Genomic DNA, 288,358 nt, shown 5'->3' on the forward strand with positions numbered 1-288,358 from the left:
CCTTGGATGTCCCAGAACATCCCAACACATCAGCAAACTAGTCTACCATACTCATTGAAGCTATGCGAATATGTTCCGGGTTCAAACCCCGTAGACCTCTTGCTTGTTACGGCGGTAGATTCACAGATATTAACTCTAGGGACTCCTTTTATGACCCAGGACATCCAAACACATCCCAACACCCCAGCAAAGTAGTCCACCATACTCACTGAAGCTATACAGGTATGTTCCGGGTTCAAAAACCGTCGACCTCTTGCTTCTTACGTCGGTAGATTCACAGATCTTAACTCTAGGGACTCCTTGGATGACCCAGGACATCCAAAAACATCCCAACACCCCAGCAAAGTAGTCTACCATACTCACTGAAGCTATGCGGGTATGTTCCGGGATCAAAATCCGTCGACCTCTTGCTTGTTACGGCGGTAGATTCACAGATCTTAACTCTAGGGAGTCCTTGGATGACCCAGATCTTCCCAATAAGTTCTTACAACAATGCACTGTAGCCTACCACACTCATTAAAGTAGTCTGGGTAGGATCCGTAGTCAATATCTTGAAGTTTCGACTTGTTTTTTGGTAAACCTCTTGCTCAAAATTTCCGGAAGTTTCGGGTGGACTAGAACATCCCAGATGTTCCAAAAGTATGCTTACATGTTTCAATATCATAACTAAATAACATACAATTGATAAATTTTGAAAACTCTCCGAAAAATTACGAATTCCCAAAGATTCTTAATTTAAGTCATATTCTCGTTTTAAGTCATGGACATTCTTTTTTTAAGTCATGACTTAAAAAAAGTTGCGTAAATCGAGAATCGTTTAAAAAAAGGATATGGTGTATTAAATTTGTAAATCAAACCATTTCCATTTAATTTCAACTTTTTGTCTCCTTTCTTCAAAAGTAAAAAAAAAAATTATTTGAAAAATAAAACTTGTAAAATCGTACATCACTATGACAAGAAGTTCGTCATTGTTTAGTTAAATCATAGCGTTAAGCGAATAATTACGCATTATTAATCAAACAAAAGCTTGGTAAAGTTTGGAGTTTGAAACCACAGATCGAAAAATATGTAAAACTTTAGAGTTTTTTAAAATTGAGATAATTATCCGAAGTTTCGGTTACCTAAAGATTTGTGTAGGACTTCGAACAATGGAATCATTTTTTCTCTATTTTTTTTAATTCTAATTTTTATCATTAAATTTTGGTTCTGAGACCTCATTGTAGTCAAATTTGAATAGATGATTGCCATTTTTCATGACCGCCTTTTCAGTCGCCATCTTGGATTTTCAAATTTTTAAACACTAAATCAAAAAAAAAAAAAAAAAATGTGAAGATTTGATTATCCGAAGTGAATTTTTTCCAAGGTCTTCAATAATCAATCATGAACTTATAAAAGTTTTTTTTTCGATCTGTTGTCCCAAAATTCTAATTTGTTAAAAGTCTGAAATCAACCTACTTCACAAATATTACAAAAATTAAATATTTTTTCGGGTTCATGTTGCACGTGATTCTAGAGACCTTCTAGTGTAAAAAACTAACTTAATCCACCTATGTGGTTGATGCCTTCCTCACTTTTTACCAACAATGGGTAATATTAGTGGTTTGGACACATATTTCAGCTATTTTTTTAGATCCAGAAAAATAAGCACACATAGACTAAAGTGGTCATAACTCGAGGCAGGGTTGCCAGATAATCAATGTTGTGGACTCGTTGGAAAGGGTTTTCGATTACCTAATCAACGATGGGTCGGATGGTGGATCCGGACATCGTTTGCATACATTTAATTGAGATCCAGCTTCAAAAAAGTACATAAATATTACTTAAGTGGTCATAAATCGAGACAGGGTTGCCAGATCTTCAATGTTGTAGACTCATTGGAAAGGTCTCTCGATTACCTAACCACGATGGGTCGGATAATGGATCCGGACATCGTTTACATGCATATAAATGAGATCCGGATATATGTGAAAACACATTTTTATACATAACTTTTGAACTAGTTATCGAAACTTCAAACAATTCAATAGCGATGTATGGGACCCTATACCAAGTCGATTGCAACTGGTTTGGTCAAAATCGGTTCAGCCAGTGCTGAGAAAACTCAGTGAGAATTTTGGTCACATACATACATACACACACACATACACACACACACACACACACAGACATTTGTTCAGTTTTCGATTCTGAGTCGATATGTATACATGAAGGTGGGTCTTCGAGCTTTTAATAAAAAGTTCATTTTTAGAGCAGGATTATAGCCTTACCTCAGTGAGGAAGGCAAAAGAGTAAATCTTTTCCAGTTCGCCTAGATGGTATCAGGGCCGGTATTTACAAAAATGATGCTCAAATGCGTTTTTCTCAGAACTCACGGTTTGTACATGATGCTTTTTGAAATGTTGGGGTCGATTTAGGAAGGTATATAAGATTCACTCAAAATATAAATTTTAACTAATCCTTCGTTGAAAAATGTAAGAATTCTATGTTATCAAATTACACTGATCCACCCTATTATCAGCAAAGTCTCTCCCGATATTCTCTCAATCATAGCTAACTAACTCTCCTGCTCAAACTCTCTTTTTACCCTCCGAAAGCCGAACATTACCGATGTGGCGCGTGGCATGGGATGACAACAACATGTTTCAATCCGTACCCCAACAAACACTGCTTGAGCGGTGACTGGCCCTATTTTGGGTCCAGACTGATTTTTTGTTCTTCAAATGATTAGTAATTCAAACATTGTTCCACCCTATTCTCTATCGCATTTTTTCCTAGTTTTATATGGTCAAAATACCGCCAACAACCCTATCGATTTCCCCCCTATCCAAGCGGAATCAACCCGCCCTGCAATACACTTCTAGAACGGGAAGAATCAACAACGACGCCAGACCGCGTCGTCGTCATCGCGACGCCTCACTTCAGTTGGTATCGCGCGCTTGTTGGAGAAAGGTGTTCTCGTACAACCCCCGGTCGTGGAAATTGCTCGCGCATGTGAGCTTCCGGTTCTTTTCTGTTGTTGTTGTAACTACCCCTCTGGAATAACCCTCCTGAAGTTGATTTGGAATAACTTACCCCTCTTCTTATCGGGTGAATCATTACGTGCCTTTTTCGTAGATTTGAACGAAGATTTGAAGCATTTTCAGTGAAGATACCTCAAGTCGAAGGTATTTTATCACCTCCTACGAGGTGTACCGAGAGCGGTCTAAGTGTTCTAGATCGTAGAGATGTGTTAATTGGAATAGTGTACAAAGTGCCGTTCGAGATGGAGTGAGACTCGTTGCAAAGTTGTCACGCAAGCAATTCTTCCTGCGTAATACTTCGAGGCGCACCATCCCAGCGATGACCTCCAAAGTGCTACCCTTCCTGTTCAGCCTGCTGGTGTCGGTCCTACCGCTCTCCGTGGTCCCATGCCCGGGGATCTCCACCAACGAGGTCCACCTGGACTGCGACGAGGCGGCCAAAGCCAACCATCGGGAGTCCCTCAAAACAACAACCCCCCTGACGGAGTACTTCAAGGAGCACGAGGTCAGCGAGTCCGAGTCGCGAGCGGCGCTGGATGCGCTCGATCTGGACCAGATCGCCCGAGTTCCGGCCTGGTGTGACGAGTGCAGCGCCGAGAAGATTCACTTTTGCCACTCGGCGGCGTTCATCAACGATCACTGCTGCTGCGAGCATCGGCATGCCAGGGGTGAGTTTGACTGATGGTGGCGCCACCGGTTCTGGCCTAGTTATCCAATTGAGTGCAACCGGGAGAAGGATTCTCGGTGCAGCTGATGACTCAACTTGGAGGGTGGGCTACGTTGGCAAAGGACTTGCGTCCTGAAGCAAAAAGAAAACCAAGGGAAAGCGTTGAAATAACCTTATGTCACGGCATCGTCCGGCACTCCCATGAGTCATAATTGGATTGGTTGGGATTGCTGGTAATGGACTTGCAACTGGTTGAATTAAATCGTTCGAGATTAGGTCAGAATTGTTTTACCCTTGGGTCATGGTCATTGTGGTTTAATGAAGCAGAAATTATCAGTGATTACATCTTTGTGAAATTAACCGAGAATTCGTTAGTAAGTCGTTAGTAATTTCAAAATGGAGTCAATTTAGAAATCTCTAAAGCATGTGGCTAACTAAACTTTTCTTTATTTCGAAGTTAGTTTTAACCGCATAAACTACGAAAACAAAATGGTTAATGTTAACGATGCACACCAACCAGAGCTTTTGGCACCAAGATTTCGGTTACACACATTTTAGTACCGTCAGTGGGGGTGACATTGGGTCTAGGGGGTGAGATTGGGTCAAAATGATTTTTTACGGATTTTACCATTTCTCAGGTTCTTCACAATGAATCTAAATTCTGTTAAAAGGGTTGTGTAGGGGACATCTTAAGATAACTTCGCTGAAAAAATCTCGTTCCTAGAACAAATCCAGCTACTTTGGCAGTTGTATAAAGATAAGGTACGTTTTTGACCAAAAATGACCTCTCGAAAAATAATTTTTCTAATATTTTTGTTGGAATTGCTCGAAAACTACCCAAATGTTTGAAAATCTCTACTTCATATAATATTTGAAGTATGTCAAAACCTGGGTGCTGAATAGTGGTTCGCAAAACGGCCTCAATTTTAAACTGTCAGAGTGGAACCAATTTACTGTTCGCCAAAAGTAGAGAGTATTGTTATCGATCATTAAAAATTGTTTTTTTTTTTACAAGAATGATAAATATGTGGCTTTTGAAAAGGTTGAAGGCGAGATTGTCATTTTTTATAATTATGAATGGAAGTTGTTTATGGAGTCGATGCGGTTGTATCGATCCAGAAGCCGTCTTAGTTGTTTGATTCCGTTTGAAAACCTACTGATTTAGTGAAAATCTAGAGTTTTATATTGAAAAGGATCTATAAGCTATTGTCAAAAAAAAACTTTGGAAATCTTCTCTGTTTGTTGGACCAGCTTTACTAGAATTAGCGATATTTTTTCGTTGGATCAGAAAGAGCTGCAGGATTCCAAAATCAGCCAGGGAATTTATCTGTGACAACGCAGAATGACACTCTCGCCGCAGTTCGTTGTCACCCATAAAAAAGAAAAACATCTTCTAACCGATCAAAACTTGAAAACACACACAATTTTACACCAAAAAGGTCAAAAACTAGACAAAATAAAACACATACTACTGTTTATAAAACAGCTCATTTACCAGTAAGAAAAAAGTCATGCTTGTGCTTGAACAGCCTCCTACTTTGCCCTGGGTGCTGAAAAGACAGAATGCGTAACGTGTTTTCCGAATGATCCCCACTGCTCCCCACCAATACAACTGTACTACAGCTGTAAACATAAACAAAGTAGAAGGCTATGTTCAAGCTCAAGCGTGACATATTTTTTGCTGCTGAAGTGCCTTGTTTTGAAACATTTCGGATCTGTTGATTTTAAAATTTTCGCTGAAATATTAAGTGCTTCGCGCTTTTTTTGTTCCTAGACTTAATGATGGGCAGCCAAAAAGTCCTTTGTTTTCCACGTGCTGAACAATTGTGTCAGAAGTGGGTGGAATTGTATGAATCAGAAGAGCAACCGAATGGAAGTTCCAAGATTTGTAACTTTGAAGCGCAGTGATGATATCGGAGTAAGTTTATTCAATATTATTTTGCTGGTGCCATTCATAGTTATTGATAATTCGTCACCAACATTTCAAAAAACGTCAAAAACATAGCTTTTGCGTGAGACATAGCGCATATTTGAATGTTAGCGACGAATTATGCCAATCTTGATTTCAACCCTCTTAGAATTTGTTGACTTCGAATACCTCAAAAGCTCGACGCTCTCGACTTTTTTATTCTTGACAAAGTAAATTATAGATCGATTACAATACTTGCCACTTCTTGGTATCATTTTTCAAACAGTAAATAGGTTCCGCTTTGACAGTTCTAAATTGATGCCACTTTGCGGACCACTATTCTGCACCCAGGTTTTGCCGAAAGATTGTAAAAAGGGTGGTTTTTGTAAGAAAACCCGCCATACTATACATTTTTAGAAAGGTATTTAAAAGACCTTTTCAACGCGTCCAAGACATTGAAGATCTGACATCCCAATTTTGCGTTACGTAATAAAAGAATGCTACCAATAAACAAAATATAAGGCTATGTTCAAGCTCAAGCGTCACATATTGTTTGCTGCTGAAGTGACTTGTTTTGAATCATTTTTGATCTGTTGATGTTAAAGTTTTGGCTGAAAAATGATGGGCTTCGCGCTTATTTTTTTTTTGTTCGTAGACTGAACGATGAGTGGATAAAATAGGCCTTCCTTGTTTTCCATGAGACAAAAAAATGCGTCAGAAGTGGATGGAATTTTGTGAATCAGAAGAGCAACCGAGTGAAAGTTTCAAGATTGTGTATCTTTGAATATCTGAGTAAGATTATTCAACATAATTTTACAGGTACCATTGATAGTTATTGATAATTCGTCACTAACATTTAAACATACAGTATGGCCCATAATAAATGTAATTTTGTACCAAAAATACATGCATTATTGTAGCCCGCCAATACCCAGTTTTGGCGAACTGCAAAAAACTGTCATGAAAATATCTTCAAAACATACTAAACCAACACCATGATACATAAAAAAAATCAGTTTGTTAAATACATTTTAGAATGGAACCAATTTTCTGTGAAAATATGCACATGTCGCATTTTTTTATGGGCCATACTGTATAGGTTTAGCGTGAGGCATAGCGCTTATTGACATGTTTGCGAAGAATCTTGATTTCAGCCATCTTTTTAAGAATTGTTAACTTTGAATACCTCAAAAAGCTCGACGCCATCGACTTTTTTTTACTCTTGACAAAATAAATTATCGATCGATTACAGGCAGGTATTGTATTGTCCTTGATATCATTTAGCAAACAGTAAATGGATCCGCTTTGACAGTTCTAAATTGAGGACGTTTTGCAAACCACTATTCTACACTCAGCTGAAAAGTATTTGAGTTTGAAAATTATGCTATTTTTCACTAAAATGCCAATATCTCCCTTTAGATTTAACCAAACGGGATGCTCTACCCTGCATTTTGTTGCATTTTTTGGGTCCTTTCAGATGCATTTTGAATTTTGAAATTAAATTGAATTTTGCCTAAGTTATAGCCTTTTTAAGATTTTTGACGTTTTTGAACCTTTAAACTTTGACCTAGAGTGCTCATATTTTGGCCAGATGCTAGTTTTATATGAACAAACAACCCCTGAAAATTTCAGGCAGATTGGTGAGGTCGATGCGAGATGGGTATGCTTTGCTCGTGGACTCGCTCTTAAATAAAATGGTTAAAGGTAATGTTTACAAAATATTCCAAAAATATAAACTTATTTACAAAAAGATTGTTTACTCAATTCAGTGTCATTGAACTCTTACGCTGTACGAATTAGGTGTATAGAAGGGACCTTAATCGCTCGAGCACAGAGAAGAGTGCGTCCCTTCATATTATTAATACCTACCACACCGCACCGCAACCTGTATGACCTGCGACAGTTTCAATCGTCCCTTTGCTATACCTTATAGAGAGGGTCGCATATGGCCAAGACCGGGACTGCTTCCCGGTGACCCGCATTACGTTCTTCTTCAACATCAATTCAACGTTCAATTCGCACTTCGCCGATGAGCCTCACTGATTTCAACCTTCTCGGCAGCTTTAAGTTGACATCTTTAAGTTCCAGACATGCTCTTCATAATTTTAAATGCGAGTCGATTTTGCATGACAATACTGTCAACTGTGTCTTTCGGAGCATATTTGAAGCGGTTCACAGGCAGGAAATGTGAATGATTCACCTTTTAAGTCAATATCGAACTGGGGTTTGCTCTTTTGCGTACTTTATGTACACATTACTAGGAAATCTTATCTTAGTTGATTAGCATTACAATATTTACATTTAACCTGGGGTGACTTTGCCCTTTTTGGAACTGTAACAAATTGAATCACTGTCGCTATATAACTATCCTGAGGTCTGTAGATTTTTATCAAATTGTATATGAGTTAAAAAATTACATGAGAAAAATACACAGAAAAAAATAATAACTGCAGTGGGGTTCTCTTTAAACTACCGAATTAAGAGCAGGTGGTAAAAGCGTGGCCAGTACGGTAGGCACGTGGCAACAATGGCATGCATGGCTGAACTCAGCTTGAGATATATTAATCTAATATAATTCTTTTGTCGTGTTTTGTTTTCTCCATTCTTTTTTAATAGTGAAGGAAAAAAATAACAGAAATGAAAATTTGGCTAGTATTTCCAGAATTACTTTCAAGTTTTCGTTTCTACTGAAAAAATCCCAGATTTACTCATTAATTGGGTCCTAAAATGAAGCTTAGATTGCTGATATTATTGTTTACAGCTATAAAGCTTATTATTCTGAGTACAATGACCCTTCGTACGACCACAAAGAGTTTGAAATTGATTTTTAAATCAATTTTGAAAAATTAACCTCGCGGTCCTTCTTGACAGAAAAGCTCCTACTTGACAGCTCGTTCCAAGGGAACCATAGTTGATCCATGGAAAAAATGTTGTCTTGTCAAAATTTATTTTTGCATTAAAATGAAAAAAAGTGATCAGAAATGGTTTTTAATGGTGTTTTTTACCGTTGTACATAAAAATTTATATAGGGCTTTAGTACCCAATTACACTAACCTACAAAAAATTACAAAAATGACTGCGACAGAAGTGAGAGCCCACAACAAAAGCACAAGCTGTCAAATGGTAGCCCATAACAAATCAATGTTTGGGTTTTTGATTTTCAAATGTTTCGTAATTTAAACGATAAATTCCTGACAAAAACATGTCAATTGTGTTGCTGATGGCAAATTTCATCATATTAATGGAGATTCCTGCCCAATATTGGCTGAAAATTTATATCGAAAAAAGTGATTTTTCTGTTTACCTTTTTTTGCTTCTTTTCTTTTGGGGCGCCTGTACACTTAGAATCGGCATTACACTTTTTTTAAGTTTGCTTTTACAAATTAGCATGGGTCTTTTGAGTTCAACCAGGATAACACACTTCATGTTACCATAGTGATATGTATAATACTGATTCTCAGTATTTGTTTTCTGAACTTCCAAGATGGCGACTTCTTCGCTACCCCCTAGTCGCAGGTGACCTTGAAAGGCCATGATCAACGCCGACCAACTGGTTCCAAGAACTTTTTGCCTTCCTCACTTAGGAAAAGCTATAAAATCACTCGAAAATTGATCTTCCTAAATACACCCATTAGATATACCCTTCACGTATACATATCAACTCAGTATCATTTTTTGAGCAAATGGCTGTGGGGATGTGTGTAGACATGATTTTTAGGCTCAGTGATTTTTCACGCTCAAAAATTGCAAATTTCACGGGGACCTCAATTTCAAAACACCAAATTTCGTGGAACGTGAACAATGTTAAAATAACTCTGAAAATCTTATGTTTAAATCGCAGAAACTGCTTTTTATGCTTCATATTCATTATATATAATTTAAATACACTAAACACAATTTTAATAAATTTGAACCTGACACAAAAAAAAATTTCCTAATTTTCCAAAAAGATTCCACCTGGTTAACCAGGGATGGGCTCTATATACATTTTGAAACAAAATGTAGGGCATGCGTATTCTCATTTATTGAACTGTTTTTTTTTATATTTGACTAATAAAGCTAAAAAGTTTTCGCTGATTTGCTTCATTTTACTGAATTTCATATCAAAGCAAGATTCAACAATCTTGCCCAGCAAAATGATTTAAATAATTTGATTTTTTTTGCGACATTTAGCACATTAAAAATAATTTTAAAGGTTTTCATCTCCCATTCAAATTTATATTTTAAATCAATATGCAAAAATAATATATTTGTATTCGAAATTTTTATTCAAAATGATATTTTTAGCATTTTTTTAATTATTCATGCTCTTGTTAGTGCTTTACTTATAAAAATAATTGTTCCAAAATGGATAATGATGCAACACAGAGCTGAAAGGAACTCCGAAATTCTGTTATGAATTGCGAAAGAACTGATTGTATCCTGATTATTCACCAATAAAACCGAATTGAATTGAATTGAAAAAAATATTCAAAATGAAATAAAAAAAAGTAGCATTTTTTAAACTTTCACGGGAATTATCCACCCAAATAATCAAATATCGTTAAAATTAAACAGGACTCAGAATAATCTGAAATATTGTTAAAAGTTGATTTCAAAGATAAAAAATACCCTTCATTTTAATTTGAATAAAACAAAGCATGATTCTTTTAATTTCTTATGTAACTATACCTTTCAAATAAAATAGCAGTTAAATTTTTTATTACAGCGTATGAAAATATTACTAAACTAACCTAAAGTAACCATCACAACGTCCTTCCTTAATCTGATACAAAGTGTTATACTAACAGGCTATCATTTCCAATAAATTACAAATTACAAATTATTAAACTTAGTTAATTTCAAAAAAAAATATTAAAATTTGAACAATTCTTCAAATGGTTCATATCAAGCTTATCAACTGTAAACTAATAAAATTTACTTAAATAGTATGTATGGATGGAATATTTGTTATGTTGTTATTTAAAAAAAATGATTTGAGAAAATTGATACATTTCACATTCACGCCTATATTAGTAACTAAACAAGGGTATTCACTCGCTTAACGTTACAGTGTTTCATAAGATTATTTTTATTCCTATTTGGGTGGATTTTCATGGATTTTTCGATGACCGACATCGAAAGCGGCTTTCGATGCTCGTGGTCATATTTTGCCGAAAACTCATTTTTATCAATCAGGTTAAATCGCAAAATGGTTTGGATTGATATTTTATGGTAGTATAAGCACAAACAAACACATACCCATCGCCGAAAAGTTGCGAAAATGCGATTTTCCGACTTTTCATTTTCGATGCACGAGCATCTTTAGACGACCGACATCGAAAGCATACTCACGACCATGCTTTGCTAAAATGTCCGTGCATTGAAACTCGATGCTCGTTCAGTGCCTTTTTGCTACCTCAGCGGCACCCTAGACACAAACCTAAATAACGCTTTGAAACGCTTGGTACGGGATGGGAATGAAACTTGACGAAAAAAATTCTATCTGTCAAACCAGACCTAGTCAACAATCAAAACAGCTGATTTTGCATGGTAAAATGAGGTAAAACAATCTTCTGGCCGTTGTTTTGCAGACGGAATCCGTCCACCGGTGGACGGATTGCTTGCCTAGGTTAGCAAGAGGAACTGATCCACCGGTGGCCGGATTTCTGGACATTGTTTTGCCGGAGGAATCCGTCCACCGGTGGTCGGATTTCAGGGCATTGTTTTGCAGGAGGAATCCGTTCACCGGTGGGCGGATTGCCTGGCCAAGTTAACAAGGGGAACTTGTCCACCGGTGGTTGGATTTCGGTGCTTTGTTTTGCAGGAGAAATCCGTCCACCGGTGGATGGATCTCGGAGCATTGTTTTGCAGGAGGAATCGGTCCACCGGTAGAAGGATTTCGGGCATTGTTTGTTTTTGCTGGAGGAATCGGTCCACCGGTGGCAGGATTTCTGGACATTGATTTGCAGGAGGAATCCGTCCACCGGTGGTTGGATTTCAGGGCATTGTTTTGCAGGAGGAATCCGTTCACCGGTGGACGGATTGCCTGGCCAAGTTGACAAGAGGAACTGGTCCACCGGTGGTTGGATTTCAGGGCATTGTTTTGCAGGAGGAATCCGTCCACCGGTGGACGGATTGCAGGGTTTTGTTTTGCAGGAGGATGGTTTTCTGGGCATAGTTTTGCAGGAAGATTCTGTGCACCGATAGACAGATTGCCTGGCCAAGTTGACAAGGGGAACTGGTCCACCGGTGGATGGATTTCGGGGCATTGTTTTGCAGGAGGAATCCGTCCACCGGTGGCTGGATTTCTGGGCATTGTTTTGCAGGAGGATTCCGTGCACCGTTGGACGGATTGCTTGCCTAAATTTTGCTTAAATTTCTTAAATTCCAAAATTACTAAAATTTCTTTAAAAAATATAAATTTTTCTTAAACTTATAAATTTACTAAGTTTTTTAAAATTTCAAAGCTTTCTAAAATTTTTCTAATTTCTAAAGTATAAAAAATATATAAAATGTCTTTACTTTCTTCAATTTCTTCAATTCCTTTGATTTCTAAATATTTATAATTATCTGAATATCTTAAATTTCTAAAATTTCTAAAATTTCTAAAATTTCTAAAATTTCTAAAATTTCTAAAATTTCTAAAATTTCTAAAATTTCTAAAATTTCTAAAATTTTTAAAATTTCTAAAATTTCTAAAATTTCTAAAATTTCTAAAATTTCTAAAATTTCTAAAATTTCTAAAATTTCTAAAATTTCTAAAATTTCTAAAATTTCTAAAATTTCTAAAATTTCTAAAATTTATAAAATTTCTAAAATTTCTATAATTTCTAAAATTTCTGAAATTTTTAAAATTTCTAAAATTTCTAAAATTTCTAAAATTTCTAAAATTTCTAAAATTTCTAAAATTTCTAAAATTTCTAAAATTTCTAAAATTTCTAAAATTTCTAAAATTTCTAAAATTTCTAAAATTTCTAAAATTTCTAAAATTTCTAAAATTTCTAAAATTTCTAAAATTTCTAAAATTTCTAAAATTTCTAAAATTTCTAAAATTTCTAAAATTTCTAAAATTTCTAAAATTTCTAAAATTTCTAAAATTTCTAAAATTTCTAAAATTTCTAAAATTTCTAAAATTTCTAAAATTTCTAAAATTTCTAAAATTTCTAAAATTTCTAAAATTTCTAAAATTTCTAAAATTTCTAAAATTTTAAAATTTCTAAAATTTCTAAAATTTCTAAAATTTCTAAAATTTCTAAAATTTCTAAGATTTCTAAAATTTCTAAAATTTCTAAAATTTCTAAAATTTCTAAAATTTCTAAAATTTCTAAAATTTCTAAAATTTTAAATTTTAAAATTTCTTAAATTTTTAAAATTTCTTAAATTTTTAAAATTTCTAAAATTTCCAGAATTTCTAAAAATTCTAAAATTTCTAAAATTTCCAAAATTTTTAAAATTTCTAAAATTTCTAAAATTTCTAAAATTTCTAAAATTTCTAAAATTTCTAAAATTTCTAAAATTTCTAAAATTTCTAAAATTTCTAAAATTTCTAAAATTTCTAAAATTTCTAAAATTTCTAAAATTTCTAAAATTTCTAAAATTTCTAAAATTTCTAAAATTTTTAAAATTTTTAAAATTTCTAAAATTTTTAAAATTTCTAAAATTTCTAAAATTTCTAAAATTTCTAAAATTTCTAAAATTTCTAAAATTTCTAAAATTTCTAAAATTTCTAAATTTTCTAAAATTTCTAAAATTTCTAAAATTTCTAAAATTTCTAAAATTTCTAAAATTTCCATAATTTGGAAAATTTCTTAATTTTTTTTAAATTTCTAAAATTTCTTAAATTCTTTTAATTCCTTAAATTTTTTAATGTTTTTAATTTCTTTAATTTCCTCAATTTCATAAATTACTGAATTATTTCTTTAATTTCTCATATTTCTTGAATTATTTATTTTTTTAAATTTCTAAAAAATATTAAATTACTTAATTTTTTTAAAATTCTTAAAAATTTTCCACTCTCTAGAGAATTTGCAGCTAAGCTAAAAGACACATGTCGCCACCTATGAACAAATAGCGTAAACCTATGATTTTTTGAAAAATGTGTTTTTTCCTTCATAATCAACTTTTTTATTAATCTTATGCCGGATTCGGATGAGAAAAATTATTTCCAACAATTTGGTGTACAACTTTCCAATATTTGTTTGATTTTTCTATAAGAAAACTGTAAATTTAGAAAAAGATAGAAATTTGGACTATTTGGCAAGAAAGTCTGTCAAAAATCAATAAAAATTGTTGAATATACGTTAACACATCTGTTATCAACTATAAAACTGTTTGTTTCATTGATATATATGGGGAAACTCATTTTTAGTGTTCCAAAACATGTTTTTTTTAAAGAAAAAGTCACAATTTTTTTCGTGCCTAAAAAATGATGTTCATTATTTTAAAGCAAAAAAAAATTCTCGTCTTTTGCAACCAGTTTCATTAAGATTGATGCAGGGAACCATGAGAAATAAGCGATTTTGTTCTTCAATCCAGCAGAAAGAAATACGATGTTTGGCAAGTAACCTCATTTTGGCGCCACCTACATTTGAAACACAGTCGCGCTGCAAAACCTCAATTATCTCTCATCTTTTTTGCATGATTTTTCGCAACGAACATGAGGCAAATGGTTTTATTTAATTAAATTATGCGCTAGTCTAATCATACGCCTTTTGAAAAGATTTATTGAACAACATCAGCTTATTTCAAAAGTTGTTCTGGAGTTCCGATCGCCACGCAATGCTGCTTTGTTTACGTTTGAATCTGTCATTTTCCATCCTTCGTTAACTTGCATGCAAGTGTTCCTTATTCCGGAAAGTCGATTTTGGGGTTGTGTCTAAGCTAAATGAAGTAACGCAAGCCACGAGCATCGAGTTGGTTCGATGCTCGTGCTCTCGATGTCCTTGCACAATCCATGAAAATCCAGCCTTTGAGTTTGATAAATCATTTTGAGTAAAATCGTTACAGTTTCACACAAACATAAAATTTCACGGGATTTCGCGGAAAAAGCCAAATTTCACGGATTTCACGCTATCCGCGAAATGGTGAAATTTCACTAACCCTAATGATTTTCTTTCCACACGCATAACTCAAAACGGGCTGAACTGATTTTGGCCGGGTTTGCCCTTTTTATGACCGCTTTGGGGTCCGCTAAGACCCTATTCAAAGTTATATAGTTTAGTGAAGTATTTTGAAAGTTATGCTATGACAAAGATTTTTATAGATACAAAAAGGGTGTTTTTTTGCATAACGTCAAAAGGCCGAGTCTTTTTGTTTACGTGCGAGAGTCGTGCGAGAAAGAATGCATGTTTTCTGATAAAGTCTATAACAGGTATTTTTTTATTCATAAACTTATTTTCATTATTACACTTAAAGCCCGATGGTTTGACACCATCTGTTGTCAAAAGAACGGAGTCACTTTTTAGTTTGACACCGCTTTCACACGGAGTTCACACACACTACCAAACGTGTGTTTTGATAGTGTGCGTGAGCGCCGTGTAAAAAGTGTCAGTTCGTCACTTTTTAGTTTGACTTAGACCAACCAACGGAGTACAAACTAAAAAAGTGTCAAACGAAAAAGTGACCAACCCCCGGGGTTTGAGTGTACTTTGCAAATGTGAGGAAGGCACCAACCACCTAATGGTGGATTAAGAAATGTTTTTTTCGTAAAATCGCTAAACATCGTAATTTTTACAAACAAACCGCTTATATTTATAGATTTTTTTCTGTAATTGTCTGCTCTAAAACATTGTAGATCATTGTTACAGTTTAAATAATAACCCTGCTAAGTTAGAAAAAACACGAAATTTTATTATGAAAAATCAAGTTTTTAATGAAAAATTACCAATTGTATTATTGTAGATTCGAAAAATATATTAAATTTCCCATAAAATGAGGTATACAAATTTGTCCACAGTAGTGTAACGAAAAATGGAATATTTTTTTGAAACCAATTTTGTATCTTTTTTGATAAAACAAAAGTTTTCTAGAAATTCAAATTTACGCCAATCGGGCGTTAAATTTTACACAAAAGCCCCTTTGACCAAGGGGTTGGAAACTCTAAGATCTATAATTATTATGTTAACCAGTATATCAAAATATATGTTAGTATACTTATTATTTCCTTTACCAATCACCAGTATACTTACCAATATACTGAGAGTATCTTAATATACTAACAGTTTATTGCCGTATGGTAAGTATACTAACAAGTATACTGGAATATCGTCAGTATACTCAGTATTCTTAAGTAATATTAGAGTTTCCAGCCCCTTGCCTTTGACACCAAATTATAAGTGAAAAAAATAAAATCCAACTTCAAAAATCTATTTCAGCCACACTGAAAAAAATCAATTCTCGAAATCGTGAATTAAGTTCACGAATGCAAGAACCACGAAGGAATATATTCATGTTTATGGTGCAAATGCGCCATACTCATGAATAAATTCCTGCGTGGTTCTCATATTCGTGAACTTAATTCACGATTACGAGAATTGATTTTTTTCTGTGCACTTGGCATTAAGGTTTAGCCACTTTTCTGATCATTGATCAAATATTTGCAACAGAAAAAATGGCTTTTTAACTAAAGCGCAAATATATATGCTAAAAATCCAGCGAGGGTGTGTCCAACTCTATCTTGCATAAAATTGGCGATGCTTGTCTTTTCGTTCCACTAGACTTAGCACTAAAGAATCTCTTTTTTGCTTGCAATTGATATGGAGCATTGGAGACAGTAATTGCGCTAAAAGAAGACACTTTACCTGTGCAATTTCCATGCCATTGATGGCGGGAAACTATATCAGAGTGTGAGTGGGTTACATTTAATATAAATAAAATCAACTCAGTTGTTTTCTGAGTTAATAATACTGAATAATTATGACTAAAACAACTAATACGTGATACTGTATAGAATCAACAAAGTCATAGACATTTACATTACACTAATCATTCTTTCACGACCTTCCTCACTGTTCAAAAGAACCGCTTTGAAACTCGATCCCGCTTCTCACAAGAGACCATTACAACCGCGCGGTCTCACTTTCCTTGCGCTGTCAACGCCAAGGAATTTGAGCTCCGACTTAACCGCGCCCGGTAGCGCACCCCAATTAGCATATGAGTGAACTTCCTAATTTTTTAAGTGTTTCCTGTGCTGGCTTCTCGGTTTTCAGTTCGACCTGCTCTGCCGTCTGTTTGTTTGCTTGCTTTCTTGGCCCTCCTTAAACGAATGTGTTCCAAATATATAAACAAAAACGAGGTTTCATTTGCGAAAAGGTGACGTCGGTTTTTTGGTTTTGGAGGTATTGAATTACCTGGCGGGGGGTTGAGCGAACCAGCAAATTAACCATTCCGGTCAAGTACATTTGTAAAATTGTCGATCGCAGAGGCCGCTCATTTGCAATTCGAGACCGCTTTCCCACATGTTGCCGATGTTGTCGTACCAGAACATGCACAGAACGTATTAAGTGAGGTTATGATTGCACCCATTTAGCGATATCAACAGGCCTCGATTACCTCCCAGTCGAGAGCCACGATAGTTGTCATCATCAATCTCGTCAGTGGCGGCCGTCAGCTCGTCGTTGAGCTCTGAACTATTCAACGGAGATGTCACATCATAACGGCCGTTAAGTCGTTTGTTGTAATTGACAGCGCGCGAGCGGAGCGATTTGTTCTCTCTCCCCCTCTGCTCAATGGGGCGTTCACAAACAAAATGACAGAACTGTTTGAGGTCTAGGCGTAACCTAAACAATGGATTTGCGAATCAACCATTTTACGGTTGGCAAAAGTGTCCGATACATTGCGGAAATTCGTAAAGTAGGGGAACAGCATCTAATTTCAGCGTGCCTCCAATGTTGTCATATCAGCACTTTGACGTTCAATTACAGCTCCAAAATAGTTTTTCCGACTACAAACTTATCACCAAGTGTAACATCTTTAGTAAGCACACTGATTTAAAATTATCTTACCAGGTTTGCCTCGGCCTCCTGTGCTCAATTGACCACTAAATTAGAGTCAGCTTCCAGCAAAATCTTCTTTAAAGGATCTGTTAGCTACTCACTACAGCAAAATGTTTCACAACTGCTTCAGTTTAGCAAGGGCAGCATCTAAACTAAAAAAAATGACTTTGACACTTCAAACCTAACCGCAGCAGGCCAAAATTAGATGCCGTCAAATAAAGGAATGTTGGAGAACAAACTCCATCTGTTGTTGAGATATTTGCATTAGAGGGCTTTTTGGGTGAGACTTAGAAAACTAATAAAAATCAGTTTAGTCCACTGTATCTTCAGTGTTTGTTAGAAGAAATGTTGGAAAATTTTATGAACTTCGAATATCTTACTGTTTACTAAGCACTGTTTAAAAAAAAAATGCATTTTTTTGTTTAAACCAACATTTCTGTAGTGCACATTACGGATTGAATTTTTTTTCGCGATTAAAACTGCTGTAAAAATATGTTTGGGTAAGATTTTTTTTTCAAAAAAGTTTTTTTCAAAAAGGTCATTAGACCGTTGGAAATATTTTTTGAAGTTTATGTCCCTTGAATCTGACCAAAGTCGAGGGGGGGGGGGCAAAAAAAATTAAAAAAAAATATCAAAATTGAAATTACAAGCCTAGGTTTCAACATTTGGATGAAAAAAGTGTTTTAAAATGCATTTTACAGGCGTAAAGTTGCTTTCCTATCATTAGTTTTAAAAATATCGAGGTATCGAGGGAATTTTTTTTCGCAAAAAAAAACTTTTCGTGGGACTGTACATTGGCATTTCATGAAAATTGAAAATGTTTTCAAAGGAGTTCAACATGCTTAATATGATTATAAACGCGAGAAAATGCATTTTAACTGGTTTTCAGTTGATTAAACTTAAATTTTCATTAAAATAAATAAACATTAACTTTGAAAATATTTGCAACAGCCTTACTTGGCGGATTTCGGGATATTTTGTTTTATAAAAAAAAGTTACCTTATTTATAAATTGCCAATTTTTTTCCCTTGTACATATTTTTTTCTGAGCAATACCTGCAACTTTGCCGAAGACACCAAATTGATATTGCGAGCCAAATCATAAAAAATTACTAAATCGACCGATTAGGTAGAAAATTGCCCATATCGTCGCCGTCGCGCTTACTTGTCGTACGTGCATTTTGGGCCAAATTGAGTTAAGAACGCCATGTTGTGCATTTCACAGTGCCACATCTTTTGACCTTCACAGATCCCCAAAATTCGATTTCAATCCTAAGATATTCAATGAAAACCAAAAAAACGTTTCTTAATCCACCATTAGGTGGTTGGTGCCTTCCTCATATTTACAAAGTAATAATGAAAATAAGTTTATGAAAAAATATATACCTGATACAGACTTTTCCAGAAAACATGCAGACTCTCATTTGAAGCAATTTGGCAACCGGGCGTTTCGCATCTGGCGCGACCGGGGGGATGGCAACCCTATTCCGACCAAAGCAAACTGACAACAGTCGACATTAGCCCGGTTGTCAAATGAGAGCCCACAACAAAAGCACTAGCTGTCAAATGGTAGCCCATAACAAACCGTTGTTTGGGTTTTTGATTTTCAATTTTCCCGCAATTCAAACGATAAATACCTGAAAAAACACGTGAATTGTGTTGCTGATGGCAAATTCTATCATATCCTTGGAGATTCCATCCCAATATTGGCTGAAAATTCATATCGAAAAAAGTGATTTTTCTGTTTACCTTTTTTGCTTTTTTTCTTTTGGTCGATCAAACAGTGCGCCCGTACACTGTGAATCGGCATTAAACATTTTTCAGTTTGGTTTTACACATTTGCATGGGACTTTTGAGTTTAACCAGGATAACACACTTCGTATTACCAAAATAATATGAATAATACTGATTCTGAGTGTTTGTTTTCTGAACTTCCAAGATGGCGGCTTCTTCGCTACCCCCTGGGCGCGACTCTCGCAAAAAAATTAGGTTATGCAAAAAATGACCCTTTTTTGTAAATACAAATATCTTTTTCTTAGCACAACTTTTTAAATACTTTACTAAACAGAATAAATTTTAATAGGGTCTTATGGGACCCCAAAACGAATCAAATGAGGCTGACCCGGCCAAAATCGGTTCAGCTAGTTCTGAGAAAATCGTGTGGAAAAAACATGTCTACACACATCCCCACAGACATTTGTTCAGAATTTGATTCTGAGTCGATAGGCATACGTGAAGGTATATCTTGAAGGTATAATTAAGTTCAATTTTCGAGTGATTTTATAGCCTTGCCTCAGTGAGGTGAGGAAGGCAAAACTCCGAAAAATTTTGTCACATTTCATATAAAAGTAGTTTCAATCTTGTCGTGCTATCTTGTCACTCCCTGAAAATTGATGTAAGTGCGACAAAAGGCCAAAGGGATTTCAGGTCAGGATGCGTTTGACGCACGTACAAACTAGACTACCGTAAACAGTTGTAATTATAACTCGGGACTCCAGCAACCAACTTCAACCAAACTTCGGGACAATGCACAGAATGGTCAGCCAAACAAAACGTGTTTGTTATTGTTTACGTTCGTGCTCTCGTTTTTGTTTATTCAAGGTCAAACATTAAAACGCGTTTTTCTCGAAATGTCAAAATGGCGGGTGCGACAAGATAGCACGACGACGTCGAAATGGAAGAACTAATAATGCAAAATATATTCATTGGCCATAGAAAAAAATCACACAAAGTGTCATCCTGAACAAAACAAAAATTGCTCACACGTCACGCATCTGTGTTTCATTGGCACAAAAAAAATCAAAATATTATTCAATAAACAATGAATTGATTGATTATTTAGGACGAGAGCTTAATCTAATCAATCTAAATTAATCAAACCAAGCAATCCTACGAAGGGATCGTGGAGACAGCCTTACACAGTAAAAAAAATCATGGTAGTATTACATCTGGGAAGGGGTACATCTTTTATTTTAAAAACAATGTGTAATTTTACCCCTGAAAATGTGTATTTTTACCACTTTTCTGGCTCAAAACTAAATCTTCCAAATGACCACAATTTATTACTGTGTAAGTTAGATTGCGATTAGCTTTCTTCTTGTCATTTATAAACATTTGCAGTGCGCAGTCATTGCATTAGTATGCATTGAAACATCACATGCGTTAATGCAGCCAGGCCTACTGCGCAAAGTTTACCACAGAGATGATTCGTTGCAGTGGGTTGAGCTTAAGCACGGAGTGTTCAAAGAACATTTTATTTCTATTGCACAGAAAAAAAATAATGTAAATTTGGAAGCTTTAATTTTGGAAGGTTGAATATTACCTCTTTTATGATGTAATTTTACCTCAATTTAGACTGAAAAAGTGACATTACACCAGAAAAGTGGTAAAATTACACATTTCCAGAGGTAAAATTACACCTTTTTTCTGACATGAAAGATGAACCCCTTCCCAGATGTAATATTACCATGATTTTTTTTCTGTGTGGTATACACTCAAAGTAAAAAGTATCCTTTTTTCAAGTTCACCCGTCGTCACCCTTTAAAAGGGTATCGAAAATGTACTGAATTTGACATACCCTTTTAAAAGGGTGACGCTAGGTGAACTCTAAAAAAGGATAGAAAGTATCCTTTTTGAGGATTGAAAGTACCCTTTTGAGGGATACTTCTGACTTTGAGTGTACTATTCTCCGAGGTTGTAGTGCCACAACTCGCTCAAAAATATTATTAAATAAAGAATTAAATAAAAAAAGCTCAATATTTCTGAATGTATTGGGACTAAATGTTATTTCAAATGAAATCAAAATTTGTAGTACATTATTGAAGTTTCAACTTGGTCCATAATGCACTTGCATTAAGGCTCTGGAAGGCATCATCCTCAATCGCCCATTTGGCAGCCATGTTTGTTTTAGAGGAGGGCCTCGTGGCGCGGTGGTTAGCGGCTTCGGCTGCCGATCCCTAAGATGCTATGGGGCGCGGGTTCGATTCCCGCCTTATCTTCCTGGCCTTCTATCGGATGGGGAAGTAAAACGTCGGTCAATTTGCGTAAAAGAGGTTTTGGGTGACTCACCACACATAACCTTCGGATGCCTAGAAATGAGCAGAAACTTGCAACAGAGCCCAAAAACAAGACCCGGGGCTCGTTAAAGTGGATTGCTTTGCCTTTTTTGTTTGTTTTAGAAAAAACATTCAAATCTCGATTCAGAATGTTTCAATCAAAAAAAGGGTTTCTTTGTGTTGTGTTTTGCCTTCCTCACTGAGGTAAGGCTATAATCCTGCTCTAAAAATGAACTTTGTATAAAAACGTCGTAGACCCACCTTCATGTATACATATCGACTCAGAATCGAAAACTGAACAAATGTCTGTGTGTATGTGTGTGTGTATGTGTGTGTGTATGTGTGTGTGTATGTATGTATGTGACCAACAAACTAGCTCATGTTTCTCAGCACTGGCTGAACCGATTTGACCCGAACCTGTTGCATTCGACTTGGTTTAGGGTCCCATAGATCGAGTTTTATACAGATTGATGTTTCGATAAGTAGTTCAAAAGTTATGTATAAAAATGTGTTTTCACATATATCCGGATCTCACTTAAATGTATGTAAACTATGTCCGAATCCACTATCCGACCTATTGTTGGTTAGGTTATCAAAATACCTTTCCAACGAGTGCAAAACATTGAAGATCTGGCAACCCTGTCTCGAGATATGGCCACTTAAGTGATATCGATGTACTTTTTTGAAGCCGGATCTCACTTAAATGTATGTAAACTATGTCCGGGTCCATCATCCGACCTATTGTTGGTTAGGTTATCAAAAGACCTTTCCAACGAAAGCAAAACATTGAAGATCTGGCAACCCTGTCTCGAGATATGGCCACTTAAGTGATATTGATGTACTTTTTTGAAGCCGGATCTCACTTAAATGTATGTAAACTATGTCCGGATCCACCATCCGACCCATTGTTGGTAAGGTTATCAAAAGACCTTTCCAACGAGTGCAAAACATTGAAGATCTGGCAACCCTGTCTCGAGATATGGCCACTTAAGTGATATTGATGTACTTTTTTGAAGCCGGATCTCACTTAAATGTATGTAAACTATGTCCGGATCCACCATCCGACCCATTGTTGGTAAGGTTATCAAAAGACCTTTCCAACGAGTCTAAACATTGAAGATCTGGCAGCCCTGTCTCGAGATATGGCCACTTAAGTGATATTGATGTACTTTTTTGAAGCCGGATCTCACATAAATGTATGTAAACTATGTCCGGGTCCATCATCCGACCTATTGTTGGTTAGGTTATCAAAAGACCTTTCCAACGAAAGCAAAACATTGAAGATCTGGCAACCCTGTCTCGAGATATGGCCACTTAAGTGATATCGATGTACTTTTTTGAAGCCGGATCTCACTTAAATGTATGTAAACTATGTCCGGGTCCATCATCCGACCTATTGTTGGTTAGGTTATCAAAAGACCTTTCCAACGAAAGCAAAACATTGAAGATCTGGCAACCCTGTCTCGAGATATGGCCACTTAAGTGATATTGATGTACTTTTTTGAAGCCGGATCTCACTTAAATGTATGTAAACTATGTCCGGATCCACCATCCGACCCATTGTTGGTAAGGTTATCAAAAGACCTTTCCAACGAGTGCAAAACATTGAAGATCTGGCAACCCTGTCTCGAGATATGGCCACTTAAGTGATATTGATGTACTTTTTTGAAGCCGGATCTCACTTAAATGTATGTAAACTATGTCCGGATCCACCATCCGACCCATTGTTGGTAAGGTTATCAAAAGACCTCTCCAACGAGTCTAAACATTGAAGATCTGGCAGCCCTGTCTCGAGATATGGCCACTTAAGTGATATTGATGTACTTTTTTGAAGCCGGATCTCACTTAAATGTATGTAAACTATGTCCGGGTCCATCATCCGACCTATTGTTGGTTAGGTTATCAAAAGACCTTTCCAACGAAAGCAAAACATTGAAGATCTGGCAACCCTGTCTCGAGATATGGCCACTTAAGTGATATTGATGTACTTTTTTGAAGCCGGATCTCACTTAAATGTATGTAAACTATGTCCGGATCCACCATCCGACCCATTGTTGGTAAGGTTATCAAAAGACCTTTCCAACGAGTGCAAAACATTGAAGATCTGGCAACCCTGTCTCGAGATATGGCCACTTAAGTGATATTGATGTACTTTTTTGAAGCCGGATCTCACTTAAATGTATGTAAACTATGTCCGGATCCACCATCCGACCCATTGTTGGTAAGGTTATCAAAAGACCTTTCCAACGAGTCTAAACATTGAAGATCTGGCAGCCCTGTCTCGAGATATGGCCACTTAAGTGATATTGATGTACTTTTTTGAAGCCGGATCTCACTTAAATGTATGTAAACTATGTCCGGATCCACCATCCAACCCAACGTTGGTTAGGTAATCAAAAGACCTTTCCAACGAGTGCAAAACATTGAAGATCTGGCAACCCTGTCTCGAGATATGGCCACTTAAGTGATATCGATGTACTTTTTTGAAGCCGGATCTCACTTAAATGTATGTAAACTATGTCCGGATCCACCATCCAACCCAACGTTGGTTAGGTAATCAAAAGACCTTTCCAACGAGTGCAAAACATTGAAGATCTGGCAACCCTGTCTCGAGATATGGCCACTTAAGTGATATCGATGTACTTTTTTGAAGCCGGATCTCACTTAAATGTATGTAAACTATGTCCGGGTCCATCATCCAACCTATTGTTGGTTAGGTTATCAAAAGACCTTTCCAACGAGTCTAAACATTGAAGATCTGGCAGCCCTGTCTCGAGATATGGCCACTTAAGTGATATTGATGTACTTTTTTGAAGCCGGATCTCACTTAAATGTATGTAAACTATGTCCGGATCCACCATCCAACCCAACGTTGGTTAGGTAATCAAAAGACCTTTCCAACGAGTGCAAAACATTGAAGATCTGGCAACCCTGTCTCGAGATATGGCCACTTAAGTGATATCGATGTACTTTTTTGAAGCCGGATCTCACTTAAATGTATGTAAACTATGTCCGGGTCCATCATCCGACCTATTGTTGGTTAGGTTATCAAAAGACCTTTCCAACGAGTCTAAACATTGAAGATCTGGCAGCCCTGTCTCGAGATATGGCCACTTAAGTGATATTGATGTACTTTTTTGAAGCCGGATCTCACTTAAATGTATGTAAACTATGTCCGGATCCACCATCCAACCCAACGTTGGTTAGGTAATCAAAAGACCTTTCCAACGAGTGCAAAACATTGAAGATCTGGCAACCCTGTCTCGAGATATGGCCACTTAAGTGATATCGATGTACTTTTTTGAAGCCGGATCTCACTTAAATGTATGTAAACTATGTCCGGATCCACCATCCAACCCAACGTTGGTTAGGTAATCAAAAGACCTTTCCAACGAAAGCAAAACATTGAAGATCTGGCAACCCTGTCTCGAGATATGGCCACTTAAGTGATATCGATGTACTTTTTTGAAGCCGGATCTCACTTAAATGTATGTAAACTATGTCCGGGTCCATCATCCGACCTATTGTTGGTTAGGTTATCAAAAGACCTTTCCAACGAGTGCAAAACATTGAAGATCTGGCAGCCCTGTCTCGAGATATGGCCACTTAAGTGATATTGATGTACTTTTTTGAAGCCGGATCTCACTTAAATGTATGTAAACTATGTCCGAATCCACCATCCAACCCAACGTTGGTTAGGTAATCAAAAGACCTTTCCAACGAGTGCAAAACATTGAAGATCTGGCAACCCTGTCTCGAGATATGGCCACTTAAGTGATATCGATGTACTTTTTTGAAGCCGGATCTCACTTAAATGTATGTAAACTATGTCCGGGTCCATCATCCGACCCATTGTTGGTAAGGTTATCAAAAGACCTTTCCAACGAGTCTAAACATTGAAGATCTGGCAGCCCTGTCTCGAGATATGGCCACTTAAGTGATATCGATGTACTTTTTTGAAGCCGGATCTCACTTAAATGTATGTAAACTATGTCCGGGTCCATCATCCGACCTATTGTTGGTTAGGTTATCAAAAGACCTTTCCAACGAGTGCAAAACATTGAAGATCTGGCAGCCCTGTCTCGAGATATGGCCACTTAAGTGATATTGATGTACTTTTTTGAAGCCGGATCTCACTTAAATGTATGTAAACTATGTCCGGATCCATCATCCGACCTATTGTTGGTTAGGTTATCAAAAGACCTTTCCAACGAGTCCAAAACATTGAAGATCTGGCAACCCTGTCTCGAGATATGGCCTCTTAAGTGATATTGATGTACTTTTTTGAAGCCGGATCTCACTTAAATGTATGTAAACTATGTCCGGATCCACCATCCGACCCATTGTTGGTAAGGTTATCAAAAGACCTTTCCAACGAGTCCAAAACATTGAAGATCTGGCAACCCTGTCTCGAGATATGGCCACTTAAGTGATATTGATGTACTTTTTTGAAGCCGGATCTCACTTAAATGTATGTAAACTATGTCCGGATCCACCATCCAACCCAACGTTGGTTAGGTTACCAAAAGACCTTTCCAACGAGTGAAAAACATTGAAGATCTGGCAACCCTGTCTCGAGACATGGCCACTTAAGTGATATCGATGTACTTTTTGGAATCCGGATATAAAAAATAGATGAAACTTGTGTACAGCCATTGGTGTGAGGAAGGCTCCAACCACATAGGTGGATTAAGTTAGTTTTTTCATTCACATTTGGGTGATTAACCTTTTACACGGAATTCACACACACTAAAAAATAATGTAAATTTGGAAGCTGTAATTTTGAAAGGTTGAATATTACCTTTTATGATGTAATTTTACCTTAATTTAGACTGAAAAAGTGGCATTACACCAAAAAGTGGTAAAATTACACATTTCCAGAGGTAAAATTACACTCTTTTTCTGACATAAAAGATGTACTCCTTCCCAGATGTAATATTACCATATTTTTTTTCTGTGTATCAAACGTTTGTTTTGATAGCGCCGTGTAAAATGTGACAGTTCGTAACTTTTTAGTTTGACTTTGACCAATCAAACTAAAAAAAGTGTCAAACGAAAAAGTGACCAACCACCGGGGGTTGAGTGTAGGCTTCTTCCATTTGTGAACAAAATATTAAAGATATGATTTTCGGCAACTGACCTATTTTCAATTTGGATGAAGTATGTTGCCAAAAATCCGATATGAAACAACTCCATACGAAAGTCATGCACTATCATTCGCAAATCACTGACTAAATGCTTCCTGGTTAACTACTTCACAACAATAACTATCGCTAATTATACCGTGTAGTCAATTTCGCATGACAGGCACGTTTTCGGGAAGCTCCCCAACCAAATGGCGGCGCTCGACGCACTGCTGGTGACAGTGAATCGGTGTATTGTTGTCCAATATGAGTTTTCTATCGCGGAACGATGACTGTTTGATTGTCTCTTGGATGTTGCAGTGGTTATTAATTTATTAGCGGTTGTTATCCGTTCGTGCTGGATTGTTACTGGACTAGAGTGCGTTTTTATTGCATTTAATTTGCATATGACCTAGAGGAAATAATTTATTTCGAGCAAGAACTAGGGATTACACGAATCAACCCATATTTGCCTCAACGTCTATCATCTTGAGTCACTCAACCACATTAATTCTGTTGATTTTGCTTGTGGGTGCACAGTTTGCACTCATCCGGTGGAATTGAATGCACCCAATCATGCGTGGCAAATAGCTTCTGAAAATAAGTATCAGATCTTGTTCGAGTTCTCCAGATACTCACTTTATGAATCCAAACCTCCAGATCGAAGACAAGTTTTTCGTCATGCTCAATTGAGCAATCGAATCTCTTTGAATTTAAGTTGTCGAATTGTGGTTGACACCATAATTCATTCACTGAAACCTTACCAGAATAGACTTGACCTTCACTAAATAAAACTAAATTTACTCTCATTCTTCCAGACAAACTCCCGTGGATCCCCCACACGTGCTATCTGGGCAAGGAACGCTGCCAGCCCCACACCAGTTCCTGCAGCAAGTATCGCGAGATTCGCGAGTGCTGTTGCGATCGATTGCTGATTGCCGAGTGTAAGTGTCCAACTACTGTTTAATCACTATCGTAACAGAAGAATGCTATCAAAACAAACCTTACGTAACGTGGAGATTCGTGGATTTCTCATAAACATCAGCATCTCAAACTTGGATACACCGCCCGAACTTAACCCAGTTCCACCACCAAATATCGAATCACGGAAAAACGAGAAACGCGTCGGAACATAAACCAGAACCTAGGGCAAACACCCGTGCTCGAGTCGACGATGATGATGATGTGCAACTAGTAAACAAACGTCACTGGGGTAATGCGCTTCATAATCGAAACGCGCGACCTGCCGCTGTGAAGGGACCTTGTTGCGTTTCCGATATATGGAGTGAGGATAAATGGGCTTAGATAAATGGAGGGAAATCCTGAGTAATTACGAGAGTTAATTGTTCACACATCATTATAAAATACATGGACTGTTTCACTCCGTTTTAAGAACGAATAAAAACATATCAATATTAGCGGTTTTAAACATCAAAAATTCACCAAAATTCAATAAATTAAAAAAAAACTTTTTGCGATGCTGTACATTGGAATTCCACCAAAAAAAATAAAAAAAAATATTTGTTAATGGATCCCAGACATGTTAAACATAATTTTAAACGCAGAAAATTGCATTTCAGATTGTTTTCAGTTGGTTAGACTTCTATTTCCATTAAAATTTTGAAGCATTTCGAAAAAAAAAACATTTCTTTCCCTTCTGATTTTCGACTCGATTTTGAAAAAGGGGGGTTCAGTTTTTTCGCCACCTTTGGCCCTTTCTAGATCGTCCAATTTCCCGTTCGGGAAAAGATTCCCAAAAAAAATATTTCCCGTTTTCTGGGAATTCCAGAAATTCAAGCAGAAGTATACAACGTCCTTTCTTTATGGCCCATTTTTTTGAAAATTTACAAATAAAATAAAAATAGAGCCTACCTTGATTTCAATCTACTGCTCATATTGAAAAAAATCAGGTTTATTTCAGAAAATATTCATCGTTAACCGGGGTGACAATGAAAGGATTTCATTCTATTTTTATATTTTTTTCTAACTGAATTGTCACAAGATTGTTGATTTAAAACCATTGTTGGAAAAAAAATTTCAAGAGTTCAAATTTTATTTTTACGTCAAATGTACAATCACTAAGGTTGCTGATAAGTTTTCAAGAATAAAAAAAAATCAATGTGTAAATTTATTTAACTAAGTTTATAACTTTTTTACCAAATACATATAAATTTAAGGTGAAATTGTTAAAAAGTATTTTTTTTCCTTAAATTCGTTAAAATTAGTTTTGTTGATAAAACTACGGTCCTGAACTGGTTATTTGCCATGAAAAACATAATTTTAGCATTTGTTATTAATATTCTTAAACATATTCCCTCGAAATGGTAACAGAGATAAATTCAAAAGCATTTTCCCGGGATTTCCCGGGAAATTTGTTTAAAAAAATTCCCGTTTCCCGGGAATTGTGTAACCCCGGGAAATTGGACTCATCGAAAATTGGAGCATCGAAAACATTTTTTTTTCAAGAAACAAACTGCAAACTGTTAAAACATTTGAAAATGCACTTTACTGCGTTGATAGTCATGTTTGAGATTGCTTATAAATTTGAAAATTTATCACGGCAGTTTTGATGTTGTTTAAGCAATGATTTTTCGAAAAATTTGTTTTTTTTTAAGTATCCAAACGGCAGTAACCAAAAGTCAGAACGACAATGTCCCAAAAAAAACTTTTAAATAACATATCAGAGTTTCGAGTTTATTTTTGCAAAAGAATGGACACTAGCCTGACCCATTTTGAGGTCATGTCGAGGAATTTCAGGTGCTCTCTTCTTAAATGATAGATTATGATGTAAGGAACAATGTTTTCTCAGACAAGAAAAAATAATAAAATACACAGAAAAAAGAAGTTGAATTTTGGAGTGTTGAAAATTTGGTAGGTTGAATATTGCTTCTTTTTTTTGAGTAATATTACATAAAAAAAGTGTAAAAATGTGAACCTGATGAATATTCATCAAAAACTGATGAAAATTAATAATTTCCTGAAGAATATTACCATAATTCTTTTTCTGTGTACTTTCTCGTTCCCCTTCTTCGGTTTACTGAAAAAGTCACTTTTTTAAAACAAATTTTCTAAATTCGCTTGGAATCAATACAAAAACTGTTTCGATCAGATGTGTATTATCTTCAAACGAAAGTTAAGATGCACTATCAATATTGGACCAAAATTTAAGTTTTTGGACTCTCCCATGCGGATTATTTCGAAAAAATCGCATTTTTCCGAATTTTTTTCAGAAATGCTCATTTAATTTAGGGTAGCCTATTTTTCCCAGTAAAACCAATACATGCAACTTGTATTTCATGGTCAACATTTTTCCCTCTGCGAAAATGCGACACCCCAGAGCCGAGATATTTGAGTTTTAGTGAGAAAAAAGTGCCAATTTTCAAAATTTCTCAGAATTCAGAAGCAAGGCCTACTAATTACATGATGTTGCAAGCATATGTCTTTAAGGTCAGGGTATACTTTCTCATAGTAACTTTGGCCGCTGAATCTGAATCCATTAATCAAATTTCGTGTAAACAGTGATGTTTTGGAGCTACGTCCTTTTGGAATGTTATTTGCGTGTTTAAATCGCTGCAATTTAAATTGCTTGCAAGTTCGGTCATACTTTTCTCGGTTTTCGTTCCACTTTGATTGATAATTTATTAACAGAACTCTTTGGGTAATTCTCCGCCAACTCACACAGCAGTTGCCCCGACCCCTCTTCGATTTGCGTGAAACTTTGTCCTAAGGGGTAACTTTTGTCCCTGATCACGAATCCGAGGTCCGTTTTTTGATATCTCGTGACGGAGGGGCGGTACGACCCCTTCCATTTTTGAACATGTGAAAAAAGAGGTGTTTTTCAACAATTTGCAGCCTGAAACGGTGATGAGATAGAAATTTGGTGTCGAAGGGACTTTTATGTAAAATTAGACGCTCGATTTGATGGCGTACTCAGAATTCCGAATAAACGTATTTTTCATCGAAAAAAACACTAAAAAAGTTTTAAAAATTCTCCCATTTTCCGTTACTCGACTGTAAAAAATTTTGGAACTTGTCATTTTATGGGAAATTTAATGTACTTTTCGAATCTACATTGTCCTAGAAGGGTCATTTTTTCATTTAGAACAAAATTTTTCATTTTAAAATTTCGTGTTTTTTCTAACTTTGCAGGGTTTTTTTTAGAGTGGAACAATGTTCTACAAAGTTGTAGAGCAGACAATTACAAAAATTTTGTTATATAGACATAAGGGGTTTGCTTATAAACATCACGAGTTATCGCGAATTTACGAAAAAAAGTTTTGAAAAAGTTGGTCGTCATCGATCATGGCCATTCATGGTCACCCGCGACAGACATGGATGACGAAACAAAGAGAAACGCAAAAAGTAACTTTTTCAAAACTTTTTTTCGTAAAATCGCGATAACTCGTGATGTTTATTAGCAAACCCCATATGTCTGTATATCAAAATTTTTGCAATTGTCTGCTCTACAACTTTGTAGAACATTGTTACACTCTAAAAAATAACCCTGCAAAGTTAGAAAAAACACGAAATTTTAAAATGAAAAATTTTGTTCTAAATGAAAAAATGACCCTTCTGGGTCAATGTAGATTCGAAAAGTACATTAAATTTCCCATAAAATGACATGTTCCAAAATTTTTACAGACGAGTAACGGAAAATGGGAGAATTTTTAAAACTTTTTAGTGTTTTTTTCGATGAAAATACGTTTTTCGGAATTCTGAGTACGCCATCAAATCGGGCGTCTAATTTTACATAAAAGTCCCTTTGACACCAAATTTCTATCTCGTCACCGTTTCAGGCTGCAAATTATTGAAAAACACCTCTTTTTTCGCATGTTCAAAAATGGAAGGGGTCGTACCGCCCCTCCGTCACGAGATATCAAAAAACGGACCTCGGTTTCGTGATCAGGGACAAAAGTTACCCCTAAGGACAAAGTTTCACGCAAATCGAAGAGGGGTCGGGGCAACTTTTCCCGATTTCGTGTGAGTTGGTAGAAAATTACCCCTTTATGTTTGATATTTGTTGTCGTTCTGATTATGTTAAGCAATTCGAAAATCGCATATTTTTTATTTGGCGGGGGCTTAGGGACTATCCATAAACTACCCCTCCTCCTTCAATTTCCATTCACCCAGAACTGGACATTGGCATACGATACATTTGCATTGGCTTTCGGTCGAAAAAAAAACAGATTAGATCAAATCAAGTTCTGTAAAATTTTAGGATCGTCTAGACATTCTTAAAATCACTGGAAATAAAAATCGTCCCGAATGGTTGAGTTATGCCCGAGAACCAGCGAGATGAAGTTACCGTCCAACTTTTTTGAGAGGCTTGGGCGTTCCAGTGTTAAGGGGAATCATATAAACATACACTCAACCCCCGGTGGTTGGTCACTTTTTATAATACAAGTTATAATACTACACTGAAATAAAAAAAGTACCAAATTCATAAATTCTAGGAATTTTGTCTCCTTTTCTTATTTAGTAATCCAAGGTACCTAATTACTAAATAGGGAACGGAGCCATAACTCCAAGAATAAAGGAATTTGGTACTTTTTTTATTTCAGTGTATGAAAACAGCTGTCAAATTTTCAAGTTGACGTTTCCATAATAATCCTATAAACAGAACAAAGTTTTAATGATTAGATCCCAAGATATTGTTAAACCCATCAAACAATTCAAAATTTTTTGCCGGATATAATAATAAACACTAAAAAATCAAAATTGAATTTAAAATTAGCAACCGATCGCTAATCCAATCAAAAGAACATATGGAATCATATGCAATTGTAATGAAGATAAATACAAATCCATTTGTTCAATATGTTGTTTGTTTTAAACATTGGCCGAGCTGTACCAAATTTGTAAGATGATTGTATGTACTTTGATTTTCTTTTCTGTTCCGTTTTTAATACTCTTACTTTTCCTGCCCTTCTATTTTATTGACGAAATGACTTACTTATCAGCACTGAAAAGTTCATATTTTTAAAGATTTGTATTGGTTGTTGAGTTTTAACTCATGAAATTAAAATTCAATAATTACACAGTTCAACAAAAAATCAAATGTTTCTTGTCTCTGAGACGAGTATATGTGTTCCTAGTAGAATTTTGCCTGCTGAATCCGAATCCGGGTCCAGAATTGCTCCAAATGGTCCCAATTTTGAGATACACCCGTTTGAAATGTTAGTTTAGGTCAAAATTAGCTACTTTGTCGACTATTTTACAAAAGAACTATTGAATAAACAACTGAACCAATACATGTATCTTATAGTTCACGTTTTCCCTTTCTGAAACACCCTGGTTTTTAAAATTTGATTGTTTCTACGCATATTTATAGCCATTTTAAAATTATATTTTCAGTTGGTTCTCATTCAAGTTTTTCCAACTTGCATGCAAGTCATTTTATGCTGGGATATAAATAATAAAAATCAAAAATGCTTTGCAGAACGTTAAATAAGTATGTCTCGATAATCTAATTGATCATATTTCATGTAATCTTGTCTGCTGAATCCATTCCTATCATTAGATTTTTTCAAAAAGGTCAGCTTTTTGAGTAAAAATTGAATTTTCGATGATTTTTTCAAAATAAAATCTATTTTATGCTAAAGTATGACTTAGAGATAACTAAATGTCGATGTCTCGTCAGTCTAATTGATCATTTTTAATGTATTTTTTTCTGCTGAATCCATTCCCATCATTGGATTTTTTCAAAAAGGTCAGCTTTTTTAGTAAAAATTGAATTTTCGATGATTTTTTCAAAATAAAATCTATTTTATGCTAAAGTATGACTTAGAGATAACTAAATGTCGATGTCTCGTCAGTCTAATTGATCATTTTTTATGTATTTTTGTCTGCTGAATCCATTCCCATCATTGGATTTTTTCAAACAGGTCAGCTTTTTGAGTAAAAATTGAATTTTCGATGATTTTTCCAAAATAAAATTTATTTAATGCTAATGTATGACTTAGAGATAACTAAATGTCGATGTCTCGTCAGTCTAACTGATCATTTATAATGTATTTTTGTCTGCTGAATCCATTCCCATCATTAGATTTTTTCGAAAAGGTAAAGTTTTTGAGTAAAAATATATTTTTTCAAAATAAAATCTATTTTATGAGCAGTTCTTTTCGAAATCGGCCGATATCGACCATTTTTATTTGTTATATTTTTTGATTTGGCTCAAACTTTGTGGGGCCTACCCTATGACCAAAGAAGCTATTTTGTGCCATTGGTTCACCCATACAAGTCTCCATACAATTTGGGCAGCTGTCCATACAAAAATGGTACGTAAAAATTTAAACAGCTGAGCAGTTCTCTAGGATTTCGGTCATTCGATTTTTTTTGTATTTTTTAATCCGACTGAAACTTTTTTGGTGCCTTCGGTATGCCCAAAGAAGCCATTTTGCATCATTAGTTTGTCCATATAATTTTCCATACAAATTCGGCAGCTGTCCATACAAAAATGATGTATGAAAATTCAAAATCTGTATCTTTTGAAGGAATTTTTGATCGATTTGGTGTCTTCGGCAAAGTTGTAGGTATGGATACGGACTACACTGGAAAAAATAATACACGGTAAAATTTGGTGATTTTTATTTAACTTTTATCACTAAAACTTGATTTACAAAAAAACACTATTTTTAATTTTTTATTTTTGATATGTTTTAGAAGGCATAAAATGCCAACTTTTCAGAAATTTCAGGTTGTGCAAAAATCACTGACCGAGTTATGAATTTTAATCAATACTGATTTTTCAAAAATCGAAATTTTGGTCGTAAAATTTTTCAACTTCATTTTCGATGTAAAATCAAATTTGCAATCAAAAGTACTTTACTGAAATTTTGATAAAGTGCACCGTTTTCAAGTTATAGCCATATTTAAGTGACTTTTTGAAAATAGTCGCAGTTTTCATTTTTAAATTAGTGCACATGTTTGCCCAGTTTTGAAAAAATATTTTGAAAAGCTGAGAAAATTCTCTATATTTTGCTTATTTCGACTTTGTTGATACGACCTTTAGTTGCTGAGATATTGCAATGCAAAGGTTTAAAAACAGGAAAATTGATGTTTTCTAAGTTTCACCCAAACAACCCACCATTTTCTATCGTCAATATCTCAGCAACTAATGGTCCGATTTTCAATGTTAATATATGAAACATTTGTGAAATTTTCCGATCTCTTCGAAAAAAATATTTTTGGAATTTTCAAATCAAGACTAACATTTCACAAAGGCCAAATATTCAATATTACGCCCTTTTAAAATGTTTGTCTTGATTTGAAAATTCCAAAAATATTTTTTTCGAAAAGATCGGAAAATTTCACAATTGTTTCATATATTAACATTGAAAATCGGACCATTAGTTGCTGAGATATTGACGATAGAAAATGGTGGGTTGTTTGGGTGAAACTTAGAAAACATCAATTTTCCTGTTTTTAAACCTTTGCATTGCAATATCTCAGCAACTAAAGGTCGTATCAACATAGTCCGAATAAGCAAAATATAGAGAATTTTCTCAGCTTTTCAAAATATTTTTTCAAAACTGGGCAAACATGTGCACTAATTTAAAAATGAAAACTGCGACTATTTTCAAAAAGTCACTTAAATATGGCTATAACTTGAAAACGGTGCACTTTATCAAAATTTCACTAAAGTACTTTTTGATTGCAAATTTGATTTTACATCGAAAAATGAAGTTTAAAAATTTTTACGACCAAAATTTCGATTTTTTGAAAAAATCAGTATTGATTAAAAAATTCATAACTCGGTCAATGATTTTTTGCACAACCTGGAAATTTCTGAAAAGTTGGCATTTTATGTCCTCTAAAACATATCAAAAAAAAATTAAAAATAGTGTTTTTTTGTAAATCAAGTTTTAGTGATAAAAGTTAAATAAAAAATCACCAAATTTTTTTACCGTGTATTATTTTTCCAGTGTAGTCCGTATCCATACCTACAACTTTGCCGAAGACACCAAATCGATCAAAAAATTCCTTCAAAAGATACAGATTTTTGAATTTTCATACATCATTTTTGTATGGACAGCTGCCGAATTTGTATGGAAAATTATATGGACAAACTAATGATGCAAAATGGCTTCTTTGGGCATACCGAACGCACCAAAAAAGTTTCAGCCGGATTAAAAAATACAAAAATTAAAATTGAAGAAAAAAGACCGATTTCGTAGAGAATTGCTCAGCTGGAACTTTTGAGTGAATTTTCTGATCAATCTGGCGTCTTCCGCAAAGTTGTAGGTATTGTTGAGGACTATTGAGAAAAAAAAGTACACGGAAAAAAATTGCCGAATTCTTTATTAACATTTTTTTTTACAATTACTCAAATTCCCAAATGTTGAAAAGTTTTAGAGGACAAAAAACCCCATTTTTTGAGCCATAGAGAAGTATGGTCAAAAAATCTGCCGCCTTGTTATGAATTTTTGAAAAGGCAGTTATTTTTGAAAAAAAAAATGAAATTTCATACAAAACAAAATTTGACTTAATTTTTTTGTTAAATTTAATTTGCAATCCAAAAGTACAGATTTTTGTTGAACGGCTCCGTTTTCAAGATATAGCCACCCAAACATTCAATATTGCGCCCTTTAAAAATGTTATTCTTGATTTTTTTTTATGAAAATTTTGTTTTTGAAAAGATCGGATTTTTTACGAATGTTTTATGTTTTAACATTGAAAATCGGAACATAAGTTGCTGAGATAAATATCGACATTATAAAATTATGGTGTTTTTGGGTAAGATTTAGACAACCTCAATTTTTCTCTCTTTTGTTTAAACCGCTGTTCTATGTCTCTTTGACAATTTCATAGTAAATCAAAGATCAGAATCTTTTAAAAAATGATATTTTTAGAAAAAGTCACTCATGGTCAATATTTTTAAAAATCAAAAAACTGCAAATATTTCGCTTAAATCAAACTTTGGGTGACTATATCTTGAATACGGAGTCCTTTATCAAAAAATCTGTAAAGTACTTTTCGATTGCAAATCAAGTTTAACATAAAACGATTAGGTCTAATTTCGTGTTTTATGAAATTTCGATTTTTTCCAAAATCACATTTTTTTTCAAAAATTCATAACTTGCGGCATATTTTTTGACCATATTTATCTATGGCTCAAAAATGGGGTTTTTTGTCCTTTAAAACATATACAAAATCTCGAAAATCAAAAAATACGTATTTTGGGAATTTGAGTAATTGTAAAAAAAATGTTAATAAAGAATTCGGCAATTTTTTTCCGTGTACTTTTTTTTCTCAATAGTCCTCAACAATACCTACAACTTTGCGGAAGACGCCAAATTCATCAGAAAATTCACTCAAAAGTTCCAGCTGTTTAAATTTTTACGTACCATTTTTGTATGGACAGCTGCCCAAATTGTATGGAGACTTGTATGGGTGAACCAATGGCACAAAATAGCTTCTTTGGTCATAGGGTAGGCCCCACAAAGTTTGAGCCAAATCAAAAAATATAACAAATAAAAATGGTCGATATCGGCCGATTTCGAAAAGAACTGCTCATAAAATAGATTTTATTTTGAAAAAATCTATTTTAACTCAAAAACTTTACCTTTTCGAAAAAATCTAATGATGGGAATGGATTCAGCAGACAAAAATACATTATAAATGATCAGTTAGACTGACGAGACATCGACATTTAGTTATCTCTAAGTCATACTTTAGCATTAAATAAATTTTATTTTGGAAAAATCATCGAAAATTCAATTTTTACTCAAAAAGCTGACCTGTTTGAAAAAATCCAATGATGGGAATGGATTCAGCAGACAAAAATACATAAAAAATGATCAATTTGACTGACGAGACATCGACATTTAGGCATCTCTGAGTCATACTTTAGCATAACATAGATTTTATTTTGAAAAAATCATCGAAAATTTAATTTTTACTCAAAAAGCTGACCTTTTTGAAAAAATCTAATGATAGGAATGGATTCAGCAGACAAAATTACATGAAATATGATCAATTAGATTATCGAGACATACTTATTTAACGTTCTGCAAAGCATTTTTGATTTTTATTATTGATATCCCAGCATAATATGACTTGCATGCAAGTTGGAAAAACTTGAATGAGAACCAACTGAAAATATAATTTTAAAATGGCTATAAATATGCGTAGAAACAATCAAATTTTAAAAACCAGGGGTGTTTCAGAAAGGGGAAAACGTGAACTATAAGATACATGTATTGGTTTAGTTGTTTATTCAATAGTTCTTTTGTAAAATAGTCGACAAAGTAGCTAATTTTGACCTAAACTAACATTTCAAACGGGTGTATCTCAAAATTGGGACCATTTGGAGCTATTCTGGACCCGGATTCGGATTCAGCAGGCAAAATTCTACTAGGAACACATATACTCGTCTCAGAGACAAAATCTTGTTGGACTGTGTTATTATTTTGACCATGTTTCGAACAATCTGATCTAATTGTCTATTCTCAGGGTAAAGTTTATCCTTTCCCGCAATGATAACCAATAAATAATATTAAAGCGCAAAACCACCAACCGTTTCGCACTTACAGCGCATTCCCGCTTATTTTGTCAGTCAGTTTAGCAAGTCGCTAGTTGGACGCTTGTTGGTTTCCCACCACAAAATATCTAACAACAACACTACCAACAACAACAACGTGACTAAGTTCGGCGGGAAATTAAAGTAACGCGAATTGTAAACATCGCCACCTTCCTTTCTGTTGGTGTTTTAGTTTCGGGCCAGGGCAGCTGCAGATTATGGCCATAAAAGTACCAATAAAATCTATCGATTCTATTTAATATCATCTAAATATTTACTTGCGCCAACCGAATTGTGGCGTGACTTTTATGCACAAATATGCCGCTCGGGGTTTTTTTATTTCCTTTGATTTCGACTGTTTTGCAAAGATCAATGAAATTTAACAAAATGGGAAAATTCGTTGCTGTTATTTGCTTTGAATTCGAGCAGGTGTTACAATGCGTTTATGACAGGAGTGAGGATATCCAGAATGGTATGCTGTTCTGATAAACAAAACAAGTTGGAAAGAATACCTTTTAAAATTTGCTCCTGTCAAATTAATTTCAATTTTTACTGCATAAACAGTAATTTTTAAATGGCAAAATCATCAAATTCTAAAGCAAACCCATAAACATTTCATCTAGTGCATATTACCAAATCGCTCGTAACTACCTCCTCTGATTGATTGACTGGAGAATACTCCCATATTCTGGCAGTGCGAATATTTGAAAAATGGACCTTCCCTTCTAAACAAAATGGGTTTTCGGCCATCAATCAGTCAGTCGACCAGTCGGACGCGGATGAGGCGGTATCACTTCCACTGAGGCGTTGAAAATTTGCTGCTCATCAACAGCTGGGCAAATGCAAACGGCCCGAGTGTTGTGTTGTGTTGTGTACGAGTTGTGAATCAGGTCTAAAATATTTAAATTTGTTTATGCAGAGCGACGATTTGATTAATTCGTCTTAAGACGGTAACTACCGAATAAAATATTATATTTTAAAATTTCATGAAGATATCCAACAGGATACCTCAAAGATAACTTTTTATAACTTTTTTGCGGGCGTTAAGGGGCTTGTTTTAGTGGACGTACTGAACCTATGCCCCAAATATGAGCTTGATTGGACGTAACAGGAGCTGGCGCTTTGCATTTGAATTTTGGATGGGATTTAACTCGTAAAAAGATTTTCTTCCTGAAATTACAATTTAAAGACACTAAAGCGTTTATTTTCAACATCACTGGCATGTAGGCCAGATCTTTGCACAAGTTTTGATTTATGCAACATTGAAGCTTGAGCACAATGGAGCTTGGTACATTTTCATCATTTTGAAATTGTAGCAACTTGAAAATAGGCTCAAACTCACTTATAAATAGTTATAGCTCCTCAATACACATTTTGATGTCTTCAGAAAAATGTTTGTTTTTTCTTCTAAACATAGTAGGCCGCTAAAATACTAAACTTTTGTGTTATCACCAAAAAGTGCTTTTTTCGAAATTGTTTATCACGTGTAGGGCAAGAGCTAAAAATTTGGCATCTTCGGCTAATTTTCATGAAGTTTTCTCCTATAAAAAATTGCCGAAGATACAAAAGCCTAAAAACGTCATCCTACAAAGTTAGATTTTGGTTGACACCCTAAAGTGAAAAAAATTTAATCTGATATTTGAAATGTGCAAAATATGGTTTACAAAACTTCATGTTCACGAAATATATGTAAATTTCTCTTTTTCTTACCATCTGTTTTTTTTTCGAAAATAATTTGCAGGGCAAAGGTACGTACTAAAATTTCCGTACATTTTTGTATGAAAAAAATAAATAAACGCATCGGATAACTTTTATTTCTAAATGTATTGATTCAGTCACTGAAAAATAGTATTTCTGCCAAAATTGGACCCAAAAAATTAATCTTATGTAAACATAATATGGTTTTAACAATGAAAAATTAAACTTTAGTTATATAAGTACTACTTAGTACAGGTAAGTCAAGGTACGACAAGTGAGCAACTCTCTACGAAATCGGCCGATTTCGACCATTTTTATTTTTTGTATTTTTTAATTTGACCCAAACTTTGTGGGGGCCTTCCCTATGACCAAATAAGCTATTCTGTGTCATTGGTTCACCCATACAAGTCTCCATACAATTTTGGCAGCTGTCCATACAAAAATGGTACGTAAATATTCAAACAGCTGTAAATTTTAACTGAATTTTCTGATCAATTTGGTGTCTTCGGCAAAGTTGTAGGTATTGTTGAGGATTACTGAGAAAAATTGGTACATGGAAAAAAAAGTTAAAATCTGTAACTTTTTTTTACAAAAACTCAATTTCACAAAAAACGTATTTTTTGATTTAAGAGATTTTTAAATATGTTTGTATGCGCAACTTTTGAGCCATAGAGAAACATGGTCAAAAATTCTTCCGCAGAGTCATGAATTTTTGAAAAAAAGTGTTTTTTGGGAAAAATCGAAATTTCATGCAAAAACAAATTTGACGTAATTTTTTAATGTAAAATTGAATTTACAATCGAAAAGTACTTTACAGATTTTTTGATAAAAGGCTCTGTTTTCAAGATATAGCCACCGAAAGATTGATTTTAGCGAAATTATTGTAGTTTTTCGATTTTTTAAAATAGGGCTATGAGTGACCATTTCTAATTTTTTTTTTTTAAATTTGCTATAAAATTGTCTAAAAGACATTGAAGATTGGACCTTTGGTTGCTGAGATACAGCGGCTTAAACAAAAAGAAACACGAAAATTTATGTTTTTGAAGTCTCACCTAAACAGCCCACCATTTTCTAATGTCGATATCTCAGCAACTAATGGTCTGATTTTCAATGTTAAAATATGAAACATTCGTGAAATTTTCCGAGCTTTTCGAAAAAAAAAATTTCAAAATTTTTAAACCAACACTAACATTTTAAAAGGGCGTAATATTGAATGTTTAGCCCGTTTGAAATGTTAGTCTTGGTTTTAAAAATTTTGAAATTTTTTTTTTTCGAAAAGCTCGGAAAATTTCACGAATGTTTCATATTTTAACATTGAAAATCAGACCATTAGTTGCTGAGATATCGACATTCGAAAATGGTGGGCTGTTTAGGATCGGAAAATTTCACAAATGTTTCATATTTTAACATTGAAAATCGGACCATTAGTTGCTGAGATATCGACATTAGAAAATGGTGTGTTGTTTGGGTGGGACTTAGAATGCATCAATTTTCCTGTTTTTAAACCTTTGCATGGCAATATCTCAGCAACTAAGGTTCGTATCAACAAAGTTCAAAAATGCAAAATATAGAGAATTTTCTCAACTTTTCAAAAATATTTTTTTCAAAGGTGGGCAAACATGTGCACTATTTTGAAAAAATGAAAAACTTCGACTATTTTCAAAAAAGTCACTTAAAAATGGATTTAACTTGAAAAAGGTACACTTTATCAAAATTCCACTACAGTACTTTTTGATTGCAAATTTGATTTTACATCGAAAAATGAAGTTGAAATTTTTTTGCGAGCAATATTTCGATTTTTTGAAAAAAAATTAGTATTGATTCAAAAATTCATAACTCGCTCAAAGATTTTTTGCACAACCTGGAAATTTCTGAAAAATTGGCATTTAATGTCCTCTAAAACAAATAAAAAAGTGTTTTTTTGCAAATCAAGTTTAAGTGACAAATAGTTAAATAAAAAATCACCATTTTTTTACCGTGTATCATTTTTTTCCAGTGTAGTCCATATCCATACCTTCAACTTTGCCGAAGACACCAAATCGATCAAAAAATTTCTTTCAAAGATACAGATTTTTGAATTTTCCTACATCATTTTTGTATGGCCAGCTGCCAAATTTGTATGGAAAATTATATGGACAAACTAATGATGCAAAATGGCTTCTTTGGGCATACCAAAGGCACCAAAAAAGTTTCAGTCGGATTAAAAAATACAAAAAAATTAATGACCGAAATCTGAGAGAACTGCCCCTTGTTATTATTATGAAGTTTAGAAAAGTTATGCTAAAAAAACGATTTCAGCTAAACATCGAACATCGGAAGGTATTTGTAAGAATACCCGTCATGCTATCCATTTTTAGAAGGGTATTTGAAAGACCTTTCCAACGCGTTCAATACATTGAAGATCTGACTATCCTATCAAAGGTTATGAGCACTTTAGTGTTATTTATACACTTTATTGATGCCGGATCTCAAATATTTTGATGAAAATGTTGTCTACCATGCGACCCATCGTTGGATAGGTAATGAAAATACCTTTCCAACGAGCCCAAAAGCTTGAAGATTTGACAATCCTATCATAAGCTATAAGTACTTTAGTGTTTTTAATACACTTTTTTTTAGGGCAGATCACAGATATTTTTATAAAAATAAGTGTTATTTATACACTTTTTAGAGGCTGTGTAGTGTATTCACTTTATGCATGTGAGGAAGTCACCAACCACCTAAAGGTGGATTTAGTAACTTTTTAATGTAATTTTATGTCAAACATCCATGTGTTAGCAAATGCACCGTTCAAAACAAAAAAACAATATCAAAAAAAATGTTACTTTGGTTACTAGTGTTGAAAAGTTCAACTTTTCAACACCCATTTCAGTGCTGGAAAGTAGAACTTTGCAGCACTGATATTGAATGGTATTGATTTTTCATTCTGTTATTTTTGGTAAGAAAAAGTAGGCCGTTTCGTTTCTCCAGAAGGTTGACAGTTTCACAGCGGAATTGCAAAAATATCAAAAATAATGGTCAAAACTTGAGACGGGGTTGCCAGATTTCCAATATTTTGGACTCGTTGGAAAGGTGCCAATGATTGGTCAGATGATGGCTCCGGATATCTTTTAAATACATGTAAGTGTGATCCGGCTTCAAAAAAGTTCATAAATATCAGTTATGTGGTCATAACTCGAGACAGGGTTGCAAGATTTTCGATGTTTTGGATTCGTTGGAATGGTCTTTCTTCTTTAGATAATTCTAGGCAACGATGGGCCGGGTAATGGATCCGGACATTGTTTACATACATTTAAGTGAGATCCAGCAACAAAAAAGTACATATATATCACTCAAGTGATCATAACTCGAGGCAGGGTTGCCAGATCTTCAATGTTTTGGACTCATTGGAAAGGTCTTTTGATTACCTAACCAACGATTTATAACATGATGATATTTGATGCGATCTCTTGCCATTTGTTCAACTTCCGAAAATATGCGAAAACACATTTTTATACATCACTTTTGAACTACTTATCGAAATTTCAAACAATTCAATAGCGATGTTTAGAACCCCAAACCAAGTCGAATGCATTTGGTTTGATCAAAATCGGTTCAGCCAGAGTGCTAAGAAAACCGAGTGACATTATTGTTCACATACACACACATACAAAAAGACATTTGTTCAGTTTTCGATTATGAGTCGATATGTATACTTCAAGGTGGGTTTTCGAGCTTTCAATAAAAAGTTCATTTTTAGAGCAGAATAATAGCCTTACCTCAGCGAGGAAGGCACATCGATTCAAAACAGCGCCACTGAGGTATTTATTTAAAAATGCGATAAGTAGTTCAAAAGTAAAATGGGTCTTCTTAAGGGGTAATTTTGGTCCCTGATCCCAAATCCGAGGTACATTTTCCGAATTTCTCGTGAAGGAGGGGCGGTACGACCCCTTTCAGTTTTGAACATTCGAAAAAATACGGGACACATCATTTTAAAACAAATGTCATGTACAATGGCATTTGAATTTTTATTAAGAATTATGTATGGATATTTTCCTTTTTTCAATGGTAATGCTCAAAAATAGAAAAATAAAATCCGACCACCGACCGATGATGATTGATCCCACCCCGGCGGGCACCCGTCCTAAACCCATCCGAATGGCTCAACAAGTTAGCACCTCAATGTTTATTAGATGGCGGTCTCGGAAGGCGACGCGACGAAGATCTGGATTTATTTTTGTTTGGTTTGCTAAGCGCTGCTGTGGATGCCGTTCTAAAGTAAATACACGACCCCGAAGTAGTTGGTTAGCTCCGCAGCGGGAAAACATCACAAGAGCGTTTGACATGTGAGAAGTTGGGAGGAGGGTGAGAAATTTGAGTTTCTCTGGAAGCTGATCGATGTTGGTCAGTAGTCGGTGGTTGTTGCGTAAAGCGAGTTGATGATGTTGGAGGTTTGACCAATCGATTTCACGGTAGTAAAGAACAACTTTCCTTGAAGGTTTCAAATTTGATCTTTTTGACACTTTTATAGTTTAACATAAATTTGATTGGTTTTGGACCATACATTGTGGCTTCAAATTAAACCAGATTTTATTGATTTATGATAAATAAATAAATTTGTGAAAACAAAAGTTTTGTGAAGATCTGTGGTCAAGAAATACTAAATTTTAAAAAGGTTTGAAGTGCCTCTTTGATTAAAAATGGAAATAAAATAATGAGAAAACCCATAAATCACCCTTTAAACCATCCAACCTACAATTAACTTATAACCCTCAAGTGCCAAGGCAAACATGTGGGTGAGAGGGTGGTTTATTACCACTAGAACTCCCCTTCCGAGAGAGCGATCTATTGGGTAAACTGCTTCACAGCCACTTTATATCACTCCAAGCTGCAGCAAACACTTGACGCGATCAACCGTGGCAGAAACCAGATCGGAAAACCGCAAATCGATTTTCCGACAACACCACAACCGCCAGCACGTGACAAGGCTGGATCTTGACATTCAATGCTGTTTGCTCGAGATTGGTCTGTTTGTGGTTTTCGCATACGTTCCAAAACAATTAAATAAATGCAAATTGCTTACACTTCGATCTAATTTATATTTTTGTTTTGTCTCAAATTTCTATTTTCAGATAAAATGAAGTTCTCCGCGGGAACGCGCCCCTTCGATGGCCTGGCCAGCTGGATCGTGTCCACCGCGATCTTGACGACGATTACGGCAATCCGTTTCGGCTGGGACAGCTAGCAATCTATACAGTCAGCAGCAGTAGCAGAAGCATTTTAACACCAAAGGTCGTGCGAGCATAACTTATGATAAAAAAATATGCTACTTAATGGCTAGTTTCGTTGGCAGTGTCATACTAGTTTTTAAGGTTATTTTTTGGACAGTACTGTAGAATGTTGGTTTTAAAAACTGAATCTTACGTTGGAGCCCAAAGTTATTATTGCTCCTCAGTTGAAACAAACGCTTTTTGGTTATAATTTGTAGCATTATGTTAAGCTTAATTGTACTTAAAACATCAGTGAGAAACCTAAACAGTAGAAATTAAGCAAATAATTGATGTGTATATTTTTGAGGACCTTGTTTGCAATAAAATAAAGTGTCTTAAAGGAACTTCTTGTGTCTCCGCCGCCAACTAACAAAGCTGTTTTTTCGATCCATCTTCGATTTTTTAAATTGTCCCTAAGAAGTAATATTGGATTTCCATTTTTCGATATCTCTTGACAGAGAGGCAATACGACCTCTCAAACTTTGGGGGTCAAAATCCCCGGAAAAAAATGCGACGTCTGGGGAATGATTTCAAACTGAAACGGTCGAGTGCCGACATTCATTGGTCGACGCGTCCCAATGCGCCCGAAGGATAGGCAATGGGCCCAACACCAGACACTGCAGCGTAAAAATTTGCGGATACTTTGTTTTCCAAACAATAATCTTAGTTTTAAATAAACATTTTTTTTTTAAGAATCGGAAGTAACAATCACCCTAAGCGGATCATTTCCGTAATGTAAACTAATGAAAAAAGGGGGAAAATCACAAAGGAAGGTAAGCTTAATGAAATTGTACACGGTCATTACGAAACGAACGAAACTATTGGCACTACGCCCCCCGGGGCATGGCCTTCCTCTAACGTGGGATTTCTGCTCCAGCGCCTCTGACGAGACAGGAGAAACCGGGACCGACGTTTTACTTCACCATCCGATAGAAGCTCAGTGGATAAGGCGGGAATCGAACCCGCGTCTCATAGCATCATCGGGATCGGCAGCCGAAGCCGCTACCCCTGCGCCACGAGACCCATTACAAAAAGGTACTGTTATTATCTGGTACCGACGAAATTATAGCAATTTTGAGCATATTTGATCTAGATTTGGAGGGCTACGTGGTTGGTTAGCGGCTTATTTTTAGGTAATGTAAAATATTTTTTTTGAAAACACTCAAAATTTTCAAAAAATTACGTTTTTTTTGCAAAAAAAAACTCAAAATTTCAGTTTTTACAATATGGGTATCAAACGATTGGGATTTTGCCTTCCTCACTGAGGTAAGGCTATAATCCTGCTCTAAAAATGAACTTTGTAAAAAAACGTCGTAGACCCACCTTCATGTATATATATCGACTCAGAATCGAAAACTGAACAAATGTCTGTGTGTATGTGTGTGTGTATGTGTGTGTGTATGTGTGTGTGTATGTGTGTGTGTATGTATGTATGTGACCAACAAACTAGCTCATGTTTCTCGGCACTGGCTGAACCGATTTGACCCGAACCTGTTGCATTCGACTTGGTTTAGGGTCCCATAGATCGAGTTTTATACAGATTGAAGTTTCGATAAGTAGTTCAAAAGTTATGTATAAACATGTGTATTCACATATATCCGAATCTCACTTAAATGTATGTAAACTATGTCCAGATCCACCATCCGACCCATCGTTGGTTAGGTTATCAAAAGACCTTTCCAACGAATCCAAAACATTGATGATCTGGCAACCCTGTCCCGAGATATGTCCACTTAAGTGATATTTATGTACTTTTTGGAAGCCGGATCTCACCTAAATGTATGTAAACTATGTCCGGATCCACCATCCAACCCATCGTTGGTTAGGTTATGAAAAGACCTTTCCAACGAGTCCAAAACATTGATGATCTGGCAACCCTGTCTCGAGGTATGGCCACTTGAGTGATATTTATGTACTTTTTTATTCGATTTTATTAGATGAAATTTTTGTAAAATTCCATCATATCAGCCATTGTTGGTAATAAGTGAGGAAGGCTCCAACCACATAGGTGGATTAAGTTAGTTTTTTTATACATTTCAAATGTAATAACAACATATTTTGAATACACTCAAAATTTTAGTATTTTTTCAAAAATTCGTAGTTTTGAGAAAATTTTGAGTATTTAAAAAAAAGTTATTATTACATTCGAAATGTTTGAAAAATTCCTGATCGTTTGATACCCATATTGTAAAAACTGTAATTTTGATATTTTTTTTCGAAAATACGTAGTTATGTAAATTTCTTCAGCATTTTCAAAAAATGATTTAACATTCGAAATATATGAAAAAAAATCTGATCATTTGATACTCATAGTGCAATAACAGTATACTTTTATTGGTTTCTTTATGGAAAAAAATGCATTTCAAAATACAGGAAAAATACGTATTTTTGTGAAAAATTTCCATGTAATTAGAATTTTAATGGATAGCTAACATCATCCCGATTCTAAAACACTATATTTTTTTTATTTTTGCATGATTTTTCATACGATTATAGCCAATGTCTCCCATATAGCCAAATCCCATAAGCTCTGTGCTTCATGAAGCATAACTGCAGTTAAGCACTCCTTGGTTTTGCATCCCCCATATGCGGTGCTAAACCGAGGCACGACTGTATTTCATTGACGTTTTAATATAAAACTTTTAATTCATAATAAATAGCGAATTTTAACCATTAATGAACCCCCTAGTAGAGCCGACGAGCATTTTTCACAAATTTTCATTATTTTTAAAAGCACTATTTTGTAAACCTTTATACAAAACAATAAAATCTGAAGTCTTTTGAACTCCCAACTAACATTTTTAAACCAACTAGCCATCACTTAGTTTTATTGAGGTTTTATGATAGCATCTTGATTGCTGTATAGTTTTATTTAGGCATTCACCGCAACCAATAAGCAAGATCTAATTAGTAGGTTCTAACAAGGTTTTATGCCTTGTGACAATAAAAGCTAAATGACTTTTAATAAGGTTTTATGAAAGTTTTAAGAGAGTCTTGAAAACCCAATGGCCATGTCATGCCAAACGGTATTATCGCATGCTTCTTTAAAACCCAGGGTATTTTAGCTGTCAAGTGCCATTAGGCATGCAAAAAGCTTACTTAAAACCATAAGCTCCTGCAAAAGCATTTAACGCGGCCAATTAGCAGTGTATAAATATGGCGCTAAACGCGTGTTTTGATTGAATTTGATTGACCGCCTTCTTGGTTGAAAAAAATAGAAAACTGAAAAATGTGATTTAAATTTGATAAAAACACACATTTATTATTGCGGGCGTTAATAATTTGAGTTCACGCGCGGTGATACGACCGCAAGAGAAGGGTCGCATGACAGCCGCATGACAACAGCAGAACAAATTTTTGGCTGTTGTCAAAGGTTGCCTTGAGTTTTCGGCTGACTATTTGGCATAAGACGTTTGAAGACGTATGAAATGTCATTTTTCCATGACTCCTGACTTGGTTTTAACAATGGTTTTATCAAGGCTTTGGGGAAGTTTTTAGGATTCAGTTGTAAAGCCTTGAACTCCTATGTAGGTTTTATAAATAGGCCGTAACAACCTTTTTCGGAGGTCCTTTTGAGTTTTAAGTGAGATTTATCAAGGTTCTGGGGAGTTTGTTACGACTAAAGGGGTTTTAATGTTGGTTTTGGCTGATAGGTTTTATAGTGGTTGTAACAGCTTTGATAAAGCCTAAAATGTTACTTGGGCTGACTGCATGTTTCATTATTTATTTGCTTTTGTGCAGATAAATAGCCATTTGAAAATTAAAGTGTTTTTTTGCCAGCTATGGAACCCCTTTTCCTATAGTGGACCCGGGTCCATAATCCGATTGTAGACCCGGGTCCACTATAAGAAAACTGTTTATTTGTATACCAAATTTAACCGATATTTGATGTTTTTATGCATGGTGTAAGTCTAATAATTAATATAAAGAATAAAAGAGGACATTTGCTAACGTTTCAGTGTAAACAAATAAATTTTGGAAATAGAAAACAAATTTTCCATCTTCAATGCTTAAATATTTGACCAAAACAAAACAATTGATTTGCTTACAGTTGCTGAAACCACGCATGTTTATTTTAAAAAAGGGTGTTGATTTATTATTATAAAATATCTTTTCAAACTTCAATTATGATGCTTCAATTTAGTACAATTAACTATAGTATTGAATTTTTTGTCCTTAGATTCAGTTGAGAGTAGAAGGTGACGATTCTAGAGATTTTGAATTTCTCGGTAATCGAGAGATGAATTTAACAAACTTCCGGGGATTCCCGGGACCTGGGAGTAATTTTTTTGGCAAAATTATTGATTTGTTGATATACACTTGAAAAAAAAAATATTTTTTTAACATTTGTATTAATTCAATATCATTATTTAATGTTAAAATTTTAATTACTTTGTGGAAAACTATCTACCTGTTCAAAAAAAAAACTTCTCAATTTTGCTGGTACAAGTTCAATTCACTACAGTTTAAACATCAATTTACATGATTTGGGTTTTTGTCATTAGACAATTAAAATCCTTAGCAACATTTGAAGGATATTTTATCATTCTCAATTTTTAATTAGCAGTAAAGGAATATTAACAGTTACAAAGAAAACTGAACTGATTATGAACAATAGGCCTTCATGAACATTATAAAAAAATGCCAAAGTTTTACTTAAATAATAATTGATTTATGGTGTTTAACGGAACTCTAAATTACATGCCTCCAAATTTAAAAATAACCTTGAAGAAAAGAAATCTTTTTATTTTAACTACCTTGGTTTGTGAGCTGTGACTGCTAGTTTTTAGAAGGAAAATGTTGCTCCTCAATTTGGTGGTCGTGTCATCAATTAAAAATGTTGGGATTTCTTTACAAGTTTGATCTACAATTTCTAAATTTGCAAATCAACCTTATGGGAAATTGGGCGAGCTTTCCGGTAAAAATATTTTCAAGACTGAAAAATCAAGTCTGTCACTTAGAAATTTTCAAAAACTATCTAAAAACATTTTTTTCAGCATTTTTATTTTTAACCGAGTAGACCACATCCGGATAACATTTGTTTTTCCAAAGTAGATAAGAGAAGAGTGTACCGTAAACTGGGGTGACTTTGATAGCCCGGGGTGACATTGATAGAAATTTGATTTGGCCACTATTTTTGATACATCCAATGTAACAGTCACATTTTTGCATATATGTTCGATAATAAGCTTTCCCTTAATGCTTACATACTCAAAATTCTCAAAAATGTTTAAATATTAATTTGACGGGCATTTGAAAAACCTATCAAAGTCACCCCGGGCTATCAAAGTCACCCCAGTTTACGGTATATTTTTGATCTACATCCCCACACACGCACAGACATTTGCTCAGAATTGGGAGTCGATAAGTATAAATTAAGGGGTTACATACATGTAGAAAATCACAAAATTTCATTTTACAGAAAATTTATTAAATCCACATAAAAGATGGTTTTAAATCACTCCTGAAAGTTTCATGACGATATTTCATGATTTAACTGAGTTAGAGACGATTTAAGCTCTGAATTTTGCCATGCGCAAAGCCATCTAACTTTTTTGAGCGTTTTTTTCTCTGAACACCAAGTTGATTTACGGGTGCCACGATATCTCGAGATGGGATGGACCAAATTGGCTGAAATTTTGGGTGAAGACTCCCAAGACATGTCTCGTGTGCATGACGAAACCCGATTTTGAAATTTTGAATTTTCAAAAAATACAAAAATCAAAAACTGTCGATTTTTTATATGAAAAACAGAAAAATGTTTTTATCTTTTTTGTAAATAAACTTTTTGAAAATCGGCCTTCGTCATGCACACGGACACGGAACCGGTTGTTGCGTTTGAAACGGAATTCGTATACGATTCTAATTAGATTCCGTTTCAGAATTCGGATTGATTTGACTGGGAAAAAGTGACAAACTGTCACTTTTTATACGGCGCTCACGCACACTATCAAAACAAACGTTTGGTAGTGCGTGTGAACTTCGTGTAAAAGGGGTGTCAAGCTAAAAAGTGACCCAGTTGGTGTCAAACCATCGGGGTTTGAGTGTATTATTAATTTGGACTTTCCTCTATGATATGCACTGTTAAACATCAGCGCTGAATCCAACTGCTTCAAGCAACAAAGTCAATCAATTTCGCACCGTTTTATTTTAAAATCCTGCCAATTTTTTTTTGCAATATTAAGTTGGATCTAGATTAAGCTGCCTTTATTCTTTTCTTCCCTTATCACGCGTACACGTTTACAGTACAAAAGTCAAGCCATAATCAAGCCACCACCGAGGTGGTTTTATCTCAGTTCCACTACGACACAAAAACGAAGCCACCCCCTCATTGTAATTTTGGAGCCGGTTGTGCTTTTCCAGATTAAGCACACAGGATTAACGATTTGAACTTGACTTTTGATTACAGTGCCAAAAATGATGAGTTGGATTTTTGGGAAGAAGAATGAGTCAATGTGGCTTTTTGAAACTCTTCAAATATCTTTAAAAAAATCAAAATTATGATTTTTAAACAAATAAATGGCATTTTTAAATAATTTCTAAGAAAAACTTTTTTTTTTCAAAACATATCACACTAGATTCTTATCGAACAACATAATCAAAAAAAGAAACTGCAATTGCAAAAAAACACAAATATTACAGCACCATCATCAAACTTGAAAATTGATTAGAAGCAAAAAGATAAAACGAAGAACGAACGATTCGCAAATCTTATCGCACTGCACTGCACCCATGTATGCTTACTCGAAGAAGAAAAAAACACAGCTCAAGCTGATAAACTTATCTATCGAAACCTCTTTTGTTTATAATTTATAGCCGCCAAAATTGAAGTATTTGTTACCTCTTTTCAAAGAAGGTAAACAACATTTTGCACCAGCTTGCGAGAACATGGCGATCGCTTGATTGCCGTGACTCAACTGATCACTTTCACCGGCAAAATTTAGAACAAAGCTGAAGCCCCATCAGCTCATCTTAAATTCTGAAAAAAAACGTGGCTTTGCAGCGGAAGCAGGAACGCGTGGGTCTCTCAAAACGGTCGGAAGGCATGTCCCAGACTTATTTGAGACGACACAAATTCAATTATATAATTCACGATGAATAAAACGCCCCGATATGATGGTGGTATTTTCCGCTGTAGTGGAGAATTGTGCAGCTGTATCGAATGACGCGGTGTGGTGTGTTGTATTGAAGGAGTTGGTTTGGAAGGTTGCCAGATAAGCAAGGGCTGCACAAATAGTTTAATATTTAATTTAAAACTTTTCTAACTTTTTTCGCTTTTTAAATAAAAATAGTGCTTTTATGTAATCAAACTAAAAGTTGAAAAAATGAATTCATATTTGCAGTTATTTAAAAAAAAGATTTTATTATTACCGTCACTGGGTCAAAAAATAAATACACCTCTCGTATTTTCAACAAAAACAATTTAAATAACATAATCTTAAAATGATCTCATATAGTATACTATCATTTTCCCAAAATACGGCGGAACTTAATGAACTATACCTTAAATGCCAATCGTTTAAAATTGACCCAATCTCAAATACAAATATATGAGCAATTCTCTATCAAAACCGGAAATAGATTTTATTTGTATTTTTTTTTTATTTGGAGGGGGCCTTCCCTATGACCAAAGCAGCTATTTTGTCTCATTAGTTCACCCATACAATTTTGGCAGCTGTCCATACAAAAATGGTATGTAAATATTTAAAATCTGTAACTTTTGAGTGAATTTTCTAATCAATTTGGTGTCTTCGGCAAAGTTGTAGGTATTTTTGAGAACTATTGAGAAAAAATAGGTATATGAAAAAAATGTCGATTTTTTTATTAACATTTTTTCACAAAAACTCATTTTCCCAAAATACGTATTTTTTTATTTTCGAGTTTTTTTTTAATAATTTAGCGGACAAAAACCCGCAACTATTGAGCCAAAGAGAAGTATGGTGAACTAATCTGCCATCGAGTTATGATTTTTTGAAAAACCCGATTTAATCCCACCTGGGGTGAGAAAGAGCCTTTCTTACAAAAGAATATAACAATGGTAGAACTTCTTTCAATTAATAACATCGACTTTGTTTATTTATAACGTCAGCACAAAAGAAAGTCTTATGATGAAAGCAGAGTATTATGATGATATTATGAATATTATGAATGATATGATTTCCAAAAGAAATAAAAACCGCAATTTTCACCAAAAGAATATTTTTAATCGTACAATATGTTTGTATGTTTGTACGTTTGTAATCAAACAAGCGTTTATAACAAACGCGATCATAGCAAGCTTCCCAACAACGCACACCGCGGTTTTGGTTTTCTAGTTTCGGTACGAGCCCTTTTGTGTGACTGTGTTGGTGTTTTGGTTCATCGTACCAGCGCTCCAAGACAAGCAAAACCGAGGTACAAGTGAACCGCGTGTGCCGCACGGTGCATGGAAGCTAGCCATTCAGCTTCTACGAAAGTGACAGAGTCAGAGATAGCTATTTTTAACAACCGCACCACTACACACTCAATCGCGAGAACCTTAAGAAGAAAGCCATTGGCGTCGCCAGCATTGAAAACTTTGAAAACGATATAAACGATGAAAAGCTTAGAAAGCTCCAATGAATCCAATGAACCCTGTTAAATAAACTTACGAAAATGAAGTCTACATTAAGGCGATTCTAGGAGCGCACGGGAAACAAATTGATTGTAGCCGGATGAATGTCCTATGTCACAAAGACTTTTGCATAAACATTGGACAGTTATGCAAAAACGGACAGGGCAAAAGAAACCGAAGAGCTACAATATCTTAAATATTGAAGGAAACATCGGTAGACAAGCTACTACAAAATGAGTATAAGTTGAGCCAGCAAATATATGCGCCAGCATTCTCGCGCCAGTATTCGAAGCTCAACTTGACTTGACTTGACTTGACTTGACTTGACTTGACTTGACTTGACTTGACTTGTCGACTTGGCGACGAAGCGTCAAGAATCGATGCAGTGTGATTTTTTGGCGATTTTTCCGATTAAAATTCATGCTGAATCGACATATTTACGAAGATGGAAATGACGTCCTGGCTTAAAGTAAAACCTATACCTTTCTTTAGTAAGAAAGGCAAAAATAGTGATTTTAGAAAAAAAAAATCGAAATTTCATACAAAAAAATTGACCCATTTTTTTGCAAAACTAAGTTTGCTATCGAAAATTACTGTGCAGATTTTTTGATGAAGGGATCCGTTTTCAAGGTAAAGCCACCGAAAGTTTAATTTTAGTGAAATATTAGCAGTTTTTAGATTTTAAAAAATAGTGACCATGAGATACCATTTCGAAAAATATTATTTTTTATTGTTCAGAACATTTTCTATAAAACTGTCTAAGAGACATTGAAGATTACACCTCTGGTTGCTGAGATACAGAGGCTTAAGAAGAAAGAAACAGGAAAATTGAAGTTTTCTAAGTCTCACCCGAACAATCCACCATTTTCGAATATTTATATCTTAAAGTTGTTAATGGTCAGATTGTCCATGTTAAAACATGAAACATTCGTTCCGATCTTTTCGAAAACAATATTTAAAATTGTGTCAAGACTTACATTTCAAAAAGGCGTTATAATGATGTTTGGCCCTTTTGAAGTGTTAATCTTGATTTGAAAATTTTGAAAATATTATTTTTCAAAAGATCAGAAAATTTCACGAATGTTTCATGTTTTAAAATGGAAATTAAAAAAAAATATTTTGATAAATTGAGTTTTTGTGAAAAAACATGTTAATTAAAAAATCGAGAGAAGAAAAGAGAAGAGAAGAGAAGAGAAGAGAAGAGAAGAGAAGAGAAGAGAAGAGAAGAGAAGAGAAGAGAAGAGAAGAGAAGAGAAGAGAAGAGAAGAGAAGAGAAGAGAAGAGAAGAGAAGAGAAGAGAAGAGAAGAGAAGAGAAGAGAAGAGAAGAGAAGAGAAGAGAAGAGAAGAGAAGAGAATGTTCAAAACAATACGCATGGAATTTTATTACAAAAATACGATCTTTTCAAACCTAAAAATATCGGATAATTATGGCACTACACTGGCTTTATGGCATTTTTTTAACCTTTCAAATGTAAGCAAGGGATTATTCCCGGGCGTCCCCGTACAAACGATATCAAATTTTGAAAAGTTGCATTTGGATGTATTAATACTCTACAACTTCTCCAAAGAAAGTATACTTTTAAAATGCGTAGTTTTGAAGTTATCGTTGACGATCACTTTTTTGCGTTTTAAACCACTGTGAGTCGTCTACCCCACACCCCTTTTTATGTCACGTAATGTTTGAATGCACCGACAGTATGGCTTGGTCTAATCTGGGAGCTGAATAGTGGTTCGCAAAACGGCCTCAATTTTGAACTGTCAAAGTGGAACCAATTTACTGTTCGCCAAAAGAAGAGAGTATTGTTATCGATCAATAAAAATTGATATTTTTGCAAGAATGAAAAATGTGTGGCTTTTGAGGACCTGGAGTTGAAATCAAGAAATCTTAAGAAAGTTGAAGGCGAGATCGTCATTTTTTATGATTATGAATGGAAGTTGTTTATGGAGTCGATGCGGTTATATCCATCCAGAAGCTGTCTTTATTGTTTGATTCCGTTTGAAAACCTGGTTTAGTGAAAATCTTCTCTGTTTGTTGGATCAACTTTGCCAGGGAGTTTAACTGCGACATCGCAAAATGACACTTTGGCCGTAGTTCTCCGTCACCCGTAAAATAGAAAAATCTCTCCTAACCGATCGAAACGCGACAATTTTCTAGCAAAAATGTCAAAAACTAGACAAAATAAAACACATACTGTACTGATTATAAAACAGCTCATTTACCAGTAAGAAAAAAGTCATGCTTGTGCTTGAACAGCCTCCTACTTTGTAGATGTTAACAAAGTGGGATCATTCGAAAATCACGTTACGCATTCTCTCTATTCATCACCCAAGGTCTAATATAGCGAATTTGAGAGCAACTCTCTTTCCTTCGGATTTCTCCCGGAGAGAGAGAGAGTAAACTAGAACAAACCCGAGAGAATCAGAAGATATGGGAGCAATAAGAGCGTCGTTCTTTTACTCACTATCATTCAATGACGTTGTAAAGTCAAATTATTTTAAAGTAAGGTCAAGAAAAAGAAACAATTTTACTGGCAACCCTGGTCGAAAGAATAAAAATTCAAGTGCAAAAGCAGCAGCAACGGCCGTCGGTCGGCGTTCCCTCTTACTAACCCCAACAAAAGAGGTTAGTGACTGAGTGAGAATCCCGCACGCAAACGCAACCGCCAAAGTGGACGTTTGTATGCGGCGGAGGCGGCGGCAGAGGGAAACATTCGCATTGTACACTAATCTATCGAATTAAGCCCCCACAGCAGTAGCACAGTGGCGTTCGGTAGTGTGAACTCTGATAACGACAGCCAGCAATGGGAATTGCCCCTTTTTGCTTGGTTTCCCGGGGAGGGGTTAAATAGGAACGCCGTCCCGTCGGAAACCATCAGTTTCAAGCTGTCCAAGGTAAGTGAAACATCGTGTGTTCTGTTTTGGGGGGCAAGTGATTTGTCAACGCAGAAACTCGTCTTTTTGCAGAACCCTCCGCCATCACCATGTCTCTGAAGTCCGACGAAGTTTTCGCCAAGATTGCCAAGCGGCTGGAAAACATCGACCCCGCTAACCGCCAGGTGCAGCAGGTCTACAAATTCCGCATCACCAAGGATGGCAAGGTCGTCAAGAACTGGGTCATGGATCTGAAGGCCGTCAAGTTGACCGAGTCGGACGGAGACGCCGAGGCCACCCTGATCATGGATGATGAGATCATGTTCGCAATCGGAACCGGTGCCATGCCCGCCAAGGAGGCGATGGCCCAGGACAAGATGGAGGTCGAGGGACAGGTTGAGCTGATCTTCCTGCTGGAGCCGTTCATTGCGTCGCTGAAGTAAAGCGTTGATTACAAGCCAAGTCATGTGCCATCCTAAGTCCTAAATCCAATCGTGTCGTAACTTATTTGTAAATCAATCATTTTTTTTAAAGAGCCTTCTGCGCGAGAATGTCGGTGCCATTAAAACACTTTTTTGTAAAGTAGCAAATTTTCTTGCAACGTCCATTCAGTATCCGAAATGACGCATACGTGGGGATTCCTCAACACGAGCTAATATTTGATACAAATTACTCAGAAAAAAAATCACCAAACACTTTTGGTACATCAATTTATTTGTGTCTGTGTGATTCCTAGTACAAAAAAGCTGCGAGATTGCTCTAAAAAGGTCAACGTTTGCACAAATTGATACAGTGAAACCTTTTTTTTCGGTGCGTTACGTTTTTCTTATTTGTCGATTTCTCTGGAACGACTCAACATTTTTGCAATCTTTTGAAAACAATTTGTAGGGTATGTTCAGATCTACAAAACGCCTTTTGAAGCTTGCAAAAATATTGAATGATTTAAAACAAAAAGCGTAACGCCACCGCGTAAAAAAAGGTTTTTCTGTGTTCCTTAACTTGGATTTTTTTATTTAGATGAAACTTTGTCCATGCATTTAGCTTCATTTGTTTTTTTTTTAATTTTGAGGGCTTGCCATTCAAAATTGGCATGTGAATTTTAGATAATCTATATCTCTTTAAAAAAATTACTTATTTAATTCATTAAATTTCACAGAAACAAAATTTCGCGTAAGATATCCGTTTCTGAAAATAATAATAAAGCAAAAAAATATATTTCCTTAAAACTTCAAAATTTCAAAAAAAAATTGAAGACCTTTCCAATGCGTCCAAAATGTTGAAGATCTGACAAACCTTTCAAATGTTATGGTCACTTAAGTGTTTTTATACACTTTTTTGAGGCCGGATCTCAAAAATTTGGATGAAAAGTTTGTCCGGATCTATCATACGACCCATCGTTAGATAGGTAATCAATAAACCTTTCCAAGGAGCCCAAAAGATTGGAGATCTGACAAAGCTATCAAAAGTTATGAGCAATTGAAGAATTCGACGACGTTTTTTTCCGCTAGGTTCGCTGTTGTTCCAGCGGTGTTCGGAATGACAGCTCCCATACAGTTTGAGCAGTTTTTAGGGAAAAATCGTGTTTATAATGAAAAATCAAGCATTTTCAGAAAAGTGGGGTATTGCAAAGTGTGGCAATTTTGCTAACGATCATAATGCGTGGTGATTTGTAGTGATTAAATGTGACTGGTATTTTATTTAAACGATTTTTCTAAAAAGATGATTGATATTTTAGATAACTTGAGTTAAATGTTGCAAAAGTTAAAAGTAATGATGAAATATTATGTAAAAGTGTTTAAACTTTACTTTTCTTCCCGTTTGACCAAAATATTGACCTTAAAAATGCATTTTGGTGATTTTTTGGAAATTTTTGGAAAAATTCGAATAACTTACAATTTTTTGAGAAAATTATTGTAATTATGCTGTAATATGACTCTTATAGTTTGTTCGATCAATAATACACACATAAGGAGCATTATCAATCAAATAAATCTTATTTAAATCAATTTTTCAAAAGATCTTTTTGGAATTTGACGGAAAAACATGACAAATTAACTCAGTGTCTATGATTTATACATCATTCGATTCGTTTATGCGATTGCCACACTTTACAATAACTTTCATCGACGTTAAAATATATTTGAAGGAGATAAAAATCAAAAACTGCAAAAAAAAATCATATTTCCAAGCACGCTGTCATTCTGAACATCGTTGCGTAGTGCTTCTACTCGCCACCAGGATGCGTGCACGTTTCTGTCGAATCTCTCAATTGCCGTTCAAGAGCCAATCGACATGCGACACCTAGTGTTGAGTAGCAGAACAGAGCGAAGAATGTCGATTGAAATTTTTGCCCTTTGAGGTTATGTATGCTGATTCTGTTTTGTTAAATTCCAGCGTTCAAAACAACTTTTGAGCAAAACTTCGAGCTGATACTCTGTTTACTTTTGATGCTCTATCATTTTCAAAAATATATTTTTTTCAAAATATGTTTTTTTTTTCATTTTTTTTATTTCGTTAATTTATAGAGGGCAAAAAGTTTACACTCGTACTACTTGAATTTTTTCTCAAAAGTTGTTCTAAGAGCTGTAAATTAAATTTTAAGTTTGCATTCCTATATATTCCGAACAGCGAAAATTTGAATCGTCATTCTTCGATGCTTTGCGCCATCTATCGGAATTTTTGAGCTTTTAATCGCGAATTATACTAAAACATAATTGTGACAGATACAAAAAAGGGTGGACATTGCAAAAGATCCGGCTGAGGCAGCACTAAGCTTAATGTAATCGGTCTCGTTCGCCCAAGCTTTCTTCATGTTATGGCGTTTTATAGCAGAAACGTAAGTAACGCTTTTACAGCATTTGTTTGCATGTATTTTTTTTTTTTTTTTTTTTTTTCTCACCCGTTCAGAGAATTGACAATTTCTTTGGCTCCAAATGTACAATCTCCTTAATCCCTTCCTTGCCCTGATACAAAGTGTAAACTAACAGGATATCGTTACCAAATAAATTACAATTACAATTACAATTACAAAGTGTTTTTAATTGATTTTAGGAGGAAGGCATCAATCACTAAGGTGGTTTAAAGTAACGTTTTTCTGAAAAATTCCAAGCAATAAGTTTGACGCAGAAAAATTAAAAAAATCCGTTCTCAAGATTCAGATTTTTTAATATTGTAGAGCGAATGCGTAACGTGATTTTCGAATGATCCCACATTGTTTACAGTTACACAGTAGGAAGCTGTTCAAGCACAAGCATTACTTTTTTCTTACTGGTAAATGAGCTGTTTATAATCAGTTGTTTGTGTTTCAAATTGGCTAGTTTTTGATATTTTTTTGCTGGAAAATTGTGTATGTTTTGAAGCTTGGATCGGTTAGAAGAGGTTTTTCTTTTTAACGGATGACTAAGAACTGCGGCGAGAGTGTCATTCTGCGATGTCCCAGATAAATTCAATGGCTGATTTTGGAATCCTACAGCTCTTCCTGGTCCAGCGAAAAAACATCGCTAACTCTAGCGAAACTGATCCAACAAACAAAAAAGTTTTTCACTAAACCAGTAGGTTTTCAAACGGAATCAAATTAAGGTTAAGACAGCTTCTGGATGGATACAACCACATCGACTCCATTAACAACTTCAATTCATTATTATGACGATCTCGCCTTCAACTATTTAAAGATTCTTGACTACAACTCCAGGTCCTCAAAAGCCACACGTTTTCATTCTTGAAAAAAATATTTTGTTAATGATCGCTAACAATACTCTCTATTTTTGGCGAACAGTAAATTGGTTCCACTTTGACAGTTCAAAATTGAGGCCGTTTTGCGAACTACTGTTCAGCACCCAGTTGTAGAGGATCATAAAAGCATATTTTGCGCATGAATTTAGGTTGGTATACAGACATGCCTCGGGTTAGCACCGCATATGGGGGATGCAAAACCGAGGCGTGCATAAACAAGGCTTATGGGATTTTGGCTATATGGGAGACATTGGCTATAATTGTATGAAAAATCAAGCAAACATAAAAATATTATAGTGTTTTGGAATCGGGATGATGTCAGCTATCCATTAAAATAATAATTTCATGAAAATTTTCACAAAAATACGTATTATTCCTGTAGTTTGAAAATGCTTTTTTTTCTCTAAGAAACCAAAAATACAGGATTTTTTCATTAATTTCGAAAGTAATATATTTTTTTAAATACTCAAAATTTTCACAAAACTACGAATTTTCCAAAAAAAAATGAACATTTCTGTTTTTACAATATGGGTATCTCTATCAAACACACAATATGGGTATCAAACGATCGGGATTTTTTCATGCATGCATGTTTTGTGAAAATTTAAAGTATTTTCAAAAAAATGTTATTACATTCGAAATGTATGAAAAAATCTTGATCGTTTGATACCCATATTGTAAAAACAGAAATGTTCATTTTTTTGGAAAATTCGTAGTTTTGTGAGAATTTTGAGTATTTTCAAAAAAAATTGTTATTACATTCGAAATTCATGAAAAAATCCTGATCGTTTGATACCCATATGGTAGAAACTGAAATTTTGAGTATTTTTTTCGAAAATACGTAGTTTTGTAATTTTTTTCAGTGTTTTCAAAATACGTTGTTATTACATTCGAAATGAATGAAAAAATCCCTATCATTTAATTCCCATATTGTAAAAACTGAAATTTTGAGTTTTTTTTTTCGAAAATACGTGGTTTTGTGAAATTTTTTAAGTGTTTTAAAAAAATCGTTTCTCATTCGAAATGTATGAAAACTTCCAATCATTTGATACGCATAATGCAATAACAATAATTTTTTGATTATTTTTTCGAGAAACATTGCATTTTAAATATACAGGAAAAATACGTATTTTTGTGAAAATTTTCATGAAATTATAATTTTAATGGATTGCTGACATAATCCCGATTCCAAAACACTATAATTTTATGATGTTTACATGATTTTTCATACGTTTAAAGCCAATGTCTCCCAAATAGCCAAAATCCCATATGCTCTGTGCTTCAGTTAAGCACTGGGCCGTGCTTAACCGAGGCAGCTGTACGAATCAAAACCGGGGCAGTGCAAAACCGAGGCGTGCAAAACCGAGGCATGACTGTACTGCCCATGTTCGCATAAATGTCCCATATGCAAAAACAGCAAGTTGAGAAAAACACATTTGAAGTTTGTCCCATACATAAGGGAGCGTTCTTTTATTACGTAACGCAGTAGGGGGGGAGGGGGGGTCGGAGGCCGTGTTACGCTCCATACAATTTTTTTAAAATTTGTATGGAAATTTTGTTACGAGGGGGGGGGGAGGGGGTCTAAAAGTCCGATTTTTCGCGTTACGTAATAAAAGAACGCTCCCTAAGCCTACGTGTTAAATTTTCGCGAAAAAACTGGATTTTCTCCTGATTTCTAGAACAAAGTACTAGATGTTATAGGCTCTTTTGAAAGAGCATACGATTTTGAACCAAACTGCATCAATAACTCGAAATCGATGAAAATGCATATGGGACATTTATGCGATCAGGGGCAGTGTATGTATGGATCGATTTTTGAAAAAAGAAAAAAAAGTTTTCTGGAAAATATCGAGCGACAAAAAAATAAAATTCAGCTTATATATTAAAAACTAACCTAATCCACCTATGTGGTTGATGCCTTCCTCAGTTTTTACCAAAAATGGGTAATATGAATGGTTTGGACACACATTTAAGCTTTTTTTAGATAAAAAAAAAAAACACAGATATAACTTATGTGGTAATAACTCAAGACAGGGTTGCTAGATCTTCAATGTTTTGGACCCTTTGGAAAGGCCTTTCAATTGCCCAACCAACGATGGGTCGGATGATGGATCCGGACATAGTTTGCATACATTTAGGTGAGATCCGACTTAAAAAAAGTACATAAATATCACTTAAGTGGTCATAACTCGAGGCAGGGTTGCCAGATCTTCAATTATTTTGACTCATTGGAAAGGCCTTTTAATTACCTAACTAACGATGGGTCGGATGATGGATCCGAACTTAGTTTACATACATTTAGGTGAGATCCGGCTTCAAAAAAGTACATAAATATCACTTAAGTGGTCTTAACTCGAGACAGGGTTGCCAGATCTTCAATGTTTTGGACTCATTGGAAAGGCCTTTTAATTACCTAACCAACGATGGGTCGGATGATGGACCCGGACATCGTTTACATGCATATAATTGAGATCCGGATATTTGTGAAAACACATTTTTATACATAACTTTTGAACTACTTATCGAAACTTCAAACAATTCAATAGCGATGTATGGGACCCTAAACCAAGTCGAATGCAACTGGTTCGATCAAAATCGGTTCAGCCAGTGCTGAGAAAACTCAGTGAGAATTTTGGTCACATACATACATACACACACACATACACACACACACACACACACACACACACACACACACACACAGACATTTGTTCAGTTTTCGATTCTGAGTCGATCTGTATACATGAAGGTGGGTCTAGGAGCTTTTAATAAAAAGTTCATTTTCAGAGCAGGATTATAGCCTTACCTCAGTGAGGAAGGCAAAAATGGTAAAGCGCGCCGTTTGCAATATATTTTATGGATGACGCCAGCTGTTTTTCTCAGTGTCACAGAATTTGCCCTCATTTTTCGCCTGAAGATACCTTGTTTATTATTGTTTCAATTTGCAATGCTAAAACATGAAATTATATTAAAAAATGTCTGCTTTTTTCATAAAAAGAAAATCCAATATTCGGAATTCGAGCCTTTAATTTTTATAATGATAAATCGCTGTTTTAAACAAGGGTCCTGATATTCAGCCCAAAGATCAGAAATCACTCACTCATCGCCGAACGAACTTTTGCCGACTGGAGTGTTTTTTTTTTTTGTGTTTGCCTACTCCGTCCGTCGATCCGAGTCACAAACGAATACGTTCAGAGAGGATGAGGAATATGAGGAGAGGAATATGTTCAGAGAGGAGAGGAACTAACAACGTACCAGCTCGGTGCTCTTTTGGTCTGCACTACCACAGCAATCGATCTCTCTGAGCTGTAATACCCGATCGGAGTGAGAGGGAGAGCAAAGAGAGAGTATTCAGTAGCGATTGGTGTGGAAGTGACAAAAGGTAGGAATGGGTCAGAGCAGTTTGGCGTCGCGTTCGATTTGTACTCAAGATTGATAGAGTCTGGTTTGATCAATCAGGGCCCTTGGTTATAGATGAATAAAATGGCACAAGTTTATGAAAAATTTATTGCCATTTCTTATGTTTTTTTTTAATGGATACGGTTGCCAAATTTATAATTCAAATAGAATTTGCAATCATAAAACACTGTCATGTTTTAGTTTAAAAGCGCATTTAAAAAAAAAGTTTAATCATTCAAAATTTTCCAAAGTAATAATAAAACAAAGTGTCTCAATTGCTTAGGTTGACCTCATAATGCAAAAAAAAACAACGTTTACTGTTGCATATATTGTAAAAATGGCATAATTTTTCCCTTCCTGTAGCATTTTTCAAAGTCGATCGAGCTAATTTAATTAAGGCTTACAAGTCAGTCACATGGACCGACTGCATTGAATCATAGATTTATCGAGCGTCTAGACCTCCGGAGAATGTCAATTGATCAATTTAGGATCTGCTAGTAAAATACTGTCTTTAACATCGCGGAGATTCGCTGCTGTTCTTCAGATAATATCAGCTTATTTTCTGTTTAAACAGCCGGTAAAATGAAAATTTGCCAAATGTGAGCAAAAGTCTATATTAAATAAATATTGCGAATTCATGGTGCAAGTAACTTTACTCATTTAAATTGATAACTAAAGTACTGAAGTCTAATTTTTGTCAATTTATTTATTTTTTTGGTCAAATTTCCAACAAATGAGAAAGTTAACGTTTCTAGCTATCGTGAGTTGATGGTTTATTTCTATAAGTATTTTTTTTAATTGGTTGAAATCATGGTCTATGGAAGCTCCCTCAATAATCAATTAATAAGCGAGTGGCCTGGCACGTGGAGGCCGCACAAGCTGACAATTACCATCTGTGCGTTCGTATTTGAACGAAAGAAAAACATCCAATTTTGCTCCCAGCACCAGCTCGAGACTTCTATCCAGCTAAACCCCAAACGAAGTCAGTATCGATCGAGATCTTCGACGGATCGGATTGTTCTAGATTTTGCTTAAGCCACAAGTGCAGTTTTAAGATCGAAAGTGAGTGCAGGATTTAAATTTTGGAATCGCCTGAGTGTTATACTATTCGCATAGCACGAGCATGAGCGTCTCCACCGTTTTACTCATCCAAATTTTCTTAACCCAAATGTCGTTCCGATTTACTCTAACCAGTGTTATCAGTGTTTCATTATCTCCCAGCAAATGTTAAGGTTTCGTTTGTTGCATCGCGATAAATTTGTCTAACACCTTATTTTTACTGGCGCCATAAAATCCAGCCCAAAATAAATCACAATTTAATGAGACCATTCTCCCCCCCCTCAGATGTCCCTAAAGTCTGACCTCATCTGGGACAAACTGAACGAACGTCTAGCCCAAATTGACCCCACAAATCGCACCTTTAAGGTGATTCTGTTGGTTCACCTTCAAAAAGATGCAGCAACCGTGAAAAGCGTTGGTGAGTCATTTCCACTTCCAGCTGTGAAAATTACGACCGCACTTAATCATACGCTCCCAATTTGTTTGTTTGCTTGTTTATTCCAATGCTTATGGTAAACAGTGCTCGATTTTGACTCGCTAAAGATTGTGGAAATCGAACGGGGTGCATCCGGTTCGGGAGAGTACTCTGCTGGGCGGTTCGAGGCCACGCTCGAGATCGATGATGAGGACTTTTTCAAGGTGGCCACCAAGGAGGTGACCTTCAAGGAGCTGATTGAACAGGTTGAGTATGGTTTTTTTTCTCATGTCTTCAGCGATCACGACCTACAGCACTTGTTTGCATTTTTTTCTAGATCAAACAAAATTTTCATTGAGCATTTGAGGAACGTGCAGAATAACAATTTAGGGAGTTTTTGAAACTGTAGCATTTAAACAAAAAATCAACGGGATTACCTATGTTTATGGGATCCTTTTAAATAAAACTCTAGAACTCTAGAAACAAAACTTGATAGAAAATCGGATTTTAAGTGGTGCCTAAACGGAAATAGTGGCTAAATTTGTAGTTTGCCAAAAAATAAAGCAATTTTTCCTACTTTTATTGAGTTCTTCCTGAAAAACCGGAGTAAAAAAATTACTTTTAAATATAAAAAATGGGAGCACTCGAATATAACAAAATTAAGAGGTGATGAGTGTGTTAGATTTGGCTAAAGGAAGACCATTCACCCTGAAATCATCCTTTTTATTAAACATTATTATCACTGACGAACTGACGTGCCACCCCATACATATTTTCAAGGGAATGATGGAAAGAGAGGAATCACAAATCCGTATCAATAATTTCAAGATTGTTCAGGTGTATACCAAAAACGCGATCAAAAATTAAAGTGGAAGAATAAGGCTTTTAACTGCTTATTTAATTTTCGATGTACAGGCCGCCACACTTTAATCATTTTCTGACGTACATTCAATTTTGCAGTTCAAAACCAGTCATTGAATTGAAAAAATAAAATTCTTTTTCAAATTTTCTTTTCTTGATTTGTTTGCACCTACGTCGAAGACCAAGATTGTTTACTTTTTGATCTTTGGTCTGACAGTCTTGTTCTGACAGATTTGGTCTGACAGATTTGGTCTGACAGCTTTATCATGGATTTTGGTCTGGTCTAGGCGAGGGATAGGACACAGCACCTTCCTGCATATTTTTGAGAAAATTCTGACCGCAAATTCTCCATCTACCTTCAGGTTCGCTGAACTCATTCTCTCTCCCACACGTATTTTCGATATTGCGACTTTGCTTCAATTTGTAATCTGCGTCGTGTCAAAAAAGTATGCGCTCAGAACGATTTTAGAGTGCGCTGCTCGTTACGGCGAAAGCGTTTGTCAGTTTATGCTGACATCAACAATACATTGCATGTAAACATTCGCGCGAAGCGAGCGAAGAGTGATGAGAAGGAAGAGAGAAAAATCGGTCGACAGATTGTTCGCTACATCCTTACCAAAAATCATGATTTTTTGAGTTCCAAATCCCACTTTTCATACGAATTTTTCAGTTCAACCCATATAACCATTTTTATGGTTGTAGTACCTGAACTCAAAAAATCGTATGAAAAGATTTTTGGTAAGGGTGTAGAAGCAAAAACGGCAAACAAGAAGAAGACAACTGCGGTCAAAAGTGGTTTGCTCGTGGCACGTCAGTTCGTCAGTGTTATTATATTTTATTTATGGATTAACCTTAAACTTTGCAGGGCTGCGGAGTCGGGTCATATTTCAAGTGACTCCGACTCCAACTCCGGCTCCTGCTTTCAACTCCAACCGACTCCGACTCCGACTCCAACTCCGGCCTACCAGCTCTAGCCGACTCCAACTCCGACTCCACATATTTTGAAATTGTTTAAAGTTAATTAATTATTATTTTGAAAATATTGATAAATACGATAAATTATATACTCTCTAAGTGTAATGTTTTTCTCGAGAAAAATAAGTTCGAATCAGAAACGGACAAAAAAATTGAAAGCTGATTTTTGAAGGTTTGCTCAGATACTTTCTATAAATTTGGTCATAGAAGGCGTAGATTACGAGATAAAATATTGGTGTCTTAGACAAAGTTGCTTGAAAAGGCAATCTTAACGTCTTTCTAGAAGACGAAAAAATTCCAAAAATATTCCTGTAAAGTTAGATTTTCAAAATCACCCTCATCATGAACAACCCTAATTTTTAACCAATCCAAAAGTTGCCCCTTTTCATTTGCAACAACTCTTTTGATTACACCAAAGCTCCAAAACTTAACCATTTTTAGGAAAATCCATTTTCCACTTAATTTTACGATCAGGACCACTGTGCATTGGCAAAGTCACATAAAATTTTAGGATTTCTTTTTTCAAATACTTTTTAAATAATCAAAAATTTGTTCGAAAAATGATTTTTGGCGAATTTTTAGATCGAAGCCCGTCAAGAGGCGGGTTGGGGTTGTAGAAGGTTAAATATATTTTTTTCTGCATGTTTTTTTGAAATTTGCAAATTTCGCAAAAATAAATCAAATAAATTTTGTCTTGTAAACCTTCAAGAATAGACTTAAGTTGCTAAGAAACAGTTTTGTAGTTTTCTTAAATTTTTAAATTCTTTTTGATGTTATTCAAGTTTCAAATGTTTGTCTTATATTTTTTTAGCATTTAGTAATATTGTTAACAGAATTAAGAGAAAAGTTCAGTTACTTTTTTGGCTTTGAAAATCGGATGAGTAATTTTAGTAGGGTAGAGGACCCAGAAATCACCCACTTTATAGTGGCAATCTAGGAAATTTGATGAGAATGTAATGAAAATGTATGGTTTTTGGTTCTATTTGTAGTAGAACGATGATAAACTTTTTTATTTTAAGTTTCCACAAGGTTTTTATAATTTACATGGTCATTTTTGATAAAATTTTGCGTTTTAATAAAGTGCTCTGAAGAGCCTATTTTCGCCCCCCTAAATCCAATTTTCGCCCACCCTTGGAACCAGTTTTCGCTCACGACAAAAATCAAGAAATCCAATGAAATTATGACACACAGCTAAGCAAATATGGTCTCCTATTGATACACAACATGTTCCCGAAGCTCAATTTTTGAACTGATGTTTAGCATAGCATAACGGGTCTGCACCACGCTTTAGGGGGTGCCACAATGGTCAATTCAATATTCTTAGACCATTTGATTGCTGCCCGGTACAACCAAAAATATCTAAGAACGTAAATTTCCACACTGTGCTCCAAGGCTACGCCCATACAGTCCCGTGGGGATTTGGGAGGGAATGTTTTTGTTGTTCACTAGTTAATTTTTGAACTGATGTTTATACCAAAACCCCCTTATGAATGAAAGGAATAAAAATGATTATTTATCCTTAAAAAATAATCTAGAACGTTCCAAATATATTTTCAAGCACATTTCGCTGCGATTAGATAAGTTTTTATGGTAAACGAAAACTGGTTCTAGATAAAATCTTAAAACACAATACTAGATTTCACCCTGGACGAAAATTGGATCGCATGTTTTTTGATGACCCCAGAAATCGCGCACTTTATATTATTGAAATAACCTTTGGTAAACGTTTAAAACAGGTAAATCACTAGATTTTCATGAAATTCAGACATACAGTGAACTAATGAATTATTCAATTACATTATTTTTTGCAAAATGAGTTGTTTTCTTTCATTAACATTATTACCCGCTGCAGGCTAAATTGGCAAAAAATATGGCGGCTGCAGTAAGGCTTTTTTTGAAAAGCTTATAAAAACTAAATAAACAATAGAAATTCATCAGGAAAGTTTCAATAAGTACTAGAAATGAATGAATATACGAACCTGCATAATAAATTCAACCAAAAAAATGGTATAAGTTTGCTAAATACAGATTGAATCCAGTAAATGGGTGAACACTGGAGCAGGGCGAAAACTGGGTCCTCTACCCTACTAGATACAGTATGTAAAAAAAGTATTTACACCCCTTGGGCACTATGCACATTTTGTGATGAAACATGTAAAAAATTTAAAGTTTGACAGGAACCTAGTACTACGTTTTGTTCAGAAACTCATGCCAAACATTTTGCTACAAAAAGCTCATGAAAAGATGAGTTATATAAAAAGTTATATAACAAATTCTATTACGAAAATAAAAAAGGTGCAAAAAAAGTTTGTACACCTTTCGAAAAATTAACATAAATAATGTTATTTGTTGACAAATCACCATAAATCCAGTCTCCCAACTCCAAATAGGCATCCTTGACTGATTAAAAAAATAATTTGGATTGAATATAAAGTTTACTAACTACTTAGTGTAAAAGTTTAAATAACTCTGGAAATTCTATATAAAACTTATCAAAACTTAATTTTGCAAACTTTTAATTCAAATAAATGTCAATATATTACCATAGAATTGCTAAATAAACATTTTGGAGTGGGCATAACACCGTTTTGGGGGTATTTGTATCGATAGAATAGATTTTTCGTTGGAATTTCGTACCAACCCGGAATTACGTCGTCGGAAAATCCGCCGGCATCCGAACCGGTCCACAATTCACAAGTCAACCTATGTGGCATCGGAAAGGGCATAAAATTTCCGATCTTTTGATACCCATACATCCAGGTTTTCTATAAAACCTACGTTTTTAAATACCTAGGTAAAAACGTTGTTATGGTTTCGTTTGAGCAACCTGCCAAAAATGTATGGAATTTCGTAATTTTTGTTCTCGTGGATCAAACTTACTTTTTGCCCAGGTATTTAAAAACGAAGGTTTTAAAGAAAACCTAGATGTATGGGTATCAAAAGATCGGAAATTTTATGCCCTTTCCGATTCCACATAGGTTGACTTGTGAATCGTGGACCGCTTCGGATGCCGGCGGATTTTCCGACGACGTAATTCCGGGTTGGTACGAAATTCCAACGAAAAATCTATTCTAGCGATACAAATACCCCCAAAACGGTGTTATGCCCACTCCAAAATGTTTATTTAGCAATTCTATGGTAATATATTGACATTTATTTGAATTAAAAGTTTGCAAAATTAAATTTAGATAAGTTTTATATAGAATTTCCAGAGTTATATAAACTTTTATACTAAGTAGTTAGTAAACTTTAAATTCAATCCAAATTATTTTTTTAATCAGTCAAGGATGCCTATTTGGAGTTGCGAGACTGGGTTTATTGTGATTTGTCAACAAATAACATTATTTATGTTAATTTTTCGAAAGGTGTACAAACTTTTTTTGCACCTTTTTTATTTTCGTATTAGTATTTGTTATATAACTTTTTATAGAAATCATCTTTTCATGAGCTTTTTGTAGCAAAATGTTTGGCATGAGTTTCTGAACAAAACGTAGTACTAGGTTCCTGTCAAACTTTAAATTTTTTACATGTTTCATCACAAAATGTGCATAGTGCCCAAGGGGTGTAAATACTTTTTTTACATACGGGTCATTCCATCTGAAGCGGAACAGCATTTGAAAATTACCCTCTCCGATCCTGCTCAAATTTGGCAGGGCTGTTGATACTATCAAAACATGCAAGAATCCCGAATTTCATCCAAATCGGACCACCCCCTCCATTTTTGTACCTCCCCAAAAAATCGACTTTTTGGCGATTTTTGACCAAACCTCCTAGTTTCAAACGACGATAACTCAGGAACCACACATCTTAGAGGGTCGGTCTTAGACTCAATTTTGAAGGAAATTGGACGTAGAATCCATTTCCGTGATCAAAATGTCGATTAATTTATTTTTCTACCTGTATTGCGCAATTGAAAACTTTAAATGGCCGTATCTCAAAACACCCCAACTTATTTTTTAATTTGACCTCACCATCGTGTTCCCGGCCAATTTTACATAAGAATCACTTATCGACAGAAATGAATATGTTTCGTTCCAGAGATATCGAATTTTAAAGTTTTGTGTTTTCGAGATTACCTACATCAGCTTCATTCGCTGCATCTGCTAGAAGCACACAGGCGGGCCGATCAATAACTGCTACCTGGTAATTTATTGAAATAATATTTCATCATAAATAATCTTTACCAAATTGGGCAAAAATTAACTGTAAAACACTGTAGGAAACTGAAGTTTAATCGCGAATAATCGCGAAATATCTGCTCAAAAAAATTTATGAAATGAATTTCTGTGCTAACCCACAGGACAGAGCAATAACGACACACAGTAAAGGGCAGAATTGGATTCCGACGAAGTGAGCAGGAAAATGCAATTAATCTTGTTAGTAACACTGAACAATAAGTGTACGATACATTATTGAGTAAAAATATGAATTAAAATGAATAAAATTTGTTGATGCGTTGTACTCTAGTGAAGGACGATCACAAGGAGTAGGTAGGAAAAGGATTTCTGGAAAGTATAAAATTGAAAAATGTAAGCAAATCACAAAGTTTGATCTGCTTCAAAGCGGCTAATTCCCCAAATTTAGTTGCGATAATTTCGACACCGTCCGAACAACAGTGTTTTTTTGTTCTATCACGGCTGCTGTCCTCACGTATAAGGATTTTTTTAAATTAAATGTACCTTGACCAAAATCATCTTTCAATCAAATGGAGCTGGCTAACAATATAAAAATTGATTTAATATGATCAATCTGTTAAACCATAAATCAGATTTGCCAAATTATGGTAAAGTGTCAATAGTAAACTATAATAATGATAATAATAATAATAAAGCAGGTTTTGGGGTTTTTGCTGAATGGCACTATTTTGCTACCGCCCACAATAAAGGCCCTAGTCATGGCCTCGGAGGTACTCTGAAACGGTTAGCAACACGTAAAAAAAACGGTGCATTCAAAATAACCCAATAAATATTCCTTTCACAAAAATACATTGATCTAGGTAGGTATCAGCCATTTGAATAAATATTTGCGTAAATTTTTTGAAATTTAAATTTAATTATTCATCTCCCAGAACACCAGGTAGCAGTAATTGATCGGCCCGCCTGTGTGCTTCTAGCAGATGCGGCGAATGAAGCTGATGTTGGTAATCTCGAAAACACAAAACTTTAAAATTCGATATCTCTGGAACGAAACATATTCATTTCTGTCGATAAGTGATTCTTATGTAAAATTGGCCGGGGAACACGATGGTGAGGTCAAATTAAAAAAATAAGTTGGGGTGTTTTGAGATACGGCCGTTTCAAGTTTTCAATTGCGCAATACAGGTAGAAAAAATAAATTAATCAACATTTTGATCACGGAAATGGATTCTACGTCCAATTTCCTTCAAAATTGAGTCTAAGACCGACCCTCTAAGATTTGTGGTTCCTGAGTTATCGTCATTTGAAACTTGAGGTTTGGTCAAAAATCGCCAAAAGTCGATTTTTGGGGAGGTACAAAAATGGAGGGGGTGGTCCGATTTGGATGAAATTCGGGATTCTTGCATGTTTTGATAGTATCAACAGCCCTGCCAAATTTGAGCAGGATCGGAGAGGGTAATTTTCAAATTTGCACTTTTTCGTGCACAGTTGAGATGGAATGACCCATACTGTATATTGCTGATGAAAAATATGTTTTGTTGATTCTTTTCCTTTCCTTCTATTTAATCAGCTACCCTAGGACCTATCTTCAAAGTTTCATAGATAAATTTAAAGAAAATTTCCTAATGGATAAACATTTGATTTCATAATTTAAGAACAGGAAAACCATGGGTGGCCAAAGTTTTTGAACTGGCGTGCGTAATATGAATTTCAGTAAACATGTGGGCCATGTTTGAAAGATATTAACCTTTTACTTCTGCAAGGTTCTATTACAATAAATAAATTTTAACTTTCAATTCAATGTATGAAAAGCTGTTTTGCGTTTCGTCTGGCATTTTAGTCTAATTGAAAACAAAATGGAAGGATATATTTTTTATCGTTTTTGTACAAAAAAAAGCTAAAGCGCATTTTTTTTTAGAAATTCCTTATTTCGAAAAAGTATTTTTTGCGGAAAAATTATACCTTCAAAAACATTCTAAAAATATAAAATATGGGAAATAAAGCAGAAAAATTATTTTCAATTATTTTCACTTCTAACTATCTTCTAGTCATTTTGATGTTTCAGGCTTTTGAGGCAAACATGAGTGACATTAATTTTGCAGAAAAATGCTTGTCTTTAAAATTTCGTAGTACTCTTTGCTAGTAAATTAACTTGAACCACATTTCTTTTAATTATAACTTGAAAAATCAAGCTTTTTAAATTACCAAATCTTGATTGTTTTCATTAACAGTTGCAGTTGCAATAATTTTCTGCTGAATTTCAAAATGTACGTTGCATTAAATGCTCACAACTTAAAAACCAGCCGCAATGACCTGTAAAATTTTATGAAAAGTGACGTAGCCTGGGTTTAAATCTTTTCAATCCTTAAACATTTATGAATGAATTCATAAATTGATTCTTGATGATGAGGTAACTTCGCCTTTAACACAATCTGGTAAGCCTAGCCTAAAGGGATACTAATTTATTCAAGGTTTTTTTTTTTTTTGTTTTCTACAGGATAAAGCAAAGGTTACCGGCAACAAGGAAGCTTTCATCACGCTGGATGAAAAGTTTCGCAAGAAGTGAATGAATAAATAAATAACCAAAAATAGCGGCGACCTTTCGAACAAGATTACTTTACTCTATGATTTCCGAAATACATCAAAGAATTGATTTGAAGTTTCTGCGCTGGAACTGGGATTCTTAAAACAATATTCTCTTATTTAAAAAAATCGGACAACCTTTATTCCTCCTACATCATCACATCACTCAACACACACAGTTCCAAGAGCACACCTCATTCCGCTTTAGATAACCTCAGCCAACTTGGCGGCCAGCGCGGCATCGCCGCTAACCTGGATCTTGCCCTGCTTCAGGCCGTCCCCGATGGTCAGGGTCTTGCCGCTGATCGCAATCAGATCCTCCAGGGCCAGCACGACGGTCACGTCCGGAGAGGCAGCCGGTCCCTTCTCCACCTTGAGCTGCTTCAGGTCAACCGCTGCAAGAACACGAAGAAGTTTGGTTTGTTATCAGTTTGGGGACTTTTTGCAGATAGCACTCACTCCACTGCTCGACGCCGGCGCCAGTGTTGACGTCCAGCTGGAACACGCCCAGAACCTTGCGGGGTCCGTTCGGGTCGACGGCGGCCACGCGGGCCTTGATGCGCTCGATGACCTGATCCATGATTTAAGGGGGGTGTTGAAGCAAACGGACGACCTGTGTAACCGCGACGCGAACTACAAACGAACTGATGGCCAATCCTAGACCAATCAGTCATATTTATAGGACCAATTGTACGAGATTAAGGCGGGTTGGTATTGCTAAACGACTGTTCGAAAACGGTCGAAATCTTATCTCTTAGACTCAGCTGTTTGATACCCAGAGCTGACAAGGCGAAATTTCCACAAGAAATTGCAGCCTTGTTCAGTTCTACGTCCAATCTGGAGGTTGTTAACTCAACAACCAAAGATTCTCTGTAAATACACACTGATTGTTGCAGTTTCGTTTGTTTCCACGTTGAGGCTGGTGCAGTTGTAAACTTACCCCGGGTTATCTCATCCATCGTAGACCACTTGTACTGAAGAGATGATTAATGCTAGAGTCCAATGGTTGAACCTGATAAGACTCGGGAGATTCTCGAACCTTGCATAACAAAAACCTTGTTCCCAAACTTAACAATTTATTCGACTTTGCATCCTTAACCCTACATCTTCCATAAACCAATTCCAAGAGTTGCGACAGGTTTAGATGGCGTCGACCAGCGCCTGGAACAGCGCCTCGTCACCGCTCATCTTGACCTTGCCCTGGCCGACGGCATCGTGCACCGAGATGGCCTTCGTGCCGACCGCGATAAAGTCCTCGTCCTTCAGGTTGATCACGACGTCGGCACCGGCGGCCTTGCCGTCGTACACCTTGAGGTCCTTCAGGTCGACCACTGAAGATCAAGATCATTTTTTAGAAAAAAAACAAAATTCTAAAGAGATCCAAAAGATTCTTTAAAACTCACCCAACTCATGGACACCGTCGGCGGCTTCGATGTTCAGCTGGAACACTCCCAGAACCTTGCGCGGTCCGTTGGCGTCGATTCCGGCCACGCGGGCCTTGATCTTCTCGATGACGGCGTCGCACTTCATGGTAATTGAGGTTGTTCCTGGGTAAGATCTGATGAGCGAGTGGTGGCCAACTTTGGATGTTTCGGATGTTTTTATAGAAAACAAAAGCTTATCACGGAACAGACCAAACGGTGAAGTCTAGTCGGTAAGCCTTAACGCTGAGTTTATCCTTAATCCAAAGCTTTACCCGTGCGGTCGTCATGATGCAACGGTTAAGTTGGGTTAACAATTGTTGTGGATTAACAGAACATGACGGAGACAGATTCTCTGTGTTTACACTTAAATGCCAACTAGAACAAGCTGAGTGGCGTTAAGAAGAGCTCTTAGTGCCGATGCATGTCTGCCCTTAAGTGCTCTTGACTTACATAGGGTTATCAGATCTTCGATGATTTAGGCTCATTTAAAAAGTCTTTTTATTGTCTGACTGACGATGGGCGCCATCAGTGTTGCAAATGAGTGATAGAAAAGCTATCAATTGATTATCTCTGTACCAAAAATATCCGAGAGTATAGCGGCCGACACTAAAGCTTCAGGAATCTCTTCTTGTGTCTCGTGATTCCCAGCGTTGTCATTCTCTCTCTATCACTCTTCCCTTTTTCCTCTACTCTGCGCTCTAACCGCTGAGTCTCTCCTAAAACTGCAATGAAAGCACGCGGGACGGCGATTTGGAGCCGGCCACGCATGACGTACCGTTAAACTGCGTTTGCAAAATTGGTTTTGTGACGGCTTTTGTGGTTATACGCTGTTGCGGTAGCATGATCGTGGAAGCGGGAATGAGAGAGAAAAGTCAAATGTCAATCGCGAGTGTGTAAACACGCCTTTTTTCAGCCTATTTCTATTATCGGTTTATCAGCGCTTTGATCATGAATTACAGCTTTCATAACGTGTTTTTGACTGTTCCAAAGTAATAAATACACTCAAAAAAATATTCACGTTGAAGTCACGTGAAAAGCTATTCAAACATTCATTTTAACTTAATTAAACTTACCTTCTGTTCTATTTTTGATGAAATTTTGCAAGCACAAGTCCGGCAGCAGTTCTTCACCGAACGCCATCAATTTTCATACTAAAATAATCACGTAGAAATTTCGCCGAATGGCGCACTCAAAAAATTATTTACGTTGAAGTTACGTGAAAAGCTATGTGGTATTTTTCCACTAGAGTTTTCACGTAACTTCTACGAGGTGGCCCTAGTAGAAACGAAATTTGCTGGCCAGATCATTTCACGTTGTTTCTACGTGTTTCGCACGTAAAAGCTATATGAATGTATTGGTAAATTCTACATGTTTGTTTTAGTAAACATTATATGAACTTTGCAGGTGTGGGTGATAACTATAATTGATTTTTGTTTTTCGAAGAGAAATGAAAAGAAATTAAATTTAATTTGCAAAAATTCATTTTATTCATTAACTAGATTAACTGATCTTGGCCCAGTCGTGCATGTGCCGAGCAGGAAGATGTTCGAGCGAAGCTTAATGATTCCGCTGGCCTGCATGGCCGCAAGGGAACCCGTCTCGAAGTCGTTGTCGTAGATGGTCGGGTTGGTCGGCTTACATCGTCGAACCCCAGTGGATGTCCGCCTTGGTTGTTATTTCCGATGCTGGTTCTAAACCAATCCTTTTATTTGGATACAGCTTGTTGCTTGGAGCACCTTCGACGCGGACACTAAACTGGCCAGGGCCGACGAGAGAGTGGCGGCAAAGCATCCGGCATTGAAGATCGGACCACCAAGAACGCAATCCATACTCGCAATCCTCCGGAACACACCCGGCAAACGCTGGCCATATCCGTGACATTTTCGGTGATGTCAATCAACACGGTAGCATCGGCCACTACTGTTAGAACGGGCCTAGAAATTCTTTTGCCGCCAGGAAAAAGGATGCTGCTGACAAAGAATCGGCTTCTTCGAGAAAAATATTATTAATTATTGATCAAATTATTTTAACTTTATTTAACTTACCGTTCTATTTTCACTTCAATTTTCAGGCACAAGACCGACAGCAGGTCTTCACCGTACACCATCAATTTTCATACTAAAATAATCACGTAGAAATTTTGCGGAATGGTGCACTCCAGTCACGTTGGAGTTACATTTTAAAACACATAAAAGCTACATGGAAAACCCTAGTGGAAAAATACTATAAGGTTTTTCACGTAGTTTCAACGTGAAAATATTTTTTGCCGGTACACATTCACATTATTTTTACGTGTGTCACGTAAAATGGACCTATGGAGGGGAATTTTGGGTTTACGTGATTTTTCACGTAGCACCTACGTGTGGATTATTTTGAGTGCGCACTCGAGTTCCGTTGAAGTTACATTTCAAAACACATAAAAACTACATGGAAACCCCTAGTGGAAAAATACCATAAGGCTTTTCACGTAACATCAACGTGAAAACATTTTTTGCCAGTACACTTTCACATTATTTTTACGTGTGTCACGTAAAACGAGCCTAGCGAGGGGAAAATCGGGGTTACGTGATTTTTCAGGTAGCATCAACGTGTGGATTATTTTGAGTGTAGCTCAAATAAAAGTAAGCAAGCAAATTTCCATTGTTGATACATTTGAAAATGTTGATTTAATAGTGGAAAACGGCAAAAGTGATGAGAATTGGTTGAACGGCTTAGAGCGATTAAAATGGGTATATTTCCCCTATGTAGATTAGATAAGGTAAGGCGGGAATTCCCAGCTGTCGAAATAGTTAGCACGAAACCCGGATTTTATATGGAGATTTTCAGAAAAGTGATAATTTGACCATTTTCCGGGCCAATTTCACTGGATTTTTTTTCTGTGGGGTTGTTAAGCATGCTAAACTGAACCGAAAAACGCGTTTAGTTGAACTCATTTTTTATTTGAAAAAATATTTGTTTTAAAAGCGTATTTCGGTTCAGTTTGGCATGCTTATCAACCCTACAGAAAAAAAATCCGGTAAATTTTGCCCGTAAAATGGTTAATTTTTCACATTTCTGAAAATCTCCATATAAAACCCGGGTTTCGTACTAACTAACTATTTTGACAGCTGGAAAACCCGCCTTACCTTACACATAATCTACATACCTTGGTGTTCGGCTATGTACGGCGCTGGGAGTTTTCTTACAGAACCAATCTTTTAAATTTTTTTCGGATGTTTATTAAAATCGGTTTTGAGCATAATTTTTGAAGTACTTTTCTACACTTCATAATAAAAACTAGAGTCCTATGGAACCTCAAAACGGATCGAATGAGGCCAAACGGATCAAATCGGTTCAGCCAGCCCAGAGATAAACGAGTGCATTTGTTTTTGGTACACGGACTCACATCCAGACACACGCACAGACATTTGTACAGAATTTGATTCTCAGCCGATAGGTATACGTGAAGGTGGGTCTGCGAGGTCGAATCAAGAATTTTCCAAGTAAGGTGAGGACACTTAAGTTCTTATAACTTTTGATAGGGTTGTCAGATCCGTACTAAAAATGTATAACATGGTGGGTTTTCTTACAAAAACCACCTTTTTTACAATCATCCGGACTTTTGCTTAAATCTGTTTTAACGTAACTTTTGAAGTACTCAACTAAACTTTATAATTTTCAATAGCGACTTATGGGACTCCAAGACGGATCGAATGAGATCAAAACAAACAAAATCGGTTGAGCCAGGGCCGAAATAACCCAGAGAAATTTTTTGATCAACATCCCACCACACACACAGACATTTGCTCAGAATTTGATTCTGAGTCGATATGTATACGCGAAGGTGGGTCTAGGAGGTTAAATTAAGAATTTCATTTTTCGAGTGATTTTATAGCCTTTTCTCAGTTAGGTGAGGTAGGGAAACCCCTTTATTACTGCATTAACGAAAAAATGGCTGCTATTTGAAAACGCTATAAACAAATTACATTTTTATGAATAAGTTTTAAGTATTTGGCTGTCTAGCAAAAAAGTGCGCTCTATAAAAAAAAAAAATTGCAGCTCAACTGTAACTGTTGAAAAGCATACAAAGTTGTTGAAAATTGGTCAAGTCCGGCATTCAGAAATTTCCTTGGTAGGACCCCTTTGCTGAAGAACAGAAATCAAATTTTGAATAAGAGGTGTTTTTAGGTCCATTGTACCAGTTTTTTGTTTATTTTTTAAACCAAAAAATGAAAATCTAGAAAAATAAAGTTCAAACTAGAAAAAAGTAGATTCCATGCGAACGACTCATGACCCAAACATTATTCTTCAATGCACACCGCTTAAACCGCAACACGACTTAACCGTTGCATCATGACGACCGCACGGGTAAAGCTTTGGATTAAGGATAAACTCAGCGTTAAGGCTCACCGACTAGACTTCACCGTTTGGCCTGTACCGTGATAAGCTTTTGTTTTCTATAAAAACATCCGAAACATCCAAAGTTGGCCACCACTCGCTCATCAGATCTTACCCAGGAACAACCTCAATAACCATGAAGTGCGACGCCGTCATCGAGAAGATCAAGGCCCGCGTGGCCGGAATCGACGCCAACGGACCGCGCAAGGTTCTGGGAGTGTTCCAGCTGAACATCGAAGCCGCCGACGGTGTTCATGAGTTGGGTGAGTTTTAAAGAATCTTTTGGATCTCTTTAGAATTTTGTTTTTTTCTAAAAAATGATCTTGATCTTCAGTGGTCGACCTGAAGGACCTCAAAGTGTACGACGGCAAGGCCGCCGGTGCCGACGTCGTGATCAACCTGAAGGACGAGGACTTTATCGCGGTCGGCACGAAGGCCATCTCGGTGCACGATGCCGTCGGCCAGGGCAAGGTCAAGATGAGCGGTGACGAGGCGCTGTTCCAGGCGCTGGTCGACGCCATCTAAATCTGTCGTGACTCACGGGACTCTCGGATTGGGTTTGCGGAATATTTAAGCTTAGGATTGCAAAGTGTGTGAGCGTAATTTGGGATCGTTTTCAATAAATTGTTAAGTTTGGGAAAATAAAACTGCTTTTTAATTCTTTCAATCTCAAGAAATTACACCGGAAACAATTAGAGGGCACATTTCTCCAGCTATCAATAAATAACAGATAATTAACCAGACGAGAAGATCTGTCGATATTGTAAACGAGAATGTTTTCGCATCATTAATAATAGCTGAGGCGTGGTTCGTGTTTGATACTCTCATCCAGATCCAGCTAAAGCGTCTCCCCTAATGACCCCTATCGAGATCGATCTTCTTCGCTCATTGTGCGGGCAAACATATAGCAAAAGGGATTGCCGATAAGATCGGGATACCTTCCCGAGAAGAGAGAAATTGTAATAAGCTGTCAAAAATTGTTACAGTCAACTACTAGTCAATTTCAACGATTTAATTGGTGAAATATGAAATATTCCTTTTTTTGAATCAAAATTTAGAACCGACGACTTTTTATTCAATTTTCCCTCTACTCAGTCATACTGGCTTCTACAACTTTTTGTGTGTTCTGGATTCTACTTCACTATACCAAGAACCAACTTCGCGAACCAGAAGAAGATCATGACACGCGACTTCAGCTTTGGAGTTGATCTCATAGAAGGGTAGTTGCACCAATTTTCGACCACAAAAAATGCTTTTTATTTTTCAGAAAACCTTGTTAGAATATTATGGTTTTTCAAACCTGTTTTCGGGAAAAGTTGACTTGAAAGTCAAAATAATGACAACTTCACTCTATACTTGCGTGACGATCTTCTCCAAAATACGTCCCAGCAAAAAAAAAAAGAGGCAAAATAAAGCAGGAGATAAGCTTTTTCTTCCTTTGCCACGCAGCATCTTAAGCTAAAAACCTTTAGCAGAAATGAGAAAAATAAAACGCCAACCATCAACAAGTACCGCTAGAACTGGACTCAGACTCCGGCTTTGCTGCGCCGTCTGTCCCTCTCAATGTCTCTGAAGTTTGTTTTTTTTTCTGCCTCGCGTTCATTTCTTCCCTCCCAAAAGCACCTGCTGACCGACAGACTCCACCCCCCCGTCAACGACGACGACCTGGAACCAATCGTCCAACGACCTGGACACAGTGGAAAAAACAACAATTCTAGGTTTTTTGATTTTGAACAGCGGAAGGTTGAAATTTGTATCGTTAAATATCACCTCATGTTTGTGTAATTTTACCTAAATTAAAAAAAAGTTAAATTCAGCAGAAAATTCTGCTAAGATCGCCACTTCATTTTAACAGTTTACCAAAATTTCCCAAACTTGACGCATTTTTCCCACTGTGCAAACGCAGCATCTCTTCAGAGAATCTCGTTCTTCTTAACTGGTGCTGCGTTCCGAATTTCTTCCGCGACCCGCAGGTATTTACTCAGTCTTCTGGATTATCTTGTCGCGAACGGATCTCTCTCGACCGCGCGTGGAGGGTTCGGCGGTTAAAGTCGTGAGAAAGTTGCTTGCTCGGAGTGAAGCTGCACAGAGTTTTGTAGTGCTTTTGGATTAAAATCTCATTGCAGAGTGTGTCAGGTAAAAAATAGTAAAAATGGTTAAACTAAGTCAGTGTTAAGTTTATTTGGAAATATGTTTATTCAGATTTATCTTTTTTTTTAATATTGAATAACTTTACTAAACCTGTCTATATTTTAAAAATTTCATAAAAAAACTTATTTTGAAATTGTATGCCAAATATTAAGCAAGAAGCATCCTAAATGCTTTATTTAGTAATGCTACTGTCCCAAAATACCTAATAAGGCCGTCGCAAACATTCTTTGAAGTTTATGTCCCTCGACTCTGACGATTTTAGTATTTTTTTTTGCGAAAAAAAATCCTTTTGCTGTATTTACTGTGCATCGGAAATTGATGAACATTCCATATATTTCCACCCAAACCTAAACATGCAAAATATGATTATCAACGTAGCAAAATGCATTTCTATTTGTTTTCGATTCATAAGACTTCTATTTTCATTTGAATTTTGAAGTTTAAAAAAAATATTATTGCCCCCTGATTTTCCGGTTGATTTTGAAGAGAGGAAGGAACATCCGATATTAAATTAAACTTTGCCGGGTTATCATCAGAGGAGTTTACAGTTTATGATTTAGCTATCTAAATTTTGCTGACATTTTAAAGATAAAATTTTGTAAAAAATATCGTCAGAGTGAAGCACATCATTGAATGACACATTCACCGAAAGTAGAATCAGTAAAATAAACAAAAATAAAATTTTGTTTGTTGTTTGCTTGTCATTTTTTTTTTTTTTTTTTGCAAACAACTTAATAAACTTTTTGTAAGTAGTAGAAACTTGCTAAATTAAATCGGATTTTTCTTCACTGCAGTGTAATAAATATTTTGACTACCGTAAACTTGGGTCAATCGGAACACATGGGGCGAATTGGGACAGCAGTTTTAACCATGTTGGAGCAAAATATTTTGATTTTTCTGGTTGGTTTTGGTTAGAAAAGACTCAGACCAACAAAACGTGTACATCCATTTCCAAATTTAAAAGCTTTAAGTGCTCTAAAAACTGCTGTCCCTATTCAGACTGAAGTCCCGATTCGCCCCAAATTACGGTACCATTTTAAATATGCTGAAGGCAGAATTACAAAAGAAACCAGAACATTGAAAATTGTATCTGGAATTAGTAAATTTGCTGCATTACATTATTTTTAGCGTAAGTGAAATTTCACGATTTCGCGGACAGCGTGAAATCCGTGAAATTTTGATTTTTCCGTGAAATCCCGTGAAATTTTGTGTTTGTGTGAAACTGTAACGATTTTTATCAAAATTATTTTTCAAATTCAAATAGGAAAAAAGATAATCATATCAACTACTGTAGAATTAAGTGAATACCCTTGTTTAATTTCTAACATAGGGTAAGTGATTTTTGACGATTTCGTGGACGGCGTGAAATTTATCAATTTTCTTAAATATTTTTTTTTAGGATAACAACATACTTAATATTTCATCCATACAGACTTTTAAAATTAATTTTACTAGTTTACTATTGAAAAGCCACCATTAGATGAATTGTTAAAACTACTATGTTCAGTAATACTTCCATTCGCTGTAATGAAAATTGTACTGCTTTTTTTATTTAAAGGTATAGTTTCAAAAAAATTAAAAGGATCCAGCTTTGTAAAATAAAAGCTTTGATATCAACTTTTAAAAACATTACAGATTATTTCTGTAATGTTTAATGTTAACGATATTTGATTATTTGGGTGGACAATTTCCGTAAAAGTTAAAAAATACTATTTTTTTTTGTTTTTGTTTTCTTTTTTAATAAAAACTTCGATTTCGTTACAAATTAAATTATTTTTGCTTTTTGATTTCAATTTGTTTTTTGAAAAGGGAGATGAAAACCTTAAAAAATGTTTATGTGCTAAATGTCGCAAAAAAATGAATTAATTATTTCACTTATTTTTGCTGGACAAAAGTGTTAAATGTTGCTTTGATGCAAATCAAAAAAGAAGCAAATCAGCGAAAACTTTTTAACTATATAAGTCGAATATTAAAAAAAAGAAGTTCAATAAATGAGAATGCGCATGCCCTACATTTTATTTCAATATATATATAGAGCCCATCCATAAACTAGGTGGAATCTTTTGCGAAAATAAGAGGATTTTTTTGTGTCACGTTCAAATTTATTAAAAATTTTTTTTAGTTTATTGAAGAATAATATATATTGAAGCATAAAAAGTAGTTTCTGTGATTTAAACATAAGATTTTAAAAGTTATATTAACATTTTTCACGTTCCGCGAAATTTACGTGAATTTTGGTGTTTTGAAATTAAGGTCCCCGTGAAATTTTCAATTTTCGAGCGTGAAAAATCACTAAGCCTAATTATTTTTTATCTAACAAATCATGCCTTTATGAATATTTAAGTTTTTTTCTGAGTCTCAGGAATGCAAATTTAAAAGTAGTTTATGCAACAAGTTGCAAAAAGAAGATTTTTTTAGCACGAGTCGTACATTTATCCAATGAGGTTTACCGAGTTAGATAAATACGACGAGTGCTGAAAGAATCATGTTTTGCAATGAGTTACTTACAATTTTGCAATTTCAAAAAAGTTTTTTGCAATTCCGTCGTGCAACTACTTACTTTTCCTGTCATTCTTGAACGACGAAATAGCCTACTTTGCTGTACCAAAAATAACAGAATCGAATAGCAACACTTTTCAAAATAAATGCTGAAAAGTTCTACTTTTCATTTGAACTTTTCAGCACTTGTTTCGAAAAGAAATACTTTTCAACATTTTTTTGATTCAAACGATTTATTGACAAAATACATGAACATTTGACTTACAATATCACACAATGGGTGTTTTTCTGAAATGCAAAAAATGTTGTATGGAACTCGTTGCATAACTTGATTTTTTCAGCACTCGTCGTATTTATCCAACTCGGTGAATCTTGTTCGATAAATGTACGATTCGTGCTGAAAAAAATGCTCTTTTTGCAACTTGTTGTATAAACTACTATTTCAAATTTAATTTATGTTGAACGTGTTAAGTAAATTCACCGTTCATAACAAAAACAACACTGAAAAAATCATATATATATAAGTTTTAATTTTTAAAGAATGGCAGAAAAAGTCAATTTTCAATACAATACCTTTAATTTGTTTTTAAGATTTACCCTTTTTTACTCTACAGTTTTTTTAATGTCTGTTAAAAATCAGTGTTTAAAAACACTGAGGAGCAATTTGACAATACAGCACTTTTTCCCTAACTGGGCTGAAAACGTAGCCCAGTCACCGAATGCTGCTCGCTAACTGGGCTGAACGAAAAATTACGAGGGGACCACCGATGCATAGTATTTTCCCTTATGAAACATACAAATAATAGTTACTCAAATAAATTTACAATTTTTACTAATTAAATTCTTCAATTGTGACTTGAATTTAAAAAAAATAAATAAAAAGTTTGTGTATTTATTGAATCTGATTTTTGCATCCACTAACCCCTCGGTCATTTCGTTTTGTTTTGATTTTTTGACGTTTGTCTGCGTTTTAACTGGGCTATACAGAAAAAAAATCAATTTTCGTAATCGTGAATTATGTTCACGAATGTGAGAACCACGAAGGAATTTATTCACGAGAATGGTGCATTTGCACTATAAACGTGAATAAATTCCTTCGTGGTTCTTTCATTCGTGAATTTAATTCACGATTTTTTCGAGTTTCACGGCATTTCACGACCAAGGCCAAAGGATTTAAGACTTTATTAATCAAAAAAATAGGGCCATTGCATATTTTATTTCACGTTCTTGTTCCCCTTCAAAATGTATCGAAAAAAATCAGAGGCCAAACAAGATTACCCGAGCATGGGTAAATAACAAGGGAAATGCGTAATTATAACTTTCTCTGGTATCAATACCAAATTTTGGTATTCCTGGACCCTTTAAAATTTGTCTTAAGGATTATGCAAGAGCAAAATGTGGTATCATACCAATTTAAGGTATTGTATTGATATTGCAAAATTACAGAATTTGTCAATGATCGAACACCACATTTTGGTATTCTTTTGGTATTACAGTATTTTATCAAATTCCTCTGAAACTATGGGAAAATTTTGACCAATTTTGACAAAATAATTAATATTGCGCCAAAATCATGTCTCAAAGCGAATGCTTTCATTCAAAACCGGAAATTTCAAACTTTATTTTAAACATTTTTGATATACCCCCTACAGAAATGACCTGAAATTGTGGAAAATTTTCTAAGTCAGGATGGCACATTTTGGTATTATTTTGGTATTTAAGTGTTTTATCAAATTCCTCTGAAACTATGGGAAAATTTTGACCAATTTTGACAAAATCATTAATTTTGCGCCAAAATCATGTCTCAAAGCGAATGCTTTCATTCAAAACCGGAAATTTCAAACTTTATTTTAAACATTTTTGATATACCCCCTACAGAAATGACCTGAAATTTTCTAAGTCAGGATGGCACATTTTGGTATTATTTTGGTATTTAAGTGTTTTATCAAATTCCTCTGAAACTATGGGAAAATTTTGACCAATTTTGACAAAATCATTAATTTTGCGCCAAAATCATGTCTCAAAGCGAATGCTTTCATTCAAAACCGAAAATTTCAAACTTTATTTTAAACATTTTTGATATACCCCCTACAGAAATGACCTGAAATTGTGGAAAATTTTCTAAGTCAGGATGGCACATTTTGGTATTATTTTGGTATTTAAGTGTTTTATCAAATTCCTCTGAAACTATGGGAAAATTTTGACCAATTTTGACAAAATCATTAATTTTGCGCCAAAATCATGTCTCAAAGCGAATGCTTTCATTCAAAACCGGAAATTTCAAACTTTATTTTAAACATTTTTGATATACCCCCTACAGAAATGACCTGAAATTGTGGAAAATTTTCTAAGTCAGGATGGCACATTTTGGTATTATTTTGGTATTTAAGTGTTTTATCAAATTCCTCTGAAACTATGGGAAAATTTTGACCAATTTTGACAAAATCATTAATTTTGCGCCAAAATCATGTCTCAAAGCGAATGCTTTCATTCAAAACCGAAAATTTCAAACTTTATTTTAAACATTTTTGATATACCCCCTACAGAAATGACTTGAAATTGTGGAAAATTTTCTAAGTCAGGATGGCACATTTTGGTATTATTTGAATATTGAAAGGTTTCATCAATTTTCTCTGAAACTATGGGAAATTTGTTAAAAAAAATTTACGAGTTAATTAATTTTGCGCTAAAATGACTTGAAACCCAAAAATGTTAAAGATGATTTTAAAAATTACTGTGATATACCCACTAATATTTTTTTCAAATACGTTGAAATATCTCTAAGTCGGGATAACCAAATACTTTGAAAAACGAGTCAATCGACAGATTAATGAATTTTGGTGAATTTCAATTCAGTTTCATTTTAATAATACTTATTTTTCAATCTTGTTATTTTTCAGAAGCTTCAAGAACTTCAAGCACAGGCCGTTCATCAATGACAAATGCATTCGGTGTGGTGAAGAATATCACTAATAACAACATGGAATCATCAGGTGAGTAGATTTGGCTGTTGCATATGAATAATTTCCGTTTTTTCACTAACTGCAACTGCTGCACTAAAAATGGTATGAAAATACCAAATTTTGGTATTACTTGTTCAAATACCAGCGACCATAATGTGCTCTTGGTTGCCCAGTAATAGATGGTAAAATACCATGTAATCATACCAAAATCATGTATGTGAAAGACCCCAGAAATACCAAAATATGATTTTCCAAGGGCGCGGGAATACCTAAAAATAAAACCATGGCAATACCAAGTTTTGGTATTCAAGCAATGTTCAAAAATCCAGAAGACCTCAACTTGGTATTGAAATGGTTTTATTTTGAGGTATTATTTTACCCTTGGAATAACATGGTTTGGTATTGTTGTGCCCTTACACATACAAGATTTTGGTATGATTTCATGGTATTTTACCATCTATTACTGGGCAACCAAGGGCACATTTTGGTCGCTGTTATTTGCCCAAGTAATACCAAAATTTGGTATTCCCGTGTTATTTACCCCTGCTCGGGTAATGACTAAAATGTAAATTTGTGATCTATTAACAATAGGGGAAACTGGGGCAAGTGTAACAAGCTTAGGAAATGCTCGTTAAATCTCATTAAAAACGTTAAAAAATCTTTCGGATTTTTTTTATATTCATCATATTCCAGGTCTTGACTAAGACTTTGATAGACCAAGTTTTTAAAAATACATTTTTTTTTAATGTGAAAAAATGATATTAGTTTTTTTGAATTTTTGTGCGTTCTACTCAACTAGTGGGGCAAGACGAACAACCCGTTGCAACGCGTTGGGACAAGAGGAACAATGCATGAAATAACATGTTAATTTGCTAACAATTGAACTGTTATCAAATCGACACATCAGATTAGAATGTATTTGAAACGTTTCTTTCATTTTTAGATTAAAAAATAATATTTTACAAAAAAAAATGATCGTTTTTACGAAAAATACTTATTACGAAGATGATAAATAGTAAATTTTCATAATACCACTATATTTAGCATGGACAATTTTTCTTTAACAATTGTTTATCAGTTTTTGAGTACGTTTATGTATTTTTTTCCAATAAAATATGTTGTTGCAGCATCTCGTAATTTTTTTTTCCATACTTAAAAATAGATATGATACACTGACCCCACCGGAACAAGGAAATTTTTTTTTTGATAAAATGAGCCTTAAAACAAACCCTAAGCTTTAATTTGTACTTTCCAAAAATTATAAGAAAACTAAGGTTTTGAAAAAAAAAACTTCATTAAATCTTATGCCCCTTGGCGTTTACGTCGTTTTGGCGATTATGTGGTAGTAGAATCAGCCAATTGAATTGCTAGCAACAATTCCTCATACTGGAAATAATCAAAATTGTAAAAATTTCGGCCGTACGAGCGATTGTTCCTCTTGCCCCATATGGTCGTCTTGCCCCACCTTCCCCTACTCTTTATAACGCTTATGCGCTGATGCGTTTTTCAACTGCATTTTATTATTTTACAATGTTCGGTAAAACAGAGGTCATCGATGCTAAAATTATCAAATAAATATTTTATTATAAAGATCATAAAAAACTCAAAATAAATTAAATATTGCTTTTCATAGAACCCAAAATGACATTCTAAACAAGAAAAATAGAACAAACAAAACATGAGAATTGAAATGTTATTCCATGAATTTTATCTTTCTACACAGAAAAAAAATCATGGTAATATTACATCTGGGAAGGGGTACATCTTTTATGTCAGAAAAAAGGTGTAATTTTACCTCTGGAAATGTGTAATTTTACCACTTTTCTGGTGTAATGTCACTTTTTCAGTCTAAATTGAGATAAAATTACATCATAAAAGAGGTAATATTCAACCTTCCAAAATCACAGCTTCCAAATTTACATTATTTTTTTCTGTGTATGAATTTCTCATATAAAATGCCCTTTTTCAAGCTTTGAATTCTTTTTTATTGATTTAAATTAACTTTCTCTCCAGCTTGCAGCACGAGCTCGACCCACGAAAAGCTCGAATCTCTTCATCCCACCGTCGTCACCGGCCGTCACAACCCAAATCCAAGATGACCCACCAGCTGCGACTTGGCCGCGCCACCCTGCTCCTGTTTATCACTATCAGCCTGGCAGACGCAACAGTTCCGACGATAGATAATATCGGTAATCCTCGACCCACAGCCCGCACAAATCCATCACCTGCTTGTTTTTTTTTCTTTAAACTTTTGACGACAGCACAAAAAAGAAAGAAAAACATATTTTTTCTTGGTCAACTGATATGCGTTAATCGGCATGCAAGTGTGTCCTCTGACGACAGTGACCGCGGAGATTCGTCACGTGCGTGACGTGCCATTCGCGGCGATACGCTGAAATGGTATCCTTTCTTTTCCGACCGGTTCCGAAATGCGGTGACTGAAGGCCCCCCAAAGTCATCAACGCCTACACCGCGGCGGTTGCCCGGTTGATGGCCAATAAATTGGTGAATGTCCGAAAAATCTAGACGGAAAACAGGTTTAACAGTGGTGGAGTAATTTGTCAATTGTTGGGTGAAAGAGAGAAAGATGCTTAATATTAAAAAAAAACTAGCGAAATCATTTAAGAAAAACGTTAATTAATCCACATTCAGATGGTTGGTGCCTTCCTCACATTCATAAAGTCAATACTTTCAGTAAAAATAGCAACATTCTCCCATAACATGTTTAACAAATCAATTTTATTACTCATTTCTTTTGATAGGGTTCGCAGACCTTCAATATTTCTGACTCATCGGCAAGGTCTGATAAAAAAAACCTATACCCGAGCAGATGAAAATAACTTGGGATGGTCAGTTTTTGATATTGTGAGAAGATCGAAATATGTTATTGGGATTATCGGATTAGTTGTTAAAATAATCCCGCCCGTGTGGATCAATCGGACCGCGCACTGGACTCACAATCCAGAGGTCGCCGGTTCGAATCCCGCGGCGGGCGCTCTAAAATTCTTTGTGTAAATATGGGTATTCGGCGCCGTCGCTCCGTGCCATACTTTCATACACTTAGGAGCCCAGGGCGGCGAAGTCCTTGTAGATAAAAGGAAGACACTAGTGGTTGGTACTAGCAATGGTGGCCGATAGCTATAAAGTCAACTTCGTTTTTTTTTTTTTGTTAAAATAACAAAAATCAATAACAAAGATTTGTTCGAAGAATAACTTAAACTGTTATTATGTTGTTATTTCAATAACAAACTAATAACACAGAAGGAATCATGAAGGAATAACAAGATGTGTTATTTTGTGCGGAGAGGTGGAGCAGCATAATAACAAAAATTGTTATTGAACTGGTATGTCTCCATAACAAAAAAAAAAAGTTATTGTTTTGGTTTATTTGCCATTTGCAAATAAACCTGCAGTTGCCACCACTCTTCTGTACTAGTCAGGGCTGCAGAGTCGGGTACCTTGAAGCGTCTTTAAATCCATACTTTGAAGACAACTCCGACTCTGGATGCAGGATATGACGTCAACGCCGACTTCAGCTCTCTAAAAATACCCGACTTCACAGATTCCGACTCCAAGTAAAAGTTGCTGAAAATTGGCTGAATCCGATTCAGTCTCCGAGGTCTCAATCCAGCTCGAACTTCAACGTCAGCTCCGACTTCCTGGCCCTGTGAAAATAATAACAGTTTTTGTTATTCACATTTCAAAAATTCTCGATAAATAAATCAATTCCCTTAGGGAATATAACAAAATAAAAAAAAATCAACTTTCAAAAGTTAATTTTATCGGGTTAATTTTAGCTTAAGGACCCCACTGGTCTAATAAATGACTCAGATGATTTTGGTCAAAATTATTCCATAGTTCTAGCCAATTTCAGTAAAGTCCCTTAGGGGGTATTATCAAATTATTAAAAAAAATCAACTTTCAAAATTTCAACTTTTTAGAATAATTTTAGCTTAAGGACCCCATTTCATGGCCAAAATAATGACCCTGACGAAATTGGTCAAAATTATCCCATAGTTCTAGCCAATTTTAGCAATATCCCTTAGGGGGGGTATATCAAATAATTTTAAAAAAATCAACTTTCAAAATTTAAACTTTTTTAAAAAGGGGTCCTTTCATGGCCAAAATAATGACCCCGGCGAAATTGGACAAAACTATCCCAAAGATCTAAATATATTTCACAATAGAAAAAAATAATAACAGATATTGTTATGGACACTTAGAAACTTTTACATTTATGCGATTTATGGTAATTTCATTTCTAAATCAGAATACCAAACGAATAACAAATCTTGTTGTTAGGAGAAACATTTCCTCTTATTAGCGTGTTATTAAACATTTTCAATATAATATCACCTCAATACCAAATGTGGTTATTTTATCAGAAACTGTTATTATTTTTTCTTCTTGAAGTTGAAGTTCAGGATAAAATCACACTTTTTGTTATTGTAACAGGATTTGTTATTGAATTATTATTAATTTTGCTATTACCGTCGGCCCGGGATATCCAACGATAGTTGGATTCAGACAATATTTCTATCACAATATCTGAAATCTGGCCTCCAAAAATTGTATAAATAACACTTAAGTGCTAATAACTTTTGATAGGGTCGATCTTCGATGTTTTGGGCTCATGGAAAAGGTCTTTTCATTACATTTCCGAAAATGTAAAACATGGTAGGTTTTCTTGCAAAAACCACCCTTTTTACAATCTTCCGGACATTCGCCAAAATTGTTTTTTTTTTAACATAATTTTTTAAGTACTTAACTAAACTTGCTGATTTTAAAGAGAGACCTATGGGACCCCAAGACGGATCGAATAAGACTAATATGGTCAAAATCCGTTCATCCAGTCCGGAGATAATCGAGTGATAATTTGGTTGACCACCCACCTACACACATCCACACAGACATTTGCTCAGAGCATGATTCTGTGTCGATATGAAGGTGGGTCTACGAGGTCTAATTAAGAAGTTCATTTTTCGAGTGATTTTATAGCCTTTCCCCAGTAAGAAAGGAAATCAAAAAGATACAAAATAAAAAAAAACTAGTCCAACAATTCCTAAATTACCCCTAGAGCATCTTCAGATTCATCACACGCAGCATCTAAAACGTGACCATTGAAAGCCCATAGTTTTATTTATCGTGGCTACGGTTTATGAATGCGTTGATATTTAAAACGTGTGCATTCTCCACACGGCACCGATACGATGTTATTGAACGTTTTCGAGAAACTAATCACTCCAAGGAAATTGTATGAAATCTATCAGTTACGCTAAACATCCTGTATTCTTATCTTCTTTAAAAATAAGTTCAATGATAAACTTGTTTTCTTTTTTAACAACCAAATTTACAATCAAGATTGGGCTCAGAATTTCAACAATTTCAAAAGACGAATACCACAACTTTCCAGGTTTAGGTGTATGGGAGAGTGGGGAGACTTGATCCCCTTTTTTTGTATCGCACATAACTCTGTCAATTTCTCACAAAACTATGATCTTTTAGCATGAATTGAAAGCTTAAACATTCAACTATGTTTGGCTGATGACTGAATACAATAAAGAAATAAAACGTTCTAAACGCAACGACTGGAGACGTTCTTGTGAAAAAATCGAGGAAACTCCAATAGTCGCAAGATTACAAAAAGCTCTTTCCAAAGATCATTCAAACGGTCTAGGAAATCTTAAAAAAGCAGATGGGTGTTTTACAAAAAATGCATCTGAAACTCTGGATTTAATGATGGAATCTCACTTTCCTGGCTCGACCAAGGTAATAAGTTGTATAGATCAGGCCGTGGGCGAAAGACTGACAAAAGATTGGTCTGTACTTGCCCATAATCAAGCCTGTGAAATATTTACTCGTTCCAAGGTTGACTGGGCGGTGAGCTCTTTCAAACCATTTAAATCCGCAGGGATGGATGGCATCTTTCCTGCTCTTCTCCAGCAGGGTAAAGATATTATCAATGCTAAATTAACAGACATTTTTCGAGCCAGTATCGCTCTTGGCTATATCCCAAAAGCTTGGAGAGGTACGGGTCATATTTATTCCAAAAGTTGGGAAAAGGGACAAAACAAGTCCCAAATCCTTCCGTCCAATTAGTCTCTCTTCTATTTTATTGAAAACTATGGAAAAATTCTTGATGATTTTGTAAAAAAAACGTTCTTGATCAAATTTCCTCTAAGTAATAGCCAATTTGCATACCAAAGTGGTAAATCTACTATAACTGCTTTAAACTGTTTAGTTTCTAAAATTGAGAAGTCCCTCAAAGCCAAGGAAGTAGCTCTGGCTGCTTTCCTAGACATTGAAGGAGCTTTTGATAATGCATCTCACAGCTCTATGCGTTCCGCCATGGAATCAAGGGGCTTTGGTTCATGGATTATCAAATGGATGGAAACAATGCTTATTGAAAGGGAGATATCTGCCGACCTTGGAGGAGAACGATTGGTAATCAGACCACGGAGGGGATGTCCACAAGGTGGAGTTCTATCACCTCTGCTATGGTCATTAGTAGTCGACGATCTTCTGAAAAAGTTGGCGAGTCTCGGCTTTGAACTGATCAGCTATGCGGATGACATCTGTATAATAGTTCGGGGAAAAATAGGTAGCGAAATTTGTAACCGAATGCAATCGGCCTTGAATTTTATCTCAAAATGGTGCAAAAATGAGGGTCTTGGTATAAATCCCTCTAAAACAGTTATAATACCGTTCACAAGACGAAGGTCACTAGTACTACCTAATCTTGCTATTCGTGGGACAACTATTGAGTATTCTAACGAAGTGAAATATCTTGGTATTACTTTAGATAGGAAACTTAATTGGAATGCTCACCTGAATAATGTATTAAACAAAGGAATTAATTCTCTATGGCTGAGTAAAAACATTTGGAAAAAGTGGGGTCTCCGCCTAAAATGATTTATTGGATATATACATGCATAGTTAGAACAAGAATTACGTATGCGTCACTTGTGTGGTGGCCGAAAGTTAAAGAATCAACTGCCCAAATTAAATTAGCTAAGCTGCAAAGATTAGCCACCATTTCAATAACTGGAGCTAAGCACAGCACTTCATCTGCTGCACTAAACTCCTTGTTAAATTTACTTCCTCTTCATAAATTCATAGAATTAGAAGCCCTTAAGAGTGCTTTATTAATGAATCGAGCCACAAGAATTCAGGATGAAGATTTGACAGGGCACCTAGAAGTCCTTAAAAACTTTACCTTGAATCCGGCGTTAAACTCAATAGTAGACTGGATGCCGACAAAGGCTAACTATGACATTTCGTTCACAGTGGACGTTAAAAGTCGCTACGAGTGGGATAATGGTGGGCCTAATCTTCGTCCAGGCTCTATTCTGTTCTACACGGATGGTTCTAGAATGAATAATAAAACGGGAGCTGGAGTGTTTGGACCAGGAATTAAGACATCTGTTCCAATGGGACAATTTCCAACAGTTTTTCAAGCAGAAGTTTATGCAATAATTGAATGTTTGCACATTTGCCTCAAAAGAAATTATAGATTAGCTAATATTTGTATCTTTTCCGACAGCTTGGCAGCACTAAATGCTCTGAAAGGGTATACCTGCCAGTCAAGACTAGTATGGGAAGGAATAAAATTACTAAAGCAATTGTCCCAAAAGAACTCGGTCAATCTTTACTGGGTTCCTGGTCATTGTGGAATTTTAGGAAACGAAAACGCGGACAGTCTGGCAAGGAAAGGATCTGAAACTGACTTCATTGGCCCAGAACCTTTCTTTGGTGTTCCAGATTGTTCTCTGAAAATGGAGCTAAAACGTTGGGAACAATTAACAATCAATTCAATCTGGAATTCTACAGATACTTCCAGACAAGCAAAAAGATTTATCTTTCCAGGTGGGAAACTATCTCGAGAACTATTAAAACTAGATAAGAAAAATTTAAGGGTGATAACTGGTTTACTAACTGGTCACTGCCCATGCAAATACCACTTATTTAATATGAGGAAAATTCCAAACGCAAATTGTAGATTTTGTAATATTGAGAATGAAACATCAGTGCACCTTTTGTGTAATTGTGGTGCCCTGATTCAAACTAGAATATTATTTTTTTGGGAAAGGGATCTTACATCCCTCCAATATCAACCATTTCCGTCCTAGTAGGGTGATAGACTTTATAAAACAAGTCGACCCTAACTGGGACAACATGCAGTAAACAGGAGCTGCCTCTCATCGTTCCATGGTGTTGGGTTAACCTGATTTGCTACAAAAATAAGAGTCACACCACAATATTCCTCTAATTGGTCGCAGTGGTCATAAGGCTCAACAAAAAAAAAAATGTTTGGCTGATAAGGGTATTTCATCAGAAAAACTCTTCGAATCATGCCAAGCGTTTTAAAAAATTATTCTAAACCGCCATTTTCAAAATGTTGGGGGTAATTTGATCTCCCTTTCAACATTTTGAAGAAATCTTAAGCAAAATGTTTCTTATTCATCCAAACTTTTAGTTTTCTATAACAGCGATTCTCAACGGGGGTACCGGGCCTACTTGATTTACATGGCAGGGGGTAACGTCATGATTCGAATTCCCGGACGCTTCGAAACCCGGACACTTCAACTTGTTTTATCAATTATTTGGATATAAGTTCGCGTTAAGAATGTCAAAACTGTGTTTTTGATGAATTCTAACATCAATTTTCATTTAAAGTTTGTTTGAACGATGTAGTTAATGCCTATACAATAAAATAAAATAAAATTATAAGTTTACCAAAAATGTGAAACATTTCAACGGAAATATTTCATAGGCGTCCGAAGCACCGGGAAGGCAAAGCAGAAATTAATGTTTTTGATTTCCTTAATTTCTAGCAAATTTTTATAAAAACTATCGATTGTTTTGATGTAAACAGCTTATTTGAGACCTAAAGAACGCCCTTCACTAACATTTCAGTCCAAATTTGTGCGATTCATAAGCAAAATCGAGTGTCCGGATTTCGAATCAGCTTTTAACAGTGTCCGGGATTTGAAGCACAACAAGTCATTTTAATTTTCAAATTCTGATGAAAAATTGTTAGAAAAGACATATTTTGCATGCATTCTCTAAAAACTGACTGTTTATACTAAATTCTGATGATATTTCTACATTTCCAACTTATTACATGATTTTTTGCCAGCTTTAACAATAATAATATGGTACTAAGTGTCCGGATTTCGAATCATGACGTTACCGGCCTAGAAGAAGGATGAGAATAGCTGTTCTATAAGATACAGCAATTTCACATTAAACCTGTACGTTTGTGTTCAAAATATAACAAGTTTAGCATGCAAAATATTTAAACCTTAAAATTTTCTTTTTTAGACCAAAATTGAGCATGTTTACAAAAGCTGGTAACTTTTGTTTACAAATTTTTTGAAAAATAGTTCAAACTGCAATAAGTTATGTACAACTATACTAAAGGATACTATGTACAAAAACCCAGCCCAACTATTTAATCTTGAGGCTGATTCGAGTGACTGTAAAAATGCAGGGATCAAGTCTCCCTAAAGGCACTTTTTTAAACAATTAATTGTAAAAATATTATGACGATAAATTTAACGTCAAATGCGTAAGGGTTTTGGAGTTGATATGTTTATCAAACAATTCATGTATAAAAAATATTGAATAAATTGAATAAATTTTGAGAAACAAAGAAAAAAGATCTCTTGGAAGTTTTTTGCAGCACTTTTTAGAAAAATGTGTGTAACTCAATCTAAACATTTTTTTTTCTTTGTTTTCTACAATGAGTTTTAGTCAATTTCGCACAACTTTCTACAACAAAGCTAATTGTTTTACCCACATACTGACGAGATACAGGCTTGGGATCAAGTGTCCCCGGGGATCAAGTCTCCCCACTCTCCCCTAACCATGAAATAAATCAAAAAATATAACAAATCAATTTAATCGAGTTAAAGCAAGAATGTATACCAATGGTCGAATGGACAAAACGTAGAAATGACAAAAGGTCGAATTTAAAAAAATACAAAAAAATACATTTGATGTGAGCTTAAATGCACAAAAATTGAAAAGCAGCAATGAAAAGGTGATTATTTGAACGTTTTCTTTAATTTCACTTCTATATTTGGGTAATTCTCTACCAACTCACAAGAAATCGGAAAAAGTTGCCCCGACCCCTCTTCGATTTGCGTGAAACTTTGTCCTAAGGGGTAACTTTTGTCCCTGATCACGAATCCGAGGTCCGTTTTTTGATATCTCGTGACGGAAGGGCGGTACGATCCCTTTCATTTTTGAACATGCGAAGAAGGAGGAGTTTTTCAATAATTTGCAGCCTAAAACGGTGATGAGGTAGGAATTTGGTGTCAAAGGGACTTTCTAAAATTAGACGCTCGATTTGATGGCGTAACGTATTTTTCATCGAAAAAAAGTTTTAAAAATTCTCCCAATCCGTTACTCGACTGTAATTTTTTTGTAACATGCAATTTTAAGGGAAATTTAATGTACTTTTCGAATCTACATTGTGGGTCAATGTAAGGGTAATTTTTTCATTTAGAACATTTTTTTTTATTTTAAGATTTCGTGTTTTTTTCTAACTTTGCAGGGATATTGCCAAAAAAATGCCAAACTTTGAAGGTCTGTACCGAGCTCCAGGGTGCTCCAAATTTCAATGTTATGTATACCAAAAGCAGGGTTGTTACGGGAGAGTCGAAAAAAAATCCGCGCCAAATCCGCGCCGACCTAAATTCCGAAACCGCGCGAAATCCGCGCCATATAAAAAAATATCGCGATCAACATTAAAGAAATTTTATTTTTTAATGAGGAAAAACTAATACAGAAAGTATTTGATAAAAAAAACTCGGTTTATGTTTAAAAGCTCCAAAAGAATGAAAACAATAAATCCATTTTTAAAAATACCTAAAGAGACGGTAGAAGCAAAGGTCATGAAAAAATCTTCAAAATAGAAAATACAATATTTAAAAACTTAAAAATTTAACTTCAAAATATAAGCTCAAAAATAAATCCAAATCTAAAATTATAAGTAGATAAAATTTTAAATTTCGATAGTCTAAAAATTCAAAATCTACGAACTTTTATACAGTTTTCAATCCAGAATCCTCGCTAAAATTTCACTACGAAAGAAATTTAATTTCCGATATTTAAAATATTGTCTTCTCATCATTTCAAAATCTCTAACAGAAAAAATGACTTCAAAAATTGTGGCATTCAAGAATTTAAGAATTTAATTAAAAGCTTAAGAATACTAAAATTAGATTTTTTTGTTGTTTTCTATATTGTTTTGAATTTGTTGTTTTTAGTTTTTAAATTTCAACTTTTTAATTTTGATTTTTTAATCTTCAAATTTTTGGTATTTTGAGTTTCAGATTTCTAAAATTTTGAATTTAGAAATTTCAGATTTTTAAATTGAAATTTTAGAAATTTCGAACAAAAATTAATATGTATTTTGATTTTTTTTGTTAAAATCGAAAGAACTTCAAAATTTTAATGAAAATAAAAGTCAAAGCAACTAAAAACAATCTAAAACGCATTTTCTGCATGTTTGTCAATACTTAGGTATTTTGGAAACTAATGATTGCAAAACAACTGGACAGGTGTATAATGCATTTTTAAACACTTTTTCATTCAAATGTTCAAATCGTGGCTCGTAAATTCAATTTTAATTTCCCATTTTTTTGCCTCCCCTCGACTTTGGTCAGAGTTGAGGGACATAAACTTCAAAAAATAATTGCAACGGCCTAAAAAGTATTAAAACAAAAAACGTTTCGATTGTTTGAATTTCAGAAGCTTTGAATGTTCTGATCTTTTTATTTTCGCCAAGAATGTTAAAATCTTGAAAAAAAAATATTTCTACGATTAAATTCCATCTAAAATTTTAAAGTGGAGGTCAGCTTCTGTTACGTTCAATCAAGCTCATATTTGGCGCCCACCAGAACAAGCCCCAAAAATAGTTTTTGTTACACATTCTAATTTCTATATCTTCGGGAAAAGTTTGTAATATTTGATTTACAACGTTAAAAATTTAATAAATTCAGTATAAAATTAAAAATAAATAAGGTTCAAAATCATTACTCAAAACTTAAAAGAAATGAAATATTCAGAGCCGGAGATGTTAAGAAATGACAAGAAACATATAAAAATAATTTCTACATAATCTTCATCTTCATTTTTCCACGTTTCGTACTAAGAAAATACAAACAAACATTTTCAGAAGAAAATTCAATTAATAAAAATATGAAATTCTTGCACTCAAAGGAAAAAACAAATTATCGTAATTCCTGACAATATTTTTCTTAATAACTTGAAAGAAATTCTATCTCTCTCAATTAATTTATTTATCAAAATTGCCATCCGCGCGAAATCCGCGCCTGAGCAAAATTAGCCAGCAAATCCGCGCTAGATCCGCGCTATCCGCGCGAAACGCGCCATCCGCGCGATCCGCGCCGTCCGTAACAACCCTGCAAAAGATGCACAAGGACCTGGCCTACACGCCAATGACGTTGAAAATAAACGCTTCAGTGGCCAATATGCCTCAAAAGTGACATTTCTGAAAAAATCTTTCTTACGGGTTAGCTCCTGTTACGTCCAATCAAGCTCATATTTTGGATGTGGGCTTAGTTTGCCCACCGGAACAAATACACCAAAAAGTCATTTCTGTTACAATCTAATATATACATAAGGAATCGACGTAACACCTTATAATGTGGCCCTCTTAAACCTTGCGGTTTCGTCAAGGGATCCACAGGCGTGTAGGGGAAGGTGGGGCAAGACGACCATATGGGGCAAGAGGAACCAATCGCTCCTACGGCCGTAATTTGTACAATTTTGATTATTTCCAGTATGAGGAATTGTTGCTAGCAATGCAATTAGCTGATTGTACTACCGCATAACCGCCAAAACGACGTAAACGCCACGGGGCATAAGATTTAATGAAGTTTTTTTCGAAACCTTTGTTTTCTTATAATATTTGGAAAGTACAAAATAAGGCTTAGGGTTCGTTTTAAGGCTCATTTTATCAAAATGCTATTTTTGAAAAAATATGCGGAGTGAAAAGTGATTTCTTTTGTGATTTTCAAAGCCCTTCCTATATCATCGTTGATCGGAAGGCACGGCGTCGGGTGGATTGTGTTTAAATTTTTCGAATAAGGTTTAATTTTTTTGCGGTGAAAAAGCCAATTTTGAGTGCATAATTGGCAAAGGGAGCGCGTGGTCGTAAAAAAATATTCGGAGTGAAAAGTGATTTTTTTTGTGTGTGCCTTCTGTTTCGCATTTTGGTCGTGAATTGTGATATAGTTTTCGATAAAAACGATCCGAGTTCGTTAGGTTTATCGCGTAACAAAATTATTTTGATTCATCAAGAACGTCGTGTGGTGCACGAGTCTTTTTTGTGTTGAAAAGACCTTCCCATAGCTCCGTAGCTCGGAGGGCTCGACGTCGGTTGTTTGTGTGTTAAGCCCTCTCCATAGCATCGTAGCTCGAGAGGCAACGAAAATCAATACCTTATCTAGCTAACAGAAAGAAGATCGGAAGGCACTTGATGATTGAGTTCGTCGCGTCTATTCCGTAACAAATTCATGAACTAAATGATTATATAATTAAAAATCAGACTACGCTATCGTTTAACACCTCATTCTGTAAATAATCATTATTTGGCTTTATCTTTCCACAGCCGGCTGTCTAAGATTAAACCATTTCATTTAAAATTTAACAACAGCTAAACGGGAAATGTCTCATCCGCAGCATCCGATTGTTTGCCTTGAGAATAATATATAAAACCTTTCAACAAACACTATGATTTTGGGTCGCATCATCATCTTCTATGATGAATCCTGACCAAGCACCCTATCCTACTAACCAATTTTCAGGTTCCTGGCGCTTGTGGGGTGTAAGCACAGAGTAAATCAGCTGCCCTAGTAGCAACCTGCGCTAACTAACATTCCCGTCCCTTAAAATCGAGATCTACAAACTGACATGGCGGGCGCCGTTGGTGGCCAATGACTGTTACCTATTCGCAACTGATCTTATTCTGGAAATCATGGTGTTTTATCTTTTCAGCGCATTCATACATGCTGTTGATAAGGGAAACATCACTTGATCGTCGAAGCCTATGATCAGTAGTGCTGAAAGGATATTACGGTTCTGTTCATCAACGGAGAAGGACAACCATGGGTGGTCTCTCATGCTCATGCTCATTTTATCAAAATGCTATTTTTCCTAGATCAGTAGTGTCCCTACAAATGACATGCACCTATTACAAAGTATGATTTAACTTTTGGTTATTTTTGTTGAGAGCTTTTAAAAAATCTTGTTCAGGTGGGGCAAGTGTACCATATGGATTTTTAGTATGGAAAAAAAATACGAATTGCTGCAACAACATATTTTATTGGGAAATAAATACATGAAAGTACTTAAAAACTGATAAACAATCGTTAAAAAAAATTGTACATACAAAGTATAGTGATATTATGAAAATTTACTATTTATCATCGAAGTAGTATTTTTTTTCGTAAAAACGATAAATTTTTTAGTAAAATATTATTATTTAATCTAAAAATGGAAGAAACCATTCAAATACATTCTAATCTGATTTATCTAAGTGATAACAGTTTAATTGTTAGCAAATTACCATATTTTTTCATGCATTGTTCCTCTTGCCCCAACGGGTTGCTCGTCTTGCCCCACTAGTTGAGTAGAACGTACGGAAAATCAAAAATTTTAAAATCAATTTTTCACATTAAAAAACAGGATTTTTTAAAAACTTGTTTAAACAAAGTCTTAGTCAAGACCTAGAATAAGATGATTATAATAAAATCCGACAGATTTTTTAACATTTTATGGGTTATAACGAGTATTTCCTTAGCTTGTTACACTTGCCCCACTTTCCCCTATCGTTCTTTTTGAGACAAGACTCCGCCTCTCGGGTCTCCTAGGTGTGAAGGTATGACACGGGGAGAGGGTACCGAAAACCTATATTTACACATAGAATTTTTTGCGTCCGCCTCGGGATTCGAACCGGCGACCTAAATTTCCTAATTTAAAGATTCCTAAAAAAAACGTGTCCACGTGGTTTATGGATAGTCTCAACAATGGAAAAACCCACAAAAATATTACGACAAACAAGAAAAGGTTGTTTTAAAAAATAAAATTAAAAATATGTTAGAAGTCGAACTTATTTTGCAAGAACTGCTCATGTTTAAAAGAATTGAAATCTTCTCAAAACATGGTTTGGAAGTTATTCTGTTAATTAAAAAAAATTATCATCACTAAAAGGATGGATAAACCAAGGATAAACTTCACATTCTACATTTTGTCCATTCGACCTTTTTTGACCACTTTTGACCTTTTGTCTATTCGACCTTACAAACAGTTTACATTTTTAATATAACAAAATTTAGGTATCTACCTCTTTAGGAAATATTTTATGCGATGAAATTTCACAGAGATTTTTGAAAGCATATAAGGAAGAAAATTCTAAAGCACTTTCTCAGCTATTTAAAAAGAGAACTTTAGGGAGCAATTCTCTACCAAACCCGGAAATTGATTTGATTTGTATTTTTTTATTTGGCTCAAACTTTGTGGGGGCCTTCTCTATGACCAAATAAGCTATTTTGTATCATTGGTTCACCCATACTAGTCTCCATACAATTTTGGCTGCTGTCCATACAAAAATGGTATGTAAATATTCAAACAGTTGTAGCTGTACAATTCTCTACGAAATCGGCCTTTTTTCTTAAATTTTAATTTTTGTATTTTTTAATCCGACTGAAACTTTTTTGGTGAATTCGGTATGCCTAAAGAAGCCATTTTGCATCATTATTTTGTCCATATAATTTTCCATACAGATTTGGCAGCTGGCCATACAAAAATGATGCATAAAAATTCAAAAATCAGTAGCTTTTGAAGGAATTTTTTGATCGATTTGATATCTTCGGCAAAGTTGTAGGTATGGATATGGACTACACTGGAAAAAATGATACACGGTAAAATTTTGGTGATTTTTTATTTAAGGGGTTACATACATGTAGAAAATCACAAAATTTCATTTTACAGAAAATTTATTGAATCAACTTAAAAGAGGATTTATATCACTCCTGAAAGTTTCATGAAGATATTTTATGATTAAAGTAAGTTACAGGCGATTTCAGCTGAAAATTTTGTCATGCGCAAAGCGAACTGTCAAACTTTGCGAGCGTTTTTCTCTGAACACCGAGTTGATTTACGGGTGCCACGATATCTCGACATGGGATAGACAAAATTGGCTGAAATTTTGGGTGAAGACTTGCAAGACATATCCCGTGTGCATGACGAAGCGCGATTTTGAAATTTTGCATTTTATAAAAATACAAAAATCAAAAACTTGCGATTTTTTATATGAAAAATATAAAAATATTTTTATCTTTTTTAAAAATAAACTTTTTGAAAATCGGCCTTCGTCATGCACACGGGACCGGTTTAACGAGTCTTCACCAAAATTTTGAACCGTTTTGGTCAATGCAGTGTTGAGATAACGTCATGATTCGAATTCCCGGACGCTTCGAAACCCGGACACTTCATCTTGTTTTATCAATTATTTGGATATAGGTTCGCATTATGAATGTCAAAACTGTGTGATTTGATGAATTCCAATATCAACTTTTATATAAAGTTTGTTTGAACGCTGTAGTTAATGTCAAAACAATTAAATACAATAAAATTGTAAATTTACCAAAAATGCGAAACATTTCACTTGAATAGGCGTTCGAAGCACCGGGAAGGCACAGCAGAAATGTGTGGTTTCGATTTCTTAAATTCTAACAAATTTTTATATAAACCATCAATTGTTTTGATGTTAACTGCTTATTTGAGAGCTAGAGAATGCCTTTCACTAACATTTCAGTCCAAATTTGTGCAATTCATAAGTTAAATCAAGTGTCCGGAATTCGAAGCAAAAGTGTCCGGATTTCGAATCAGTTTTTAGCAGTGTCCGGGATTCGAAGCACAACAAGTGATTTTAATTTTCAAATTGTGATGAAAAATTGTTAGAAAAGACATACTTTGCATGCATTTTCTTGAAACTGACTCTTTATACTACATCCTGATGATATTTCTACATTTCCAACTTATTACATGATTTTTTGCCAGCTATAACAAAAATGATATGCTACTAAGTGTCCGGATTTCGAATCATGACGTTATCGTGGCACCCGTTTTTTGAAACTGCTAACTTCAAATACCTATATCTCGTCCATGATACAACCAAATGTCCTCAAATTTGTTTTGTTAACAGACGAAAATATATATAAAAAAAAAGTTTATGTTTGTGCTCAAACCAACCTCTGACATTTATGCCGATTTACATGTATGTAACCCCTTAACTTGATTTGCAAAAAAACACTTTTTTTTATTTTTTGATATGTTTTAGAGGACATCAAATGCCAACTTTTCTGAAATTTCCAGGTTGTGCAAAAAATCTTTGTAAAATTTTCCGATCCCTTTGTAAAATTTTCCGATCTTTTCGAAAAAAATATTTTGAAATCAAGACTAGCATTTTAAATGAGCGTAATGTTCCATGTTTGACCCTTTTAAAATGTTAGTCTTGATTTAAAAAAAATCAAAATATTTTTTTGGAAAAGATCGGAAAATTTTACGAATGTTTCATGTTTTAACATTGAAAATGGTTAAGTGGTTTTAACAATGGTCATTAGATTTTTATTAGAGATTTCAGGCATTTGCAAATATTGTTCAAACTTTCTGTAAATTTGAATATAAACATATATTTTCTTTTTTTTCCCCCTTTATTTTCTGAATTGTCCTAATCTTAACACACAACTTGAATGAAAACACTACATCATCAACATCAACATGTCGTACACGATATTTATTGCTGAAAAAAACTCATATTCAAAAAACTAACGTCTTTATTCCCTTTCCAGTGAAAGTGCTCCAATCTCCCGCCTTCCAGCAGATCATCCTCCCACAACCACTGGCTGATGCGTCGATGCCGGCCGCCGACACTCCCGCCACTTCCGACGACAAAACCAAGAAACCCCAAATGGACAGTCCCGCCACCAGCAAGGACACCCCAGACGATCCAACCCTCAAACTGGTCACACGGGTTCTGGACACCCTGCGACCAGCACCGATTCCGGTGCCATTGTCCGTCGCGGCACCTGCCCCAGCAGCGGTCCTGTTGCTTCCCCAGCGCCGTGCCCTACCCGGATGTCCGCTGTGCGATGCCTCCGTGTACAGTTACTGTGACTTTAAGGTGTTCCACGACGGGTGCTGTTGCGGAACGGCCAATGGAGGAGGTTACGGTCATGGGGGTGGTGGTGGCGGATTTGGGGGAGGATTCGGAGGAAATGGTGAGTGACTTTTTTTTTGATACAATTAACAGTTCACAAACGCATACTTTTCTGTTGACTAACATTTTAAAAGGGCCAAACATTGAATATAACGCCCATTTAAAATGCTAGCCTTGATTTAATTTTTTTTTCAAAATATTTTTTTCGAAAAGATCGCAAAATTTCACGAATGTTTCATGTTCTAACATTGAAAATCGGACTATTAGTTGCTGAGATATCGACATTACAAAATGGTGGGTTGTTTTGGTGAGACTTAGAAAACTTCAATTTTCGTGTTTCTTTTCCTTAAAGCGGTTGTATCTCAGCAACCCGAGGTCCAACCTTCAATGTCTCTTAGACAATTTTATAGCAAATTTTCTGAACGTTTTGAAAAAAAACATTTTTAGAAATGGTCACTTGTGGTCACTATTTTTAAAAATCGAAAAACTGCAAATATTTCGCTAAAATCAAACAGTTAAAATATCTTGAAAACAGATCCCTTTATCAAAAAATCTGTAGAGTACTTTTCGATTGGAAATTTAATTTTACATTAAAAAATTACCTCAAATTTGTTTTTGCATGAAATTTATATTTGTTGTCCCCTTAAAACTTATCAAAAAATCTCGAAAATCAAAAAATACGTATTTTGGGCAATTGAGTTTTTGTAAAAAAAAGTTGATTAAAAATTCTGATTTTTTTTCCGTGTACCTAGTTTTTTCTCAATAGCCCTCAACAATACCTACAACTTTTACGAAGACACAAAATTGATCAGAAAATTCACTCAAAAGTTACAGCTGTTTCAATATTTACGTACCATTTTTGTATGGACAGCAGCCAAAATTGTATGGAGACTTGTATGGGTGAACCAATGACACAAAAAAGCTTCTTTGGTCATAGGGAAGGCCCCCACAAAGTTTGAGCCAAATCAAAAAATACAAATAAAATCCATCTTCGGTTTTGGTAGAGAACTGCTCATATGCAGTTACTGATTTTTCAGCAATGTTTTTGTTCATTGCCGAATTCCATCGAAAGTGATGATCACTGAGTCGCATTCAGGTATGTATTTTACTGAAATGGCAATCCATAATTGCTACCGGATCTTTTCCGGGAGAGATCCGCAAAATGATTCGGCATCAAATTGCATTGATTCGACGTTTGCTTAAGGACGTAATAGACTACGAAAAAAAAAACAAACAAACTCGCAAACAAACACATTTTTGACAGTTTGGCAGTTTACCTTCACTTGTTTGCAGAAACGCCAGCCTACATACATTTGGCATCGTTTGCGATTTTGGCAAACTGACAAAAGAGCAATTCTCTGAGATTTTGGTCATTGGATTTTTTTGTATTTTTTTAATCCGGCTGAAATTTTTTTGGTGCCTTCGGTATGCCCATTAGTTCGTTCATATAACTTTGATAAAGTGCACCGTTTTAAGTTATAGCCATTTTAAGGTTGTTGTTGTTGTTAATTCATTTATTTCTGGCAGCTTTAACCTTCTTGGTCATTCGCTGCCCTTAGTATTAAATATAAACTAAATTTGTTATTCTAACTTGTGTAATACTAGTTTTTCTCCGTACGCTGGTCGTCACTTGCTATTTGCTGGTTTGTTGGCCTCCAACGTTGGGCCTGCTGGGCCTTGTCACCAATACTTGTCCGAGGGGACAGGGGGTGTTCAATTCCCCTTTGTGCGTCCTCTTCCAACTGGGAGCCCAGGAGCTTTTTTGAAAATAGCCCAGGTAACTTTTTTGAAAATAGTCGCAGTTTTTCATTTTTTTAAAAGTGCCCATGTTTGCCCACCTTTGAAAAAAATATTTTTAAAAGGCTGAGAAAATTCTCTGTATTTTGCTTTATTGAAAGTTAGTTGCTGAGATATTGCCATGCAAAGTTTAAAAAACAGGAAAATTGATGTTTTCTAAGCCTAAAGCAAACTACCCACCATTTTCTAATGTCGATATCTCAGCAACTAATGGTCCGATTTTCAATGTTAAAACATGAAACATTCGTGAAATTTTCTGATCTATTCGAAAAAAATATTTTCAAAATTTAAAATCAAGACTAACATTTCAAAAGGGCGTAATATTGCATGTTTGGCCCGTTTGAAATGTTAATCTTGATTTTAATTTTTTGAAAATATTTTTTTCGAAAAGATCGGAACATTTCACGACTGTTTCATATTTTAAACATTGTACATCGGACCATTAGTTGCTGAGATATCGACATTAGAAAATAATGGTTTGTTTGGGTGAGACTTAGAAAACATCAATTTTCCTGTTTTTTAACCTTTGACCCTTTTAAAAATATTTTTTTCAAATGTGGGCAAACATGGGCACTTATTTAAAAAAATTAAAATCTTCAACTATTTTGAAAAAAAGTTACCTAAAAAGGGCTTTAATTTGAAAACGATGCACTTTATTAAAAATTCACTAAAGTACTTTTTGATTGCAAATTCAATTTTAAAACTGAAGTTGAAATTTTTTTGCGGCCAATATTTCGATTTTTTTTTGAAAAAATCTGTATTGATTCAAAAAATCATAACTCGGTCAAAGATTTTTTGCCCATTCTGGAAATTTCTGAAAAGTTATGGAGCAGCCGTGACTGACTGGTTACGGTGTTCGCTTTGTAAGCGAATGATCCTGGGTTCGATTCCCATCTGCTCCAAACGAGAAAGATCAGGAAATATGAATTTTTGAAACTCTTAACATGAACGAAACATTAAAGTCGCTCGAACCGGGGTTCGATACCCCGTCCTTTGGATTGGTAGAATTAGGAATACTACTACTACAAACTATATACGTGCTGGGTCTTTGTCCATTTGACAAGGACTCGGAAGTGCTAAATGACGTTTGAATCCGATTGATGCAAACGTTCTTTAGGGCGGGGCTTGTCGATTCAAGCTGAAATACCTCGCGCACGGCTAGCCTGCGTAGAAATGGGTCACCGAAGCTCGGCAGAGCTAACACCTACCAAATGCCTATGCGAGTTATTTGCATGTATAGAATTTAAAATCTAAAATACATGGAAACAACTCAATTTGTAAGAAGCGACCGCGTGGTCCCGTTTGGTTGGTTGCACACACACACACAAACATTCTGGAAATTTCTGAAAAGTTGGCATTTGATGTCCTCTAAAACATATCAAGAAAAAAAATAAAATAAGGGTTTTTTTCCAATCAAGTTTTAGTTGCAAAAAATGAAATAAAAAAAGCCAATTTTTTTTACCGTGTATCATTTTTTTTCAGCGTAGTCCATATCCATACCTACAATTTTGCCGAAGACACCAAATCGATCAAAAAATTCCTTCAAAAGATACAGATTTTTGAATTTTCACATATTATTTTTGTATGGACAGCTAACAAATGGGTATGGAAAATTATATGAACGAACTAATGATGCAAAATGGCTTCTTTGGGCATACCAAAGGCACCAAAAAAGTTTCAGTCGGATTAAAAAATACAAAAATTAAAATTAAAGAAAAAAGACCGATTCCGTAGAGAACTGCTCAAAAGTGCGAGTTTGTTTGCCAGAGTCTAATAGCTCCTTGAGAGAGCCGAAAAGTTTTGTTATGTTACTGCTTGCTTCGTTTTGCCATTCCAACAAGACGATTGCTGCTTGTTGCCACTCCGTTGTGAAACTGCTAACCGTTTGTACCATTCTCAATTGACGAAACGGCCTACTTTTCATCGCATAAAATAGCAGTACTGAAAAGAACTTTTTTGCAATTCCGTCGTGGAACTACTTACTTTTCCTGTCATTCTTGAACGACGAAATAAATGCTGAAAAGTTCTACTCAGCACTTGTTTTGAAAAGTAACACTTTTCAACATTTTTTTTATTTAAACGATTTATTGACAAAATACATGAAAATTTGACATAAAATTTCACTCAGCGTGTGTTTTTTGGAATTGCAAAAAATGTTGTATGGAACTCGTTGCAAAACTTGATTTTTTCAGCACTCTTCGTATTTATCCAACTCGGTGAACCTCTTTGGATAAATGTACGACTCGTGCTGAAAAAAATCTTTTTTTGCAACTTGTTGCATAAACTACTATTTTGTAGTTGCTGCAGGATATGTAGATTAGATAAGGTAAGACGGGTTTTCCCAACTGTTAAAATAGTTAACACGAAACCCGGATTTTATACGGAGATTTTCAGATTTTTTTGTCTGTCAAGCATTCCAAAATCAACGGTAAAACGCGTTTAGTTGAATTTATTTTTTTGAAAAAAATATGTTTGTTTCAAAAGCGTATTTTGGTTCAGTTTGGCATGCAAGAAATATAAAAAGATAAAAACTGAAATAAAAAGCCAAATTTTTTAATAATTTGGATGATAACACCAGTACACTTGTTTTTCAATCATAAGTTTTCACAATATATTTTAATATTGACGAAAAACTTAACATTAAATTTATTAAAATTTTGAAGTTTTTCGAAAACATTTTTTTGCCCCTGATTTTCAGGCATAAACTTTGAAAAATGTTTGCAACGGCTCAACTTCTGCTTGATTTCTATTTTTTTGAGTTTCAAAAATACTTGGAATTCAGAACATTTATTGACCATGCCTTATAAGTTTTAGAATCAATAAAGAGTTTCATGCAGTGGAATGCCACATTAAATCGAGTATCACATCGCTTTTCAAAATAAAGATTAACACACGTTTAGAGAATAAACTAGAAGATAGTTTTTATTTAATATGTAGACTTACCACATCAATCTTCATTCTTTCTTCCAGGCCTCGGTGGCTACGGCGGCTGCGGCTACCAGGAGGACTGCAGCTTTCTGTACGCCAACTCGTGCTACGAGCACCAGCTGATCGTCAACTGCTGCTGCAACTCACCGTACTGAGAGGTGGAGGGACGTTTTCACAACTCACAACGGCGACAAACAACGAGATCGAGCGTTTGAAGTATATAGAATCTTTCTCGCGGGGAGAAATATTTTTGCTTTATTTTTTTCTCTTCCTCCGGAAAGCACTCGCGCAACGGAGCCTTTCCAACGCTATGAAAATACAAATTGTTGCTGAATAATTTTAAACTTAAATAGTTTCTCATCTCACGTTCACGCTCTCTAACTTTCACAAGTTTTTTTTTTTTCATCCATTAAGAAGCGATCATCACTGCACTGTAAAATCAATAAAGTGTGTGCTGATAATAGGTTAGGCAAAAATCAAAGTTCTTTCACTGACTGACTTTCCTTTCCACTTTAAAACTGTCCGATTCCACGCTGTTCTGCTTCTTAGACATAATTTAAGAGTTATTTTGTTTTTCGTAATATTAGTTCCTATAGGAAATATGGATGCTCGTAATATAGTTTTACACTACAATGAATAAGAGTAATTCTATATAATAGCAGCATGAACAAATCTTGTTAAGAGTTGCCTTTTGGGAAAGGCGTTTCGTGATAAAGAGAGAGAGAGATTAATCGTCTATCATGTTGGCTTACTAATTGGTGCGATTTTGTCGTTCTTTTTTTCCACAAAATGTTCCTCCAAAACAGTACAATCCAAGAATAAATTTTGCGAGTCGTAGTTGCCAAAAATTCCAAGCCACCAACTCGCGTAGAAAATTGTTTCTTTATCACATGCTTACATTCTTGTTATTACAGCTAGTAAAATATGATTGCTGTCCCCACACCGCGATCGAATTCGGGCGGTGACAAATAAAAAAATCGCATCTTAAAATTCGTCCTTCTTCTCCAAGAAAACCAAACAAAAAACACACAAAACGAATCTACCATAAAACAACCAAGCTGACTCACTCCACGTCGTCCTTGTACTTTTCCCGCGCCTCGGCCCTCGCGTCCGGCACCAGCTGGTTCTTGACGCCGCCCAGCACGTTGCTGGTGGCTTGCGTGGCCAGCACGATCGGCTGCACCACAATCGGCGGAATCTGGCGCATCACGGCCCCGACCGCCCCCGTGTAGCCCTTCTGGTCGTGCTCGAGGGCGGTCAGTTCGACCAGGTTGTGGGCGGTCTCGGAGATGCCCTGGAAAAAGAAGAAGCAAAATTGCATTGCTGATTTTCTAGACAAGCTCAAGTCGTGTACAAACCTCCCGCACGATCTGAATGGCGTTGGTCATGCCCTCGCGGATGTCCTGCGGCGGGTGCAGCCGCTTCCGCTTGCCCTTCTTGTTGCCCCGGCCGCGGCGAACCGAAGGGCCCGGGGATACCATGTCGTACGCGGTTTCGGCCGTAATCTGAGGAATTGAAAAAAAGAATAATCATTTCAGAAACATTTTCAGATTTTTTATTATTCATTTTCAAAAAAAAAACTCAGATTCAGGTTTTTTTCTCAATCATATCAATTTAAAGAAAAACATCATTAAAATCAAGCAAAACAGTGTAAATAGGACAATTTAATTTTGTAAGCAGTTAAATATGTGAAAGTAACATGAGCAGAACAGACTCGAAATATACCATCGGGGCCGACAAGGATTGAACCCAGGCCATTTAAATTTGAAATATATTGTTTTTTTTTTAATTCAAATATTCACATTTTTTAAATTATAAATATTTAAATTTAAAAATTTCACATTTCATGTTTTCAAATTTTAAAATTTTTCGAATTTTAGAATTATCGGAATTTTTTTTTAAATTTTATTAAATTGAAAATTAAAATATTTGATTGTTTTTATTTTAGACTTTTTTTTTAAATTTTTTTATGTTTGATTTTTTTGTGTTTGAAATCTACGATTTGTTATTTTATTAATATCACAAATTTTTTTAATTGATATATTTCTTGAGTTTACAATTAAGATTTTTTAAACTAGGCCGTTGCAAATATTTTTCAAAGTTTATGTCACTCCCCCCCCCCCCCTCTCCTCCTTTAAAATTGGTCTGAAAAATTAGGGGGCAAAACAAAATTTCCATGGAAATAGAAGTTTAAACAATTGAAAACAATCCAAAATTTCAAACTTCAGTATTTTCCATTTTTTATTTATTTTGGAAACATTTACTTTTAGTATAGTTAAAATTTCCATTTTTTTAAATTATTGATATTTATATTTTTTTAATTGTTGAATAACGCTATCTTGTCAAAAATTTACTTAAGGAGGTAATAGACTAGTGCGTCCATCCCGGGAATTCCCGGGACAAAAATCCCGGGATTTTTCCAAAACCGGGAATTCCCGAATCCCGGGAATTTTCATAATTTGTCCCGGGAATTCCCGAAATTGAAAAAAAAAACAAATTTTGGTCTGAAAATTCAAATTTTGTTGTAGAAATAGATGAACAGTAAAATACATAGTAATCGATACGAACTTTAAAGCATTAAAATTTGTATTCGGCATATTGCTTATTGCGAGATAAAATCACGTTTTTCCTTCGCTGTGAGTGGCAGGAGATTATAGCCGCCTAACTACCGCGGTGTAAAAATCAGCAAGTTGAACTGAAATTCTACGTTGGTTTGGCTGTCAACTTGGTTTGTTTTGAATAATTTCCAAAAAGTCAGCTGAAAACTCAAGGCAACCTTTGACAACAGCCAAAATTTTGTTCTACGGTTGTCATGCGACCATTATCCTGCGGTCGTATCAACGCGCGTGAACTCTAATTATTGACGCCCGCAATAATATATCAGCTTTAATTTGACTGATAAGAGAAAATTGATTATAATTTAGTCATAGATCCGCAAAATGCCTGGCGCAATAAATATTTTCTATTTAATATTTCGTATTTTTGAAGACTATTTACCATATTTATATTTATGATATTATAATTGAAAATAATCATCTTAAATTATTTTTCATTAAACTCCGGATTTTGGGGCAAGTAACGAAATAAGACAGCTATTTAAGAAAAAAAATGCATCGTGTTTTGAATAACATTGGTTAAAACAGGAACAGAAAAAAAATTAGTACACCGATTTCCAAATGTATTGCTCTGAAATCTCCTGTACCTTTTCAGCTTCTATTCCTGATTTTCCCTAGTTGACGGTAGTAACTTAAAGAGAATTATTAAAATATGTTTTATATAAAATAAAACATTCAACAGTTATCTAAAATTTTGCATTGACTGTTTTTTTAAATATGAAGGACAATAGCTTATAGGAACTTTTTTTTCAAAAAAAAAAACTCTTGTGTTGTTGTCGCTTTTCGTTTTTGTAGATATTTTCAAAGAAATTTGTCTAGCTTTTCTAGTTATGGCATATATTAAAATATATAGAAGAAATTTATTTATAAAACGCTTATTTAAATTGAATAACATTGAAAATTTAAATTTGAACTTTTTTTTTAAATAAAAAAAAACAATTTTTATTTCTTTTAAGTTATTTAAAAACTGTCGTCCTTGTTTAGATTGAAGTGTAGATTGTCACCAATTATTATTATTGAGCTTGAAAACATATCAAATATTATGAAAACATACATTTTATGACTGCTTAAAAAATTTCCCGGGATCACGGGAATTCCCGGGATTTCAAAAATATTTTTCCCGTTTCCCGGGAAATTCAAAACCCGGGAAAATTGGACGCCCTATAATAGACTATGACAAACAAACAAACGCGCAAACTTGTTTGCGGCAAACTCCCAAACAACGAAATATGTATGCAGGATGACGTTTCTGCGAACAAATTCCGGCAAACAAACAAAGCAGGCAAACTGTCAAACTGTCAATAAACGCGAGTTTGTTTGTTTGTTTGTCATAGTCTAATACTTCCTCAACTCTTTCAAAGCTGAGAGTTAGTTTCTTTTTTTTTGTATCAGAATCTCTGTTAGGGGAACAGCATCTAATTCCAGCGTGCCTCTAATGTTGGCAGGTCAGAACTTTGACATTCAATTAAAGCTCATTAAAAGCGATTTCAACTGAAATCGAGTGATAAATAGCTCAATAAGAAGTGAGCAAGCAAGTTTCTATCAAAAGTTTTGCAAAATTAGTTGTTTAAATAGTGAAAATCAGCAAATTGGATGGAGTTAGGAGCGAGTGCTTAACCTGCCAAAGATACGAGAATTTCCCCTAGTTAAGAGTCGTGGAATTATTTATTGGGAAACCAACTCAACTAAATAAATAATAATCCACGATTTTTCTTAAAGTGTCATGACACAGAACCATCAGAGCATTAAAACAATACAGGGGAACTTTTTGCTGCATCGATGCACCCTGACGAGTTTTGTTTATTTCTAGAGTTTGTTAGTTAGTTAGAAACCCATAGTCTCACACATTTTTTTTTTAATTTCTGAACTTTGACATTTTCGACTGCTTGATTTTTTTTATTTTCTGATTTTTTTTTCTAAATTCAAATTTAGCGTAACGCTATGAAGGACACTCCCTTAACCTTCAAAATTAAAATTTTGCGTTACGTTATAAATCGAGCAAGATAGAAATGCAGTCTCTTCGAAAGTTCCTCTTGTTTTCTGCGAGAGTTCACTCATACATTCACAGAAAAATCATCAAATGCTTTAAAGCACGCGATCACTTTTTGGGGTCAAACATTTTTTTATTTTTAAAGATTTAATTTTTAGTCGAGATATAAATGGTTTAAACAAAAAAATTCAGTGGAAAATCGTGTGTAATTTTTAGTTCAAAAATTTTGTTCTGTTTCAGTTGAAAGTAAAATAAAACCCTTCTTCCATCGAGAGTTTATACAGTTTCACTAATAGATAAAATGTCAAACGCATTAAAGTGTGCTATCACATTTCATAGCCAATACATGTTATTAAGCTATGTGTGAACACTAACAATAAAGTTTACTTGACGGGAAAGTTGATAATTTGATTTGACAAGCACATCCCGTAGGATCGCAGTTTGGATGGCACGTCGACGACAGATTAAAAATTGATCAGAATTTCAGCTGTTTTCTTAAAAAAGGGAAATAATGGGAGGTTTTGCATGAAAACCTGCCATATTATATTAGAAAGGCTCTGAAATGACCTTTCTTGTGGATTAAGAATTCTCAAGATCTGACTTACCCATCTAAAATTACAAGCAGTTTAAAAAATGGTCTGAATTTACATAACCTCAAATGGTCGGGTCTGATCGCCATGAAAAAGCCGTGAAGAGGGATGCCATTTTCCTCAAAGGCGGTGTATGTATAATCTTGACAAAAAGTCTGTAGGTAGTCTGTTTTTTTACTCATCACTTATTTTTATTAGGACCTTAGGTGCTGCGATCACGTTAGGGGAGATCCATAAACCATGTGGACACTTTAGGGGGGGTTGGAATCACTCTGTAAATGAGAGGAAGGCACCAACCACCTAAAGGTGGATCAAGTAACGATTTTTCAGTACATTAATCGTAATAACCAGCCATTTTAAAAATGCAAGCACAGCTTGAAAAAATTTACGATTCACCCACCTGCAGCAAATGAATGATCCGTGTGGTAATTTCGAGCGCCGCCAGTGCCGTCCTAGCCGTAAAGCTTTGCGCTCCGCGCTGCAGCCCCCGCACGATCCGTCCGTCCTTTTGATACTGCTCGATCGGCAGCCAGAACAGATCCCAAATACCTTGGACTGAAACAGATACAAGACATTAGTTCTACTTGAAATAGACATTCGGAGAAGTTATCTTACAGAGTTGCACCAGCGAGTACATCGGCCCGACACCGCCCAGAATCTTCGGCAGTTGCTTCTTCTTGATGTCCTGGAGCCACTCCTGCAGCAGGAAGTTCAGCAGACGGTCAACGCCCAGAATTCCGTGCCGGTAGGAGATTTTTTTCAGCTTGATCTCCGAGCACTGCAGCTGGCCCAGTCCCATCAACAGTCCGGCCAGCGGTCCGTGGGACAGTTCAACGCGCTTGCCGTGGTAGTCGATCCGGATGGGCACGTCCGGGCCGAAGATCACGTTCCGGAAGTAGATCGGGGGCGAGTCGTCGCCCATTTCGGTGCCGGTGTCCTGCGGGTTCTCTTTGTTCTTTTCCTCCTCTTCGATGAGCAGCATTAGATTTTCGGAGACGAGCTTGCGGGCGGCAAGTTCCTGGGCCGCTTCCGGAAGTTCCACCATCATGACCGGAGGTTGGTGCGAGGGAGTCGTGGAAGATTGGCTGGCCCGACTAGAGGTTTGCTGGTACTTGCCTGTTTCGGTGGTTTCGCTGAGGTCACCACCACCGCCGAGCAGGTTGAAGAAGTTGACCAGGAAGAGGAGCGAGTCTTGGTCGATGTTGAGTCGGATTGGGAGGATCGAGATGCGAAGGCAGCATTCCTGCGCCGGAAGAACCGGGTTTGGGCGAAGGTGAAGCGCCTTGACGACCACCATGTGGTTGTTGCCCTTGCTCGGGCGTTGACCCACGCTGGACTGGTAGAGGAATTTCTTGATGTCCGAGATGGCGAGTCGGTCCCAGATTTCCAGCTCCGTGATGAGTAGCACCTGACGGGAGGCCTGCTCCGCGTTTGGTGGGTACACTTCGTGTGAGAACTTGACCTTGTTGATCTGAACCTCCATCATGACGTCATGCTTGCGCTCGAGACCGCCGCGACTCTTCCAGGTTTGCTTTTGGGTTACGGGTCCAAACGTGACCGCTGGTGAACCCTTCGAGTAGCTGACCCCGCTCTTGTAGGCTTCCGACATTGGCAGGTGGGCAAAACTGTGTTCCGACTTTTTCACCTTGGGCTTCTTGCGGTCCTCTTCGGTTTGGAAGTCATGACCTCCGTACAGATGCCACGTTACAGACATCTCACAGATGGTGTAGCGAGTGACAGCCATCGGGAAACCTTGCGGAGCAAGCAGCAAGTCGGGCTTGCCCGATGGAACACTAAAGTGGTTGTCCACGATGCGGATGGGTTCTTCCAGCACCGGGACTTCCTGGTTGCTACAGTGAGGCCGTTCCTCGTCGGCAATGAAACAGAAATCTTCATCCGTGTCCGAACTGACCTTCCTTGCGACGCCCGATGCGGCCTTACTGTCCACGTTGGTCGGATGCTTCCGCACATCCCCCAAATCCATTGTCACTTGTGGCAGCGCTTCCACAGCTTCATCGTCCTCCTGCTCCTTTTGCATTCCCATCACCGAACACTCAAAGTTGAGCAGCTCCCGCATTTCCGTATTCACCGATCCGGTATCCTCGGAGCGATCGTCAAACTGCCGCTGCTTCAAGTAGTGATCATCGTCCTGGTACGAAGACGGCACGCTGGACCCCTCATCGATGCTCAACGAATCATCATCCGAAGTGAACCGCCTCTTATTGCTGTGATCCGACACCAAGTTGTTGACCAGCTTCTTCCTCGCCGCCGCCCGATTCTGATCCTCATCCGGAAAGAAGAACACCTCAACGCCCTCCCCGTCGGCCAGCAGCTGATCATCCCTCGAAGAATCACTGAACGTACTCTGCAGCGACATGCTCTCCTCCATCGCCTCAGCCATCAACGTATTAACCCGTTGCTGCTGCTTCGGCGTCACTTCCGGCGCCGACTGGCTCGGCTTAACCGGCAACAGATCCGCCTCCCGTTCCGATCCCATCGGAAGCCCCCCAACGCTACTGGTGTCATCTCCGATCTCACTAGATCCGTCATCCTGCACCACCAGATCACCCTCCGAGGCCAGATAGCCAATCAGTTGAGCGAGGGCCCGGCCAGAATCGGCACAGGTTCGCACGTGCACATCGTTGATGGCCGTCCGCAGGTCAAACTTGGGGAACGAACTGGTCGCCTTCTCGTTCAACCGGAGCGATATCTCGAACAGGCCCAGCTCTACCAGGCACACCAGGTCGTTGGACGGGACCACCGTGACCTGTTGGTATTGAATGAGCGAAGGAAAGTCTTGGTTACAATTCCGGAGGATGTTGGGTGTACGTTTCCAGTGGTGGTCAAAGTCTCATGAGTGAAACAATATGCGTTTGTTTGTCTGTCAAATGAAATGACGTCGTCTAAAATTGTTATGTCATGAACAGAGAGGGTGGGTCAATGGGCAAACAAATCGATCGGCAGAATGCCGCGCTGCAGAATGTTTCAATAGGCAGAAAACGGATTGGCAGAATTTCAAATGTCAGAGTCTATCAGTCAGACAAAATGAAGCGGAATTTCAAAGCTTTTGTTGCGGAGCGAGGTAGAATGAAGCGGAATTTCAAAGCTAGTCAAAAATGATCGACAGAAATGATAGACCATTAGATCGTTGAAAAGCAGAAATAATTTTCGACATAAATATGTGATCGCAGTATCAAAATACAGGAAAATTATTCAGTATCAAAGGTTGATCGGCAGAATGGATCAATAGGCAGATAATTAAATGGTAAAATGATTTATATTCCAAGAAAATTATTCGGCAGAAAAATATAATCAGCAGAAGACCAACAAACGAGAAACTAAAAGGCAGAATCATTAGAACGTTGGAAATTCTTCGACAGAAAACATACGTACGTTTGGCATAAAATTGAAAGGCAGAATGATTTAAATGCATGAATTTCATTTGGCATTACTGGAATGTTATAGTCAGAAAAAGTCAATAGGGAGAAAGGATCAAAAGGCAGTTTTGTATTCGAAAGAGAGTCAGTAGAAAAAGGAGAAAAATAGAAGCGGAATTTTAAAAAGGCAGGAAAATGTTGACGAACAAAAAGGGCCAATCAACTGAAAATTCAATGGCAGTATTTTTTTGGGCAGAATGACTCAACCAGCAGCAAATTATAACTTATTTAGCAGAAACATGGTTTAAATGCATTTTTTTACAGCAAATAATACAAAAGAAGAATATGTAATCGACACGAAAAATTGAACAGGAAGGAAAGACAAAAAACATAGTGGCTGAATTATTTTATCAGCAAAGCAAAGCAATCCACTTTAACGACCCCCGGGTCTTTTGTGGTCTCTATTGCAAGTTTCTGCTCATTTCTAGGCGTCCGATGGTTATCTGTGGTGAGTCACCCAAAACCTCTTTTACGCAAATGGACCGACGTTTTACTTCCCCATCCGATAGAAGGCCAGGAGGATAAAGCGGGAATCGAACCCGCGCCCCACAGCAACTTAGCGATCGGCAGCCGAAGCCGCTAACCACCGCGCCACGAGGACCCCGATCAGCATACAGGTTCAATAACAAAAAAAAATGGCAAGAAGAATTTTCGTAAAAATGTATCCACCGGCAGACAATGATCAAAATGCAGAAAAAATATTCTACAGAAAGGGTTAAATGGGGTAAAGTTATTTAGGTAAAAGATTTAATCGGCAGAATGACTAAGCGACAGGAATAATAATCGGCAGAAAAAGTTGATCAACAGAAAGGGTGAATAAGCAGAAAATTTAATCGGCAGAAAATTATTAAAAGGACAAATTTGTAAAAAACAGAAAAATTAAGGGATAAAAAAAATTATAGACAGAAAGACAACAAAATTTATTCGTCAGAAAAGGTGGTTTGGCAGGAAGTTTCAATAGCAGAATTCAGAAAAGGGAGAAAATGTTTGCGGAAGAAATAAGTTGATCGGCAAAAAACATGAAATGGCAGAAAATAAAAAGGCAGAAAACCGAGCAACTGTCAAAAATACACGTCAAAAAGGCAGACTGACTGGCAGCTTTCCTGGTCGAACGTCAATTTTCCTTACCTTATTGTCCTCTTTCGCGACCTTCTTCGGCTCGTCACTCCCCGCTACCGGAACAATCTGCGGCGCCAGACTGAGCGTCGCATCTTCCGCGATAAACCGCAACGTCAATCCCGTACACTCCGCCGCAATGTTGCTGCTGATCATGAACGAGCTCACGGTGATGACCGCCCGGTACGGGAAATACAGCGGCCGATAGTCGATGGCACAGTCCCACAGGTGCAGGTGCATCTCGGTGATGACCCCGAGCGGCGTGTAGCCCTGGACGGGATAGTCCACCACGTCGAACATGTCCTGCAGCTGGGTGAGCCACGAGTGCTGCGGAAGGGTCGAGTGGTGCCGAAGCGTGGTCAGTTGAATGCCGGCCGACATCCGGATGCGCTTGATGCTCTGCTCGGGGAGCGCTTTGATTTGGATAGCCAGCGAGAACATTTCCCGGTTTGGACAGCCTCGCTGCTCGTGTGGGGTTAGGTTTCGAGGCGTTGGATAGAGAGTGCTGAGGATGTACGCTGGAAGCACGCTGTTGACCAGCCGAAGCGGTGGATTGTTGGCCGGGGTTGGTATGAGCCCTGTTGGAATGGGTTAATGAGGTTAATGCAGGTGAGAACAATAGCAACTAGGAACTTACCACAATGGTAGATATCCGCTGCCTTGCCCTGGATACAAAGGTAGCCAAGGTTGGAGTTGCCGTGAAAGCCGTTCACCGAGAAGATGTACGTCGACTGCAGCTTGATGATGAACTCGCCGAGCTGTCCCGGAATCACGTGGTTCTGGGCGTCCTGAAACAACAAAACTTGATGAATCCATTCTCAGTAGTTTGACCCTGCTAAACATACCCGCACTGGAGCGAACATCGTCAGCATGCCCTGGCCAATGTTGAGCTGGAACGCGATCGCGTTGCTCCGGTCCACAAAGGACGCCTTTCGATGGGACGACGCCTGGTGCCTTCGGTTTTGTTGCTGGTGGTGGTGCTGGTGATGGGACTGCTGGGCCGGATTACGTCCGCTGCGGTCGTAAACCGAGTAGAAGATTCCGTCCGAGTCGGACTCCGACTCCGAGTTGGTCGCGGACGAGCTGGAATCTGAAAATTTGAAGGAGATCGTTTGATAGACTATTTTGAAATTCACTACGAATGTTAGTATAAAGCTTTTATACTAGCAATCAGGATGTATTTTCCGCAGCAGAAGAAGCAAAAATTCAGCACGAACTTCACTATGAATCAATTGCCACATTACTCACCCAGCTGAATCGCGCTCTGGCACATGGTAAAGGGCGCGTAGATGCTGTCCATCATGCCCATCGAGGCCAGGTTGATCTGCGGTTCCTGGAACGCCACCCGGGACGCGCTCGCATTGGCACTGGCTTCGGCGGCGGCCGTCGCCGCCGGTGCGCTCGGCTCCCACAGCAGCAGGTCGGTGCTGATGCGGTTGTAGATGACCTCGTACAGGTGTTTGGATCTGTTGGAAGCGTTTTGAGGTTATGACTAGGTTAAGAACATCATGGTTGATACTCACTTCAACTGCAAGCTGACGACGGGCAGCTCGATCCGGATCTGCAGCTTGCTCAGCCGCATCGCGGCATCGCAGAACGTGCGCAGCTCTTCCGCGTCTCCAGGAAGCGTCAGCGTCTCCGGATCGTCCACCGAGGCCTTCGAGTGCGGGGTGTCACTTTCGCGGCAGACCCGCTTCGCGCTGAACGGAGTGTCCTCTTTGCTCTTGCCGGTAGTGACGCCGAAGCTTTCGCCGGACGTCGGATCGCTGTCACTTTCTTCGCCGCGTCTTCGCTGACCGTCCGGTTGATTGGTTGGGTTTTCTTGCAGCTTCTGGATGGCGGCATCGCTAGGGATTTCGATTACGATGCGCGGATATTCGACGCCCGGTTTCTTGTCACCGTCGGTCATGACGGCTTTGCCGATGTTGACGCAGTCGTGCTTGAGTTCAGTCTCGTGGTAGAACAGCTGGATTTCGTTGGCGGCGATGTCGTAGAGGGTGCGGCGTCAGACCGATGTTGATGCGGACCTGCTGCAGTTTGACCAGGATGAAGTCTTGCCGGATGTTGCGGCGCCACCAGGGGACGCGCTGTGGGTCGTGGATTGGTCGCAGGTCTGGGATGGGGAAGCGCAGCCGGAAGTCGATGGATGGGGCGTCCAGGTGAAGTTCGGTTTTGGGTTCGAACTTGCGGGAAGTTCCGGTTGGTGAGTCGGGGGAGTTCACTGGAGTTGTTTGGGTGTAGTAAGTAGCAAAGGGAAAGTGGTAGATCAGGGAACTGATCCGGTCCAGGATGGTTATGTCGAACTCGGACAGGAACGGTGCGAGGGAGAAGTGAAGTTCCGTTTTGGGGGGTGCGAATCGCTTTCCGCTGGATCCTTTGAGGGCGTTGCAAGTTTGTTTGAACTGGATCGTGATTTCGGGCCGTTTGGGCAGTGCACTTGAGCTCTTTTCCCGGTAAAACTCAACCAACGGAACGGCCACGTCCGTCAGTACTTCTCGGAGATCGGCCCGGGCGATCGATATCGAGAACCGCAGAACGGATCCGAGCCGGTTTCGTTGTTCTTCTCCTTCCACGATGATCGGTGCCATCAGCAGACGCAGATGGCTGCTATCACAACCGGAGTCCATGATCAGGCCGGCGTTTAGAATATCGTTTGCACCGAGCCCCAGGCCGAGATTGCCGACTGACCGGAAGAACCGGTCCGCCTTGGCCTGGAGCTGCTGGACGCTCGCTTCACTGAGCGGCGATTCGTTAGAACTGAACTGACTGCTCTCTACCAGCAGATCCTCATGGAGAAGAACCACGGCGATGGCCGCCACTCGGACATTGAACTTGGAAATGTCCGCATCCGCGTCCGGATTGATCTGGCGCCGTCGACTCGCCGCCGATGTAGTCCGCGACGCCGCACTGGAAGACGTAAACGAGCTGGTCATGGAGCTGTTCGAGGACTCGATCATCTCCGAAATGGCGTAACACTCGTCCATGAACTGAGCCGCCTGCTCTTGAATTATTGTCTGCATCGGATCCGCCAGTGACCAGCCCTGGTTCATACCAACTCCTCCTCCCATCTGGTTAAAGTTGTGCTTGTTGAAATCATACTCGTTATTCCCACCCGGTGCCGCTGTATTCAAATCCGGCGGCGAACATTTGGGAGTCGATGGTGCCGCATTTACCCCCAGCAACGTGTCACTCAGCAGCACCACTGAGTGCAACTGCCTTGGCGACATAAACAGCTGTAGCCCTCCCAGCGACATCTCCAACTCCACGTTTGGCCCCGCCAAGTTATCCGCCTGCTTCATCTTGAGTCGAATCTCCTGCTTCGACGTAATCTTCCCCACCATTATCTCCCCCGACCGGTACACCTCGATCTGCTCCTCCTCCTCCTCTTCCTCCCCCTCCTCTCCACTATCACTTTGCTTAAAACTAGCTCCACTAACGCTATTATCACAAACGCTTGTATAACTACTAATCGGATCGGGCAGGTCCGAGATCGTGCTGAGGAACTGTTCGCTCGCGACCGACTTTTCGCATGTTTCCTGCCGCTGCCGTTGTTGCTGCTGCTGCCGCCGAGGGCTGTGTATCCGGAACTCCTCCGTGTAGAATGTGATGCCCTCCATCGTGATGTGGTGAGTTGCGTGCGTTGCGATCAGGAAGGACTTTTGCTTGGACTGTTGTTGCTGGTCATCGTTGCCCGAGGTGGGAGCGTCCGAACGGTCCGGCGGGTCGCTGCCGGCTTCGTTCTGGTACTCGATGCTGGAATAATAGAGAAGCAAGTTTAGCTTGACGCAGTTTGAAGGCATGCAAGCATTTGGTAATTTTCTATGATGCTTGGTAACGACTGTCCAATTTCAAGCGAAAGTCTCCCTTATCCTATTAAAAAAGTGGAGCATCAACAGAGAAGTGCGTAGAGGCCGTCAAAATGTCAAAGTGTCTTTTTTTAACAAAAAAAAATGCGCACAATTGATGATATAAATTTCCATAACAATTCAACTATGAAAACAAACCAGCAAATCCATAAAAAAGGCCGTCGTAATTATTCCTCCTCCGTAGTGCGTAACCACCAGCGTCGGCCCAGCTTCGGACTTCCCGCTGATTACTTCAGTTGCGGTTTGCGAACTGTACGGTGGATGGTAATGAGTGATTGAAGGCACGCCTCAAAACACACAATTACCCACCAACGCAGCCTAACTGACGGCGGCAAACAAAAAAGTAATGTGTTTCACACCCCACTCATTAGAGGGCGAACGTATTAAATATCTACTCACAAAAAAGTATTTGATTCGAGAAAATCTAAAATCACTAAAATTTTTCGTCTTTCATAAAAAAAAAATAATTAAAAGGATATATTCTAGTTCTCTCTTACCCAAATCCCCCTTGTGTATTGGTGACGAGGTGCACCATATACGAGCACGTATAGGTGTATTGGTGAGAAATGCAAATCGCTGTCAAAATTTGTTGAACGTACTTCATGCTCATTTTGATAGAAAAGCAATCATTAGTTGTAGTAAAACCGGGATAATAATTTCCACAACATTTCTTTTATGCGGGTGTAGTTTTCCTGAAATCTTTTTGAATCAAAATTTCTCAATTAAAAAGAATCTTGAAAATAATAACAACTTTTCAACCAAATTTTAGCATGCCCAAGTCCGACGCTGCAAACAGCTGTTCAAATGAGCAAAAAATAATAATAATCACCTCGCAAGTATCGCAAATCCGTTTGGTGTGAGGAGTGTGTTAGTTGCGTGTTTGAATGGATGGTATATAAAGAGAGATTTCAGCAGCTCACCACATCGAAAGTGAAACCGAAATTTCGTTAGCAGCTATGTTTACATTACCCACACACACACAAAGCCACACACGATGATGGTTCAAGAGAAAACAAATTTCATGAAAATAGGTCAGTTCGCTGAATTAGTACATTGTAATCCTCAGGGTTATCTCGAAGCACTTGAAATTGCGCGCACTTTGAGGACACGCAGGTAATTTTTGTTAAATTCTAAATTAGTTGGTCACTTACCTCTTGACTTTGACTATAAGTGCGACCCCGCAATCGCTGTCCGGTGGCAGGTATTCTAGTCGGATTTCCGTGTTGACCAGTTTAGCTTTGATCCGGTTCAGCACTGGGAATAGAGAGAAAATAAAAGTGTTAGACAACATTTTAAAGGTGCTACATAGAAATTTTGTTTTGAATTTCAAATAAAAAGAAGTTATTTTAAATTCTATTTCATTCAGTACTATATTTAATTAAAATAAAACATATTGTATTCGGCAAGTTCTTCATTCTTTTTTTAAGGTAAAGAATTCCCTTAAAATCCTTGAAAATTGAAAAAACTAAAATTCTGGAATTAGAGCGTCCAATTTCCCGGGGTTAAAAAATTCCCGGAAAACGGGAAGTTCGGAACAAATTTCCCGGGAAATCCAGGGAATTCCCGGGAAATTTGAAATTTGGCGAAAATTATTCTGATCCTGTTTCCAAAATCAGTGTGAGGATCAATGAATGGCTTGAATGCTTGTAAAAAAAAATGCAATTTTGAGAAAATATTATAAGTTTTCTTATTTTTTATGCTGTCTTTCAAATCGTACCAAATCAAACAAAAATATTATTAGTATTTTTTGTTAAAAAGTATTTTAATCAAAGTTTTTGGACAGTGAAAATCTGTGCCCCACAAAAATAAAATTGCTTATAAATTTGTCTCAGTGACCATAACGTTGAAAAGAAAAAAAAAATATCATGTACAAATAATGTTTTTAATGGCAAATTTCTTATTTCAGAACAAGTATTTTCAACTTCATTGAATTTGCCTAAAAAATCTAATTTCTAGCGCTATTTAACTTGAAAAACTGTTTCATGAAAGCAAACTCATAATTTTACAAAATTTGAAGCGAGTTTTTGAAATATGGTTGGATTCTTTGGGTAAACATCATTAGATTTTTCATGGTTCCATTTATGGAATGATTTTAGTTATATGGTTAACTGTCCTTCTAAATTAATTAGATTAAAATAATTTTTATGGTGTAAAAATGGTTGAAATTAAACCATATTTTTTGACAGTTATTTCTTGAATATTTTTAAACAAATTCTTCTCGAACAACTTTTTGATAAATTTAATTATATCAATTCAATTTTCATCCAATTTGGTCAAGGTAAACAAAAATGGTGAATATCATATTTTTAAATGATATAACAAAAAAAATCGTTAAAATAGGTTGTCGAAAAGAAAATAGGCAATATTCATTTCATAATAGCGTAATTTTTGTTGCCCAACATATAATCAAACAATATTCCTAGTTGTGAATGCTTCAGGAATAAATATTATCTGAATTAAACCTAGACATGAAATTTATAGACATTGTTCAATATGAACATTACATTGAAATGAATAAAATCAAATAAGGTTCTCTAATTATTATTTTTTGTATGATTTCAAAACATTGGTGCCAAAAAGGTAGGAAAATGTATATTTCCGTTTGTATTTCGGGAATTCCCGGGAAATTTAGCAATTTCCCGGGAAACGGGAAATATTTTTTTCCGGGAATTCCCGGGAATTTTTTTTCCGGGACGGGGAATTGGCCGCTCTATCTGGAATTCTCGAAAATTTAATATTTTGTACTAGTTTTATTTTTCGATACTCAAAAATGATGCAGTTTTAGCAAATAAATTACTATTAGATTGTTGAAATATTAAATGGTTTCAGTCAAGTAATTATTTTATTCACATTTTGAAAAATTCTCAAATAGTAGTTTATGCAACAAGTTGCAAAAAGAAGATTTTTTCAGCACGAGTCGTACATTTATCTTACGAGGTTTACCGAGTTGGATAAATACGACGAGTGCTGAAAAAATCAAGTTTTGCAACGAGTTGCTTGCAACACTTTTGCCATTTTGAAAAACGCACCGTTCAAAACAAAAAAAAATATTTAAAAAAATTACTTTTCAGATACCAGTGTAGAAAAGTTCTACTTTTCAGCAACCATTACAGTGCTGAAAAGTAGAACTTTTCTGCACTGGTATTGAAAGATATTAATGTTCCATTATGTTATTTTTGGTAGGGAAAAGTAGGCCGTTTCGTTTCTCCAAAAGGACAGGAAAAGAAGGAATTTTCAAGACGGAATTGCAAAAAGAAATGTTTAAAAATTTCTAACGCGTTGTTTCCAAGCCTAATGAATAAAACGGAATTGAGGAGCGGTCGTGGCTGAATGGTTACGATGTTCGCTTTATAAGCGAATAGTTCTGGGTTCGATACCCATCTGCCCCCAACGAGAAAGTTCTGGACTCATTGAATTTGGAATTAATGAAAAAACTTCAAGCTCACGGCGGGGTTCGATTCCCTGTCTTTAGGATTGGCAAGCAAAATGCTTTCCACTTAACCGTGGAGCATTGGTAGCTTGAGGAGGAATTAGACTGGTATAGTTGAATCCAAGAATCGGACAAATTGAATGCAAGTTGAACATCAGAACTCAAACAAGATTGCATGCAAGATTGCAAGCGCAGTTGAAATTGAATCTAAAAATACCTCGCTATAAATAGCCTGGGCGACTGATAGAATTCATCCAATAAGAGATGAGAAGAATTGAAAGCATTCCCATTAGAAATGAGAACACACGAAGAATTCCAACAACAATGCCAAAGGTCTGGCCAAAGGTCGAACAACAATGCCTAGGGTGGCTCCTCAGACCATTCACCTTCCCAAAAACCGTCCAACTCCAAGCGAAACTTACTTGAGGATACCGTGGAGATTTTCCCTTAATACTCTTAAAAAAGTGGAGCATCAACACTTCCCGTCTTCCAAATCCCTTTCCTTGTCCCTGGTGCGCGGTGGAGATGGGAGCGGCCGGCAATGGACGGCTGTCATGGTGGTGAGAGTCTGGTTCAGGTGGAGTTGGTTCTATTCCCAATTATCGATTCCTAGGCAACTTGGGCTTAGACAATCATCACATCACATGGCGAAAATCCAGTCTGCAATCCGCTAAAATCACCGTCTCCTAGCGAAGCGAAGCTAATGAATAAAACGGAATTGAAATAAAGTAGTGACTGTTGATTTCTAAGGCCGATTTTTTTATGTTCCTCGATCCAATCAAAATAGAAATATAATGCAAATAAATTTATGTTCAATTTGAATTTTCTTATTAAACGTTGAAGTTTTAATGTCAATTTATTTTTATGTTGTTTTTTTTAAGAAACGCGGAATTTGAAATTCGATATAATTTCAAGTATTGAAAGTAGAGTAGAGTAGAGCAACTCTCTACCAAAACCGGAAATGGATTTTATTTGTATTTTTTGATTTGGCTCAAACTTTGTGGGGGCCTTCCCTATGACCAAATAAGCTATTTTGTGTCATTGGTTCACCCATACAAGTCTCCATACAAATTTGGCAGCTGTCCATACAAAAATGATGTGTGAGAATTCAAAAATCTGTAACTTTTGAGTGAATTTTCTGATCAATTTGGTGTCTTCGGCAAAGTTTTAGGTATTGTTAAGGACTATTGAGAAATTTGCAGATTTTTTATCAACTTTTTTTTTACTAAAACTCAATTTCCCAAAATAACTATTTTTTGATTTTCGAGATTTTTTGATATGTTTTAGGAGACTAAAATCCGCAACTTTTGAGCCATAGAGAAATATGGTCAAAAAATCTGTCGCCGAGTTATGAATTTTTGAAAAAATAGCGATTTTTGGAAAAAATCGAAATTTCATGCAAAAACAAATCTGAAATTATTTTTTAATGCAAAATTGAATTTGCAATCGAAAACTACTTTACATTTTTTTGAAAAGGAGCTCCGCTTTCGAGATATAGCCACCGAAAGTTTGATTTTCGCGAAATATTTGCAGTTTTTCGATTATTAAAAAAAGTGACCATGAGCGACCATTTCTAAAAATATTTTTTTGAAAAGTTCAGAAAATTTGCTATAAAATTGTCTGAGAGACATTGAAGATTGGACCTCGGGTTGCTGAGATACAGCCGAAAAGATGGGAAAATTTTACGAATGTTTCATGTTTTAACATTGAAAATCAGACCATTAGTTGCTGAGATATCGACATTAGAAAATGGTGGGTTGTTTTGGTGAGACTTAGAAAACTTCAATTTTCGTGTTTCTTTTTCTTAAAGCGGCTGTATCTCAGCAACCCGAGGTCCAATCTTTAATGTTTCTTAAACAATTTTATAGAAAATTTTCTGATCTTTTCAAAAAAAATATTTCTAGAAATGGTCGCTCATGGTCACGATTTTTAAAAATCGAAAAACTGCAAATATTTTGCTTAAATAAAACTTTCGGTGGTTATATCTTGAAAACGGAGCCCGTTATCAAAAAAATTGTAAAGTACTTTTCGATTGCAAATTTAATTTTGCATTAAAAAATAACTTCAAATTTGTTTTTGCATAAAATTTCGATTTTTTCCAAAAATCACTATTTTTTCAAAAATTCATAACTTGGCGGCAGATTTATTGACCATGTTTCTCTATGGCTCAAAAGTTGCGGATTTTAGTCCCCTAAAACATATCAAAAAAATCTCGAAAATCAAAAAATACTTATTTTGGGAAATTGAGTTTTAGTGAAAAAAAATTTGATAAAAAAATCTGCAATTTTTTTCCGTGTACCTATTTTTTTGACCGAGCCACGTAGCCCAGTGGTAACGCTTCCGCCTCGTAAGCGGTAGATCGGGGTTCGAATCCCGGCTCGGACCAACACAACTGGTGATCTTTTCCCTTCTGGAATCGATTGCTTAGTAAAGGGAAGGTAGTGTATCGTCACAAACTGGACCTTAACACGACACCTTAGGGAGGCGACCTATGGAATGTTAACATTAACCATAACATGTTAACATTAAGTTGAGAATGAAATTGCCACTGAATCCGCTTTGTAAATGCCGGCCCCGATACTCTTCAAGGGTGTTCCCCTCAGGAACTGGGAAAGATTTACTTTTTTTTTACTATTTTTTTCTCAATAGTCCTCAACAATACCTACAACTTTGCCCAAGACACCAAATTGATCAGAAAATTCACTCAAAAGTTACAGCTGTTTGAATTTTCACACATCATTTTTGTATGGACAGCTGCCAAATTTGTATGGAGACTTGTAATGACACAAAATAGCTTATTTGGTCATAGGAAAGGCCCCCACAAAGTTTGAGCCAAATCAAAAAATACAAAAAATAAAAATGGTCGAAATCGGCCGATTTCGTAGAGAGTTGCTCAGTAGGGCTTTTGCAGAAACTGTGAATACTCGATGTATTTAAACTATGATTTTTAAATTAACTCACTCCACAAGATTTTTATCTAGCTTTTAACGCATTTTAAAGCATAGGAAATATCAGACTCAGAATATAGGAGGTGAATCAATAAGCAATTGAAGATTTAAAAATATTTAACACGAAGTTTCTATGAATTCTAGTCACTTCATTGTTTAATTTTTAAACAGAGTTCTAAAATATACGACAGGATTTTTAATGGCAGAGGAATATTTTTCCTAAATTCGTCGATATTTTATATCAATTTTGAGAAGAATCACAGTCAGCGACTTTGAATGAAAGCAAAAAGTAAGTTTTAATCATAAACAGGCGTTTATATTGGAAAAAACTTAAACTGTTTATTAATATTAAAAAAAACCATTTTGCGATTTTTTTTTTCAATTTTATATCAGATTACACACATTCAATTTTTTTAAGAACTCAAAAGATAGCCAGTTTTTTGTGCAATTGGGTCCTAAAATGAAGCTTAGATTGCTGATATTATTGTTTACAGTGATAAAGCTTATTTTTCTGAGTGCAATGAACCTTTGTACGACCACAAAGAGTTTAAAATGGATTTTTAAATCAATTTTGAAAAATTAACCTCGCGGTCCTTCTTGACAGAAAAGTTCCTACTTGACAGCTCGTTCCAAGGGGACCATAGTTGATCCATCGAATAAATGTTGTCTAGTCAAAAAAAATGTTTGCATTAAAATGAAAAAAAGTGATCAGAAATTGTTTTTAATCGTGTTATTTACCGTTGTACATAAAAATTGACATAGGGTTTTAGTACCCAATTAAAAAATTAGTGCTTAAAAGTGGAATTTTGATTTAATTTTAAAAAATGTGTGATTTTGGAGAAACAATTGGCAAAAACAACATTTTACTAATCAATATTGATTAAATGCTTTACTTGGTGTACAATAAGGGACCGGCGCCTTTCGGTCTTAAACATCGAAACAGATTTTTTTTTTGCTTCAGGCAACTCTAACAAACAAACAAAAAATCATTCGATTTCATAACGTTAGAAGCTCCACTTCTCCACGTGTTCGCAGATGTGTCAGTGTAAACAGCACCAGCCCCACACCTTCGAACACCGTCCAAACAAACGTTTTCCCTCTCCTCTCGTCGTCTCATCGTGGTGCCTTATCTATACTTTACGACACCGTCCTCAACTCAATTCCTAGCTCCGGCGTCATTTCTCCCCACACGGAAATACCCCGAATCGCTCTCGGCCGACGACGTCGTCGTCTCGTTTCGAAATTAGGTCACACAACACATTCTCGGATGTTTACAGTTTGAGCTTAAAAATTGCGTTTTAGTCGCGTTGACTTATTTCTCTAGTAACAACGAGCGACCTTAAGAACAACGTTATCAGCTAGTAATCTATTCAAACTGACTAAGAAAGTAGCTAAATTGAACAAGAAAATGTTTAATAAGTTAGTTCCTTACCGTTGTCGATGATTTGTGCAAACTTCTCCAGCCCCTCGATGGTGGTAGCCGGTGCGTTCGTTGGTGTCTCCTGTCCTCCTCCGCCGGAACCGCCCCCTTCCCGCTCCAGACATTCCTGGGCCAGCTGCATCGAGCTGGACATCGAGGACCACATCGATTCGAACATCGAGGTGCCATCGGTGGAGCGGGCCTTCGGGCGCACGCTGATCGACAGGTTCGTCACCTCGATCGAGCTGTCCTTGGCGAGCGGGGCCTCGTACGGAATGTTGACCGTGACGGCACCGATGTGGCCGCTCAGCACCTCGATGCCCCATCCCTGGCCCTCGCAGAGGTCGTTTAGTGCCTGGAATTTTTAAGGAAAAGAGGGATATTGTTTATAAATGTATTTGAAATATATAAAAGATGATGAAAAAATGGCATTTAAGAGCGAGTCCACGAGCAAAGCGTTCCCATCTCGCATCGACCTCACCAATCTGCCTGAAATTTTCAGAGGTTGTTTGTACATATAAAACTAGCATCTGGCCAAAATATGAGCACTCTAGGTCAACGGTAAGTGGGGCAAATCGGGACACAAAGTTTGAACGTTCAAAAACGTCAAAAATCTTAAAAAGGCTATAACTTAGGCAAAATTCAATTTAATTTCAAAATTCATCCCAATTGATTAAATCTAGACGGAGTTATTGGCATTTTAGTGAAAAAAATAGCATAATTTTCAAACTCAAATAAAAAAGTGTTCCATCCAGATATCAACTTGGTTCGACCTGCAGCTTGTAGGGAACATCTGGGACTACCATCTGAGACTGAGAACGCTTTGGGTAATGCAGTTTATCATATTAAATAGACACTTTTACGTTTTGTGAATTTTTTAGTTGTAAATTTTTGCTCGGGGGACCCTTAAGATCAAACATTCCAGTGATAATTTCATCATATTCGTGTTTCTGAGACAATTTCACAATAGAAACATGCACAAAAATGTTTATTTTTATCCTTTTTAACCCATTAAAAAATGAAACTTAAAAAAATCTTCGGTTAACATTTATTGAAAATCAAGTTTGTTTCTAAGGATACTAGATGACACCAGAAAAAAACAGCTTCTCATTTTTTTAAGGGGTTAAAATGGATAAAAATAATCATTTTTGTGCATGTTTCTATTGTGAAATTGTCACAGAAACACAAATATGATGAAATTATCACCGGGAAGCTTGATCTAAGAGGTCATAGAAAGCGTAGATTGCGAGATAACATTTGAATGTCTTGGAAAGAGTGCGTGGTTTGACATGCCCAGCAACTATCCAGGCGTGAAAAAAAAGTCCATACATTTTCTATAAATATTAGTTTGCCAAACCAACTTAATCATGAACCACCCTAATTGTCAACTAAGCCAAATATTGCCTGTTTTTATTTGCATTTATTTTTTTGCATGGACATCGATTTAGAATTTTTTTGGAAAGTATAGTTTCTGCAAAATTTAGCGATCTGCATTGCACTAACACAAAAATTACTCAACGATATTTTGCTTTAAAAAAAAGTGCAAAACGTTACCCATAAACATTTTTTAATGGGTTTCAAATAAAGTTTTGATGTTAATTATGTAAGAAGATAATTTTTTTGTATCCTTCACACATAAGCAGTGATTATGAATCTCTGATAATTTTGTTTAATAAGTTAAAATGACTAATTAAAATCACGATTTACTCTACTAATCTAAATAAAAACAAAAACGACTTAAACCGCTTGAAATTTCAAATAAGTCCATATTTTTAACTAATATCCTCAAGTTTTATGTCAAAATTAGTTAGTAGAGCAGTTCTCTACGGAATCGGTCTTTTTTCTTTAATTTTAATTTTTGTATTTTTTAATCCGGCTGAAACTTTTTTGGTACCTTCGGTATGCCCAAAGAAGCCATTTTGCATCATTAGTTCGATTATATAATTTTCCATACAAATTTGGCAGCTGTCCATACAAAAATGATATGTGAAAATTCAAAAATCTGTATCTTTTGATGGAGTTTTTTGATCGATTTGGTGTCTTCGGCAAAGTTGTAGGTATGGATATGGACTACACTGAAAAAAAAAATGATACACGGTAAAATTTTTTTTGGTGATTTTTAATTTCACTTTTTGTCATTAAAACTTGATTTGCAAAAAAACAATATTTTTATTATTTTTTTTATATGTTTTAGAGGACATAAATGCCAACTTTTCAGAAATTTCCAGAATGGGCAAAAAATCTTTGACCGAGTTATGATTTTTTGAATCAATACTGATTTTTTTCAAAAAATCGAAATATTGGTCGCAAAAATTATTCATCTTCATTTTTCGATGTAAAATCGAATTCGCAATCAAAAAGTACTTTAGTTAATTTTTGATAAAGTGCACCGTTTTCAAGTAATAACCATTTTTAGGTAACTTTTTTGAAAATAGCTGCAGTTTTCATTTTTTTTTTTAAATTAGTGTCCATGTTTGCCCACCCTTGAAAAAAATATTTTTGAAAAGCTGAGAAAGTTTTCTATATTTTGCTTTATCGAACTTTGTTGATACGACCTATAGTTGCTGAGATATTGCCATGCAAAGGTTTAAAAACAGGAAAATAATTGATGTTTTCTAAGTCTCACCAAAACAACCCACCATTTTCTAATGTCGATATCTCAGCAATTAATGGTCCGATTTACAATGTTAAAATATACATTTTTAAAATTTTCTGATCTTTTCTAAAAAAATATTTTCAAAAATTTAAAATCAAGACTAACATTTTAAACGGGCCTTGCAATATTACAACCGTTTCAAATGTGAGTCTTGATTTTAAATTTTTGAAAATATTTTTTTCGAAAAGATCGGAAAATGTTTCATATTTTAACATTGTAAATCGGACCATTAGTTGCTGAGATATCGACATTAGAAAATGGTGGGTTGTTTGGGTGAGACTTAGAAAACATCAATTTTCCTGTTTTTTAACCTTTGCATGGCAATATCTCAGCAACTATGGGCCGTATCAACAAAGTTCAATAAAGCAAAGTATAGAAAATTTTCTCAGCTTTTCAAAAATATTTTTTTCATGGTGGGCAAACATGGGCACTAATTTAAAAAAATGAAAACTGCGGCTATGTTCAAAAAAAGTTACCTAAAAATGGTTATAACTTGAAAACGGTGCACTTTATCAAAAATTCAATAGAGTACAGTCATCCCACATATTCGGAACACTCACAAATTCGGAACACTTTTATGATAATTTGTCAATAGCATGCCAAAAGTAGCTTTTCTATCGAACTTACTATTTTTAGAACCTTCATTTGGACATTATCCTGCTATTTCACTAGCAAAAGTAGTACTTTTTGAACAAAAAACTTCATTCCAAGACTATTTTGTCCAGAGCACAAAACACTGCCTCCAAATGGCCTGTTTCATAATTGTGGGATGTTATTGTGCCTCCCACAATTGTGGAACACCTGAATTTAACCGATATTTTCACAAAAATGTTATCAAACCATGTATAAAACATCACTAAGCTTGAGTTTTATTGGTTTCAGTGTGTGAAGTCATTATTTGGTAATAAATATGTACTCCTGGAGAGATCCAAAGTTTGTTTACATTCGTAAGAAAAAAGTGTTCCGAATTTGTGGATTTCAAGGGTCAAAGAAATTCTTCAAAATCTTCATATAAAAAATGAAATTTGCAGATGTTCGATACAGCATTCGAAAGATCGCAAGAAAAGCTTTCAAATGAAGGTAAAAGCGAATCATTAAGTTCAATTATAGATTTGCTATGATTTTTTGAACAATGGCCGATCTGGAAATCGTTCCGAATATGTGGGATGACTGTACTTTTTGATTGCAAATTCGATTTTTGCGACCGATATTTCGATTTTTTGAAAAAAAATCAGTATTGATTCAAAAAATCATAACCCGGACAAAAATTTTGTGCCCATTCTGGAAATTTCAGAAAAGTTGCAATTTATGTCCTCTAAAACATATCAAAAAATAAAAAAAATTAAAAATATTGTTTTTTTGCAAATCAAGTTTTAATGACAAAAAGTGAAATTAAAAATCACCAAAATTTTTTTTACCGTGTATCATTTTTTTTCAGTGCAGTCCATATCCATACCTACAACTTTGCCAAAGACACCAAATCGATCAAAAAAATCCTTCAAAAGATACAGATTATTGAATTTTCACATATCATTTTTGTATGGACAGCTGCCAAATTTGTATGGAAAATTATATGAACGAACTAATGATGCAAAATGGCTTCTTTGGGCATACCGAAGGCACCAAAAAAGTTTCAGCCGGTTTAAAAAAATACAAAAAAAATCGAATGACCGAAATCTCAGAGAATTGCTCAGCAGTCATTTATGTTCTGCACCATTATGTTTTGATACATTTTGTTGCGACTTCAATCTATTGTTTAAATGCTAATGCTTAAGTTTATGTAAAAAAACAAAATAAAATCCTGAAATTGCTAAAAAGGTATGAAAAACAACAATTAGGCAAAAGTTAATAATTGGAGTTAGGAGAATAGGCCTAAAACTATTGATGAAAAAAAATAATTCTGTTTTTTACTAAAAACGTTACTTAATCCACCTTTAGGTGGTTAGCGCCTTCCTCACATTTAAAGAGTGCTATCCAAAATGCAACAAGTGCGTAAATAACACTTAAGTGCTTATAACTTTTGATAGGGTTGTCCGATCTTCAATGTTTTGGGCGCATTGGAAAGCTCTTTTGAATACCTATCCAACGATAGGTCGCATGAGAGATCCGGACAACGCTTCCATCAACATATCTGAGATCCGGCCTCCAAAAAGCGTATAAATAACACTTAAGTGCTTATAACTTTTGATAGATTTGTCAGATCTTCAATGTCTTGGACGCGTTGGAAAGGTCTTTTGAATACCTTTCTGAAAAAGTATAGCATGACGGGTTTTCTCACAAAAACCACCCTTTTTACAATCTTCCGGACTTTTGCTAAAATCGTTTTTTTAGCATAACTTTTGAAGTACTTAACTAAACTGCATAATTTTTAATAGCGACTTATGGGACCTCAAGACGGATATAATGACGCCAAAACGGACAAAATCGGTTCAGCCAATGTCGAGATAATCGAGTGACAATTTTTTGATCAACATCCCACCACACACACAGACATTTGCTCAGAATTTGATTCTGAGTCGATAGGTATACATGAAGGTGGGTCTAGGAAGTCTAATTGAGAAGTTCATTTTTCGAGTGATTTTATAGCCTTTCCTCAGTAACGTGAGGAAGGCAAAAACGATACTTAATCCACCCTTAGGTGGTTGGCGCCTTCCTCACATTTAAAGGGTGCTATCCAAATGCAAAAAGTGCGTAAATAACACTTAAGTGCTTATAACTTTTGATAGATTTGTCAGATCTTCAATGTCTTAGACGCGTTGGAACGGTCTTTTAAATACCTTTCTGAAAATGTATAGCATGACGGGTTTTCTTACAAAACCACCCTTTTTACAATCTTCTGGACTTTTGTTAAAATCGTTTATCGTAATATTGAATATTACGCCCATTTGAAATGCTAGTCTTGATTTAAAAAATTTCAAAAAAAAAATTTGGAAAAGATCGGAAAATTTCACGAATGTTTCATGTATTAACATTGAAATTCGGACCATTAATTGATGAGATATCGTCATTAGAAAATGGTGGGCTGATTGGGTGAGACTTAGAAAACTTCAATTTTCGTGTTTCTTTTTCTTTAAGCCGCTGTATTTCAGACACCAGAGGTCCAATCTTCAATGTCTCTTAGACAATTTTATAGCAAATTTTCTGAACTATTCAAAAAAATATTTTTAGAAATGGTCACTCATGGTCACTATTTTTAAAAATTGAAAAACTGCAAATATTTCGCTAAAATCAAACATTCAGTGGCTATATCTTGAAAACGGAGCCCATTATCAAAAAATCTGTAAAGTACTTTTCGATTGCAAATTCAATTTTGCATTAAAAAGTAATGTCAAACTTGTTTTTGCATAAAACTTCGATTTTTTCCAAAAATCACTATTTTTTCAAAAATTCATAACTCGGCGGCAGATTTTTTGACCATGTTTCTCTATGGCTCAAAAGTTGCGGATTTTTGTCCCCTAAAACATATCAAAAAATCTCGAAAATCAAAAAAATACGTATGCGTGAGTTTTAGTAAAAAAAAGTTGATAAAAAAATGTGCAAATTTTTTTTTCCGTGTACCTTTTTTTTCTCAAAAGTCCTCAACAATACCTACAACTTTGCCGAAGACACCAAATTGATCAGAAAATTCACTCAAAAGTTACAGCTGTTTGAATATTTACATACCATTTTTGTATGGACAGCTGCCAAAATTGTATGGAGACTTGTATGGGTGAACCAATGACACAAAATAGCATATTTGGTCATAGGGAAGGCCCCCACAAAGTCTGAGCCAAATAAAAAATACAAATAAAATCCATTTCCGGTTTTGGTAGAGAATTGCTCACTTTTTTTTTTTTTTTTTGACATGAAAGATGTACCCATTTCCAGATGTGGTGACTATGCACTATGAGTAATATTTTTAATAATTGTTGATGAATGTAAGAAAAACATTCTTGGTAATTTGTTTGATTTCATCGTTTAATATTCATAACTGTTAAAGCAAGAATGGTAGATGACTTTTTAACTTTGCAATCGGTTTTAAAATATTCATAAATTTGATAACCGTTTTCAGGCATTTTTTAAACAAATGAAAGGTCGATCACCAAAATTAAAAGTTGACTGACACATTTCAAGGATGCTTCCAAACTGAAAAAAAAGTGAAGTTGCTATTCCACGCACACTCACGTAGCGCAGTGGGTGCGTCGAATGCGTATACGCATGAAATTTTGTATTGCCATTGTGAGTGAAATACATTCATTTTGTTTACTCATTCCCAAAGGTGTTCATATTATGACATGATTTAAGCTTCAAATTTTGATAAACACGTAAATAATAAAAAAAAAGTAAAAATGGCGATTTTACTTTATAATATCACACAAGCCCAAACCCTCAAGTCATTCCGCGCTCAAAATTTCCGACCACGTGGCACGGTCACAGTCAAAAATCAGCTGCGCAGAAAAAGTCGTCTGCGCGCCTGTCAACGGCTCCAAATCGGGTAGACGGCCCTAAACTTTGTTTTGGCCGACCTTGGCACAGCCGTAAATGGGTTTGGTTCTCTTTCCCTGTATGCGGTATATCGTGATGGTGGGTGTCGAGATCTCTTTCCGTGTGAACGATAAGAAGCTCCGTCGGCGTAGTCGTTTCTTCGGTTGTGGCGGCGCCTCGTGGGTCGTTGTTGTCTGCCACGAGGAGGCAATCGATTCGGATTTGGTAGAGGTGTTGTTGTTTTGGTTCACCTCAGGAATTCCTCGCGATGATGAGCTGGTGTAGACTCGGTGGAGAGAGTTTGTGTTGGTGCGATTGTTTACTAGCAACACGTATATATGGGGTAACGCGAGATGGTCATCGCGATGGGTGTTAGACGATCTGTGTAATTGTGCTTAATTAATTCAATTTGCCAGTCAAGAGGTGGTAATGGGTTCAACCTTTCCTCGGTTGGATTGAGAGATCATGTATCCACATATACAACTTTATGAATGAAATTGAAAAAGAACTCTCAGTAGGGGAACTATACCCTTTTGCAGCCTATTTCTATATACACTTTGATCATGAATTACAGCTTCCATATAGTGTTTTTGACTGTTCCAAAGTAATAAATAGCTCAAATAAAAGTGAGCAAGCAACTCTCCATTGTGGATACATCTGAAAATGTTGATTTATTAGCGAAAAACGGCAAAAGTGATGAGAATTGTTCGAATGGCTTAGAGTGAATAAAATGGGTATATTTCCCCTAGATCATGTTTTGGATACAAGCCAAATCGGAAAATTGTAAATATAGGTCATGTGTATTCTAAATAAACTAGATGTAATACTTATGTAATTTTTGTTTGTATCGATTACTACAGTTTCAATTTTATCTGATTTTCCAATGATGTTTACAAATTCACAAATTGAATGAATAGTCCAAACTAATACAACGTACTGTTCTCATGTTGGGCTAGACTTACAAAAAATAATACAGTCCAGACTCGATTATCGGATGGCTTTGGCAAAAAATTTCTTCGGATAATCGAATCACACTTTTATTTTCGTTGTCTTATTTTTGATTGTCAAGCTTAAGTTTGGCAACTGAACCACTCTAATTGTTAATCCAAGATGGCGGCCAAAATGGCGGTGATGGAATATTTGAAAAATGCCTTTTGTGTAGGTGTTCAGTTACCAAATAATTTCAAGCTATGTGAGGGTATGAGATGCGTGTTAGTACCATGTACTAGCTAGCACAAGCGTTACGTATCATTCTATTACTGTTATTTGCCTCCAGCAGCAGCAGCTTCAACTAGTGTGAGATAGACATCGTACGGCGATACGAGTCAACCAGTCTGTCCCTTTGTACATACAAAGTGCTGTCCGTTGATCATCTGTTCACCGCGTGTTGTACCACACGACGCTGATTAGTACGGGACACACATTCATAGTCACACCGTATGGAAAGACCTATTCTACCCACACAACAGCTAGGGCGTGACCAAAGTGATGAAGCGTGTCTAAATTAATCAACCAATTTGACTTAACTCGTTTGATTACGTTAGGTCACTCAGAAGTTGCCGAATCCAGAATCTGTTTAGGTCAACGAATTTCGCCCGACCAAACACAGTTCAACTACATTGAACTTGACTGTGACTAATCGCGTACTTAACATTGAACCCAACTGGGTGAACCCCGTTGTTCTTTATAGAGACAACCAGGCAGTAGTCGCCCATATGTGTCAAAAGCCAATTGACCTTGCGGCTGTGACTACCGCAATAACCAGCACGACTCAAAATGCTAAATTTTGTCATTCCAGTGGCTGGTCACGAACGCCGCGGTTCTAACCTGTGCAGACCACACTGCCCCGCATAGACTTGGTATTCTAATCAGGCTTAGTCAACGACGACGGAGTTTTTTTTTTTGGTGGTCTGCGTGCTAATAAATTATTGAAAAGCGCTAAATTTGCATAATTTCAATGACACACCAGGCACTTGTAACGATTTCAAGTTGCGGAACGGGGTAGATCTTCAAACAGTTCAAAAGAGAGTTCCAACTCCAATCGTGGGTTCGCGTGTGATTGTGTCGTATCGGCTAATATAATGTATTACGGGTCACCACGGTTGGGCGCACCCGCCCCGATAAGAAATCTTGTTTGGACAAGTTCCGTAGCCGGGTTGAAGCCAGATAGCGCGTAAAAGTTGCGATTGCGAGACCGTCTGCATCACGCATCTGTTACGACCAGCTGTTTCGTCTAGCAGCGATGGTTGCAATCGTACGATGTAACCAATTAAAGAAAAAAGGTTTGAAAAATTTAGTCACCAGCGGGATTCGAACTCGAGCTCATTGATTACGTTTACTCCAAAAAGTCACAATTTTGAAAAATTTCCGATTGTAAAATCTTGCAATTCAAGCGTTACCAACTTTGTATTGTCTCAGTACAGCTCGAGTACCGCAATAGGGGAAATATACCTTTTCCAATCAAATATCTATCTTCGTCATATGGAGAGTTTGATGCTCGATTAAAGCTCCAAAACTACAATTTAGGCTATAAACTTACCAGCAACAACACCGCCTCGAGTAAGCACGCAAATGTATGCCACTTTCCTGCCAAAAAGATCAAATTTATTGCATTTTTGATCATAATTTCTATTTTGCAAGACCATTTCTCATCATTTTGTTGGCACACACAGTGACATACGCGAGAAACCCTCAACCGATTAATGAATATCGCCAAAATCAACTTTTCACTGTCCCCAACTTTCGGCAACATGTTCTTTGGCACATTAGTTAGTCACTCACTTGAAAAATAATCCCGAAACATGTAAATAATTAGCAAGCGCCATCCAAAAAACAACTGCGCCAAGTCTTTTGACGTTTGAATTTTGACGACCCATTCCAATCGAAGGCAAATAAATAACAAAGGGTGGCCACCAACACAACACGACAGCGCCTGTTGGAGTGAGCCAGTGATGCCAGGAAAATTTCTCTCTAAATGCTACTTGCTGTGTTTGCTTAAAATTTCATCAATTTTGGCAGCACTAAGCAGACCTAAAAGAGCTCTGGAAGTAAACAAAAAACTAAGCTGAAAATAGAAAAATGGGCGTGGCCCAATGCATTCTCGTGTTTGATGAGAATACAATTTTGAAATATTTTTTTCAAATGCTTGTAACAGGAATAGAATAACTTTCAGTAAAAGTGAAACAAAAACAGAAATGTTCACAAAAAGTTGCTCTACTCGTTGGTGTACTTGGTTTAAGTAAATTTCAAGGAACACTCCAGATTATCCAACATCATTCAAACACGATCGCTTATTAGGCTTAAAATGGGTATATTTCCCCTACCAATAGCTCACGTTGCACGTGGTGTGTGCTGCTATTTAGCACTTGTTTATGGATTAAATTGCTTGTGCGAGAGCTAGCAGCGGCTAACTTTGTTTGACGGAAACATCCGACATTAAACGATGGCACGTGCGTGTGTTTGTGTATGTGTGTTTGGTTTCCGATTTTGCCCACCAGATAGCGCGCGGCAAAGTGAGTGTGAGTGTGGGTGGAGCTTGTTTTGCCCTTTTTTGTTTGGTAAACTTGGGCCACTATCTCGACTCGATTGAGACGGGATTCTGAGTTTAAATAAATTCGACGCAAAATAGTTGGAAACCTTGTTGGAAACAACAAACACGCTATTTGTTGCGAGGAAACTCGGGGAGATTGCACTGACTGTTTTATTTTTTTCTTCGGAAATAAAAAAGGCTGGCTTGAAAAACGTAATAAGGCTTTACGCCGACTTGTTTTGGAGGTTAGAGAGGAGTGCATTGTTTCAATGGACTTAGCACAGTTTGATGCGATCGTCGATTTTGTTTGGGGAAAATCGTCGAACATCGACGAAGACCATGTAAACACTGCACACGAGCTGACAAATGACGTCACGGCGTAAAATCTAATTTTGTTTGGCGTCAAGCATCGAGCGACATCTGCCTTTCAAATGTTATTGTTTAACTGGCAAATCCCAATTTCATAATAAACTAGGTAAATGCTCCAGAGGACTCGGGGTCGAATCCCTTTTGGAACCTTTGAAGATTTGCAAGTTAAATTTTTGTGTTTTTATTTTTTATTTGGATAAAACTTTGTGTGTTCCTTTTGGCACCATTTGTTGCATATCAAACTTCATGAAATTAAAAGATATGACAATCTATGGTCATACTGACGAGGTTCTCTAGGCCATCCTGGTTACTCCGGCACCGGTTAGCGGTGGCAACTCGGGGACACTTACTGGATAAATTCTGGAGTTTTTGTTTTTGTAAAGGTCCAATAAACCAAATTTCCAGTTTTTGCTTTTAAGTGTTTTTTAATACCCCTGAATGAAGGCGGTTTCAAAAACACTCAAAAAGCAAAAAACTGGAAATTTGGTTTATTGGACCTTTAAAAAAACGCCAGAATTCCAGTCATGTCATTACAAAAAAAACATATATTTGAAAATGTCGTTCCATCGAGTACAATTCAAATCTTGCCGCACGTGCATTTTGGTCCAAATTGAGTTAAGAACGCCATTTTGTAAGCTTAACATGCCTCACCTTTTGACCTCCAAAGATCCCCAGAATTCGACTTCAATCCTGAGATATTAAAAAAACTCCGTCACTATTCATATGAAACAAGTCTCAATCTTGTCGTGCTATCTTGACATACCCTGAAAATTGCTCTAAGTGTGACAACTGGTCAAAGGGATTTCAAGAAAGAACGTGTTTGACACACTTACCTGCCCGAATACCGTAAATATTTCTAGAGTTTTTTAAAGGTCCTACAAACATCTGAAAGACAATAGCTTATAGGACCTTTTCAAAAACAACTCAAGACTAGGGCTAGTGATTTTTCACGATAACTCAAGACTAGGGCTTGTGATTTTTCACGGCGAAAAAAATGAAATTACGCGGCATGCCAATTTCAAAACATTGTAATTTCACGGCAATTTCGCAGTACTCAAAAATTTGCCTAAAATTAACGCAAAATTGTTGTATTTAAAAGTAGTACAGGAAAGTTACTGAAAAAGTAATCAGTTGTTGAAGATACAAATATTCCCCTGACACAATGTATTTGAGACAGTACGAAAATTGTGAGTTCAATGTCGTGAAATTTTGCCAAATTTTTTACTATAGGAATTTACGATTCAACCATCCAAATTTTACTAATTTATTTTTTTAAATTTAATTTGCTAAACTATCTTTAGAACGAAGTACATCCTTCAATATAAATAAAAAATAATCACAGCTATCACAGTGTGCTTTATTGTGACGTGTCTGCTGTAAACAGATAGGACGTGTCACAAGATAGCACACAAGCGACGATTCGTTATTGATAAGTCCAGAAAATGTTGCAAAGTGCTTAAAACAACTTCTCAAAACATAAACAAGTTTATTTTTGTACTCTGCAGTTTCTTTCTTTGCAGTTTTGAAAATCGTTCGTACACCTTTTTATGTGAAATGCTAAATCATGCTTTGAACGTCAAATTGTATTATCCAAATCATGTTACAACCAAAGCTTATTTCGCTGGAACTTTTTGTAAAACATAGTAATAAACAATATTTTCGAAAATGAGTCTCAAAATGCCTGTTCAAATTCTTGTGTATTGCTTAGATAAAAAAAACTCGATATTCAAATACACTTAGGGACAATTGGTTTATTAATTAATAAGAATTTCGCGGCATTTCACGGTATTAACAAAATTTCACGGTCAACGGCAAATTTCACGGATTATGCGGCTTCCGCGAAATCGCGAAAAATTACAAGCCCTACTCAAGACTGACAATACACGGAATGGTCAACCAAACAAAACGTGTTTGTTATTTGTTGCATTGCGTGCTCTAGTTTTTGTTTAATCAATGTCAAACATTAAAACGCGTTTTTTCTCGAAACATCAAAATGCGACGTGCGACAAGATAGCACAACAGCGTCGAATTTATGTGTAATGCATGCATATTCTATATCATATACTTAACCGACTCAGTCACTATAAGCTCAACCCGCGCGTTGAAAAAGTACATAGAAATCCTTTGTTTACTAGGTATTCTGACGTCAACGGCGTTACGCGTACATATCCTCCACAAAGCAAACGCTAATCACGCAGATATATCCTACCCGCTTGATCCCGCTAGAACGGATCGCCGACGAGCCTCCTTGCCGGAATACAATTAGTATAACTGTTCGCATAGTAGGCGCCGAGCGAGCATTTCCTTGACTGCACCGCGCTAGGATCAGGCCGCGCGCTGAACAGGGAAGTTCTACAACTGTTCTGGCTCCGCAAAAGGCATGTGGAAGCATGCCACCTTTAAAGGTAAACACGGCCTACTACGCCAGCAACGGTGTTTTCGTTTACGTATTTTTTGCGCCGTCTGTAGTGCGCACTTAAACTCACACAGACAGACGGACGGACATGGTCTTTGTTTCATTCATGATGAGTTTGCGTGCATTATGGTGCACTTTTAGAAAAACTGAAGTAAAAATTTAGTTTTACATATAATTCCATGTAAAATTGCAGATTCGTTTTCCACCGTGCCCAAGTAGCCGTCAGTTAGTCTGACGGTTCGTTCGTCATCACCAGTCATTTACAGTAGCGCCTACTGTGACTCCCCGTTCGTCGGCCGCCATTGTTGACGACCTACGGCTAGTGAGAGTAGCAGCGGAAGAAGCTAGGACCACTAGACCAATACGGTGTAGATTTGCTGAACACGTGCCCGTGTCGCGCTACTAAGCTATAGCTAGACCAACCGCGTCGTGTGTTGATGGGACAGAATTAGAAGTGTCCGAAGGGCTTTTCGGCGGTAAAGTGGCGGGGCCTACTTTGAAGGAAAAAAACGTCTTATGTCAACCCCGCATCGTTTGGAGTGGGTGACTACTACAGACTGCTATGACATGTCTACAATCACTTAGGGTAGGGTAGTCATCAATGAGACACTTTTGGTTTTCAACTTTCAACGATTTTTTTAATTTTTTCATCAGCATGTTATAACGAGCTTTTTGTTGCATTTTCTTTCTTTTAGTGTGTTCTAACATTGACCAAAATATGAGATCGATCCGACATCTACAGCCAGAGTTATTCAACTGTCTCATTGTAGACGCACTTGGCAGGAATAATTAGACAGCTGGGGAACAATGAGACACTCTACGAAAATCAATACTTTTCTAGTAAAACATCATGTTTTTGTATTGTTCCATTACAGGTGACTTGCCTTGATTTTTTTAGAGCAATTTTGCCAACATGAAACTTTAATTAACAAAAGTTATACTAAAAAGTAGTAAAATTTTGTAAATTCCATATATGTTTATACCAAATAACTTTGTATGTTTGGTTGAATGAAGTTAAAACTCTATAAATATGCCAAAAATCACTTTCAATTCATGTTTTGAAAGATTGGATTTTGAAATGTTTAATGAAGAAAAATCAAAGTGTCTCATAGTTACTCATGGGCTAAAATGAGTGGGGAACAATGAGACAGCCCTGGATTCTGGGTATATTCTAAATTTTGGTCAAACCTAATGAAAGGACAGTTGGGCTACAACTCAATCTCTATGGAACGTCAAAAGAAATTTGAAGAAATATTAGTTTTGGTGGAATTGACAGCCTATGGGCAAAAAAAATTTTTGTCCATAATTTACACAGCAAAAAATCCGATGGTAAAATCGCATGCAAAAGCATGCACATCACCTTAGTCAAAATAAACACTTAATATTACACACTGCATGTAAGATTTTTGTAAACACAAAAAAAAAGTTGCAACCGACGGGTTTCAAACCCAGCACCAACAGTAAGGACTGGCGCCTTAGCCCACTCGGCCATCAGACCGATGAAAAGCTGTAAGGATAAACGCATATATGAGCTTGACATTTCGATCAAGTAGGTTTCCCAAACTGATAGGCTACATATTTCAGGGTGTAAAATTACATAAAATTGCATACAATTATGCAATATTTATTTTACACCCAGGCTTTTTACACGCAGCTGGATTACTACTTTTTTAGCTGTGATACTTTTACACCCCAGAATCAAACATTTATGAATAACTTTTCAAGGCAGCGTCCATAACCAAAGCCACTATTATAGCAGACGTGTATCTAGTAGACACATATTTCCCCCAAATATGAGCCTGATTGGTTGAAACTACGACTTGTGAGAGACATTTTATCATTGTTCCCCGTGTCTCATTGATGACCACTCTACCCTACTCCGGTAATAGAGGAGAAAAGCAACTCGCGACAAAATTTTGAGGCTAGGAATTTTGACAGGTATGATTTTCATAAAGCTGGGATGGGATAAACAAAAAGAAAAAAACCTATTGTCAAACTAAACCACTTTCAACATGGCCGCTTCTGTCAACCTAAACCAGTCCTTTCTTATGAGGAGAAAATGAGAAGTATTGTAATTTGAATTGAAAAAAATTAAAAATATATAAATCAATTTCACAAATAATTGTAAATTGCATGAATAGATTAATTAAAATATTTTCAATTGAAAGGCATTTATTTCTATCGTACACCGAATGTTGACTTATCAGCATTTTCATTTTAAAAAACAATACATTTCATGAACTGACTATTCTTTTGCCCATTTAAAACTATTGTTTTTTTTGCGCGTTTTATAGAAATGTCATCTAGATTGAACAATATTAAACCTGTGCTTCCTATGAAATTAAAATGTGGCGTGAAGAAACAACACCGTAGAACTGGATTTAAAAAGCAAACAAAAATAATGGCCACAGTTTAGCCTATTTGATTTTTTCGCACTTTTTTATTTCAACACATTGCCACAAATTGAAAAACAAACTTTTTTGCTCTTTGAAGTGAATGAATTGGTACAAATTTGAATTTTTGCCAGCCATTTCTTTCGATTCTGACACCTTAGGGCGTGCGACCTGTGGAATGTTAAATATCTTTAAAGTTGAGTAAAAATTGCAGTTGAATTCGACGTGCTCCTCTTTGGGGAACTGGGAAAGGTTTATTTACTTCCTTTGCGTAACGGGACAACGACAGGAGCAGATCTAAGAAAAAATCTCCCCTCCCATTTAATGACTTGCAGGCTTTTTAGGATTTTATTTAGATTGAAGTAAGAAAACGCATTTAAATCGTATTGCATTTTTCACATCCAAATGAAAATAAAAAATCTTTCTTATAAAAAACACAATAAAAATAGAAGAAGTGATCATTTTTTGACTCATCTTTGATTTGCCAACCATTTCAAGTAATTTGAATCAGGCAGCTCCTTATGAACGGATCCACCGTAAAACGATGGAACATAAACTCAGGATTCTCCACCCACGTCCAACCGCAAATTTTAACAGCCAAATAAAAAAAAATCTGCGAGGAAAAACTAAACCACATTTCAACCAAAGAAAAAGTCATCCGCATGCTTGAGCACTGAGTTGAAAAACATCATCAAGAAAATTTGAATTGTCAAGCTATCTGAATCACAGATTGCTTGATATTTGTTTTCGAACACGAATTTTCTTGCAAAAAAACAGAAGAAGAATACAAACGTAAACACTCAAAAAGAAGACTCTATCCAGCCGTCCCGTCCCAGTCATAAAGTATTCGCCTCCTTTTCGCTCCCACTGAAAACTGAGGACAATGTAGCTGTCAAACTAGGCCAAAATGTTAAAGTCACTCACAAAATGAACTTTGAGTGATTTGAGTTCATTTCTGACGTCACGATTTTCTCCTCTATTGCACGTAGCATAGGAATTTGAATCCATGAAAAGGAGATTGATCTAAAATTAGATACAGTCGACTCTCTGGCTGTCGATCTTCTCGATATCAATATTGCTCCATCTATGGATGAATTCTTCAGTCCCTTCAATCTGCATACTTCAATTGTCTTCATTCCGCGATATTTTCTCTTGCTTGAAGGATCTTTTCCTCGACGGTCCCTTGGATTCTGTTTGCTTTAAAAATCTCTTCCGGTTATCAATAATTTTACTTTCTCATGGCTTGCATAGACATTTTTCTTTGCGAAACGATGCTTTGAAGGGTGTTTGACATTAGTTTGTTTTTGTTTGCTGGACGTTGCCATGATTCTCTCCCATAGCTGGGTATCAAGAAAAAAATATTTTAAATCGAGTCTTCATTTTGCATCTTTCTTTAAACTGATGATTCTCTTCCTCGACGGTCCCTTGGATATTGACAACCAGAGAGGCGACTGTATACAGATATACAGACTCTCTCGTTGTCCATATTGAAGGGACCGTCGAGAGCTGGAAGTATCAAATTATAGAACAAAAAATCAAAGCATGCTTCTTGAAGGGACTTAAAAATTTATTGACAGCTGGGGCAATATTTAAATCGAGAAGATCGACAGCCAGTCGACTGTATTTTAAAAATCTACGCTAAGTTGACGTTTCTATATCAAAAATTTGATGTAAACAAACAATTGCATAGCAACGTTTAACGTTTAGTTTTATTTTCTATGCAATTGAGTGCACTTGCAGGGCGCATAAACGAAGTTGCGGTTACTGCCGAGTAAGGTGAAGGGGGGTTTCCCCATAGAGCGGTACTGACCTCGAAGCCCATGACGACGCTCGTATACAGTTACAAGTGCATATGCGAGCTATGCTAAATTGCGTTCATTTTTGTATGCATACGCTATCGGTATAATATATGCAAGTATGAGCACATGCACTGCACTGGTGCAACGGAGCTGTTGAGCTAGCTGTAGTGCATATGAAACTCGATCAGCTGTCGAGTTAGGTTGATTCATCTGTTAATATTATCTTAATGAATATTGATGAGTTCCCAAGTTGAGAAACGTATTAGCAAAATTCTGGAGAAAATCTTTAAAAAGTTAGTCCATTTCGCAAACCCTAACGGTACAATCCAATCCAGACAAATCAAGTCAAAATTTGAAGCTTTCCACAGAGCCAGTTTGAACGAGTTAGCTTCCACATAATAGCCCGTGCAGGCTCTTTTTTTTTCGCTAAACCACTTGGCAGAAAGCTGACGACCGAAGCCGGTTCTCATCCCACAGGGCGAACCACCACATCATGTGGACCATCGCTGGTTGATGAGATCATGCTGCCATGCTGGAGACGTGGGCACTAACCTACCCTGACAAAAGTACCATTTTTTCCGGCTCTTTCTTTGCTGACTTTTGCCATTATCATCATCAGCTGGCTGATTTGAGTTGGCACAGACGACGGGCAAGCTGCTGATTCAGCTGGACACTGTGATGGCTTGAGATGTTAGCAGACCAAGAAGTTGGGACCGACGGGACTAATATTCTCTTAAAATTGAAAACGACTTATTGGAACTTATTATTCAAGAAAAATCTTTTTTTTTTATTTAAAATTACATTTCAAATAGAGTGTACCACAATCACACAACATAAGCGTTGTTCCCTCAATCAGCTGTGACTGCCAGCTGATCGTCGCCCGCCGTCAGCTGATTGCCACTTTCAGTGAAAGGAAGAGAAAGGCATTGGTGCAGAAAAACGGCCAGCCCAGACCGAACCGAATCCGCACGTGTCATGGATATGATTGTTGTAACTTTTGCTGGGTAGAAATTACTGCTATTTAGTCGGTCATCTTGACATAGACTAACAGATACGGAAAAACAATAAAAATAACTTGTCTCGATAAAATATCCGTCAAAATTCAAATTTATGTGATTTCGGCACTGAAATTTGAGTACATTTGAGTTAATTTAATAAATACTTACTCAAAATTTTAAGAAATCCATCGAAATTTACTTTTCTGGAATGGAATATCAGATGGAATTTATTTGTACAGTCCAGACTCGATTATCCGAATGCGTCGGCAAAAGTTCACTTCGGATAATCGAATGAAGAAAAATAATTTTTCGTTGTCTTATTTTTGATTGTCGAGCTTAAGTACACTCAACCCCCGGTGGTTGGTCACTTTTTCGTTTGACACTTTTTTAGTTTGTACCCCGTTGGTTGGTCAAAGTCAAACTAAAAAGTGACGAACTGTCACTTTTTACACGGCGCTCACGCACACTATCAAAACAAACGTTTGGTAGTGTGTGTGAACTCCGTGTAAAAGCGGTGTCAAACTAAAAAGTGTCCCCGTTCGCTTGACAATAGTTGGTGTCAAACCATCGGGGTTTGAGTGTATGACCCCTAAACTACGCTAAAGTACTTCAGAATTTTTAAATCCAAGATGGCGGCTAAAGTGGCGCTGATGTACTATTAAAAAAATCCATTTTGAAATTGAAAATCTGCCAAAAATGGGGTCACAGAATTCGAATTTGATGCTTTAAGTAAAAAAATTTAGTAATAAGAAAAAAACTTTTCTCGTCATGATTCGATTATCCAAAGTCCCATAAAACCTTCGAATAATCGAGGCTTCAGATAATCGAGTCTGGACTATATATTCTTATTTGACTCAAACTGTTTAGGGACTTTCTCTATGACCAAAGCAGCCATTTTGTGTCATTGGTTCACCAATACAAGGCTCCATACAGTTTTCTCAGCTGTCCATACAAAAATTGTACGTAAATTTTCGAAAATCTGATTCATTTTGAAGGATTTTTGTGATCGGTTTACTGTTTTCAGCAAGCTTTTAGATATTGATTAGGACTACATATTCAGAAAATCTAATACCTACATTTTTCTATACCGTAGAGGCAGTAGAAAATTGTGTAATTTTGGAAAAGCTGAATATTACCTCTTTTGCGATGTAATATTACCACGGACGAACGGACATGACACGGGGTTTCAAAAAGTGAAGCAGGTTTTCTTTTACTTCTTCTTGGCGAAAACCAGCGCAAGCGAGATCGCTTATGTCAAAATCTTCGCGCCACGTGGTTTAAAACGTAAACAAAGCCAGCTGATGAAGCAAACTCATGGGCATTTTTTGAAATGGTCGTATGAATTTATATTAAAAATACCATTTCTATATTTTTTTCGGCAATTTTAGGGTCCACGATAAATTACATAGAATCATAAAGACAAACTTAATGCCAAAAAACTGTTTCTAGCACCATACTAATGCTAAATGTTTTAATTAATTATTGCATAAGACATTTTGAGAAATCATGCTAAATCGCGAGATGCTACTTCGACAACTTGAATGTAGATGGCGCAAGTGATAGTTTGCTTCAGAAATTTGAAGAAAATTTGTTCCTGGTGTCATGTCCGTTCGTCCGTGATATTACCTCGATATAGACTGAAAAATTGACTTAACACCAGAAAAGTGGTAAAATAACTCATTTTACTGACATAAAAGATGTCATACAATTACCTTTTTTTTACTGTTTGCGTAAGTAAAATATATTTATTGCCGATTTTTCAATGAGCTTTTCTACAAAAAACAATACAAAAAATGAGCCGGAGCGAGTTGTGGCGCTATAACCACGGCAAATAGTGTCCAGGGCATTTGTGAAAATACGATGTCCCATCCTCGAGGGTCCCGAAGCACCAAAATTTCTTAGCATGGTGGCTCTCAACGATTAATTGCCTAAATAAACAGGAACGTGAGCGGGGGATCCCCACGTTTCTTCCTCCCCTGTAGATTCAGAAATGTATTGCTGTTTGAACATTCGTGTTCAAACTCAATCCAATTCAACGAATCATCTTTGTGGTTAACTTTACGCAGTTGGCCTGGCCGTTTCGACGTTTGTGATGTTTCAATGCATGTTAATGCAATGGCGCACTGCAAATGTTGATAATGACAAGAAGATGCTAGGCGTCAATCAACCTAAGGCATTCTCCAATATGCCCTCGAAAGACTGGCTGCGCTAGGGTTAGATTAGATTAGATAAGATTAGAAAACAATACAAAGAATGAGCCGTGGAGAGATTTTGGGAAATTGATTTTTTATAGAACAAAAAACCTTAAGAATGATGCAAATTTTAAATGCAGTTTCAAGTCAAGTTTAAAGAAAGGAGGGGGGTGAGGGAGGCAAAAAATCAAAATTTAAGCCCAATTTTTTAAATGTTAAAGTATCACAACAAAATCTTAAAATAAAAGTAGCAAAAGCCTAATTTCAAAATCGGCCATAACTTTTTTCGGGTACCGATTTGCTGGATAGACTTTGTCGAAGACACCAAATCGTTAAGAAAATTCCTCGCAAATATACATATCTCTGGATAGTTTGTAATACGTCGTAACAGCCATCACTTCGACACTTATTTGATTTATTCTCTGAGCAAATCAAGTTTTATTTGGTTTTCAGCTATTTTTTATTTATTTATTTATTTTCAGTAAGGCCTTTGCAAATATTGTTTGAAGTTTATGTTCCTAATACCTAAGTATTGAGGAAAATTTATTTAAAAAAAGTTTTTGCGGTGCTGTACATTGGAATTTCATAAAAATTCAAAATACTTTTAATCCAGCCCAAACATGCTAAATATGATTATGAATGCAGAAAAATGCGTTTTAGATTGTTTTAAGTTGATTTGACTTCTATTTTCATTAAAATCTTGAAAATTAATTTTAAAAAAGTTGTTTGCCCCCTCATTTTTTAAACTTTGAAAAATATTTGCAACGGCCTAAAAAGCATTTAATAAAGGACGTGCAAAGCATTTTTGAATTTTAACGTGTTTTGATCAAGATGCAAAAAACTGCTTTGTTTACAACTGATGCGTAGGACCTTTTGAAAACTAACCCGAGATGTATTAACATATTTTTGTATAGAACCAAGTAACAACATAAGTGTCACAAAATTATATATTTCATGACAGCTCTCATGGTCTGTGAAGGCAATTTTATGGCGGAAAAAGTGTTCGAAACACATGTGTGTGTGCGTTCGCATAGAGGTGAAATGCAATTAAATTTATGGACGCTAATGGTGGTAATTTGAATAAACGTAAGTTGGCAAGACATTCAAGCTCTGATGTGTGTGAAATTATGAACTGTAAATGGTCTTTATTTTGATCTCTTTTATCAACTTTCTTCGACCGACTGATTTAGGTACGTCAAATTGGTGTAAACGATTGCTTCTATTCCATCATAGGTGGCAGCACTTTCACTATAGAACGACAAAATCTGATTTCAAACAATTTTGCATCATTTCATCATCTCAATTTGTTTAAATAAGCCAGATGAAACAGGATTTAACACGCTTTCAACCAACAATGACGCCGTTCACTATTGACAAAAACAAACAGAAATAAAAAGCAGCAACACAAATGCTCAAGTTTCTCCAGTCGTTTATCGATAACCGGTGGTTTGGTGTGGTGTCCCAAGGCCAGCTAACCGCGTGTCCCGTCGTCCACCGATTCAGCAACAATTATCCGCACGGTAAACACATTGTAAGCTTCGTCTACGGACACCAACCTCCGAGTTTAGAGCTTAAGCCAACCAGCTGAGCTCAGCCCACAAACCAGTTCCGTTGCGGCCGTTATCACGCGAATCCGCATCCGCGATTTAAATGTCAGATGTTGTAATCGTGCCTGTTTCTGCTACGTCATTTGGAGACGTTAGAAGGAAATCAAGTCAAAAGAGAGCACGGTCCGCATCAATTTAATTTAAGACTTGTTCGGGTATCAAAATGTGGGACACTCTCGTGAAATCGTAAAATAAATTGCCATGAAAATGTGTGCGATTTTATTACCGTGCAGCAGTAAAGTAAACACAAAATGGATGATGAAATCACTAGACAAAATGGTCCAAATCGAGCAAAACACTGTAAATGAACCAAAAACGAAGTGTAAACAAAGGGTATGCCATGCTAACGTCACCTGTTGCTTACAATAGCAACGAGCGAGGTAGACTGTTTGTTTACACTTCGAATTTGGTTCTTTTACATTGTTTTGCTTGAACTGTCATTCATTGGAGCTGCTGCTTTCAGTATGATTCATGCAACAGTAGCAAAAAATTGCGCTAAAACAACAACAAAATTGGTAGATTTTGCGTTGTTGATCATTTTGGCAGTTATTCAAAGCTGCTTGTTTAAGGGAAAAAAAATAGTTTTTAGTTTATTAATTGAGGGGAACAGCATTTAATTCCAGCGTGCCTGTAATGTTGCCATAACAGCACTTTTCAACTTTTTCAACTGAAATCGAGTACAAATAGTTCAATATAAGTTTTTTAAAGATTTTTAGTTTTTGGGTTTTTATATTTTTGCCTTCCTCACCTTACTGAGGAAAGGCTATGAAATCACTCGAAAAATGAACTTCTTAATTCGACCTCGTAGATCCGTAGACTGTAGAGCAGAGGTGCCCAACCTTTTGGCCCTGCGGGCCAGATCTGATTTTTCTGAAGCAGTGGCGGGCCGGAATTAATATTTGATAAAAGCTGAAAAAGTAAACGCATTTTTTCAATTTTCTTATGATTGGGCTTTAAAAGAATATCAATGTTAAAATATGAAACATTCGTGAAATTTTCCGATCTATTCGAAAAAAAAATTTTAAAATTTTTTAAACCAAGACAAACATTTCAATAGGGCGTAATATTGAATTTTTGGCCCTTTTAAAATGTTAGTCTTGATTTAAAATTTTTGAAAGTATTTTTTTCGAAAAGATCGGAAAATTTCACAAATGTTTAGTATTTTAACATTGTAAATCGGACTGCAGTCGACTCTCTGGTTGTCAATATCCAAGAGACCGTCGAGGAAGAGAATCATCAGTTTACAGAACGTTGCTAAGATATCGACATTAGAAAATGGTGAGTTGTCTGGGTGAGACTTAGAAAACATCAATTTTCCTGTTTTTAAACACTTGCATGGCAATATCTCAGCAACTAAGGGTCGTATCAACAAAGTTCAAAAAAGCAAAATATAGAGAATTTTCTCAGCTTTCCAGAAATATTTTTTTCAAAAGTGAGCAAAAATGTGCACTAATTTAAAAAAATAAAAAACTGCGATTATTTTCAAAAGTCACCTAAAATGGATTTAACTTGAAAGCACTTTATCAAAATTTCACTCAAGTACTTTTTGATTGCAAATTTGATTTTACATCGAAAATTGAAGTTGAAAATTTTTTACGAATATTTCGATTTTTTGAAAAATTCAGTATTGATTAGAAAATTCATGATTTGATCAAAAAAATTTTGCACAACTTGGAAATTTCTGAAAAGTTGGCATTTGATGTCCTCTAAAACATATCAAAAACTAAAAAAAATAAAAATAGTGTTTTTTTTTTGCAAATCAAGTTTTAGTGACAAAAAGTTAAATAAAAAATCACCAAAAAAAATTTTACCGTGTATCATTTTTTTTCAGTGTAGTCCATATCCACACCTACAACTTTGCTGAAGACACCAAATCGATCAAAAAGTTTTTCGGATCTATCCGGAGATCTGGCTCCCGGGATTTTGTTGATTTGAAACTCCCGGGAAAAATTAACAGATATATTTTTTTACTGCCTTAAGGCTTACAAAACTTTAAAGTAATATAACTATTGAAAGTGAACAATTTTTATGACACAGCCCCGTAAGTGTTGTTCTAATATTGCGTCCAATGATTTTTGGGATTCTAGACCCCATACTCCATGTAGATATGTTGTAAGAAGTAAAATTTAGATAAAATTTGTAGGTTTGACATTCTTACTACAGAAAAAAATATGTACATAATTGTGAGGAAGGCACCAACCACCATCGGTGGATTAAGTAACGTTTTAAGTATTAGTTTTTAAGTTGTTTTGTCTTTTAGTCTTTTAGTCTTTTAGTCTTTCAGTCTTTTAGTCTTTTAGTCTTTTAGTCTTTTAGTCTTTTAGTCTTTTAGTCTTTTAGTCTTTTAGTCTTTTAGTCTTTTAGTCTTTTAGTCTTTTAGTCTTTTAGTCTTTTAGTCTTTTAGTCTTTTAGTCTTTTAGTCTTTTAGTCTTTTAGTCTTTTAGTCTTTTAGTCTTTTAGTCTTTTAGTCTTTTAGTCTTTTAGTCTTTTAGTCTTTTAGTCTTTTAGTCTTTTAGTCTTTTAGTCTTTTAGTCTATTAGTCTTTTAGTCTTTTAGTCTTTTAGTCTTTTAGTCTTTTAGTCTTTTAGTCTTTTAGTCTTTTAGTCTTTTAGTCTTTTAGTCTTTTAGTCTTTTAGTCTTTTAGTCTTTTAGTCTTTTAGTCTTTTAGTCTTTTAGTCTTTTAGTCTTTTAGTCTTTTAGTCTTTTAGTCTTTTAGTCTACTCTAAAGCAAGAACCACCCTCGTCCAGCGCTTATCACGACCATCCAAGATGATGACAAAGAGGCAAAAATAAACAAAGCTCATTCCGTTCAAGCTTGGCCTGATCCACCCGCTCCTTCTGTTCCGAAGCTCTATTTGTTATGAAAAGCAACGGCACGTGCCGAACCAAAAGTAAACAAAGCAACAGTACGTTAGTAGCTTATATTATTTTCCAGTATTGCGATTTCGCGGTTGATCTGCGCAAAGAGATTTCAACTAGTCCTAGCGTTGAAGCTCGCAGGTCAGCATGAATTATGAGTTTCGATCTTTACGAAACCGGTTCAAGAATCGAGAATGAGAATGAGATCAGCACTTTTTTGTTGTTGTTGTTGTTGTCAGGACCGCTCGGCGATCGGGTTCAAGTTTCCTGGTTCAGGTTTTCAACGAAACCAGCAGCCCCATCGTGCCCGGAGCCTGTCCAAACGTGTTTAGCACACTCTTCCAGCTGGTTGATTTTATCGCTCTTTGTTCGAACCGACCCGAGGTTGTTCACATGTGTGCGTCGATCGTACAGGGTTGTTGAGGATCGCTGAGCCGCTTCAACGATCCCGACGACTTCTCCTGTGGAATAAGGTCGCAGTCCAGGTCCACTTTGTCTGCGTGATTGTGGGTTCTTCTGAAGGTTCTTTATGCGGTGAGGTAACCGACTGCTTAAGTTTGATTTACAATGCTGTTTTTTAAGTTTTGTGTAAACTTTTGTTCTTTCAGCACCTGACTAAGCGGTCCTTCCACCTTTGAAAGCAACTAGAGAAGCACACGTCGCATTTGCACAGAACTATATACAGAGTGTCGTCGTTCTTGGATGGATGGGCCAGATCATTTGCATATAAATTGCATTCGACCTGCGAGTGCGACGTAGTTGTAGGTGCCACTAGTGCCCTGCTTTTGCATGACTCAATAAATAATAAAAGTTGTACAAACAATCAAAGCTCTGCGAGCGAAAATTCTACCTTTTAGTAGAGTCGGCAAATCTAGCTTCGGCATCATCTACCGAGGTCAACGAACGAGTTTTAATTGCGTCTTAGGAAAATACAAAAATCCCACTTTCACCGCTCATCCGCCGTCAAACAAGTCAAGCAGTTTCTCGAAGATCGATTACCAAGACAGCTCAGGAAGCACCCTTTCTTCCGGTGGCTGACCCCGATGGAGGAGAAGGAGGAGTGAGAAGCACCCAAACAAAAGCGACACGTTTTTTCGCCACCTCCAAGACCACCTCCTTGGCAGGTCGTCGTCGTCGCTCATTTGAGGCGCGAAAGGCACGTAACAGCAAGAGTGAACGAACTGCCGGGGATGATGACGAAGAGTGGAAATTTGCACACTCGCCGGACATCGACATTGACGGTTTGGGGCAGGTAAGGGAAAGCGATTATTATCAATCCGTGGGCCCGGCCCCGACAATGGGACACGGAAGCAGTGAACAATAACAGTGCTGGAAACACAGAAGTGATGAAATAGTCACAAGGTAATTTAGAACATAACACAAATATTCTTTCAAAAACGATCTAGCTTTCTAAGGACTCGATCTTAGCTCCGTCCAAATTGCACATTCTCACTATTTAAACAAATTGTTTTGCAAATATTTTGAAAGAAACTTGCTTGCTCACTTCCCATTTATCTATTTATTGCTTGAAATCGAAAACGCAATTCGGATGACAACGTGCTGATATGCCAACATACGGTGCACGATGGAAATACATGCCGTTCTCCTAGTAATCAAGCTGCGTGTAAAATAAATTATGCATTATTTTATGAAATTCGACGTTATGACACCCAGATAACTGTAGCCGATCAATAACAAAGTAGACAAACGTCAAAAAACAAAAGCAAACCAAAATGACCAAGGGGTGAATAGATGCAAAAAAAAACGAATGATATAATTAAATTATTTTTTTAATATTGTGCAATTTCAAGTCACAATTAAAGGAAACATGAAAAATCAGCTCAAAACACTTTTATTTTCGTATTTTATTAAAAATATAAAATGCATTGTTGATCCCCTTGGCATTTTTCGTTCAGCCCAGCATTCGATTACTAGGCTACGTTCTCAGCTCAGTTACCGAACAAGTACTGTATTATTAAACTGGTATAATCATGCTGAAAAAGATATCAATACAGAAAAATAGCTTACAGGACATTAAGGGGTTACATCAGGCCCGTAGCCAGGGGGCTTCGGGCTTCAGCCCCCGAAATTGTTTTCCAATTTTTTTAAATTGAACTACCTTAAAAAATCTCAAATCAATGATTGTGTGTTCTCTTCCCAGAAATAATTTGCAAGATAGAGAATCAAGAATAGATTGATCAAACTAAGTAATTTGCCTGTCCATTGCTGGGATCAGTTTTTGTAGATTATGGATCCAATATTTAAAAATTGAGCTGCAGATTTGAACATTGTTCCATTCAGTAACATCTCATTTATCTTGTAGTTTTAGCATTTCATTGGTTAGGATGGTCCATATCTGGGCTTACTTGGGTCTACCCCCTAAAATCAAAGATTGATCACTAGTCTAAGTTCCAAAATTTGAGCATTTTCTGACCACTGACCACCAAGTTTGGGCAAAATCGTCAAATTGTATGGAGAAAAGCAACTGTTTCAGTTTTTGACCAATGGAAGGCGCAATAACTATCCAGTTCTTACCAATTTCAGAACTAATATCTTCTTTAAATTTGGAAAAACTTTCCCGAAGACACCTTATTTTTTGGGTTTTTTGCTAAAAAGTTATTAACCTTCGAAAATAGCAATTTCCGAGCGGACTGCTCTAAGGGGCTACATAGAAATAATTACCGTCATCTGGGGCGAATCGGGACTACAGTCTGAATAGGGACAGCAAAAATCCTTAGATCTTGTTGTCTTATTTTTGATTGTAGAACTTAAGTATGACCCCTGAAGAACCATAAAATAATTTAGTTGGATTCAATGTGGCGGCCAAAATGGAGGTCAAGAAATATTTCTGGTGTTTTTTTTAAAGGTCTAATAAACCAAATTTCCAGTTTTTGCTTTTTGGGTGCTTTTGAAACCGTCATGGGTATTAAAAAACACCCAAAAAGCAAAAACTGAAAATTTGGTGTATTGGACCTTTAAAAAAACAGATGCCGAATTTGATGTTAAAAACAAGCAAATAAAACATGCCGATTTCATTTGTTCCTGATTCGGTTATCCGAAGTCCTTTGAACTTCGGATAATCGAAACTTTGGATAATCGAGGCTTCGGCTAGTCGAATTTGGACTGTAAAATTAATAGCCCTCCTTTATTTGCATTAAAAGCTTTAAACTGTTAACAAATGTTTTTTCTACATTTTTCAAAATTTATCATAATTTCTCAAAAATATTTAGATTTTGTTTTCAAAAACGAAAGCATTTAATATGAAAAACATTTGAGTGAATTTCGACTATTATCAGAAATACAATTCTAATTTTATCGTTGTGGTTTTAAGAATATGGTTAGTTACATATCTGAGACCTTAGAGAAAATGCTTGAGAAATATCTGTGTGTATTTTTTTATTACTTTTTCGTAAACCTTTTTTCCGAAACCACTCGTCCAAAATGCTTTCTTTTGGTCACATTTTTTAGTTTCCTCCGTGACCAATCTCCAATTTTTATTTAATATATCAAAAATCGGAAGATCAACTAAGTGAATCCTTATTATCAACTAATTTTCACTTTGTGCATGAGCTTGCGATTTTTAAAGGAAGAAATAAAATGATAAAAATATTCAAAACGTTAAAAAAATTTAAGCTTGGATTCAAAAACTCTGAAATTAAATTGATTAAACATCATTTTCAAATTGTATAATTTCTGATCAATAATTTATTTTCAAACTATTTAATTTCTATTTTTTGGATTTTACAGATTGGAATTTGCATTTTGAAAATTAAAAAATTTCTTTATTATTATTTTTTATAATTTCTAATTTCTGAATATCAATTGTAAATATTTTCCAAAGTTTATGTTGCCACCTTTTCAAAATGGACCAAAAAACAGAGAGCAAAAACAATATTAAAAAAATTTCGATTAAGTCTTTTTAGGACCAGCGACCAGGTCGGTTCGGAAAACAAATTTGAAATGTTTTTCCTGCTTTGATTATCATATACGACATGTTTGGGCTCGTTTAAAAATATTTAGAATTTTTGTAACATGTTGCGGAACCGCGGAAAGTTTTTCTTTTCACGAAAAAAGCATTTCGCCATCAGCTAGATATTTTGAAAACTAATGATGCAAAACAACTGTACTGATTTAAAGTGTGTTTTGAAACACTTTTAAAATAATAAAACCATAGCTTGTAGTTTTGATTTTTAACCCTCTCGACTTTGGTCAGAGTTTAGTGACATAAACTTCGGAATAATATTCGCAACGGCTAAATAAAGATTTAAACATTTTACACTTTCAAATTTCCAAATTTTCATAATTTTTGATTTCAGATTTTTTGGTATAAGACAAAGAAATGCCAGAAATCAAAAATAAAAATAATAAAAACATAAAAATTTAAGATAACAATTCAACAGAATAATATCAAAAATCTGAAATTCAAAAATTAAAAAATCTAAAACTGAAAAATTAATAAAATAATTAATACTTAAGAAATCCTAAACTAAAAAAAATATCATTTTAAAATTAAGTTATTCAAAATCCAATAAATTATGTTTTTTCAATCTTAATTTTTGGATGCTTTAAATATTTTTATGTTTGAATTGTAGTATTCCTAAATTTATTCATTTTTACCATAAAATTATAAGGTGATTATTGTAATAGCTTTTCCCTTATTTCAGCATTTTAAGATTCAGCGTTTTGATAGTCAGCTTCATGAGGCAATTCTTCAATATTATTTAAGCGAATACATTATTTTCAAACGTTATTTTCAGTCGCATCCAAATAAATTAATTAAAATCTCATCAACACATATTGCACCCGAAGAAATATCAAACGACGCTTTTTGTTTCTGTTCCTTTTTAGCTGCGTACCGCTTGAGAGAAGTCTTTTCGTAAACCTTTTCTTGACCGTTTCTTGAGATTTTTTTGTATGGAGTTTTAAGAGTCTACAGGACATTTTTTAAAATTTTCGTTCGAATGTAAAATATGGTTCTTGCAGCAAAATTCAGACTAAGATTTGATTTACAGGAAAAATGTATTCGATTTAAGAATTCTTACATAAAGTATTCTTTACTTTTAAAACAAAAATTTAAGATAATAATTACACATGATAATTTAAAAAAAAATCAGAATTTCCAAAAATGAAAAAAAAAACAAAAACATAAAAAAATATAAAATAATTACAACTAAAATAATCCTTAAATTATAAAAAAACATTTTTTATCATTTTTAAATAAAGATATTCAAAAAATAATATTCAATCATTTCAATAAATTATGTTTGAATAATCTTAATTTTTTGATGCTTCGAATATTGGTATGTTTGAATTCTAGTGCAGACTAAGATTAGATTTACAGGATAAAACTAATCGATTTATGAATTCTTACATAAAGTTTTCTTTATTTTTAATTTAGCAAGGTTTCGTAAATATACAATTTCTAAACCATAAAATGTGCAGGATTTTGTTCCCAGAGTCAAGATATTGCTTGAACAAACATCGATTTTAATAAATGGTTACAATCCTAAATTATTAAACATGATTAGATCCCAGAAATAGAAAAAAAGGATTTCATTTGTGTGTTTTTTTGTTTTGCTTAGAAATATTCAGAGAGTCTTTTCTAGAACCACCACAGCCAATTTACATTATTTTTCCCCTTTATCTAGTAAAATCATATTGGTTATCAAAACTTTTTTTAAAAATAATATAGTTTTGATAGTTATTTCAAAATAAATAAATAAGTGAATTGAAGATTTTAATTTGTTAATCGTGTTCGCATTTACAATTTTTATCGTAGGGTAGGGTAGTCATCAATGAGACACTTTTGGTTTTCAACTTTCAACGATTTTTCTAATTTTTTCATCAGCATGTCTTAACGAGCTTTTAGTTGCATTATCTTTCTTTCAATGTGTTCTATCATTGACCAAAATATGAGATCGATCCGACATCTACAGCCAGAGTTATTCAACTGTCTCATTGTAGACGCACTTGGCAGGAACAATGAGACAGCTGGGGAACAATGAGACACTCTACGAAAATCAACATTTTTCTAGCAAAACATCATGTTTTTGTATTGTTCCATTGCAGGTGACTTGCCTGAATATTTTAGAGGAATTTTGCCAACATCAAACTTTTAACAACAAAAGTTACACTAAAAAGTATTTAAATTTTGTAAAATCAATATATTAATACCAAATAACTTTGTATTTATGGTTAAATGAAGTTCAAACTCTATAAACATGCCAAAAATCACTTTAAATTCATGTTTTGAAAGATTTCCATCGATTTTGAAAAGTTTATTGAAGAAAAATCAAAGTGTCTCATTGTTACCCATGGGCTGAAATGAGTGGGGAACAATGAGACAAATCTAATGAATGGACATTGTAGCCCAACTTAATCCCTATGGAACGTCGAAAGACATTTGAAGAAATATTAGTTTTGGTGTAAATGGCAGCCTACGAGCGAAAAAGTATTTTTTGTCCATGATTTACTCTTACACCCCAGAATCAAACATTTATGAATTACTTTTCAAGGGAGCGTCCATAACCAAAGCCACTTATATGGCAGACGTGTATCCATTAGACACACCTTTCCCCCAAATATGAGCCTGATTGGTTGAAACTACGACTTATGAGAGCCATTTTATCATTGTTCCCCGTGTCTCATTGATTACTACTCTACCCTACATTTTATTTTATTTCGAGAAGATGTGTCTCAGGAACTAATAGATCAATCTCCAATGGTTCTGAGTCTTTACACGATAAGAACAATAAAAGTTTTGCTTGATGTTGCTGTTATATCATTTTCATTGAAATACTTGTTAAACAGTTTGTACACTATTTTCAATAAATTGGATAATGTTAATTTTTGTGTTTTAACGAAATATGCACTTTAAAGCTTACTGTGGATTTATTTTTTTTATCGATAAAAAATGAATGAGTTCTATGAATTCATAGACTTTTAAATATTTTGACTCTGGATATCTTTAATAATGTCTTTTTGATACTCTTTGGTTTAAATTTAACCGTTTATTCGATCAGAAAATTTTATTTTTAATTTATTTATTTTTTTAAATTTCGAAGATAAGCAGCATTGCAACGATAGATTTAAATTTTATTAAAAAATTATCTTTAGAATGAAAATCTGATTAAATTTTTTTGTCATGTTTTAAAATTTTATTTTTGCTCAAATTCTGGACCAATTTTCAGAATACAATGAGTAATGAATTTAAATATGGCGTTTAGTCGGAATATTAAAGTTAAACATGAATCGTTTTAATGTTTGATGCAATCGAGGAAAATTTTAACGGTTACATATGCATTACATATGCATTATTAACAACTCTTCCAGTAAATATTTTGGCGTTGAAAATTAATTTAATAAAATTTATCTAAATTTTTTAACACATTAAAATTAAACACAGGCACTGATTTTTTTTCTTCAAATCTATTTATTAACAGATATTTATTATAGGCCTATAGTGTCGTCCAATTACCATGGAGACACTTCAGAAGCTAAAATTTCATCGCTTATATTTTTTTTGTATTTCATTAAAATTATTTATTTTTGAGAGCACCAGGAGCTTCGCAAAATATGAAATGGCTTCATTAGCTTAGAACAATTAAAATAAAACATTGTTTATGTTTGTTTATAAAATTTTAAGAACAACAAATATTCCAGTTATGAGTTTTATGTTGTGCTAGAAAAAATGCAAAATGTTAGATAAACCATCACAATTATCACACAGCTGAAAATATAAATCCAGACGGTTTAAAATTTCTCTCAGTATAAAATACAGAAAACATAATACTTATGGTTAGATAAATCAATATTTCCTTTAAAAAAAATTTTTGCTTTCAAAAATTTGATTCAAGTTAAGTATATTTTAAATTTAGCGACGTTTTTCACGAAATTGGATTACAATTAAACAATTCAAGAAAATGTAAAAAAAAACACTTTCTCTACTCCTTTAACACAAACTAGCTGTTAAAATAAAGAGAAAAAAATTACGAAGGAGTTTCTTCAACATTGAAAACCTCATATGAAAATCTTCGAAAACTTTTTTGCATACATTACATTACAATTTTACAATTCATCTCAATAATTATACCACAAACCAAGTGATGGTATAAATGATTTGCTGATTTTTATACTCCTTGAATTTTTGCACCCAAGCCCCCCCCAAACAAAAATCCTGGCTACGGCCCTGGGTTACATACATGTACATCAACAAAAAAGTCAGAGGTTGGTGTGAGCACACACTTAATTTTATTTTCAATCTGTTTTCATTGCATTAAAATATACATTTTCATCTATTATCAAAACAAATTTGAAGACATTTGGGTGTATCATTGCCGAGATATAGCTAGTTGAAGTTAGCAGTTTCAAAAAACGGGTGCCACAATATCTCAACACTGCCTTGACCAAATTGGCTCAAAATTTTGGTGAAGACTCGTTAAACCGGTCTCGTGTGCATGACGAAGGCCTATTTTTAAAAAGTTTATTTTAAAAAAAGATAAAAATATTTTTATGTTTTTCATATAAAAAATCGTAAGTTTTTGATTTTTGTATTTATTTTTAAAAGTAAAATTTCAGAATCGGGCTTCGTCATGCACACGGGATATGTCTGAAGAGTCTTCACCTCAAATTTCAGCCAATTTGATCCATTGCATCTCGAGATATCGTGGCACCCGTAAATCAACTCGGTGTTTAGAGAAAAACGCAAACAAAGTTTGACAGTCCGCTTTGCGCATGGCAAAATTTTGAGTTAAAATCGCCTCTAACTCAGTTTATTCATGAAATATCTTCATGAAACTTTCAGGAGTGATTGAAAATCATCTTTTCAGAGGATTCAATAAATTTTCTGAATTATGAAATTTTATGATTTCTTACATGTATGTAACCCCTTAAAGAAAATCTAGAGATGCATTTAAAAATGTTTTCAGTTAAATTCACGTATGTTTGAAGCCCTTTGAAAAAAATGTCTACTGAGTTTTCTTCTTTTTTTAAGTAGGAAATAAAAGCTTTTTTATATGGAGGAATTTTGTTTTTCAACGTTTTATTATACTTTTTTAACAAAACTGTAATCAATCAAATTGTGACAATAATTATGGTCAGTGAATTTTCACGATTTCACGGACAGAGCCAAATTTTGAAATTTACGTGAAACTCCGTGAAATTTGAAAAATTTCTTATGCGCTATCCATAAAGTATGTTACTCTCAATTAGGGCGTCCAATTTTTCCGGGTTTTGAATTTCCCGGGAAACGGGAAACATATTTTTGAAATCCCGGGAATTCCCGGGATCCCGGGAAATTTTTAAAGCTGTCCTAAAATCTATGCTTTAATAATATTCGATATGTTTTCAAGCTTAAAATCATAGAATAAGCTGAGTAATATTAATTGGTGACAATCTACACTTCAACCACAACAAGGACGACAGTTTTTAAATTGTTTAAAAGAAATTAAAAATAGTTTTTTTTTTGTTCTTTGTTGTGCTTTGGATTTTAATTGAACTACAACTTTTAATTCCAATGTGTTTCAAATTAATTAGGAGTTTTATGAATATATTTCTTTTACAAATATTTTTATATGACATGACTACAAAAGCTCGAAAGTTTCCTTTGAAAATGTATGAAAAAACAGAAAGCGACATCAAATGAAATGATACCAGCCAATGTAAAATTTTAGGTAAATCTTGAATCTCTTGTTTTACATGAAACATATTTTACAAATTATCTTTATGTTACTACAGCCAACTGTTGAAAATCGGGACTACAGTCTGAATAGGTACAACAAATTTTAGATACATACATGCATGGCAGCATGAAAGTATATCAGAATCTGCATGAAATCTATCCTCGTGCATTTTTTGCGTTATAGGGGTATGACACTTTGCCCGTTACCGACAATTATCGACAATACCGACGGCTGATTGATTGTATTGCAGAAAAAAAATCTTAACAGAACGAGGATTGAACCATCAACTTCTAGTTTGCTGATCGGATACGCTACCACCGCGCCATGGACGCTAGATGAATTGTGAGTAACAGAGCGCGAACATATTGTGCTCTCTGGAGTGCTGCGCGGGGACGCGCCAGCATTCTATGTGTTGGTGAGAACTGCAGGTCGCTGACATGTTTACACGCGGGCAAAATTGAGCTATGAGTTTGCTGCAAAAACTGTTATAAAATGTAACATTTTCTGTAGCAAATCCACTGTTGCAGATTTTGAGCTATATATTTCCTTTCCTTTGAAACCGTATACTAGGAATTATTTTGTTCTGTTCCTGTTTTTACCGAAGTCATTCAAACATATACAAAAAAGCTTCAAGCTGTCTTAATTCTTTACATTTGTCCAGAATTGCTCCAGATGCCGGTATTTGATGAAAATTAGATTAACAGGATACTTTTATTCAAAATTTATATCCAAAATATACGTAAATATAATACCCAGACTATAAAAAATATATAAAATTAAATAGAAAATATTTAAAGCGCTAAGCATTTTGCGGAACTGTACACTAAAATTTTTACAATTTTCTCTAATAAGCCAAATTAATGTTGGTATATGCTGAATACAAATTTTAATGCTTTGAAAATAAAATACTATGTATTCAACTGTTCATCTATTTATTTAACCAAATCTGAATCTTCAGACCAACATTAGTTTTTTTTCAATTTTGGGAATTCCCAGGACAAATAAAAAAAATCCCGGAATTTTGGGAATTCCCTCAATGTTTCAAAATATCAACATCACAAATATTTTATCCACGAAGTTTTAAACGAAAATTGATTTTTTTTTTTTTTTTGAAAATGCCCAATAAACCAAATTATCAGTTTTTGCTTTTTTGGATGTTTTCTTAATATTTCGGTTCAAGGCGGTTTCAAAAAAACACAAAAAGCAAAAAACTGGAAATTTGGTTTATTGGACCTTTTTAAACAAAACTCCAGATTTGTTTGTGTTTGGTGCGTTCCGTGAAATTTAACGTTTTGGAATTGTGGTCCCAGTGAAAATAACAAATTCTGAGCGTGAAAAATCACGCAGCCTAAATAATAAAAAAAATCCACTGAAAAAAAATCGAATCTTCAAATTAAAACTTTCGGACAAATACAGATTACTTTAAGAGCTTTTAAGAAATTGTTATAAGAAACGGGTAAAGAACCTATTTTTTCCTGTCGGCGGTTGGACTATCAAAAGATCATTCCAATTAACCATAAATGCCAAAACTCTGGTTGCCCTATTTCAAAAACCATGCAAATTGTGAAAAATGCCCTTTTTTGTAAACGAATATTAGAAATTTGTGTTGAACATTGGGTAGAAACACAAGAACCAAAAAAGAAAATAAAATTAAGTTTTGGCAACCCTATCTGAAGTTATATCCACATAAGTGTTATTTTTTTGAACTTTTCAAGCTAGATCTCATTAAATTTGATAATAAAGGCGACTTATCTTATCTGCAACACTGTTTACTTTTACAACCGGCTAAATGATTTTTAGTGCTTAAAATGTACCTATATTTTCAAAAAGATTCGCAATTTTTCATTATATTTGTCTTGTAATCACAAATCGGATCAATAGATACTTAGATATCGACAATCGAAAGTTGTTAGGTTGAATGTAAAAAAAAATATATTTATATATATATTAATTATATATATATATCCTTAAACATTTTCAGAAAAAAATCATAGAAACTTGTCTAAACTTTCAGAAGTAATATTTAAAAAAACATTTAAATATTGCAAAATAATTATCGTCAAAATTCAACTTTAGGTGGATTAATCTCGAAAACGATATTTATCTTTACATATTTTTTTTATCTTCTTTTCTTTTTCAAACTTTTCTGCACCCTCCGCAAACGTCAAACCAGTAAAAAGTGACTGACGGATCATTTTCTGGATCTCTTCCGGAAAAGATCCGGCAAGAAATGTGTATGGTTGTTCAGTACCATTTTTGCGTGAACATTTTTTTTAATATGGACAGCTGTCAAATTCGAACAGGACGTTAGGGGAAATGTACCCATTTTAAGCCTAAAAAGCGGTCGTGTTTAAATGATGCTGGATAATCTGGAGTGTTCCTTGAAATTCACTAAAAACAAGAACACCAAGGAGTAGAGCAACTTTTTGTGAACATTTCTGTTTATTTTCACTTTTGTTAAAAGTTATGCTGTTCCTTTTACAAGCATTTTAAAAAAATATTTCAAAAATGCATTCTAATCAGTCGAGTGCATTGGGCCACGCCCATTTTTCTATTTTCAGCTTAGTTCTTTTTTTACTTCCAGCGCTCTTTTGGGTCTGCTTAGTGCTGCCAAAATTGATGACATTGTAAGCGAACACTCACGAAAAGTAGTATTCATAGATAAAATTTCCTGGCATCACTGGCTCACTCCAACAGGCGCTGCGCCAGCATGTTGGTGGTGTTGGTCGCTCGGTTTTTTTCAGCATTTGATTGGAATGGGTAGTCAAAATTGAAACGTCAAAAGACTTGGCGCGTTTGTTTTTTTGATGGCGCTTGCTAATTATTTACATGTTTCGGGATTAATTTTCAAGTGAGTGACTAACTAATGTGCAAAAGAACATGTTGCCGGTAGTTGGAAGCAATTTTATATCTTAAGCGCTTTTAAATCGTTGGCGCAAGTGAAAAAATATTGATGGCGACTTTCGTCAAGCAGTTAACCTCTCATCTTGCGTGTGGATGTGTGTGCCACCAAAATGATATAATGACATAAATTTGCGTGCTTACTTGAGGCGGTGCTGTTGCTGGTAAGTTTATAACCTAAATAGTATTTTTGGAGCTTTAATCGAGCATCAAACTATATAACATATGACGAAGATAGGTGTTTGATTAGAAAGGGTATATTTCCCCTATATGGACGAACCAAATAAAAAAATAAATAAAAATAAACAAATCATAGAAAACATTACGAGCAACCTCCAAAAAAGGAACTTCGTGATAAAATCAAATTCTGGTTGAAAAGTAACAAGAAGCTATCTAAACGAACCAAACCACTGAAACGAAGGTAATCAGGACCAGACTAGACGTCAATGAAAACAAGAAAACATCGCCGCCACGCGGAGAAAGAGTGCACTTGCATCGTGGATTTTTTTCTTCTTTTATTGTACGTGTCTGTGTTTATATCCATGTCTGAAGTAGATTTGCTTCCGTAAAAGGAGAAGGTGATTGAACCAACCTTTACGATGTGTGTCGTCGTCCCCATCGTTTGTTCTTTCTTTAGGTGGAAAGGTTTTTAAAAATGCAAAAAAAATAATTGTGTGGAAAATTTCAACAAAAAAGATAATTTTGCCGCGCGTAAATAACACGATTAGGAGAAAGTACAAAAACTTTAGTTTAGAGCATTATGAAAAACTACGCTGGAGTTTATGAACCCATCCTCGGCAAAAGTGCAGATTCACCGCGAGCGCGCTTTGTTTGGTCCTGGTCTGTGCGTTGTTATTGACAGCGAAAGGGCATTAAAGTTGACTGATGATGTTGAAGCAGAAGCACGCGTCTGGTTGCGTTAGCGATTGATTGGAGAGTTCAGCTGCTGTGATTGGTCGACTTGCTCAAGTCGATAAACGTCAGCTTACGTCCGTTTAGCTGAGCTGACATCATGCGATGGTTAGCGAGCTGTTGCATTTGCATACAAACTTGAAGCCAATTTAATTGCATTTGTAGAGTTCTAAGCTTAGACATCGCCAACATTCCACGGGGCTCGTGTCAATCTTAATACGAAGTAACACAAAGTGACTCCTCCGAGACATCACTCGTTTCCTGAAGTCAAATGCTCAGCTAAGTATAGCAAATGGACAGGGTGTCTGACCCAAATGTTGGACAGAAAGCTACAAAAACATGTTATTCCACCAATTGACAACTGACCACATGCACCACGATGCCCAATAACAATCAGAACCTTTTTTTTTTTTTTGCTCTCCTGCTCCATTTCTAGAACCAACTCAGATTCGCGTGTGCCCCGATGGCCCCGATGCGCACATGGGTGCAATAAAGTAAGCTGCAAAAACGGTGCAACGGGTTTGAGACAAGACAACAGTTCGGGAGGATTATTCTGGTCAGTGGAGCTGCTACGTTTCGGATTCTGCTTCGAGAGGGAGCTCCGGCATTTAGCGCACAACAAGCTCGTTAAAATCGTTTGTTTTGAATTCCATTTGGCGCAAATGGGCCCCTCCCTGCCATCGCACTCGTTCTGATGAGTATACAAACAAGTTCCGGATTAAAATCAGTAAATACTGTACGCTGTACAGGTTATATTAGTACCAGTTGAGATAATATATTGAAAACTTGGATGAATAGTTCAAAATTGAATCCCGAAGAAACTACTAAGCCAGGATCGAATCGTCAAAAATTTCATAACATTTTTCATCTCAACTTGACCACTGCAGAGCTGTCATGAATGCTCGTGTAGTCATTCGTTTTTAAGGCCAGGCCTACTGCGTTAAGATAACCGCAACGATAATTCTTTGGAATCGGATTGACTACTTGTCACCAAACCAAATAGAAAACGTCCCTCGACCCAAATTAGCCGGAGGAGAGCACTCGTTTGCACTTGTGAAGCCGCAAGTTGGCATTTATTAGTGCAACGCGCCATTACGCCTTGCAGGTTACGGCCAAATGAGCCGATGCACATGTTCACAAACACAGCCAGGACTGTTTGTTTACGATTGCTTCGGGTGCGAAAGTATCGAGACAAAGTTTTGAAAATGTTTAAAGTTCAAGACTAACAAGAACGTCAAGATGTTTAGTTTTTATCTCAAAAACCTTAAAAAACATTTTTTTAAGATGAAATTTCAAATTAAAAGGTAGAAATTCCCAACCATTATTAAATATGAAAGCCAATTTCAAATACGAAGGGGTGGCAAAGTGCATCGGAATTGATTGGCCACCGCATGGCGGCCGTTGTTTAGTCATACTGTGATATTAATAGAGGCATTTGCCAAGTAATGCGCCATCGGCCGGAAGGAATGCTGAATAATTTCTGCCAACTTGTGACCGCAATTGATAGGTGTGGTTTGGTTTCTACTGGTTTTCAAAACGATTTGTTTATTTACAAATGTCAACTAAAACAATTAAATTAAATTAACTACTGACAAGAATTACTAAACATTGTCCCACTTTATGATAAATTGAACTTTTTTTTCTGTCACTTCCGAAAGCTTCATCAGGATATTTAAGGCAAAAAAATACCTCAATATTTTGATTCAGAGTAGAATCATAAACAATAACATTTTCCCGACTTTTTCCAGACTTTTCCAGAATGCTCAAATATCAAATATCAAACAAAAACATCTATAACCACAGAAAAAAATCTCAATGAATTTAAAAAAAATATCAAGTATAGGCATTTTTGTAAACACAGAAACTAAACAACAAATAAAAAAAACTTCAAAAATGTAATTTCATTATCATGATTCAGAGCAGAAACACAAACAACTAGTCTTTAAAAAAATAATCTGAAATTCAACAAATACTTATAACTTCCATGTTATTTTTTAAATTGGCAAACGTATAGTTTTTGATACTTCGTTTCAACTGGAAATAACAAGAAGTTAAAGATAACTGAACTTAAAATATCGTTCCTATTTTTTTTAAACTTCATCATCATTTTAAATCAAAGAATGATTCAAACATAATTGCTGTTATCATTCATTCAAAGGATTTGAAAAAAAAAGTCAAAGAATTCATATAAAAAAATGTTTTTGCCAAGTTTCCTTATAAATTTTGTAATTTTTGATATTGAATTTCAATGTTAATTTATCTAGTGGTCTGTATATAACTGTTTTTTTTTCAATGATAATTCAGTTTGTTATGATTTTATGTTTTTCCGCTTATTTTATGGGGCAGCGAATGACCACCCTAGTTAAAGCTGCCAAAAATAAATGAACGACCAACAACAACAACTTATTTAAAGCAAAATGTTGAAGAGACAATTTTGCAATAACTCAAAATTTCTTGGATTTTTGTTTTGCAATTTCAATATTTTCTTTATGTTTTCAAAACGTAAAAAAGTTTTTCAATTTTGGATTTTATTCGATATTTGAGTTTTCCGATGATTCAAGCTTTATCTATGGTAAGTAATATACCCATACTCACAAAAAAAAGTTCAACGGCAGCATTTAAAAAAAACATATTTTGAATTACTTATTGAATTTAGTTAAACAATTAAAAATATTTACCAACAAAAAAACCATTGCCAAACTCAAGTTGGAATCTGTTTAATTTTCAATTATGTGACAAAATGAAATAGAATCATAATTTTAAGCTAGCCATTAGACTCTATTTTTATATGAGTTTTTCATTCACTTTACCTCTTGTAAATTCCCGACTTTTTCCCGATTTTTGGCAGATTTTGGCAAATTCCCGACTTTTTCCCGACTTTCCCGATTTCCCGACTTGAGTGGCCACCCTGCTGTCCAGTTTTGGGTGTAGTGGTCAGTATTAAACTGTTTTAGTTTTTTTTTTTTTTTTTTCAATATAAAATTCAGTTTGATAAGATTCCCCCACTTATTTAATGCGAAATGTTTGAGCGTCAAATTATTTAAACATATTTACAATAACTCAAAATTTCTTGGATTTATTTTTTGCAATTTATTTCTTTTTAAGTTACGCTTTTTTAGGTTACGCTGTCCGCTTTGTAAGCGGATGATTCTGGGTTCGATTCCCATCTGCTCCAATCTTCCATCGGATGAGGAAGTAAAATGTCGGTCCCGACCTTGGTTGTTAGGCCGTTAAGTCATTCCAGGTGTAGGAGTTGTCTCCATGCCATAAGTACAAACAACACACCAAACCAAGCCTACTCCGGTGGAATCGCTGACGGCGGTTGGACTCGCAATCCAAAGGTCGTCAGTTCAAACACTGGGGTGGAAGGTTCCTTGGAGTAGAAAGAGTTTTGGGTGCTCTCCCCAGTCAAGCCTTCGGACTCCTAGATTCGAGCAGAAACTTGCAATAGAGACCACAAAAGACCCGGGGGTCGTTAATGTGGATGGTTTGATTTTGATTCTTTTTTAAGTTTTCCCATAACTCAAGTAATTTATTCATACAGTCCAGATTCGATTATACGAAGGCCTCGGCAAAATTCGGAAAATCGAATCACGAGTTTTTTGTCTTAACTTTGATTGCTGGGCTTTAGTATGACTCCTAAACTGCGCTAAAATTATCTAGAATATTTAAATCCAAGATGGCGGTGATGAAATATTGAAAAAATGCATTTGTTTTTATTTAACAGGTCTTCCGAATTTGACCTAAAAGAGAGTCGCAGAACTGAATTTTGATGTTAAAAATAGAAAAAAAAGTTTTTTTTTTTGGTTAGTGATTTGATTATCCAAAGTCCCATACAAACCTTCGGATAATCGAACTTCAGATAATCGAAACCTCGGATAATTGAGGCTTCGGATAATCGAGTCTGGACCTAGGTCTGGACTTACAAAAAATATTCAAGAGAAACACTTGAAAAAAAAAATGAAGGAGCGGCCGTGGCTGACTGGTTATGGTGTTCGCTTTGTAAGCGAATGGTCCTGGGTTCGATTCCCATCTGCTCCCAACGAGAAAGTATAGGAAATATAAATCTTGAAACTCTGAACATGTACGAAAAATCAAAGTCGCTCGAGTCGGGGTTCGATCCCCCGTCCTTTGGATTGGTAAGCAAAAATGCTAACCACTAGGCCATCGCGACTTGGTGAGCTATGACTGGAATTCGGAATACTGTTACCACCATCATATATATTATACGCGCTGGGTCCTTGTCCATTTGACAAGGGTTCGGAAGTTCTAAATAACGTTTGAATCTGATTGGTGCAAACGTTCTTCAGGGCGGGGCTTGTCGATTAAGCTGAAGTACCTCGCGCTCGGCTAGCCAGCGTAGAAATGGGTCACCGAAGCTCGGCAGAGCTAACACCTTCCAAATGCCTATGCGAGTTATTTGCATGTATAGAATGAGAGCTAAAAAATACATGGAAACAACTCAATTTGTAAGAAGCGACCGCGTGGTCCCGTTTGGTTGGTTGCACACACACACAGAGAAACACTTGAAAAAAAAATCTTTAAAATTAGGCTCCATTTTTATATAAGTTTTTCATAAAATTTATTGTTGATAAACAAAACATAATAAAATTCTTTTGCTTCATAAAAATATATTTAAAAAATCTATGTAATAAGATTCTAATGTCTTAGAAAATATTTTCATTCTCAAATAAATCGAAATAATGAAAGGAGTCTGTTCGGCCAATGCCGAAGTTTTCAACCAGATTTGCGCAATTTTCTCTCAGTGTGCGTAACCCACCCCTGCAGCGCTGACAGGCCGGCGCTGCCAACTTTGACAGTCGAAAACAACGGCGCGACAACGAGAGTTCGCGCGCAAACAAGCAAGTCGCCAAGAGGAACGCGAAGCGTGAAGACGTAACTTGTAGATAGATCGGAGAATAGAGAAAGTTTTCGTAGTTTTTAGTGAACTTCACCGTGTTTTATTCCTCCGAAATCGTACCCCAAAAATCCGCGAGTGTTACAGTCCGCTCGATCGAAGATACGCCGCAACATTTGGTCCATTCGAACCGGACAAAAGACGGTAGCCTACGGATCGGAAAAGTTCGCGAGTGAAGTGAGAGGTGGCGGAAGGCCAACCGGATGGACGCCATTTTGTGCTAACTCGTTTCCGCAAAAAAGGTTCGAAATCGCGACGGATTCGAACTTACCGCGTTCCTCCGGATGAGGATAAGAGCTTCCTCCATCCCGCGACCGTTTCGAGTGTTCCGTGCCGTGTTTGTGTCCTGCAGAACGACGGAACGGTAACGCTGACGGAAGGTCAACGGACCACGTTGGGCGGAAGAAAGTGGCCCGATTGCCACCGGCTGAAGCCATCTTGAAAAGAACAAAAGTGTTTGTGTGAACTCTCGACAAAAAGGAGGCACGCGCCACCATTTGTCCCGGAAAAAAACGTGTGTTTGTGTGTGCGCAAGGCAAGGAGCAGGCAAGGGCTGCCATCTTGCCGCAGAAAGAGTGCGCAACAGTGAACCGAAAAAGATCAGATTCGAGAACATTCCGGAAGGCGACTCCGTGGCCTAGAAACGGCGGAAACAGTGGCGGCAAGAGACCGCAAAAGAAAATGTTCGCTTAAAAACCTGTGCGTGTGAGTGTGTGTGGTGAGCGTAGCGACGCCATTTTGTGTAGTTCCCAAGCGTGGAACATTCCAGTTCGCAGCACCGCTGCGGATTTGGCAGTCGCTCCAGCTGCACACGGAAAGAAGATCGGAACGCGACCCGCTGCAAGCGTCAGTGGGACGGTTCGCAAATCCAGCTGCGTCGAGGCCACTGCGCTGACGGAAAGGGCCTGCTGTAAGCGCCAGTAGGAAGGTTCCGGAAGGTGTGGCTGCGACGAGGCATCCCGAAGAGAAGTGTTTCGCTGAAGAGCCAGTGTGACACCCCGACCAAAGTGATTCTTGCTGCAAGCGCAGAAGAACCCCTAGAAGAAAAAAGTGTCTCGCTTTCAAGCAAGTGTGACACCCCGATCAGAAGTGTTTTTGCTGCAAGCGCAAATCCCGAAGAAAAAGTGTGCGAGTTGACCTGCTGCAAGAGCCAGCCAAATTCTGCAGAATCCATTGACCGAACGCTGCCGCTGCTGTGTCGCCACGAGCGCGACCACGGCGGAGTAACCGATTCCCGAGAGACCTGATCAGCCCAGTTAAGATGAACTCAGCCGAACAACCGTGGTCCGCAAAGCGCTTGGCCAACAAGCGACGCCAGGTCAAGGGTAAGATCCTGCTACTCAAAAGCAGACTTACCGAACTGGATGAAGATCATCAACTGCCATCCTTGCCAGAGTTCCGGGTGTTCGCGAAGAACATAGAGCGGTACTACGGTGAGTTAGATCAAGTGCTGCAAAATGTTGAGGAGAGTGATCTTTTTGCCGATGAACGAGACGCCCACGACATGGAGTGCGCGGCGATTGAGGGGCTACTCCAAGGAGTCAATCTGAAGATCGTAGCCCTCAGTAACGCACTGCTTTCCCAACCCGTTCAAGTCACTGTCCTTCAGCAGTGCCAGCACCAGCCACCAGTCAGTACCGGAAATGAACCCGCCGATCCAGCTGTAGCAGCCCCCAAGTTGCTCACGCGGTGTGACGGACACCACTTGAATACAGTCTGCTTCACGGACAGTGAAGTAACGCGCGTTCTTAGTCAAGAGACAAACCCCAATCCGATCGAACCCCAGATCATGCCAGTAAGATCCCTCCAACAAGAGAAACCCTTCGCAGAGCATAAAGAGATACAACCGCCCGCCGAACCTGAAATGGTTCGACACGGCGCCTCGGCAAGAATTCGAGGTGACGTCGACATGTCCGGCGATTCAGGCGTACCTCCTACGCTGCGGTCAGAAGAGCGGATCCACGGTGACCTCGACGTTGGCTGGTGTCAGCCAGTGGAACTTGGCCCACTGCTACCAGCCTCCGCAGAACGAGAAGATGCCGAGTCCGATGACCCGCAAGCTGTTTCAAGGCCGGAGACAGCTGGACTGGTCGACGAAGACCGCGATATTACCATGAACCAAGCAGTGAAGGACGAGGAAGCTCACTCACTGCAGTCAGCCGGAGCCGGCGAAGTGAACGTCGAGGATCGTTCGCTTCCGAGCAGTGCACAGCCTGTTTGCACAGCACCAGCCATCCAAGAGGAGGCAGCCACGAAGCCAAGCCACGAGAGTAAGATGTACAGCTGCCAGCTGTTCAACGCCAACGTCGCACGTTCAACCGACCGTGACCGTGCAGCCGAAAAGTTAGCAGAGAAGCTGCTGCAGTCTGTAATCTTAACCAGCATCGAGAAGCAGTTCCGTTTGGTTTGGGACCGGGAGTGCAGCCGAGCTCTGCTTCCAGCTCAACCACTCAACTGACCGAAGAACACCACTAGATGACAGCAAGTTCGGGACGAAGCATGCGCATCTGGTCCGAGAGCATGAAATACCAACAAACTCCAGCGTGGTCAGCGGCCGATTCTCTTCTAGCGGGTTAGATTTTAGAAGTCGAGCCTTCAACCCGGGGGGAGAATGTTCGGCCAATGCCGAAGTTTTCAACCAGATTTGCGCAATTTTCTCTCAGTGTGCGTAACCCACCCTGCAGCGCTGACAGGCCGGCGCTGCCAACTTTGACAGTCGAAAACAACGGCGCGACAACGAGAGTTCGCGCGCAAACAAGCAAGTCGCCAAGAGGAACGCGAAGCGTGAAGACGTAACTTGTAGATAGATCGGAGAATAGAGAAAGTTTTCGTAGTTTTTAGTGAACTTCACCGTGTTTTATTCCTCCGAAATCGTACCCCAAAAATCCGCGAGTGTTACAGTCCGCTCGATCGAAGATACGCCGCAACAGAGTCTCAAATTTAAAGTAAGTTACTAAAGAAGAATGAAGTGAATTAAATTTGAAAATTATACAAAATATGATATAATTATTCAACAGTTAAAAAAATAATTGTCAATGAAGTATGGTTGAGATTTCAGACCTTTTCAAAGAAAAATCATAAATTTCCGACTATTTCCGATTTTTGACGGATTTTAGCGATTTCTCGACTTTTTCCCGACTTTCCCAACTTAAGTGACCACCCTGTTAAATCATTTTGTGTCAAAGGGACTTTCGTGTAAAATTGGATGCCCAAAATTCCGAAAAAAACGTATTTTTTATCAAAAACAAAATAAATTTTCCCATGGCTTTCTACCTAAGGTACTCGCGATTGAGTGTGTAGTAGTGCGGTTGCCAAATCGTTATCTCTGACTCTCTCACTCCATTGTTTATGTTTTGATTTTCCTGGCACGGTCCATTGTTCGTTTGTTATTGTTTTGGTTTTAGTGTCATGGAGTCATGCACTCACACTAATGCAAAGCAAGATCGCGAGTACCTATGATATACAGCCTTGAAATTTTCCAATGTCTTTGTCAACTGTCAAACATCGAGTGTCATGTCATATAAAAAAAAATACTCTTTGAACAAGGGGTTGGAAACTCTTAGAGCTATAATTGGGTACTAAAGCCCTATGTCAATTTTTATGTACAACGGTAAAAAACACGATTAAAAACCATTTCTGATCACTTTTTTTTCATTTTAATGCAAAAAAAAAATTTGACTGGACAACATTTTTTCGATGGATCAACTATGGTCCCCTTGGAACGAGCTGTCAAGTAGGAGCTTTTCTGTCAAGAAGGACCGCGAGGTTAATTTTTCAAAATTGATTTAAAAATCCATTTTAAACTCTTTGTGGTCGTACAAAGGGTCATTGTACTCAGAAAAATAAGCTTTATCGCTGTAAACAATAATATCAGCGATCTAAGCTTCATTTTAGGACCCAATTATTATGTTAACCAGTATATCAAAATATATGTTAGTATACTTATTATTTTCTTTACATATCGCCAGTATACTAACCAATATACTGAGAGTGTCTTAATATACTAACAGATTATTTCTTTTCGGTTAGTATACTAACAAGTATACTGGAATATCGTTAGTATACTCAATATTCTTAAGTAATATTAGAGTTTCCAGCCCCTTGTCTTTGAACGTTTCGAGCTTGCCATTTCATTAGGGCACATAACTTTTTTTAAACAAGGGTGTGTCCCTTTCACACTTTATGTAAACTGTCATATGAGTGAAAGGGATACACTAATGTTTACAAAAGTTATGTGCCCTTTTGAAATGTTACACAGCAAATTTTAGATTGCCATTTCAGTAAAATAATTAACTGAATGCGATTCAGTAATTATCACTTTTGCTGAAATTCGGTAATGAACAAAAACATTGCCGTAAAATCAGTAACTGCATATCTGTCAAACTGAAATATCACGTATGATTTATTGTTTGAATGCTGCCGAGAGAAAATCCTCTTTCGAACAAGTTGTTTGTTTTTTTTTTTAATTTTGTATTGTGATCTTTAGAAACCAAGGTGAGAAAAATGTTTGGACGATTGATGAAATAAATGTATAAATAACAGTACTGGAAACATTTTCAATGACAAGCAAAATCAAATTTTGATAACTGAAATACCAGCAATGATTGCTGAATTTTCAGCAAAATAATTTGACGTTTCTTTTGCTGAAATTTCAATTGTTTTGATAACCATTTTACTGAAATTTCAGTAACAAATATCAGTAAACTGAGAATCCAATAAAATCTAAATTACTGAATCGTTTGTTGAAATTTCAGTCGATGAAAATTCAGTAAAACTTTACTGAATTTCAGTAAAAAAAATGGGTTGTAGTCACGTTGTAGTCTTATAAAAAACAGCTAGAAGTCGCGTGACAAAAACCTACTTGTAAGGCACTCAGAGGCAGGGTTACCAGGTCTGAACAGAAAAAAATCTGGAAAAAATGTGACAAGCCACTTTTCTCAAGATAATTAGCAATTTTGCGTTCAAAAACGGTGTATTTTCACTTTTTTATACATTATAGCTTCACAAAATAAACAAAATACTTCAATTTAACCAAGTGTGGAAGAAATAGACAATTATTTTTCTCAAATTGCCAATCAAAAAATCTGGCACCTCTGCTCAGTAGAGAGCCTACATGGAAAGTCGCAATGTTACTCTCAGGTTTCAAATCTAACTGTCAAATCGGGGTTCCAATCGAGCAACAAGACCATAAAAGAACAAGGTCAGAATCAATGCACAGTGTTCGGAATGGCAAAATTAAGTGGAATAAATTGATAACTCCTTTATTTGACGTCCTAGCGAAATGGTGTCTTCGGGAGAGTTGTTGTACTTGATAAGGGCTATCTTTTGAAGTTATTGACATACAAGGTGACGACCTTCCAGGGTGTCAACCAAACACTTACTTTGTTGGATGACGTTGTAGGGCTTTGGTGTTTTGGGCAAAGTTGTAGAGGAGAAAATTTCATGAAAGTTTGTCGAAGGCGCCACATTTGTATCTCTTAATCTACTCGAGATATACGTTATTTTTGCAAAAATGGTTCAAAAAAAGCACTTTTTTGGTGATAACTCAAAATGTTAGCATTTTAGCGGCCTACTATGTTCCGAAGAGTTGTTTATGACATAAAATTACACATCTTTGCCGAAGACAGCAAAATGTTTTGAGCCTTTATTGAAGAGTTATAACCATTTTTAGGTGATTTTGAGCCTATTTTCAAGTTGCTATGTTTTCAAAATGACGCATTTTGGCGCAAAACCAAACAATGCAACTGAAAGTACGCACTTTCAACTACATTTCTGAAAATATCTCCGTGTCTATCTATGTCTATTTTTAGATACCTTGATTTGAATTTGACTGTTTTTAATCAATTTATTTATAATTTTTTAGTGGAATCTTATTGAAAACGTGGAAATGATCGGTAAATTGAAGGGTAAATTGATCGATTTTTATGGAAAATACTTTGTCTATGAAAAAATACGACAACCTTTCTGAATTTACCAAGTATAAAAGAAAATACTTAATTTCAAATACGAACAATTACTTAAAATTTTAACTTGCATTAGTTTTAAGCTAAATATGTTTTTATTCATAATTTTAGAATTTGTGTCATAATTAAAGCATTAATAATTGGCCAAAAAACAAAATGTATAAAAATCACAAGCATTGTTAAACTTTTGCTTATAACAATCTGGTAGTTTTTGTAATATTTGTGCTTGTTCGGTACAAGAAACGCGCCAGCACCATAGAAAAACTTAAAGTTTTTCAACCATAAATTTGAATGACTTTTAGTGTTTGAAATTTCTCCCAGAACATTTCAGTTCCCTTTATAGGTCCCTACTGCTCAGAGGTAAGAAAGTGTTAGAAATTTTCGACTATGTTTATATGAACTTTTCAAATAAAACTCAGGATTTGTTGATTAGCTTTAAAAAAGTCCTAAAACTTATTTTAGGCTCTTAAAATTGAACCAATTGTCTCAATATTGAGAAAAAATAAACAAATGTTGTTACTAAACTTTTTAAATTTACTGACAAAAATTGTATCAAACTAAACTCATGACTCACCTGGCAGTACAGCGTCACATCGTACACGGTGCCGGTGCCGTTGTAAAAGTCCACCGTCAGTTGATCCAGGCTGAGCCGCTCCTCGAGAAACTGACCGAGGTAGCGCTGAAGCAGGAACCGACACACTTTCTTCTTGATCACGTTCGACCACGGTGCGTACCACGGCATCTTGACCCTTTCTCCCTCCTTTCTTCTAATCTCTCACTCACTGATCGTACCCTCGTACTCGATCACGATCACGCAAACTTTCTTCGTTTTCTTCTTCCCCTGTTTCTTTTCCTTTCCTTCAGTGTTTTCCACTGAATTTGCTTCCTCCAACTCCTTCCACACGCGATTTCGACTCACTGTTTTGGTGTGTACGAGTTTTCAAGGTTTCTCAGCTGTTCGATACGAGTTGCTCTCTCGCTCGTGCACTGGCTTGTTGTTCTTGTGTCTCCCTCTCTTGCTTTGCGGAGGAAACTTTCCACGAGTTGCCTTCTCGCTTCTGTATGGGTAATGCAAAAAAAAATCAGATATCCAACCAGACTTATTTTCAGCGCGCTCTGGTGCGATTGTGTTTGTGTCTATCTGGTAAGGGCGCTCACGAAGCTCGATTCTTGCAATATTTCTTCCCGTTTTATTACACGCCTTTCCTGAACTGCTGTGCTGCCTGCGAAAAAAAGAACCTTACAATTACTGCACTGCCTTTAGGCCTCACCAATCGCTACACTCTGCACTTGCTCCCGAGCGAACTTTAAACAAAACTCTATAAATATCTTGACGAGGCTGATCTACTGTCACGAAGGTCCCCTGCACAGGAAAAACGCCCTCGTCAATCACCCTGGAGGAAACCCTCGCCCGTAATTCAGGACGTTCATATTTTAAGACACCGTATCACTTATTCAACAGCCAGCAAATCGTTTCGCAATCAAAACACATCCAGCAGTGCTTTCGTGTAGCTTTGCTTCCGCTGGTTCAACCTCCCAAGTGCCGTTTCTTCCCGGAATCGGAAATTGCCGAATCCTGTGTCGTCTTCCAGCGAACCTCCTTATCCCATCAGTCCTGAATATTACTTTTTCAGCTCGTTCCACGAGCTTTCGAGGTTTCGTGTAGTTGCTGCTGCTGCGTCCACCTTTGCTGGCCAACCGTCGACGACTGACTGACGAGCGCGTATTCCTTTGTTCCGAAGCTCCTCTGTTGGCTTGTTTGGTTTGGTGTCGGACGGGCTGGCACAACTACAGCTAGCGCACTGACGGACTGACACGGGATTGGGGCACGGGACAACGTGGCTGGTGGAATCGTTGCGGGAGCGTGCTGGTGCTGATACAACCAGAGGCAGAAGTTGCGTTGTTGTTTTTTTGAACGCTGACTGGTTCGACGGTGTGTCGATTGGGCGATTTCTTTGTCTGGATGTGAACCACGCTGCTGGACCTCTTGATTCTAGTGCAGATAGGTCATCCTGAATGACATCGTCCTCGATGTTGAATGTTCCATTCAAGGTTTGGTACCAGGAACCCTCAGTAATAGCAAAACAATGTAAACGGACCCAAGGCGAAGTGTAAACAAACAGTGCATCCTGCTCACGACAGGTGTTGTTAACTATCTTCCTAGCTGCAAATAGCCAACCTCCCGACCGCCCTCTGACCACTATCTCGTTAGTTGAATCGTTTCCGGAAGATACCCGGAGTCGATCACCGATTTTCTAATTTTAAATTCCTGCCAGATGACGCCATTCCGGTTATGTCTGTGACAAAACTACTTGGACTTTTTGCACCGCCTAAACTCGTGCCAAAAACTTCCCGAAAACATCACGAATCTCCCTGACGCAAACACGCAAAACTTGGCAAGATGGACCAACTATGGTCTTAGCCGTCAGTGCTCTGACATAGCAAAGGAAAAAAAAAAAAAAAAGCACGCAAAACAAAACTCCACAACACGGGGTAAACACAAACAAAAACACACGACCTCTCACGCACACGCACACAAACGTCCACCCGCACTGCCTGTCTCACTCACACCAACACCCAACTATCAAAAGCAGCTGCGCGCACCACATCAAAACAAACCCTCTTCGCCTTCATCGACACTTCCCTTCCCTGTCAAAGCTCGACGAAACTTCCCCCGCGAAACGTCAAACGACGACAGCGCCACTCGGCGGTCGGTGCCCAAAAGCAACAACCTCCTCTGCGTGTGATGATGGCAGCCCGTCTTCTTCGCAGTTGATTTCCGCGAGCACGAAACAAACCTCGACTTTTCCGCCCAAAATCGCGCAACTTTTCACGAACCTTCAACGCACGCCAAATCTCACCCGCTAGCTGCACGCTTTGTGACGCAGTTTGGCCGGATCGGGGCCCGTTTGGCTCGCGATTTTGACACTTTTCTGCGCGGAGCCTTGACCAGAACCAGACGGAAAGTTTTGCTTTGTTCGGGTTTCACCAGCAAGGTGTGCGAGCGAGGAGAGAGGTTGGAAGTGCTTGCTCGCTCGCTCGCTCGCTGCAGGCTGGTGCGGTGATGTTTTTGTTTACAAGCGAAACTCGACGAAAAGCAGTCGGAAATCAACAAATTCGGAGGGACTGTGGAGTAAATGTGGTAAAGTCAGGAAGATACAAACAACGTATGACTATGATCGCAGGAATGAAGAACTGAATGAACAAAACATGCAAACTTTGTGTTATTCGCAGAACGTCTAGTCGGATTACCAATTTGGAAACTGTGGGTCGTCTTCACAACACCATTCTACGTCAAGCTGGTGCAACAGAATGAGAAATTTTTCATCCAATGGAACCTTGTGACTGTAATACGCCGGAAGTTTTTGACATATGTCGAAGAAAAATTGGTAGCAGGCAAGCTTCTTGGTAGGAAAAATATTTCAGGCTACAGTGTTTAGAACAACGAAGTCAACGAAAGTCAAGCTAGTGATCATGCTCGTGGACTGAACGCTTCTCTGGACAGCAGATCTTTTCAAAGGTTCAGCGAAACGCAACATGTTCAAGGCTCATTGACTCGAACGACCTATCTTCTGCTAACAGCAGATGTTTATCAACTTTTTCAACGTTGTGGATAATAGACGATAAAGCCGTATAATTTGTAGCTTTCATCTTTGAAGTTCGAAGTCCGTATTAGAAATGATGAAGCGTAAGGAGACCATTTCGGCTTTGCGGGTTCAATTCTCTAAATTAAAACGATAGTTTTACATTTCCATATTTATTACATTTAAACGCAGAATGTCTACAGCACACTTCCCCAACTCTACTCCTCCTTCGGCGCCGGTCCCATCTTGCACTCCGGGTGCTTCTCGGTCAGAAAGCTGCGCACCTCGCCCGTTTCCGACAGCAACCGCAGCCGCACCTTGTCCTGGTTCCGCAGGTACTCGCGCTTCTTGAGGTAGATCTCCCACGACCGGAACTTGGTGTAGAACGGGGGGAACTTTTTCCGCTTCAGCTGAATCTTGCCGTCCATGCAGAACTGGGTGTAGTCGAGGATTTCGTTGCTCTCCAGTTCGGCCTCGGTTCGGCACACCGTTGGACTGGCGACGATCTTCGGGAAATTGCCGTTTTCCGGTCGAATTTCCACGACGTGCAGGCCTTTGGCTTCGGCGATCTGCTGGTGCGTTTGCTGCTGCAGGAGGCCGATGAAGAACGCTTTGACGACGTGCTGGACGTTGGTTGAGCCTTCGCACTTGGCGCGGAGGTCCTTGATTCCGAGGACTTCGCACACGGAGCGGATAGCCCGGTGGCACTTGAGTCCGTAACCTTCCGGTTTGCGCTCGACGAACATTTTGACGCGCCAAAGGCGCAGTAAAAGTCGTGAAAGACGGTGTGGTTGTTGCACAGCTCAAAGTACATCAGCTTCTGGCCGGAACGGTTCTTGGCCTGTCGCAGCGCCGTCTTGATGTCGACGGCTTTGCCAAATCCAAAACCAGCCAGTCCGTTCCCATTCCCAGTGACGACCATGGCCGACACGCGTCGCTTCCGACCAAGATTTCCCTTCATGTTGACCACGGTCTTCAGCTCCAAACACTTCGTGTCGAACCCCTCAAAGTGATCGTCCTCGATCGGATCCGGCGCTCCAATGCTCCGCCCGGGCATCTTGGAACCCGACCACCCCCTCTCCAGCGGACTCAACTTCAACCGCTTAAAGTTGACCATCTCATCGCGGATCTTCTTCAGCTTCGCCTCTCGCTCCTTGTCCTCCGGCAGTTGCTGCTGCTGGACGAGCTCCCGGCCGCGGATGATCGGCGCCGACAGACCCGGCCAAACGATATTCGCCTTTCCGAACCCAATAACCTGACCCTTGTTCAAATCCTTCGGCGTAATCCGCCCGGAACCCTTTCCGCGACCGCGCTTCTTGCCGGCATTACTGACCGAGATGACGCCCTTCCAGATCTGCTCCGCCGGCACTACAAAAATCATAAAATTACTAACAAAAATCTACTCAAAATTGGCAACAACTCACACTTGTTAAAGAAGCTGGTCCCGCGGAAGTTATGTAACGTCGGAACGGACACCGGCAGTAGGGTTTGCTTCTTGGTGCTCGTAAAACTGTTATTAACCGCCGCGGTGGATGCCCCTCGCGCAATGTTCAGAGCGGAGAAGCTGCGCAGCAGCGTTTCGCTGCTGCCAACGGCCAGCCGCAGCATTTTTGCACTATTTTAACGCAATTTTCCGGAGGAAATTGTGATATTCGTTGCCAAACACGCGATTATTTTGGAGCACTCGGTTTGTTGTGACGTTTCGCACCTGCGGGCGACGGTCAGCTGAAGAGGCTGACAGATGGGAGTTATGGTGAAAAAAGGGGAAAATTTACCGTAGGGAAGTCGTGAAGATTTTTGGTTTGAAATTGCAGATGGCGTTGTGGAACTGGTGCTAATCTCGACTACAATCGAAAGCAATCTAGGGTTTGAGAGTCAAAATTGGTAAAACATTGCATACATTTTGGCGCAGCTTTTGTTCAGATGCTGCGTATTTTTTGGCAACAATTGTGAATTGTGTTACGGTCCAAACATTTTTTTTTATTTGTACAGAGAAACAGAGAAACCTTTTTTTCAAGCTTAAAAAAGCGTTTTGTAGATCCGAACAACACCTACAAAACGCTTTTAAAATATTGCAAAAAGGTTGCGTCGTTCCAGAGAAATCGACAAATTAGAAAAACGTAACGCACCGCGTAAAAAGAGGTTTCTCTGTATTAAAATTTTGTTTCAAGGAGGGGGAGGAGGCCTAAAAATCCAAAGTGTTGCGTTGCGTAATAAAAGAACGCAACCCTTAACGCAACATTTTTTATTCTTAACTCAGCTGCGATTGATTATTGGACCAATAAAACCAAATAAATATTTAAAATTTTCGTCCTTTCAGCCAAAACGTGTCGTTTTTGTCGCAGGAGAATGTGTCTTGAGCATTTTGAAATTAGGGGAAAGGGGGTAATATGCACCCCCTAAGGGAAAACTGTGATTTCTCAACCATTACAGCATAACTGTGGAAGAATTTTGTTCGATGTTCGAAACTAGAGATGAGCAAAAAAGAGCGATCCGCACAAAGAGCCGGTTCATTTAAAAGAGCGAACGAACCATGGCTCACAAAAATAGAACCGCGGTTCTTTTTTAAACACCGGGCTTGTGAAAGAACCGATCCAAGATAGATTATTTTTAAACTTGTTGTATATATAATTGATTGAAATTCTAAAAAATTGTAGCGTAAAATTTGTTTTTGAGGATTGAAAATACAATTTCAAATATTTTAATGCTAACAAAAAAATCCCAATATTGTCCCTTGATGTAATTTTTCGAGTACTTTAGGATAAAAACGGCAGGTTAAAGAAGGACTATTTCCCAAAATTTTCAGAGCTGAATCGTCATATTTCATTGGGGTGTCTAATAAACACTGTCTATAACAACTTTCTCATCAATAAGACTCTCAATAGCATTGAAGACAATATTTGAAAACAATTTAATAATTTTCAAGCTCATATTTTCAGTTTTTTTTTAAATCCAAAAGTAAATGATTTTATAAACAAAATGAAAAAAACTTTTCATAGTACTGATTGTACATTACCCGAACACAAATTTGAGCATTTAAATTGCTAACTTTGTAAATTATTACCAAAAATCTACTAAATAGCTTAGAGATTTTTGAAATAAATCAAATCCTCTTGCCTGAACAAATTTCAGCGTTTATAGACTAAATTGATAAAATCAGAATGTAGGAAAGAGTAAACAGAATATTTTCTCTAAATAAAATATCAGCATTAAAGAAATACCAGCACTTAGAGAAATCATAAATGTGCTGTTTGTCAGCATTCTACAGTTAATCAGTCATAAAATAGCTAAGATGATAACAAATCAGCTCAAAAACAACTGCTGTAGTATTAGCTGATATGCAGCAGCAAGTGCAGCAGTTTCAATGCTGCTCCTAGCAACACTGCTGCATTTTTCCCCATTTTACTGGCAACACTGTTGAGGAGTGAAGGAGAGAGAATGAAATAAACGAAAATAAAAATATCTCTTGCTAGCTCATTCCTTCAACCAGTACGACCAAAACAAACCAGCGGAGGAAACGGCTGTCAGTCGATGGCTGAGATTCAACCTAGGTTATTTATGCTTCTGATGATTTTATTCTTTGAGAAGAATATTAATGACTGGTTGAACAACTTCTTCGTTCAAAACCTGTATTTTGTTGGTGTTTGCGAGCTTTTCTTTGTGGAAAACTAAATAATCTCTTCTAAAGGCTAGATTTTTGCAGGTTGGATTTTCTCGGCCCCTATGGTGTCAGATGGCTTTGAAGTTTTTTTCTCTTACGATTCCCGGTGGTAATGGAGGAATCTGCCGTCTTCGATGCCCACCTCAGTAAATTCCCAATTTGAGTCCCGCAAACAAGCCAGCAAAGTACTAGCAATTGTTGGTGTCAAACGAGCTATGCTAAACCAACTCCAAATTGGCCGTGCGGGATCAAGCTCGAAAACTTACACTCATCAGCGTCATCATCTAACTCCTGGCATCGAATCTTCGACATCTCAATTTTAAACAAAAAAAACGGCCCCTCCCCAGTGGTTCATGTTCATCGGTAATGCAGTTGTGTACAAAACGAAAATAGATCGGAAGAGGGGGAGATGAAAGAGAGGGAAAGAGCAACATTTTTGCTTCTCCCAATTGTTTGACGTTTTGTGCAGGGTTGGATCAACAACAGTAGAGGCCAGCTGGAAATCAGAAATATAATGTCCAAAAACGGTTGCATATCAGCTGTAAAAGCGCATTTAGTGCAGATGTCAAAACAACTCAGCTGTAACCCACAGGCTGTGTAAAGCGCTTGTAGTGCTGCAATCTGACTTGTTTTAGACTTAACTTTTAGTATTGTTTGGTTACTTGGGTATGTACCCTCCCTGCAAACACGGAAAAAAAATCAATTCTCGAAATCGTGAATTAAATTCACGATAGCGAGAACCACGAAGGAATATATGCACGTATATAGTGCAAATGCACCATACTCATGAATAAATTCCTTCGTGGTTTTCACATTCGTGAACTTAATTCACGATTACGAGAATTGCTTTTTTTCTGTGAAGGCTTACAAATTGATCTCAGTTAAAAGGATCTCCACATCTCCTGGGACAGAACTGCTAAATTCTAATAAAAACGCAAATTAAAATTTCAAATATCACCATTAGTTCAATTTTGGCAGAGTTAACGCAATTTTAAAATATCCTAGAATAAAGTTTGGATGCCATGATGCCATTCAATTGTTCGAACTTTTAGGTTCAAGTAGAAATGTTGACGTAGAGACCGCTAAAAATTATGGTATATTTGGAAAAAAATAACTAAAAACGAGAAGATGCGTTTTTAGTTATTTTTTTCCAAATATATATAGAATTCCAATGTGAAATAGCTTCAAAAATCACAATATTCTTACAAAATATCATTTTCATTCATATTTTGAAAAAGAGCGAAAGAGCCGTTCAAAAGAGCGGTTCTTTTTAATGAGCGAACGAAAATGAGCGGCTCTTAAAAAAGAGCGGTTTTGCCCACCTCTATTCTAAACCAACTATTATTCTTTGTCATCCATGTGAAAAAAAAGTCTTAAAAAACCTCAAAATTGTTCGAAAATATAAAATTTTTAAAAACATTTCTGATTCATTTCAAACAACCTTGCACCGCAACATTGAGGCAAAATGCACTACAACAACGGGGTAAAATGCACCACAACATAGGGCAAAATGCACCGGGTAAAAGCAGTTTTCACTAGTCACCACTAGATGACACCGCTGTTTTTACAACGGAGCTTCACAGCGATGCATTTTGCCCGACTATGCTTTTGTAGATAATTTAATTAAAAATGCATTATTAGATGTTTTGGACTCATCTATCTACAGAATAATGAAGATTATGGCAAAATTATCTACCTAAAAACTTACAATATCAATAAATGCTTTTATATAGTCCAAAATCATAATGTAAGTTCAATGAAAATTAGATGAAAACACAAAATCAAATAACTTAAGCTGATTTTATACTACAAAGCTCAATTTTTTCCAGCATGGTTTAGCAATAATAACCCGCATAGTCAACAACCATACAGTCACCATTTGTCGAATGATTTTTCCTAAATGATCTTGATAATACACCAAATAGGGTGCAACCGTACATTTTCCATTCCCCAAACAATCTTACAATTTATTAAATAGGTCGTTAGGTTATGTTACAATACATTTTTACAAGGGATTTTTTCGTGGATCATAGTCATACCGTACCCCAAACTGTTCAATTTTATTTTATGTGAACCGTACCACAAATTAATAAAATATGATTTTAAATGGTAAACTGCTTTACCGACACTTACCGACACCATTTGAAAAGGGAGGAGCCAAAAAATAAACTCTACAAATGTTCTGGGAACTATGGATTTAACGGGAATGGTAAATATATGATTATTAATGGTTAGCGGTTTTTTTGTAATGTCCGGGATTTGTTACCGCTTAATGGTTTGATATATCGTACATATATAGTTGGGTTACAATTTAATGAATAGTAGAGACCATTTGATAAATAGTTGAGTAACTATTTGTCATAAAGTAGTTATATAGTTCATGACTATGCGGGTTGATGATGATGTCTCCTGTTGATTCTTCCGTTGTGCTGCCGCCTTATCTAATTGAGCTATCTCAGTTACATTACGTTTGGCGGTTTAAAATGCATTTTATTATGAAATGTGGCCTCAAAATTTATCATAAATATATCGTAACATGTATGGTAGAACCATACAAATAAATTATAGACCAATCACATGGCGAACAGTTATCGTTCTGATAATGGTCAATCAATTGTTTAAATTATTTGGACTTATAAAAATTATCACGAAAATAAATTAGCTTTACATACAAACTATATGGCAAACAGGTATATCGTTCCATGAATTGTTGAACAATGGTTTGAATTGTTGAGACTTAGGAAAATTTTCGCTGAATTCAGGTATATCGTTCCATGAATTGTTGAACAATGGTTTGAATTGTTGAGACTTAGGAAAATTTTCGCTGAATTCAGGTATATCGTTCCATGAATTGTTGAACAATGGTTTGAATTGTTAGGACTTAGGAAAATTTTCGCCATAATTCAGGTATATCGTTCCATGAATTGTTAAAGTATTATTTGAATCATTCGGACTTAAGATTTTTTTTTGCTGTAGTTCATTTGGCTCAATCATACAATACCTGTTTCAAATAATCCTAAGCGTTAGGCGAACAGTTATATCGTTCCATGAATTGTTGTACAATTGTTTGGATTATTGGGACTTAAGAGTTTTTCGCTGAACTTCAAGTTGGAAATACTACGTCGGCTATGGTACCCTTATGTTTTAACAATAGCTGTTCCGAAAAATCCTTACCATATGGTGAAAAGTTATATTTCTCCATGAATTGTTCAACAATTGTTTGAATCATTGGGACTTAAGAAAATTTTCGCTAAAATTCATTTTTGGCTCAATCATACAAAAACGGTTTGAAATAATACCAAACATATGAGGAATAATTGTATCGTACCGTTAATTGTTGTGCAATTGTTTCAATTATTAGGACTTAGGAAATTTAGGAAATTTTCCGCTTAGGTTTCTTTGACTAAATCATACCGAGTATCATAACTTTTATCATACCGGCTACAGTACAATTATGTTCTAACAATAGCTGTTTCGAACCATCTTAATCGTATGACGAATAGATACCGTTCATTAAATTGTAGGAAAAAAAATCAACCATTCGAATATGTCGAGATAAGTGCAACAATTCGGGAAATAGTACCATTTTAATTTTGTTATATGGTTGTGACATTATATCAACAATATCACAAATGGTAACCATACCAGAAATAATTTTCTTATGATTTCGACAGTTTCACCTTTGGTATTTGATTATGCGGGAAGCTTTCAATGTCTATGATTTTTTCCCGAACAATTCTTCCAAATACCAAGAAAAGCAGGGGGTGCATTTTGCCCCGGGGTGTAAATTAGCCCTCACCCCTTAATTGTTCTTTGAACGATTTCAAATGTTTAATTTGGGCTTATTTTTTACGCTTCATTGTTTCTCAAGTTGCAAAAAACTCCGTAAAGACAGTGTAGTCATCGCTTTTTTCAAATTCAATAATAGCATTTTAAAAAATTTCGGAACTTAGAAAATATCATTATTAATTGCGGTTTTGTAATTTGAAATCATATCTGATTTTACTCGACAGCAAAAAATTTAAACGATACGAAGAGTATAAAAAAATGCTGATTCAAATTTCATTTTGATTTTTTGTCTCTCGACTCGTGGTCGTGGAGGTGTGGATTTTTGTGTACTTAATTCCAATTTCAAGCCTGATTTTCAAAATTTTAAAACAATATATTGTATACATTATTACAGTAACAGTATTGTGGATTTAGCTCTTAGCTGGAATTTTTGGCATCTTCTCACGGTCATTAGAAACGGTCGTGGATAGACCTAGGGGTTCCCAGTTGGAGTGAAAAAATTCAATTTGTAGAAAAATTATGGATTAAAATTTTGCTTTTTTATCACTTCTCCGACATCAGGAATAATTGTTTGAACATGCTCGCATTTTTTATTCGGTGGGAAAATATTATTTTTCTTGAAAAACTTTCATTTTTGATCACATGATCACCCCTAATTCTGGCTCGATGCTGCCATCATGCGACCGCGTGCTCCGTTTGTTTGTCTACAAAGCTGCAGCTGGATGGTGAGGCGAAGTGAGGGGGGAAGAGATTTTGACATTTTTATGCCCGCATCTGGCCCGCCGCCTATTTCGTCGGTCGTTGATTCGCCGGTCGTTTCCAGTGACCGAGTCCAGCTAGGAACTGATCGTACAATACCATAAAACGTTACTTAATCCACCTTCCTCACGTTAGTCACGTTAAAGGCGAAAAAAGGCGAAGAATTTTAGAATTTTAGAATTTTAGAATTTTAGAATTTTAGAATTTTAGAATTTTAGAATTTTAGAATTTTAGAATTTTAGAATTTTAGAATTTTAGAATTTTAGAATTTTAGAATTTTAGAATTTTAGAATTTTAGAATTTTAGAATTTTTGAATTTTTGAATTTTTAAATTTTAGAATTTTAGAATTTTAGAATTTTAGAATTTTAAATTTTAAATTTTAAATTTTAGAATTTTTAGAATTTTAAATTTTAATTTTAAATTTTAAATTTTAGAATTTTAGAATTTTAAATTTTAGAATTTTAGAATTTTAGAATTTTAGAATTTTAGAATTTTAGAATTTTAAATTTTAAATTTTAAATTTAGAATTTTAGAATTTTAGAATTTTAGAATTTTAAATTTTAGAATTTTAATTTTAGAATTTTAAATTTTATTTTAGAATTTTAGAATTTTTATTTTAGAATTTTAAATTTTAGAATTTTAAATTTTAGAATTTTAGAATTTTGAATTTTAGAATTTTAGAATTTTAGAATTTTTAGAATTTTAAATTTTAAATTTTGAATTTTAGAATTTTAGAATTTTGAATTTTAGAATTTTAAATTTAGAATTTTAGAATTTTAGAATTTTAAATTTTAAATTTTAAATTTTAAATTTTAGAATTTTAGAATTTTAGAATTTTTGAATTTTAGAATTTTAGAATTTTAGAATTTTAGAATTTAGAATTTGAGAATTTGAGAATTTGAGAATTTGAGAATTTGAGAATTTTGAGAATTTGAGAATTTGAGAATTTTAGAATTTTGAGAATTTTAGAATTTTAAATTTCAGAATTTTAGAATTTTAGAATTTTTAGAATTTTATTTTAGAATTTTAAATTTTAAATTTTAAATTTTAGAATTTTAGAATTTTAAATTTTAGAATTTTAGAATTTTAGAATTTTAATTTTAGAATTTAGAAATTTTAGAATTTTAAATTTTAAATTTTAGAATTTTAAATTTTAAATTTTAGAATTTTAATTTTAATTTTAGAATTTTAGAATTTTAAATTTTAGAATTTTAGAATTTTAGAATTTTAGAATTTTAGAATTTTAAATTTTAGAATTTTTTTAAATTTTAGAATTTTAAATTTTAGAATTTTAGAATTTTAGAATTTTAGAATTTTAAATTTTAGAATTTTAGAATTTTAGAATTTTAAATTTTAAATTTTAGAATTTTAGAATTTTAAATTTTAAATTTTAAATTTTAGAATTTTAGAATTTTAGAATTTTAGAATTTTAAATTTTAGAATTTTAGAATTTTAAATTTTAATTTTTGAATTTTAGAATTTTAGAATTTTAATTTTAATTTTAGAATTTTAGAATTTTAGAATTTTAGAATTTTAAATTTTAAATTTTAAATTTTAGAATTTTAAATTTTAAATTTTAAATTTTAGAATTTTAATTTTAGAATTTTAGAATTTTAAATTTTAGAATTTTAGAATTTTAGAATTTTAAATTTTAAATTTTAGAATTTTAAATTTTAAATTTTAAATTTTAGAATTTTAAATTTTAAATTTTAGAATTTTAGAATTTTAGAATTTTAAATTTTAAATTTTAGAATTTTAAATTTTAGAATTTTAAATTTTAAATTTTAGAATTTTAGAAATTTTAAATTTTAGAATTTTAAATTTTAGAATTTTAGAATTTTAAATTTTAGAATTTTAGAATTTTAAATTTTAAATTTTAAATTTTAGAATTTTAAATTTTAAATTTTAGAATTTTAAATTTTTAGAATTTTAATTTTAAATTTTAGAATTTTAAATTTTAGAATTTTAGATTTTTAATTTTAGAAATTTTAAATTTTAGAATTTTAGAATTTTAAATTTTAAATTTTAATTTTTGAATTTTGAATTTTAGAATTTTAGAATTTTAGAATTTTAAATTTTAGAATTTTAGAATTTTATTTTAGAATTTTAAATTTTAGAATTTTAAATTTTAGAATTTGAGAATTTGAGAATTTGAGAATTTGAGAATTTGAGAATTTGAGAATTTGAGAATTTTAAATTTTAAATTTCAAATTTCAGAATTTTAGAATTTTAAATTTTAGAATTTTAAATTTTAAATTTTAAATTTTAGAATTTTAGAATTTTAGAATTTTAGAATTTTAGAATTTTAGAATTTTAGAATTTTAGAATTTTAGAATTTTAGAATTTTAGAATTTTAGAAACAGCTAATTTAATAGCATTTGTACCGAAACACATATGAAAATATTCCCTATGTCTAATTTAGTGTGTTTTACAGGGCCTATTCCACTGAGGATTGTGCTTCATAAATACGCGAGAGTTCATTTAAGTAGTTCTGGCACCGGCTACAAACATTTCGAACAACGTCAGAAAGTTCGGATTGAAGCAGAATAAAAGAACGACGCGGAAAAAAGTACTATTTTTTTAAATCTGCGAAAAACTATAAAAATACAATAAAACTTACCATATTGACCATTAATTTTAATGTATAAATATATGTTTTACAGTACAATTTAGTGGAGAGAAAACAATAAATACAATGCAAATACAATGAATCATACTGTAGTTATTATTTATTTCAATGTACGAATATAGTTTAAACCGTACTATTTAGTATGGAAAAATCCATGAAGAACTGTGAATTTACTGTGCAAACCATTGTAATGGTTACTGTTTTATTATAAATGTATGATGTTTTCTATGGTCAGGGTAATTTTTGGACGGAAAAGGCATCAATGAAAATACGATAGAATGTAGTTTTTTTTTTTTGTATGGGGAAAAGTCGAAATTTTTATGGTGACTGTGCCTAACAATACCCCTTTTTTATAGTAAATTCCCGAAATAGGATATATTCTATGGTGAAAAAACATAAAGGCTACAGTAGAATCATGGTTAAAATAACCATAGAATTTATCGTGTGATAACCATAAAATCTACTGTTGGTTTATAGTAAATCTTTATGCGGGTACCGTTCATTAAATTGTAGGAAAAAAAATCAACCATTCGAATATGTCGAGATAAGTGCAACAATTCGGGAAATAGTACCATTTCCCGCATAAAGATTTACTATAAACCAACAGTAGATTTTATGGTTATCACACGATAAATTCTATGGTTATTTTAACCATGATTCTACTGTAGCCTTTATGTTTTTTCACCATAGAATATATCCTATTTCGGGAATTTACTATAAAAAAGGGGTATTGTTAGGCACAGTCACCATAAAAATTTCGACTTTTCCCCATACAAAAAAACCAAAACTATACATTCTATCGTATTTTCATTGATGCCTTTTCCGTCCAAAAATTACCCTGACCATAGAAAACATCATACATTTATAATAAAAACAGTAACCATTACAATGGTTTGCACAGTAAATTCACAGTTCTTCATGGATTTTTCCATACTAAATAGTACGGTTTAAACTATATTCGTACATTGAAATAAATAATAACTACAGTATGATTCATTGTATTTGCATTGTATTTATTGTTTTCTCCACTAAATTGTACTGTAAAACATATATTTATACATTAAAATTAATGGTCAATATGGTAAGTTTTATTGTATTTTTATAGTTTTTTTCGCAGATTTAAAAAAATAGTACTTTTTTCCGCGTCGTTTTCTTTAATATTCTGCTTCAATCCGAACTTTCTGACGTTGTTCGAAATGTTTGTAGCCGGTGCCAGAACTACTGCTTCGTACTTGGGATGAACTCGCGTATTTATGAAGCACAATCCTCAGTGGAATAGGCCCCTGTAAAAGAGAAACACACTAAATTAGACATAGGAATATTTTCATATGTTTGTTTCGGTACAAATGCTATTAAATTAGCTGTTTAAAATTTAAAATTCTAAAATTTAAAATTTAAAATTTAAAATTTAAAATTCTAAAATTTAAAATTTAAAATTTAAAATTTAAAATTCTAAAATTCTAAAATTTAAAATTTAAAATTTAAAATTTAAAATTTAAAATTTAAAATTTAAAATTTAAAATTTAAAATTTGAAATTCTAAATTCTAAAATTTAAAATTCTCAATTCTCAAATTCTCAAATTCTCAAATTTAAAATTTAAAATTTTAAAATTTAAAATTTAAAATTCTAAAATTTAAAATTCTAAAATTCTAAAATTTAAAATTCTAAAATTCTAAAATTTAAAATTCTAAAATTTAAAATTCTAAAATTTAAAATTTAAAATTTAAAATTTAAAATTTAAAATTTTAAAATTTAAAATTCTAAAATTTAAAATTTAAAATTTAAAATTTAAAATTCTAAAATTTAAAATTTAAAATTTAAAATTTAAAATTCTAAAATTTAAAATTTAAAATTTAAAATTCTAAAATTTAAAATTTAAAATTTAAAATTTAAAATTCTAAAATTCTAAAATTTAAAATTTAAAATTCTAAAATTTAAAATTTAAAATTTAAAATTTAAAATTTAAAATTTAAAATTCTAAAATTCTAAAATTTAAAATTTAAAATTCTAAAATTTAAAATTTAAAATTCTAAAATTTAAAATTTAAAATTTAAAATTTAAAATTTAAAATTCTAAAATTTAAAATTTAAAATTCTAAAATTTAAAATTCTAAAATTCTAAAATTCTAAAATTTAAAATTCTAAAATTTAAAATTCTAAAATTCTAAAATTTAAAATTCTAAAATTCTAAAATTTAAAATTTAAAATTTAAAATTTAAAATTTAAAATTTTAAAATTTAAAATTTAAAATTTAAAATTTAAAATTTTAAAATTCTAAAATTCTAAAATTCTAAAATTCTAAAATTTAAAATTCTAAAATTTAAAATTCTAAAATTTAAAATTCTAAAATTCTAAAATTTAAAATTCTAAAATTTAAAATTTAAAATTTAAAATTCTAAAATTTAAAATTTAAAATTCTAAAATTCTAAAATTTAAAATTTAAAATTTAAAATTTAAAATTTAAAATTTAAAATTTAAAATTCTAAAATTCTAAAATTTAAAATTCTAAAATTTAAAATTCTAAAATTTAAAATTTAAAATTTAAAATTCTAAAATTCTAAAATTCTAAAATTTAAAATTCTAAAATTTAAAATTTAAAATTTCAAATTCAAAATTCTCAAATTCTCAAATTCTCAAATTCTCAAATTCTCAAATTCTCAAATTCAAAATTCTAAAATTCTAAAATTCTAAAATTCTAAAATTTAAAATTCTAAAATTTAAAATTTAAAATTTAAAATTTAAAATTCTAAAATTTAAAATTCTAAAATTTAAAATTCTAAAATTCTAAAATTTAAAATTCTAAAATTCTAAAATTCTAAAATTCTAAAATTTAAAATTCTAAAATTCTAAAATTCTAAAATTCTAAAATTTAAAATTCTAAAATTCTAAAATTTAAAATTCTAAAATTTAAAATTCTAAAATTTAAAATTCTAAAATTTAAAATTTAAAATTCTAAAATTCTAAAATTTAAAATTCTAAATTCTAAAATTCTAAAATTCTAAAATTCTAAAATTCTAAAATTCTAAAATTTTAAAATTCTAAAATTTAAAATTTAAAATTCTAAAATTTAAAATTTAAAATTTAAAATTCTAAAATTTAAAATTCTAAAATTCTAAAATTTAAAATTTAAAATTTAAAATTCTAAAATTTAAAATTCTAAAATTCTAAAATTCTAAAATTCTAAAATTCTAAAATTTAAAATTCTAAAATTTAAAATTCTAAAATTTAAAATTTAAAATTTAAAATTCTAAAATTCTAAAATTCTAAAATTCTAAAATTCTAAAATTCTAAAATTCTAAAATTTAAAATTCTAAAATTCTAAAATTCTAAAATTCTAAAATTTAAAATTCTAAAATTCTAAAATTCTATAATTCTAAAATTCTAAAATTTAAAATTTAAAATTCTAAAATTCTAAAATTCTAAAATTTAAAATTCTAAAATTCTAAAATTCTAAAATTTAAAATTCTAAAATTCTAAAATTTTAAAATTACAAAATTACAAAATTCTTTATATCTCAATTTTCTTATTTCCGAATTTCCGAACTTCCTAATATCCTAATTGCCTAATTTCCTAATTTCCTAATTTCCTAATTTCCTAATTTCCTAATTTCCTAGTTTCCTAATTTCCTAATTTCGTTAATTCCTAATTTCCTAATTTCCTAATTTCCTAATTTCCTAGTTTCCTAATTTCCTAATTTCCTAATTTCCTAATTTCCTAATTTCCTAATTTCCTAATTTCCTAATTTCCTAATTTCCTAATTGCCTGATTTCCGAATTTCTGAATTTCCTAGTATCCGAACTTACTAATTTGGAATTTCTTAATTGTTATTTTTTTTATGTTTTTAATTTTTTAATTTCCTAATTTCCTAATTTCCTGATTTGCTAATTTCCAAATTTCCTAATTTCCAAATTTCTTATTTCCCTAATTTTCTAATTTCCAAATTTCCTAATTTCCTAATTTGGTAATTTCCTAATTACCTAATTTTCTAATTGCCTAATTTCCTAATTTCCTAATTTCCTAATTACCTAATTGCCTAATTTCCTGATTTCCTAATTTCCTAATTTCCTAATTGCCTAATTTCCTAATTTCCTAATTTCCTAATTTCCTTATTTCCTAATTTCCTAATTTCCTTATTTCCTAATTTCCTAATTTCCTAATTTCCTAATTTCCTGATTTTCTAATTTCCTTATTTCCTAATTTCCTAATTTCCTAATTTCCTAATTTCCTAATTGCCTAATTTCCGAATTTCTGAATTTTCTAGTATCCGAATTTACTAATTTTGTAATTTCTTAATTGTTATTTTTTAATTTCTTAATTTCCTAATTTCCTGATTTCCTAATTTCCAAATTTCCAAATTTCTTATTTCCTAATTTCCTAATTGCCTAATTTCCTAATTTCCTAATTTCCTAATTTCCTAATTTCCTAATTGCCTAATTTCCTGATTTCCGAATTTCCTAATTTCCTAATTTCCAAATTTCCTTATTTCCGAATTTCCTAATTTCCGAATTGCCTTATTTCCGAATTGCCTAATTTCCGAATTTCCTAATTGCCTAATTTCCATATTTCCAAATTTTTTAATTTCCAAATTTTCTTATTCCCTAATTTCCTAATTTCCTAATATCCTAATTGCCTAATTTCCTTCCAAGATTCAGCATTTTGAGATTCGGTCTGATGAGCAGCTCTATATGTTTACATTAAAAACAAAATTATATAAACATTTGTAATTATCAGTGGCATTCAAATTTGCAAATTCTATTATTTTATTTATTCATCAAAACAAATTTAACACAGGCACCGTGTCAATAAACGTCAAACGCTACTTTCTGTTTCTGTTATTTTCAGTTGCGTACCACTCAACACAATTCTTTTCGTGACCTTTTCCTTGACCGTTGTTTGAACGTTCACCGTTGAGCATTAACACACAACTTACCTAACGATTTTCGCCTCCAGACGAAACGACCATCCTGAACAAATCCGGCCGGAAGTGTCCGCAGCAGGCGCCGGGCCTGGTAGAAGAAGTCCCTGTAAAAGAGGAACACACACAGTTTGTTCAGACCACTGTTCTCGCAAACTTGACCTTGACCATTCTCTTTTGAACATAACCAAACTTGTCCGCACCCTCAGCAAACGTCAAATCAAAACAAATTGCTACCGGATCTTTCTCCGGATCTCTCCGTAAAGATCCGGCAACAATTTTGTATGGCTTGAAGTTTGCGGAGGGTACCAAAAAAAGGTAAACAAATCACTTTGTGCATCAGCCAATAGCTTGGGAAATTTGCCTGAAAATGCCTGCTGCTGTTGCGGGTGCGATTCCGCCCTCTCCAAGTTCAACAAAACTCCAAATACTCACCCAAATATGCGAAAATTCCGCCATCCCAGAGCCGTTCCGATTCGGTCACCCGGTGTATTTGTTCCGAACGCCGGATGTTGTTCCTTCACGAGCACACGCGATTCGACTTGAGAATTTTTGATTTCAACTGCGCCACACAAACAGGATCAAACACGCGCGCGGGTGAAAAAAAAATGACAGCCTTGATGACAGCTCGATCAACTATGGTGTGTTCGTTAGGGGAGCGTCGCCCAGATTAGGTGTCATGGTGCGTTCGTTAGGGAGCGTCGTGTTCGTTTTGTGATCCTTAATATTTTTGCCGTTTCTATTATTGAATAAAAATGTTTAAATGTTTAAATGTTTAAATGTTTAAATGTTTAAATGTTTAAATGTTTAAATGTTTAAATGTTTAAATGTTTAAATGTTTAAATGTTTAAATGTTTAAATGTTTAAATGTTTAAATGTTTAAATGTTTAAATGTTTAAATGTTTAAATGTTTAAATGTTTAAAAGTTTAAATGTTTAAATGTTTAAATGTTTAAATGTTTAAATGTTTAAATGTTTAAATGTTTAAATGTTTAAATGTTTAAATGTTTAAATGTTTAAATGTTTAAATGTTTAAATGTTTAAATGTTTAAATGTTTAAATGTTTAAATGTTTAAATGTTTAAATGTTTAAATGTTTAAATGTTTAAATGTTTAAATGTTTAAATGTTTAAATGTTTAAATGTTTAAATGTTTAAATGTTTAAATGTTTAAATGTTTAAATGTTTAAATGTTTAAATGTTTAAATGTTTAAATGTTTAAATGTTTAAATGTTTAAATGTTTAAATGTTTAAATGTTTAAATGTTTAAATGTTTAAATGTTTAAATGTTTAAATGTTTAAATGTTTAAATGTTTAAATGTTTAAATGTTTAAATGTTTAAATGTTTAAATGTTTAAATGTTTAAATGTTTAAATGTTTAAATGTTTAAATGTTTAAATGTTTAAATGTTTAAATGTTTAAATGTTTAAATGTTTAAATGTTTAAATGTTTAAATGTTTAAATGTTTAAATGTTTAAATGTTTAAATGTTTAAATGTTTAAATGTTTAAATGTTTAAATGTTTAAATGTTTAAATGTTTAAATGTTTAAATGTTTAAATGTTTAAATGTTTAAATGTTTAAATGTTTAAATGTTTAAATGTTTAAATGTTTAAATGTTTAAATGTTTAAATGTTTAAATGTTTAAATGTTTAAATGTTTAAATGTTTAAATGTTTAAATGTTTAAATGTTTAAATGTTTAAATGTTTAAATGTTTAAATGTTTAAATGTTTAAATGTTTAAATGTTTAAATGTTTAAATGTTTAAATGTTTAAATGTTTAAATGTTTAAATGTTTAAATGTTTAAATGTTTAAATGTTTAAATGTTTAAATGTTTAAATGTTTAAATGTTTAAATGTTTAAATGTTTAAATGTTTAAATGTTTAAATGTTTAAATGTTTAAATGTTTAAATGTTTAAATGTTTAAATGTTTAAATGTTTAAATGTTTAAATGTTTAAATGTTTAAATGTTTAAATGTTTAAATGTTTAAATGTTTAAATGTTTAAATGTTTAAATGTTTAAATGTTTAAATGTTTAAATGTTTAAATGTTTAAATGTTTAAATGTTTAAATGTTTAAATGTTTAAATGTTTAAATGTTTAAATGTTTAAATGTTTAAATGTTTAAATGTTTAAATGTTTAAATGTTTAAATGTTTAAATGTTTAAATGTTTAAATGTTTAAATGTTTAAATGTTTAAATGTTTAAATGTTTAAATGTTTAAATGTTTAAATGTTTAAATGTTTAAATGTTTAAATGTTTAAATGTTTAAATGTTTAAATGTTTAAATGTTTAAATGTTTAAATGTTTAAATGTTTAAATGTTTAAATGTTTAAATGTTTAAATGTTTAAATGTTTAAATGTTTAAATGTTTAAATGTTTAAATGTTTAAATGTTTAAATGTTTAAATGTTTAAATGTTTAAATTTTTAAATGTTTAAATGTTTAAATGTTTAAATGTTTAAATGTTTAAATGTTTAAATGTTTAAATGTTTAAATGTTTAAATGTTTAAATGTTTAAATGTTTAAATGTTTAAATGTTTAAATGTTTAAATGTTTAAATGTTTAAATGTTTAAATGTTTAAATGTTTAAATGTTTAAATGTTTAAATGTTTAAATGTTTAAATGTTTAAATGTTTAAATGTTTAAATGTTTAAATGTTTAAATGTTTAAATGTTTAAATGTTTAAATGTTTAAATGTTTAAATGTTTAAATGTTTAAATGTTTAAATGTTTAAATGTTTAAATGTTTAAATGTTTAAATGTTTAAATGTTTAAATGTTTAAATGTTTAAATGTTTAAATGTTTAAATGTTTAAATGTTTAAATGTTTAAATGTTTAAATGTTTAAATGTTTAAATGTTTAAATGTTTAAATGTTTAAATATTTAAATGTTTAAATGTTTAAATGTTTAAATGTTTAAATGTTTAAATGTTTAAATGTTTAAATGTTTAAATGTTTAAATGTTTAAATGTTTAAACAGTTCAGTAAAATGGCCATTCGGGTAAATGACATTCGGGGATATGGAATTTGCGGGAGAATGATTTTCGGTACACTCAAACCCCGATGGTTTGACACTAACTGTTGTCAAACAAACGGGGTCACTTTTAGTTTGACACCTTTTACACGGATCTCACACACTACCAAACGCTCGTTTTGATAGTGTTCGTGAGCGCCGTGTAAAATTGACAGTTCGTCACTTTTAGTTTGACTTTGACCAACCAACGGGGTACAAACTAAAAGTGTCAAACGAAAAAGTGACCAACCACCGGGGTTGAGTGTAGTGGAATTTTCGGGGAAATGATTAATCGGGGATATGGGATTAGTGAAAGGGATTTGGGGATTTGGGATAAAGCCTTAATGTTTTAATATTTTAATATTTTAATATTTCAATATTTTAATATTTTAATATTTAATATTTTAATATTTTAATATTTTAATATTTTAATATTTTAATATTTTAATATTTTAATATTTTAATATTTTAATATTTTAATATTTTAATATTTTAATATTTTAATATTTTAATATTTTAATATTTTAATATTTTAATATTTTAATATTTTAATATTTTAATATTTTAATATTTTAATATTTTAATATTTTAATATTTTAATATTTTAATATTTTAATATTTTAATATTTTAATATTTTAATATTTTAATATTTTAATATTTTAATATTTTAATATTTTAATATTTTAATATTTTAATATTTTAATATTTTAATATTTTAATATTTTAATATTTTAATATTTTAATATTTTAATATTTTAATATTTTAATATTTTAATATTTTAATATTTTAATATTTTAATATTTAAATATTTAAATATTTTAATATTTTAATATTTTAATATTTTAATATTTTAATATTTTAATATTTTAATATTTTAATATTTTAATATTTTGATATTTTAATATTTTAAAATTTTAATATTTTAATATTTTAATATTTTAATATTTTAATATTTTAATATTTTAATATTTTAATATTTTAATATTTTAATATTTTAATATTTTAATATTTTAATATTTTAAAATTTTAATATTTTAATATTTTAATATTTTAATATTTTAATATTTTAATATTTTATTATTTTAATATTTTATTATTTTAATATTTTAATATTTTAATATTTTAATATTTTAAAATTTTAATATTTTAATATTTTAATATTTTAATATTTTAATATTTTAATATTTTAATATTTTAATATTTTAATATTTTAATATTTTAATATTTTAATATTTTAATATTTTAATATTTTAATATTTTAATATTTTAATATTTTAATATTTTAATATTTTAATATTTTAATATTTTAATATTTTAATATTTTAATATTTTAATATTTTAATATTTTAATATTTTAATATTTTAATATTTTAATATTTTAATATTTTAATATTTTAATATTTTAATATTTTAATATTTTAATATTTTAATATTTTAATATTTTAATATTTTAATATTTTAATATTTTAATATTTTAATATTTTAATATTTTAATTTTTAATATTTTAATATTTTAATATTTTAATATTTTAATATTTTAATATTTTAATATTTTAATATTTTAATATTTTAATATTTTAATATTTTAATATTTTAATATTTTAATATTTTAATATTTTAATATTTTAATATTTTAATATTTTAATATTTTAATATTTTAATATTTTAATATTTTAATATTTTAATATTTTAATATTTTAATATTTTAATATTTTAATATTTTAATATTTTAATATTTTAATATTTTAATATTTTAATATTTTAATATTTTAATATTTTAATATTTTAATATTTTAATATTTTAATATTTTAATATTTTAATATTTTAATATTTTAATATTTTAATATTTTAATATTTTAATATTTTAATATTTTAATATTTTAATATTTTAATATTTTAATATTTTAATATTTTAATATTTTAATATTTTAATATTTTAATATTTTAATATTTTAATATTTTAATATTTTAATATTTTAATATTTTAATATTTTAATATTTTAATATTTTAATATTTTAATATTTTAATATTTTAATATTTTAATATTTTAATATTTTAATATTTTAATATTTTAATATTTTAATATTTTAATATTTTAATATTTTAATATTTTAATATTTTAATATTTTAATATTTTAATATTTTAATATTTTAATATTTTAATATTTTAATATTTTAATATTTTAATATTTTAATATTTTAATATTTTAATATTTTAATATTTTAATATTTTAATATTTTAATATTTTAATATTTTAATATTTTAATATTTTAATATTTTAATATTTTAATATTTTAATATTTTAATATTTTAATATTTTAATATTTTAATATTTTAATATTTTAATATTTTAATATTTTAATATTTTAATATTTTAATATTTTAATATTTTAATATTTTAATATTTTAATATTTTAATATTTTAATATTTTAATATTTTAATATTTTAATATTTTAATATTTTAATATTTTAATATTTTAATATTTTAATATTTTAATATTTTAATATTTTAATATTTTAATATTTTAAAATTTTTAATATTTTAATATTTTAATATTTTAATATTTTAATATTTTAATATTTTAATATTTTAATATTTTAATATTTTAATATTTTAATATTTTAATATTTTAATATTTTAATATTTTAATATTTTAATATTTTAATATTTTAATATTTTAATATTTTAATATTTTAATATTTTAATATTTTAATATTTTGATATTTTAATATTTTAATATTTTAATATTTTAATATTTTAATATTTTAATATTTGAATATTTTAATATTTTAATATTTTAATATTTTAATATTTTAATATTTTAATATTTTAATATTTTAATATTTTAATATTTTAATATTTTAATATTTTAATATTTTAATATTTTAATATTTTAATATTTTAATATTTTAATATTTTAATATTTTAATATTTTAATATTTTAATATTTTAATATTTTAATATTTTAATATTTTAATATTTTAATATTTTAATATTTTAATATTTTAATATCTTAATATTTTAATATTTTAATATTTTAATATTTTAATATTTTAATATTTTAATATTTTAATATTTTAATATTTTAATATTTTAATATTTTAATATTTTAATATTTTAATATTTTAATATTTTAATATTTTAATATTTTAATATTTTAATATTTTAATATTTTAGTATTTTAATATTTTTATATTTTCAATACTTTTATTACATGATTCGCATTATTTAAAAAATCGTTCAAAAAAGTTCACACTATGCAACTATAACATTACAATGAAACTTACTGTAACAAAAATTGGAAAAAATGCGTTATGAGATTTCCAATAACAAAACCATAATATTTGCTGTATTCATGAAAGGTACAGTACTTTTATTGTTTCAATTTATAACATTTCCAATAACAAAACCATGAAATTTGCTGTAACCATGAAATCTACGATAACTTTATCGTCATTCCAATGAAGTTAAAAAAAATCAACCATAAACTTACCATAAATATTATAATATTTATTGTAACTTCATGGTTTTGACAATACAAATCATCATATAATTTTATTCGGGTTTAATTTTGTTATATGGTTGTGACATTATATCAACAATATCACAAATGGTAACCATACCAGAAATAATTTTCTTATGATTTCGACAGTTTCACCTTTGGTATTTGATTATGCGGGAAGCTTTCAATGTCTATGATTTTTTCCCGAACAATTCTTCCAAATACCAAGAAAAGCAGGGGGTGCATTTTGCCCCGGGGTGTAAATTAGCCCCTCACCCCTTAATTGTTCTTTGAACGATTTCAAATGTTTAATTTGGGCTTATTTTTTTACGCTTCATTGTTTCTCAAGTTGCAAAAAACTCCGTAAAGACAGTGTAGTCATCGCTTTTTTCAAATTCAATAATAGCATTTTAAAAAATTTCGGAACTTAGAAAATATCATTATTAATTGCGGTTTTGTAATTTGAAATCATATCTGATTTTACTCGACAGCAAAAAATTTAAACGATACGAAGAGTATAAAAAAATGCTGATTCAAATTTCATTTTGATTTTTGTCTCTCGACTCGTGGTCGTGGAGGTGTGGATTTTTGTGTACTTAATTCCAATTTCAAGCCTGATTTTCAAAATTTTAAAACAATATATTGTATACATTATTACAGTAACAGTATTGTGGATTTAGCTCTTAGCTGGAATTTTTGGCATCTTCTCACGGTCATTAGAAACGGTCGTGGATAGACCTAGGGGTTCCCAGTTGGAGTGAAAAAATTCAATTTGTAGAAAAATTATGGATTAAAATTTTGCTTTTTTATCACTTCTCCGACATCAGGAATAATTGTTTGAACATGCTCGCATTTTTTTATTCGGTGGGAAAAATATTATTTTTCTTGAAAAAACTTTCATTTTTGATCACATGATCACCCCTAATTCTGGCTCGATGCTGCCATCATGCGACCGCGTGCTCCGTTTGTTTGTCTACAAAGCTGCAGCTGGATGGTGAGGCGAAGTGAGGGGGGAAGAGATTTTGACATTTTTATGCCCGCATCTGGCCCGCCGCCTATTTCGTCGGTCGTTGATTCGCCGGTCGTTTCCAGTGACCGAGTCCAGCTAGGAACTGATCGTACAATACCATAAAACGTTACTTAATCCACCTTCCTCACGTTAGTCACGTTAAAGGCGAAAAAAGGCGAAGTCCGACTTCAAATATCTGCCTCGACTCCTGTGGACGGATTTTTAAAATTCAAGAAGCAAAAGATGCGACAGATCTCTAGGTTATTTTGCTTTTTGAAAAGTCAAAAAAAGAGGCACTTACCCTAAGTTATTCCCGAAATCAACCATGTTGGATGTTGGATCGAATGTTGAATCATAATCTGTTTAAAATTTTATCATAATGCAAGTTACAGTACAATTATAATATTCAATACGATTTTGGACCAATCTGGCCACTTTGAGACCGATTCCAGGTTCTCCGGTGTACCCCGGAATATCCTCAATTACAGAGCATTTTCAAGAATTTTATTGCCAAGGCAATATGGGTATCAAAATTCAGCATTTTCAAAATCAATCACATTGATGATCCACCGGAGAACCTGGAATCTAGAGATCTGTCCGCATCTTTTGCTTCTTGAATTTTGAAAATCCGTTCACAGGGAGCCGAGAAACAGCTTTTTTCACTTGCATGGGAGTTTAGGTGTTAAACTCCGTTAAACTTGAACACTAGCAATATTTTACGTTCTCTAATCAGCACCAAATTGAAGTTCTTTATGGAATCACTTACGGAGGACAAGTCTGAGACTCCGATCTCAGATTCCGCCGGCCCCGAATCGTCATCGTTATCTCACTCAGCATGACCGCTATGAATTCCGGAACCCCTTTGGCCACCACGTGTGTCTGTCACGGAAAGAGACCACAAAAGTGCATTCTTCAGCCGGTGACGAGAGGAGTGAGCAGGAGGGCCCGATTGCTGGTTGGTTGGTTGAATTGTCATCTACAACGCCGGGAAAGGACTTGGGTTGATGGGCTTGGTCAACAGTACTTATCTTGAGGAGGTTTGATTTTTTGCTGCTGCTGAAGCTGCTGGAAGTGCGAAACACTTCTTCCTGATCTCCCGCACCTGATGCGGCAATCTGAAGAGAGAGGATAGGTTCGGGTGGCCATATTCCGGGTGGCGGCGGGAACCTGCTTGACAACGAACGATAATGATGAAAATGAGAACGAGAGGATCCTTGGCTGGTTTTCCACTTGTGGCACACTCTCTCAAATCCCACAGTAAAGAGGCACCTACCCGACGACCTCTTCTCCTTTTTTTTCGGGATGACGATGGCCTCTACAGATGCTTATCGTCTGATGCTTGTTGTCCCATCGTGTTGTTGTGAACGACGAACTCCCCGGGACTATTGTTTGCTCTAGTTTTTATTGCGGTTATTATCGCATTCATGACCACGTGGCGCGAGCGTTGCTGTTTGGGTGCAAAAGGCTGTAATCGGTAATCCGCAGAAGATAATATCTTCAGTTTTTTTTGGGCGGTGCAATTAGGGTTTGAAGGTAGACAACTTATCACCAATAGCAAATCTGGTTTGATTTATTTGATTGCGATGTAAAGTTAAATCTGTTAGTTGTTGTCTTTGCTGAAAAAACTTCTAAAACATTTTTAAAACTACAAAGTAAAAAGATCATGGTGACATTAAATCTGGGAATGTGGACAGATTTTGCGTAAGTAAAAAAAAAACAGTATGGCCCCTAAAAATATGTAAATTAACATCTTTCAACTGTATCGATACATTTTTAAACTGCTTGAAAAGTTTGTATCTGTCATGTTTTGGCTAGATATTTTTACCTTTCAATTGTGCAATTATCAACAAAATCGGTTGATTTCGGCAATGATTAATTTTTCATATTTTAAGATTTGTCTTGAATTTTGTGGGGGCCATCAAAAACCAAAAAAGCCATATATAGCAATTCCAGCTCAAATCATGAATTTTCCTGGTACTTTTGTACCCGACCCTCTCCGATTTGAATGAAACTTTGGAAACATGTTAATAGACTTATATAAGCCATTTTTGTGTATATGGAGTCAATTGTACTCGGAAATGACATTTGAGAAGGGCGTAAGTGTTTTCAATATTTTTGTATTTTGTAATTTAAAAATTACTGTATCTCAAAGCCGTTGGCTCGTATCAAAAAGTGAGCAAAGATAAACTTGTAGGAAATTAGACGGGTTTTCCGAAAATAATACACTGAAAGAAAAATACAAGCAACTTCTATGAGATTTTCAAGTTTCTAAGTTTAAAAGTTTAATTTAAAATGGTACGTAAATATTCGATAAAAAATCTCGAAAATTTAAAAATACCAATTTTGGGAAATTGAGTTTATATTTAACTAATCTAATCAGAGCCTAGCGCAGCCAATCATTCGAAGGGATCCGGAGAGTGGTTGGATGACGCCTAGCACTCTTCTTGTCATTTATTAACATTTGTAGTGCGTCATTGAAACATCACAAGCGTTAAAGCTTTTACAGTTCTGTAGTAAACACTTTTATTTATTTTAGCCATCAGCCATCTTGACGATGAAAATTGAAAATGTCGTCAAACGACCATCCACTGCAAATTTACAAACCAGACTGCAGACCCCGAGTCGCGCGCGCACACACACACACGACTCTCTCGTGTGCATCGCAGCAATCGATGACTTTGTCTTGTCGCTCTTTCTCTCTTTTTTCGACGCTTCGCGTTGCGCAGGCCGCAGCAGCAAGCGCGAGGCACTCACACTCATACGGGCACTCGCGTTGTTGGCTTATATCACTCAGCAATCAAAACCGTTCGAGTTTCGGCTCTAACATTTCGAATGGCCATACTTACATGTAGCATTTATTTTCATTTAATATTTCAATTGATAAAGTTGTTTTGCTTAATATTGAGTATTATCGTCTTGTTCTCTACAAGTTCACTCTCACCAAGTCGTCATGGCCTAGTGGTTAGCATTTTTGTTTACCAATCCAAATGACGGTGGATCGAACCCCGCCTCGAGCGACTTTGATTTTTCGTTCACCAATTTTCCGTCAGAAAAGTAACGAAGGGCCATCCGGCAACGAACGTGCTGCTGTTTTGGTACCATCGGAGATTCCTTCATGCCAACGGCGAGACAGTGGTGAATGAGGTTCGGCAGCGGTTCTTCGTGTCAATGCTGCGAACGGAGGTGCGCAAGATCCCGGGAAGCTGTCCTTTGTGCAAGCTAAGGAGGGCGATATGGAAGGAAAAACTGCGGCGATCCCACGCATGGCCGCACTCCCTGCGGCACGGCTAAAGGCTTTTGAGCGGCCGTTCTCCTTCACGGGCATCGACTACTTCGGGCCGATTGCCGTTCGAGTAAACCGGAGCATGCCTAAGAGATGGATCGCGTTGTTTACGTGCCTTACTACTCGCGCTGTTCATCTCGAGGTAGTGCACTCGCTGACAGCTGAGTCCTGCAAGCAAGCAATTAGGCGGTTCATCGGACGCAGAGGAGCGCCATGGAGATCCGGAGTGATCAGGGAACCAACTTCGTGGGAGCAAACAACCAGCTGCGGCAGGAGATAAGCAAGCTAGACGGCCAACTGGCCGAGACGTTCACCAACACCAACACGCGCTGGGTATTTAATCCACCTGCTGCGCCACACATGGGAGGCGCTTGGGAACGATTGGTTACTAGATTGGTTAGGTCAGTGAAGACGGCTTTGGCAGCGATGTACACCTCCAGAGTTCCGAACGAGGAGACGTTGGCGACTTTACTCGTGGAAGCGGAAAGCATCGACAACTCAAGGCCGCTGATGTTCATCCCACTGCAGTCAGAACAGCAAGAAGCATTGACGCCGAACCATTTCCTGTTGATGAGCTCACGTGGAGTGATTCAGCCCCCGAGGACGTCGGTGGAACCGAGGCTGGCCTGCAGAGGAGACTGGCAGCTGTGTCAGACGATGCTAGATCGCTTCTGGCAGCGTTGGATTCGGGAGTATCTCCCAACGATTGCTCGCAGAACCAAGTGGCTGGAGGAGACCAAGCCGATCGAGGTAGGCGACCTGGTGATCGTCGTAGAGGAAAAGGTTCGGAACGGCTGGATTCGAGGACGAGTGGTGGAGGTCTACACTGGACGAGATGACAGAGTGCGTGATGCGATGGTGCAAACTGCGGACGGCTTTCTGCGACGACCGGTTACAAAACTGGCGCGCTTGGATTTGGAAGGGTGTAAGCCTGAACCGGAAGTTTCGGACCAGCTTAACGGGTCGGGGAACTGTTCCGGCGCGGCGCAGCAAACGTCAACATAAGAAGCCCCTCGGCGGGATCGAGGGTGTAAAGGTCGGTCGAGGTATAATAACCAATGCAAAATTAGTCCTCGGGCAAACGTTGACGTTTGCGCGAAGAAAAGTCACAGCGACGATAGGGAAAGGAAATCAAAACAAACCCGTTCGATTTGAAGCAAGTGCGCAAAAAGTGTTTCTTTCTAAATTAAGAGAATTACGTGATTTAGCAGCAGTTTGAAATCTATTTGGTTGAACTAAACACGTAAGCTAAATGAAAAAAGTGAATTATTATCTAAACTAATCCTAAATTTGTAAAAGCCCGCTGAGGCCGCAGGTTGAATAATCGTCTGGATCGATCTGGAACCGCCGGATTTCCGCAGGATTGAGGTTATCTGAAAACGATCGAACTCCCAAATTGTGGGAAATTGTTGGGAAGCCGTTTGAGATTAGGGTGACCGATGTAAGTAGTTTGCCGTTGAGTTGAAAAAACAAACTAATAAATAGAAATTAGCTTTTAGCAATCGTTACAAACAGAATCGACGGTGTCGTTGCTCAAAAGAACCCCGAAAATCTTCCCCAACAACTCCAATACTTCTAACTAACGTGAAATTTTCCTAGGATTCCGAATATGAAAAAAATGAGACCAAAAAGTGCCGCTATGAGAGCCTACAGGGCAAAAACTAACGTTGTTAAAAGTTTGTTATAGAAAAATCGAAAAACTATGAGAAAAACTGCGATTGGCCAAAAAGTTATTACCGTAGGCTTATAGTCCATGAAATTCCCTAACTTTTGACCTATGGGAGTATGGGTGTTGGAGGCTGTTGCAAAAAGATATTAAAGTTGAAAAAAAAATCATTTTTAACAGTAATTTGCAAAAGCTATGAGAAAAAGTTAAACCAATCCTGGATGTCTATGGCTCATTTTAAAGTGCTTTAAAAGACCTTTCGAATGCATCTAAGAGAGTTAGTAATGATGGAGTTTTACTGAAATGCGAGCAATTTTAAGATTTTTTATGTTTTTTGGACCTCAAATTTCAATGCCCGTTTTACAGTCATCCCTCATATTCGGAACAGTTTACAGATCGGCCAATATTCTAAAAACCATAGAAAATCGATAATTGAACATAATGACTTGCTTCTACCAGCAAGTGAAAGCTTTTCTTGCGATCTTTCGATTGATGTATTGACCGGCTGTACATTTTTACGTTTTATATCAAGTTTTCAAAGAAAAACATTGACCCTTGAAATCCACAAATTCGGAACACTTTTTTCTTGCGGATGTAAACAAACTTTGATTCTCTCCAGGAGAACAAAATTTTAACAAAATGATGACTTCACACTCTGAAATCAATGAAACTCAAGCTTAGTTATGTTGTATAAATGGTCTGATAACTTTTTCTGTAAAAATATCAGTGAAAATCAGGTGTTCCACAATTGTGGGAGGCACAATAACATTCCACAATTATGAAACAGGCAATTTGGAGGCAGGGTTTTGATGCTCTAGATAAAATAGTCTTGAAAAGAGTTTTTTTTATTCAAAAAGAACTACTTTTGCTAGTGAAATAGCAAGAGAATGTCCAAATAAAGGTCCTAAAAATAGAAGGGTCGCCAGGAAAGATGCATTTGGCATTCTATTGACAAATTAACACAAAAGTGTTCCGAATTTGTGGGTGTTCCGAATATGTGGGATGACTGTACTCCACTTCCCTTTGTCGTAGAAGGCTCATATTTGGTAATGAGTTCATCTCATGTATAGACAAACAAACGCTGAAAGTTTCATCCAAATCGGAACACCTCGATACGACCTCTAGAACAAACCGAGCAATATTTACAAATACTGCCTCTTAAATGAGTGGGGAACAATGAGACAGCCCTGGATTCTGTGTATATTCTAAATTTTGGTCAAACCTAATGAAAGGACATTGTAGCCCAACTCAATACCTATGGAACGTCGAAAGAAATTTGAAAAAATATTAGTTTTGGTATAAATAGCAACCTACGAGCGAAAAAGTATTTTTTGTCCATAATTTACTTTTACACCCCAGAATCAATCATTTATGAATAACTTTTCAAGGGAGCGTCCATAACCAAAGCCACTATTATAGCAGACGTATATCCAGTAGATACATCTTTCCCCCAAATATGAGCCTGATTGGTTGAAACTACGACTTGTGAGAGCCATTTTATCATTGTTCCCCGTGTCTAATTGATGACTACTCTACTCTATCCTACCGCTCGTTGAAGCTAACATTTTTTTATTTAAATGATATGCTTTCCACTGGGCCTAAAAGCCTTATCCTGATGATTTTATTTTAAAGATATGATCTAATGAGGCCACAAAACTTAAACAGGGTGTCTAATCAAATCCCATTTTAAAATTCTCGACTTATTCAAAACCTCAAATAATAGGTATTTTTTCAAATTATTCAAATATATTTGTAATAAATTAAATCAACATGCCAAGAATTCAAATATTTTTCAATACTTTGAATATTTTCAACAAGTTTTTAATTTTATGGACACTGTATAGATTTTATCCGTTATTTAAGTTTTCCGATAACTGAAAAGTTTAATCTATAGTTAATAAATATTGGTTATTTACCCATACTCATGAAAAAAGATTGAGGAAATTAAACACATGGAAAAATTATTTAGAATGAGCTAATGAATTTAGTTAAACATTTACATTTAAACATTATTTAACATTAAAAAACTATTGCCCAAACTTAATTTGGAATTGTTTCCAAATATTCAAGCAATGTATCAAGATGAAACTTAACTTGCGGCTGGCCATAATCGTTGAAATTAAGCTTTATTTTCATAGTGGTTTTGCATTACCTTTGTTGTTGTTTAAAGTTGGATTTTGTTTTTATGATAAAGTTGTTGCAAATATTTTTCAAAGTTTATTCCCCCTTCAAAATCGGTCCGAAAAATCCGGGGGCAATAAAAAATATTTTTGCAAAAAACCTTCAAAATTTGAAATGAAATAGAAGTCTAACCAACTGAAAACAATTTGAAATGCATTTTCCAGCATTCAAAATCATATTTAACATGTCTGGGATCGATCAAAAATATTTTCAATTTTTGTGAAAATCCAATGTACAGAGCACCGCAAAAAGTTTTTTTTTTCGGCGAAAAAAATCTCTTTAATACTTGCATATTTTTAGCACTTATGATTGCAAAACAACTGGGCAGGTGTAAAATACATTTTAGAACACTTTTTTCATTCAAATGTTTAGACCATGGCTTGTAATTTCAATTTTTATATTTTATTTTTTTAATTTTTTGCCCGACCAGAGTCGAGGGACATAAACTTCAAAAAATATTTGCAACGGCCTTAGTCAAAAAAATAAATAAATCTAAATCCAATTTATTTAATGTAATGTCTTTAATAGCCTTAAATAGGTTAAAAAAGTGAAAGGAACCTTAAATTTAAAGCTAGTTGCTAAAAAAGAATTGAGTGGAATTGATTTGAAAATTGCACACAAAAAATTATTAATTCATTCAAGAGATAGAACATAATTTTTAGAGAAGTAAGCTAAGGATTCCCGACTTTTTCTCGATTTTTCGCGGATTTTGGCGAATTCCCGATTTCCCGACTTGAGTGGATACCCTGCTTAAAACAATTTTAAATTTATTTGTTGAGGTCCACTGTTCCAACAAAGGAAAAAATCTTCTCAATTATCCTGGAAAGTGTCGCCGTAAGCTTGTATGAAAACAAAATTATCACTTCTCAAACATCTTCGTCACGGGCACTGACTTTGCTTCTTTGCTCAAAACATTCCTTATTTTGAAAACAATTCGTTCAATGGCTGCATCCATTTCTTAAAAGCCTTAACCTTCTTCCTATCGTAATCCATCCCATCTCGACCTCTTCCTCTCCAATTGTAGAGTATAAACTACAAGCCAAATCCTTCCCAAACGACGCAATTAATCATTTTTCGGATCTCTTTGCACTTCTTGAGCTTCTCAATCCTAACCTCATCACTCAACTGGAAACATGGCTCTCATAATTGTCTAGCTTGTGGCATCGCAGTAATTTGCAGCCGACCCGTTGACAACATTGTAAAAGAGTGTTAAATAAATTTAAATACGATTAGGCGGTTGGCAGACTCGGCAGATCCGAAAGCCTACTTTCGGGCGGAAGCTTACTGCGATTCGGGAAGGGGCCCCCCTGAAGAACAACCACCGCCTGCCATGATTTGCAACATATTTCCGACTGGTTGGGCCTCTTCAGAAGGCCAAACAATGGCCGCGCTGCCGGATTGGAAGCGCACCAGGAAAAAAAATCCACTTTTTCAAGTGCGTTAATCGTGATTTTTCGATCGGATTCCTAGCTTGCACCGTCGTCGTGACCCCTCGTGGTGATTTTGGCTCAAGAGTTCGACGACAGTTGGCGTGTATTTGGAAAAAAAATGTCGAGAAAAAACTACTCCGGCTGGAAACTCGACAATATGGTCAGCGGGAATGCAAAATATGAGTTTTTGCTTGGATTTGCCATCGCGATGATGAGTTTGGAATGTTGCGCCAGCGATTGATTTCGATTGGTTGGGTTACGCTAGCGATGCGAAACTACTTTGTAAGCCGAGATTCAAACCATTTAGGAAGTTTGAACCACTTGAAACAAAATTCATCATTTGGGGTTTGCATAGTGTCTGAACCGTCTGAGACAAAATTCAACATTTTGTAATTGACGAGAGTTCTAAAGTAATTCTCGTTTGTAATTAAATTTCGGAATCGAAATTTAATTCTAGAAAATTGGTACCCGTAGAGTCTCCTCCGGGTAACGCCTCGCTGAAAACGGCAAATAGATAATATTTTCGCCCTCGTCGTCGATATAACTGCTACTGTTTGTGTTTGCCCTGCACTTGAATGTTAATTACTTTTTTTCCCTGCCAAATTATTTCTAAACAAGCTCGCCAGAAAATATACGACTGCCATTTTCCGACAACCAACTAGCGGCAGCGGCTCTGAAACAAACAAAGAGGGTTTCCCACTAAATATTGACAGGGTAGAAGGTGGTGGTGCTGGCAAAAACAAACACCATGGACAAAGAAAGAGAGAGTAATAAAAACGATATTTTTCAAATTAATATTAAAATAGTAATGACGCACTCGAACGAGCGTGTTAGTGTGGGTGGAGGAGGAGGAGTTGTTTTGATGTCTATCACAATGGTTGAGGTTACCAGAATTTCAAATCGTCTGACAAGACTGGCAGTATTTTGATATCTTAGCAAAGTTATTCTTATTTTAACAACTTCTCTTCAACTTTATTTTCAGCTGACATAAACGCAATAAACAACTTAACATAACCCGAGATTCGAAATGATTCACTTTGATTGTAACCTTTCTGCTTTACCAAAGTGTCACGAACGCTTGATGACAAAAAATAGGCAAAACGATTTGACGTCGGCAAACTGCCCGACTGCTGTAAAACAGATACATTTTTTGGAAACTGCATTGTAGAAACTATTGAGTTTTAATTTGATGGCAACCCTAACCCTCATCCAAGCTAGCCTAGAACAATTTGGTCCAAATTGAAGGGGCCCCCAAAAATTGGCATTGCCATGGCAATCCACAATGGTCTCCGCAGGTATCAGGCAGACCGGGTTGGCACCCCCTATTTTTCGTTAACGCCCCCCCCCCCCCCTTACCCCTCCTACGCGAAAGCAAACTTTTTGCGACTTTCAAGTGGTTTGTTATTTTTGCTACATTCCAATATTTACCCTTAAAACAATGGCGTCAGCGGCAGCAATAGTAGCAAGCGGTGGCGGCGGCGAAACTGTTTGTTTGTCTTCTGGGACGACTATCATCGCGTCACGTCAGTCAGTCAGTCAGTCAGTCGGCGGTGATGATAACGAATGACAGCGTTCGGTGATGATGACGGGTGGGCTTCAGCGGGAGCAACCCCTTGTGTTTGCCGTGGGCTAACAACAGGCATCTCGTCTATAAAGTAGGCTGTGATAGGTCGAAGATTGAAAATGAAAATACGACGAACCGGCAAGTGCATTAGGAAAATTTGTTTGCTCGATTCGAATGGCTTTGAATTAATACAGTTAGAGTTAGTCAAGAAAACAAAATATTTGGCCAGGCTTTAAAGGTCCTAGTTATCAGCAAAAAAAACCCGATTTAATATCACCGGAGGTGAAATAGAGCCTTTCTTACAAAATGATGAAACTCCGACAAATATATTGGTGCAATTAATTTTTCAGAAACAAAATGATACCACCCAGTGAGAATTTGACCTAAAGCATCAAATATTTTTAGGCTAAACCTCAAATGCCATTTTTTTTAATTTAAGAGGTACATTATGGATCGCAAGATATTTAAATTTAATTAAGAAAAACATATTGGATTGATATTATAAGAAAAAATAAAGGGTACTCAGTCTTTAATTTAAGTCTATGATTGCCTTAAAAAATATGTATCGCTATTGCACTTTGTCGATCTATTATCAGAAGCCAGAAAGGACATTTTCTCGCGCAAGCGTAAATGTGCTAGCGTTTATGCTTCGACTTGACGACTTGACAACTTGACGACTTGTCGACTTGTCGACTTGTTGATCTTTCGAGCGAGAACGAGCCGGAACTTCGAATTTGATGTTCAGTATATGATTCTGTATAAAACCAAAAATGTAAAGGGAAAAAATAGGGTAAAAATAAGACGAAAAACACTAATATGGCTATATCTCTGGAATTACATTTTGGAAAAGCTTCAAATTTTGGTCCCAAGCAGTTTATGGCGCAAGTTTTCCAATGAATTTTTGTTTGAAACTGAATTCTTTTAATTTGATAGTGTTATCTGTAAAATTGTCCAAAAAATACATCTAAAAAATGTCTTTGACCCAAGCTTTGACCTCATTTACTGGTCGAAAATTGTGAATCGAAAAATAAAATGTTCGTATCCGACCCCACGGCTACAAATCTGACTTAGAAAATTTGTTGGTTTTACGAGCGGTTTTCCAATGATGGAAGACACAAATTTTTAGGAGCGGATACAGACATTGCTCAAGTATTTCAGAAAAAGAGCTCTCAAAAATCAGACTTTGAGTTCCGGGTTTCGGGCCAAAATTCAATCGAAAGAGCGCATCTAAACCTTCAATTTAGTAAAAGGATTTTTTCCTGGGACGATTCCTCGCCGTGCACGAAGTTTTTAAGATTTCTGAGAAAAGCGTTTTCCCAAAAGCAAACCTTTTTAAACCTTTCTTTTGTAAGAAAGGCAAAACAACCACGATTTTATACTCGACCGCAACCAGCAAGTGTTGCCAGACCAAATCATTTGGTTTATTCGTTGGGAGCACTACACTAAGAAGGTTTGGTACTCCGGGACCCTCTGGGATGGGACATAGGGGGATGGCGTCGCTATTTTTAGACCACGTTTTCCACTTTTTCTCATCGAAACGGACTATTTTATCGACTTCAATTTGCTGGGCGAGATAAGACGCCGTCTATTTTTAGACGATGGCTCAGCACTTTTCCCCTCTTGCACTTAAAAAACCAGATTGCAGCACGATGTAACGCCACGTTCCTATTGTACTTCCACGAATGCCGTGGACACTTATTTGCCATGGTCATAGCGCCACAGCTCGCTCTCTGTAACATTATTCCTAATTCCAGTCCAAGCTCACCAAGTCGTCATGGCCTAGTGGATAGCATTTTAACTTACCAATCCAACGGACTGGGGTTCGAACCCCGCCTAAAGCGACTTTGATTTATCAGCGACCACCGAGGCAGGACCCAGGGAGACGACTCCTACCCCTGGATTGAGCTAACGACCTAACCCTTTAGGTTAGACCGGGGCTAACATTTACTTCCCCATCCGACGGAAGGCGTGATCAGACAAATCTCGTCTCAAAATTTGCCACCGGGACCTTCTGGGATCGAAACCAGGCCGACTGGGTGAGAGGCAATCACGCTTACCCCTACACCACGGTCCCGGCTTGACATAGAACATAGAATTGCTAAATATACATTTTGGAGTAGGTATAACAACGTTTTGAAGTCCTTTGGGTCGATAGAATTGACATTTCGTTGAAATTTCGTTCCAACCCGGAATTTTATCGTCAGCAAATCCGAATCGATCGATTGGTGACTATGGGGCAAAAATCGACACACCTCTTGTAATTTCTTAATTACAAAAAAAATTTGAATAACATCAAACATCTTTTAACGTATAGAATTGTTCTTTGATTGTTTACCAATATTTTACCAAAATATGGTGGAATTTAAATGCTTAAATGCTAATCGTTTGAAAATTTACCTAATCTCACCCCTTAGAGAGGGTGACATTGAGTCATTGAAATTAAAATTATGCTCAAATACAAAGATGGGATAGGAGATTTTCTAACATAAGAACCTGAGAAATCGTAAAATGCGTAAAAAAACGCAATCTCTTGGCACTTTGACAACCATTTTACTGAAATTTCAGTAAATCATCTGTCAAAGTGACAAATATCAGTTACCTGAAAATTCAGTAAATCTGAATTTGATGATTTCTTCACGCTCCACAAAAAAGATTTTATTTGTATGGAAGATTGTCCACGAAAGGGAGGGGGTGGTTTGACATTTCCAAAACAAAGTGTTTATACATGAATTATGAGCAAATTTGGACAACGCAGTAATGAAATATGGTGACATCCATTGTTTTCACTAGCTGCCTTTAAATCATCATATTTCAGCTAGTTTTTGCCGAAATAAAATTCAAAGCTGTTTAAAACGGAATAAAGATTTTTTTTTTGCAATTTTAGACTGAAAATTCTCCTAAAAATCGATGATATTTTAGCTAGAAAAAAAAATGGAACTTGATCTGCAAATTAAACAAGACACAATAGGGTCTTAAAGCCCTAATATTTCGATGGATCAACTATCATGTAGGACCTTTTCTGCCAAAAAAAAAACCCGCGAGGATTTTTTTTGATTAATTTAAAAATCTATTCTAAAACTCATAGTGGTCGTACAAAGGATCATTGTACATACAATGACAAGATTTATCGCTGTAAACAATAATATCAGCAATCTAAGCTTCATTTTAGGACCCAATTGTGCATTTTTTTAATGAACAAAACTGTCTGCGCTACTGCTTTAACATCAACAAAATATATAAATTTAGCTATATATAAATATATATAAATTTAGCTTGAAGAATCAAAATCAAAATTTAGCTGACGAATCAAAATCGCTAAAAAGCCCCGAAAATTGCAATCCACTGAAACGGAACGGAGACAACCCCTTCACAGCGCTTGAGAATTTCGAAAAGTTCGAAAGCCCGCGCATACTCAGAAGGCAAAAAGGGGGAGAAAAACACAAAAAGATACTAATATCCAAATGTAGTATCCTCGAGATTCATTCCGCAGGAAACGAAGCACTACCACCCGCCGGCCAACCAACCAAAACCGCGATAAATCTCTTCATAATGAAGCCATTATGAAACTCAGGCACTGAGAGAAACAAAAAAGAGTACACCGAGAAAAAAAGCTGCTGCTGCTGCTTACATTGCTCACCGAGTCACGCCGAATGGCCGACGATCGATCGACCAAGGAGTAAAAAAAAAGCAGACCACGCCACACGGCAAGTAAAGTCGTTCAACAACTTTTCTGGATAGCTGCCCGGCGGAATTCGCCTACTACGATGGAGACGACGACGACGACGTCGAAAGAGTGGCCACTCCAAAGCTCGCTAGACCGCGCTCAAGCGTACTTTATTGACACCTAGTTTTCGTTCATATCTCATTGCGCGGTGGCCACTACCGAGGCGGCGCCCGGCGCCACCCCGTCCGCGGACCGGTTCCTCACTTTTTCCGTTACGTGGCCGCTCGGCGTCGAACTCCGTTGCACCAAGTAAATTTCCTATTCTGTTTAAGCTTTCACCATGGTGCCACGTGGCTACCGAAGGGGGTGGAACCGGAAGTGCTTCCCCGTTGGAGCCCTCGCTTTTTTTCGCTGACTCTACGGAAAACTAACTTGTGAACACCTCTCCCGCAGCCAACCTTCCGACCAAGCTCATTACCACCCGACCCTACCTCCCTCGGAGAGACGGTCCGCAAGTCCTTCTCGTCGGTAATAATCGAGTGAATGACGCTCGCGCGTCGTGTGGAGTGGCCCCCACTTGAGTATCCTTTTTCACTTTCACCGCGTGACCGACCGACCGACCCTCCGCACTTCAGGCCGAGAGTCGAGATGACCTGACCTCCTGCTCATCTTGTCCTGTCTGCCTTCCCTGCCGCTCGCTCGAGTTTTGTCTTGCTCTAATGAGGTTGTTCAAGAGTTTTGTGTAGAAAATTGTAATTAAAATATTAGCAGGCGGTGAAAAGACCGTGCCGTGGCAGGGACGTAACGAGGGCGCAAACATGCGCACATCTAGTACGGACGTAAAAGTATTTTAAGGTTTTAGCGGAACTAACTTAAACATAAGATTTGATGGAATAATATCCAGCTTCATGCCCTGTAGTTTATGTCAAATTCGCCTTCGCCAATTTAGATTTTCTATGTTTGATCCAACAGCTCAACGAATTACAATGTTGCTGTAGTTACGAACTTGAGTGCATTCTTCTGTCGCATGCAATTTTTTTTGTAGTATTCGTCATTTTTTTCAGTGTTTCTTGCTATGCGGTTTGTCGGTACTGCATTTGTTTCAGTTAAGTTTAATAGTTTCAGTAGATTCAGGTCATCCAATCAAGGCCTCAACTGATTGGAAGTTTCTACAATACAATTTCAGATTTGATGTTAAAGTTGATGAGTCAGTCGATTTTCCAGTGTTTCTAGCCACATGGTGTTTGTTAAACCTGTATTTGTTCCAGTGAATGTTGAATGTTTGAAGAGATACAGATCTTTCAATCGAGGTTTCAATTGGTTGGAAGTTCCTGCCATCTGAATTTTGATTTGATGCTTAAGGTGCCCCAGTCTGGAAGCAAGTCTTGGCTGAGTCCGCCAATTTTCCAGTGTTTGTCAGTACTGTATTTGTATCAGTGAAGTTTGATAGTTTCAGGAGATACGGGTCTTCCAATCAAGGTTTAAGCTCCGCTTTATTTCCGGTGTCTCTAGCAATACGGTGATAGTTTCAGAACCTACAGGTTCTCCAAACAAGGCTGGAGTTCCTGCGATACGAATTCTGATTTGATGTCGGTGGTGTCGCATTCCAGAAGCCCGTCCTGTACGCATGGATAATAAAATCTGAAATAAATAAAAAAAATGGTTAACAATGAGATTTTTGTAGTTTTGTTTCTTATTATCAAAGGTACCATAACATTGATGTACGTGATAGGGAAGCAAAACAGGCTGTTAAATGAAAAAGCTAGTACTAATTATTTATGTCAATAATTTGCAGGAAAGGTCGACCTTTTTCCCTCCGCACGCCCCTTAACCCAAGACTACCGGTTGTCTTGTTCATCCCGCACCTGCTGCTACCGCTCTCAGAAACCCGGAAAATCAATAAATCGTTGAAAAAGTCGGCCTTTTTATTCCCAGAGTCCTCCTGAACCAGCAGCAGCAGCTTTATTTCTCGAGAGATTCGCGCGTCAAAGAAAGGAAAACAATAGAGAAGCGCCTCTCCTGGGCTGTGAAGCGCAATTGCAAAATAAGCTCCTTCTTACTCGCACCTTCCGCACGGAACGCGCCCGCTGAGTGCATCTCACTCGCACCTGCCTCTCACTCTCGACGGCTCCAGTGTGGGGCTTTATTGTATTACTCCACTTACACACTCTTGAAAAATTGTTACTGCACACATATTTCACTCTTCACAGTCTCGCATAAATCGAATCATCATTGAGATCATCGCAAGGAGCGGGAGCGGGAGAGGGAGAGCGAGCGCGAGTGAGAGAGCAGCACACATCGAGAGTGTTTGTGCGCGCTCAAGACAATTGCGCTACGGTGACGACGACAGAGAAAAGAGCCAACGTACACACAAAACACAATAACTGTTTTTGGTCGGATAGTTGTCATTGAAAAGACACGCCTCTCGAGTGCCTTGATAAGGGCACTCCAAAACCAATCGGATGGTTAATAAGAGTGGAGAGCGGGACGGCTGGATGGAGTGAGCGAGAGCGGAACTGGAAAGAGAGCGATGGCTAGAGAGGGACGGCTGGAGTTGCGAGGAGGTGTGGTTTCGGAAGGTTAGCGATGTATGAGTGCGAAGGTAATGGATTCCTGCGGCGAACGAGGGGTGAAGGCGAAGCGAAGAGCGATGCTCAATGATGGGTGGAAAGAGAACAAAGGAACAGCTGGGACTGGATGTGCAGGAGTGTTTGTGTCATAAATCATGCTTTCGTGAGAGGGAACGATGGTTGGCTCTTTCGCACCCGTGGGAAGTGGTTGCGCGAGACCAGGAAGACCAGCGAGATGGATTAGCAGCGGTTGAAGCAGCATCCCGCAGAGCCGGTCGAGCCGCGTTCAAGTGTGCGACATAGAGCGCTTCGGAGGCCTCTGGAGAGCTATCGGATGCAATGGTAAAAAGCATACTCGTCAGTATATTGTAGACCTCTTAATACATTTGACGGATCCGTGTCGAGTGGAGTATTTTCGCGCTCTCTCGAAGCAACCTGAACAGCAGCATCAGCACAAGCAGGCGTTGGCGGAGTGTGTTGTGTTGTCGATGAACAAAGCAGCGTTCGCGAGTTGTGCGATTGTTCTGTGAGCGTTCTAGAGTCGCTAGAATCGAAGTTGGCCAGTGTTGTGATCTCGGTTTGCGCGCGCGTGTGTGTCGTAGTGTGCTCTCGACGGATGTTCCGGTAAAGTGGAACCGCTTATCAAACGTTTCACCATCATCAATCGGTTATTTATTGTTATTATTGGCCTCTGGAGAGCCCGGCCAAGAGTGTCAAAGAAGTCCGGTGTGAAGGAGGAGGAGGACGACGACGACGTGGTTCAAGTGTTGAATTATCCGCGTGGAGTAAGTGGCTCTGGTGTCGCCGCGACCATCCTTGATTGATACTTTCGCGTGGCGCGCAAGGGCACTCGTGGCTACACTTTCGTGCAATAACTCTCGACGAGCTGCTCCAGTTCCACCGGATTACTACCGGGCGTCAAGGTCGCGATCCTTGAGTGTCAAGTGTGTTGTTGTGACTCGCGTCTGCCAACCGATCCCGCGCTAAACAATTTGGCCCGATATGACGGATTGATGCCGATGTGATCTCTCGCTCGCGTGTGTGTGCGTGTGACTCGTAGTTGCGTCCTCTTGTTGGGACAGTTCCTCTTGTGACCTGTCCAGTGACTTTCCCCGGTGTGCGCGTGTTGCCCAGAGCCGGCTCGGTACATGTCCACCACGCTGTCTAGTGTATCTGGAGTGTATCCAGAGGATTCTGAGCAAGAGCATGGACTATTACCCGATCTAAATGGTGTTGACCTGGTTATGAGCTTATCGCCAAAGTCAGCCCACCACCACCATCACCATCTGACCAGTTTACAGCACCTGCAGAACCTCCAGCACAGTTCGCTGCACAGCCACTCGACGCCCTTTAGCGTCACCGATATCCTCAGCCCGATCGAAGAGTACCGCAAGCTGGAACTCACCAATCCACCGTCCCCTTATAGGTTGGTCCCCACAAACCCCCCCTCCGCAAAACCAAAACCCCGAAACTAACGCCACCCCCGTCCAATTCCAGCGGCGGGAGCAGCGTCAACTCGCCAAGTGCCCTCGGAGGAGGCGGAGGCGGCGGCACAGGTTCCAACACGGTGTCCGCGTCGGCATCGGCAGCGGCGGCCGCGGCAAGCAGCATGGCCAACCCGTACGCGATGGGTTCGCTGTACCACAGTCCGGGTGTGCAGAGTTACTGCGGGCCGACGGACAACCTGTCGCTGGCCGGTCACTATACCGATATGCGCAGTACGGCCGCGGCCGGCTGGTACCCGTCGACGGCGAGCGACCCGCGGTTCGCAAGTGAGTACTCCGTTTGTAAGTCTTTTTTGCCTTACCTTTTTATCTTGCTATTCTGGTGGGAGTGATGGTGAAGCTGCTGGAAATCTTGTACTGGACACATTTCAACCACTTTGTCGATTTCCTGGCACGTGGTTTCAAGCTTTTGACAGCTGTCAGTAATTAGCGAATTTGGGTTCGCTAATTCGAATGCAATTCCATTCGAATTAACGAATCCGCTTTGTAATACAAGATTTTTCTTTTCCTTCAAACTGTGGGATTCCCTATGTTCATAAGATCTTTTCAAATCATACTCTTGATTTAATTTCCACTAAAATTACTCACTAATCCCGATCGATTCTGCCACGGAAAAAACACTCGTGATTGTTTTTGTTTGCCAATTCTTTATGTAAACTAATGTCAAAAACATAAACAATGACTTTTATATCCCGCCGTTTGGCATGTGTGTTTTGATCATCCCGCCAAACATATCATAGTAACCTTGAGTTGCGATGGAAAAAAAATCGTGTCAAAAATGTTCAACTGTTGTTTTGAACAGTTTGGAACTGTTTCAACCCAGCGATTAGGAATTAGAAATAACCGACTGGCTGGATTGCAACATCTCGACCGTTTGGCACGAGAAAATAGGCAGACATGGCCTGTCGGTTGATCGTCCACTATCCGGAACATAGTACGGTGGATCTGCTCAAGGTAAACCCACGTAAAGTTGCGGCAAGTTCAACGAATTAGTGGAGTGATCAACGCAACTCACAAACAAAATGCACTACAGCGGTGGCGCTGGTGGCGAGCTGAAGTACGCTCGGATCATCGATTACACGAAGCCGGCTGTTCTGAGTTATGCTTTGTCCGTCAGAGATTCGCTGATATTAAGATAACTACTATCAAAAGTGCTACGTCCCAAGAAGATCCGCTATGCACTCCGCCCTGGTAGCGTCAAGTTACTTTAAAAAAAGACTCAAGATTACATTTTTTGATCTACCTGAAGAAAACCCTGAAAATATGTTTTCAATAAAATCCTTTATTAAAAATAATAAACCTTTTTTTTGTATTTAAAACAAACTGTAAGTAAAATCGAGCTCTCAATGTCCTCTAGATGATACGTTCAAATTTTTTAAACTTTATTCAGCCATATAAAAATCATTAAACATCTTATTTAGTATATTTTTCTTCCATTTTTTCCGATTTGGATGGTATTTGCTCCAAAATTTCGGCGTTAAATTGACATCTTCTGTAGCTCATTCTATGGAATCACTAATTTTCAGAAGCTTGCAAATTTTGCGATCAAACGGCCATCATTTTGGGTCGCGGACAGATGCCGATGGGATAAGATCTGCTAAAGACTCCAGATTGTAGGGCAGCTGGAACTCGACCCACTGGCTGACCAAGGTCCGTTTTTTACAGTCTGGTAATTCAAATAACACGGCTGGCTCAGATAGTGGTTGATCCGATAGGCCGGCACGGCTTTTCCTTTTCTCCTGCTAAACTTTCCGATTCCAAATCGACCGATGGGTCCGTTCCAAACTGTTCAAAACAACAGTTGAAAATTTTTGACACGATTTTTTTCCATCGCAACCCAAGGTTACTATGATTTGTTTGGCGGGATGATCAAAACACACATGCCAAACGGCGGGATATAAAAGTCATTGTTTATGTTTTTGACATTAGTTTACATAAAGAATAACGCGAACCGTGTGGCCTCTTTGTTTATTTCGTTTGACACATGATAGGGAAGGGAGGGGCACAATGACTCGCGGAGCAATTTTTATTAGTTTGACAAAACAATCACAAAATAAATTGCTGATTTCTGATTTTTTAATTGTTCAGAAACAGAGTATTTTCAAGGAATTTTAAATTGATTTCCTGCATTTTTCAAACACTAGAAGATCATTTTATTTTTGGATCGGTTGGTTTTAAATTCTGTAAGCTGCTGTAATTGAACGCCACAATAACAATAACAGTTTTTCGAAAATACCTGGCTTTCGAAAAATAAATAATATCTGTGAGATTTGCATTCTTTCAAACATGAGCCGTTCTTCATTTCCCGAAAATATTATTTTTCTTAATATATGGAAACACTATGTATTTCCGTCGAGCACCTAATGTTGACTCATCAGCTGTGGCGTTCAATTACAGCTTCGAAAAAACGTTTTCAACTGAATTCAAGTAACAAATACCAAGCAAGTTTCTTTCAACAATTATCTTTAAATAACTTATAAAAATATACAGCAAATTGGATGAAAAAGGGCCAAATTCTTAATCTGCCAATCAGGGTCGCTTCCAAGGTCGCTTCTTTCGCTGATTTTTTTTTATTTATTGCTACAGCTGTTTGCTACAGGTTAGATCTCGAAAATGTGACATTCTTTTAAGGCTCTGAAAGGTATCATTCCCGATCGGCCATTTGGCGGCCATGTTTGTTTTAGAAAAACATTAAAATCTTGATTCAGAAGCGATCCCGCTACCTGCAACGCGTAACGCAAGGTCTTTTTGCAAATTTTTATGAATGCCTTAATGAAAATTTTGCGTTACGTAACATAATTTTTCATTACTCCCCCCATCCCCAATTTTCGTAACATTTCGTAACAGACACCGATTCCCCCTCCTATCTGCGTTACTTTATAAAAGAACGCTCCCTAACGGGTGTTCAATAAAAAATTAAATTTTTTCAGTCACATTGAAAAAAACAGTTCCCGAATCTTCGTGGTCAACTGCTTCGTATCCTTACACTTTAGGGCACTCAGGGAGCCGAAAAACCTCAATACCAAACATTCAATATTACGCCCTTTTAAAATGTAAGTCTTGGTTTAAAAATTTTGAAAATATTTTTTTCGAAAAGATCGGAAAATTTCCCAAATGTTTCATAGTTTAACATTGAAAATCGGAACATTAGTTGCTGAGATATCGACATTAGAAAATGGTGTGTTGTTTTGGTGGGACTTAGAAAACATCAATTTTCCTGTTTTTAAACCATTGCATGGCAATATCTCAGCAACAAAGAATCGTATCAACAAAGTTTAAAAATGCAAAATATAGAAAATTTCCTCAGATTTTCAAAAATATTTTATTCAAAAGTGGGCAAACATGTGCACTAATTTAAAAAATTGAAAAACTGCGACTATTTTCAAAAAGTCACCTTAAAATGGAACTTGAAAACGGTGTACTTTATAATTTCACTAAAGTACTTTTTTTTTTGATTGATTGATTTTTGATTGCAAATTTGATTTTACATCGAAAAATGAAGTTGAAATATTTTTGCAACCAATGTTTCGATTTTTTTTTTAAAATCTGTATTGATCAAAAATTTATACAGTCATCCCACATATTCGGAACACCCACAAATTCGGAACACTTTTGTGATAATTTGTCAATAGCATTCCAAATGCAGCTTTTCTCTCGACCCTACTATTTTTAGGACCTTTATTTGAACATTATCTTGCTATTTCACAAGTAAAAGAAGTACTTTTTGAACAAAAAAACTTCATTTCAAGACTATTTTATCCTGAGCAGCAAAACACTGCCTCCAAATTGCCTGTTTCATGATTGTGGGATGTTATTGTGCCTCCCACAATTGTGGAACACCTGAATTCAACTGATATTTTCACAAAAAAAAGTTATCAGACATCACTAAGCTTGAGTTTCACCGGTTGCAGTGTGTGAAGTCATTATTTTGTTAGAAATCTGTACTCCTGGAGAGATTCAAAGTTTGTTTACATCCATAAGAAAAAAGTGCTACGAATTTGTGGATTTCAAGGGTCAAAGTTTTTCTTCAAAAACTTGATATAAAAGTAAAAATTTGCAGTTGTTCGATACAGCATTCGAAAGATCGCATGAAAAGCTTTCAAATGAAGGTAAAAGCGAATTATTAAGTTCAATTATCGATTTACTATGATTTTGTTAACATTGGTCGATCTGTAAACTGTTCCGAATATGAGGGATGACTGTAACTCGCTCAAAGATTTTTTGCACAACCTGGAAATTTCTGAAAAGTTGGCATTTGATGTCCTCTAAAACATATAAAAAAAATAAAATAAAAATAAAATCGTGAACAAGCGTTTATATAGCGGAATTAAAAGGAACAACTCGTCTCTTTGTATTCACAGTAATGCATTCTGCTAAAACGCTTAACCAAATCACAATAAAAATAGTGTTTTTTGCAAATCAAGTTTTAGTGACAAAAAGTTAAATAAAAAATCTCCAAAAAAAATTTTACCGCGTATAATTTTTTTCAGTGTAGTCCATATCCATACCTACAACTTTGCCGAAGACACCAAATCGATCAAAAAATTCCTTCAAAAGATACAGATTTTTGAATTTTCATACATCATTTTTGTATGGCCAGCTGCCAATTTTGTATGGAAAATTATATGGACAAACTGATGATGCAAAATGGCTTCTTTGGGCATACCGAAGGCACCAAAAAAGTGTCCGTCGGATTAAAAAATACAAACATTAAAATTTAAGAAAAAAGACCGATTTCGTAGAGAACTGCTCAGCTGTCAAACGCACAAAACCACGTGCTTGGCAATAGTGCGTCCATATCGGGAATTCCCGGCAAAAAATTCCCGGGATTTTTTTCAAAAACCGTGATTTCCCGAATCCCGAGAATGTTTATATTTTGTACGGGGAATTCCCGGAATTAAACAAAATCTAATTTTGGCCTGGAAATTACATTAGCATTACATTTTTGTAAACTTTAAACTTTTCGATTTTTTTTCATAAATTTGTACCATTGTATTTGTTGTTGTTTTTGTTTTTTAGTCATCTTTAACAATTTTTAAGCTTTTTTAGTCATATCATGTAGAAATAAATTGAAAATAAATATTTATAAGATACATATTTAATTAGAATTAGAAATGTGGTGTATATAAAATTCAAAGCACAACAGAGAACAACAAAAATTAGTTTAAGCTATCTAAAGACTGCTATGCTTGTTTAGATTGATATTAATAGGTTTGAGCTAATTCTACAACTTTAAAGTTTGAAAAACATAACAAATATAAAGAAAAATAGATTTTATGTCTTTATGCCAAAAACTTCCCGGGAATAAATAGTTTTTCCGTTTTCCGGGAAAATTGGACGTTCTACTCGGTAATCATTGAGAAAATTGGGTAAATATCAACATCAGTTTGACAACTGATTTTGGCATTTGAGTGCATTTGAAATTCAAAGCACAACAAAGAACAGAAAAATCTTTAAGGCTATCTAAAAACTGCTATCCTTGTTTGGATTGATATTAATAGTATTGAGCTAATAGTATGATTTCAAAGCATTTTCAACTTAAAAGATACAAAGAAAACATTGATTTCGCGACGTTTTCAAAAATTTCTCGGGAACTAAAAAATATTTTTTTTACGTTTTCCGGGAAACTCAAAACCCGGGAAAATTGGGCACCATACTTGGAAATTATCGAATAATGGATAAATATCAACATCAGTTTGACAACTGATTTTAACGTTTGAGTGCTTTTTCATCCCAATACATTTGAATTAGAGAGCATCCAAATTCATCCAGCATCCATTCCGAATCCGCTCTGAACTTCTTACAACCATAAAAGGCATCAAGCAAGAGTAAAATGCATTCTGCCGATTTCCCTTTAAATAATTACTAGTAGGGGAACAGCATCTAATTCCAGCGTGCCTCTAATGTAGCCATATCAGGTCTTTGACGTTCAATTACAGCTCATTAAAAGCGCTTTCAACTGAAGTCGAGTGATTAATAGCTCAATACGAAGTGATCAAGCAAGTTTCTATAAAAAGTTTTGCAAAATAAGTTGTTTAAATAGTGAAAATCAGCAAATTGGATGGAATTAGAAGCGAGCGCCTAACCTGTCAAACATACGAAAATTTCCCCTAGTTATTTTAGTTAATGGGAAATACAATAAATTACTGAGTAACTATTGAATTACATGAATTATAACCGAATTACAAAGCGAAAGATTTTTTTTTGTATGGACAATTGTCCACGTTCGTGGTTCCCATTTTCATGAACGCTTGTTCACGATTTTGGGAACTCTTTTTTCTCCGTGTAAAATTAATAATTATCCTCTTTTCAAACAACATTACATAATTTTTGAATTATTTCACTAAAGTTTTATTTTTCAGCATTGAAAATTGAACCAATAGTTTTTAAATAATTTTTATCGATTCGAATTCTTTGTGAGGCTGTATAATAGGGTGTTTCAACCAAACAAAAAAGTTCTCCGATTACGGCAAACCGAGGTTCTCCTTGTAGAGAATACCTATTGGGACTCTAATGTCAAATATCAGCCCATTTGGTCGTTTGAACTCGATGGAAAGATTTTTCAAATACCTTTCTGTAAATTAGAGCGTCCAATTTCCCGTCTCGGGGGAAAAAATCCTGGGATTTCCCGTTTCCCGGTAAATTTGTGAATTTCCCGGGAATTGAGTCCTAAAATTAACCCTAAATTTGGGGATATTATTGTTCACAGCGTTAAAACATATTTTTCTGAGCACAATGATCCTTTGTACGACCGCAATGATGGATGATGGATTTTCTTGACAGAAAATGTCCTACTTGACACACAATAAAAACAAAATCATGGTAACATTACATCTGGAAAGGGCCACATTTTCTATCTCAGAAAAAGCTTTAATTTTACCTCTGATAAGGTGTAATTTTACCTCTGGAATAGAAATGTCAAGCAAATAATGCATGAGGACAGAATTCATGCAGAATATGATATACTTTCATGCCAGTATGCTTCACAATCATGCGACCACCGGTTGGATGTAACTCAACTTCCAAACTGAATAAAAAAGAGAAAATTCTCCATATTATCGAGCTTGGGAGTTTAGGTGTTTACATCACTTTTTTTGTGAGGAAGACTGAATGCTATAAAAACGCACATCCAATAAGCTATTTCAACACATTTTCACCCATTTGCATGGTGTCGATTTCATTGTTTGTCCAGTAATCAACTCCCAGAAATTTGTAACTAAATTCGGGAGACAACTTCTTCTCCATCACCACCATGAAGAGCTCACTCAAAGCCGTGAGTAGCTCAATGATGTGGTTGACGTCCTTTTCCAAAGTGTTTACCCAACTATTCACACCTTCTCCAGTTTCAGAACTTCAATTCAAATTCAAACACGCACCAAAAGAAATATCGAATATCCTTCACCATCAGCAACCACAAAGGAGTTGTGTGAGGTTTGCCCAAAAAAAAACAAAAATCAAGCCAAATTTGACTTCCTAATAGCATTCCGGTGCTGAAACGCGTGTGGCTTTTGCTGTATATACGTATGTATGGTAATCGGATACTTTATTCCAACTTTCATTGGCTTACCCCCAAGCAAAGGAAGGGAATTTCGCTACGAATGTGTTTGAGTGTTTTATTAGTCGAAGGAAAATTCCTTTTTCTCGTGAGCATGTGAGGGAGTCGAACTCTTTTGTTTCGAATTTCCGTTCACCGAAATAGTTTGGTTCTGGAACGTTGGTTGTTGTACTCTGAAAATCTCCAATTTCGACGCATCTCTCCATTCGAGCGGGGCTACCGGGCTTATTTAGGGCTTGCTTTTGTTGATTGTGTCCTGCCATTGATGTGGAGCCGCTCTCTATTCACGGCAGCAAGAGAGCGGAGAGCAACGAGTTTTCGATCGATCCTTTGCTCAAATGAATTTTTTCGAGATTTTGTTTTTTGAGCCTGCAGCAAATGAATGGGTCAATAATTTATAAATCTTTTTTTTTATAATCAGTTCGTGAAACTGGACTGATTTAATAGTAGTTTATGCAACAAGTTGCAAAAAGAGGATTTTTTCAGCACGAGTTTATCCAACGAGGTTCACCGAGTTGAATAAATAGGAAGAGTGCTGAAAAAATCAAGTTTTGCAACGAGTTCCATACAACATTTTTTGCAATTCCAAAAAACACACACTGAGTGAAATTTTATGTCAAATTTTCATGTATTTTGTCAATAAATCGTTTAAATCAAAAAAAATGTTGAAAAGTGTTACTTTTCGAAACAAGTGCTGAAAAGTTCAACTTTTTTTCAACCCATTTGAGGGCTGAAAAATAGAACTTTTCAGCATTTATTTTGAAAAGTGTTGCTATTCGATTCTGTTATTTTTGGTACAGAAAAGTAGGCTATTTCGTCGTTCAAGAATGACAGAAAAAGTAAGTAGTTTCACGACGGAATTGCAAAAAGATATTTTTTTATGTTTGAAGTAAAAACAGCTGAAAACTAGATCAGAAAATAGTATTAACCAACAAGTAGCAAGTTTGCCATGCCCTAAATATTTGGAAAAAATAAATTGAATAGAAATGTTTTCACGAGAAGTAACAAATTTCAAGGAAAACACTCTTATTTCACGGGTTTCACGCGTTACGTAGAATCTTGAAAATTTGCTAACTCTAATCATAAGTTGTCTAAATAATTTATGAGAAAATAAAAAAAAACTTTAAGCGTTTTAGTAAAGCAAAAATGAAAATTATTTAAAAATGGATGCAATGCTCTATTTTTGGGCTTTTATGATTTTTTTTGGAAAAATTTGTGAGAACAATATATTACACAGTAAAAAAATCATGATAATGTTACATCTGAGAATCTTTTATGTCACAAAAATGTGTAATTTTACATCTATAAATGTGTTAATGCATCACTACTCCAATATTTTGCCACCTTTTCAGTCTAAATTGAACTAATTTTTCATGATAATAGAGGTACACTCAACCCCCGGTGGTTGGTCACTTTTTCGTTTGACACTTTTTTAGGTTGTACCCCGTTGGTTGGTCAAAGTCAAATTAAAAAGTGACGAACTGTCACTTTTTACACGGCGTTCACGTACACTATCAAAACAAACGTTTGGTGATGTGTGTGAACTCCGTGTAAAAGGGGTGTCAAACTAAAAAGTGACCCCGTTCGTTTGACAACAGTTTTTGTCAAACCATCGGGATTTGAGTGTAGTATTACCCCTTAAAATTTTAAATTTTTCAATAATACACATTTTTTTATTTGCGGAAAATAATTTGAAATATTCCCAAATAAATATCAAGAGTTAGGAAAGTGGATATAAAATATATGAATTGATACACCAAAACCTGAAAATTACTCTAATTGGACCTTATTCGATGGTGTAAAAACCTTTTTTTCAATTTGTTTGGAATCCAATGTTTTGTTTCAAAATAAAATATGCAAAAAAATCAAACCAAGCAGGAATCTCCCAATTAGTACAAGCTCCAAAATCAACCAAAATTCAGATCTTTTTTCGTGAGATCGCTTCTCATTCAAACAAAAGAACCCGGTCCAATTTGGTCCGAAAAATAAAAATCGTGAACCATATTCAGTCTGGAAAAAAATCCGCTTACATCTCGTCCAACCCCGCAACCATTTCGGAAGTGTGTCAGGCGTAGAGACTGGGAAAAATGGCGCGCAAATATTTAGAGTGCAACGATTTTTTCTCTGCATGGATTCAATACCTAATCCGGTTAGCCCGGAGTGATGGCAAACAAATCATGCTTCCGAGCTTCCTGCGCTCAAATGTTGGCGAGAAGCTCTTCGGATTTCTTTTTGTTTGCGTCAGGAATATGGAAATATGACGAAACATGTACGTGAAAAGATTTTTTTTTTCGATTTGATAGGTGAAGATGGCTCAAATCCATCGTCAATATACTCTGATCACATTCGGGGTAGGATTTTGGGAATTAAGGAAACTTTGAAGTGATATATTTACGACGAATGTAATCGTTTTGGAGGACCTTCCAATGCAATTATGTGATATGAAGGATTTTCTGTAAAATGTTTGAAGAAAAAAAGTGATAACTGTCTTTTCCGAGCTTTGACCATGCTCTTTCCACTTTCTTGGAAACGGTCAACGAGTCGCTTCATCATCGACTCCCTTTACCTCACCCGGAAAAGTGCTTATCTAACCAAATCAAGCTATTTATCGACACAAATTGCCCAAACAGCTACTTTTCTACCATCTGCCCCTTCATCTTCAAGGGTGGCCCACCCTGGCCCTGATTCGCTAGAGATTGGTCATCAGCGATACCGACCCTCCTGTGCTCCTCGTCTCTCCAGATCTGCTGAATCCGGAAATTTTATTGTTTCTTTTTTGTCGCCCCTACCACTGTCAACCCTCCTTTTTTTGTCACCGTCGTCTGACGATAATGATGCGATGATCGTCCTTTACACATAATTTAATCGCGATGGATATTACCATCCACCGCAGAAGCAAGCCTGGCGGCTCAGCACTCAAGAGGGGGAACGAAATTGTTACACATTGTCCTCCTGCCGTCGCTTCCGATGCGATGTTCCGGACGGTTTGCTTCTTACCGGAGGGTTGGTGTAATCGGAGACCAGCTGCAGGCGAACACGGCGAAGCAACCCCCGAAACAAAAACGCCACCACCAAAGTGATAAAGATAATATTATTCCAATATAATAATTCGGTAGGATGTTTTTGAAGCAACACACACACACACACACAGCAAACGCAGGGGTTCCGGGAGATCCGGTACCGTTTTCACGGCTCAGTGCCGGCGCAGTCGTTTCCCCCGGAGGCGTTTTTCTCACTGCGTTCACGACGCCACCCGGGCCAGGGGAACTCTGATTGGTGTTGTTTGTACACAACAGCTTGCCGAGTGTGTTCGCAACGACCCTGCGGGCGCCGCAACAGCAACATGACCAATTTGTAAAGATAATAATCCGATAAATTGAGGTTTTTGCGGGCTGGCGGTGCCCGTCAGAGAAACGTAAACAATGCCGGTGAGGTGAAGTTTTGGCGCACCGCGTGCGGATCTTTTGGAGATTTCACTATTTGCAGTGGTTTGGAACCTCTGCGATGTGACCAGCGGTCAGAAATTTACAACTTCGGTGTTTTTCACAGCTGAAAACGCAACTTTCTCGCTTTCTTTGGGATATTACTATTTGGTCAAAAATTTACAACTTCGGTGTTTTTCACAGCTGGGAACGAATTCTGGCCTCTGCAACCACGCGATTTTGCAAACTGACAAGCAGCAGCTCGTCACTGTCCAGCAGTCGCGGTTGACATTCCACTTAGGGGTGCCCACGCAGCTCAACATCTAGGGATGCTGAATTTGCTTGAGTTCCTCGGAAAACTATTTAATCACTTTCCATTCAGTAGCCGTTCGTGGAATTGAAGTTGCCTCGGCCACATCGATTCCGTTCGCTTGAATTCTTTCGTTTTGTTTGCTCGAAAAACACCACCCAGAACCGTCCTGATAGAGGGAAAAAAAATCTCTCTCCCGTAATCAAAACAATACCCCGAGAAAGAAATATTTTATTCATATTCCTCACGTTCCGACTTTACCGGTTGTCCGTCATCGCATCTTTGTGCGCTTGATGGACAATTGTTTATCTTTCAAAATCAGAAAACAGAAATAACACTGGGTGGTGTGTGTGCAGAACCAAAGGTTGTGGAGAAACACACGAACCGGCTTGGAATAATAAGGCAAATGCAGCACACAAACCTGAGCACAAAGGAATTCCTCCATGGACGATGAAACAGAGAGCAAAACAAAGCGTCAGTCAGGCAGGTTGGGAAGGAGATGGTCAGGGTTAAGATCTGAGATGGGTGGAGGATCGATCGGGTCAGGTGTTCCGGCCTGTTTGGGGCTTGCAATCATTCATAACTAAGCAGAATTAGTGAAATGCGAGCAATTTTCGCTATAGCTATCAATTTTGAGCTTCTTTTGACAGTAGCCAACCATTTCTGCGGTAGCGAAATCGTGGCGGCTTCTGTGACAAGCCCCTCGGGCCACAAGTGCAGCCACTCGAGCTACGCAAAGAGGACGCTCGCGCAGCCCGGTGTCACATCTGTTGACCCACCTCAATTGGCCAGTTGCGTTGTGGCGCTCGTTGACCGTGTCAACGCGATGCAGTCTTGCAAATTTACTTTCCCGAGTGGTTATTTTCAGAGCAAACCTAACGGTTTTGCGCGACTAAAAGTTGGTCACCGGTGCTTGTTGGCGGCCGTCTTGAGCTGTCAAAGTAGGCCGTTAATTTTAAGCGAGGTGACGTTTAACGGGCTTGCACGCTGAATTAAAACTTCAAACTTTTTAATTCAATTTGTCCTGTCGGACTAGTTTGACAGGTCGCGTTGCGAACTCTTTCTCGCGTGCTCATGAATAGGTAAATTAGTCAATCATATGCCCCGCCTGACAATTGGTACGTTTCATTGAGGCCCGCTGTCAGGTCGGGCGGGACCGGAGATCATTGCACCGAGCTGTCAGCCAACAAAAGCCTTCCATTTAGCATGTAAACACACAAAGTATTCTCTTGTTTGTGGCTGCGAGATGTGCTTCGCCGGAATCGTGATAAATCATATTTCGCTTGCCATGCCTCGCATCGATACCAAGTATTGAGTCTAGGCTCGTGACTCGAGGCCGTCATTTTATTTTCTTTGGCAGACCTTCAACGCCCGGCTCCACGCACTCCGACACGGAGGTAAAACGTCGGCATAAATTAACGGCAATTGCGCGCTCAAACATGTGGCAGGCGGCGTAGTTTGGTCCTAACCTACTGCTCCCGCAGCCTCCCTCCAATCTCCAGGGTTTTAGAAGCGGAACCGCCTGCAAGAACAGCCGGAGAATGTGCACAAGCGACTAAACGAATACGGGAACGATAAAATCAAAGTTTACCAAACACTCGAAAAAATAATAATGCAAATTTCCCGAAACCAACTGTTCGTGTACGTCGCAGTACGCCATGACGTGGCGTGGGACCTTCGATCCGTAAAGGGAGGGAGGAGGAAGGAGGACCGTGTATGTATGTTTGCAAACGCGCGAATACCGTTGAGCTATGAGCGGCATAGATTGCTGCGATGACAGTTATGCAATTCTTTGCCGGCAACTGCAGCAGCTGCTGCTGCTGAAAACAAACATGGCGGCCGCGGAATGCAAATGTGTGCCCTTCGCGCTAGCGCGCGGAACCGAAGGTTGACAGCAGCTTGACAGCCCTCCCGTGAGAAGTGTGTTACTGGAATGATCTCACCCGGGAATCTGCGGTCGCAAAACTAATTTATGTTTTCTTATTTATTCTCCATTCTTTTGCAGTTTCCCGATTGATGGGTGGCTCCGCCGGAGGCAGCATGGGCCACGCAATGTCCAATATGGGCAGTCTGGCGGCGTGCAGCGTGACGGACACGAAACCAATGCAGTTCCCGCTGGCCCAGCGGCGAAAACGGCGCGTCCTCTTCACCCAGGCACAGGTTAGTATCGCAACTGTCAAAAACGCGCACCTTGGTCGGTTATCGCCTTGGTCCTTTGAACTTGCGAAGTTAGACAGATGATCTGCGCTTAAGGTCACGTTGCTAGGCCCGCTTTGAACATGTGATTTCAGCCAGTTTTTTTTTTTAAGAAATGTGACAATCGCCATTGTACTCTGTTTAAGGCCGGAATGGTCCATCAATTGAGCTGTCATGTAAACTGTCGAACTCTTCTCGTTTCGACAGTAATGGACAATTATTTTTATTAGGCCGGAAGAAAAAAATGTTTTGTTACTTTCTAACCATGTGGTTAAGAACTCAGACAATAAACAGTCTTGAATATTTATCTATGGTATTTATTTGAGACTGAAGTTATGATAACTTATTAAATTGCAATCAAGCTTTGTGATATTATTTGTAATATTATTGTTCACAACAATAAAAGTTATTTTTCTGAGAACAATGACCCTTAGGACGACCGCAAAGGATTTTAAATTTCTTGACAGGAAAGGTTCTACTTGACAGCAGTTCCAAGGCGACCAAAGTTGTTCCATCCAAAAAATGTTGTCTTGTCAATTTATTTTTCTGTATTAAAATGAACAAAGTTATCAGAAATGGATTCCAATCGTGTTTTTTTTACCGTTGTACATAAAAATATACTTAGAGCTAGGACCCTCCTGTAAATGTTAAGAGATAAAAACTTCTAACATATTGAAAACCAAGTGCTTTTGAGTTTTGTTAATAATCACAAGTTTGAAAGAAAAACAAATAGAAAAATGGAAAAGTCCTTCTGTTTTAATGCATTTTCTCTTCAAACATGCTAGAACATCAGAAAAGTACTTTGAAGTGCCCGTTCTGAAATGCCCAGCTCGAATAAAGTGCGTTTTTAGTTGAAAACATAAAGCATTAAGAAAAGTTTGGTTATGTTTGTTTTTGCCAGTCCTAAGTTTGGCTGAATGTGGCTGAAATCCATCAATTTTAATGCGTTTCCTCTTGAAAAATACACCAAAATGTAAAAAACACTAGGATTTGCTATCCCCAAGTGCGTGTTGGAATGTCCTATTCAAAATGCACTTAATGTTGGAAGGTAAAATGCATTTAGAAACATGGAGGGATGTTTGTGAAGCAATCGTAAAATGGATTTAAATTTATCGCAATCCCGTATACATTGAGAAAGGCATAGGGGGATGGCGTCGCTATTTTTAGACCACATTTTCCACTTTTTCTCATCGAAACCGACTACTTTATCGACTTCATTTTGCTGGGCGAGATAGGACGCCGTCTATTTTTAGACTTTGACTCAGCACTTTTACACTCTTGCGTTTAAAAAAACCAGGTGGCAGCACGATGTAATGCCACGTCCCTATTGAGAATCCGACAGTTTAAAAGAACTGCATTCGGAGATTATTCCGAATCCTAATTCCATAAATAAAAGACTGCCAGCTGTCAAAACCTTTTGACCCTTTTGACAATCGATTTTTGACGTTTGAGAGTTCTACCCGGTAAGAAATGTTTCATAACGTTACCTAGTAGGGCCGACATAACCTCGATGTAGGACAAACAAATCGTTACTATGCCTCAATCTACCAACATGGCCTTCGTTTCATTTCGCAAACTTTGTTTGCCAATTCCAACCTAGCCAGCCACAACCTCGAATACACACACACAACTCGATTTACGTAATCCGGTAGCTCGCGACAACGAAAACTACTTCGAAATAGTAAAACGCAGCCATTGCGCCAACCTAATGATGTTGATATTGAACTATCAAACAACTCGTCGTCGTGCCGATCGCAAATGTAGTAGTCGCGCGGTAGTAAATGTAAACAGAACGGAAAAGGTGGTCGTCACCGCAAGTGACGAGCGCGCACGTGGCTAGTGTGCGAGAGTGTTTGTTTTTTGTTTCCCTCCCGTTCGCGCTTTTGACGTTTCAAAATTTTGTCGCACCACTGAAGAGTGACAAACATCGGCGAGCTTGGGTAGGAATGTTTGAGCGTGCAGGGAATTTTGCGTTAATTTGACGCAGAGTTTGCGTTTTTTTTGTGTGCAACTGCCCTGACTGAAAAGTCCGTCAGACGTCCGTCGTTTGTCGTCCGTGCAACCGTACGACGTCGCACGACAATGTCGTGCGACTTTCGCGCGAATGTCATACGTTTTTGCACCAAAATGTCGTATTTGTCGTGCGATCGATGATCGAAATTGTACGACATTGTCGTACGACATTCGACCGACGTCGCACGATTTTGTTATTTAGAATGTCGTGCTATTGTCGCGTGCTGTCATTTCGGATTTTTAGGTTATGTTGCAGTTGAAAAAACTGTTGTTTTGTTTTTATTGTTTTTTTATTATTCAAACTGTCAAAATTTCACAAACATTTTCACTTGTTCACTAAATTTCACATGCGGATCGCCGAATCTTCTCCAACCTGGCTTCCTTCGGGATTTTCTTTGACCGCAGATTCCGGCTTGGATGTTGATGTTCTTCTGAGGCGGCCGTGGCAGCATCTTGGGCGTGTTGGACTTTTGCTCCTCGCCGAGCTGATCAAACGCCTTGGCGACGATCTTGGACCTCCGACAGATTGATGTTTACCGGAGTACGAGACAACGTGGGTTTGTGGGAGCATGAGTACGAGAAAACGTGGCTGCTTCCGTGGGTTCTACGGAAGCCACGCGGGACCACACGGGGACGCATGATTTCCGGCAGGATCAGCTTGGAATATGTTTACTGCCTGAAAAATATATCATCAATCAACAATTGGCAAGAACTTATACATTAAATTCAGATTTCAATAATAATAATCTCGATAATAATAATAAAATTTCAAGAAAATAAAATTTCAAATATGTATTTTTGAACTGTAAAGAAAAACTAAATTTATGAATTCTCGCTAACTTTTACAAAAGGTCCCGTGAACATAGGAAACCAATGACGCATTGGTTGTTTTGAAAATGTAATCAAGAATAATCAAAATTTAAACATTTAAAAAGAATTATAGATGAAGACTTCTAAAAAAATTAAATTTAAAAACATATAACACTCAGATTATTGCAAATAATTTTAAAATCCAAAAATATTATTATTATTTAAAAATTGTACCAAATTTTGGAATGCTAAAAAATTTAACAATCAAACGTTTACAAATTTCTGAATGTTTGTATGACCCAATCAAATCATCATCTCATCATCAAATTCTGAAATTCTAAAGTTCTAAAATTCTAAAATTCTAAAACTCTAAAACTCTAAAATTCTAAAATTCTAAAATTCTTAAATTCTAAAAATCTCAAATTCTAAAATTATAAAATTTTAAAATTCTAAAATTCTAAAATATAAATGAAGACTTCTAAAAAATGTAAATTTAAAAAACGTATAACACTCAGCTCATTGCAAATAATTTTAAAATCCAAAAATATTATTCTTATTTAAAAATTGTACCAAATTTTGGAATGGTAAAAAAAATTTAACAGTCAAACGTTTACAAATTTCTGAATTTTTGTATGACCCAATCAAATCATCATCTCATCATCAAATTCTAAAATTCTAAAATTCTAAAATTCTAAAATTCTAAAATTCTAAAATTCTAAAATTCTAAAATTCTAAAATTCTAAAATTCTAAAATTCTAAAATTCTAAAATTCTAAAATTCTAAAATTCTAAAATTCTAAAATTCTAAAATTCTAAAATTCTAAAATCCTAAAATTCTGAAATTCTAAAATTCTAAAATTCTAAAATTCTAAAATTCCAAAATTCTAAAATTCTAAAATTCTAAAATTTTAAAATTCTAAAATTCTAAAATTCTAAAATTCTAAAATTCTAAAATTCTAAATTCTAAAATCTTAAAATTCTAAAACTCTAAAATTCTGAATTTTAAAATTTGAAAGTACCTCAATACCAAAATCATTTAATTCAATTCATGATGTTTTTATAACTCCTGTTTTTCATTTGACATTATAAATGTTTTTTTTTATTTTGTATAATTTTTATTTTGTAATTTTTTTTTAGTTTTAAAATTTGTATTTTATTTAATATTTTCAAAAATTTAAGATTTGCAAAAAAAAATTAGATTTTTTTAATATGTAGAATTTTAAGAATCTTATGAATTCTTAAAATGCGTACAAGTAATTAAAATAGAATTTTCGAATTTTTGATTTAAAATTATAATTTTTTGAAATTTTAGCATTTTTAGCATTTACAATTTTGGAAATTTAGAATTTATAATTTTTTGAATTTTAGAATTCAAAATTCCTATTCGGGCGACTAACGTTTTGGGAATTTAAGAACTTTATAATGCTAGATTTTTAGTTTTTATGAATGGAAGAATTTCAGTATTGATGAATTAAGGAATTTTAGTATTTAAATTATTGTCAATTTCAAAATTTTCATATTTCAAGATTTCAAAATTAAAAAAAAAATATTTGAAGGCTTTGAGAATTTTAAATTCTTTCATTCTTATGTTCTAGAATGCTAGAATTTTAAATTAAGAATGAAAAACTTTATAATTTAATTTTACAATTATCAAATCAAATCCAGCACACCTCCTCCATCGTTTCTTAAACATGACTCACCAGTTCCATTAGATATGCGTCGCAACCTCCCGCGGAAAGTAAAACACCAAACACCAACCGGTTCCTCGATTGCAAACTGATTCCTTCCTGTCCCGTCTTGCAGAATGCCGGCCGAGTATACCATATTGTCCGTCCTCCTCCTCCTCCTCTTCCTCCTATACCGCCACGAAGACCGAAATCTGGAATACAAAACACTTTGATTCGGTCGCTCGCCCTCCGGCCGGAACTTTCCGGCAGAAAAAGTAATTCAACCTAGAACACAACTTACCTTTAAACTGTACAAAATCCTCCCAAAGCTTAAAATTAACAACAACGGGTTCGACCGAGGGTTCGACTCGGTTGCAATCAAGTCCGAACAAGATCAACTGAAGAGAACTGTCAAACTGTTTGCGTCGACGATAATCGACGTCGAATTGAAGGTAAATTGATGGAAAAAACAATGTCGGGCATGTCGAGTGTTTGTCGCACGTTTGTCGTCCTTTCGACCAATCGATATCGAAACGGTAAAATCAAAACCGTGCGACAACTCGTACGACGTGCGACATTTTTCAAACAGGGTGTCGTTAGGGCAATTCCACGGTGGTGGGCGGTGGAGATGCCCTTGTCGTACCTATTGGGTCTTTATCGATCCCCGTCGGTAGCCGACTGCAATCGGCCGAGGGGGACCATTCCAAATATTTGAAAAACTGCCAGTGTTTGGAAAACGAACATGAAACATGCATAAAAGTATTTACAAATAATGCCGAGTGGAGACAGCGAGAAGGTTGATCGTCGCCGTCGTCCTGGCGAAACTCTGGGGGGAGCCGTCGTCTTCGTCGAAGGCACTTTAAAATTAAAGACAGCAACAGTAGTCCACGAGGGATTCCGGGAGGAGGGAAGAAAACAAACCAAACGACAAAAAAGTTAGCCAAATATTTGTTCAGCAAGATTCGTTCTCCGGTGCAGGTACGAATCGTAGCAACCCGAGCCGCTGCTCGAAGATTGCTTGGATGGATGGATTTTTGTGCTGATTTGATGAAAATTGAACTCGCTGGATTAAACCAGGTTATGTTTATCCCGCAACGAGAGGCAGACATCGCTGGAAACAATATTTGCTGATTCTTTTTGGAGAAGGAAAACAAAAGCCCGATGATGACGACGACAACGTCGTCGTCTGTCAAGATTCGGCAGGGGTCGTTCACGCGTACCGGTCGGAGAGTGACATCCACTTAAAATTAAAATGAAGCAAATATTTAAACAGTATAGCACCTCTCTCGGCAGTAGTTCTTCTTGCGAGCTTCCACACAGAAGCGCTAAGATGTTGACAGTTGTTAAAAGGTGCTTGATTAATCGAAGCATCCGTAGCGAGAGGCTCAAAAACAACAAGCAGGCCTTGACGACCTTGACTGCTCCACGCACGACACGCCGACATGCATCGCCTACTTGAGCCGCTTCATCCAACGTCGCAGAGCGAGGGGGCCGACAATCCATCAAAATGGAATTAATTTCGGGCTCAGCGTAATTTCTTGACATTTTAGATTGTTTCATTATGGAATTAAATTTCATAGGTCGACTCCCTCGACTGCTCGACATCCGACAGTTCATCATTCTGGCGGAAAACCGTTTTGGTCATATTTAATCCCCGTAAATCTTCCCCAACCTCGGCTTGCGTTGTCATCATGGCTTACTGCGATGGTTGCCCGGGCGACTCCGGACCCGTCGACGAGGATGACGATGATTTATTTGCACAGAGCAGTAGCACAGCAGTCGACGGCACACAGACTCCGGCTCGCCCTCTGGAAAATGGATTATTGTTATTATTTTTATTACATAAAGTCTAAATAAAATAACATTTCATGTGTACCGGGCTACCGGGCGAGTAGAATCCTTTCGTCCTTCTACGGTTCGGAGAAGCTTCTCTCCTCCGTCCTGCAGGGAAGAAGAAACATTTATATAAACAAAAAGTTGGACCGAAAAAAATACACTCGCTTGGGAATATCTATTTACAAAGCACTCGAGATGAAATGCCAAGTTTCATCAACAAACTAATATAGCAAGAAAGGAATCAGAAACGTTACTGCCAACCTCCAGCTTGCTCTTGGTGGTGTTGGTGTCTGTTGACCGACACACCAATACCAGTTCAAATGCATCGGAATGACAATATAGGACCGCCGTACTTGGAGACTGCTCCATTATTGGCTGTATAACCGGAGCAATCGTCGTCGTCGTCGCGCAGCTTGCCATGGTGGGGAAACGTCAAGAAACGGAACAGAGTAGGCGACGTGACGTGAAAACACACACACACCCCGAGTGCCTTGATTGGAATTTAATTTCAATTTTATTAACGTGTAGTTTGAGGTTTCCCTGCAGAATCACATGATGCAATAAAGTCTAACGTTTCTCTTTCTGTGTTTTCTTCCCGGTTGTATCTGTAGGTGTACGAGCTGGAGCGACGATTCAAACAACAAAAGTACCTGTCTGCGCCCGAACGGGAACACCTAGCTAGCCTGATACATCTCACGCCTACGCAGGTAAGTCTGACGTTTAGTAAATTCTTGCGCAATCATCATATTCATCGTTTGGTTTATCACGGAATAGCCTTCTTCGCAAAGCAAGCTTGTCAAGCATGATCACGAATGATCAAAACAATGATCATCATTTGAGCTCGCGTCTCGTTGTCAACAGCTGTCAAAGATGAGCAAAAACGATTCACTTTTGATGATGCTCGGTGAGCGCTCAACTTCGGATCATCGTTATTACAAATTTCTCTGTTCTTGTTGTTGAACGATGACTATCAAGAGAATAAAAAACAAGGTTTCAGCTAAGATTATCTCTATGTTTTTTTTGGAATTAAATATACTTTATTGAATCTTTCTTATAATAATTACATTTGGTTTACATAATAAGTGGTCAGCTGTGGCTCTTCAGCTTTAGTTTGCTTTTCGTGATTTAAACACTGTTCATTTTCATAACTTTGAAAGTATATGATTTATCATTTTTGTAACACTAGGTACAATGAGGAAAAAAATGTTAAGAAACATAACCTAACCTAAAACTAACCTAAACTTACAATAAACTAAACCAATCCTTGAATCAAGGGGTATTCAGAAATAGCACATTTTTCCCTGAATTTCAAACATTTTTCTTGAATCTTCTGATCCAACATTTTAACTTCTGCTAATTCATGAACCTCACTTGATCTTGTCCAGCCAGGAACATTCAAAACCATTTTGAGTACCTTGTTTTGGACACGCTGGAGCTTCAATTTATGAGTTCTAGCGCAACACTCCCAAACAGGTACTGCATACTCAATAACGGGGTAAATTATTTGTTTGTAAACTGCTAGCTTATTTTTCAAAGATAGCTTTGATTTTCTGTTAATTAAAGGATACAAACACCTGATGAGAATGCTGCACTTGTTCAATATTTTGTCTACATGCTGCCGAAACAATAGTTTCGAGTCAAGTATGAGACCTAAATAGACAACTTCCTTTGACCAGGGTATTGAAACATCATTCATTTTAATCAAAACATCATCCTTTGGGGCAAATCTGGCCGATTTGGAAAGTGGAAAAATGATGGTTTGAGTTTTGGCTGCATTTATGCGAATTTTCCAGTCGCCAAAGTATTCGGAAAGAACGTCAAGACCCTTCTGAAGACGGCCAACTAAATATCTGGTTATTTTACCCTTATAAATAACGGCAGTGTCATCAGCAAAAAGTGACAACACACCATTACCAGGAAGAGTAGGCAAATCAGATGTAAAAATATTGTACAGAAGTGGGCCAAGAATACTTCCTTGGGGAACCCCAGCATCAATGTTGAATAATCCAGAAGCAATCCCATTCAGAAAAACCCTGAACGATCTCTCCGAAAGATAGTGCTGGATAATTTTGATAAGATACATTGGAAAACCGTATAAATACAGTTTATGTATCAAACCATCATGCCAAACATTGTCAAAAGCCTTCTCAACATCCAACAAAGCCATAGCAGTTGATTTAGACTCAAGCTTGTTCTGCTTGATGATTTTAGTTACTCTCGTAAGCTGATGAGCAGTATTATGTCCCTTTCGGAAGCCAAACTGCTCGTTCAAAATTATATTATTATCGTTGGTAAAATCCAAAAGCCTTGAATAGATGACCTTCTCAAAGAGTTTGGACAGACTACTCAAAAGACTAATGGGACGATAACTTGTTGGCGATGTTGGATCTTTTGAGGCTTCAAAATTGGTATGACTTTGCCCAGCTTCCAATTGGTGGGGAAGTAACCAAGTTGCAAACATTTATTGAAAATATTGGCTAGATGTTGAAAGAACTGATCACTCTGTTTTTTCAACACCAGATTGAAAATGTTATCAAAGCCAGGAGCTTTCATATTTTTCATTTGTTTAACTGCAACTTTGACTTCCTCACCAGAAACATGGGAATCTGCAGGAAATTCAAAGGTAGAGTCATTGATTGTTGAAATACTATTGGCAACTGATGTTTCTTTACGGCTGGTCATGGAAGCGCCAAGATTATGAGAACTAACAAAATGAAGCCCAAGTGCATTTGCCTTTTCCTCGGATGTAATCAAAGGAGAATCCTCAACAATAAGAGGAGGAATAGGCTTTGGTTTGTTTTTAAGAACTTTTGAAAGTTTCCAAAATGGTTTTGAATAATTCCCAAGCTGGCTTACATGTTTTGAAAATTCTTGATTTCTGATATTGTCAAGTCGGTCTTGTATGATTTTGTTCAAATTGTTAACTGAAATCTTTTGTCATAGTCCCCAGTCCGTTGATATTGTCTCCTATAAACATTCCTAAGTCTAATCAAGTGTTTAGTATCTACGTCAATATCAGTTACCTTAAAATTAACAGGAACCTCCCGAACGTTGGCAGCCTCTGCTTGGTTGATAGCCTGCTGGATCACCTCCAGCGAACGATCAATATCGGCAGAAGTTTCCGGGTGTTGATCATAGTCGATGTTGCTGTCGACCACTTGCTGAAACTGCTGCCAGTCAACGTTGTGGTAATCTTTCCGGGTTGGTTGCCGCTGCGGAGTAACGGAAGCTCCAACCTCCACAACCACCGGATAGTGATCAGAACTCAACTCTTCAAACACCTCAGGATGAGCCACGTTCTCAGCCATATTGGTAATGAAGAAGTCGATGATTGAGTGATTCCCAGACCGAGCCACCCTCGTTGGACGATCCGGACTCACAACGTTGTAGTATCCGTTTTGCAGATCGTTGTGCAGAATCACTCCGTTCCGATTCCTCCTGCTGTTGCCCCAAACTTCATGCTTCGCGTTGAGGTCACCAGCGATGATGTACTTTGCGCTCCGCCGTGTCAGCTTCTGGATATCGCTCTTCAGTTTTGCTGCTGAACCATCTCTGGCATTCACCTGACGTGGGCAGTATGCAGCAATGAAGAGTACTGGGCCAACAGAAGTGGGAATTTCCACCCCAACGGCCTCGATGATGTCCAGCTTGAAGTGTGGCAGCCGGCGTGGCTTGAGATCACGATGAACAGCGACAAGCACACCTCCTCCTCCAGAGGTGGTCCTGTCGAGCTGCGTCGCGATCTTGTAGTTTTGCAGATAAACTTTTTCACCGGGCTTCAGATGAGTTTCCGTGATGGCAGCTACGTCGATCTCCTTCTCGCGAAGAAAATCCACCAGCTCTAAGTTCTTCCTCCTAATGGAGCAAGCGTTCCAATTCAGCAGCTTGAGGGACCTACGATCCATACTGGATGACGAACGAGGTCAGCACTTCAATCTGCTGGGTCTTGGTTTTGCATCCACGCAGTGCAGCGGACATCTGTTTGAAAATATTGAGGAGTTCGGTTGAGGTGTAAAGATCATTACCATTTTCCTCAACTGCTGGTTCTTGGGTTGGTCTTGGCTCCTGGCTGAAGCCCGGTGGTGGCGGTCTCGGCTCCTGGCTGGAACCCGGCCGTGGATGATTCATCTCAGCTCTCTTCCTGGGATCCAACGGCAACGGTGCCAAGTTCGGGACCTGGCGTCGCGGTTGAAGAGGTGGAAAATTTTGCTCCACCAGGGCTGGAGGAGTTCTACGACGCTGAGGCTGATTCTTCGTCGATGCTTGCTGCCGAATTTTCACGAACTCAGCTCTCTTGGGGCACTTTCGGTCGGTTGACGAATGCTCACCGTTGCAGTTGAGGCACTTCACCAGCGAATCTTGGATGCACTGGGATGTGATGTGCGCATCGGTACCACATTTGGCGCAACGACGCTTTAGGTGGCAGTTCTTACCTCCGTGCCCGAAGCCCAGGCAGTTGAAGCATTGTGTGACGTCACGATGCACTGGTCGGTATCGCTCCCACGACACGATAATGTTGAAAACCGCTCGAATTGCCTTCAGCTCAGGAAGCGTCGTCGATCCCTTAGCCAAATGCAGCAGGTAGAGCTGGTCACGGTACTTGATGTCTTTGTTGCGTCGGCTCATTTTGTGCACGGCCAACACATCCAGTTTCAAAACTTTTAGCTCGGCAGCTAATTCCTCCACTGGCATGTCGTACAGACCTCTGACGACGATTTTGTACGGCTTATCCATGACGACATCATGGGTAAAGTACTCCGCCTCGTTTTCGGTCAAGTAATCCTTGACCAGTTGATAGTGCTGCCTGGATTGCACCAGCACCTTAAATCCGTCCTGACACAGACGAATGTTGCCTTGGACTTTCCCAGACTTGATGAGTTCAACCAGCCCCGCACGAAAGTCGATCGTTGCTGCTGATTGCCTCACATAAAAAGGAGGCAGTTTCTCCTTTCGCTGTTTCACTTCATTCTCCTTTGCTTCCGCTACCTGGTCCTCGTCAGGCAGTCCAGCAAACTTGTTGTTCTTCAATAGCTGCTCCTCGTGCGACGAAGAGTTCTCCTCCTCCTCATCCATCGGTACAGTACCGTCGCTCTTTTTCGTCTTTTTGCTGTTCGATGTCACTTCCAAAAGCACCTTCCTTTTGGAAATTCCCGGTTTTTGGCCATCAGTTGAGGCCTCAACCTTCCTTTTGGAAATTCCCACTTTTTTGCCTGCTTGAGCCGCAGGTAGGGCAATATTGCCGGCGTTTTGCGCCGGGACGCGACGAGTCATGTTGATTCAGACAACCTTCACCAACGAATGCTCGAGTAACAATGAGATTATCTCTAAATTTAATTTTTCTCGAAATTTTTGTTTACAAACATGTGACGTTTCAGCTGCAAATGAAGAGAAGAGACAAGTTCTCTTTCGATTTTTTCTCGTAGTGAGTGTAAAAAGAAGCTCTTTTAAATAGTGAAGCATCTTCCATCGCTGACCTCAGTTGTAAATATATTAATAATCATTTTTTAAACGCGTTGCTTCAGAAAAAGAGAATATCTAGAGGTCCTAGAAAGGTCCTTTAAACTACACTGAAAACCCGATGGTTAGACACCAACTGTTGTCAAACGAACTTTTTAGTTTGACTTTGTCAAAACAACGGAAAAGTGACCAACTACCGGGGGTTGAGTGTAATGTGCATGTTTATAGGACCTTTTCAAATAAAACTCTTGATAGTAATTTTAAATCTAGTCCGTTAAAAAATCGATCTAAACACGTCTGCTACATAATTCAAAATCAAGTGGAAACAATCAAGCACACGCTAAACCACTTGAACATCTACTACGAACAACAACGAGCCCATAATGATGTGCCACATGATGGTTCCGCTAAACAGGGACTCGAAAACACACTCACACATTGAATGAAAAACAAAAAAAAAAACATCACTCTACCACTTGAAGCGATTTTGATTGTTTTAATCCAATTTGTTTGGGGCATGTTTGTGCCGCTCTTGTTGTTTCGATTTAGAACCGTTTCCCGACACTTCCGGCCACACAGCTTCCAACAAGTTATCAGTGGAAGTGGAAAAAAATACTATCAATTGGATTTGGACGTGTTTTGGACGCGACAGAACACCTCTTAATGCAAAATGGTACAAAATAACATTGCTTTATGTTGTTTTTTTGTGTTTACATATTTTATTCAGAAACCAATTAAGTTGAACTAATCTGTATGTCTGCCTTTTACGAATGTCTGCCATATTCAACCAGTTCTGCTATAATATTTCGTGATTTGGCAGTAAGTCGTTCCAATGAGAGAATTGAAATACACTGTTCAAAATGCAGTCAAAATTCCTACTAGTGAATTCCCGCTGTACTTGATGTGGATCGTTAAATAGCAGTGCTGTCAGCGTGTTCGATTAAAATTTGATTTCGCTGATTCATTTTATAAAGTTCGATTCAATCAACTTTCGATACTGGTTGAAATTAAGATCACTTTTCAGAGCAAAATATTAAGTCACATTGGCCATAAACAGCGTCAATTTGTTCTCTGAACGCCCCAAAACTTGCTCTTACCACAACCTAACCTATAAAAGTTGCTCTCTAGCAGTGTAGTGGTACGTTTAGCACCACACTAAAAAGTGTGCTCGTTCAGTCACACATAAACACACAAACACAAGTCAAGTGGATGGACACTCCCGAAAAAAGCGCGATTCGGACGCGCTTGTTTGGCAGCCATATTTTATTTCGCTAAATTTATATATGAAACACACAGACTGCGTCTGTGCCGTCATCAGTTCCGTGGTCAAACTTTTGCGGAAGCGGACACACCAGCTAAACACCCACACACACACACGCGAGCATAAATCTGCACTTGACGGACGGACACAAGTACAGACATTTATAAATTTAGCGGGTCGCCGCTGCAGCAAATCGGGAACCGCACCAGTTGAGAGAGGAGAAACTTTTTTATTATAAATTAAATTTCTAAAACGAAGTGTCACTTGAGCACGCTCTCTGCCGGCCAGCGCCAGAAGTAGTTTTATCTCAAGTGACGCAAATTCAATGAATTGCAGCAGCAGCAGTTTTCTCGGCCAAATTGGGACAGTGCTGCCAGACAGACTTCCCGTTGCGCGCTTTCGCGCAGTCGGAGGTGCCATAATCCTTTTTTGGGTAATACTTTTCAAATTGGGTGTTTGGTTTAAAAATTAATAGAAGGTAAACTGGGTCGTTCCTTTGGAGTCTTTTTTTCCAGTTCGCAAGCACTTGAGATTCCTTTTTATTCAATTCTCGATCGGTATCCCGCGAGCACAATACAGAATTCTCCGTTGTGCTCATAATCTGATTAATACACATTTTGTTATTATACCCGAGTTTATCACGCGTTTTGGGTCCAAATTCCCAAGTCCGAATAGGGGCCCACGTCGACAGAAGCGCAGGAGGCCGTGCCTTTTTCCATCCTTCTGCAAAAAAAAGAACTCGAGGATGAAAAGAAAAACAAGCATCCTCGAGACGCGCAGCGGTTTACCCTATTGTGTTACGATAGAGTTGTTCACCACCAGCGTTTGTTGTAATTGCAAGAAGCTAGCTTGAGGTTTTTTTTAATAGAGCGTGGTAACATAAAAAACCCCTTGGATGTCGGTCGGGTTGGTTGGTTTTCCGCCCGGATTCGCAAAAACCCGACGGGAAGTCGCAATTGTTGAGCGGGGAAAAACTCTTTAAGGTCGATCTCGCTCTGAAGGGTGCTGCACACACCAAGCTGAGCCGGTTCTAGGTTTAAGTCCCATTGAAAAAGGATTTTGGCAGCTGATCAATTCAAAAAGCAGATCAAGCAAAGTTGTAAAAACTTTGATTTCACTCTTTTGGTTGATCGCCGCAGGCGGTTCTGTTGATTCAATTTGAGAAAATTACTGAAAATTTTTTTGATAGGTTGTTACATCATGCGGTTTTGACCGACTGAAAAAACGAAAGATGCGAGTTATTTTAACTCAAATGAGTTTTTCTGCAGTGTTTTGCAAAAACAAAGATCTGCCACGTTTGCCAAACGGATTAGGTTAGCAACGTGACAATCCCCGAGAACTATTGACACATTCCACGTGTGTTGCTGGCCAATAGAGTTATCGACGTGCGCATGTATTGCGTGTACGTACACGAAAAAGATTGAGGTTAAATTTTGTCCGGCCAGCAAAATCAAATGGTGCGCTAGTGTGCGTACGCGAAACGTCATAAAGCTCTATAGAGTTATCTAAGCCCGATCTCACGCACATTAGCTCACCATTTGTTTTTGCTGGCGGGTACAAATTTTAACCTAAAAATTCTTCGTGTACGTACACGCAATACATGCGCACGTAGATAACTCTCTCCCCCGGGTCTTTTGTGGCCTCTGTTGCAAGTTTCTACTCGTTTGTACCGAAATGTCAAAATCGCGCAGTGGCACCAACATTAGGGAACAGGGCACTTTTTTTTGTTATGTTGGTACCACTGCGTGATTTTGACATTTCGGGCGTGCACCATTCGTAACGCCATCTTTGCTTAAAAATCTGGTATCCATCTGGGGTCCGAAGGTAATGTGTGGTGAGTCACCCAAAACCACTTTTACGCAAAAGACCGACGTTCAATACAAATTGCTGCCGGATCTTTTCCGGGAGATATCCGGAACAAAGATTTTGTAATAGAGGTTTCTACGTGCGCATGTATTGCGAGTACGTACACAAAAAAGATTGAGGTTAAATTTTGTCCGGCCAGCAAAATCAGATGATGCGCTAGTGTGCGTACGCGAAACCTCATAAAGCTCTATGGTTTGACGTTTGCGGAGGGTATCAAAAAAAGGTAAACAAATCACTTTGTGCATCGGCATAACCTCACCTTTTCAGCTCTCCAGCAAACGTCAAACCATACTAAATTGCCGCCGGATCGAAACGGAGTCAAAAAAAATAATTTAACCCAAAAATGACGAACCATTCGTCACAGTGTCTTGATACAAAATTTGATCGAGTTCGAACCTTAGTCTAAGCTCCAGCTGTCACAGTTCCGTGAAATATATTGGGCGGTCTGTAAAAAAACAGTTAGAAGTCGCCTGACAAAAAAACTGTTGCTAGAAAGAGATAGAAAATCTGATGCAAACAAACCCCAGCTGCCATGTAAACATACTTCGAATGTGTTGGTAAATTTCTAACTAGAAAGCTTAATTGAACAAAAGTAGTTCAAAAGTCATTTATGGCTATTTTCAGAATTCGATTCTCTTTATTGTACGCTGATTTGTTGGGAAAGTTTCAATTTTAACTTTTTTGAAATTTTAAGAAAAGATTTGCTAGATAAAAAAAAATACAACACAGAAATTATTCCAAAACCAAGTTACTTGAGTCTTAGTTTGGTCGTATTATTAATTCAGAATAATTAAAAAAATATTCTTAGAGAAAAATACATTTTTAATGCTTTGAATCTTGGTATTTATTTAGAGGGAGTTTAATATTAAAAAAAAATTAAACGGGTTTGCTGATTATCCTGATTTAAATTTTTGTTTAAAGCAGAAAAAATAAGGCATATTTGAAACAACAAATCATTTTATTGACTTAAAAACAAGATTTTTTTTTTGTGTAATTGAGAAGATTCTAGGTTGATTTGACTATAATTTAGTTGACATATTCAACTAAATTTTTGTTGAATTAGGGGAACAGCATCTAATTCCAGCGTGCCTCTAATGTTGGCAGGTCAGAAATTTGACATTCAGCTAATAAAAAAGTGATAAAAATGCTCAATAAGAAGTGAGCAAGCATGTTTCTATCAAAAGTTTTGCAAAATTTGTTGTTTAAATAGTGAAAATCAGCAAATTGGATGGAGTTAGGAGCGAGTGCTTAACCTGCCAAACATACGAGAATTTCCCCTAGTTCTCGTACATTTTTATCTGCTTGTTGATTGATTGCGATCCAGCCCAGTGAGAGTTTTGGATCGAGATCGAGCCTTAATCGACACGAAGCTCGAGTCAAAATTCCCACAGGGAGAGTTTACGTTTATTTTTGATTGCGTTGAACTACCTTGATTTAAGGCACATTTCGAACGTGTTATTTTCAACAAGAAAGTATCAAATACTATTGAAATAGTCTCATCCGTAACTCAACAAATCATCAAACGAAAATCAAAGCCGGTGCAGCAGCTCCTCAACTTAATGTAGTGATACTGTCCAAAAGGTCCAAACGATGTTCACTCGGCTGGAAGTGATATTCCGACCAGGGTGACCACTCATATTCCATTTTCAAATTCCCGACTTTTTCCCGACTTTTTTCCAGACTTTTCCAGAATGCTCAAATGATAGGCATTTCTTATCTAACGAATGATTTCAAACAAAAAACTTTCTATAAGAACAGTTAATATAAACCAGCGAAAAAAAATCACAATGAATTTAAAAAAAAATCTAAATATAGGCATTTTTTGTAAATACAAAAACTAAACAAGAAATAAAAAAACACTTCAAAAATGGAATTTCATTATTATGATTCAGAGTAGAAACACAAACAATTTGTCTTTGAAAAAATAATCGAAAGTTCAACAATACTTATAACTTCCATGTTATTTCTTAAATTGACAAACGTATAGTTTTTGATACTTCGTTTCAACTCAAAATGACAAAAAGTTAAAGATAACTGAACTTATAATACCGTTCCTATTTTTTCAAAACTGCATCATATTTTAAATCAAAGAATGATTGAAACATAATTGCTGTTATTATGCATTCAAAGATTTAGAAAAATGTTAAGGAATTCATAAAAAAAATGTTTTTGACAAGTTCCCTTTTTAATTTTGTAATTTTTGATATTAAATTTTCTAATCAATTTTAATTTATCTAGTGGTCAGTATTTAACTGTTTTTTTTTTTTTCAATGGAAATTAAATTAATTTTTTGTTTTCCCACTTATTTTAAAAAATAATTGAAGAAACATTTTTTTAAAACAATTTTGCAATAACTAAAAATTTCTTCGATATTTTTTTTGCAATTTCAATATTTTCTTTATTTTATTCGATATTTAAGTTTTCCAAGAACTGAAAATCAATCTTTATCTATTTACCCATACTCACAAAAAAAAGTTCAAGGGCAACATTTGGAAAAAAAATAGCTAAATAAATTTAGTTAAACAATTAAAAATATTTACCAAAAAAACCAATGACAAACTCAAGTTGGAATCTGTTACCAAATATCCAATTATGTGACAAAATTAAATAGAATCGTAATTCTAAGCTGGCCATTAGGCTCTATTTTTATATTAGTTTTTCATTAACTTTACATCTTGTTTGATGAACAAAAATTAAAGCAATCATTTGATTCATAAAAAATATTATGAAAATCTGTGTCAAAGACTCCAATATTCATTAAGATTTTGAATGCCTTTAAAAGCTTTTCTATACTCAAATATATTGAAATAGTGAAAAGAACCTTAAATTTAAAGTAATCTACTAAAGCAGAAATGAGTGAATTCAATTTGAAAATTTTACAAAATATTACAAAATTATTCAAGAGTTAAAAAATAATTTTCAATCAAGTATGCTCAGAATTCCCGACTTTTCCCGAATTTTTGACAAAAAAATCATGAATTCCCGACTTTTTCCCGATTTTTGGCGGATTTTGGCGAATTCCCGACTTTTTCCCGACTTTCCCGATTTCCCGACTTGAGTGGCCACCCTGTCCGACGGATGAAGATAGAAAGATAGAGCCCCAACATCAAAGCCAAACGATAAATCAGCAAATTATCGTTAATTATTGTGTCTCCAATCTGGCTGTCGAAGCCGCCGTTCGTCGGAGAAAATCGTCGATTCTGAGAAGCACAGCCAGCGAGATCAAAGTCGGGTTGCCATGACAGCTACGACAACGCCACCGCGCGCCGCCATCTTTGATTGTTGCTAACGGCGGCGGCACGGCTGCTTGTCAGCGCGCGATGACACAAAACGCCTTCGCCGGGGTACCAAATTTCGCTTTAATTAGGCACCGACGGACGCCGTAAGCTGCGTGGGAATAGTCGAGGAGGATGAGCAGCTCAACGAAGCGTATCGCTTTTTTTATTTTGCGGACTTCTGCACGTTGCTCGACGAACCGTTGTGCAATGTTTACCTTTGGTTTGCTTTGGTTATGATTTTTTCCTCGTTGTTGGTGAGGATTAAAAAGGTAATAATATTCTCCGATTTCTTCTCGTGTACGACCTCATGCAGAACCCGTAGCAGGCGGATGGAGCGGATTAGTGGTTGCGATCGCAGTAGCTGATGCTGGCGGTTCCAGGCAACAATGATTGCGGGTTGCTTTGTTCGGCAAGTGCACCGACTGTTTCGCTTTCCTCCGCTTCCCGAAAGGTTCCTCGCCGTCTCACATTCTGGAATAACTTCACGGTTAAAGATTGCTCTATAATTAAGCTATTATAGGACCCTCTACCGCCATAATTGACGTAAAAGGCGATGAAACCGTTCCCTTTAATTGATATTAATCCCGGACTTCCTCTCCGCCCGCTTGAACTCAGGTCAGGTCGAAGCAATTTTCCCGTGGCGTTGGTGGTGTTTTGTTGGCAGCAACGTCGGGAATTCCGCTTCCTTCTTAAACCCTTCCACGCCACGCGGTAATCCGGTAGGAAAATAATTAGTTGTCTGTTTTGGCAACGGCTTAAGCCATTGGCAATTCCTCAATGAACGAAAAAGCGAAGGAAAAGGGCCAAAAAGCGACTTTCTCGACTGTAATTGTTTGTGTTTTAACTTTTTGGGCTCATTATTTTAAAGGATTTTGGATCCGCCTTGAAACGGCTGAAGACGACGATGACGAAGGAGGCTTTGCCCCGTAACCATGGGAACGTGTGGGACGGACTGTTGTTTTCGTTGCGACCGCAAAGCTCGAAGTCACTTCCGTCTCAGGGCTAGTTTGGCGTTCTGGTGCGGGTAGTTTTGTTTTTTTGTTTTTCTTTGGCCTGCTGGGGGAGGTTCTGACTTTTGGACTTTGTTTTCATTCGATTGGCATAAAAAAGCATCGTTTGACACATCTGGGAATTCCCCAGCAGAAAAAATTGGTGTTGTTTAGGAAAATATTGCAGGTCCACGAACAAAGTGTTCAAATCTCATGGAATGTTTTGAAAAACGTACGTTTTTGGAAAATCTACACTATTTGAGTTATTAAAACACGGTCAACATCTATTGCATCATATTTGAGTAGCAAAGACCCTACAACAGAAATAGTGAAATAGGATTAGACGTTACCTCATTGTTAGCTGACATTGTTCCACGAACTGTCAAATTGTCCGCAAATTTTCTAAAAAGTGCCAATGGAATACCCGATTCGAGTGGTAGTTTGACAGTTCGCTCCATAAGAAATACATTGCTCACTACCAATCGCGTCGGGTACTCCATTGAAACTATCAACTCGTAATGTTTCCATCATCTTCACACCGCATCATTACACGTCATCATAATTGCACTTCTGGTGCTATTTAGCACTGCATCGACCATGAGTTGAAGAATTTAAAAAAAAAACCCTTCGACGATGTAAATATTCATTTCAAATTCTGTTTCTGCTGGGTCACACCCAGAGTGAAAGAATCCCGAAGGGGTTCGTGCAAACAACTCTCCATTGCTCATTCTCTCACTAACGTCAAAATAGCTGGCTGGGGCCGTCGGTGGCGTAGCCCCACCGACCTCTACAAGTGGAGGGCTCCTCCTCGTTCACACTCCGAAATTGAAAAATGAGTAAAAAGAGCAGGGTCTCTAAATATGTAGATTTGAAAAGAAATGAAAATATATTATAGTTAAAGTAACCACTAGTGAGTTATTATGAGGCACTCGAGCGCCGTCACGAGTGGTCGCTCATACACACTCACACACACATTTACTCAGACTCATTTGCTCTGAAAAGATGAGATGAGACGAGAGAGCGAGGAAAAAAAATGGCTGCTCTAGTTATCATCACTCACACGTGGGAAAGCAAGGGGAGAGGTCGCCTGGTGTCATTATCTGCTTCATCGACAAACTTTCGACGGTCCCCACCTCACCATCGCAGTGGCCATTTATGCCCCATTCAGCCGGGTTCCGTTCCTGACCCGACGGAAAGATGGCGCTGGGAGTTTTTTTTTTCATTCACCTGCAGCAACCACTTGTGAATGTTATTTCTAATTATTTTGCGCTCCATTGAATTGCGGCTTAAACAATTTGCCTCCATTTTGTTTTTTTACTTCTTTTACTTCTTGGAGCAGCGCGCGCCCTCTATGGACGTTTCGTGGATTACCCCTGAAAGTATATGCATTTAGATTCGGAACAGCACACACGGCGTCGTCGTCGTATCTCATTCATTATCTCATCAGCAACAGAATCATCGTCGTAATTATCCACACATATCATGGCCAACTAGGACGGAGTCTATTCAACGGTCACGTCTGAATGAGCCTGCTGCTGCACGGCCTGCCTCGAGACGGAGACTTCATTGGGTTTCTTTTCGGAACGATTCATTAAATTTAATGAATCAGAAATGGTGAGGGTATAAAACGAATGCGAGAGATAACTTTATTATTCAATTTTATAATTATCGCAGCCGTAAAGAACCGGTAATTGCGTTTTTAAAGCATGAATGGAGCTTGTGAGGAAACGAGGAAATGTATCGTTTATTGTCTGGAGCCAATGTGGCAATGTATTCAATGTAGAACATGGTTTGTTGGGGTTTTCTATTTACTACATTTTCTTTATAATACATTTTATGAATACTTGTTTTGGAACATTAGGTAAAAATTGGAGTAGTTACACAAAAAAACTTATTCAATTTTGTGCCATCATTATGAAGACACCTAAACATTCTAAGACAATTTAACTCTAAACTAAAACGCCTGAATCAGAATGAAATTTTTCTCCTCACTGTCTTTCCATATCCCTCATCTTGTCATTGTTTGACAGTATAGCTGACAACAGAGGTCAGTAACTTGCTCATCACATTGAATATTACGCCCATTTAAAATGTTAGTCTTGATTTAAAAAATTTCAAAATATTTTTTTTCGAAGAGATCGGAAAATTTTACGAATGTTTCATGTTTTAACATTGAAAATTGAACCATTAGTTGCTGAGATATCGACATTAGAAAATGGTGAGTTGTTTTGGTGAGATTTAGAAAACTTCAATTTTCGTGTTTCTTTTTCTTAAAGCGCCTGTATCTCAGCAACCAGAGGTTCAATCTTCAATGTCTCTTAGACAATTTTATAGCAAATTTTATGAACTTTTCAAAAACAATATTTCTAGAAATGGTCACTCATGGTCTTTATTTTTAAAAATCGAAAAACTGCAAATATTTCGCTAAAATCAAACTTTCGGTGGCTATATCTTGAGAACGGAGCTCTTTATCAAAAAATCTGTTAAGTACTTTTTGATTGCAAATTCAATTTTGCATTAAAAAATAACGTCAAATTTGTTTTAGCATGAAATTTCGATTTTTTCCAAAAATCATTATTTTTTCAAAAATTCATAACTCATAACATTTTTGTCTCCTAAAACATATAAAAAAATCTCGAAAATCAAAAATACGTTTTTGTGAAAAAAAAGTTGATAATTTTTTTTCCGTGTGCCTATTTTTTTCTCAATATTCCTCAACAATACCTACAACTTTGCCGAAGACACCAAATTGATCAGAAAATTCACTCAAAAGTTACAGCTGTTTGAATATTTACATACCATTTTTGTATGGACAGCAGCCAAAATTGTATGGAGACTTGTATGGGTGAACGAATGATGCAAAATAGCATATTTGGTCATAGGGAAGGCCCCCACAAAGTTTGAGCCAAATAAAAAAATACAAAAAATAAAAATGGTCGAAATCGGCCGATTTCGTAGAGAGTTGCTCAGCTATAAGAATTGTGTTAATTCAAAAATAGAAGAAAAAGCTGATTCAAAAATGTCAAAAAAATCAAATATAAAAATTCAGAAAATCTGAAATTTAGAAATAAAATTTCTGGGAATAAAAAAAATGAAGAATTCGAAGTTGAGAAATTGTAAATAACATATATGTAAAAAAATAAAAAAAAATAAAAAGTTTCAGGAATTTTAAACTTTTAATAAAAAAATATAATCTTATAGCAGTATTTCTAAAATAAGAAAATCCAAAATATATCGTACTCGATAATCTGAAATCCTCACCAAAATTTTACTCCGGATAATCGAGTCACGAAATTTTTTTTTTCTCTCAAAATGTATTCTGTAACCCAAAATATGACTACAAAAATGCTACAAAGCGGATTCGTTAATTATGAAGTTGGAAATGGACAGCTGTCAAAAGCAGGAAACCACCTGCTCGGAAATCGACGGTAAAAGGGGTCGAAATGTAAACATTAGTTTGACAACTCAATTTTGACGATTGAGTGCCTTTTAATTCGAATACGTTCGAACATGCGGGTATTCGAAGTAGCGAAATTCGAATTGGCTCTGTTAAACAATACAAATATTTTAAACAGATTTTTTTTATTGCGAAATTCTAGAGAAATGCTCAAAAGAAACCAGCAAAAAAAATCCTTTAAAAATTGAAAAATAATTCTTTCGTTTCATATTTACATTTCACTAACCTTTCCCATTCCTTTTCCATACAGGTCTATTCAGGAAATACACCCTCTCTATTGTTATGCAAAATCGATCCCACGTCATTTACTTCCCAATTTATATTCGGACGACCGGCGGGCGCCCCTCACCTACTGTATTATACCAAAATAAGGGAAAATTTTTCCGGACGACAGCTTCCGGAAAATTTGACCTTTCTCGCCTACTGCGAGATATATCGCTGCATAATTCGACACGGACTAACGCCCAACAGAAGCGTATGTTATTCTATTTCTCCTGGAAAAAAAAATGACAACAACAACAACAACGAAACGTCAACAATGGGAACGCACACGCGCCCGTTTTGAAAAACTCCCGTTTATTTGTTGTCGTTGTGTTGTCAAACGGAAATAGACGCGCATGAGCTTGACAGTTATCCCGCTTTTGTTGGAAATATTAACGCGTGCAATATTTATACCCCCGCGCCGCGCGTATGTAAACAAACCCGCGCCAATTTCACACGAGCGTCCGCGCCCCTCTTAGTAATTATTTTCCCAGAGACTGCCGCTGACAAGCGGGGGTTAATCGATTCTAATCGTTTTGTCAAAAGGGCGTTTCGCCGGGCTGGTATTGTGTGTTGCGGGTGGGCATCATTGTTGTTGTTGATAGACCGCAGCGGCGAGGCCGCCGTCTGTCATCGCTCAAATGAGCTGTCAAATAAATTAGAGCGTCACAAATTTCGCGAGCGGGTGATATCACGCAATTAGAGGTTAGATTTTGGAGAGGGGGTGGGACCAGGGACCTGATGATGAGTTTGGCTGGGAAATTTATGCTTAGTTTGAGGACAGGTGCCTAAAAATAGTGAAGAGTTTTTATTGACAGTCTGACTGCCTATTTTTGTAATGTTGGTAGCGCTACGCGATTTTGACATTTCACGAAATCTGGATAGTATGATAACAATAAACCTTAAACTCCTGTCTTTCAAGTTCAAAACAACATATTTGAGGTTAGCTTCTCCGCGGCTATGTCTTGCATCCACCGGTGTCTACTTAGAATTTTCAGTCTACTTAAACCCGCAAGTGTGATACGACCAGAAAGGCCTAATCTCACTTAACACTTGTCCGTCAACCCCTGCTCCACCTGGCAAGGTACTGCAGCAAGCCATGACGACACGGCGCGTCAACACCCCGTCGCCGGTGACAGCACGACGACGACAATCCTTCAAAGTCTCATGGCACACCTTGACTCACCTTCTCTGGGGCACTAATGAAATTAGAAAATAAAGCAAGAGAGAAAAAAAAGTTCCTTTGAAGCAGCGTCGCTCTGCGAGCAAGGCCTACCGTGATAGCGGGCCACGTGGACCGGAACCGTACCGTTCCCAAGGTAGCACCGCCAGCGCAAGGAAGTTCCTCTAACGCGCGGTGGTGGATTGCAGATGCCAGAAGAGGGTCTGAAGCAGGCCTCTTACCAGCTCTTGCGCACACAATGAAGAGCGTCGACAAGAGGCAGTCTCATAAAACGTTCGCTCTCTGCCGGGCTCTTTCTTGTCGGTTCTGTCTTTTTCTTCCCGTCGTCTTCGACGACGACGACGCAGACTTTCCTTTTCCTTCCTTGAGCACAAACACCGCTACAAAAGGGATCGTTCCGGCTGCCGGGCGCGCGCCATCTTGTTTCCACCTTCTTGGCTTTGACTTGATTCGGTTGGTTGGCGATTCTCTTGCGTCAGCAGCAGCAGCAACCGGGTCTTCCCTCCGATTCCCTTCCTGCTGTAAAAGAGCCATAAAACGTCGTCGGTAGACGCTTGCTTTGATTGATTTTCTTCCGGTTTGTTTTCGTCTTGTTCAAGTTTTAACCTAATTCGTTTTTTTTTTCGTTCCTCTCCCTTCCAGGTTAAGATTTGGTTTCAGAACCACCGGTACAAATGCAAGCGGCAAGCGAAGGAAAAGGCGATGGCCGAACAGAACCAGCACAACCAGGTGAGTGTGTGGTCCTTCTCTGGAGGATAAGCGTGGCTTCTTACAAGAGTTTAAAAATGATCTAATTGCTGTTGTTAAAATGGTGTCACTTTTGTGAATTTAAAACCTGACTTAATTATAAAGAGATTTTGGTCTGTTTGTCGGTGGTAAAGTTATAACATGTTTAAAATCACTCAGTTTTCATTAAAACCGTTCCTACTCAGAAATGTGGTAAATATTCCTGTAAGGTTTGAGTGAATTTCACTCAAAATTTAAAAAAAAATTAGTGAAGAAACTCAAATTTTACAGATGCCCCATTAACTCATTTCTGAGTAGGTACGATTTTGACGAAAAATGAGTGATTTTGAACGTGCGCAAGCAGGAACATAACCAAACTTTTCAGCACCCTCAGCAAACGTCAATTTAGTACAAATTTCTGGTGAATGTTGTTCCTAACCTCTTCCGGAAAAGATCCGGCAGCAATTTGTCAAGTTATCAGTTCGACACAGGGGGCGACATCTATATCTCACTACAGGCAGCTCGACCATCACCAGCTGTCAATTACGGCACCAGAACAAAAGGGAACTGTCATTTACGGCACCATAACAAAGCCGGAACAAAAGAACAGCTGTTCATTACGGAACCAAAACAAATCAACTGCGCACTGTAAAAAAGTAAAAAAACTTCTGGCATAAAGTGGAAACAAACTGGTTATTTTTTTGTTCATGTAATATTATACCGCAATTCAAGTTTAAAAGGTAGTGCATGTTTTTGAGGTGATTTTTCTCAATTTATATGCAAAATAAACTACTTAAGTTGGTATCCTTAAGAACACATCTGGTCGAAAACTTCATTTAAAGTTGTACTTTTATCACATGAAACATTTACCTGAAGTGCTGTGTATTTTGACTTTTACTACGGTAAATCATACTCGTTTTTCAGGTAAATTCGCCTAGAAATGAGCAGAAACTTGCAACAAAGACCTCAAAAGACCCGGGGTCTTTAAAGTGGATTGCTTTGCTGATCAAAATTTAGACTGCAGACGCAGAATTTTGCGACAGTTCGTTTTTTTAAATACATCAGCCCGACAATCTTCAGCGGTTGATTTTTTTTTATAATCAGTGACAGGCAGACTGTGATGACACAAAATTGAAATAGAATGATGATATTGACCCCATTTTAACAACAAATAAGTTGCACCGAAAACCTTGGGCCCCCACTAACGCAGTTTTTGTTTTTCATCCAGTCAGCCAGCTCACCACGACGTGTGGCCGTACCAGTACTAGTTAAAGATGGCAAGCCGTGTTCCGGCGGCTCTAATTCCAGTGCTTCTGCTCAACAGCAGCAGCAGCAGCAGCAACAACAACAGCAACAACAGCAGCAACAACAACACCAGCAGCAGCAGCAGCAACAACAGGCTGCCCAGCAACAGCAGCAAGTGAACGGCAGTTCGCTGGGCAGCGGAGGCGGAAGTGGGTCCGGCGGCGGCGGTGGAAGTACTTCCAGCGTAATCCTCACCAGCGACTCGAACCACACGCACTCGCCGGATACGCCCACGTCGTCGCTGCTGTCGCCGTACCAAACGCACCAGGTCACGGGCCAGATGCTGCAGCAGCCGTGCAATAACAGCCTCATGACCAACTCGCTGGCCATGGCGTACCGGAACCAGAACAACTTCATGGCCAACAGTCACCAGCAGCAGTGCGGAAGCTACCTGCCGTTGCAGACGCGAGCCTGGTAATATTAGTTGATCTGTTAGGTTGTTTTAACCCTTTTGATTCTTTCTGTTCTTGCGAACACAAAGCATTCTATTGATTACGCATTCCATGTGTTGGTGTGGGGAAAAACACACCAACACAAGCACACTGTTAGCCGATGAGAGAGAGAGAAGGGTAGTTCGTTTTACTTAATTTTATAAATTAATATATATTACTTTAGGTAAGTTGTAGCAGCAATTTTTTCCCACGCGTGTGAAGACGAAAAGGACTTACACAAAAAAAAATCACACGCTCAAATTGTACATACCAGAAAACAGATACTAAGCAGAGTTAGCTAATAAGAAGAGGGAGAAGGCAAACACAACATGGCGGTGCAGTGGGAACTAGAATCACATCACAGGAAGGCGGTTTGATTGGCCCGTGGTCTGCCGAGAAAGGTGAGCAATCGCAGCAGGCTGCGGACAAAGTTTAGACTATTCTCGGGCATGGTAACTGATGGTAAATAATAAAGTGTAAAATGAAAACGTCACAATGGATTTTTTGGAAGAAATTCTGTCATTTTTCAAGGAAACTTTTAAAAAGGCTAAACCTTGTATGTAAACCAGCAGCCAATCTCACTAGTATACAACATGATCTGTCACTAGAGAAGTGGGATACACTATTTGTTTGCATCGTAAGTTTCACCCTTTTGAAAAGTTATTACAGACATTAAAATATTTGAACTGCCGTTCCATAATAACTTACTTATGTTTCTAAAGCAACACGTTGCGGCTCCTGGCTCCTGTTTTTGGACGGCAATGTTGACGGTTCTCGATTGAGCGGACTGTAAACACTCACCGGACTATCAAACACAGACAAACACGTGGAGTTTCACTTTTCTCTGCAAAAAACTTCTATTTACCGATTTATTTTCATTTGATCTTGATTGGACTAAGTTGATCTTCCTTCTTCGCAATCCCCCTTGCGACTGAGCGCAACTCCTCTCGCTCTTTTTGACGTTTACGCGCAAACGGAGGCACCGTCGCGCCGTTTTTTTTTCTGTTAGGTTGGCAGCGCCGTTGCTGACAGTGGCGCAAGGGTAGGATCAATGTATGTCAGATCAGATAAGGTGAGGTGGGTTTTTCAAGCTGTCAAAATAGTTAGCACGGACTCTGGATTTTATATGGAGATTTTTAGAAAAGTGAAAATGTGAACATTTTCCGGGAATATTTCACCGGATTTTTTTTCTGTAGGGTTTTTAAGCGCGCTAAACTGAACCGAAAAACGCGTTTAGTTGATTTTTTTAAAAATATTTTTGTTTGAAAACCGCATTTTGATTCATTTTGGCATGCTTAACAACCCTACAGAAAAAAATCCGGTGAGATTTGCCCGGAAAATGGTTATGTTTTCACTTTTCTGAAAATCTCCATATAAAATCCAGGTTTCGTGCTAAGTAACTATTTTGACAGCTAGAAAACAAGCCTTATCTTATCGTCTAGCCCCTCCTAATAACAAATACAAATATACTCATTGATATTCCTTTAAGGGTTCATGAGAGATTTCTTCGTTGAAGAATCCACAGCAACTTTAATAGCTCTTTGAAGATATGCGAAAGGTTCGTTCTCCCATGATATTTTCTCCTCCAGTGAGTTAATAATTTTTGATGTAGATTTTTCATCGCTTATTCTGCCGTTCTTCACATAGTTGTCCCATGTTCAAAAAAGTGCAACTGAGAAAAACGCAATTGAAATTTTTCGACCGATTTCCGTGTTTCTACGCATAATTGTCCCGTGGGTTCCTATTCGCCCTATGTGTCCCGAATCGCCCCAGTTAGTAGTTTATCACCCTTATTTGTGATTCTCTTGCTATACAACCAGTAAGCAAGTCATAATGCTTAGTAAAACTACTGATTCCGTGTAAGAAAATACTTCGTGGGACAATTGTGCGTAGAAGTTTAACGATGGGACAAAGAGACCTGGTGTTGTTTTTAATGAGCTTCCGAACAAAGTTCCACATTTTATTTGTTTTTCTTAAAGTACACATCAAACTAAACTTAAAAATGTCATAAAGTCAAAATAGTCCAAAAATGACATGGGACAATTATGCGTAGAACGGCAGTATTGTTAATGCAATGTACCGCCGTTCTAAGCATAATTGCCCCATGTCATTCTTTTTGACAATTTTGACCTTTTGACATTTTGACTTTACATTAAATCTAGTACTTTGTTCGGAAACCCATCAAAAACATCACCAAGTCGGTTTGTCCCATTGTTACACTTCTACGCATAATTGTCCCAAAAGTATTTTCTTTCACGGAATCATTACTTATACGAAGCATTTATTCTTGTTCGTGGTCTGGTTGCACTTTTTTTAACATGGGACAATTATGCGTAGAACGGCAGTGTACATGTCTGGAGTTTTATTTGAAAAGGTCCAATAAACCAAATATCATTTTTTTTTTGCTTTTTGGGTGTTTTTGAAAACGCCTTGAGTCAGGGGTATTGAAAGCCCAAAAAGCAAAAACTGAAAATTTCTAGGAAAATTTGGTTTATTGGACCTTTTCAAAATAAGACTCCAGATGAGTTAAGAATAAATAAAAATTGTAGTTTTCTTAATAAAACAATTTAAACATATATGCTCAAAACCCCGATGGTTTGACACCAATTGTTGTCAAACGAACGGGGTCACTTTTTAGTTTGACACCCCTTTTACACAGAGTTCACAGACACTTCCAAACGTTTGTTTTGAAAGTGTGCGTGAGCGCCGTGTAAAAAGTGACAGTTCGTCCCTTTTTAGTTTGACTTTGACCAACCAACGGGGTACAAACTAAAAAAGTGACCAACCACCGGGGCACGTCGGTAGAACTTGAGATTCAAAAAGAGGGATTTATACAGTGCTGCCTCTAGCGATGGAGAGCTCCAACTTTTATAACAGATTTTATAATAGATTTAACCGAGGGGTTGATCAACAGCACGATTTTTTCTCCAGCTTGAGCAAATAACTCGAAACACAACTTTAGAACCCCTTGACTGATAGAAACTGGCATAAACTGTTATACACATAAAAGAAAACAACATCGTAGCTGGCCATGCAAAAAAAAACAATTTTCTAATGTTTACAAATTTCCGTCCATCTTCAGGAACCATTTTCGTTCATATTCCATTGCGTCCTAAAAGAAACGGATTTCCATAAAAAAAAATCTGATGAAAAATGTTTAGTGTGAACATCACTTGATCGAGAACCAGAGAAGTGCCATCTGAATGGATTATTTTCCGGTGGTTGGGGATAGTTGGATTTGTTACGAGCATTATTTTTTGAATCTTGTACAAAGAAGACATAAGTTGAACTGAAATAAACATTATGGCCTATCTACAATCACTTAGCTTACAACATCTAAGTAAAGTAGTTACTTAGGAAAGTCTGCAACTTACGTTCGTCATCCACAATCAACTTAGAAACCTTGCTGGGCTGATATACGTTGCTATGCAGTTGTTTGTTTACCTTTGATATGGAAACGTCAACTTACCGTAGATTTTGAAAATTTTCAAACCAAACGTCAGTTTCTAATTTGATTACTTTTCCATTGTAGAAACTCAGATTCATTTCCATTGATTCAAATTCCTAAGCTAAGTGAAATTTTCTAAGCTAAGTGATTGTAGATAGGCCATTACGCTTGAAAGGTACGGTAGTTATTTGAGAACAAGTGGTTCAATGAAGCAATTTTAAATGTGCCTCCAAGTGATCACTTCTGTTGTCTTAGTTGATGTAACCAGGCCAAGTTTTTTTTAACTTTTAATCTGTACTCTTGTTAAGATGGTTGTTTATGGAAAACGCAAAACGCAAAACGCTTAAAATTGCGTGTGATGGCCAGTTTAACGGAAACACATTTTCACTCAATTTTTAGTTGATAAAAAGGTGCAAATCGTGATGAGCTTGTTTGTTTTGATTCGTTGCCACGAATGTCAGTCTAACTGGTATACATTTTCTTTTATGATATCGTAGTGTGCTGAGAAATCATCCAGGACAAATTTATCGTAGAACACTAATGAACTGATTTCTCGTCACACTTTTTGAGCAGAAATTTGTTCAGAGTTCCACGGATGTGACCGGGGGTTGAGTGTATGCAGATAAAAAAATATACATTTTTAGCTAATTTTTGCTGATTACAATCTTTATTAGAAACTGAAATTTCATCAGATCAGGTATTTGCTTGCTGATGATTCAGTACATAGCACATATTAAAAGCATTTACAGTATTTAAAAATCAACCTTGGTTTTTGTGTTGTTTGTAATCTTGAACAAATTTTCAAAATTATTTTAAAAAAACATAATTATGAGTCAGTTGAAAATAGACATAAATCACACAAATGATTAATTCTTATTTTTTTAATCTTTTGACGGTTTTTTCTCTAAGTAGATGTTGCTAAAATAAATTTGGTTACAATGCCCGAGAATCGCCGAAAGTACACTGGATTTGAGTACTGAGTACAACTGTTACAGAGCATCAGTCGTGTAAAATAGAGTAAAACTATAAAGAAGAAAAAAAAACAACCTTGTGAGACACCAATCACGGCACAACAATGGAGTCAAAAAAAAAGTACATCGACAGAATTGCAATAATATCAAAAAACTTAATCCTTAATTCCGAACAGAAATTCGTTTGCGACTAAATTAGCAGTGGCTTTGTGCAACCAATCCAATCCCGCGAAATAAATCAATTTTAATTAACGTGTAAATAGCCCGCTCCCCAGCCCACGAATCAATGAATCGAAAAGGTAATAATGAAATTAAAAATTAATTCCGCCATGCTCCGTCATCAATCAAATGGCTGCAAATAATCAGGATGAGCACAAAAAGCAAAAGTTAAAATCAAATAAAAATAAACGAAACATGACCGCGCCCCAGCAGCGCACCTTTTTGTACATACTCTATTAAACTATAAATGAATCGCGCTGCGGGTTTTAATCAAAAGTTCGAATGCTTATCTCGATTGATGAGAAAAAAAATCGCCAAGGAAATGAGCACACACGAGTGTAATAGCAGCAAACAATAATTAAAACACAAAAAAAATCAGATGAAAAAAAATATCGAAAGCGGAAGTGGGATAGCAGCTTTTTATCAGGTAAAGTTGAAATTTTAATATGCGATTCACCTTCTCACCCGCAAAAAGAAACACACACACACGCGCACTCTCACGTGTTTTAAATAAATTAAAGGAACAGTTTAATAAAAGTGAAACAAAAATCAGCAACCTAAGAGAAGAAAGTTATTTAATTTAAATCGTACCGTGTAAGAGATAATATCTAGATAAAATGAAGATGAAACAGAAGATGTAATAAGCAGGCGAGAAATTTTGTAACAAATTTCGAGAAAATAAAAAAAGAAATGACGATTCGATCTAGAATGTGGTAATATTATAAACTAGAGGCAAAGTAAAGTAAAAAACAAAAAGAATGAAAAATAAATATTAAAATAACAATCGAAAGTTAACCCATGTTTATCCAACTAAGATGACAACGCCGACTTTTCAAAATTGATTTAATTCAAAAAGCAATTAGCGCGCTTTCTTGGAGGGTGCCGCCCTACCCCCTAAGGTTGCGGGGGAGTTGGCTAAATCATTAGGGATGCCTCGTGGTGTTGTCTCTTTCCCCCCTGGGGTGTGCGGATGTTGGCGGAGCTGACACTTGAAGCAGTTTTGCGTGGTCGGCGATGAAAAGACGGGAAAAGTCACGAACGGGAAAGGCACTTGATTTTTGCACCGGGTAAGTTGGAAATGATGATGATTAGTGGAAAGGGAAGGTTTTGAATTTTTAATATGCATTGGGAAACGGACGAAGGAAGTTATGGTTTTGATGAATTTTTAACTTCTTCATACTTAGTTTTTTTTGTTACCACCATTGTTTTAAGACTTTTGGATTATCTGATTTTTATGTTTCACAATTCGCACCCGTCAATTTTGTCGCATCCGCCATTTTGACGTTCCGAAAAAAACGAGTTTTAATGTTTGACCTTGAATAAACAAAAACAAAAGCACTCAATGTAAACAATTACCAACACGTTTTGTTTGCCTGATCATGCTGTGCATTGTCCCGAAGTTTGGTCGAAGTTGGTTGCCGGAGTCCCGAGTTATATTTACAAATGCTCACGATAGTCTAGCTTGTACGTGCGTCAAACGCATCCTGACCTGAAATCCCTTTGGCCTTTTGTCGCACTTACATCAATTTTCAGGGAGTGACAAGATAGCACGACAAGATTGAAACTACTTTTATATGAAAAGTGAAAAAAATTTCGGAGCTTTTTTGGTTTTAATTGAATATCTTAGGATTGAAATCGAATTTTGGGGATCTGTGAAGGTCAAAAGCTGTGGCATTGTGAGATGCACAAAATGGCGTTCTTAACTCAATTTGGCCCAAAATGCACGTACGACAAGTAAGCACGACGTAGAGCGTCCAATTTCCCGGGGTTTCAAAATTCCCGGGAAACGGGAAATTTTCAACAAATTTCCCGGGAAATCCCGGGAATTCCCGGGAAATTTGAAATTCAACGAATATTATTCTAATCCTGTTTTTGATTCATATTTCGCAACAGAATTGTGTAGAACAGCAACTTTAATGGTCAAAATGAGTGTGAGGATCAATTAATCAATTAACGTGAAGACTTCCATCATTGTCATGATTTTTCGTTCAAAGATATAATTTTTGCGTCGCTTTCAATATTTTGACAAAATTCCTTCAACAAGTTGTTTAGAATAGTGCCCTACACATGCTGATTCCTTTTGGTAACGATTATCCCATTCCTTGCAAAGTTATGGAAATCGTCATTAATCAATGATTGCCAACTAGGACGTCAATGACTGTGCCACAAAATTATATAAATTTTGAAGCACATTTGATTAAGATCAAAAATTCTTTCAGTGGCTTCAAGAAGGCAACAACCGGCACATGCTGATTCAGTTTGGTGCTGAAATTCGTTAAATTGAATTTAATACAGAATATTTTATAGTAATGATTAATTTTCTTCGAACCCTGGGCTTTGTCATAATGAGTGTCATAGGTTTGATGCTTGTTTGGCAAAGAGTATGATTTGATTCGATGTGGAATTAAAATCGAAGTGTTCAGTATATTGCTGAAGCTTCCATTTTTACACATGGACACCACTTCATGCTGCGAGAACCCACTTTGGCGTAGTCTCAGGGCTTAATCGATGGCCGGTAAGCTGTCATCGAGACAAGGAGGTTCTCTGATAGTGGAAATATCACATTTGTACAATGAACCGCTACATATGTGATTTTTCCCTATCTTAATGTGGGTGTCAGGTTAGGATGCGGGTTTAAAAAATAATGTTTGTAGAATTTAGGATTTTAACTATAAATATCAACTTTTTATACTTTGCCTTTAGTTATTTAGGGACAAAATTAGTAACAGTGAATTTAGTAATTCTATCAGAATCGGTGATTTTCATTCAAGTAGCATAAAAACCATTCTGATTTGTCAAAATTTCCATAGAGTCTCGATCAATCAATAGTGAAATGATATCGGACTAAATTCGTTGATCTGTTGAACTAACGGTTGTCGGATTATGATTGTATCGACCATTTTTGCGAATCGAGGATCTACTGGAATTCTGACGAACAAATGGTCGTCTCTTTTTTAATTCACGACTTGTAAAATATCAACTGTTATTTTTTTTTTTTTTTGTTTTTTTAAAAGAAGCCAGACAGGTTTTAAAAGAAAATTTTTTTTTGGTTAATAATTAAAATGTCGGGGATTTGAGATAAGAGTAGCTTTCGGATAGGTTGCTTTAAATCTTGTATTCAATTCAAGTTAGATAGTTATCCGCAAATGAATATTTGGACTTATATGAATAATTGAACATTTTGGACTTATGAATAACACACAACTGTGCATTTATTCTAGAGTCAGATCCATACAGCGTCAGTGTTTATTTGGTCGAAGTGTACTAATTCATTGGCAGATCTGATTCTAGTTGTAATGTACGACAAGACTACTGACGGACGTGACAGGACGAGGGCCCAGTTTAGAGGTTTCGACATCAACGATGTGCGGCTGGATCACCCTCCCAAAAAAAAAAAAAAATGATTAATTTTCTTCGAAAATGATCAACGGCTTCACCTTAATGTAAAAAATCATGCAACTTTGAGAAAATATGTAAATTTTCTATTTTTATATGCTGTCTATCAAATCATACCAAATAAAAAAGATGAGCAATTCTCGCTGAAACCGTCCCACTAGATGCACATGTTCTCAAATCGTTACGGCAATGTTCTCATTCGATTCAGCGCACCAAAAAACCATTTAAACAACCTTCGAACCATTGAAAATGTCAGCCGTTAGCCACCTGTAAATAAAAACTTGTATTGAACTATGGATTTTTTCGAAAAAATGCCTAATTTGGAGAAATGATATCTCCCAAAATACATTACCAAACATCAAAAGTTATATATCGTTGGAAAGGTAATCGCGAGGGCTTTTTATCGCACTTTGAAAAACATTTCAAAAATATTTTTCAAGGGTAATTTTAAGGATTTTTGAGAAACTTACTCTTAATTTTGAATTTTGACCGTGTTCGCAACCACTTATCATTACGCAACCATTTTCATTCGAAAGATTGGAAGATTTTGCATAAAATCAACTTGAGAAAAGTAGTGTAATGAAATAGTTTTCGTATAGTTATTAACGGATGAAAGAAATTGGTTAAATTTCAGTTAAAAATAACCAAAGCTCGGACTTCCGAAATGAGCCTAATTTACAGTCAAAACAAAGCAGGATTGTATTTGAGCCGAATGTACAGTCATATGAGGCAAATCTGGACATATAGGATGAATAGGGACAGCTATTTCAACTATACTTTCACTCATCAGATCATATTTTTAAATTGTTTATGTAAAAACATACATAAACAAACAAATTTCTAAATTTTATGCAATTAAGTACTCTGAAAACTAATGTCCTTACTTAGACTGTAGTCTCGATTCGCCACATTTAACTGAAGTAATATTTTATGTACAGAATTTGTTTTGGGAAGATCTGCTTTATTTGTATAACCTCAATCGTGCACAAAAAAGTGCAAAGTTGAAATCAATATTTTTTGATCAAGTTAAAATTGTACGGGGCTGTTGATACCATAAAAACAAGCAAAAAACTCGATTTTCGTCCAAATTGGACTAGGTCCTTTTATTTGACACATGTCAATTTACGATAAATTTACTTTAATTTGAGATTAAAAACTTCCCCCAATGGAAAACTGAATGAAAAATTAACTAAAATTAAAACAAAAAAAAAGTTAAAAATCCCTTTACCCCACACACGGGGCAAAGCTACGCACTTATTTTTTAGAGTAATTGCCTGGTTCTCGACATAAAAGCAATTTGAGGTGAATTCTAGTACTACGTTTTGAAAGCAAGTGATAAGGGTACCATTTGGTATATACAACGAATCAAAAATATTTTATGGTCATCGGTGACAGAATGATTGTTACTAGGTGCGTACCGTTGCCCCGCTCTTCTCTATTCTATGTAAAAAAATTGGGATTTATTTAACTTTAATTTTCAATTACTCTCTATATAAAAACCAAATTTAGAATTTTCATTTGTCCAACATAAATACATTGAAAAAAGTTTTAATTGAAAAACAGACTACACTTATTAATTCCACGTCTAATAAACTTTCTAGTGAGTTCTGACTCGACATTGTACGTACGGCTTGCGGTTTCAGAGATATCGCAGTTTGTCAATGAAGGTTTTTAACATTGTTTGCAGAAAAGTGAAACTTTGGGGTGGTGTCAAATAAAAGGACCTAGTCCGATTTGGACGAAAATCGAGTTTTTTGCTTGTTTTTATGGTATCAACAGCCCCATACAATTTTAACTTGATCAAAAAATATTGATTTCAACTTTGCACTTTTTTGTGCACGGTTGAGGTTATACAAATAAAGCAGACCTTCCCAAAACAAATTCTGTACATAAAATATTACTTCAGTTATATGTGGCGAATCGAGACTACAGTCTAAGTAAGGACATTAGTTTTCAGAGTACTTAATGGCATAAAATTTAGAAACTTGTTTGTTTATGTATGTTTTTTCATAAACAATTTAAAAATATGATCTGATGAGTGAAAGTATAGTTGAAATAGCTGTCCCTATTCATCCTATATGTCCAGATTTGCCTCATATGACTGTACATTCGGCTCAAATACAATCCTGCTTTGTTTTGACTGTAAATTAGGCTCATTTCGGAAGTCCGAGCTTTGGTTATTTTTAACTGAAATTTAACCAATTTCTTTCATCCGTTAATAACTATACGAAAACTATTTCATTACACTACTTTTCTCAAGTTGATTTTATGCAAAATCTTCCAATCTTTCGAATGAAAATGGTTGCGTAATGATAAGTGGTTGCGAACACGGTCAAAATTGAAAATTAAGAGTAAGTTTCTCAAAAACCCTTAAAAGTACCCTTGAAAAAATATTTTTTGAAATGTTTTTCAAAGTGCGATAAAAAGCCTCGCGATTACCTTTCCAACGATATATAACTTTTTGATGTTTGGTAATGTATTTTGGGAGATATCATTTCTCCAAATTAGGGCATTTTTTCGAAAAAATCCATAGTTCAATACAAGTTTTTATTTACAGGTGGCTAACGGCTGACATTTTCAATGGTTCGAAGGTTGTTTTAATGGTTTTTTGGTGCGCTGAATCGAATGAGAACATTGCCGTAACGATTTGAGAACATGTGCATCTAGTGGGACGGTTTCAGCGAGAATTGCTCAGATAGTATTTTTAGTATTTTTTCCTGGCAAATAAATTATTCCAGGCCAAGTATTTTCAACTCGTGAATAAATTGATCATTGAATTTGTCTTCAAAATCTAAAAAAATACGCTATTCAACTCAATACTTCATGAAATCACAACTCAAAGTTTTAAAATATTTGTAGCGATTTTTTTCAAATATGGTTGCATTCTTTGGGTTAATTCCATACGATACGAAGTTTTTTTTTAAATTATTTTTCATGGTTCCATTTATGGTATGATTTTAGTTATATGATTATATGGCCTAATAAATTAATTATATTAAAATCATTTTCATGGTTGAAAAGTGGTTGAAATTGAAAGATATTTTATTCATTTTTATCCATCTTACGCTCTTGGTAGCTCACGTGCTTCAAGAATTTATAACAAACAGTAAACAATTTTTTCTCGAACATCCTTTTTGAAAAATTTAATTATATAAATTCTAATTTCATCAAATTTGTTCAAGGTAAACAAAAATGTTAAACAAATCTCAATTTTGATCTTGGCCGGAAGAAGTGAATTTCTTATTTTCAAATGATACAAAATAATTCGTTAAAATTGGTTGTAAAAAATAAATTAGTTGATATTCATTACAAAGTAGCGTAATTTTTGTTGCTCAACATGGAAGCAAACAATATTCCTAGTTGTGAATGCTTCAGAAATAAAAATTATCTGAATTAAACCTTGACATGAAATTTACAGGCAAGCTGATCAGTATATTAACAGTAGATTGAAATAAATTAAATCAAATCAGGTTCTCTTATTATTATTTTATGTATAATTTCAAATCTTTGGTGCCAAAAAGGTAGGAAAATGTATACTTTCGTATGTATTTCGGGAATTCCCGGGAAATTTATAAATTTCCCGGGAAACGGGAAATATTTTTTTCCGGGAAATCCCGGGAATTCCCGGGAATTTTTTTCCCGGGACGGGAAATTGGACGCTCTAGCACGACGGCAACGAATTGAGCAATTTTTTATGTTTTAACAGCTTTTCTTTACATTGTTTTTTTTTTATTTTTATGGAACTTTGTTCTATAATTCCTTCCTCTCGAATAAGACATTTTGCATAAACAGTTTTTTTTTTCAACATACAAATTTATATCAGAAGAGTTTAGATGCTTTTCATTGGGGTGCCCAGAAAAATGCAGCAGATCCACAAGCGGATAAATGTTTTTTGGGTTATTTCAGGCATCTTTTCCAATTTTTGACCGAGCCTCAAGTTAGCGAAAAACATATTTTTCTTGCAAAAATGACTTTTTAAAATTGCTGCACGGAGAAAAACAAGATCCCAAAACCGTGAACAAGCGTTCATGAAAATGGAAACCACGAACAAAGTGTTCAAATCCCACGGTACGTTTTTGGAAATCGTACTATGAACCCTTGTTCACGATTTTGAGAACTCTTTTTTCTCCGTGTGATAACTTTTCAGGGTCGAGTTTTACAGCTTTGGTATGTTCTACAAAGTAGTAGATCATTGAATTTCCAATGAACATCTATCTTTTGGAATTATTTGGATGGATAAAGTGCAGACAAAACCGTGAGACAATACGGTTTTTCATACATTTTCCCGTTTTTTCCATACAAGCTTCACCTTTGAGTATCAACGGGATAATGATGACCGATTTTGCTCATATTTGGCCCTGAGTCCTAAAAAAGCTCCAGGAACAATATTCCGCTTGTGAAGCGAGGTTTTGAAAATAAATCCGTAGCATAAATACAGGTTGACACAGTTCCCAAGTTGTTTTTGACTTTATTAGTTTTTCCATAAAATGCTCCAAACAATTTTGCGGGCTGGTTATAAAAATGGGCATGTGGATATCCTAAAATTTGTATTGTGAGAAGGTATTTTCTGATTGACATCTTTGGAACAATTGTAGGTTATGTTAATGACTGTTCAGGAAACAAAAAAAATAAAAACTCGGAAAAAAATCTCGATTTTGTATCACTTAGGTTGAATCCCAAAAACTTTTTTTTTAATTTTTTTAATTTTTTGATACTAAAAAAAACACATTTTTTTGCTAGAGTTTAGGCTGGTGCAAAATCTGGTACCGAAACGTTGATTTGAAAAAAAGTTTTTTTTCTGATATAGTAAAAAAATTAAATTGATTTTTAGGTGCAAAATCAAATTTGCAATCGAAAGCGGGGGGGATTTAGCGGACAATCGAAGTAGCGAAATTCGAATTAACGTAACCACTCATTATAGCCCCTACAGCTTTAATTGAGCAAAACAAATTCATTCGGTGTCACCTAACTTGCCCTTATTTTTTTATCGCAATATCTTGGAAACTTTATGTAAACAAAAACACGGCGTGTTTTCTAGAACAACGTTATCAGGAAAAAATAGTCATCGCCACTTTCAAATGAGTCTTAAAGGAATTTTTCTCAGCTTTCCAATGCTTCTAAGAGCGAAATGTTTCATCGGAAAATTTCTGAGATATCTCTATTTTATGTTTTCTGGTTTTAAATTCCTTTATTATTTATTGGAAACTTTACACTAATAGTTCAGAAAACTTATCAAATGATGTGTTTCATGAGTCATTTACTCATCAAAATGTTTGCACATGTAAGACAAGGAACAACTTTGTAAAAGGTTGCAAACCGCTAAACATTTTGAAGTTTATGTTTTGTCTAAGTTTTTGAATATATGGGATTTATTCAGAAATTAAAATCATAAAACATTGTAAAAATGTATTTTTTACAAGAATTATTTGATAATCACATATTTTTTGTGTACAAATATCACGTGTCTACTCTGATTTAGCTTGTTCAACCGAAACTTTGGCAGGTATGTGATTGTTAATGGTATTATTGAATTTTAATGAATAAATTTGATATTTTCTTAAGCAAACATTAACCAGGAACATAAATACAAATATGATTTGGAATCGAAAATGTACTACATATTACTGTAGCAAGCTTCAAAAGTCACATTTTCATGAGTATAAAATAAAGATAAAATTTTATAAAATGTTTTCTGTAGAAAATGCACTTAAAAGAAGCAATAAAACGCGAGTCTTCCAATTCAGAATTTTGGAAACACCGCCACAAACATTTATTTTTGTTTGAACAAAAATTATATAGTATTTTAACAAAAAAAAATCTAACAGAAACTTTCTTTCCAAACTATTTGAACAAAAATCAAGACATATATATATTTTTTAAGATGAGATCGAAGATGAGAGTCTTATAAACTTCTAAAATATTGCTAATTCCTTGATCATTTAATACAAAAAAAACTGAAACAATCATTTCATACTAATGAAAAGTTTTTCTCCTAAAGCTAACAACAGTAATTTGCAGTATAATTTCGAGTATAAAATATGTTTTGTATCCATGCAACTAGTTAGTGTTTGATTAAGGAAAGATGATATTTATTCATAAAAATCTTGTAATACCATATCAATCTCAAACCTGAAGAAATTTTGGTTGTATCAGCTAATTCCAAGTTGAATCAGAGCAGACCGTTTTTTTTGTACAAAACAATTATGTAATAATCTATTTGTTCTTGTAAAAATAATATTTCAATACGGTTATATTATTTTATTATTTGAATAAATCCCAAATATTCAAAAATTCGGTTAAAACTTAATTTTCAAAATGTTTAGCGGTTTGCAACCTTCTACAAAGTTGTTTCTTGTCTTATTTTGCACATTTTGGTCAGTAAAATACACATGAAACACATTATTTGACAAATTTCCTGGACTGTTATTTAAAAGTTTCCAATAAATGATCAAGGATTTTAAAAGAAAAAACCTTAAAATAGAGATATCTCAGAAATTTCCCGATGAAACATTTCGCTCTTAGAAGCATTGGAAAGCTGAGAAAATTTCCTATAAGACACTTTTGAAAGTAGTGATGACTATTTTTTCTACTTAAGGTTGCCCAGAAAACACGCCGTGAAAAAATTAAATACGCGCATGATTTTTGTATGTGCATGTGTTTATAATCGGATCGTACAGATTCTCTTTTTAATGATTCTCACCTAATGTTGGCAGTATTTTAAAAGCGTTTTCGCCCCATATCAAGCATTATTGTGAAGGCAGACAAAAATCAAAATACGAGCGCAACCTGTCAAAGCCTGTTGCGCCACGCAACGATGATCTGTATTTTCTTAAAAATAAATCTGTATTTTATCTGTATCATGTCAAATTCGAAGCCATAGAAGATTTTTTTTACTTATTTTTACTTTAGACTTTTTAAATTATGCATTATTATGCATTATTTTCGTTTTTGATGCAGTTTTATTCAGAATCGCGTGATCTTTCAGAAAAGCCTATAACATCCAGTTCTTTGTTCTAGAATTCAGGAGGAAATCCAGTTTTCTGCGAAAACTTAATACGTAGCCTTTTAGGCCAATGCAAATATTTAAAAAAGTTTTTGTCCCTCGGCCCTGGTCAAGGGGGCAAAAAAATAAAAAAATATAAAAAATTAAATAACAAGCCATAATCTTCACATTTAAATGAAAAAAGTGTTTTAAAATGCATTTTACACTAGTTCAGTTGTTTTGCAATCATTAGTTTTCAAAAAATCTAAGATCTGACAAAAACAAAAATTGTATCAAAAAAAAGATTTTGCATCGAAAATTTTCAAAAAATCTTAAGATTTTTTTAATGAACCCAAACATGCTAAAAATGATTTTAAATGCAGGAGAATGTATTTTAATTTGATTTAAGCTGGTTGCCCTTGAATTATCATTGAAATTTTGATGTTTATTATAAAATTTTTTTGCCCCCTGATTTTTCGGGCCAATTTTGAAGGGGGGGGGGGGTGACAAAAACTTTTAAAAATATTTGTACCAGCCTTATAACAAACATAAAATGCATTTTTCTCAGCTTGCTCAGTTTGCAAATATGAGCATGATTGGTTGCGACAGGACCTGGCGCTTTGACTTTGAATTTTAAATGGGATTTAACATGTAAAATCTTCGAATTTTAGATTTTGCCAGTTTTGAGCCCCTTAACGATTTTTACATTTTTCAAAAACCTCATGAGCTAATAGTTCGTGTTCCAGGGAACAACTTTGCCTAAGAGTGCTGGCTGCTACGGCAGCAAAGATTGAGGCAGGCGTCGCGACGCTCATGCAACCAAGCAAGCTGATGGTGCTGCCAGAAGAGAGTGATGAAAAAGTTGATGTGGTTTAGGACCCCAAAAGTTACTGAAAAAATGGTGTGCTCGCTAAATTTGAACATTTTTTTTTCCATACAACCTAATGACCCATATGTTTTCCGCTGCCCATTTTTCTAAATTGATTTAGAGAACAACAATAAATTCAGTTTATGAATCAAGATGATATAATGATATATTCTTATATTCTACACCACAAAATAAAACAAATCACATCTCGAGTGCATCATCAAAATCTACATTCATCGCTAACAACTGCGGGCTGCTCGCTCGAGAGGTGTTAATGAGATGTTCTAAATGCATAGCTCACCATTACAGTCACCACCCCCAAAAACCCCTTTTTCTAGCACCCTGGTCTATGCCATCTTTCACCCGAAGAAAACAACACACCTCAATCACAGCGATAACGATCGCCATCATTAAGATAAATGGTCCTGTTTGAAATTCATCACAAAATGTTTTGAGACGCCCAAAAACGTCTTCTTGCTGCCTTCTGCCTTTCTTGACGATGCGGAAAAGTCAACGTCTTGTACTCTCTAGTCTTGTACGTTCGCTTTCTTCATTTCTCCTGCCCAAGCATGGAGCATTAATTTTCATATTCATATTTCGCGCGCCGCGTTTGGTCTTGGCAGAAAATTCATCATCCCTATCGCCTGGCCAAGATCTGCTGATGCTGCTGCGCCTGAATGTTAGGCTAACCCCTTTACAGCACTCACCACCGTTCCGTGTTCCGTGGCCAAGTCCAAGTCAAAAAACAACCCCACTCGAGTTTCGCGAAAATTTGTCGTTTCCACGGGCGGCTCAAGAGGTAGGGGAGTAGCTAGGGTATGAATTTTGAACACTCGTCGCCGAAGGAAAACTTCTTCTTATTCGCCCCTCGGAGCAAATTTTCATGTTGTTTTGGGGTTGGCCGACGACACGACCCTTTTTTTCAGTTGGTTTGGAGTTCTTGATTCATGCTCTTGCATCTTTGCGAGGGACATGTTCAAGATTGGTGAGATTTTTTTTCATCATTGGAAAAAAGAAAAAAATAAGTGTACTGATTTGGCTAAAAATTTTGCACAGTTACTTATTTTTACTTAAAGAATCGAGCCAGGTGGTTTTTTATTGTCACCCTACTGTTCATACAAAAATGTTACGCAAATATTCGAATTTCTGTATCTTTTGAATGAATTTTCTGATCGGTGTTGTGTCTTCGGCAAAGTGGTAGCTGTTATGGCCTATCTACAATCACTTAGCTTAGAAAATTTCACTTAGCTTAGGAATTTGAATCAATGGAAATGAATCTGAGTTTCTACAATGGAAAAGTAATCAAATTAGAAACTGACGTTTGGTTTGGAAAATTTCAAAATCTACGGTAAGTTGACGTTTCCATATCAAAGGTAAACAAACAACTGCATAGCAACGTATATCAGCCCAGGAAGTTTTCTAAGTTGATTGTGGATGACGAACGTAAGTTGCAGACTTTCCTAAGTAACTACTTTACTTAGATGTTCTAAGCTTAGTGATTGTAGATAGGCCATTAAGGCGTCATCCATAAAGTATGTCACGCAAAAATCGGCCAAAATTTACCCCCCCTCCCCGCTATGTCAGACTTTGTCACACAAGGTTGAACCCCCCTCAACAAGTACGTCACATTTTGCCAGACCCCCCCCTTGTTTTCGATGGGATTTTTATTATTTTTAAACTCTCATAATTAAGGTATTTTTAGCAATTTTAAAGCAAAATAAGTTAAATTATTCTAACTATTCATTTTTTAGAATAAACATTGCGATATAAAAAAACAGTTTCGTATCTTTTAAAAATTGGAAGATCTGGTGTAACATTCAAGTATTAAAAAATCTTGAAAGCTGTTTTTCACAGCTTTGTTTCTAATAAGTTCAAACCAATTATAGCGGTTTTCTTATGAACACCCTGAAAGCATTTATTTTTATCAAGCAAGAATTTGCAAAATATTGAAGTTCCAGCTGAAAAAATGTGACTATATAAATAATAAATTATAATGTGATACCGTCATCAGGGGTGACATTGGGTCTGGGGGTGAGTTTTGGGTCATACAAAAATGCAGAAATTTGTATGACCCAATCTCCCCCCAGACCCAATGTCACCCCTGATGACGGTACTTCAAAATTTTAGAATTTTAGAAAAGAGGATTTAATTTAATTGTGTACATTTCAAATCAATATTATGCAATCATAAAAAAAACCTAGCGTGACGTCACAATCTCGCAAACCCCCTCCCCCCTTCGTCACATCTTGTCACACCTTCAATAATCCCCCCTCTCCCCCTAAGAGCGTACGTACTTTATGGATGACGCCTTAATGAGGACTTATGAAAAAAAAAATTATAAGGAAAATAAATTGCCGGTTTCATCAACTTTTTACACAAAATTTACATTTCCAGTATCATTTTTTTTTTCAATGTGATTTAAAGGACAACACTGCTACTGTTGAGCATGGACAAAGATTTTGCAACCGAGTTTTTTTTTGGTAAAATAGAATTTAAAACTTAAAAATTACTTCAGGTTTTCATGTTAAATAAAAACTGCAATCGAAACGAACTTCACAGATTTCAGAAAGTGCACCATTTTCAAGACATCGTCGCTTGTGTGCTATCTTGTGACACGTCATATCTTTTTAAAAGCAGACGTGTTGCTGGGAATCTTCTACGCGAAATGCCAAACGAGTTATTTTAGAAGAGAAGTTAGAGCGGATGCATGTCTGCCTACAACTTTGCCGAAGGCTCCAAACCGATCAGAAAAATTCTTTAAAATATACAGGTTCTTTAATATTTACGTTCCATAAATATGGGTTATTTCATAATTTTAGCCGATTTTATCATGACGAATCAATGAAATGAATCAAAATTTGGTATAGTGGAATTCTGGTACGTTCGTTTGAACAGCCAGTGCGGCACTGAGTGCCGCACTCGTCGGTGTCAGTTTTGGTTCAATCGAACGTAATCTGTCAGTGTGCTTGGAACTCGCATGAAACTGAAAATATATCGAGTGCGGCACTAGAGTTTCAGTTCCAAGATGGCGACGAAACCCGTGCGGAACTAGCGCGAGTTTCTTCAAAGAAACACTTTGACAGCTCTGAGTGCGGCACTCAGTGTGGAACTAGCCATCAAACGAACGTAAAAATCATTAGTCAATGGTCTTTAAGAATTCCACTGTTGACAGTACAGGGTGGATTCGTTAATTCGAATTTCGATACTTCGAATGTCCGCTAATTCGAACGGATTTAAATTAAAATTACAAAAACGTCTAAACCGGTTATAAAACCGATGTTGACTTCCCGAGCAGACGGTAATAACAAAATTAATAATATTTCAATAACAAATCCTGTTAAAATAACAATAAGTGTTATTATTTTATCATGGAGTTCAACTTCAAGAAGAAAAAACAATAACAGTTTCTGATAAAATAACAAAATTTGGTATTGAAGTGATATTATATTGAAAATGTTTAATGACACGCTAATAAGACGAAATGTTTTACATTTCAAAAACTCTCCTAATAACAAAATTTGTTATTCGTTCGGTATACTGACTTAGAAATAAAATTACCATAAATCGCACAAATGGAAAAGTTTCTAAGTGTCCATAACACAACCTGTTATTATTATTATTTTTTTTTTGTTAAATATGTTTAGATCTTTGAAATAACTTTGTCTAATTTCGTCGGGGTCATTATTTTGGCCATGAAATGGTGTCCTTAAGATAAAACTATTCTAAAAAGTTGAAATTTTGGAAGTTGATTCTTTTAATTATTTGATATACCCCCTAAGGGACTTTGCTAAAATTGGCTAGAACTATGGGATAATTTTAACCAATTTCGTCGGGGTCATTATTTTGGCCATAAAATGGGGTCCTTAAGCTAACATTATTCTAAAAAGTTAAAATTTTGAAAGTTGATTTTTTTAATTATTTGATATACCCCCTAAAGGACTTTGTTTAAAATGGTTAGAACTATGGGATAATTTTGACCAATTTCGTCGGGGTCATTATTTTGGCCATGAAATGGGGTCCTTAAGCTAAAATTATTCCAAAAAGTTAAAATTTTGAAAGTTGATTTTTTTTAATTATTTGATATACCCCCTAAGGGACTTTACTAAAATTGGCTAGAACTATGGGTTAATTTTTACCAATTTCGTCGGGGTCATTATGTTGGCCATGAAATGGGGTCCTTAAGCTAAAATTATTCTGAAAAGTTGAAATTTTGAAAGTTGATTTTTTTAATTATTTGATACACCCCCTAAGGGACTTTGCTAAAATTGGCTAGAACTATGAAATAATTTTGACCAATTTTATCGGGGTCATTTATTTCACCATGAAATGGGGTTTCAAGCTAAAATTAATCCGATAAAATTAACTTTTGGGAGTTCATTTTTTTTTATTTTGTTATATTCCCTAACGGAATTGATTTATTTATTGAGAATTTTTGATGTGTGAATAACAAAAACTGTTATTATTTTCACAGAGCCAGGAAGTCGGAGCTGACGTTGAAGTTCGAGCTGGAGTGAGACCTCGGAGATTGCATCGGATTCAGCAAATTTTCAGCAACTTTTACTTGGAGTCGGAATCTGTGAAGTCGGGTATTTTTGGAGAGCTGAAGTCGTCGTTGACGTCATATCCTGCATTCAGAGTCGGAGTTGTCTTCAAAGTATGAATTCAAAGTCGCTTGGAGGTACCCGACTCTGCAGCCCTGACTTCACTCAACCCCCGGTGGTTGGTCATTTTTTCGTTTGACACTTTTTTAGTTTGTACCCCGTTGGTTGGTCAAAGTCAAACTAAAAAGTGACGATCTGTCACTTTTTACACGGCGCTCACGCACACTATCAAAACAAACGTTTGGTAGTGTGTGTGAACTCCGTGTAAAAGGGGTGTCAAACTAAAAAGTGATCCCGTTCGTTTGACAACAGTAGGTGTCAAACCATCGGGGTTTGAGTGTAGTACAGAGGAGTTATGGCAACTGCAGGTTTATTTGCAAATTACAAATAAACCAAAACAATAACTTTTTTTGTTATGGAGACATACCAGTTCAATAACCTTTTTTGTTATTATGCTGCTCCACCTCTCCGCTCAAAATAACAAATCTTGTTATTTCTTCATGATTCTTTCTGTGTTATTGGTTTGTTATTGCAATAACAACATAATAACAGTTTAAGTTATTCTTCGAACAAATCTTTGTTATTTTTTTTTTGTTATTTTAACAACTAATCCGATCATCCCAATAACATATTTCGATCTTCTCACAATATCAAAAACTGACCTTCCCAAGTTATTTCCGTCTGCTCGGGTTTCCAACCTCATTGTTCGACGCTTCCGAGCACGTGGTTTCAGATTTTTGACAGCTGTCAGTCGTTTTTTCGGATTCGCTAATTCGAATGCAATGCGCTTTCCCAGTCACGACGTTCTAGCAGGATTCTAGCAGAGTTCTCACAGAGCTGGATATTCTTACAGCATTCTAGCAGAAACGTTCCACCGTTCTAGCAGGATTCTGGCAGAACCAGCTCTGCTAGAATATTTCGTGACTGGGTTACACTACCTTCCCGTTTTTGAATCGTGTGAATTGCACAGAGCACTATAAACATATAAAAAAAATCCCTAGAAAAAAAACACATAGAAACCCACGAAGCTACAGAGAAATCCAAACAAGAAGATTAAAAAAAACAAATTCTCTCACCTTGACAGTAACCTGTCAACCACACGTTGGACACGATGAATAGTCTGTGTGGTCGGCCGGCCGTCCATCATGCCTTAATAAATCACGCGTCTTGTTTTCTCCGAACAAATCACCTCTGGTTCGCTCGCGCGCCTACTCGGCCGAACAATGACGGATTATTGGGTCTTGAACAGTGAAAATCTGTAATTATTCAATTACCGTTTGGACGCGCTGAGGTTTCTTGAATAACATTTGAAAAGGGGTTATCATCTGACAAATACAGGTTTTATTTATTTTCTGAAATAAGGAGATTTGTTTGCATCAACCAAATTTTGAGAAATCCTTCTAAACCACGCACGTGTCCAAGAATGCACAAGCTTCAACATGGCTCAACGTCCCAGGTTACTACGATGCGTAAATCCTAATTCTGCTGATTCACCGTAAATGATGACCGATTCTTGGAGCAGAACAAAAACCCAAGCTGCGGTGACCACCCAGGTTCCGAGGTCGGGCCAACCTTTTTCGAGGAAAAATTGAAAGTTACCTGTCTGCACCATCACACGACCATTGACGACCGGTCAAGTCAGCCATTATTGTTTATGATGATGCGCGCCCTCGTGAGTGCTGTTACGGGGAGGCGAAAGGTAACTCGAGTTGGTCGACTGATGCGGACACGAGCAAACAAAGTCTGTTGAACTTTTTTTTCTCTCGTTCCTATTCTTTAATACATTTCATCGATCGATCAATCCCCGGGGTGTTGACGCG

The 288,358-nt window shown here is 36.0% G+C and overlaps 10 protein-coding genes and 1 long non-coding RNA gene across 13 annotated transcripts; 6 read left to right on the forward strand and 5 right to left on the reverse strand.

Moving 5' to 3' along the window:
- The first annotated feature begins 2,882 nt into the window (after positions 1-2,882).
- On the forward strand, positions 2,883-45,586 carry LOC119765386. The gene is made up of 3 exons (XM_038249153.1): positions 2,883-3,688; positions 27,567-27,692; positions 45,079-45,586. Exons 1-3 carry the CDS (start codon positions 3,340-3,342, stop codon positions 45,189-45,191), a joined length of 588 nt encoding a protein of 195 aa, XP_038105081.1. The 5' UTR covers positions 2,883-3,339; the 3' UTR covers positions 45,192-45,586.
- A 10,954-nt stretch (positions 45,587-56,540) lies between these two features.
- Positions 56,541-73,847, forward strand: LOC6048171. The gene is made up of 6 exons (XM_038262134.1): positions 56,541-56,702; positions 56,775-57,120; positions 64,868-64,874; positions 65,157-65,289; positions 65,392-65,552; positions 73,756-73,847. The coding sequence occupies exons 2-6, from the start codon at positions 56,792-56,794 to the stop codon at positions 73,822-73,824; spliced, it is 699 nt and encodes a 232-aa protein (XP_038118062.1). The 5' UTR covers positions 56,541-56,702; positions 56,775-56,791; the 3' UTR covers positions 73,825-73,847.
- A 7-nt stretch (positions 73,848-73,854) lies between these two features.
- LOC6048170 lies at positions 73,855-74,512 on the reverse strand. Its single transcript, XM_001865091.2, has 2 exons — positions 74,301-74,512; positions 73,855-74,236 (listed from the first exon to the last, which is right to left on the reverse strand). The coding sequence occupies exons 1-2, from the start codon at positions 74,419-74,421 to the stop codon at positions 74,046-74,048; spliced, it is 312 nt and encodes a 103-aa protein (XP_001865126.1). The 5' UTR covers positions 74,422-74,512; the 3' UTR covers positions 73,855-74,045.
- A 385-nt stretch (positions 74,513-74,897) lies between these two features.
- LOC6048169 (non-specific lipid-transfer protein-like 1) lies at positions 74,898-75,431 on the reverse strand. Its single transcript, XM_001865090.2, has 2 exons — positions 75,245-75,431; positions 74,898-75,172 (listed from the first exon to the last, which is right to left on the reverse strand). Exons 1-2 carry the CDS (start codon positions 75,369-75,371, stop codon positions 74,982-74,984), a joined length of 318 nt encoding a protein of 105 aa, XP_001865125.1. The 5' UTR covers positions 75,372-75,431; the 3' UTR covers positions 74,898-74,981.
- Positions 75,432-79,715: 4,284 nt separating this feature from the next.
- Positions 79,716-80,309, forward strand: LOC6048168 (non-specific lipid-transfer protein-like 1). Its single transcript, XM_001865089.2, has 2 exons — positions 79,716-79,905; positions 79,977-80,309. The coding sequence occupies exons 1-2, from the start codon at positions 79,779-79,781 to the stop codon at positions 80,165-80,167; spliced, it is 318 nt and encodes a 105-aa protein (XP_001865124.1). The 5' UTR covers positions 79,716-79,778; the 3' UTR covers positions 80,168-80,309.
- Positions 80,310-81,619: 1,310 nt separating this feature from the next.
- On the forward strand, positions 81,620-110,699 carry LOC119765183 (DEAD-box ATP-dependent RNA helicase 30). 2 transcript variants are annotated; one of them, XM_038248545.1, is made up of 4 exons: positions 81,620-81,778; positions 89,269-89,444; positions 105,144-105,572; positions 110,279-110,699. In XM_038248545.1, exons 2-4 carry the CDS (start codon positions 89,351-89,353, stop codon positions 110,389-110,391), a joined length of 636 nt encoding a protein of 211 aa, XP_038104473.1. In that variant the 5' UTR covers positions 81,620-81,778; positions 89,269-89,350; the 3' UTR covers positions 110,392-110,699. The 2 variants fall into 2 exon arrangements, with proteins under 2 accessions (XP_038104473.1, XP_038104472.1); XM_038248544.1 differs by having other exon boundaries at positions 89,276-89,444.
- On the reverse strand, positions 110,447-182,515 carry LOC6048165 (autophagy-related protein 2 homolog B). Its single transcript, XM_038248543.1, is given in 13 exon segments — positions 110,447-111,530; positions 111,595-111,741; positions 115,832-115,986; positions 116,047-118,198; positions 119,997-120,562; positions 120,622-120,772; positions 120,830-121,074; positions 121,233-121,450; positions 121,508-121,978; positions 121,980-123,737; positions 125,002-125,104; positions 131,661-132,003; positions 181,879-182,515. Coding segments are annotated over 13 exon segments (6,708 nt in total). The 5' UTR covers positions 182,047-182,515; the 3' UTR covers positions 110,447-111,299.
- A 2,530-nt stretch (positions 182,516-185,045) lies between these two features.
- LOC6048163 (28S ribosomal protein S5, mitochondrial) lies at positions 185,046-186,594 on the reverse strand. Its single transcript, XM_001865086.2, is given in 3 exon segments — positions 185,046-185,642; positions 185,645-186,256; positions 186,313-186,594. Coding segments are annotated over 3 exon segments (1,332 nt in total). The 5' UTR covers positions 186,497-186,594; the 3' UTR covers positions 185,046-185,106.
- Positions 186,595-196,880: 10,286 nt separating this feature from the next.
- Positions 196,881-201,255, reverse strand: LOC119765610. The gene is made up of 3 exons (XR_005276844.1): positions 201,078-201,255; positions 200,658-200,749; positions 196,881-197,010 (listed from the first exon to the last, which is right to left on the reverse strand). It is a non-coding gene; the product is annotated as an uncharacterized LOC119765610 (long non-coding RNA).
- Positions 201,256-211,875: 10,620 nt separating this feature from the next.
- LOC119765189 lies at positions 211,876-213,021 on the forward strand. The gene is made up of 3 exons (XM_038248565.1): positions 211,876-212,694; positions 212,751-212,892; positions 212,944-213,021. The coding sequence occupies exon 1, from the start codon at positions 211,878-211,880 to the stop codon at positions 212,454-212,456; it is 579 nt and encodes a 192-aa protein (XP_038104493.1). The 5' UTR covers positions 211,876-211,877; the 3' UTR covers positions 212,457-212,694; positions 212,751-212,892; positions 212,944-213,021.
- An 11,761-nt stretch (positions 213,022-224,782) lies between these two features.
- Positions 224,783-266,592, forward strand: LOC6048162 (homeobox protein Nkx-2.4). Of its 2 annotated transcripts, none has more exons than XM_038248715.1 (6): positions 224,783-225,952; positions 226,024-226,313; positions 239,324-239,478; positions 246,451-246,546; positions 264,234-264,320; positions 265,546-266,592. In XM_038248715.1, exons 1-6 carry the CDS (start codon positions 225,675-225,677, stop codon positions 266,038-266,040), a joined length of 1,401 nt encoding a protein of 466 aa, XP_038104643.1. In that variant the 5' UTR covers positions 224,783-225,674; the 3' UTR covers positions 266,041-266,592. The 2 variants fall into 2 exon arrangements, with proteins under 2 accessions (XP_038104643.1, XP_038104644.1); XM_038248716.1 differs by having other exon boundaries at positions 224,784-225,952; positions 226,024-226,298.
- Positions 266,593-288,358: the final 21,766 nt, after the last annotated feature.

This window comes from Culex quinquefasciatus, chromosome 1 (assembly GCF_015732765.1).
Source record: "Culex quinquefasciatus strain JHB chromosome 1, VPISU_Cqui_1.0_pri_paternal, whole genome shotgun sequence".
Classification (NCBI taxonomy): domain Eukaryota; kingdom Metazoa; phylum Arthropoda; class Insecta; order Diptera; family Culicidae; genus Culex; species Culex quinquefasciatus.

Coding starts and splice junctions, on each gene's coding strand:
- LOC119765386 (XM_038249153.1), top strand. CDS start 3,340: ATGACCTCCAAAGTGCTACCCTTCCTGTTCAGCCTGCTGGTGTCGGTC. Junction 3,689..27,566: donor CGAGCATCGGCATGCCAGGG/GTGAGTTTGACT, acceptor TCATTCTTCCAG/ACAAACTCCCGTGGATCCCC. Junction 27,693..45,078: donor TCGATTGCTGATTGCCGAGT/GTAAGTGTCCAA, acceptor TTCTATTTTCAG/ATAAAATGAAGTTCTCCGCG.
- LOC6048171 (XM_038262134.1), top strand. CDS start 56,792: ATGTCTCTGAAGTCCGACGAAGTTTTCGCCAAGATTGCCAAGCGGCTG. Junction 65,290..65,391: donor AGCAACCGTGAAAAGCGTTG/GTGAGTCATTTC, acceptor TATGGTAAACAG/TGCTCGATTTTGACTCGCTA. Junction 65,553..73,755: donor TCAAGGAGCTGATTGAACAG/GTTGAGTATGGT, acceptor TGTTTTCTACAG/GATAAAGCAAAGGTTACCGG.
- LOC6048170 (XM_001865091.2), bottom strand. CDS start 74,421: ATGGATCAGGTCATCGAGCGCATCAAGGCCCGCGTGGCCGCCGTCGAC. Junction 74,237..74,300: donor CGCCGGCGTCGAGCAGTGGA/GTGAGTGCTATC, acceptor GTGTTCTTGCAG/CGGTTGACCTGAAGCAGCTC.
- LOC6048169 (XM_001865090.2), bottom strand. CDS start 75,371: ATGAAGTGCGACGCCGTCATCGAGAAGATCAAGGCCCGCGTGGCCGGA. Junction 75,173..75,244: donor CGACGGTGTCCATGAGTTGG/GTGAGTTTTAAA, acceptor CTTGATCTTCAG/TGGTCGACCTGAAGGACCTC.
- LOC6048168 (XM_001865089.2), top strand. CDS start 79,779: ATGAAGTGCGACGCCGTCATCGAGAAGATCAAGGCCCGCGTGGCCGGA. Junction 79,906..79,976: donor CGACGGTGTTCATGAGTTGG/GTGAGTTTTAAA, acceptor CTTGATCTTCAG/TGGTCGACCTGAAGGACCTC.
- LOC119765183 (XM_038248545.1), top strand. CDS start 89,351: ATGACCCACCAGCTGCGACTTGGCCGCGCCACCCTGCTCCTGTTTATC. Junction 89,445..105,143: donor TCCGACGATAGATAATATCG/GTAATCCTCGAC, acceptor TTCCCTTTCCAG/TGAAAGTGCTCCAATCTCCC. Junction 105,573..110,278: donor GGGAGGATTCGGAGGAAATG/GTGAGTGACTTT, acceptor TCTTTCTTCCAG/GCCTCGGTGGCTACGGCGGC.
- LOC119765189 (XM_038248565.1), top strand. CDS start 211,878: ATGTACACCTCCAGAGTTCCGAACGAGGAGACGTTGGCGACTTTACTC.
- LOC6048162 (XM_038248715.1), top strand. CDS start 225,675: ATGTCCACCACGCTGTCTAGTGTATCTGGAGTGTATCCAGAGGATTCT. Junction 225,953..226,023: donor AATCCACCGTCCCCTTATAG/GTTGGTCCCCAC, acceptor GTCCAATTCCAG/CGGCGGGAGCAGCGTCAACT. Junction 226,314..239,323: donor CGCAAGTGAGTACTCCGTTT/GTAAGTCTTTTT, acceptor ATTCTTTTGCAG/TTTCCCGATTGATGGGTGGC.